Raw genomic sequence first — 245,502 nt, forward strand, 5'->3', positions numbered from 1 at the left:
AGCATATGTATCCAAATGGCCTCCTTTATAGCTTCAGCAACTGCCATATATTCAGCCTCTGTAGTAGATAAGGCAACAGACAACTGCAAAATGGACCTCCAACAAACTGGCCCTTTAGCCATAGTAAACACATAGCCTGTAGTAGACTTCCTTCCATCCAGATCACCTGCATAATCTGAATCAACATAACCAACTGCAAAATGACCAATACCAGAGTCATCCCTCTCAAAACATAAACCAACATCTTGAATACCATGGAGATACCTCAATATCCACTTAGCTGTTTGCCAATGCTCTTTACCAGGATTATGCATATATCGACTCACCATGCCAACTGCATGAGCAATATCCGGTCTAGAGCATACCATTGCATACATCAAACTACCAACCAAATTTGCATATGGTATATTTTTCATTTGCAGCTTCTCCTTATCTGCTTTAGGACATTGTAGAAAACTCAATTTAAAATGAGGAGCCAAAGGGGTACTAACCGGTTTGGTTGAATCATGAACTCCAAACTTCTGAATCAACTTCTCAAGGTATTGTCTTTGATTCAAGCATACCAAACCTTTCTCTTTGTCTCTAGTGATCTCCATGCCAAGGATCTTCTTTGCTTCACCAAGATCCTTCATCTCGAACTCATTCTTCATTTGCTTCTTCAATTTCTCAATCTCTTCGACATTCTTTGAGGCAATCAACAGATCATCAACATATATCAACAAATAAATGAAAGACCCATCTTGAAAATTCTTGAAGTACACACAATGATCATATTGACTTCTAGAATAATTTTGGCCTTTCATAAATTTATCAAACCTTAAATACCATTGCCTTGGAGATTGCTTCAAGCCATAAAGTGATTTCTTCAATTTGCAAAACAAATTCTCCTTCCTTTTCACTGTATACCCATCCGGTTGACACATATAGATCTCTTCATTCAAATCACCATGTAAGAAAACCGTCTTCACATTAAGTTGCACAAGCTCAAGATCATACTGTGCAACAAGCGCTAACATAATGCGAATTGAGGAGTGCTTCACAACCGGAGAAAAGATTTCATTGTAGTCAATACCATCATTTTGTGCATACCCTTTAGCAACTAATCTTGCTTTGAATCTCACATTGCTTTTCTCATCAGCATCTTCCTTCTTGGCATACACCCATTTGCAAGTGATAGCTTTCTTGCCCTTAGGCAATTTAGCTAACTCCCAAGTCTTGTTCTTCAAGAGAGAATTCATCTCATCACCCATGGCATTGCACCACCTCTCATTCTCCTCACTCTCAATGGCTTCCTCGAAATTGGATAGAATATCATCAATGATAATAGGAATAGCAAAAGCAACATAGTCACTATACCGGGCTGGCTTGGTAATTTGTCTCTTTCCTCTGTTCTTGGCAATAGACTCTTGAGGTGAAACTTGCTCTTCAACTTGAATAGAATCTTCAAGTTCAACTTCTTCAACATCCTCATGGTCTCCAACTTCTTCACTTGTAGTGGCTTCGACATCAGCATAAATAAGATTTGAAGTACCAGAGGCAACTTTCTCAAGCTCCACCTGTTGGACATCTTTCACATTCTTCTCAGAGTCCTTGTACATACTTTCTTCATCAAATGTCACATCTCTACTAATTACAAGTTTCTTCATCTCTGGGCACCATAACCGGTAACCTTTGACACCACTACAAAAACAAAGAAAGATAGCCTTTTTGGCTCTAGGATCAAGTTTATTTTCAGTTACATGAAAATAAGCAGGTGAACCAAAAATACGAATATGATCATAATCAGAAGAAGGTTTTCCAGTCCATACCTCCATTGGTGTCTTACCCTGAATAGCAGCTGAGGGTAACCGATTGATGATGTGACATGCATAAGTAACTGCCTTTGCCCAAGATGACTTGCTCAAACCCGACTGAGACAACATGCATCTAACCTTCTCAAGCAAGGTTCGATTCAATCTTTCTGCAACTCCATTTTGTTGTGGAGTTCCCCGGACACTAAAATGTCTCACAATCCCTTCCTCTTTGCAAACTTTAAAGAAAAGGTCATATGTGTATTCACCACCATTATCCGATCTCAAAATCTTAATCTTTCTCCCAGTTTGGTTTTCAACCATTTTCCTTCAACCCAAGAAAATGCTCAACACCTCACTCTTGTGCTTCATAGTGTAGACCTAAGACCTTCTTGAATAATCATCAACAAAAGTCACGAACCAATGTCTACCACTCAAAGAGGGAGTCTTTGTAGGACCCCAAACATCTAAATGCACATAATCAAGAATGCCCTTCGTCTGATGTACTGCAGTACCAAACTTTACTCTAGTTTGCTTTCCTAAGACACAATGCTCGCATAAATCAAGCTTACAAGTCGTGGCACCTTTTAGAAAACCTTGTTTCACAAGCCCTTGTAGGGCTTTCTCACCGGCATGGCCTAATCTCATATGCCACAGTCTAGTAGTATCAGAATCATATGTGCCCATATTTTCTGAGACTACAGATGTTTCACCTGTCACAGTGCTTCCTTGCAATAAATACAAATGGCCAAATCGAGGAGCTTTCATCACAACAAGTGCACCATAAGTAACTTTCAATGTCTGTCCATCTGAATGAAACCTGAAGCCCTTGGATTCCAAAGTACCCAAAGAAATAAGATTTTTCTTCAAATTCGGTACATACCGAACACCTGTCAACTCTTTAACCATGCCATCATGCAACTTCAAACGAACTATACCAATCCCTTTTGTTGTGCAATGATTGTCATCTCCCATGAACACAACGCCACCATTAAACTCTTTCAAGCTTGAAAACCAATCCTTGTGAGGAGTCATATGATGAGTACAACCCGTATCCAACACCCACTTAGTAGCACAATCAAATGATGAGGAAGTGGTTAAAGCAAAATCAAAAAAAATCTGTTTCAACCTTAGCAACATTCAATCAACCATCAGCAGCCTTGCAGCTGCTTTCTGTTCCATTCCAAGTGAAAGCCAAAATAGTCGATTTGATACTTATGAGTGGTTGGAGTAAAATATAGCAAGAGATGCTGCATTTTGCCGTTATTGCTATATTTTCAAATGAAAACGGGAGATGTTGGCAGTGATGTCTTCACTGAAAAGGATTTTTAATGTAACTTGTTTGTATTGATAAATTATGGACGATATTACTAAATTGAAATGGTTGTTTCCCTTTTTTTAAACTTTGCACTCTTTTAAATTCGCCCCTCCCCCTACTAATTCCTGGCTTCGCCACTGAATACTACAAATGGCACCAAGTTCAGGATATTCAAGAATGAGTGGGGTGAGAGCTAGGGAAAAAATGGCTACATTTGAATTCTTAGAGATGCTGGCCCTCCTAAAGGTCTTTGTGGCCTTGCTACAACGGCTTCCTACCCAATTGTAGATTGATCGTGTCGGCTTCAAAGGCTACAATTAAGTGCGTAAATCTAATTTTCTTCTCAATATTGAGAAAGCTCCGTTGATAAAAAAGGGCTTGTATTTTGTATCTGATTAGCATAACTGAAGACGGCATCAAGTTGTTTTGAAAAGAATATAATTAAGTGTGTGGATCTAATTTTCTTTTCATTTAGGTGTGCAGAATTTTATCTCAAAATACCTCGATTCTCTAGACTTAAAATTTTAGATAGTTCTTCCACTTGATGAAGTTGAAACTTGATATACATTTGAGCAATTTTTATCAATTAGCTGAGCATAAAATTAATTCAGAAGATCTGCAACCTCAAGAGAATTAGTTTTGAAAAGCACACTAAATTACATGAAGAACACTTTGAGTGCCAGTCGAGCAACTCTGAGTTGGATGGCCACTGCATTGACTTACCATTGTTAGTACTTGGATTTCAAAAAATCATCATCGAATACTGGAGTTTTACGTTTAAATTTCATGAACCTGACCCCTTCCGTATGAACACGGTATGAGGTTCACACACCTTTAATGGAAACGGTATGAGGTTCACTGCTGCAGATTGGTAAATTTGTAGTCATCAGCACCTTTAATGGAAACTAAGGGCCAAAGGGCAAAGACTTCAGCAAATAGACCAAGGACTTGTAGTCATCAGACCCTTGGGTCATCAATGGATCCTTCGAACTTCTTTGTGCACAAACTCCACGGCGAAAACAAAACAAGCGTAGCATTCGGGCTAGACTGATTGATGAAGTTTACCGTGAGCCATCAACCTGTGGAATGTGCCTGGAAATTTGGCTCCCTTCCAAATTCCCATCCTAACAATTTCAACAAAGTGCACATGCAGGCAATCCCGAACGCCTTCTATATAAACCGGTAATATCATGCTTGCTTCTTCACATCCAGCTTGCCAATCACTACTTGAAACAAAGCCATTGTCGACACAGAGCGCCCTCTCATCACTGCAATGGCTTTTGAAAGAAACCTTTTGATTGTTACTATACTCATCACCTTGGGGACCTTGGCATCTGAAGCCACGTCCCGCACATTGTACCAAGCTTCCATTGCTGCAAAACATGAGCAGTGGATGAAAAAGCATGGACGCGTTTACCAGGACAGTGCGGAGAAGGAAAGGCGTTTCCAGATATTAAAAAACAATGTGGAGTTTGTCGAGAAATTCAACAGTGAAGGGAACATGACTTACAGCCTTTGCGTCAACCGATTTTCGGATATGAGCTATGACGAATTCCTCAGGTATTATACTGGATACAAGCAGCCCACTGAATCAACCTCATCCGCAGATGCATCATTTACGTACGAAAACCTAAGCCCGACGGATGTTCCCTCAAGCATTGACTGGAGGGACAATGGAGCTGTTACTCCAGTAAAAGATCAAGGGCGCTGTGGTAAGAGCACCAACCACCATATTAATATGGGGCTAAGTACATATATATGTATTGCATTAATTACTTTCTTCTTGCATTCATTCCTACGGAAATTAATTCATATCCGTTTGTTCAAATACATGCAGGTTGTTGCTGGGCATTTTCTGCAGTGGCAGCAGTCGAAGGGATTACCCAAATCAAAACTGGCAAATTGATCTCACTGTCTGAGCAACAGCTTGTGAGCTGTGATACAGATAACAACAGGGGCTGCCAAGGTGGTTGGATGGTTAATGCCTTTGCATACATTCAACAAAACGGAGGAATTGCCAGTGAAGAAAATTACCCATACCAGAGTTTAGATGGCAGTGAAGGAACATGTGATATGAACAAGGCAAATGAGGCTGCTGCCCGGATAACTAGTTATGCAGAGGTACCTCCCAACAGTGAAACCGATCTACTCAAGGCTGTGTCCATGCAACCAGTCTCCGTTGCCATCAATATGTCACCAGCCTTTCAGCATTATTCAGGCGGGGTGTTCACCGGTGATGATTGTGGGACATCATTGGACCACGCTGTTACCGTCATTGGGTATGGGACAACTGATGATGGCACCCCCTATTGGTTAATCAAGAATTCATGGTCCGATACGTGGGGTGAGAATGGCTACATGAAGATTCTTAGAAACGCTGAAGCCCCAGGTGGTGTTTGTAGCCTCGCTACGAAAGCTTCCTATCCGACTATGTAATGTATTAATGAAGGGGTGGAATGAGCTTCTCCACTTTGCCTATAGGTTATAAGTACTACAGACAAAAACCATAGGCTGTGAAAATGCCTGTATTTTGTATTTGCTAAAAGTATGGTTTATGAAATTACACTATTTTTGTTGTGCTAGGATAACACCAAAACCAATTGGAACCAATTCAAGCTAACCCACAGGAAATTTATCAAATGAAAATGCAAGAACAAAATATAAAAGACACCACGATTTTAACGAGGTTCCTCAACAGTCAGTGTAACTGGAGTACATCATCGGAGCAGTAGGAGCTCACCCAATAATCCACTATCAACCAATTGGGAGTTTACAAAGTGTTGGCAATCTCACAACCCAAATAACCCAATACACCCAATAGCTCTCACACACCACAGAAACAAATAGAGAAAGAAATATAATGAATAATTTCTTCTCTATACATATAGCTCAAAGTTATTTCAACAACAACTACTTTGGTGGATGATTACTAACCAAATGAAGCAGCATCTTCTTCTTTCTTTTGGGCTCTCTGCAACTCTCCTTGCTCTCGGCAGCTCTCACTTCTCTCTTCAGAAAAAAATAAGCCCCTTCTTTTTTTTTTTTTCTCTTCATCCGAAGAAAACCAATAATTATGGCTTTGAAAAAGCCACAAAACAAGGAAACATAATCATGATGCCTCCTCATCATGATGTTCCCTCATCATTATGTCCTTCAATCTTTTGTTTTGTTTACTAGCCGAAAGTGAATGCCAAGTTGGCCACTAATTTGGCCATTATCCAACAATCTCCACATTGGCCAAATTCCGAAAACACCATTATAAGCCAACCAACACAAAAAACACTCTCAAACACTACCAAGAGAACAACTCATGCTGAGCCAAATGCTCCAAAACTCCTACTGCTAATCACCTTCTTTATATAGGCAAAATGTGAGCCAAGTTCAAGCAATGAACAAACTTGGCTACACCAACAACCTCATTCAACATATCAGCGGGGTTGTCTTTAGTTGGAATCTTCTGGAGAATGATTTCTCCTTCACCAACAACTTCACGAACAAAGTGATAACGCACATATATGTGCTTGGTCCTTGCATGGTGAACATGATACTTAGCCAAATAAATGGCACTCTGACTATCACAATGCACCTGCACCTGCTTCTGATCCACCCCCAAATCTCTAATCAGCATATGTATCCAAATGGCTTCCTTTATAGCTTCAGCAACTGCCATATATTCAGCCTCTGTAGTAGACAAGGCAACAGACGACTGCAAAATGGACCTCCAACAAACTGGCCCTTTAGCCATAGTAAACACATAGCCTGTAGTAGACTTCCTTCCATCCAGATCACCTGCATAATCTGAATCAACATAACCAACTGCAAAATGACCAATACCAGAGTCATCCCTCTCAAAACATAAACCAACATCTTGAATACCATGGAGATACCTCAATATCCACTTAGCTGTTTGCCAATGCTCTTTACTAGGATTATGCATATATCGACTCACCATGCCAACTGCATGAGCAATATCCGGTCTAGAGCATACCATTGCATACATCAAACTACCAACCAAATTTGCATATGGTATATTTTTCATTTGCAGCTTCTCCTTATCTGCTTTAGGACATTGTAGAAAACTCAATTTAAAATGAGGAGCCAAAGGGGTACTAACCGGTTTGGTTGAATCATGAACTCCAAACTTCTGAATCAACTTCTCAAGGTATTGTCTTTGATTCAAGCATACCAAACCTTTCTCTTTGTCTCTAGTGATCTCCATGCCAAGGATCTTCTTTGCTTCACCAAGATCCTTCATCTCGAACTCATTCTTCATTTGCTTCTTCAATTTCTCAATATCTTCGACATTCTTTGAGGCAATCAACAGATCATCAACATATATCAACAAATAAATGAAAGACCCATCTTGAAAATTCTTGAAGTACACACAATGATCATATTGACTTCTAGAATAATTTTGGCCTTTCATAAATTTATCAAACCTTAAATACCATTGCCTTGGAGATTGCTTCAAGCCATAAAGTGATTTCTTCAATTTGCAAAACAAATTCTCCTTCCTTTTCACTGTATACCCATCCGGTTGACACATATAGATCTCTTCATTCAAATCACCATGTAAGAAAACCGTCTTCACATTAAGTTGCACAAGCTCAAGATCATACTGTGCAACAAGCGCTAACATAATGCGAATTGAGGAGTGCTTCACAACCGGAGAAAAGATTTCATTGTAGTCAATACCATCATTTTGTGCATACCCTTTAGCAACTAATCTTGCTTTGAATCTCACATTGCTTTTCTCATCAGCATCTTCCTTCTTGGCATACACCCATTTGCAAGTGATAGCTTTCTTGCCCTTAGGCAATTTAGCTAACTCCCAAGTCTTGTTCTTCAAGAGAGAATTCATCTCATCACCCATGGCATTGCACCACCTCTCATTCTCCTCACTCTCAATGGCTTCCTCGAAATTGGATAGAATATCATCAATGATAATAGGAAGAGCAAAAGCAACATAGTCACTATACCGGGCTGGCTTGGTAATTTGTCTCTTTCCTCTGTTCTTGGCAATAGACTCTTGAGGTGAAACTTGCTCTTCAACTTGAATAGAATCTTCAAGTTCAACTTCTTCAACATCCTCATGGTCTCCAACTTCTTCACTTGTAGTGGCTTCGACATCAGCATAAATAAGATTTGAAGTACCAGAGGCAACTTTCTCAAGCTCCACCTGTTGGACATCTTTCACATTCTTCTCAGAGTCCTTGTACATACTTTCTTCATCAAATGTCACATCTCTACTAATTACAAGTTTCTTCATCTCTGGGCACCATAACCGGTAACCTTTGACACCACTACAAAAACAAAGAAAGATAGCCTTTTTGGCTCTAGGATCAAGTTTATTTTCAGTTACATGAAAATAAGCAGGTGAACCAAAAATACGAATATGATCATAATCAGAAGAAGGTTTTCCAGTCCATACCTCCATTGGTGTCTTACCCTGAATAGCAGCTGAGGGTAACCGATTGATGATGTGACATGCATAAGTAACTGCCTTTGCCCAAGACGACTTGCTCAAACCCGACTGAGACAACATGCATCTAACCTTCTCAAGTAAGGTTCAATTCAATCTTTCTGCAACTCCATTTTGTTGTGGAGTTCCCCGGACACTAAAATGTCTCACAATCCCTTCCTCTTTGCAAACTTTAAAGAAAGGGTCATATGTGTATTCACCACCATTATCCGATCTCAAAATCTTAATCTTTCTCCCAGTTTGGTTTTCAACCATTTTCTTTCAACCCAAGATAATGCTCAACACCCCACTCTTGTGCTTCATAGTGTAGACCCAAGACCTTCTTGAATAATCATCAACAAAAGTCACGAACCAATGTCTACCACTCAAAGAGGGAGTTTTTGTAGGACCACAAACATCTAAATGCACATAATCAAGAATGCCCTTCGTCTGATGTACTGCAGTACCAAACTTCACTCTAGTTTGCTTTCCTAAGACACAATGCTCGCATAAATCAAGCTTACAAGTCGTGGCACCTTTTAGAAAACCTTGTTTCACAAGCCCTTGTAGAGCTTTCTCACCGGCATGGCCTAATCTCATATGCCACAGTCTAGTAGTATCAGAATCATATGTGCCCATATTTTCTGAGACTACAGATGTTTCACCTGTCACAGTGCTTCCTTGCAATAAATACAAATGGCCACATCGAGGAGCTTTCATCACAACAAGTGCACCATAAGTAACTTTCAATGTCTGTCCATCTGAATGAAACCTGAAGCCCTTGGATTCCAAAGTACCCAAAGAAATAAGATTTTTCTTCAAATTCGGTACATACCGAACACCTGTCAACTCTTTAACCATGCCATCATGCAACTTCAAACGAACTATACCAATCCTTTTTGTTGTGCAATGATTGTCATCTCCCATGAACACAACGCCACCATTAAACTCTTTCAAGCTTGAAAACCAATCCTTGTGAGGAGTCATATGATGAGTACAACCCGTATCCAACACCCACTTAGTAGCACAATCAAATGATGAGGAAGTGGTTAAAGCAAAATCAAAAAAAATCTGTTTCAACCTTAGCAACATTCAATCAACCATCAGCAGCCTTGCAGCTGCTTTCCGTTCCATTCCAAGTGAAAGCCAAAATAGTCGATTTGATACTTATGAGTGGTTGGAGTAAAATATGGCAAGAGATGCTGCATTTTGCCGTTATTGCTATATTTTCAAATGAAAACGGGAGATGTTGGCAGTGATGTCTTCACTGAAAAGGATTTTTAATGTAACTTGTTTGTATTGATAAATTATGGACGATATTACTAAATTGAAATGGTTGTTTCCCTTTTTTTAAACTTTGCACTCTTTTAAATTCGCCCCTCCCCCTACTAATTCCTGGCTTCGCCACTGAATACTACAAATGGCACCAAGTTCAGGATATTCAAGAATGAATGGGGTGAGAGCTAGGGAAAAAATGGCTACATTTGAATTCTTAGAGATGCTGGCCCTCCTAAAGGTCTTTGTGGCCTTGCTACAACGGCTTCCTACCCAATTGTAGATTGATCGTATCGGCTTCAAAGGCTACAATTAAGTGCGTAAATCTAATTTTCTTCTCAATATTGAGAAAGCTCCGTTGATAAAAAAGGGCTTGTATTTTGTATCTGATTAGCATAACTGAAGACGGCATCAAGTTGTTTTGAAAAGAATATAATTAAGTGTGTGGATCTAATTTTCTTTTCATTTAGGTGTGCAGAGTTTTATCTCAAAATACCTCGATTCTCTAGACTTAAAATTTTAGATAGTTTTTCCACTTGATGAAGTTGAAACTTGATATACATTTGAGCAATTTTTATCAATTAGCTGAGCATCAAATTAATTCAGAAGATCTGCAACCTCAAGAGAATTAGTTTTGAAAAGCACACTAAATTACATGAAGAACACTTTGAGTGCCAGTCGAGCAACTCTGAGTTGGAGGGCCACTGCATTGACTTACTATTGTTAGTACTTGGATTTCAAAAACATCATCATCAAATACTGGAGTTTTACGTTTAAATTTCATGAACCTGACCCCAATTCCGTATGAACACGGTATGAGGTTCACACACCTTTAATGGAAACTAAAGGCCAGAGGGCTAAGACTTCAGCAAATAGACCAAGGACTTGTAGTCATCAGACCCTTGAGTCATCAATGGATCCTTCGAACTTCTTTGTGCACAAACTCCACGGCGAAAACAAAACAAGCGTAGCATTCGGGCTAGACTGATTGATGAAGTTTACCGTGAATCATCAACCTGTGGAATGTGCCTGGAAATTTGGCTCCCTTCCAAATTCCCATCCTAACAATTTCAACAAAGTGCACATGCAGGACATCCCGAACGTCTTCTATATAAACCGGTAATATCATGCTTGCTTCTTCACATCCAGCTTGCCAATCACTACTTGAAACAAAGCCATTGTCGACACAGAGCGCCCTCTCATCACTGCAATGGCTTTTGAAAGAAACCTTTTGATTGTTACCATACTCATCACCTTGGGGACCTTGGCATCTGAAGCCACGTCCCGCACATTGTACCAAGCTTCCATTGCTGCAAAACATGAGCAGTGGATGAAAAAGCATGGACGCGTTTACCAGGACAGCGCAGAGAAGGAAAGGCGTTTCCAGATATTCAAAAACAATGTGGAGTTTGTCGAGAAATTCAACAGTGAAGGGAACATGACTTACAGCCTATCCATCAACCGATTTTCGGATATGACCTATGACGAATTCCTCAGGCATTATACTGGATACAAGCAGCCCACTGAATCAACCTCATCTGCAGCTGCATCGTTTACATACGAAAACCTAAGCCCGGCTGATGTTCCCCAAAGCATTGACTGGAGGGAGAAGAGTGCTGTTACTCCAATAAAATTTCAAGGGAGCTGTGGTAAGAGCACCAACCGCCATATTAACATAGGGCTAATCTTCCTTGTACATATGTATGTATTGCATTAATTACTTTCTTCGTGCATTCATTCCTACGGAAATTAATTCATATCCGTTTGTTCGAATACATGCAGGTTGTTGCTGGGCATTTGCCGCAGTGGCAGCAGTCGAAGGGATTACCCAAATCAAAACTGGCAAATTGATCTCACTGTCTGAACAACAACTTGTGAACTGTGATACAGAAGTTAACGAGGGCTGCCAAGGTGGTCGGGCAGTTAATGCCTTTGCATACATTCAACGAAACGGAGGAATCACCAGTGAAGAAAACTACCCATACCAGGGTTTAGATGGCACATGTGATATGAACAAAGCAAATGAGGCTGCTGCCCACATAACTGGTTATGCAGAGGTACCTCCCAACAGTGAAACCGATCTACTCAAGGCTGTGTCCATGCAACCAGTCTCGGTTTCCATCCACGCCTCACCAGCCTTTCAGCATTATTCAGGCGGGGTGTTCACCGGTGATGATTGTGGGACAAAATTGAACCACGCTGTTACCATCATTGGGTATGGGACAACTGAAGATGGCACCCCCTATTGGTTAATCAAGAATTCATGGTCTGATACGTGGGGTGAGAATGGCTACATGAAGATTCTTAGAAACGCTGATGCCCCAGGTGGTGTTTGTGGCCTCGCTATAAGACCTTGCTATCCGACTATGTAATGTATTAATCAAAGGGCGGAGTGAGCTTCTCCACTTTGCCTATAGGTTATAAGTACTACAGACAAAACCCATAGGCTGTGAAAATGCCCATATTTTGTACTTGCAAAAAGTATGTTCTATGAAATTACATTATTTTACCTTTATATTCAACAATGAATTTTCCTACCCTGCTTAGGCTAAATTAATAACCACAGCTGCAACGGCAGTTTGCTGGATTACGCCTTTGAATACATATAGCAAAACCGAGCAAGTGACAAAACGAGCATGCTTCCCAGATAACCGGCTATGGAACATGCCTCCACAGTGAAAACGACCTATTGAAGGCCGTGTCTCCATGACGAGCCTTTCAGTTTCCTATGGTGGGATTTTCTCCAATGATCGTGGGAAAGAACTGAACCATGCATTTGCAACCATCGGGTAAGGAGAGAATAAAGACGGCACCAACCATTTGCAGAAACATGACATATCTTTGTCGGCTGGCTATGGATTCTTCTTTTCAAACTATCTAAACTATTGATATAATCAAGGGGTTGAGAGATCATCTCGACTTCTCCTAACAAACCAAAACTACCAGGCTTCGCCTATAGCCAAGAAAATTTCTTGTAGTAGCTAATCTATACCATTCAATAAACTTTCGGGATCTTATAAAACAATATTGAAAACAGGATAATATATGCATTTCATTTGGTATAGATATTTAATGATATGGATAACCGAAAATGAGTTCTAACAACAACATTAACAGAACAAAATGGATATTCAAACAAAAAAAAAAATTAGCCTTTCCAAATGAAACAATACAGAAAGTATAATGAGAAATAAGTTTGAAATTCTGCCACTGTTCACAATAATAGGCTAATAGACATCATTACCTTACATGCCATTACACTTATCTAATAAACTGTATGAAATAGACGGAACCAGGCACAACTAACTAATAAGCTTAATCTCCTTCCGTTTGCTTAGTTACTATCCACAACATACATCACTTTAAAGAACAAATATATGGCAAATGACATTTTATCGTAGTGACAGAAAACAATCATGTTTATGCACTCTATTGCGGATTCAATCCCTACCGATCTCTCTCTCACCTAACAACTAACAATTTAACAATTTAACTTACTAACCATATCAACTGTTGAGAAATCTACGAATCAAATCCCTGATTGTTGTATATTTACCTTATGTATATTTACTTAGTTAGGAAGTCAACTCCTTCTTTCATGGAGTTAATCATGTATAATCTATGTATATATTTTACTTCCCCGTTCATATCAATAATATACAGAAAATTCAAACCTTCGGTTCTTATGATGGTATCAGAGCCCCTTCATGGTGGCTCCTGATTTTCCTTTTTGATTCATGTGCTTTTGAAGCTTTCAAGAGAAAGATATTTTTTTCCTTGTCTTGAATCACAATTTAATCATGGGAATGGGAGAAAATTCAAACATCAACTCCAATTCTATCTCCGATCAGCAGACGCATCTTTTCAAATTGCTTGCTGGGCTCACACCAGAACAACTTCAACAGCTTATAGCAGCTATATCCATGGTAAAATTACAAAAATCAAAAAATTGCAATACATTTGCAAATACGGCAGGTCAAGTTTTTTATGAGTTTCCATCAATTAATTTTGTATCTTCTAATACATGAATTTTGGATAGTGGAGCGATGGATCACATTACATCCGACTCTTCTTCCATGCCTTCAGTTAATTTACCCACTGTTTCATCTGCTCCTATTTCTTCAATTGGCTCGATACTTTTGACAAGAATATCACTTTGAACAATACTCTTTGTGTTCCCTCATTCCGTCTTAATTTGGTGTCTACCAGCAAAGTCACTAAATCTTCAAATTGTTATGTCATTCTCTTTCCTGACTTTTGTGTTTTATAGGACTTGGCTACATGGAGGATAATTGGCTTGGGTAAACAGCAAGGCGGTCTTTATTACATGTCACCACTAGACACATCCCCGACAACTCCCCTTTCATGTCATGTTTCCCACACATCTAGTATATGGCATTGACATCTTGGTCATCCTTCACCGACTCGACTCAAATTACTTTCCAATTTGCTTCCTTCTGGTACTGTTTCTATTGAACATAATAGTGATGTTGGCCCATGGCTAAACATACAAGATTACCTTTTTCATTAAGTTCCATCTCTTCTACTGTGCCCTTTGCTTTATTACATTGTGATATTTGGGGTCCTCACAAACTTAAATCTAATTATGGGGCACGTTACTTTCTTACCATTGTTGATGATTACACAAGGTGCAGTTGGGTATTTTTGATAACCCATAAGTCTAAAACACAATCCCTCATAAAATCCTTTGTCACCTTCATTCATAGTCAATTTAGTACCACCATTAAAGCAATAAGGTCCGATAATGAAGCGGAATTTATCTCATTACGAGATTTTTTCCTTGATAGTGAGGTTGAATTTCAACTTTCATGTGTTTACACTCCACAACAAAATGGAGTAATTGAACGCTAGCATCGCCACATTCTCATTATGGCTCATGCTTTGCTCTTCCAAGCCAATTTGCCATTAAGTTTTTAGGGGGAGTATGTTCTCACTGTAGTTTATCTTATCAAAAGGATATCCACTCCATTACTATCAAATAAGTCACCCTATGAGAGGTTATACAATCGATCCACCAAGCTTGATCATCTCAGGGTATTTGGGTGCCTTTGTTATGCTATTGTTATTCAACCACTACAAAAATTTCGATTCACGTGCCCGTCGTTGTATTTTTGTTGGCTATCCAACATGTCAAAAAGGATATAAGCTTTATGATTCGAAGACACAAAAATTTCCTGTTAGTAGAGATGTGACATTCCATGAAAATATTTTTTCCTATGGATCTCTAACTCAAGAAAACCACTATCAAAACTCAAAAATTGTTTTACCCATAGTTCACCCTTATTATCCTAGTCAATATGTGGGCTCCACCACCCCATATATTACTTCCTCTCCATCCGCCTATCCACCACCACTTATATCTCATGAGTCAGATGCCACCACCCTACCCATTATTTCCTCACCTTCTACCTATCCACCACCACCTGCATCACATGATTCAGAGGCCACCACCCCATACATCTCTTCATGCATCAACAATTTATACCTCTCCACATGACAATTTAACCTATCCCAATCCATCATCTCTTCTTTTGCCTGCTCCTACTAGACATTCTACTCGAACCCACCAACCATCATTGTGGCATAAAGATTACCATATGTCAAACATAACTTTTACCCAAGTGTCGTTGTCCGACTTCATGCTAACTTCTATTCAAGGTACGAAGTATCCAGTATCAAATTTTGTTTAATATTCAAGACTATCTATGCAACATCGTGTTTTTTTAGCTACTATCTCAAGCTACAAAGAACCCACATCTTATTCACAAGCTGCCGCATACCCCAATTGGTAGCAAGCCATGACTATCGAACTCAATGTTTTGCAATAGAATAATACATGGATGTTGGTCGCTTTACCTGCGGGGCATAAACCCATTAGATGCAAATGAGTTTATTGTATCAAATATCATTCTGATGGGACCATTGAACACTATAAAGCTCGTCTTGTGGCAAATGGCTACCTCTAAATTAAAGGCATCGATTACATTGAGACCTTTTCCCCAACTGCCAAACTCATCACTCTCCGTTGCATTGTCCTAGTCGCTGTTTCTCGCAATTGGAATATTCATCAGCTCAATGATCAGAACGCCTTTCTCCATGGCGACTGGCACGAAAAGGTGTATATGGACCCTCATCCCGAACTTCGCTGATAAGGGGAGCACTTAGTGTGTCGGCTTAACAAGTCTTTGTATATTCTCAAACAAGTCTTTCATATCTAGTTTTCCAAGTTTTCTAGTGCTATATAACAAGCTAGATTTCAACATTCCAAGGCAAATTATTCATTATTTACAAAAACCTGTGGTAGTTCTTTCACTGTGGTTCTCATATATGTTAATGATATCCTTCTCCCCGCTACTATTTTCTTTCCGAGAAATCAGCGTTACCATGACACCAGATTCACAAGGAGCCTTGGTGGCACACTTCCAGGTTAGACCCGTCTTGGTGGATATGGTTAGGGAAGCTTAGGAACTTGATCCTCAGTGTGCAGTATTAAAGAAACAGGTACAGGATGGGAAGATGCGAGATTTTAAAATCCGGAGGGATGGAGCCTTAGTGTTGGGAAATAGGTTGTATGTGCCTAAGGATAACGAAACGGTGAAGAAGGAAATTCTTGATGAAGCTCACATCTCGGCGTATGCCATGCATCTGAGAAGCACCAAACTATATCACACTATCCGTCTGTTCTGGTACTGGGTTGGAATGAAACGGGATGTGTTATGTGAGTAGATGTATTATTTGCCAACAAGTGAAGGCAGAAAGATAAAGACCTGAGGGGCTAATGCAGAATCTCCCGATAATAGCATGAAAGCGGGAAGACATCACCATGGATTTTGTGTATGGTCTGCCGAAGATACAATCGAGGTTCAATGGCATCTAGGTGATTTTGGACCAACTAACCAAGACCGTTCATTTCTTACTTGTTCGACAGACCTATTCATTGGAGAAACTAGCAAAGTTATTCATTGATAATATTGTCACACTTCATGGTGTACCCGTCACTATCGTATCAGACAGAGATCCAAGGTTCACCTCTAGGTTTTGGAAAGCATTCAATGCCACCATGGATACTTAGCTATTGTATAGCACTGCCTATTATCCACAAACAGATGGTCAATCTGAAAGGACAATTCAGACTTTGAAAGACATGTTGACAGTGTATGTTCTCCAGTGGAAGGGTAGTTAGGATAGCTATCTATTGTTGGTTGAATTTGCTTACAACAACAATTATCACAACAATATCGACATGACACCTTTTGATGCACTGTATGGGAAGGCGTGTTGGACACCATTGTGTTGGATAGAGGTCGATGAACGGGTGTTAGTAGGACCAGAAATGGTTGACACCACAAATACTAATATCCAGCTGATCAAGAAGAACCTAAAGGTAGCACAAGACCGACAGAAGAGTATTGCGAACCAACATTCTAGGGATCGAAAGTATAAGGTTAGTGACTTTGTTCTCTTGAAGTTGTCACCCTGGAAATGTGTGGTTCGATTTGGTAAGCGAGGAAAGCTAAGTCCTCAATATGTGGGTCCCTACCAAATTACATAGAGGATTGGTGTAGTTGCCTATAGGTTGGAGCTACCACCAGAGTTGGCACATGTTCACAACGTATTTCATGTTTCCATGCATCGAAAGTATGTGTTAGACCCCTCTCATGTGATCTAGTCGAAACCGCTGAAAGTGAATCAGGATGCTAGCTATGTTGAGCAACTAGTGGTTATCGTCGACCGATAGGATCAAATTTTAAAGAATAAAGTTATTCCATTAGTTAAAGTGCTATGGAAAAACCATGCAGTTGAAGAAGTGACATGGGAAACAGAAGAATTGATGAGGAATTAGTACCCCTATCTTTTTCTTTGAGTTTGTAATTTCGGGGATGAAATTTTCTTTAAGGGGGTAGATTAAAGCCCACCCTCAAAATTAATTTTAATTTCATTTGTTCCCTTCTAATTATGGAAAGTTTGCATTTTGGTCCTCCTATCTATACCCAATCTAAATCTACTTTCCAGATTTTCTCTCCACTTCTTCATCTATCATTGCTTGCCACGTGGCAAGCACCACCACCCTCCCTTTTTCTTTTCTCTTCCCCCAAGTCCCTCATCATCACTCTCATAACTCTCTCATCACTCCCTCTCTCAAAACTTAACCCTCAACTCCCCCTCTCCTCTGCGAAACTACACCACAACAACAATAAAACACCACTACCATCACCCTCATGTTCTCAAAAACAAAGAAAAAACACCCCAAACCCTTCACTTCCATTCGGCCTGTACAGTTCATCGTCTTTTCCGAAGAGTTTCATGATTTTCCAATGTTGGTAAGCTTCTAAAAACTCTTGGGATGTGTTTTAAGGTTAGATTGAAACTTGTTTTAAGTTGTGTATGCGCTTGAATTGCAAAAAATAGCTTGGGGTAGCTTTTCCAGATTTTTCTGGCGAGCACCACCACTTTCGAGGCTTTTTCTAGCCAAAGCACTCCGAGTTAGCCATCATGTACGGTACCATTCTTTTCCTCTCGTCGAGTACTACAACTTTTCTTTTTTAATTAATCACTTGATTTGGTTGAGTAACGAAGAAGTTATGAGCGTTTAAAAGTAGCCCAGAAACCGGCCAAAGTGTGGCCTAAAAACCACCTCCAACCCAGGCCTTTGGGTCGGGTTACCCAGCCTAATAGACCCAAAGCCTAGAAACCCCAAAACCTAGAAAATCCAACCAAGCCTTTGGGCCATGGTTTTAGGCCCGTTAACCCCTTGAAGCCTAAACCCATTAACCTTTGTATTTTATTTATTTATTTTCTGTTTAAACCCAAAAACACTTGGGCCAGGCCTTCAAGCCCAAGGCCCATTAGACCAGCCTAATAGACCCAAAACCCTAAAACCCAAGCCCAACCCTAAATCAGTTTGACCCGTTAACTTCCACTTTGATCGTTGACTTTGACCGGTCAACCGTCACGTTGACTTTTTCAGGTTTTTGTCTTGGACCTATTTTTTACGTCTGTTTTTCCAAATTCAATCGTTTGAGTATAGTTGTGTTAATTGTACCCTTTGTGTGCTTAGGTACAATTACTAGCGGTGTTCACGTTCTTCCTTTTTCATACGGCTCTACTACGATGAAGTATCTGTGAGTGGAACCCTTCTAAAATGCATATTTTATTAGTAGAATTGCATACATGAGAAGCATAATTTAATACTTACGTTTTATGAAACGTTTTACGTGATATTGTGCTTACTGAGGCTAGTTTGAATCATCTTATTTTCTATCGAACCTATGTTCTTTATAGGATATCTGATGGATGATGATATAATATTTAGAACATGTTTTTACACACTTCTTTATAGTATAGATGATAATGACTTTATACTATAAAGATGTTTTTGAGATATATGTACCTATGTTTGGAAAGACTATGTTCAATGTTTTTATGCGTATCTAGTGGTAATTGTTCCACCCACGGGCGATGATACTTATATTGGCTTCGGTCAGGTATGGGTTGGAGGTTTCAGCCGATAGATACTTATATTGGCTTCGGCCGGGTGTAGGTTAGAAACTTCAGCTAGGAGATACTTATATTGGCTTCGGCCGGGTGTAGGTTGGAGGCTTCAGCTGTGAAATATTGTTACTGATACCACTAGTTAACACACTATATACGAGATATGTTTTGATAGGTTTTATGGCATGCTAAGGCTTTTGGAAAACCTATTATCTTACTATGCTCAGTGGCTGAGCCAGAAATTCATGTTAGGAGGGGCACACTTTAGATCAAAATGGACATAATACATGTAGAAACTATCTTGTTCTTTTGGTCGTCTTGGTATCAAAGTTAAAAGTGAGTGACCATGCATTTATTCTTCATTATAAACGGTCAACTATATCAAGAGTGAAACATTATTAAAAGCACATTCATTTATTCTTCATTCTTGATATTAAATTCAAAGATGACTGACCATGCATTCATTTTCTCATAGCGACCAAGAAAACATATTTCTAAAAACATTAAGACATGAGAGCATTTGAAGGGTTTTTTGTGCTAATTTGGAAAAAGGAAATATTTTTCTCTTCTTGATTTCATAGATGATATAATAGAGGGAAATGAGAAATTAACGAAAATAATAGTCTGCAAGCAAAGGGAAAAATTGTATATGGGCAAGAAATAGAGAATATGATCAACTAATATTAGTATATAACTATAGTTTCAAATCTCTAATGTAAAAAATTGAAGGCTTTGTATGTGTTGGATTGAAGTTAATTGGACTAACTAATACAATTACAAATTCAAGTTGATAGTGGTATTATAAAATTAATTAATGTTAGCAGAGGTTGTTAGGAAAAATATTATTTGAGGATAGGCCCGAGCCTACCCTAGTCTAAAGGTGGCTCCGCCACTGACTATGCTATTGAGTTTTCATAAAACTTGGGAGTTAGTATGTTGTTAATTGTTTCAGTAATATATATATATATATATATATATATATATATATATATATATATATATATATATATATATATCAACTTGGTCCACTCATGTTTGTTTTGTGCCCCCTTCAAGACATAGGAACGAGGCATACGATCCGAGTTACGAGACATTGCCCTACCAGTGATACCACATCGTTTTCCCTACTTAACATTTATTGTAATAGCATATTCCGCTTGTAATTCTCAGTTAGATGTATCATCTGAACGTGTCATGCATCATCATTATGTTTTCACTATTGGCAGGTGAATATTATTTTATTACTACTTTATGTTACATTTCTCGAACGAAATTTATATGCAGGTTTCATATGTTCTCAGCATTTTCATTCATAAATGGCTTGTGTCACCTTCGCGTGTCGGCCAATACGTGACCATCCCGATGTCCCTTGGACATTGGGATCGGGGCATGTCAAATAAAGCCAGTTTGAGCATGTGGGTCGAATTGTATTGGACATTGTTGCATCTTGGAGCATGTGATTGCTGGGAAGTTTAAGCTGGGGTGGAAGATTGAGAGTGGGTCTTTCAGAGAACTCTATTTAGGTATGGTAATCAGTGCTTGATATCCTTTTTTCCTTAGAAAATTATTCATTGTGTTAATTTAATGTGTTTTGTAATGAAATTGCTCTTCTGGTGGTAGGGGTAAATGTACATAGTGGGGAAGAGGTGGCTATTGAGTTGGTATGTGATTGATCCTCAAATCGTAGATTCAGTTATGATGTTTGGTTTATAGCTAAATGTTTGCAAGCATTGTATAATTTTGTGCCGAAGTTATAAATAGGCGGCTTCATTAATGTACTAGGATATGTTAAGTGTGAGCTTCTGGTAATTCATTATGATTTCATGTATGCTTCCATATATATTGAAATTGTCCAGTTTGCTCATGGATGTTTCTGTATGATTTTGCATGTCTCCCTTGATAAAAGCTTGAGCAAAATATGCTTATGAAATCGATATGTGGTTTAGCCTTATAAATGTGCCTTCATCTATACTGCTTATTTGCTACCCATATAAACATATAACTTTATATGAGATTTAACCCCATTTGAAAACGAGGGTTTTTATGCGATGTTTATATGTGTAGGCACTGGAATTAGTGTCTTTTGTTTTTATTTTGATCCCAACTGCTCAAATTCATTGATTATCATATGACATGGTTAACAACTTCTGTGATTTTAAAACACTTGGAGGTGAGATTTACATAATTAAGTAGTCAATTGAAAAATTGAAATGAGATGTTAGTTTTACCTGACTGATTTCTTTGTTGGTTTATTACTGCTTAATGTTAAAACCCAAAAATGGTTTTTTGAGCAAGTGGTGATCGGCCCGCCTGGTTTAGGAAATACCGCTTACTGCAATGACATGTCTGAGTATATCCAGCTCATCCGAAGGTAAAAAATTTCACTATGAATTCTGGGTTTTCAAGTTTTTCCATGGCTTCAATTTTGGTTTTTGAATCTATTTGAAATATTTACAGTGGAAATTTGTTGTTTTGGTGTGTAGGAAAGTTTTTGTGGTAAATTTGGATCATGCCGCCGATGCATTGCCGTATCCTTTTCGGGGTTTTATTTTTTTCATCTTTATTGTTCAGAATTTGTAGTGTTGCGTTGCATTGCATTCCAATGTCGAATATTGAGGGTAATAAAGTAGAGCTACTAGTTCACCTTCTTTCATTTGGTGCCTTTCAACATTGAGCTTTTTAATCCTACTCATTTTGCTTAGTTTTTGTTCGATTTGGGTTTTGCAGTCGATTTGGGGATTTTGAAATGGTGGATGCTGGGCCAGTTACACCACAACAGGTACTTCAATTTCAATGCCATGACTGTGTATTTCTTTTGCATAATTTGATCTCCTACTGATTTCGATTCAATTCCAAGAATTTTTTTATTTGCTTAGTTTAATTTGTTGTTGTTCAATTGTTATGAAGATCTGTGAATGTGTATGAATTATTGATTTTTGATTTTTGTTGAACAATGTGAAGTTGCTTGGTGTTTTAAGTTCTTGATCCAAAGAAAGTTGCGTTGTTTCATAATGGCATTGCCGTTTGTAGTGGTTGTTCGGATTATTGTGTCATTTTATTTATGCACACCAAGTGTTTGATGAGTTGCTTCTGAAATGAAATTCATATTTGTTTATGCACACCAAGTGTTTGATGACTTGCTTCTGAAATGAAATTGAACCAGAACCATGGAGCATGATATCATAGTGGATCCAGAGTACTCTCTTTCTTTCTCTTACATGTGTTTGTGTGGGTTTTGGTAGATTCCTTTGCTTTTTCATAACAAAAACTAAATTGGGTTTTCTGGGTTTGACAAAAAAGTGGTTTGGAATCTGATACTGAAGGTTTGATCTTTCAGGAAAATTATAAAAAGGGTTCAATTTAGTTTTGACAAATGATTGAGGGTTTTTTTTTTGTGATTGTATTAGTGGTTTGTGAATGATTGAAGAGTGGAAAATGGTTTTTGCAGAGCAGACTTTCATTGTATTAGATAAGCAATTGATTGTGGGAGAGTTCAGCCATGGAGAGCCTCATGTGGAAGGTTAGCCAAATATACAGTCTTTCTTCACAAAATTACCTTCTGATTGGTTGCTGAGAAAAATTATGGAGACATTCAAATGATTACTTAAGAACAGTTGGTTGGATGATTTGGATGAAATCATGAGAAGTGTTTAGTAAATTTTGTTCTTAATTTTACTAAGTTTTTGAGTTTTTTTTTTTCCTCTGCAAATTTCGATTAAATTGCTTGCAATTGAATTATTTTGTAATTTTCTATAATACTCCCTGTATATTTATTATTTGTTTCAAATAGCAGGTAATCAGGTATTGTATTTTTTGAAAACTCCGATTAATTTTTTCATGTTCTTCTTTTCTGGTGAGAAGATTAGGGATAAGCTCTGCACCCAAACTCAAGAGTGACCCAGCCTGTTTGCTCTGTTTTTGGATTTCGTTTTTAAATTTGATATTTTGTTTGCAGCCACTGGAAAGAGGCCGCATGAAAATTTCTCTTCTGGAGTTAAGAAGGAGTTGGGGAGGATGAACAAAGGCTTGCCGTCCAATTTATTAAGTGCTTGCCGAAAGCCATGAGATTTTGAAATATCAATTTCTCGCTTGCTTATTAGCTTACAGATTGCTTATTAGCTTATTCATCTAAGAACCTAGGTAATCCTTTTTTACTATTGTGTCACTGCATACAATGTGCTAATTTACACAACAAAGTCGTTCCCCACATGTGTGAGGATCTATGCGTGCAACCTCATTGGTTAAGCAGACCTTGTGCTCCATTTTGTGATACCATGCACAAGCAAGAGAGTAAAAAGGAGTTTGATTGCATAATTATTCAAAAAAATAAGTGTATTTATTTTTAACTATTCTGAAGTGAAATCAGTGGTCATCTACTGGTCCAGTTCAATGTTGCCCGAGTTTACAAGGGATGATGCAACACTTATATGATACTTTTCTTATTGGCTGTATGTGAATCATCAATATCTTATGGATTAATATGCTTACCATTTCGTATACATATGTTTTGATTCATGTTAAACTTTTTGTATTATTTTTGTGTTTGTCATTGGCATGTGAATTTGAAAACATTCATAGTTATCCATAGGACCTTGAGGGAGTATGCAATTAGTATTCATATAGATGGTTATTCATGTTAACAATGAAAGCATCTGGTTTAGGTTTGTCCTCAAAATTTATGCTTAGTTGTAATAATGCTTTTGCTTAGTTGTTCATGTAAAAATGGAACATTTTTTTTGTATATATATCATTTTATATTCGTTTAATGTTTGAACTTATGCTTATTAACTCGGTTATTGGTAAGGCTCTTCTAGAGGCGGTGTTGGTGTGTAGATGATGAGGAATTAGGCGAAGGCGGAAGACCAAAAGGTCTTATAGAAGAAGAAGAAGCTCAGAAGTCTGATACACCAAGCAACTCCATTTGGAAGAGGAAGAATCCAAAGGTAAAACCCTTCAAACTCTTCAATTACGGTGTTCTTTAGTCGATTGACTAGAACTTGAAAAACTAACGCATGCAAATAATTTTTTGCGAAGGAACTGCAGTCCAGTGGCTACATAATTTTCTGTTAGTGTCCGATTGGTCAAGAAAGGATGCTTCTTTTTTGTTATCATGCATGTTTAAGCTGTAAACATCTGAAAAGCTGCTTAATTGAAGTGAGATTTCCAGTTTTTGAGCTCAATTTCATTTCTTATAGACAATTTTTTTCAAGATTTCTGGATTCCTTTTTGCTTCTTCTTTGTTAAATTACTCATCTGGAAGTTAATTTTGTTCAAATACCAAGTATTGTTTTTCAATTAAAGATTTCTGGGTTTTTTTGTTGCTTCTTTTCTGTTAAATTACTCATCTAGAAGTTAATTTTGTTCAAAAACTTACTGTTCTTCAATTAATCTTACAAGAAAGCATATGAGAACGTGGCATATTAGGTGTTCGATGAAATGTGTCTGAGAATCTGTCAGTATGATATATTATAATTCTGGATCTCCTTTTCAGCTCTGGCCATAGGTGCACGAATGCGACATGGTCCTGGTCGACGATTCGGAAGCTCTGGCGATTCTGACTGAGAAAGAGGTCAATAACAACAAGGTAATGGAATTCAATGTTTTGTGTTTGTTATAGAGGCATATTTTCAATAGTATATCAGATAATAATTCTAGATAGTCTGTCCAGATAGCTTAGATTGTGTTTCATGCATATGGCTGCAGCGGTTTTGGCTACTTTTTGGATTGCTCATTATTTTTTTTTGCTGCCCTTGGCTGGTACAAAGATATATGAGAAGTACTATCCTTCTATCAACTTTTACTCATGTCAAATTTTGTACTCATGCGCCATTAGGTTAAAGTGCATGTGCTTTGTTTTATGTTGTATTTTTTCATCTAGGGGATAATGTTTTGTTGTTTGTCGCAAGGAATATTAAAACACATCCACACCCTATTTTGTCAAATTGTTCTAAAGTATCTCATGCTGATTTTAGAATTCTCCTGACTTTCTAACTCAAATATGTGCCAAGAGAACCCAACTAAAGTGGTTTGCCGCTCCATGTATGAAGTATTAGTGAATTATTTGTAATTTTACGAAACGAAACAAAAAAATTTGCGTTTTAAGCATACATATTGAAATTTATGTTATAAATTTTTTGATAAGAAACAGAGGTAAATTAGAATCATACTAATATAGGTATGCTGTATACATAACTTTGATAGTACCATAAGTTCAAAATTAATCTTTAGTGTCATTAAAAAAAATAAACATAAATTTGATAGCACCATAAATTTGGGGTACTGTTATATTTAGTACATGCAATATGATGTTGTTCAGGTGTATTTGTGATTTTGAACGACACTAAAAAAAATTATGGGTTGTAGGAACCGCGGGTTAAGAAAATGGGTCCAAATTTAGAGCTGCATTCGTCTTCCCTCAAAATAAGAAAAAAACGCTTCCTCAACTCCATATTTTGGAACCTTAGGTATATTTGTGTTCTAAAGCCTTTTACTTCTTCCGGTTTCTTCAGAGCTATTATTTTACCCATATATGATTTTTAAAGTGAAAGACTGGATTTCATATGTCTGAGTATTTAGGGTTTTGCACAATGCAAACTTGAGCTTATTGATCCAAATGGCTAAAACAGTGTACTCGACCAATTTCATATCCTCTTGGGCTAAGGAGAGTATATTACTTGCCACTGAGGAACATACTTCGTATAATAGCAATGTGATGGTGTGTGGCATGATTTAACCAAGGGATATTTTTGTGTAGTAAGAAAGCCATAGCATAGAGAGAGTCACGTTTTTGTTTTTTTTTGTTTTTTTTGTTTTTTGTTTTTGAATTAGATTAATGTAGTGATTAAGCAATGAAAGCTGAGGACACACAAATAACACATGTAGTTGGGAATTTGTGCGTTACATGCAAAGCTCATGGAAAGTAAGCTTTTGTACTGTGTCTAATGACATAATCAAAGAGTTGTCCACCTAATGTCGACTCTACAACGATCGTCAACGAACATTGTAGTCACATACCGTGAGAGGAATTTCAAAGTAAGTTGTTAATGTCTGAACTAAGTCTATGTTGAAATTTCAAAGTAAAACATTTATTTCATTGCTTCGTTTTTGGTATAAAAAAATTATTTATTGTTGAATAAGGACTCCTTTTTATGGATTGTTGACATATGTAAGAAATTGTTTCTGTCCTAGCATATTAATTTTGCTCAATGCTAATGCCATAACTGAAATTTTATGTGTGAGCTACATGTTTCTTAAGGAAACAGAACTTTTTTGGAAACCATCTCTTTCTAATCAAAGACGTTTAGTTTCTTCCCACTCATTGTATAATGTGTTTCTACGCCAGCTCACTTGAATGTATATAAAAGCAAAACTGCTTATCTTATCGACCTCATTCACTCATGTATCCCTCTGTTTGTTCATAATTGTGTTGAATTTATACAACTTAAATGTGTTTTATTCATCCGATTACGCCTGAAACAGCTGGTTCCCGCAGCAACTCATGGGCATATTTTCTAGTAGAGGCTATAATTAACTGCATCAATCCAGTTTTCTTCCTCAATATTGAAAAAGGTTTGTCGATAAAAAGTGCTTGTATTTTGTATCTGGTTAATAGAACTGAAAATCGCGTTAAGTTGTTTTGAAAATAACATAATTAAGTGCTCGAATCTCTAGAATTATAACTAAAATTTCATATAGTTGTTGCACTTGATGCACTTTTTATCAATTAGTTGAGCATAATCTTAATTTAGAAGATTTGCAACCTCGAGAGAATTAGTTTTGAAAAGGACACTTAATTACGTCTAGAACACCTTGAGTGCTACTCGGGCAACTCTGAGTTGGAGGGCCACTTCATTGGCTTACATTGTTAGTAATTGAACTTGAGAAATCAACATCAAATACTGGAGTTTCTACGTTCAAATTTAGTGAACTGGCCCCAATTCCTTACGGAAACACCATTCATGGCTACTAAAGCGCAGAGACTACAGCAAATAGACAAGGACTTAAAGATTCCATTAAATAGACAAGGGAGTTGTAGTCATCGGACCCTCGATTCATCAATGGATTAAGTCATTCGGACTTCTTTGTCCACAAACGCCTCGGCGAAAACAAAACAGTAGCATTCGGGTTAGACTGATTGATTTGAAGTTTTCTGTGGTCCTCAACGAGGGCTGCCGAGGTGGTCGGGCGGTTTTTGCCTTTGCATACATTCAACGAAACAGAGGAATTACCAGTGAAGAAAATTACCCATACCAGAGTTTTGATGGCACATGTGATATGAACGAGGCAAATGAGGCTGCTGCCCACATAACTAGTTATGCAGAGGTACCAACAGTGAAACCGATCTACTCAAGGCTGTGTCCATGCAACCAGTCTCCGTTTCCATCCATGCCTCACCAGCCTTTCAGCATTATTCAGGCGGGGTGTTCACCAGTGATGATTGTGGGACAAAATTGAACCACAGCTGCAATGGCAGTTTGCTGGATTATGCCTTTGAATACATATAGCAAAACCGAGCAAGTGACAAAACGAGCAAGCTTCCCGGATAACTGGTTATGGAACATGCCTTCCACAGTGAAAACGACCTATTGAAGGCCGTGTCTCCATGACGAGCCTTTCAGTTTCCTAAGGTGGGATTTTCTCCAACGATCGTGGGACAGAACTGAACCATGCATTTGCAACCATCGGGTAAGGAGTGAATAAAGACGGCACCAATTATTGGTTGCTCAAGATGGGATGGGAGGTGGGGTGAAGTGAGAATGTCTATATGAAAATTTGCAGAAACATGCCATTGTATCTTGGTCGGCTGGCTATGGATTCTTCTTATCAAACTATCTAAACAATAGATATAATCAAAGGGTTGAGAGATCATCTCGACTTCACCTAACAAACCAAAACTACCAGGCTTCGCCTATAGCCAAGAAAATTTCTTGTAGTAGCTGATCTATACCATTCAATAAACTTTCGGGATCTTATAAAACATTATTGAAAACAGGATAATCTATACATTTCATTTGATATTGATAACCTAGAATCATACAGCTTTACCTTCGGGTGATGAACCATGGTTTCTTCACTGACGTAACCCAGTATCGTACAACTTTATCTTTGGTGATGGTTATGCCTTCAAGCCACTATGATACCCCTAGTGAGTACAATATCGATGATATATATGGATTTACCTTCAGACGGCGTTAGCACCATTATTGAGCATTATTTTACACGTACTTGTTTTACGAATGTTTTCATGGCATGCTAGAGTTTTCAAAAAACCTATTATGTAGTATTGTACGTGTTTTCAAAACAGGGAATTAGCATGTTCATAAAGAAAATGGTTTTCTTATTATTAGTACTATTATTACAAATTTTGGTCCACTCACTCTTTTGGTTTTGCGCCCCCTTAAGAGTTAGAATCGACGCACACGATCCCGGCATCAGGGCACGTCCACTTAGGTATTTTCGAGTCTCCTCAGGGTAGGACCAGTTCCTCTATTCGTACGTTATTATAATAATTCTTTCATATTATTCTTGATTAGTTGTATGCTCTGAACACAATTCTGAGTTGGTATATTTCTTTCTAATTACATATTTTAATTGTATGCATGTTTAAAATGGCTTCGTCACCCTCGGATGTCAGCCAGCACGTGCTTTGATGAAGGAAAAGCCAAGGGAGTCTTAGGGAGACGAGGGATGATAACCTAGGATTCACTCAACCAAGGGCAACGATGCTCACTCATGTCGTTAATCGTGGATTCTCTCACACGACCAAGTCAAATGCTTGATTTTAGAAGGATAAATCACTCTCTTCAAATGCACAAGGCAAATACAATTTTAATTCATTCAAGTCTGTCATCCAAGGCTTTCTAGTACAATAATTATAAGCATTTACAAATTAATAGACTTTAAGTTTCTATGACACCCTTACAACTCCCAAAACAACTTAACAAATTCCTAAGTAATTAAAATACATAACCTTTGTTATTCCAATGCATATTAATGGTTTCAAATTGTTTTCTCCAAGTCTACTTCCTACATCATGCTTACCCTGATATTTGGGGATATCGGGTCGGAGCATGTCAAAATATGTGATTGGAGACATGTTTTTGTAGAGTGAGATTATGGTACTAGTCCAGCAATCACCATGAAGGTTTAGAAAATCCATTTCCTAATCATGCCAAGACATTTTCTTTCATTTCATCTTCAATTTTCTCAAGCCAGGAATCCACCACAGATAGCTCTTTCAGCTTCAACTTTCTCAAGCTAGGAACCCACCACTTGTATCAGATTCCAATCAATTGAAACACGACAGGGTTGTTATCTATGACAAAAAGAAATCCCTCGAATCACAGGATAAGACGCAAAATGCACATCCAGGACATGCTGAACGTTTTCTATATAAAATGGTTATCATGCTTGCTTCTTCACATCCAGCTTGCCAATCACTACTTGAAACAAAGCCATTGTCGACACAGAGCGCCCTCTCATCAACACTGGTGCTTTGTGAGCAATGGCTTTCGAAAGAAACCTTTTGATTGTTACCATACTCATCACCTTGGGGACCTTGGCATCTGAAGCCACGTCCCGCACATTGTACCAAGCTTCCATTGCAGCAAAACATGAGCAGTGGATGAAAAAGCATGGACGCGTTTACCAGGACAGCGCGGAGAAGGAAAGGCGTTTCCACATATTCAAAAACAATGTGGAGTTTGTCGAGAAATTCAACAGTGAAGGGAACATGACTTACAGCCTATGCATCAACCGATTTTCGGATATGACCTATGACGAATTCCTCAGGCATTATACAGGATACAAGCAGCCCACTGAATCAACCTCATCCGCAGATGCATCATTTACGTACGAAAACCTAAGCCTGACAGACGTTCCCCAAAGCATTGACTGGAGGGAGAATGGAGCTGTTACTCCAGTAAAAGATCAAGGGCGCTGTGGTAAGAGCACCAACCACGATATTAATATAGGGCTAAGCTTCCTTGTACATATATGTGCATTACATTAGTTACTTTCTTCGTGCATTCATTCCTACGGAAATTAATTCATATGCGTTTGTTCAAAATACATGCAGGTTGTTGCTGGGCATTTTCTGCAGTGACAGCAGTCGAAGGGATTATCCAAATCAAAACTGACAAATTGATCTCACTGTCTGAGCAACAACTTGTGAACTGTGATACAGATAGCAATGGCTGCCAAGGTGGTTGGATGGTTAATGCCTTTGCATACATTCAACGAAACGGAGGAATTACCAGTGAAGAAAATTACCCATACCAGAGTTTAGAAGGAACATGTGATACGAACAAGGAAAATGAGGCTGCTGCCCAGATAACTAGTTATGCAGAGGTACCTCCCAACAGTGAAACCGATCTACTAAAGGCTGTGTCCATGCAACCAGTCTCCGTTTCCATCCATGCCTCACCAGCCTTTCAGCATTATTCAGGTGGGGTGTTCACCGGTGATGATTGTGGGACAGAATTGAACCACGCTGTTACCATCATTGGGTATGGGACAACTGAAGATGGCACCCCCCATTGGTTAATCAAGAATTCATGGTCCGATACGTGGGGTGAGAATGGCTACATGAAGATTCTTAGAAACGCTGATGCCCCAGGTGGTGTTTGTGGCCTTGCTATAAGACCTTTCTATCCGACTATGTAATGTATTAATCAAAGGGTGGAGTGAGCTTCTCCACTTTGCCTATAGGTTATAAGTACTACAGACAAAACTCATAGGCTGTGAAAATGCCAGTAATTTGTACTTTATATTCAACAATGAATTTTCCTACCCTGCTTAGGCTAAATTAATAACCACAGCTGCAATGGCAGTTTGCTGGATTATGCCTTTGAATACATATAGCAAAACAGAGCATGTGACAGAACGAGCACGCTTCCCAGATAACTTATGGAACATGCCTTCCACAGTGAAAACGACCTATTGAAGGCTGTGTCTCCATGACGAGCCTTTCAGTTTCCTAAGTAGGGATTTTCTCCAATGATCGTGGGACAGAACTGAACCACACATTTGCAACCATTGGGTAAGGAGTGAATAAATGAGTTCTTACAACAAAGCTAACAGAACAAAATGGATATGCAAAATGGGTTCTGATTCAAACAAACAAAAAATTAGCCTTTCCAAATGAAACAATACAAAAGGTATCATGAGAAATAAGTTTGAAATTCTGCCTTTGTTCACAAGAATAAGCTATTGGACATCATTATCTTACATGCCATTGCACTTACCTAATAAACTGAATATGAAAAGACGCAATCAGGCCCGTTTTCCACTACTGGGATTGCTCTTCGTGCAGAGGACCTTCCGCCCCTTAGCACGTCGGCGCTTCATCATTGCTCTCCCACCAGTGGTTCTCATGCGTCTACGGAAGCCATGAGTTCGAGCCAAGGATTTCCTGGACCTACTTCTCTTGGTTAGACACAGGGCAGCCTTCCCGGCCCTCACCACCAAGCCAGAGCCTCTTCTTCTTCCAACCCCAACACTAGAGCTCAAATCCAACCCCAAAGATAAACCTTCAAATTGAAAATCAAGTTCTCATCAATTCAAGGCCTGAAGAAATATCCTTTGACAAGCTCTTCAGCAGAAACCAAATAAAGGCGCCAGCTTGTTTCATTTTTGCGGAAGTATTAGTATCGGCTGACCAACGAAGAACTCACACATTCATCTAAACAGCACCTATCAAGTCTCTAACCACTTCTATATCTAATTCACTATGCTGTAAGGCATCTTTTGATCAGCGGTCGAAGTACTTACGTTGCTAAAACTACGCAAATTGTAACCAAGAAAGTTACTTTTCATGAAGCTAGAGTACCTAAGCAAACTAAAAAATGAACAGAATTCAAGCAAACAAGGGAATGTGAATATACAACCGATCAGCTTATGAAATTCAACAACAACAAAAAACCCATCATAATTTTGGCCAAAAGAAAAGCCCCCATCTGAACTTAGATTCAAATTTGAACAAAAATGCAGTACTTCACAATCTTCGGCAAAAAGGAGCAGACGCCCATTTCCCAAATCATCCAGAAAACGATAACTACAATTCAAGCTTCAAGTTTTCTCAGAGAATCCCAGAGTAACAGTAATAAAAGAAGAAAACTTACCCGAGAACGCGGAAGCGGAAGCGATGGAGGAGGAAGAGATGAAGGAGCAGTGAAGCAAGGGGGAGCGCGCGGCGGCGCCACCGCTGAAAGACACGGAGCTCTTCCTTGCAGTTGAGCCGGTGAGGAATGTGAGAGAAGCACAGGGTGCGGAGGCTCGACTGGAAAGGCAGGGCGACCATGCCATTGCTGAAATTGAAGCCATTCTTCCTTTTGCCTTCGTCTTCTTTCGTCTTCAGGTGTTGTTGCTCTGCTTTCTTCTTTCTTTCTGTGTTTTGTTGTCGCTAAAGAGGAGGAAGAAGATGAGGTTTTTGTGCCTTCGCCTTATCCAATCCAGTGTCTGTGGAATTGGTTTGGACCCTTTCGAATCCGACCGGATTATCCATACTTCAAACGCACTGGGCTGGACCGGCCCATTACGCTTCCGTACCTAGCCTGCCGAATGTAGTACGTTATTATATAATCATTTCGATGCAATAATCAATTGGGGATGTAGCTCAAATGGTAGAGCGCCCGCTTTGCATGCGGGAGGTACAGGGTTCGATCCCCTGCATCTCCATCTTGTAATTTTTTTTTTCTGTCTTGTTGAGGAGATGATTGTGAATTTATTTTTATTTTTATATACAACTATATTTTCATGAAAAGAAAAATTAGTATCAAACTCATTATTCATGAGTTTCGAACATAAAAGCTTGTTTGCAACTAAATCACACAATGGTAGCAATAGAAAAGCTAAAATACCTCTATAAGTTTTTCCAGTCTCCAAAAAGTTGACTGTCATAATGAAACCACTAGCTGATCTTCTTTTTTAAGAAGAAGACAAGTTCTATTATATTTGAATCCCAAAATCTCCAAAAAAGAATTGGATGTGACAACATAATCAGTAGGTAATAACTATTAAATGAACAAATGTGGATAAGGCTTAAAGAAAGGAGACCTTTCTTGCTCAAGGGAAAACTTAGATGAGCTATATATATTTACCCAATTACGAGATTAGGGTTCATAAGCATGTGATATTTGGCACTCAATTATTTGCTTTAGTTTAAGACACTCAGAGAGAGGTCAACATTAAGATTCCATTTTTTGATACAAAAAAATGGTAGGTGTGGTTTGCAAATGCAGGCTCCAAATTCCACATGAGTCCATTAAGATTCCATTACTATATACTACATTAGCACATAAGTCCAATCAATGATATTATCGTCATCTTCGGGCCACAAAAGTAAGTGCAGGTATAACATTGTCACACGATGTTTTATCTAATCACTCGTATTATAATACAATGTATATATATAGTAGTCTAAAAATTAATTGATTTTATGTACGTACCTTCGTATATCTTTGAATAATATGAAACCATTCAAAATAACAAGGAGGATCTTGGATCCACTTGTCTAATTAATGATCACAATTAATAAACAAAAGAATGTGTTAAATTGTTAATCATGTAGTAGGCAGCTTTGCAAGCAACACATTAGTCATGAAAGGCTGCTACTGGTAGGGGTCCCCTAATACAACTTGTGCAAGCCAACTGTAAATCCTCTCTCTCTCTCTCTCTCTCTCTCTCTCTCTCTCTATGTTCTAGCAAATGTTACTTGAGATTTGCTGACATTTGTAACGTTCCTTTATTGTGTTAAAATGAGCTCAAGCGGTAACATAAATTTTAAGGTAATGATTCTCACACTTTCAATTTGTCTTTATGCATTTCGCTCATTATTTGCGTCCCTTCGTTTCTCCTTAATTCATTCAATTTTAAAGTTAAAAACAATAAAGACTGCAACATAAAAAATAAAATAAAAAAGGAGTGCAAAGATCACTTTCCAAATTTTCAAGTGAAAAATTCAAGTGTCAGCAACTCTTCGAGCTTTCTTAATTATAAGAGAGTACGGATAGCAATCCTCCTTCCAAGTGGCATGCAATCATGTAAAGGTTGCTACTTGCCAAGGTGGTTGAGGGGTTCACCATTTTTAGATGAGAACTTCTTAGTTAAGAGCCTTAAGACACATACAAATCAAAGGTGAGACTGAAGCCCCCACCAGACATTAAATATGTGATTGGAGACCTGTTTTGTAGAGTGAGATTGAAGGTACTAGGCCAGCAATGACCATGGAGGTTTAGAAAATCCATTTCTAATCACTCCAAGACTTTCTTTTCATTTCAACTTCAACTTTCTCAAGCCAGGAACCCACCACAGAGAGCTCTTTCAGCTTCCCATGGCAACCAATTCTGATCCACTACTTGTATGAGAGTGCCATTTCTTTTCTCCTAACACTTACTCAGCATAATGTTAATGATTGTTGGAAGGACCAAGACATCACCATGACCAAGTCATCATACTCACATCATTTAAAAATGAAGATTCCAATCAACTTGAAACACGACAGGGTTGTCATTTAAGACAAAAATAAATCCCTCGAGTCATAGAATAGGACGCAAAAATAATGTACAATCGGAGAAAACGAAACGGATAGACCCGGAGAAATTTCCTCTGGATGAAGAATTAGAGGTGGTTTATTTGAGTGATGAGATTCCATGGATGAAGAATTTAGCGTTTGAAGCACTCTTTTTAATGGAGGGTTGTGGAGAGAGCTTTTGCAAGCACCTTCTGAAACAGAATCCACAATGGACTATCCACCTACTAGGCCCTGTTTGGCATACCGTATAAGACACCAAATAGTACTAATAATACGGTGTACATTGTTTGGTGTTTGGTGGCCGTTTGGACTAAATAGGCATCGGATTAAATAATCCGGGCCCACCTTTTTTACACGGTGTTTATCCGCTTGCTTATACCGTTCAAATTCACAGTATAACTTGGTCGGGCTCGCTCTCGCTTCCTCTCCAGAAGCACTCTTCCGCTCCAGGCGCTTTCTCTTCCTCTCTAGACACACTCTTCCTTTCATCCCAGGTTCGTCTTTTCAGTTTTCTTCTTCTGGGATTCCGCCCCTCACTCTATTCTTCCCCCTCCTCTTATTTTTCTTGCAATTTTCTGTCAATTGATTGAATCTAGTTATTATTTTCTCTCTAATTATGCAATTGATTATGTAATTTTGTGTTTTAATTAGAATTTTTGAATTTTAGGGTTTGCTATTGGGGTCGAATTTAGAGTTTGTTGTTGGTGTTGAACTTTAATTGATTGGGTAGAGTGGGAGTGTGCAGGTTCACTTACCTAAACAAAACTTTATCTCTAGCGCAGCTCCCGTTTCACTCGCTGTCTTGCAGTCGCAACGCAACCATACGGACAACTGGGTAAGCCAATTTCTCTTTGCTCTTGTTCTCTCTCTCTCTCTCCATCACCGTCTATGCCCCGAAAATTAGATCCCAATAAATTGTTGTTCTTCTCAGTTTTTGCATCATTCCCTCTCAGCTTTTATCCATTTTTTAATTTTTATGTGAATTTTACTTTTTATCTGGATATATATATGTGTGAATAATTTCGGACTAGGGTTGTTGAATTGTTGATTGGCACTTATTCCACTTTGTAAAGTAATTACCTTTTAGAAAAAAAGAGTGTGAGTGAGAAATAGAGAAGAAAGGGATAGCTGCTGCTCTTCTGATGTTTCGGCTTAATTTTGATGCAACATGAGGTGATGAACTTGCATTTGTATATTTTATGAACTTGGATATGTGGTTGGATTATATAACGTAATGATTGTAGTTGTTTTTTGTGAACATTCTTTTATGTTATTGGAAAATATTTTAAATTTGATGTATGGAATTTACTATTTTTCTTTGTTATTTGAAAATTTGTGTGGTTTTTAATAGGTATAAATATGAGAAAAGTTTAACAAACAAAGAAAGATTTGTTAAATTTATTTTTTCTCTTGTCCTATCCGGTTCAGTACCAAACACAGTATAAATAGTACGGTCATTTATCCGGTACTGCACCAAACGCCCGACTAATTTAGTCAGTACTATTCGGTGGCTATTTATCTTATCCGACAGAAATAGTCTATACAGCCCGAGCTGCCAAACGAGGCCTATATGTCATGGCATGAGAATTTAAGAACTCATTTGGAAGTGTTTTTAAAATAACTGAAAGCGTTTTAGTGAACATTTTTATAGGGTTTAAAAATACCTAACGTGTTTTTTCAAGATTCATTTACATTTTTATTAAAAATTGATTCCAAAACTATTTATTTTTAACCAAAAGCACATTTAACCAGTTTGTGACCAACCTAATTGTAGTGGTGGGCCTGACTACCAAGAGCTGCCTGATATATTTTATTTTTTAACTGTTTTCTATATTTGGGGCTTGAGGACAAAGTTTTATGAAAAGTCCAAAACAGATCAATCAACCTACTAGAGTGATATGCCTTACCTAATGCTAAGGGCAAGGACTTAAACAGCCTCTGGAACCCACCCCCTTGTTTCCCTCCCTTTGGGTGTTTCAATTTTGAATATTCCTCTTGTGCTCATGAAATTCATCCAAGTATTTAAGGTCATCTCCAGCCAGGAGTTGTAGTTTGAATTTATGCAAAATTTGTCTCCAAGAATAAAAAAAAAAAAAAAATATCTATATATATATATATATATATATTAAAAGGAGTTAGGTCAAAATTTACCCAAGACTTCAAATATTTCGACCGTCGCCAACTTGTGCATCCCAAGCCAAATGTAAAATTTAAACTTGGCTGGAGATGTAAAAAATTAACAATCTTTGAATCATGCTCTTAGTTGTATATGATGGAAAGAAAATAATTAGTATCATAAAATTTTCCACATTTCTCTCCCCACGCTCTTTTCCTTGCCCACGGAATTACTTTAGTTTCTTACATAAATCATTATATGATAAAAATAAACTTAGTTGCACATTGCATGGTGCGTGAGCCGATTGATAGTAATTATTAACATGTTATTTGTTAAGTATCCTCAATTATTTCATCGTGCTCATCATGCTTTTACAATTGTATGGTTAAATTTTGTATTTTCTTTAAAAAGGGATCAGCTGATGTTGGGAATGTTGTAGAGGCATTTCAGCTTCTTTCTAGTCATCATCGTGTGATTCACAAACACCAGCAATCGAACTCAAAACGTGCCTATAGAATACCGGTCTGAAATTTGTTCCCAACCACCAAACCACCCGTAATGATTTATTGCATGATTAATTTGACTAATTCCTTCACTTCCTCCTCTAATTTTATCATTTGATTTTGCCCTGATAAATAAACACCGTAATATTACTTCCAATCAATTCCACATTCTAAAATTTACTTTTTGATCAAATTTTCTCACCTTCGCACCATTCTTCATTTCTAATCAAGGAACAAGAATTAACAAACGACCTGCAGAAGGAGTAAATAGATATGTGAAAATTATTTGTTTTGTATTATTGGAAATATAAGCATGCTCTAACGCGCGAAAAAAATTGTCATATAATCGAGTATACATCACTTTACTAATATTAATATCTATCACGGGACGAAAGATGTACTAACGGAAAAATATACAGTCGATTGTTCGAGAATCTCCTAAACATGCATGTAAGTTGACAAAAAAAAAGTTTTTTTTTGCTAAAATGATCCCTGAGATTTGCATAACTCATCATTTTGGTCCCTGAGATTTGAAATAAATAGATGCATCATCAATCATTTTGTTCATTCCATGAAAAATTATATTAAATAAGGATCAAAATAACAATAATACCCTCAATTTAATTAACAATGGGCCAAATGATTTGACAAAAATACACTCATTTTTTGTCATTTTAGCTTTATTTAATGGAGATTTTTCATTGAATGACCAAAATGATTGATTGGACAAACTTAAGAACTACTTCTATTTATTTCAAATCTCAGGAATCAAAATGAAGAGTTATGTAAATTTCAGAGACCATTTTAACTAAAAAGAAGAGAAAAGAAAACATATTTAATAGAGCAATACATGATTTAACCATGTGATGTCAAAATTTCAATCTTGAGACTACGCACAGGCCAGCTCAGAAGCCACAAGACAGGTTTTTATGCCCGTGACCATGCAGACCAATCACCGATCGAATGTTAAAGAAACTTTTCTTTTTCCTAACAGTTCCCCCTTTACAATCCTCACCCATTTTCAACCCATTCCACCTTCCAACTTCCCACTATTTCCGAACCCTTCCAAACTTTTCCAACTCATCTAAGGCAAAAGACAAACAAACTAATTAATCAGTTTTAACTCAAATAATGTTAGGATTAAAAATGAGAATATTCAAGGTAGAATATAAATGTCTATAATTGAAGTTAAGATGAGAGAAAATCGATTAATATGATTTGGACACGTAAACCAAAGACATACAAATGCTTCAATTAGAAGATGTGACTATGAGACGAAGGTTCAAGACAAAAGCGGTAGATGAAGACCTAAGAATTTTGAAAGAGATTATAAGAAAATATATGAAGTACTTAGAGCTAACGGAAGATTTGGCACAAAACCGTCTGCAATGGCATTCTAGAAATTCATATAGGCGATCTCACTTAATGAAATAAAACTTAATTGTTGTTGTTGTTTGTTGTAATACGTCCAATACTACAATTTAGTGGTTTGTATTAGTATTTTAGTGTGACTTACATAGATAACCATGATGTATAATATTTGTAATAAAATATAATATTTATATTGAGTTCGATATAATAATAATTGATGCATTGTGTGACTTAGTCCAAATTCCGTCTCTCGTTATAGTAAAATACTTTTGCGTAAACAATATCAATCAACTTCAATATTTGATATCCTCAGGCTCAAACTCTAGACATGTGAACCGCCGAAGCCAAACCTCTCCTTCCTAAAATTCCAAATTATTTACTATAAAAACTCGCATCCCACACTTCGTTTTTCTCTCAAAATCTCAAATGGGTTTCAAGCTCCAAGCTCCGCTGTGCCTCTTAGCTCTTCAAGTTCTGGTCTTCTTCTCAGAAGAAGCAGAGTCAGCAGGGCACAGCCATGGCAGCAGCTTGAGAGTCCACAGGAAGCAAGTGAGCCGCTGCAATTTGTTCGAAGGCAATTGGGTTTTTGATGCTTCTTACCCTCTTTATGATTCTGCCACCTGTCCCTTCATAGATCCTGAGTTTGATTGCATCAAGTATGGCAGACCTGATACGCAGTTCCTCAAGTATGCCTGGAAGCCCGACTCCTGTGACTTGCCCAGGTACATATTAACCCTACGTCTAGTCCTGTATCATAAATTCTCCATGCATGGTGTTCGTTTAATATCATTTTCGCCAAATTATCGCTGTGAGACAATCGAGAATTGTTATTAGCACTTCAATACAGTTATACAACACTCCTCCGTACTGAAATAGATAAAGGAGAGAGATGTGCATGATAACGTTTTTGGAGTGCTAATTCTCTACACACGTGTCTCAAATTATGTTTTCTGAATAAATATTAGTAGATTAGCGTTAACAACGTGGCTCAAACAAAAATATTAGTTGTTTAATTATTTTTGAAACAGGTTTGATGGGGTGGATTTTCTGAGGAGGTGGAGAGGAAAGAAGATAATGTTTGTGGGCGACTCACTGAGTCTGAACATGTGGGAATCGTTGTCTTGTATGATACATGCGTCGGTGCCAGATGCCAAGACTACCTTCAGAAATGGCCATTCTGTGAACTTTGAGGTGGAGAGATTTTTCACACGCACTCTGTCTCTCTCTCTGTCCCTCTCTCCCTCTCTCTCCTCTTTCCAATTTCTCTCTCTATCTCTGCATGTGTTTATCTTTCTCTTCTTCCAACATGTTCTGCTGTTTTTTCCCATTTTTTATTGTTTTTAGAAGGTTAGTTCTCCACACTCTGCTGTTTTCCACTGGTTTACTCGTTTTTTTGGGGATTTGGATTTTATCGGATCCAAATTAGGATCTTCAAATCTTAATCATTCATTGTACATCGTGCGATAAAAAATTATTTGATTTTTTTTATTTAAAATTAAACTAAATAACACATGACATGATTATACGATGTACGATGAACGGTTAGGATGTGAAGATCCCTAGAATTCCCATAAAGAGGATCCGGAAGGATCCTTATCCATTTTTTTTTCTGAACAATACTTGACTATTTAAAGATGAGTAGAAACTCTTACTCAAAACTCTTAGTGTTTTAATCACAGAGTTTTGTGCATATGATCAAAACCGTTTATACTATGAATCACACTGTAAAGATCATCTCTACAAAAAATAAATTAAAACTAAGGTCGTTTAGTCAAACTATTGTAGAAAATACATAGACGATTCATAATGTTTTTACTAATTCTGTTAATTTGTTTTTAAACAGCTTGATGACTAAACAACCTTAATTTCAATTGATTTTTTGCAAATGCGATCTTTATAAGGTGATTTATAATATGAACGATTCTAATACTAAACACGAAGTTTTATAAATTGACAACAAACAATTTTGAAATTTTTTGAGTAGGAGTTCATACTCATCTTTAAATAGCCAAGTATTGTTTTTTTTTACCATGTTGAGTTGTTTAATTGTGTAAATATTTAGGATGGCACTTGCAATCATAAGTCAATCTTACAATCATAAGTCAATCACGTATTGTCGTTGAAAAAGTTAGAACGTATAACAGTTTGTGATCGATATCCCGTGAGTTGTGGGCAGCAAAGCAGATGTGCTGAACTAACAGTTTGTGATCTATATCCCGTGAGTTGTGGGCAGCAAATCAGATGTGCTGAACAAACTATAGGTGAAACTATTAGAAGATTGTTGTGGGGTTTGAGTAGGGGAGAAAAAAAAGTTAAAAACAAACTTTCTCATCTGAACAAACAATAGGTGTAACCAATGAAAGATTGTTGTGGGGTTGGGTAGGGAAGAGAAAAAAAGTTACAAGACAAACTTTCTCCATTTTCCTTTTCCCTCTTTATTGTCCTCTGGGTTAGAAACTTATAGTTTTCATGTATTTTTTTCCCTTTGGTTTACGACTAGGTAAAGAAAAAGAAAAAGAAATGATTTTCGTACAATTATTTTCTCTTCACGCACTCTTTTTTTTCTTTCTAATATTTGAATCAAGCAATTTAAAGGAGAATCAAAGGGAGGAAGTGTAAAGGAAGAAAACAAAAGTTTGTAGATAACTACCTAAATGAAAAAGCATATAGAAAACCATAGAACCTAACTAAAAAATGCAATCGGATAAAACTCTGGGCAAATTTTGTTTGAATTTGATAACTCACTAAATACTTGACATAGTTTCATACCCCTTCAATAGGAGGCTTCTCTCACCAATATATATATATGAGGACCTCAATTTGCATCATATTATTTGTATTTTTTTTTTCATGTTCTTCTACATCATTATTTATTTTCCACGTAGATCTTTAAAAGCCGTGAGCTTTCCAGGCTGTGATGAGCAACCTGCCAACCAGTAATGGACCGCTTTCATCAATGATCTTTCTGCAATGGGGTTTCAATAAATCAATTTATAATTGTTCCTTGTTTTTTTTTTTTTTGTCAGATTATAATTGTCCCTTGTTGAAATACTATGCATTATCAAAATTATTAACATTTAAGTAAAGCATGCATGTGGGTAGCTTCTTGAAGTAATATGGCTCGTTTGGAAGTACTTTTAAAATGACTGAAAGACGAAAATGTTTTTGGGTTCTAAAAGTATTTAAAATGCTTCTTGCAAGAAGCACTTTGCTTTTCCAGGATTCACTTGCATCCTTATTAAGGAGTTGTTTCAAAAATATTTTCAACAGAATTGCATTCAACCATTTTTAAAGTCATTCCAAACGAGCTCTTAATTAGTTAAATGAATGGTTTTATAATTGTGTTATTTTGTGCAGGACTATGGAGTGACTTTGTTTATGTTCCGGACACCGTACCTTGTAGATATAATCAGAGAAGAAGTTGGCCGTGTGCTAAACCTAAACTCCATCAACGCCGGAGATGCATGGAAAGGGATGGACGTCCTGATCTTCAACTCTTGGCATTGGTGGACCCACACCGGCGATTCTCAACCGTACGTTTCAACCCATTACCTTTTTTTCACTCACCCACGCGAGTAATTGTTAATCATTAATGAATACTGAATGACTGTGAATCGTTTATGCATAGTGAGAATCAATTAATGGATTCTGAGTGACTGTTAGTCATTGATGAACTCTGATTTTCCCACAATGCAATAACAACTCACTGAATCCGAGCATGTGGGCAATGCATTGTTGCTGAATGTGAGTTGTTCATGCATTTTGAGCCCTACAATGCATTAACGTCTCACAGACTCACAAGAAATACTCAAGTGAGTTAAGCATTGTCTATGACCATGAGCCGCTTATGCACTATAAGCAAAATGCATCAATGACTCATCACACCCACACGAGTGGGCAATGCATTGTGAATGGATGTGAGCCGTATACACATTGTAAGCAAGCCCCACAATGCATCAACAACTCACAGCTCCCTACGGATGAGCGACTAAGATTAGCAGAACTTTTGTTTTTCTGAGTATTGCATTTGATGCTTGTATTGTGCAGATTTGATTATTTTCGCGATGGGACAGAACTGTACAAAGATATGGATCGTTTGACAGCATTTTATAAGGGGCTTTCCACATGGGCTAAATGGGTTGACTCAAATGTTGATACTTCAAGAACCAAAGTCTTCTTCCAGGGCATTTCTCCAACACATTACCAGTAAGTAAAAACTCAGACTTGCAGATATAATTAACAGTGATTATGTGACTTTAATCGTAATTAACGACGTCGTTATTGTGTTGAATTACCAGGGGACAAGAATGGAATTCGCCGAAGAAGACTTGCTTAGGAGAACTTGGACCGCTATCGGGATCAACCTACCCAGCAGGGGCACCTCCATCTGCTGCTGTTGTCTATAAGGTGCTGAGCGCGATTAAGAGCCCGGTTTACTTGCTCGACATTACAATGCTCTCGCAGTTGAGGAAGGATGCTCATCCCTCGACTTACAGCGGCGATCATTCGGGCAACGACTGCAGCCATTGGTGCTTGCCAGGGTTGCCCGATACCTGGAACCAACTCCTATACGCAGCTCTCATCATGTGAATTGTGAAGGTCAACACTGAGCTACAGTAGCAACCAATTATAGATTGGGAAATGATTCGTGCGCTCACGTTTTCTCCTTCAAGAGGGGGAAAAAGATGGTGCGGAAATAATTTTCCTCTAGTTTCCTTTCTTTCAGATTCACATCGATTGGTAAAACGACAATAAGGTGGCAGAATCAGTTGTAAATTGATTGTTTTACTGAACCAGAAGAATGGTTTCGAGTTCATAGATAGACAAAGAACAGATTCAAATCCGAATGAGAGTGTAGGTGTGGTATAATTGAAGAAATGTACATGTGGAATTTTCCAGCATTGTGCTCAATATAATTTCTTTTAAGCTCTTGAATTTGTGAAGATACTATATTGATACAACAGCAACAGAAACACATTATTTCGGTTTGCAATTCAACCCGAAAGCTAAAGTGATTTCAAGAACGTTTACTATGTTCCAAATGGATGACAAGCAAATATGAACACAAATTTAGGATTTTGTGAAGAAATCGTCGGTAGCATCATGTATCTTCAATTCCAATTATTAATAAGCATAAAAGACCAAGCATTCGGGGACTCGCTGTACAATCATCAGCCACAAAAATGACAGGAAGACAGCTTTTGGTACAGAAAATCAAAGATATGTTGATGGATACTGCTTGTCCTCTCACAGGCGAAGACACTGATGCACCAGCCATGACTCTCCTAGAAGGGTTCGGTATCAGTTCAAGATAACGAACTTGAGCAAGTCCACTTCAAAAAGACAAATCATTTGATAACAATTCTTATGTTAACTTCAACTATGGGATAAACAAAATACCAGTGCAGGCAAGAAAGCAAAAGTGAACAAACCTTAAAAACACTCCGGTAAGGGATTTGGAGGAAAAAAGAAGCTAGTAACCAATGTAAACTGCTGCATTCACTATGTAACAGTCGTCAGTCTTATCTCCCATTTCTTCCACCAACACGCCACTTGAGCATATCAGTCCACCATCCACAACTTCAACTTTCACAATTTCTCCACTGCAATCAAGTTTTAAGCCAGATACAAGGCAAAAGTAATGTCAGATTAGAACTTGTGGATTGTGGTTTCAATGTGATTGCATTACACTGTATAAGATAAGATTTGAAAATCTACAGAGTGGATAAACCGAATAAGTTGGTTTTCAAGCTCAGCGAAGACTAAAGTCACTTACTAGTTACTGCTAATTCAATATTTTTTCTTAAGCAGCAATGTATTACAATCAACGAGCAAATAGTTGGATATATCCCTTAATCTACAGTATGTAAGCTAAGCTCAATTCAAACTGGAAACAGAAGTTGGATAACATAGAGAATCTTTCCTCCATTGTAGGGGAATAATCCTGCTAGAAAGATTTCAGATAGACTGAAAAGCCTTCGAACATGGATTAGTACCAGCAAAGGTCTTAATACAATATGATTATAACCACTAAGAGAATCCGTCGTTACATTGCACAAACAGGCACAATTGTAAAGACAGGTAATGCTATTTGATTACCCATGAAAGCTATCACTCAAACTTCAGAGTGCACGAATTAGTAGAACAACTTGGTTAAGTTGAATTTGATATGTTTCAACTTTCAGGTAATGAAAATTCATTGATTCAGACTCAAAAAGTGCAGATACTCACTAAGGAAAGACTGATTTGACCTTTTCGACATCCAGCGATGGTTGGAGTACACGAGGCACTCCCAGCTTGATCTCTAGCTTCATCTGCTCAAATGTCACACCAGGAATTGACCCTGCAGCAATTGAACTTCATGACTACTAATTAAACAAACTCCATTACAATCCTCCACATACGACCACAATCATCCACCACGAGATAGTGTCATCAAGCACATCATCACACAAGGATTCCTACTACAACAAATCCAATTTATCAAAACAGAAAATTAAACAGCAACGCATGTAGCAACCGAAATTCACGGTGGAGTATGCTAACAACTTAGTTTTCTTCTTCCTAATTTTCAGAAAGACATGTGATGATACCTCTTCGAAACGCAGGGATTGAATTGGAAGTGATGGCATCTCTGCAAGCCCGCATTGCCGCAGACGTAACGTCCTGCCTGTTACACCAACACAATTTCATCAAGCTTCAGAATCACCAGACCACTCTCTTTAACAAAAGATCAAATTTTGATACTTCAAGTTTACCAAACCAAAGAAAGCTCCAAATTTACGTTTCCAAACTAAAAAAAAACTCGAATTTTTACACTTCAAAATTACCAAATCAGAAAAAGCTCAAATTTTGATACTTAGAACGCATAAAATTGTCAAATGGGCAATCATCAATCCAGGCAAAGAGAGAGATGAGAGAGTCAAATGGTCAAAAGCAAGCTGACCCGTGTTGGTCGTAGCCGACGCCCATCTCCACGAACAAGAGCTTCATGGGCGACGCTGATGCGGTGGTCACGCTCTGCTGGGTGGCTTCCATGGCGGCTGATGCGGCTCTGATTTGGCGAGAGAATCGAGGGGTTCGAAGATGGGAGAATTGGGTTGGGATTAGAGTGAGAAGTGGAGGGAAGGAAGCTGGTGATTGGTAGTTTCTGTGAGATGCAAACGCAGTAGATGAAGAAGAAGAGAGTGACAGATTTAGAAAGAAGCAGGCCGTCATTTTTTCAGCCCAGAAAAAATTGAGTTTTGTATTTGTTGCCCCGACATGATCAGCACCGCCTCTCGACGGGTAAAAAAGCCGGCCCTTTTTATTTTTTGAGTTTTTTTTTATTTTATTTTTTCTATAATCAGGACGGGTTATCCAACAATGGAAGGATCATAAGCACACTTTTTTTTTTAGGGTTTAGAATTCTCTCCCCTTCTATTTTTCATCATTTTCTTTCTCTTCTTTTCACTCTCTCCATTTTGTCTTTTTCTCTCTATAAAAAATTAATATAGAATGTTGACGTGTCTTAACCCTGACCGTTCAAACAAGAGAAGAGGAAAATGAAGGGAAAAAAAGAGAGGGAAGAGAATCTTACTTCACACCAAATTGACATACTCCGAACTCCGTGTTCAATGGACACCGAACTCGAGACATGCGGACTATTATCTAGTTAGGTGACGAAGCATGACAAGCATGAAGACATAACTAAAGTTGTCAACTGATAACTGTAATTATAGAGATGAACTTTTATTTAAAAGGAATTTTACATGGAGTAGACATCCGAGTTGGTATGAACGAGTCAGAGATGTTGAAATATATGCCTTGACATTAGATGTGATCACTGCTACGGCTACTGAGTCCTGAGGAGATGCAAAACATAAAAATCTAAGTGAATTTTTATTTCATAAATGTTTTATTTATCGATATTAAGCATGCCTAGATAAAAGGTTTTCAACTACATATTTTGTGATAACCAATCAACTTGTCTAAACCCAAATTTGTATTATTCACCAAATTGTAGCTGCATGTGTACAACCCATCATACCAGACTCAGTTCAACACGAGTAAGATCCGTTTAAAATCGGGCACGTACCCCTATAGATCAGGCCGGGTTAAGTTTTTTTTGACAAACTGGTTGGCCCAAGCCAGTTATATTTAATTTAAAAATATAATTTGCCTTATATCTTACTTAAACCTCCCACCACCCATCACCCATTACCCACCACCCACCACCCACCAATAGAGTCCAGTTTGATACGTTTGATACGTTTGACCAAACTATTTAAACTGAACCGAATTAAACCGTACCAAACCATAATGAATTAATATGACAAGATCGCAAAGAATTGAAATGAAAAGAATAAGTCGATTTTATTTGAGGATGAAGAAGTTGTAGCATTACTACCTTGTATTACAAGCTATTATACATGTTAGTGAACTTCCGGAACACATTAAACCGGTACCCAATCTAGCCGAGAAGGTCATGAGTAATAATAATAATAATAATATAAATACATAAATGCAATAATAATACCATATAGAAGTTCATCTTTACAACAAAAAACTCTCGGAGCAATTTCTGAAGCTGAGCTTGCTACAGATTTAGCACGGCGTAGACCGGCATACGATTTTCTGCTGCTGCTGGTTCTGGCATTGTACATGGCACGATCTCACCTTATCTCTCAACACCTGAAACGCTCTCATCGTTTCTGCATCGAATCCTCCAGCAAACTGCAGCGAATACTCACAATCACACCGTAAGAATGCGAAATGCAGGAAACAGTAAAAGGATTGATGCTGTTTTAAGTGTTTTTTCAGTTACCTGATGTACGCGGAAGGCAAATCGAACGCCTTGAACTATCAGCTCTTCTTCTTCGGGACCACCGCCGACTATTTCAAGCTCGGCAGAGACTCTCTTCATGTACTTCATTGCCAATTTTACCGATGCCAACTTGATCTGCGATCATGTACCACCATAGTCAGTATAATACAAAACTAACAAACATTTGCTGGTACTATCAATCACATTTTTTTTTTCGGGTTGCAATGCTGGTATTCTTTTCTGCTAACATAACACTTATGTGGCGTATTTTTGGAAGAGAGATGATTTTCGCACTCACGCTTTCTCCTTTTGCGTATCCCTCTCTATTTCTAGCTTTTTGAATTGAATAAAACCAATGCAGAATCAAGGGACAAAAATTAACAATAGTATGCAAAAGGAGAAAACGCATAAGCAAGAGAAATGCTACAGGGACTCTCCATCTCTCACCTCACAGTTTAACGTCAATTTCTGTGCCAATGTTTTATAATGTTAACACGAAAATTAACGTTAAATAACAGATAATTCACAAAGAGTCCCACTTTAAAAAGAATTCCCATAGCATTTCTCTCTAATTCTATTCAATGGTGAAATGCAAGCACATTGAGGGGCAGTATCCAGACAAAACATATTATAATGTTGAAAATGTGGGAGTCTTAATAATTCATTTCCTTGTTTACTCCTATGAAGTCAACACTGACTTCTTTACTCCTACCAAACACTCCGAAATAAAAAGTGAAGAAGACAAACATATGGTGGGGACTTCTGTACTCCTACCAAACACTCTGAAATAAAAAGTGAAGAAGACAAACATTTGGTGGGGAGTTCACATGTGCACATGCATGTAGGCATGGGATATAGAAAATATTGAAAAATCTAGGTCTTATTTAATTTCAAAATTTTGAGTGTGGAGTGAATACGGTCCAATACTCCAAATGTCATAACACAACTAATTGAATTTTTTCTTCTTTCAAATACTCAACTACTTGTATTATAACATTTAGTGTATCATATCGTGTACTCGGTACACTAAAAATGGGTACATCTTGTCACCCCTAAGCCCTGAGCTTAGATTCTTCAGTTAGTCAATTATCTCCAAGATCTACAAGTATGCAAGTCACTAAAGAGTACCACCTATAGAAATCCTTAGCCGATAATAAAAGATGATCTTGTGGGTGATTGAGTGTAGATGAGACTAGAGAGAAACTTTGACGGAGTCGGGATGCGAATACTGTAACGGTATCTCAAATCAATCATGCATTGTATTTTAATTTGTTCATGTGATAATGTGTAATTAACTTGGGATATCGCTAAAGTGTCATCCTGATGCATGTAAGTTCTCACAAAATTGGCATACAGTATGAAATATTGGAACAATGAATTACCTGGCTTACAAATTCAGAATCGAGCATCCAATTTGTAGGAATTTGGAAAACTTTGTATCTTTTAGTGGCGGATTCTCTCACCCGCGAGAGATTGTAAACCCCATGCTCCAATCTGTTCAAATTATTCCAACACATTTAAGTATATTACTCTAAAATTGCCTATAATTTTCAAGGACAATACTAAAAGATGAAGAAATCTACTTACTTTTCCAGCAAAGCCTGCATCTTCTTGAGGGTTGGACCGCAGGGCTGGCGAGAATGATCAGGGAACGACGAGGCCTCGGATTCAAGCTTCTTGAGATCGCTATACCCGAATGCCGCTTCGCGCAGAGCATCCGCCTTCAGCTCCGGCCAGTCAAAGTGCTTCAGCACAGCTCTTTCATCCACCTAAATAAACAAATTCAATGTCAATACGGTATTCTTAACTACTCTAATGCACGGGAATGTGGCAGACATTGCCTTTACAAACTAGTCTAACTCACGTCTGCAACCCTGAGACTCGATTAAGTCAAGTAATAACAGATTTACGAAATGGAAAATGAAATGTTACCAAGTACGAGAGCTCATCATCCAGCCACTTCACAAAAGGCACCACATCGTTGATGTCTGTAAACGCTGCGTTTTCGATTTCTTTTATCAAAAACCTTATGAAATCTCCCTGCGTTTCTACGTCCGTTTTTATCTGCAAATACAAAAAAACACATCAATTTCACAAGCGATAAAGATTTGCCCCTAAACATCACAAAAATTACACCTTTTTGGCATTTAAACCAAAGCATTTCGAATTTGCGAATTGTCTTATCTATCAAGCAAACAACCAAATCCAACGGAAAGGGCAAATAGGAGGGCCACCTCACTGACACTGCAAAAAGGCCAGTGACAAAGTCGTAATTTAGATAAAAACACAAGCTACCGGAACTTACAGCAAGCAGGTGAGCTGACCGGTTCTCGATCTCGCCGATCATGTCGCGGGCATTGGCGGTTCCCGTTGCGTCCGAGACTCCGCTGCCGGACTCCCTCCGGGAGTCTCTTCGCATCAGGGAGTGGTAGAACTCCACAACCTCCGGCACTCGCTTCACCTTCGCCGTCGCTGGCCTTGAACCTCTCGGTGGCGGAGGAGGCGGAGGTGGAGCCGCCTTAGACGGAGGTGGTGGCGGTGGGAGTGTGGATTTTGTCTGACTTGGCGGCGGCGGAGGCGGTGGTGGAAATGCATTCCCCTGTTCTGTTGAGGCCTTGTTTTGACTGTTGGATGTGGACGGTCTCGGCGGCGGTTTGGGAACCCTCGGGATGCGAGATCTGATGGTAGCCAGAGCCGACTCGGCTAACTCCTCCGAGTTACACCTCGACAGCCTCGGCCTCTCTGATTCCGGCTCTTCCCTCTTCGACTCGGAGCCGTCGAGCTTCTGATTCTCCGGATTTGTCGGAATGTCGGCGCATTTCACTCCCCTCTTCAGATTTCTGATCAGATTCGACCTTCCGGTGACCTCCATCAGTCCCTGAAATCTCTGCGACGACGAAAGCTCGTCGTTTTCAAAACTAATCACACGATCCGACGCCGTTTTCTTCAGCTCCGAAATTTCAGCCTCCAACAGCTTCATTTTCTCTTCTTTCTCCCTCCTCTCTTCTTCCAACACTGACGTCACTTCGGCCACCTGATTTCTCAGCCGCTGGTTCTCCGCCGCCAGCTCCTCCACCCGCTTCGACGCTCTGTCAATCTCTTCGTCCTTGCTGATGATCTCGTTCTCCAATACGGGGAGGATGGCGACCGACTCTCTCAGGAGCTTGTGCTCGAGGAGCTCCGTTTTCAGTCTCGACTCTCGCTCCCGGAGCTCCTCCACCAGGCGGAGAAGCTCCGTCACGTCCGGCGGCTTAGGCTGCACCTGCGCAGACGAGCGCGGGAAGTACGCGCCGAAGGAGCGCGAGAATACCGCCCCCTTCTGCGATGTCTTCCCGGAGCTCAGCGACGGCGACGGCGACTTCGATGGAGTTTCCGGTTTTGGATTCGCAGGTGATTTTTGTAGCCCCATTGCCACCCTCACCTTCCCAGCCACCATTGCAAAACCCACCTCTCTCACTCAACACTCCGGTTTCTCTCCCGTTTCTCTCTAAGAGTGCGGTGGTTTCTCTCTCTAGGATTTGGGGTGTGTGATTAGCCTTGCAAAATCCTGTATACAGTGAAGGGGTTACTTACACGGACGTCCTTGTCTCTCCCTCCAACTTGAAGTTCGCGACCAAAATTTATATTTTAAATAAAAAAGGAAAAAGAGTAAAAGTAAAAATTAATTAAAAAGAGGGAAAGCAGAAGGCGCCGTTAACGAGGAACGGTCTTCTTTTCTCGGATCCAAATTATTTTTGACAAAAGTAAAAAATATTCAAGTTAAAAAAAAGGGAGTCCACGCGCGGGGAGGGATTTGATGGGGAAATTTTGAAACACCCTATGAGTTTGTGAGGGCGTTTGGGGAAATTGCGCGTGGGATTGGGGTTGGTGTTTCAGTTGGGAGATGGTGAGATGGAAAGCGTGGGAAGATTTTGGAAACTAGAGTAGAAAGGTGCTTCTAACGGTCGGTTTTGTACAGTATTTATCGCCATATTCTCACGGTATCTCCCTTGCTTTTGAGTTTTGTGTCTTGACCGTTTTGTTTTCCACGAGAAGTCAATGCAGGCATTTGGCGTAAGGACTAATTTATATGTTACCGTGGATACATGTTTTAAGTTTCCTAGGTTGGTATGGATAGATTTTTCAGTGTGTCGGAAATGTTGTTGTGGTACGTCAAAATGTAATAATGCTATTAGTTGAAAAAAAAAAAAATTTCAACTAATTATGTTATGAAATTTAGTTCAATACCCTATTCTTAACATATTGAAAATTTTCTCGTTGGTACAAGGTAACACCACTTTGGTACCTTGGTTTTTTGTAAGTTCTTTGGCAAAATTTCTGCACTTGTGTGATGTTTGGGACTTGATGAGATTGTAATTGAGTTCAAATTCAATTTAAAGAATTTAATTTTTCTAGAGAGAACTTATACGAAAGAATATGCTGTACAATATTTGTCTTTAGATAAGTTACGTTTGTGTAAGTTTATCTTACAATACCGATCTCAAATTCAAATAAAGAAAGAGAGGGAGTGCGTCAGGTAGTTGACGACGAGCACTTTGTTCTTCACGTTTGAATCCTAAACAAAATTGTTGTTGTAGTTCAATCATATAACTCCACCAAACAAAATTTAAGATTTTAGTTCAATACAAAAAATAATCCACCAGCCATCAAATGAATGTGTATACAGTTTGACAAAAGGAAGATCAGAGATAAAATTTGGAGGTTCATCAAACGAAGGTTTAACTTCGCTAGTCTATGTGCAAGTATATTATTATCAAAGCTACTGTGTGAATTAAACATGAATTCCCAATTATATACAAATCCTTTTATATTTACTTTTTACTTTGGTAAATCAAAGGCTCAAAATAAAAAATAAAAAAAAATAAAAAAATCAAAGGCTCAGAATGTTGCATTGCAGTGAGGGAACGTGAGTGGAGTGGGGGAAAACAAATCTGGGGACTTGTTTTTTTTTTTTTTTGGCACTTTTAAATCTGTGTGTTGCAACAGTGACTTGAGCTTTGGGGCAAAAAAAATTGACCGCAACTGCATTGGAGCAGACCATATAAGGTAAAGTCACTGTAATTTCTTGCCTAGATTTCAACAGTGATTACGTTTAAGAGAGAGAGGGCGGCAGGTTTGAGGCTGTTACAGCTGCTGTGAGGTTGACATTAGAAGTTTAGAATGTACATGAAGTTCTCAGTACCCCTCTCAATCTCCCTGCTTAGCCATTTTCGTTCGGAAAATACTAAGGTGACTTAATTTATAGACAGATTTGTAAACTAATGATCGATGTGTTATCAATAGGAATGAACATATTTATCAACGTTTAAGTACTAATTCAATCATCAACTTTCATGTCATTTAGTTTACAAAATTTTATCTACAAATTGAATCTCCTTCCATTCAATTTACATTGTGAGTGAGACTGATTCATGTTCAGCTTATTAAGGGACGTCAAATATAAATATCTTTGGGAGAATTATTTATATATAAAATTTAGATTGAAATACTCATGATAATGTACATTGTTAAGAAAATAACCGCAATATGAAAATTTAACACAACAAAGTTTATCTAGTTTTTAAGAAATACAACAATAACACCAAAGCCTTATCCAACTAAGTGGGTCGGCTCAGGGGCGGATGCATTGAGGGGCAGGGGGTAGGCTGACCCCCCAAACTTCAGTGAATGTTCAGAGATAACTTGAGTGCTGACCCTTCGAATTTCGGTGAATGTCCATGGATGACTTGGGTGCTGCCCTTTTAAAGGTTGGAGTTGCCCTTCACATATGCCATTCAACTGCTTGATAAAATGCATTAGAGAGGTGTTGCCCCTTTGCAGTCTAGTCCTAATATTATTTACCTCTGGCTTGTTTGTTGGTTTTGATTACAATTGTAGGCAAAAAAAAAAAAAAAAAAAAAAGGAACCAAGTAAAAAACTATCCAAAAATGCAAAGTAAATGAAATGGTGATATCAGATAATAATAAAGCATCATCATTCTTAGACAAACATATTAATGGGATGCAATGATATCAAACATTGTTAGTGTGTTCAAGATAAGTGTATTTCTTTGTTAAGTATTCATATGGGAACAGCCTTGGAACATGTTAGTTACCCACGCAAATGAGGCATTAACAGGTGTGCAGTATGCCTTTCCAATTGACTTCAGACCTACCAAGACTCAATGAAATGACGATATGCATGCTATTTCTGTTAAAAAAAATTGCGCGCTACGCTCATAATTCTTACTGACCCCCCTAATATTATTTCCTGAATCCGCCACTGGATCAGCTGTATGAATAATAGAACGTCACTACACTTATACCAAGTCTTCCGTTAACTCTAAGTCTCCTATGTCTTTTCTTAGAGACAATGTTGTCTTGTCCAAGACAGTCAAATTACGCTTGCAAAACAGAGCCTCTAGTAATTTGGTGGTCGCATCGATCCAACTTCAATAGTCACACTCAAACTTGATCTCTAATCAAACAATCATACCAAAGTTTCTTTGGGCACACCAACAGATTGTTAAATAGGATATCATAGAACAATTTGAATTTACAAAGCTATTATACCACGAATTAGCAAAAAGTAACTGTGAGGAGCTGTTTTTTTGCAGGAAATCAGATATGAAAACGAAATGAAAGTAATGTAACAAGCAAACCCTAGCCCCAGCAGGAGTAAATACCAACGTGATCGAAAGTGGTCCTCTCCGACTTCATGCATGCATGCATATATATATATATATATATATCAACGGTTAATATGCAGCAGTTTTCTGCATACGACAGAACGTGTAAGTAATCCCAAGGCCAAAGAAGCACGATATGTACATCTTTTTAGGGCTCCATCAGTCCATTAGACAGTCTAAACCTAATAATTAGCCGGGACCATTGCCTGAATGTATTATTTAGTACAACAACAATTTCCATTACGCCACCACTTCTTAATCTTACGAGTTACGTCCAATATTGCTCACCAAGTACATGTCATGTCATTCTCTTATTTAATGAGAAAAAAAAAAAAGATTTCTCCGCATTCATGTAACTGTGTTTATTTTTAACTTTTGAATAAAATTTTTTTAACAAATGATATTATATACATTAATAGGGTAGGAGAATAGACTAAACCTCACAATAGGCTATCAATAATGTGAGTTTAAATTCGCCTATGGCGAGAATTAAACCGTAGACCTCTCGCTTACAAGTGAAGATGAATACCACTAAACAATAGTACTAAGTGACATTGAATTGAAATTAAATAAAAAGAAAATTAGGTAATAACACAAATATAAGCTTACTTTGTAGCTCATTTAATTTAAATAAGTAAGACTCTAGCTAATGTGTGCAGAGACTATGGATGCAACTTGGATAGGAATGTCCATTTCTGACCGATTTCAAGCAGAAATATTTCAAATATTCAGTCCGATTCAAATTTGAAACTGAAATTCCGAAATCCAAAATAATCCAAAATGAATATTATACAGGAATTGGAGTGTATTTAGTATTTCGAATCAAAACCGAAATTCAAAGACTTGAATATCTCTATTACCTATACTTAATTATGTACTTATTTTATTACGAAAAAAATGAACTTATTGACTTTGAATTTGTAAACAGTGTACTCAAATATGTAACTCTTTTTTTCAATTACAACTCTGTTGAATATATTACATACACAAAATGAGAATTTAAAAACTATAGTACTTTATATTATGAAGTCATACAACCCCATAATTTGAAATTTTGAAATTTTGAAATAACCCATGCCGAAAATACCAAATTCGGCATGAGTTTTTAAAACTTTGATTCCAAAATTGAAAATGATATGCATTTTCGAAACTTTTTGTATTGGAATTTGACACATGTATTTCCGATCCGACCGATAATCATACCTAGTAGAGAGTCTAGAGACGCATCCATCATTTAAGATATAAACTCAATAAAAGAAATTGGTGCCCATGAGCATTTACATGGCGTGCATTGACATGACCTCCATGTGACATTTAATCGGTGTATTATCTGGTACAGTGAAGCAATTATATATAGAAGCACATATATACAGACATACACACTCGGAGTCGTTGGAAAATGACACACATAGTTGCTATATGCTTTGTCTCTGGTTCAATTGAATACATTAAGCAAGAGTTGGTGGCTGACCACCATCAAATTTTGAGTGCAATGTCAAAAACCAAGTAAATCAAAAGAGAGAGAAACTTCGAATTTTTTGAAACATGAGAAACTTACAACAACTACACCAAGTCTTCTGTAAGAGATGAGATAAAACCCTAATGAAACCCTAAATGCCAAGGAGGAGGAATCACCGATCACGCATTTGTGAAAGAGGGAGGTGATGATTCAGGTGAATATGTGCGGGATTATTATCTGATCACTAATTTGTCCAGAGGGGAACAAGTCTCGTGAAGCTGGAGAGGCTGGTCACGGACTCTGACGGGATAGGACTATGGTTGTGGGGCTTTACCATTTCTCAGGGAACATGCATGTATGTCTGTATATATGTTGGAGAATAATATCCCCTATAAGATTTGAGTTTATAGGTATCACCTCCCAAAAAATATGAAAAAAGTTAAAAGGACTACTGTGTTGTCCGAACTTAGTCCGAAGCACATTGCAGTAGGGTGACATGGGGTGTGCAGCAAAACAAGTGACAGCTGAAAGAGAGAATATTACCACCATTTCTATCTTGAAAGAAATTGGTAAAATTGGATTTCAGTGACCCATACTTTGTAGATGGTTTGGAAGTTAGGTTATTTCACTCTTAAAAAATAGAAGACCGGAGAATAACTTGCACAGATATATCGTTATTGTGATGTCCTATGCTAATGATATAGTTTTATGTGGAGAAAACTTACACATGATAGTATATCATTGACACATAACAATGTACTATGATGATGTATCCGTGCCATAGAATATTTTCTCATGTTCTACAATATGCCTAATGTGAAAAAAAAAACTTACTTTAAGTGATGAGGTTAAAAAGCCATGATTATAGACATGAGTTCATTCAAGTTGGCTCGACCAACGTGTTACTTTTCTCACCTAAATTCAACTCCCTTTCCCTGTGATTGGATTAGGGGAAAAAAAATGAACCAACTATGGTGCTTGGAATTTCAACCTTGTGTGCATATAAAAGTTCCATTGGGCCAAGTACATAATTTTGCTCCAAGCCTTAATAATAGTTCACAACTGTTGCCCCATAGTGCTGATTTCACTATCTTTTCTACGGCACTAGTACAAATAACAGTTTGCGCGACTAAACATAGTTCATAACCCAAAGTCAAAAAACGTTGCCAGAATATTAGCCCAACGAAAACTTCGTCATGCATAAAACGTCGCTCAAAGGTCGTGAAGACAAGGTTTGCGCGATGACATACCTACGTTGCTCAAAAGTTTTTGCGTGATGCAAGTATTGTCGTCGTTGCGCAAACCCCTTTTTTTTTTCTTTTGGACAAAATATTTTTTATTTAATTTTTTATAAATATTTTAATTAAATTATAAACAATAATTAATAAACCAAGAAAAAATATTTAATTATAAAATATATGAAAGTGTACATACAAGCTGTCCGAACATAAAAGAAAAAAACTACAACAAGTAGTCGTCTGGGTTTGATGCATCAGATTACTAGGTATCGGCTGAGCGAAGTGGTTGGGAGGTCGAAGGTGGAGCAATATTAGGTGCTACCATCAGGATTTGGAGGCCGGACATCTATAAGGTATGTAAGATCATGCTCATCTTCTCGTCTTGGGCCGAAAATTGGGCCGCAATCTGGGCTTCCCGAGCATCTTGGGTTGCTTCCTGGGATTCAATATTATCGTTTAGGGTTTCCACTTCCTCTGTCAGGGCGATGACCTGTCTTGTGGTCGGTCTGAAAGAGGAGGCACCCATCTCACACTACAAAACAAACTATCGTTAGCGAGGGTCAAATGTTGTCGAAAAAGGCATTCAACCTCAATAGTAAATAGAAAATTGCACATATATAGCCCACCTTAAGCAGAATTTGTGTCACATCCTCATAGCTAGTCACATATTCCTCAGTCAGATTATCAACATAAAATATGAATACAATGAATGAACTCGATCTTTAATCTAAAATATTTACACTAGTGGATACCACAAAATCTTATGTTATACTTAATTAAAGTATAAATAAACTCTAAGTGTTAGTGAATCTATTGTTTTGACGGGGTACGCATTCTACGAAACTAGTTTCAACGATCCAACCGTCAAACTTGTTTGTATGTACTTCGAGATCGCATATGCCAAAAATCGCAAAAAAACAAACATTCAAAAATCAAGTAAAGAGACGAAACTTTTCAATGGTTATAAACAAAAAACCACGATTTAATAGTTATTTTAACTCTGATTGCAATGATTTTTTTTTCTTCAGAAAATTGCGACGGACCAATCACGTCCCGCAAAGGCTCTTTACACAATGGAGAATCATAACATCATGCAAAGGGTGTTTGCGTGACACATTTGTCTGTCGAGCAAAAACTCTTTGCGCAACGCGGTTGTTCCATCGTGCAAACACCCTTTAATTGAAGTATTGGTTGGTACTTCACGCAACACGCATGTGGTCTGTCTCGCAATTTTCTGGCGTCAAACTAAGGCTTTTACCGTTTTTTTCCCAACATTGTGCAACGAAGGTACACCTTCGTTGGCTAAACAGTTTTGCGCGACGGAATGCTTCGTCGAGCAAAGTCCCGTTGCGCAAAATGTCCTTGGGTAACGTTTAGTTGTCAACGTTGCGCAAAATGTCCTTGTACAACGTAATTTGCTCCATCGTGCAAGTTTTCGTCGCGCAAGTGTGTTTTTGTACTAGTATGGGGATATTTTGTTTAGTGGGAAGAGTCAAGGCAGGTGGACAGTTGGTTATTTCTTTAGTTCATATCATCCAAAAATGTATGTACAAATGTACAAGATTTGCCTTCTTCAACTTGCCAGCCGTCATACTCTTCACAAATGCGCATGCTTTCCTTTGAGCAAAAGAAAAAGTCATCATCTGATTTCTTTATGTTTATGTAACCCAATAAAGGATAAGCACTCTTTTGTAACAAAAATAAAATAAAATAAAATAAAATAAATAGGCGATCTCTTTCTTAATGTTTCTTGTTAAGTAAACCAAAACCTAAATTTATTCAATCCCAGACATTGACGAAAGATGGTTGGAAAATTAGGAAAACCAAAATTTGAACTTAAAAGTTTTCCAACCACCAATCTCTGAAGTGATTCTACTGACTTCCAATCCAAGAATATTAAAATTTTATCAGATTTGGCATATACCTAATGTCTAAGGGATGCAATCACATTGCTTGCAGCAACAGAATAACATATACTTCAAAATTTCCTATTCTTGGCTTGAATTTAATATCACTTTTGTTTGGACTGCTATGAAACCACCACCAATCTCGAGCGAACACCGATCAAACCCTAACATTTCAACTTTTCCATGATTTCAAAACTTATATTTGCAGGCATCAATCACAAATGTTAGCTTTCTTCTAGTCAACCCATGAGTTTTACAGTGTATGTACTAAGTACGAAAAGTCATCAACGTGATGCATTGAACATATATACTTCTTAATGCTTTCTAGATTTTTTCGAGGAGTTTATATAAAGAAGGCAATAAGGCTCATCCTCCCCACAAGGATGCTTGGTGTGAAGAAAAAGATGGATAGCAATCATAGCATAGCCAAAAAATGGAAGCACCTAAGCGGCGAAAACAAATGGGACGGGCTATTGGATCCTCTAAACATTGATCTCCGTCGATACATAATCCACTACGGAGAAATGGCTCAAGCTACTTATGATGCCTTCAACTCAGAGAAGACATCAAAGTATGCTGGAAGCAGCAGATATGCCAGAAAAAACTTCTTCTCCAAAGTTGGTTTAGAGAAAGGCAACCCTTTTAAGTATAATGTGACTAAGTTTGTGTACGCAACGTCGCAGATTCAAGTCCCTGAGGCCTTCCTCATTAAGTCTTTGTCAAGGGAGTCTTGGTGCAAGGAATCAAACTGGATGGCGTATATTGCTGTGGCTACAGATGAAGGGAAGGCTGTGTTGGGGAGGAGAGACATTGTGATTGCTTGGAGAGGCACTGTGCAGTCCTTGGAGTGGGTTAATGACTTGCAATTTAATTTGGTTTCTGCGTCAAACATACTTGGTGAGGAAGGTGATCCGAAGGTGCACCAAGGTTGGTACTCCATATATACTTCAGATGATTCACGCTCGCCTTTCAACAAAACCAGTGCCAGACACCAGGTAAGATCACATTCAATTTGAATTAACAGTCTGTAACATAACATGAATGCCAATTTTGGTAAGACAATATTACACGTAAATGAGATAATTTTTAATTTTTAATGTTATTATGACTACTGGGTTTTATGTATCTAGGTCATTGAAGAAGTTATGAGACTAATAGAGCAATACAAGGATGAGGAAATTAGTATCACCATAACAGGGCATAGTTTGGGTGCAGCAGTTGCCACACTAAGTGCAATTGACATTGTTGCCAATGGACTGAACAGGCCAAAGGACATGCCAAACAAAGCCTGCCCAGTTACAGCCATTGTGTTCGCCAGCCCTCGAGTTGGAAACTCGAACTTTGAGAAGGTCTTCTCTGGCTACAAAGATCTTCGAGCCTTGCGCATTCGTAACGCTTTAGATGTTGTCCCTAACTACCCAATTTTATTGGGGTACTCTGACGTGGGAGAAGAGTTGAAAATCGACACGCAAAAATCCAAGTACCTGAAGAGTCCTGGAGGAGTAGTGAGTTGGCATAACATGGAAGGGTACTTGCATGGAGTTGCAGGAACCCAAGGGAGTAAAGGAGGGTTCAAGTTGGAAGTCAAGCGTGACATAGCACTGGTAAATAAAAGTGTTGATGCTTTGAAGGAGGAGTATCTTATACCGGCGTCGTGGCGTTGTGAGAAGAACAAGTGTATGACTCAACTGGAAGATGGTTCTTGGGTGCTCAAGGACCATGAGGAGGATGATGATCAATTCTGATTACTTTAGATTCTTGATTTCTTGAGTGGATTTATATTTAGAAGATATCAGTTCTGTGTGTGTCTTGGTTGCTCTGTCACATGATATATATGTTGGATTTGGCATTAAATCAACATGCCTAAACTAAAACAAGAATCAAACAAGGATTATGATATCTTGGATGCAAGATATTTGGATTTGTGTTTCCTAATTGGTTTGGGATTTGGTTTTAGTATAGGATTTGGTTTCCTATATTCTAGGGACTTTGTGTAAACCTACGACATCTATTAGTATAAATAGATGGATGTGGGATAGAGTTTTGTGTGAAAGTTTGTGAGAGGCATAAGTTTGTATACTTGAGAACACTATGTGTTTGTGAGTTCTCTTGTATTTATTAATAATCAATAAAGCTTATGTTGTTCGAGAGATACTCCTATATTGGAGGAACTTTGAAATTGTTGTGTTTTGTTTTACTTGATTGTTTTTTGGTTTAGTTTACAACAATATAAGTGGGGTGTTTATTTGAAATGTTAGTTGTCCTAAAACCTTGGAATATTTGACTTAATTCATTTGTATAAAACTAGACATAAAAATCAAAGATATAGCATAAATTTGTGTTTCGTTTGTGAAATATTAAGGAAAGGTTCGCAACTTAAATGATTAAAAACATTTATTCTACATCTATACATTTGAAATTTAGTGTTTAATTTTTCCTTCCCTCAATATAATTTATAACAAAAGAAACGAAAAGTGAAATATCTGCATGCTTCAAGTACCTTATATTAAAAAAATACGGTGTAGGCTTGAAGCTAGCTAGTGGGGAGTGCTAAAATTACTAAACTTGGCAACGATGGAACAATGTTGCGATAGGCTCCTTCTGTTAAGTAAATTCCATCCCAATTTGCATACAAGTATGGATGCTTGCCAGTGGTTGAGCTGGGCTTCCACACGTTGCTGAACTATTGAAATTGTACGATCCTCGCCCTCCAACAGACCGTTAGAACACTTCTGAACCCTGCATCTGTATTATGTATAATGTCAACACAATCATTTTAATACACTGCTTGCATCTCACTACTTATGTTAATTTATTTAATTGTCGGCCCATAAAAGCGACAACAAAAAATTAAAAGATGAAATTGGAATGGAAATTTCAAAACTTTTAGCATGATCAAATTAGATTGAACAGATAACTCCTTCAAAGTTTACTTCTCTTCAGCATTCGTCTTGGGTAATATAGTTCTTTCCTTTTTTAAAAGAAACAACAGAGGGTTAGAATTCAACGGGGATGTAGCTCAGATGGTAGAGCGCTCGCTTAGCATGCGAGAGGTACGGGGATCGATACCCCGCATCTCCATTTAATTTTTTTTTTTTTTTTTTTTAATCTTCTCACGACCAAAACAAGAAAGTATCAAAGCCAACCATACTTTTTGTGGTAAGCAAACCCGGAAACGAAAATTGGACCACCACGAGAAACATGTCTTTGTGGTTCAGTCTGTGAAAGAAATGGATTTTACAGAATACTGAACTAGTTGTACTCTAGTAGTTAGCTAGATTAATGTCCCTTTGTTCACTACTACTAACATGAGAAAATAGGCTGTCATTGAAGTGTCTCTTGTGTCTACAACGCTCGTCACAGTAGTGTTAATTGATTCTTATTACAAGGTAAGGAGAAATTTTAGAATCTGACTTTCGGACCACGTGTTCATGCGGACTCTAGACATAAAACCATGTAATAACCCCACCCTCCTCAAACCAACCTATAACTCACCACCTCTGCCACCTACACCCAAGACCATCTCCAAAATGGGGTTAACCATTTAAATTGGCGATTTGACGACTCAAAGCGAAAGCATGACATATGGTTGATACTTCTTGACTTTGAGTTTAGATTAGGCCAATCGTATTATAGACAAATCAATCAATGTACCATTTGTAATTTGTCTAACGCGATAATTAACCATTGTATAAGTTAGAGGGGCTGGTAAACGGCCATGGATCAAGCTTATTTTATTTTTGTTAGTATGGATGTTTTAACGTTAAAAGAGATTTCAAGTTCGAACTTCGCATTTCTTTTCAGTTCATTAAAACAATAATAATCATATGATGAAAATGATCATATCTATAAGCAGGGTGATGTGATCACATGTACTGGACGCATAGAGCCTAGGGGTGTGCGGTAAAATGGCCATGGATATAGTCTTGTGTTTGATGTTAGAAGAGAATCAACTTCAAAACCCTTGTCTCCCAAAAAATAAATAATTATACGATAAAGGTAATTAAGCAACGACCAATCATGTATAGGGTAGACAAGATAAAAATAGCCACGAGTCAAACTCTCTTTATAACTTTGGAAGAAATCTCAAGTTCAAACGTCACGTTTTTTATTTATCAAAGTACACGATCAAGACGAAGTAACTAATCACATATAAGCTAAATGGGTTTTGTAAACTGGCCATGGATCAAGCCCTCGGCAATGTAGCGATAAGCAGCTTCTGTTAAGTGAATTCCATCCCAGTTTACATAGGAAGATGGATCTTTACAGGCAGTTGATCCTATGTGTCCACACCTTGCTGAATTATTGAAATTGTATGACCCTCCTCCTCCACAGCATGCCCTTAGAGTCCCACTTTTGAATCCTGCAAAATTCAATCAAAAAATTACGATACTTAAACGAATATATAAAAATCTTAATTTTGATTTAATTCAATAAATAATTTCATACTTGTTGATTGATGAATGATTTTTTTTTATAAATAAATGTAATATATTTTTTTCCCACAACATATAAATGTAATATATAGAACTTACCATAATGTTGAGGGGCATGGAAAAAGGGCATGGCTGCGCCATAGTAGTCAGCATATATTATGTTTGCATGAGGGTATTTCTGTCTAAGTGTTGCTAGGGCACGTTTGAGCTCACTGTTATGGTATTTGGAGAAAGCATTGAAAGCCTTCAAACACCCATTTCGTTTATCATAATAAGCTCTGTTAGTGGTTTGAAACAAAGTCAAATACACGGCTGAACATCCAATTGGCAAGTTTCCAGGCACCAACAACTCCACTGCTCCTTCTTCTATCAATGCCTGCCACAAGTCCCCAACTAATTAGGTCAATCATGTGACAAATTTTTGTGTACAATGACTTTTAATGACTAATATATACAACGATATAAGTATGAGACGCTTATCCGTATGTAGGTAACTACATACTGTTAGATGCTAGTACCAAACGTACTGCATGTGTGTGGTTATATATTGTTGATGCATGACGTGACGAATCTTATATACGATGACTTATTGACTGTTATTGATATATTATTACTGATGTGACATACACTGGTGGCGTTAGTAATTGCTCCAACAACATATGGTACTGAAGCTTTGAGCTGTTCCATGTTGCCACCGACAAAGAAAGCGTAATTGTAATCGTTTCCACCTATCTCCCCCACCAAAAAGAGAGTCTTCTTGAAGTAGTTGTCACACTCTGAAAAATAAGTAAATAAATAAATGTGAATTAAGTCAGTAATTTAGATTACAGATTGAATTGTTACCTTGTTTGGTGCTGCAAAGTGATGGCTTCAGCTTCTTGAACCAACCAAGCTGAGTGCTCAAAGAGTCATTCGTCCACATAACCGGTCCGATTTTTCTTTGGTAGAAGAATTCTGGGTCAAGTGCAGTGGCTCCAGCAACAGCAAAGTTCACTCCATGCTGAATATCTTGGGTTTTGTTCAGTGCTAGGTAGGGTGGCAAAAGTGGCAACCCAAATGCCTCAACTAAAACAGTATCAAATGATTTATTATCATATGTCTGTGTTGCTTTTGGAGTTGTTATTAGCATGCAGTCCGTTAAAGAGCAAATTTATTCATACCAGTTTTATTGACATAAATTGTGTTTACAGAAAGTAACTGACAAATTAAGGGAGGAGGAGGGAGAGGAGAGAGTTACCAATGAAATCGACGACAAGCCGTCCATCGGAGCAGCGACCGGTTGCGTGTTGAAAAAAGGTCTCTCCATAAGGGAGCTTTCCGATGACGGGAAATGCAAGGGCACCGGAGAGAAGGAAATTTCCGGTGTCGCTGAGGGAGTCGCCGAAGTTGAATATTGCCTGGTAGGGTTGAAGACTTGATGAGACTAGAGTGCTCAAACACAACGTGAGGCATAAAGAGGAGACTACAAGGATATTAATCAACTTCATTTTTTAATGTTTTGCCAATTCGATCGGATTTTGTTTGTGTTCTTTTTTAATATATACTATTTTTTTTTCTAGCTACATGCATGGTTAATGATGCTTTTTAGCAGTTGGAGCTTTAAATCTTGTACAAGTATATTCAACTAGATATTTGGCTGAAGTGTGTATGCCATTTATAGCGGCGGTCCTGTGAGTTATGAGCAGGAGCACAAGTGTCCTCATTACGGGTACAACGGACACTAAAACAAAAATGGCTTCAACACCATTGATATTCAAATGTGGTATACTAAGATTACTCTAAACTGCATAGCATTGAAAAGAATTTAAGCTTATTTTATTGTTGTTTCCAAAAAAAACAAAAACAAAAAGTTATTTTATTGTTTGGATTGTCTTGTGAGTTTATGATTTGCGCCTAGTTTCATTTCCTTGCCTAGCTATTAGGCAATCTCCAACTGAAGGTTGGCCAAATGACTCGTTTTAGCCCTCTGGTCTTCCAAGATATTAATATTTTAATGAACAGTACATTGTCATATTTGCCTCCATCTCCAACTGAAGGTCAAAGGGCCATAAAGCTCATTTTAGCCCTATTACAAAAAACCGTCTCCAACCGAGGATCATAGGGCCAAACATAATTTATTATTTAAAAACTACAACTTAAATTCAAATTTAAATCCAACGGCTAAGTACTGCAAAAAACTACAACATAATTTATTATTTAAAAACAACAACTTAAATTAAATTCAAATTTTGTAAAATAGAAGTTATAGGAAAAAAATATAATTTAGAAAAAATATAAAACAAATTTTGTAAAATAGAAGTTAAAAGAAAAAATTGTGTAAAAATAAATAAAATTGTAAAAAAAAAAAAACGGCTAGCTGACGTCAACTAGCAATTGCATTTGAACTTTGGCCTAGAATTCCTGTCGATTATATCCGACAGGAATGCAAGAATTTCTGGCCCAGCCTGGGGCTGGCTAGATTGGGCCAACCCTCTAGCCCTTTGGCCCTTTCAGATTTCGTGGGGCCCACAAGCCCTCTGGCCTAGCCCTCAGTTGGAAACGATTTTCGAGCTATTTTCGGCCATCTGGACCCTTCGGTTAGAGATGACCTTAGAGATTAGGGCTAGTTCTATATTGATATGGTGTTCTGTAACTCGGTTCATAACAAATTAGTCACAATGCTGTCTTTTAATTTGTAGTTGTCATGGTAATATTTCTTTTCAGCTAATAAAATTATTGAAATGTTTGTAGTTGATTTCTTCAATTTTGGTTTGTTATTCCCCGTTTGTTCTTCACACTCTGATTTTCAAATCATACATCCAACACTAAAGCCTCCATGAACTAAGTTGAACCCTCTATATATCGGAGTTAGTAAAGTTTGTTGGAAATTTTGAGTATAAGTTTCATTATCCCACATTGATCACTACCAAATGGTTTCCTCACTTTATAAGGTTTCGTCCCTTATAGAAAGTGATTTGAGTGATAGACCATAGAGAATAAAATTGGGCTCAACCTTGGAGTTGGGCTTTGCGGTGTACTAATTAATTGATAATTAGTATTGGGAATTGTAATTGGCACTCCAAAAATCTCATTCCACACTCCAAACTTTCTATATTTGGAAAGAAAAATACACTTTTGAGGAATGTAGAATGAGGCTTTTGAAGTGCCAATAACACTTCCCTTAGTATTGATATATAATTAATTATCAAAAGATGAGCCTTAGGAATTGGGGCTCTTGAACTCAGGCTCTAATAATTAAATTCTTTAATTAATTTCAAATTTAATTAATTAATTAATTATTTTTTACTAACAGACTCATCTTTTTAGATGAAGTCTGATGAAAGAACACAAAGAGCAAAGCACCCATATGAGAAAATTTCTCCCAACAGACGCATTTCATTCTCATACATGTTGCAAACATGCATACATCTACTATATATACATTCATCTGTATGGCATTTAGAACACAGAAAATGAGAATTCTTCTTCTACAATCCCAAACATTCTTACTGAGAGAACCGCAAAGAAATTCGCCAGAAGTCAAGTTTTCCAGTGCTGGAATTCTGACTTGATCGTTGAATCCTAGTGAAGCAGATGTCCGTAGAACTACAAGCATTGCGTAGGGATGAAATTTCTGTTTTAAGAACATTGCGGTACGCAAGCCTCGATCTTTGATTTGTCTGTTTAATATTATTTTGTTTTGTTCATACTCTGTTAAACTATTTGTTCGCATTTATTATATATTAGCGTATATAAATTTATCATTTATTGTTGATATTTATCCACATAAAAAGTACATACGTGTATATATACCATCCAATTTGGGTATATATAGTACAATTTCAAAAAGCATGTAAGTTAACGAATTATACAGAACCATAAGAAACTAATAAAACTATTTTTTAAAAATAAGTACGTATAATATGCGTATCATACACTAATTACTAACTAGGGTGTACACCAAATTGGGACGTGGAGTCTCTAATTCAATCTTTGAAACTTATATTTGGTTGACAAAGAATAAAAACGTGTATGTATTTGGGAAATGAAAGTTTATTTTAGTGCTTGGAGGCTTCTTTTTTTTCGTTGTTGTCAATAGACACTTCATTAGCTAGAAAGGGGCTAGAGCTGAAAAAAAAAAAGAAAAGCAAAACAAGCAAGGTTTAATTTGGGATATGATGGCTTCAATTGGAACATGGAGGCTCTAATAAGGAAGAGGTTTCTATGGATTCACTTTGTAGGGGTTTTAGGGATTTTTCACATCTTAACCGTTTATCGTATATCGTGCGATCAGTTTTTGTCAGATACTATTTCTGTTTAATTTTTAAATAAAAAAAGTCAAATAATTTCTGACCGCACGATACACGATAAATGGCTAAAATGTGAGAATCTCTAAGGTATCATTTGGTACGTGGAATGCGATGGAACGTCATCGTCCCACGTTTGGTGCACTAAAGACAGTGGGATGCGCTGTCCCACAGAACGAATTTTGGTTAAATTTCCGTTCCACCTTCCCCTGGAACGACTCATTCCACCATGTGGAGCACAAAATTATAAAATTTTAAAACAAAAATGCCCCTTATCTTTTTCAATATTTACACCATCTAAATCATAAAACAACCCTAAAATTATATCATCTTCTTTCCATCTTCTCTACTGCTGCCTTTTTTTCCCCTTGGTCTCTCGCAACCTTCCTCCTCATCCTCTCCCGTAGCCTCTCTTCTCTCTTCCCCACGGAGTGGAACTCAAAGCTCTGCATCTCCAGGTTCCAGGTTTAATTTTGCTCTTTGTAGATCTTTGATTTTGCTTTTTTGTTTGGGTTTTACTTTTTCGTTTTCTTGATTTTTCTATGGAAAATAGGATGATTCTGAGAAAATAAGTTAGTTTTCTTGGTTTCACTGGTTTAACTTGTGCTTGGGAATTGTATTTGATAAGTGGTCTGCTTGTGGTTTGATTTTCAGTTTTCCTTTTTTTTGGAAGGGGGAGGGGGGGGGGGGTCAGATTCCTGTATAGTGTCAGTTGGATGGTTATATAGTAACTAATTCTCAGCATTGCTGAATTGGGTGTAGAGTGCAAGGACCTTCGGGAACTTCTTTTAGTATGTTAAATCTAGGTTCTGTATTTTTGTAAGATTTTGCAGAATTGTATTTTAGTAGGATTTCTTGACATTTTCGTATCCATATTCCATGTTAATTGTGACACCCTGGGCATTTGTGTGCTTCTTTGCATATTTGGAAATTCATGATACAAATCTTGTGGTAATAAATCTCTATCGACCTTTTCCATGGAGCGTTGTTTTTTAACATAATTATGGAGCAATTAAGGAGGGCTTTAAAGAATTTTTGTTTGTAGTTTTAATTTCTGCTGGTGCTCTTAAGAGGTATATTTAACATTTGGAATAGATGTTTGAGATAATACATTACGCTTCGAAGTTGGAACACAAAAGAAATACTGCTTTCTGAAGAACATTTTTGTAGTAGTATAGTATAATTAGTTAATTATTTTTTATCCTCTCATTACGAATATTAAATGTATTTTTTTTTCAAAAAGTACTTCATGTATCTTTTCCTTGTTGGAATTAAGTCTTTAACAAGTATGATTTCTCCTGGTTTAAATACAGTTTCAGTTTTTATGTTATGCATATATGTTAAACGTTCTTAGTCTGACTCTTACGAATGACTTTCAAATTGAATTTTACAGAGATTATATATGAAAAGAAGTGCGGATAAATATGTATACATTAATCCTGATGTGGAAAGTTAAATTAGATTGTTTCTCTTACATTGAGATGATATGTAAAATGATCTAAATTGTATTGTTTTAGGATAATGCATTTTATAGCAGATGCATTAATTTGTCCTTTTCATATTAGTGACATTTCTACTCAAACTGTAATTGAAAGATTAAAAGCCATGGACTTTAGTTTATGTAAATTATATAAAAAATCTGGATCTGAAAAATTCTTTTGAAATTGTAGTCACTGTCCTCCTGCTTGATACCAGGAAGTTTGTCATGAAATCTTAGTTTTGTCCCCTAAATGGAAAAGCATTTTATCTAGTACTACGATGTTCATCCTTGAAGCTTCAGAGGCAAGACTAATTTTCTAATCTTCTTTTTCTAAGATTTTGATAGACAATTCTTTCTTCAGAGCATTTCACGGGTAACTGTACATATTTTCTATGCTCAATGAACTGGTAGATGATGAAGTTTCTAGTGAATCATATTGTTCTAATGATGAATTTAGTGTTCGACTCTATTTCACATATGTAACCTCCATTGTCCCTCTTTGTGTCACTCTTTTATTAATTTTGTGAGACCTCCGAAATGCCTCCGACTTCACCTACCCCATCTCCTTATGTTGCTACATCTAGTGCATCTCAACCTATTAGGAAGAGGAAGAGGAAGAGGAATAGGAATGATGCTAATGCAAATATTGTAGCTGTTATCAGTGAAAGTTGGGATAAAGCAGTTACTGAAATGAAGAAGTTAGGTGAAAATTTTACTTTCTAAGAAGCGAAAGCCAGGTTACCTTCTGAGCTTCAGGCCATTGGTCTCTCATACGATCAGATGCTAAGAATTTCAATGAAGTTAGTGAAAGATACCAATCTGATACGTATTTGGTGTACTTGGATGACTCACACAAGTCAAATTTAGCATTTGGGGGGTTTAGTATGATGAACTATATCAACGTTTAGTGCTTTCATTATTGCTTTAGCAAGACATTATCTTTTTTTTTTTTTTTTTAAATCAGGACGAATGTTTAATTTTGGATATTTCATGTTTAAGTTCTAGATATATATTTCATTTTCTTTGGTTAAGTTCTAAATGTTTAAACCTAAAACATTTACGACAAGCATGATCATTAAACTTGTATATTTTTCAACATTACATGACAACCATGACCATAGACATCCAATCCTCTCACAGCTCAACTTATACTATACAAATTGTTTGAATGTTATATAATATATATACAATCTTACTCATACTTATTGTTTTGATTAAGAATGAGGACCAATGCATGCTTATGCTTTTCCTACGTTATCAGGGAAATATCAGGGCAGCTACAAAGAAGCGCTAGAAATGGCTGCAGAGAAGAAAAGATGCACCCTTGCTATTTCATATTTTCAATTTTCTCGACTTACACACGGTACGAATATATGAACACAGGAAAGTCCATATCTGCCAGTAGTGTTAGTGTAAAAAATATATCATAGATAAGCATATATGTGTTCAAATATGAACAAGTTCCAAAAAAAAATTTGTCTCATCCCGTCCTATGCAGAAACATTGTATAAACAACAGACGGAACATGAGTAAGTTAATCATTTAATCTTTTGGTTTTGTGCCGTCATGCGCTTACCAAACGCAGAACGGAACAATTGTCCCTTTCCGTCCTGCGCGTACCAAACATAACACAGAACCTCCGTCCCGTCTATGTACCAAACGGTACCTAGGATCCCCACAATTTGGATCCGGATGGGATCCAAATCCCTCTAATAATTCACCCGATCAAATTAATGAAAGAGCAATGCTAAGTAGACTAAATTTATAAATTAAATTATGTGATACTAAGAAGAAATAAGGACGTTAATAACACTTAACTAATATTAACTCAATCATCAACTCCCATGTCTTTACAACATTAATCTACAAATTTAGTCTCCCTAACATTAGCATTACCCTTAATGAATGGTTTTTTTTACATGATACAAGTGACATGTGTGGAGGGGGATTTGATCATAACATTACCACCGTTGCAAAGCTAAACGCGCTTAATTACTTGAAGTATAAGCCCCTTAACCCAAAATAACTGAAAATTTGTTATTAGCCCTTGAAACTATATTTTTCCTCTACTAAAACCCATCTCTTTTTGTTTTTGTTTTTTTTTGAATAAAGCCCATTGACTAGCCTCCAACTAAACAAATTCTTTAATTAAGTTTGACTTTTTAAATTGTGTATTTTTTGAATGCCTAAACTACCCCTATTAATACTTGGATGGGGTTTTTGGATAAGTTACTTGTTTTATCCATTTAATTAATTTTATATATTTTACAAAATAATTCATGCCATTCATTGTATATTCAATGTATTGACTTTCAAATTGTTATAACGTGCCAATTGAAAAATAATAATACTAATTTCATAATTTTGTGCATTAAATATATAAGTTAATTTACCTACCAACACAAGAATAAACCCAAAATAGCTTCGGCTAATACTCCAATCCCTAATACACAAAACAAAAGCGATATGTTCAGTGCAATTTTTACCTACAAAATAGTCTAATTTACCTATTCCATCAAACCAAAATTTAAAGGGTCTAATTTACTTCCAAAATGGTCTAATTTACCTACTTGATTTAATTGCCTACAAGCACAAACCCACAACATTCGAACATTATCTAATATCACTATTTTTTTTTTTGGAATAGGTAAATTAATTTAAATGTAGGTAAATTAGTATAATATTTTATAAGTAGGTAAATTAATTTAAATGTAGGTAAATTAGTATAATATTTGTATGTAGGTAATTACATGATTCAAAATGCAGGTAAATTAGTATAATATTTTATAAGTAGGTAAATTAATTTGTATGTAGGTAATTACATGATTCAAACAATATTAGTTTTTCCATACAAGATATGTCTTTTCTTTTTTAATTTGGTAAATTAATTTATATATGTTGCTAATATTTATGATACAAAAAAGGTAAAATATCCATATGGATTTAATTGCTCATCATAATTAGGATGAGTAATAACATTTATTGACCAAATTAGGATTTTGTGGCATAAGTTGTAAATGTATTGTAATAGTTGGTCATATATTTGTCTACATGGTAGACTATTTGAAATTTGGGTTTTATTTGAATGTTTAAATTTAAGTGGGTTTTTATTTTAAAAATAAGAGTTTCAAGGGCCTATATCTAAATAACCCTTAAAATAATTATTGATGGGATGTAAGTCTACCAAGTGACATCACCAAATGGAACAAGATAATTTCTTGTGTGATATGAATGGCAAAATAAATCTGTAGGCCAAATCACTGTTGTGAAACAGAGGAGGTACTAATGTGGGGAATGGTGTAAATTCCATCTAATAAGGCCTTGGCAATCCACTGGTTTGCTGCTTCAGTAGTGTGCCGACCGTCCCAGTTGATAGACTTTGCAGGGTTTGCACAAGCACGTGATCCTGGAAGACCACATAGTGCTGATAAGTTGAAATTGTACGTCCCTCCTCCTCCACAGCATGCTCTGGAAGTATTCTCGGTAAATCCTGCAATGAGATGAATCCGATGATTTGATCACCGAGAGGATCAACATTTGAAACACTTCAAATAATCATGTATCTTAACAATAATTGTAAAATACTTTAAAACATTTAAGACCGTTTGATAATCATGCATTACGTTTTCAGTTTTCAATTTTTTTAATATTAAAAAAACTGTAGCAAACGAGTGCTAGAGAGTTGCAGTACCAAAATGTTCTGGAGACTGATACAATTGTAGCTCAGCATTGTAAAGATCTCCATAAATGATGTTGACATGAGGATGAAGGCTTCGAATCTGACTTAGCTTTGTCTTAAGTAGCTCATTGTGATACTCAGAAAACTTGTTTAACCAGGTAAGACAGCCAGTTAAAGGGTCATATTCACTCTCATCTGAACCCTCATATAAGGTAAGATAACAAGGAATGCAACCAATTGGAGCGTTGCCTGGTACCAAAAGTGTCGATGCCCCATGCTGAATCAACTCCTGCAGAAATAAAAATGTAAAACAACCAAAAGCCTACGTTTCTTAAAAAAAAAATTCCTAGAGCTCCAGTGAAACAAAAATATTTCGGGCATTTAAACCTTTAAATTTTGATTTTTGTGTTTAAAAAAAATATGTGCTATTGAAAATCCCACATTTCATAGCCAATATTGTAAGAAGGATGCATAACTAAAAGCAGATATATATGATATTCCAACTCGTACATTGATGGCTGAAGCCATTGCTTCTATCACGAACGGAACATATGTTTTAACAATTTCCAAACTCTCTCCTGCGAAAAACGGACAGTTGTAATCGTTGCCTGCAATCGGTCCCATAACAATAAGAGAACTTGAAAGGAGATTCCTGCAGTCTGTAAATTAAAGGTAAAAAACATAAGTACATCATATCCAAGATGAAACCTTCAGATTCAGGTCACCAAGTTCAATTATTGAAGTTCTTTACCGAAAAGAACAGGAAAAAAAAAAGTTGACATTGCAGTTGTTTATCATAAAAGAAAACAAAAGAAAAGTTCGTTTATAGAAGTTGTTACTTCTGTGGCATTGGAAATTGTGGACATGGATCCTCTCCGGATCCAATTGTCCTAATCTTAGGATCCATCAATCCGGACCGTTGAAATTTGATCTAACAGTTAAAGTTATTATAACTTTTAAAATGGGCTCCTATTTTTAGTCGTTGGATCAAATTTCAACGGTCGGGATTGATGAATCCCTAAAATTAGGACAATTGGATCGGGAGAGGATTCATGTCCGGAAATTGTAGTCAATCACAAAAGCAATGGGGACCAGAAACGCTTTCAAAAGTAAAAACAAAAGAAATGAAATGGAATTTAGATGGAGGGGAATGAATGATAGCCAGCTTCTTATTTGCACAATTGCACTTTAATGGTTGAGTCCCCGCTAACTGTTTAATGAAACGGAAAATGATAAATACACATCTTTTTTAATTTTTTTTATACATTCATACTTAATCATGTTCATATTTTGTTTAATTTATTTAATTCGATGGATAAAAAAAATAAGAAATGTGCGAGAAACTAAAACTTAGAGAGATGGTCAATATTATCAGACGTTACTATCAATATTCCATCAATATCAATGTACCACATATATATGTTGCTTTCAAAACTAATACCGGTGAATTATGTAATAAAAACTAGCCTAAGTCCACACACATTGTGTGCAAGAGCAATTTGTTTACTTTTTTTTTATGATATTTTTATTGAATTGGGAATAGAGGAAAAAAATCATGTTTTTACCATCCTTTAGTTAAGACAGAGAGTTTTGTTATAGATAATATAGATAAAAAGTTATAATCAAAGTTCTATAACAAAAAAAAAAAGATCCTTTAGGGTGCGTTTGGTACGCAGACGGAACGGAACGGAACGGGACGGGACGGGACGGAACGAAGGTGTAATTTTTGAAAAAGACATGGGGTATATTTGTCTTAAAATGGTAAAACATTGCGTTCCACAAACGTGGAACAAACCCGTTCCAGGGGGGGGAGGTGGAACGCAAAAACACTCAAAATTTGTCCCGTGGAACAGCCCGTTCCACCCATTTTTGGCGCACCAAACGCGGGACGGAACGCCTCGTCCCGTTCCGTCCCGTCCCGTCCCACGTACCAAACGCACCCTTAGTGTACATATAAGGGAAATGAGGCACCTAAATCTACATGATTAAAAAAGTATATATTTAGACTCATTTATAGAAACATATTTAGACACAGAATATAAGTGTACCTTACTATTTTGTGTGGACGAGTATATAAACAACATAACCCAAAAGAAAAGTCTTGGCAATTGACCTGAGGATGTATTGCATAAAGGTGATAGCATTCCCTTGAACCAGTCCACTTGAATTCTTAGAGAGAAGTTTGTAAATATATCATAACGTCCCATTGGGTCAAGAAAGTCAGTGTCAAGTGCAGTGGCTCCAACAACTGCAAAATTCACACCCTCGTCAAGGTTGCGCACCGTTTCATTGACGTTCAGGATTTCAAGATAAGGTCGTACTAGTGGAAGCCCCATAGATTCAGCTGCAAAAGGTAAAGCCAAAGAGAATCTGAGAAAGAAAAAAAGCAGATCTGTTTTTCTTATGGTAAGATAGATAAGTGGATGCACTGCACATACCAATGAGGTCTATCATTAAACGACCGTCGCAGCAGCGCCCGGTGGGGTGATGAAAGTAGGTCTCCCCATTTGGAGGGAAGAGGAAGTGGTACGGACCCTTATGGTGGTCAAGGGCATAGATGTATTCGTTGCCAGTATCAGCAAGTGAATCCCCAAACCCAATGATAGATGTGTAGCCACAATTCGCGTACGGGATGATCACTACTGTTAGGAGAAGGAGGACGTGCATGGTCAAACTTGCCCGATAATACCAAGCCATGTCTCTCTCTCTCACTCTCACTTACTCACACGCAGCTTGACTTATATATAGATATAGATATATAGAAGATCTTTAAGGGAATGAATTTTTTTTTAATTAATTGGGATTAGTTGTGGGACCCATACCACATTGAACTTCAGGTACAGTTTGGTACGTGAGACGGGACGGGATGGAACGGGACGAGCTGTTCCGTCCCACTTTTGGTGCGCCTAAAAACTGTGGAACGGGTTGTCCCATAGGACGAAATTTGGCTGATTTTTTGTTCCACATCTTTCCCCTGGAACAACCCGTTCCACATCCGTGGAACACAAATTTATAACATTTTATGACAAAATTTCTCCTTATCTTTTTCAATATTTACATCATCTGTTCCGTCCTGTTTCGTCCCGTCCCGTCCCATCCTGTTCCGTTCCGTCCCGTCTGCGTACCAAACGGTACCTCAATGATTCAAATCATCTATTTTTCAAATTACATCTCATAGATTATCCTTATAAAATATTAACCAAATCAGAAATAGTTGAAACATTTAATTGACTTAAAAAAATTTTGACAAAAACTTTATTGTATAAGAAACAATGAAATTTCATCATGATAATTAAGTAGACAAATGATTTTGGATTGAATTTAATTTTTGTAAGAATAATTTATGAATCGAGACTTACAAAATAATGGTTCGAATCGTGAAATTTCGATGTAAAGCATATCCCACAACTAATCTTTATTTAAAAAAAATGATTAAGGCATGCAATCAGTGCTGCTACCACGTGTAACACGAATATACTGTCACCATGTTGAACTTCAGAAACGAACAAGTCTCTAAAAACTGCAGCTTGCAACTGTAGGTCTACGTGAGGAGGCAGCTGCAGCATGCCTTCCAACCACAAGTCTACGAGAGTAATGCTATATGTTGATACCCCTTTATTTGCTTATTGAGCCTTCAAACTACATGTCTGTGTGAGGAAGTCTATATAGTGATATCCCTTTATTTGCTTATTGACCACACATTTCAACAGTTCGGGAACTACCACCTCGAAAAGTGGTTTAGGGCTTAGCGTCGCTAGCTACCAATGAAGTCTATGACTACGGAGCAGCGTCCGGTCGGGTGGTGAAAGTAGGTCTCTCGATAAGGAGGGAAGAAAATGTTGAAAGATTTGTTAGGAGAGCTGTTGTAGAAGTTGCCTGTATCGGAAACTGAATCGCCGAATCTGATGATTGAGCTGTAGCAACCTAGAGCATGATGAGGGATGAATGTGACCACTGACATCACGAGGAGGAGGATGAGCAGGAGCAGGAGCTATTCATTGACGAATTACTTTTTTGAGTAAATTGTAGCTATATTCCTTTAACTTTAACTCAATTGGAACAATGGTCCCTCAACTAAAAATTTATTACCATTGGTCTCTCAACTCATCAAAACGTGCAGCTATGGTCCCTCAACTTTAATTCAACTAGAGAAATAGTCCGGTAACTTTAACTCAATTGTAGCAATGATCATTCAAACATAACTCGTTTTGACAAATTTTTTGACGTAGTTGACAAAAATGACCATAATTACACACTTTGATGAATTGAGAGACCTTAATTGTATAAATGATCATTCCAACATAACTTATTTTGACAAAATTTTGACGAAATTGATGAAAATGACTATAGCTACACATTTTGATAAGTTAAGGGATCAATGTTAATGGATTTTTAGTTAAGAGGTCATTACTCCAATTTGATTAAAATTAAAGAACAATTTCTACAATTTACTCTACTTTTTTCCCTCCCTCCCTCAAGTTGCTTCTTAAGCTAAATTGTAATAGTCAAACTGTCAAATTTGTAATAGTTTATGAAATATTCATTGACGAATTACTTTTTGGATTGTTAGGTACACTCATGTACTTTTTGGATTGTTAAGTACACTCATGAGTTGAACCTACCTACAAGCATGGTGTCTCCACAATTTGGGGAAGAAATAATAAAAAGAAGTGTGATATTCACGTCACTTTTTACTTCTTACATACTTCTTATTAATTTTTGTTATTTGATTTTTTTTTAATTTATTTGGTCTGACGGTCAAAAATTAAAACAATATGTAAAAAGTAAAAAGGAATATATGAATAACACATGGCATAATAAAACTCCGAAATTTTTTGCCAGTTGTGTTGACATTGATAGCTAGAATGAGTATAACCACAGGTTTAGAGTTGACACTGACATATTACAATTGTGAAACACAAGGAACTAATTGTTGAAATATAAACACAACATGATAGATTTTTCAATGTGACCGATACACATGATAATACGTCGCGTGTTACTATATAAATAGTGAGATATGTGTGTTAAAAAGTTAATAACTTAAAAAATAAAAAATTTCGTAATTTCTATAAAAACATACTGTGTACCATCCGTATTTCCATCGCAAAGAAAAAAAATTTCACATACGAGTTACTAATTGTTAAAATATAAATGTTAAAGTTATTATTTTAATTATTTTAATATAAATAATATCGTTTATTAAAAAAATTATTATTTTAATATTATAAATACCAAGACAAATGCTTGGTGTGTAAGAGGCCACATTTGCCAGCTTTAGTTGGAAGATGGAGTTAAATCTCCTCGAAGTAAAAGAGGAGTGTGAAAGAAGAGTGGTTGAAAATATCTTCAACCAAGGGCTTTCTTATTATATAAACTAGCATAGAGCAAATATTTTGTGTGTACGAAGTACGTAAACAATCGTCTATCTTCTTCCACGTTCTCCTCAAGCGCAATCATTTCGGTTCATTCAAACTATTAAAAAAACATTATGATTTTACTTATCTGTATAAAAAAATGATGGTGAGATAATTTTTCTTAATAAGTGTATATTTGTATCTTATGTAAATATTTTGATACAAAATTACTATTTTACCCTCCTTATGTAAATGTTGTGTATAAAAAATGAGGGCAAAATATAAAAAATTGGAATATGATTGTCATTTTGTCAAAATACAAAATTAAAGCCCTCTTCTTTTAGTAGAATAGAAGATGAGAGAGAGACCGCAGAAATATAAAAGAGTGCAACAAGAGCTTGTCTGTGGAGTTGAAAATAAGCCCGACTCTGAACATAGAACCGGCGAAGAGTGCAGCAAGAGCTTGTCTGTGGAGTTGAAAATAAGCCTGACTCTAAACATAGAACCGGCTTCTGAGATACAAAAAACACCAACAATCATAAAATGAATGGAAAGTTTGTATTTTTTTTCTTCTTCCCTTCCTTGTCAAAGTTTCAACACTACTGCGAGGAATGACGTATTTTCCTTTTAATAACACATTGGCTAGCCGTGCTTCAGTAAAGTGGATGCCATCTCAATTGATAAACTCTGCAGGGTTTTCAATCAAAACGCTTGCCTGTGGAGTACCGCATTGTCCCGATCGATGAGTTGTAATTGTATGCCCCTCCTCCTCCACAGCACGCTTTCGGAGTTCCCCCGATAAATCCTGCAATCAAAACGAACCCAAATTTTCTTATCGTAAACAGGGTCGGCCCGCTTCAGCATATGGAAGCTATATATAGGCATTGTTAACCCTTCAAATATATGCCTAATCTTCTGGGTAGAAATAGAATTACACCAAAAATCCACAAGCTATTCAGAAGGCAGCTATCTGTGAGTAGGGACTAAATTATATGCACATGAAGTTTCAGTTTGTGAGTTTTTAATTACCAATTCGATTAGAATCTTGAATCTTCATCTTTTAAAGAAAAATATGCAAAATACTTGGATGGAAATATTGAGGACTTGAAGTACCAAATTGTTTTGGAGAATGATGTAAGTGCATCGTAGCATTGTAATAATCTGCGTAAATGATGTTGGCATGAGGATGAAGGCTTCAGATCCAACTTAGTTCTGTCTGAAGCTGCTCATTGTGATACTCCACAAACTTGTTTAGCTAAACGTGTTATAGACAAATAAATCAAATGCTGACGATGTAGCAATTGTAATTGTTTAAATAATTGACCATTATATAAGCTAGTGGGGTGTCGTAAACGGCAATGGATAAAGCTTATTTTACTTTGTTTGTATGAATATTTTAATGTTGAAAGGGATTTCAAGTTTGAATCTCGCATCCATTTTTCGTTCATTAAAACAATAATGATCATATGATAAAAATGATGTAAATAATCGTATAAGCATGGTGAAGTGCGCACATGCACTGAACGAGTAAAGCCTACAGGTGTGCGGTAATATGGCCATGGATATGATCTTGTTTTTATGTTAGGAGATCAAGTTCAAAACCATTGTCTCCCGTTCCATTAATAAAAAATAAATAATAATAACCGATAAAGGCGAAGCTACGACTAATCGTGTATAGGCTTGAGAAGACTATATCCATGGATCAAATCCTTCTTTAATTTTTAGAAGACATCTCAAATTCAAATATCTTGTTTATTTATCAAACCGGTAATAATTATACGATAAAGGGAAGTAACTAATCATATATAAGCTAAATGGTCTTGGTAAATTGCCATGGACCAAGCCCTTGGCAATGTAGCGATAAGCAGCATCTGTTAAGTGAATTCCATCCCAGTTTACATAGGAAGAAGGATCTTTACAGGCTGTTGATCCGATTTCCGCACTTTGCTGAATTATGGAAATTGTATGGGTCCTCCTCCGCAGCATGCCATTAGAGCAGTTCCACCGTGGTGTATTACCCGGTGGACTGGGGATGGAACAAGGCCAAATAGGCTGGGGGATAAGGTCCAGCGTATGCCAGCCTAAGGGACAGGCCAGGCCCGAGTGATAGGCCCAACAAGGATTGCTAGCCCGAGAGCCCGAAGGCGACCTCTCTTCAAGCGCGCGTGGGCGCTCGTCGTCCAACACAAAATCAGGGCTGGGGCCCGCAGTGCCTTTTCTGCGATGTTACTGTTGGGGAGGCCACGTGGCTTCCCCATGTCCGTTGGATTTCAACGACTATATTTTATGCACCGTTGGATTTCCAACAGTAAAAAAAATTTAAAAACCTCATTTAATTTCAGCCGTTGGATCTGAGATCAACTGTCCACGTTTTTAGGCTTTGTAAATTAATAAAAAAAAGAAAAAATTGTTTAAAATTATGAAATGTTACTGTTGTGCCACGTGGCACAATCTGGAGTGTTGGAATTCAAATTTTTTTAAATCCAACGGCAAAGATTAATTAGGTGAAAAAAAATATGAAAAAAAAATGATTTTACTTTTCTATAAATACCTTCTCATTATCTTCTACCTTACACCACAGTTTCATATTTTCTCAACTACTTTCAACCACATTCCTATCTTTCTCTCAAAATTTCAATCCAATTTTTTTCCAACAATTTGACTATTGATGTAGGTACAAATTGGATGCTTTTTGAAGATGTTGCATTGTGTACTAGCTGGTTGAAGTTACTCATGATTCGATTACGGGTAATGAGATGCAGTTGCGAGAAACGTGAAGTCTTATTTATACCAGTTTTCTTGAGAAAATTGGTGGGAAAAGAGCCAAAGAATCGATGTCCAGCCGTTGAAAACTACTTAGCCAATCGTTTAGTACGTGGAGAGACGCATTGGCACAAACTAGTAGTAATCTTCGAAGTGGGGAAAATTTAGCAGATCAAGTAGCAATATATTATTTATTTGTTTGTACTATACCCAAATTTACATTATAATTATTTGTTTGTATTATTTATTTGTTAGCTACTTTCATTATAATTATTTCTTCTCCCGCATTATGTAGACACTTCAAGCATAATCTTGGTATACTGCCAAATCCAAAAACCACAAGCAATCATTCAACCGGTGGGAATGTTGGAATATTGTTAAAGATTGTCCTAAATTCAGAGTTGTGCCTGTTGGTCCCAAAGTTTTCATGAACAACACTCCTCTACACTCTACGCCCGATCATTCCTCGCATGTTGATGAAGATGACGCAGAAGAAGTGCCAGAAACGCCCTCTTGAGCAAGCGTCGGGGTCGACCGGTTATCCAATTAGGCCTCAAGGTAAGAAGGCTACAAAGAGAAAAGGGAGTGCTTCCAAGAATGATTATGCAAAGTATAAGGAAGAACTTGCTCGCCAAGGTGAATTGAGTTTGGCACGGGAAATTGCTAAATTTGAGGCTAATAAGGCTAGAAAGGAGGCAAAAGATGTTGTTGTTGAGAGAGAATTTCAAGCTAATGAGAGAGAAAGAGAGCTACTTAGACAAGAAAGGGAACATGTTAGAGAAGAAAGAATAGCTCAACGAGATCTTGACATTATGAACACACCTTTAGAAGGGAAGTCTCCAAATTCTAAATATTTTTGGAAGTCAGGGAAAGCGGACGTGGTGCGAAGGAGGCGTGCAAGAGAAGCGAGAGCAAGTGGAGATGATCCTAGTACAACAAGAGAAGATCATCCTAGCACCACAAATTGGTTAGGTGATGATGATGAATTCACGACCCCATAATTTTTCAATCACTTTGTTTGTAATAGAAGCCCATAATTTTCTAATCACTTTGGGTTGTAATTTATTATTTATTGAATATAGTACTTTATGTTGTTTCCAATTTATTGAATATAGTACTTTATTTAAAGTAAGAGTAAATTTATTTAATTTGGTAATTTATTTATAGTAAGAGAATCTTTATTTAAATGACATAAACACACCAAATAAAATTACATAAACATACCAAATAATAAAAAACTCACTAAATGAACTAAAAAAAAAACACACCAAATAAAATTACATAAACATACCTACCAAATAATAAAAAACTCACTAAATGAACTTAAGTATCTTGAACTTGTTTCAATTTCCACTGGTGCTCTATCAAGTCAATTTGCCATACATTGTGCATATATGGCATTTGAAATGCAGTATATCGTTGAATGAGCCTTTCATTGTAACATCCATTCCTTTCTAATGGCTCGTGTTGCACGAGTTCTTCGATGGCATCATGAGCACAATATATTTGTGTTCTGGAATTGTTCATCATGTCTGGCTCATATTCATCAACGGCATCATAATCATGCTCATCTTCCATAATCATGTTGTGAAGAATTGTGAAGACCTGTAATTTGGAAAATATATTTATAAGACCATCTATAATTATAATATTTGGGTTCCTTGTATTTATTTAATTATTTATTTGTTTACTATATATTAACCTTGTCTAATTACCTGTTTATATTTATTTTATTTATTGATTTTAGCTTTACTATAATTATTTTGGTCTAAAATAATTGGCTGGTCAAGGTCAGTGCTATTGTTGACAACACCTCCCTATTTAGACACACCCGTAGCAGATTATGGGAGTACGGAGATAGGTTCAACTTATCTCTTGCCGCTACACCTTCCAATAAGAGAATAGCTATAACCGTCTCTTAACCTCCTATAAATAGGAGTGCTTTTCATTCATTTGAAAGAGGAAAACAAACGGACGAAGGGAAAAATAATTCGAGAGAAAGAGACCAGGATAGAGAGAGAGAGAGTTGTTTTTCTGTGGTTTCTGTTGAGAGTGAGAGAGAGATCGATTGAGTGAGGGAGGGAGGACTGTGGAGTCAGTAGCCTGCTTTGTGTGGGTAACAATTTCTATACCTTGTTTATCTTTTCATAACTATTATATATTTTCCTTGTTTATATTTGTCGTGGAGTTTCTATTCGAAGTTAGTTTATACAAATTCTTCGCTTGATCAAATCTAATGTAATTTGGCTTCAAATCTGTATAGATCTTTGAGTTGGCTGTCTTATTATAAAATATGAAAGAACTATGATAAACCCTAGTTTGACAAATCCAATTCAATTTCCTTTTCCAAAACTACTTTATATTTATACAATATTATGTTAATTTGATTGAGAATAGAATGAAGTTTATATATACACATATGCTACGCTATCAATATATGTAGATGTATATGTATAGCTATTTTTATATACATTAGTATATGCTGGAACAAAACCACACTAAGTCTTAAGCTTTTTGCACTATATATCGTCTAGGTTATAAATGATTAATCATGTTGTGAAATGGTTTTATGTATGGTTATTTTATACAAGTTACATAAGGTTTTGAAGGCAGAGGACTATCTAAGTTTATTCTTTATTTTGGTCTCCATAATATGTTTACTATACACAAAACTATTTTGCATAGTATTATAGGTCAACCAATTTGATATCTGATTTGAGTGGTAGTAAATTAGTAACCCAAGTACTTTGATTAGTTAGAGTCTATGTCTTGCATATATTGTGATTTGCTTAATACTTGTGAATAGGATTTTGTCAAGGTGGTGAACTCTTGTAATAGAGAGTTGGAGCAATGCTTTGGAGTCCAGGTAGGGGAAATACGGCAGACCTTTACAGATATTGATTCTATTAAATTTCGTGAAGTACTATATTTGTGTTGGTTTATTAATGTGGTTGGACCTTGTTTGGATTATTGCTTCAGTTCGTTGTTTACTTGTTAGTACTACTGGAATGTTATTCGTTGAGATATATATTGTGACTTGTGAAGATGTAATAACGTGCTTGTGCATCACTCATGTGTAAGAAGTGGTTGGAACTTTGTAGGTGAGAAAGGAAATTGGAAAGAGGGTAATGGAAATGATCTTTTGTGTAGTTGAGTCAAACTCTTAGCAGGTACCAGGTCTCAGGTGAGCCCACAGTGCACATATTCTTTAAGGGTAATTCGGGACTGGCGACGAAGAGTTTTGGCAAGATGACTAACAAAAGGGGAAATTGGGATGATTGAGTTACAGGGGGTTAATTTGTATATTAAACCATTCGAACCACCACTGCAGAGGTAAAATGCACGGTATGGGACGTGCAGGTCCGCGTGTTTTATTATATTAATTAACGGGGGTAGCCGAAGAGGTTCAATTGCATCCATGCATTATTTTATCAATAATAATTTGATATTCGGCTATATGATTTCATGACACATAATTTAATATTGTCAATTTACTGTGATAAGGTTATGTCCCTACTGAGCGACGGTGGTTGTTGCTCACCCCTAACCTATTATTTTACAGATGAGTTATTTGGCAACACTGGTGATAGACGAGCTGAGGTTGTGTTAGACGAGGGATCTAAGAGTGTTGATTTATTATTTCTATACACCTTGTAAAAATTTTGGAGTTATTTTAATAAGAGGAGTTTAATTTTCCAACCCGTGTCAATTTCCTTTTATTTATTTAGCTTTTAACTCGCGTTTCGGACTCGGGATCGAGTTTTTACTACCGACCCCAGGTCCGGGGCGTGACAAGAATGATGCACGTCATCATGATGGATCGAAGCGACTCTACATCAAATATTCTGGCAGCATCCCTAACAGTCGCCCATCGAGCTTGGAGGATACCAAAACAACGCTCCACATCCTTCCTGCACCCCTCTTAACAACTTGCAAAGTGTTTTTCCTTTTGCATTTCGCGGATGTGGCACTGTTTTCACAAACGATGACCACCTTGGGTAAATGTCGTCTGCTAGGTAGTATGGCGTGTCGTACTTACGTATGTTGACCTAATACGTGACTTTTGGTGTCTTTCCTTGCAGGACATCATTGAACACTAGGGATTGGGTAAGGACATTGAGGTCATTTTGAGCTCCCGGAACCCAAAAAAATGTGTGCCAAATCCATGTATCAAAAGATGTCACTGCCTCTAAAATGATATTTTTTTCTCCTTTTCTGTCCCCATAAACGCCTTGCCATGCACTTTGACAGTATTTCCAGGTCCAGTGCATACATTCGATGCTTCCAATCATCCCAAGAAAACCTCGCATCTTACCCTTCTTCAAAAGCCTTTGCAAGTCCATGTCAGTAGGTTTCCGGAGGTACTCTCCAGTGTACATAGATTTGTTTGCTCTGCAAAACCACATTAAGCACTCAAGAATGGTTGACTTCTCTATCCTTACTATATCATCCACTTGGTCTGTAGATGCTCCATATGCAAGCATCCGCAAGGCAGCAGTAATTTTTTGCTCAGGAAGGAGACCCATAGCACCAAAAGCATCATTCTTTTGCACAAAGTAAGAATCATGGTTGCAAACAGCAATCATGATTTTGTTGAACAAATGTCGTTCCATTCTAAAACGACGTCTAAAGCACGTAGCAGGGAATGCATTATTACGGACAAAATAATCATCCAAGAGTTCCGTACCTCGTTGTTGCCTGCTTCTATCAAGGTTTCCAGAATGGCTGAGCCTGCATATCTGACCCCACAACTTGGATAACTCGACGGGAATGTGAGGCTTTGCCCATTCTTTCTTCGTCATCTCTCCTTCTACGCTCCTCATCCTATTCCCTCTCATTTTGGGCCACCTGGAGATTAAACATTCATTCTGATTGGTTAAACAATTCTTCCTATTGCTGATCGATTTCCCACATCATCCTTGAAGAAGAAGATATTGTAAGAAGGAAGCAGAAACTATAAATAATGATATACAAATTTTGATTTTGGTGAAGAATGAAGCAGAAACTATGAATAATGATAGAGATCTTCATAAAATTGGTGTGAGATTTCTGGGGATAAATGATGGTTATATGAAGGATTCAGAAAGGATTAGGTTGTAGATAATGTCATATGGCATGCCACCATTCGTTAAAAATCTGATCGAAATCTATCATTGAAGATTGTAAACAAATTGTGACATGTGGCACGACGTGATTGGTTAAAAATCTTATCGGAAATCTATCCTCAACGATTCTAAAAAGGTAACGACACGTGACACGACGACATTGGATAAAAATCTTATCGAAATCCATCACTAATAATTGTCTTTTCGGATAATGACACGCGGCACAACGAGAACAATTAAAAATCTTATCTGAAATTACAAATTAAATTATTTTATAAAAAAAATGTTAATATTTTATTGCCTATTGCCAGAGCTATTCAATGTAGGGGGGGAGATGCAAAAGGTTGTTACTGTTCATTAAGGGCAGTTACTGTTCATTGGGTGGATTAAATAGTAAATAGCCTGGGGGGGCTTTCCCACGGTGGAACTACTCTTAGAGTCCTGCTTTTGAATCATGTAAAAAATTAATTAAAAAAAATTACAATATTTAATACAATATATAAAAAAAAAACTAAATATCGTAATTTTGATTCAAGTCAATAATAATTTCAATGAATGACTTTTTGAATAAAAAAAAAAAGATGTTATATATAGAACTTACCATAATGTTGAGGGGCATGATAAAAGGGATTGCAATAAAGCTATAAATGAAGTCACAGTTGCGAAACACACAAGGTACTAATTTGCGGAACGGTGTAATTCCCGTTTAATAAACCCTTGGCTATCCACCGGTATGCTGCTTCAGTTGAATGCACACCATCCCAGCTGATAAACTGTGCAGGGTTTTCACAAAGTACATTTGCCTCTGGAGTGCCACATAGTGCTGATGAGTTGTAATTGTATGGCCCCCCACCTCCACAGCATGCTTTGGTAGTTTCCCCAGTAAATCCTACATTTCCATGAATCCAATAATAATTTAGGGTTTGACTAAAATCTTACTATGTTTGAATTCTTGACGGCCAGTTTAGTAAACATTTAGTTAACTAATACATTTTAAAACTCTCGAAAAATCCTCACATTTACTAACACGCATTGTAAAAATTTTACAATATTAAGGGAGTACCAAATTGGTCTGGAGACTGGTAGAGTTGCAGCATGGCATTGTAGTAATCTGCGTAAATGATATTGACATGAGGATGAAGGCTTCGAATCCGACTTAGTTCTCTCTGGAGCAGCTCATTGTGATACTCGGAAAACTTGTTCAACCAGTTTAGACAGCCAGTTGAAGGGTCGTATTCACTCTCATCCGAAGTTTCATATGTTGTTAGATAAGCAGGAATGCAGCCGATTGGAAAGTTTCCCGGTACAACAAGTTTTGAGGCGCCAAACGCAATCAACTCCTGGAGAGCAATGCAGCCATAGAAATTCATAGCCAACAAGATTATAAAAATGACTGCATTTTGAGCAAAGAAATTATGATTCCAACTCTTACATTGATTGTTGAAGCTATTGCGTCTATCACCAATGGAACATATTTCTCAACCTTTTCTATACTTTTTCCTCTAAGCAATGCGTTGTTGTAATCGTTGCCTCCGATCTCTCCCATAAGAACTAGAGAGCTCGAAAGCAGTTTGTTGCAGTCTGTAAATTAGAGATCACTAATCACTTGTACCAAATGAAGAACTATTATAGATGATATACATATAACTTATACATTGGAAAATATGCAATAATAAAACACAGTTTATCTAATTTTAATTAAAAAAAACATAACTCTGGTAAATAGAGAACAAGTAGTATACAAACCACGAATTAAGGCCTCTTTAATCTATTTAGGTCTCATTTAAGAAGTTCTTTTAAAGAACTCAAAACGCTTTTAGAACAAATTTTTTTTTGAATTAATCCTTAGTAAAAATGCAAGTTAATCTTGAAAAATAATTTCAAGTGCTTCTTGCAAGAATAACTTTAAGTGTATTTGGAATTCAAAAACATTTTTTTTCAAAAAATTTCTTTAATCATTTAAAAACACTTTCCGAACTAACTTTTAGTAATACTCCTTATTTATTCTATTCAAACATTAAAAGCCGACCAAGTTCAATTTTTAAAGTTATGCACCGAAAAAAATGTTCAAATATTAAAGTTGTTATTTATGTGGCATTGACCGCCAACCACACAAGCAAATGGGGATAAGAAACAATGTCTTTTTGGTGCAAGACAAGTAACACTCTCAAGTAAAAAAATAAAAAAATAAAAGAAAAAATGAGAAGACAAATTGGTAACTAACCTGAAGATGTGTTGCATAAAGATGACAGCATTTCTTGGAACCAGTCCAGTTGAATTCTTAGAGAGTTGTTTGTAATTTCATTATAAACTCCCATTTCTTCAAGAAAAGCAGCGTCCAGCGCAGTGGATCCTACCACTGCAAAATTGACACCACCGTCAATGTTGTGGACAGTTTGGTTATGGCGTTCGAGGTAAGGTTGCACTAGTGGAAGTCCCATATATTCAGCTGCCAAAAAAAAATTAAAGTAAAAATCAAGTTCAATGAGATGCTGGTGATGAAAAGTGGATGAGGGTTTAACGTCGCTAGCTACCAATGAAGTCTATGATTAAACGACCGTCGGAGCAGCGTCCGGTGGGGCGGTGAAAGTAGGTCTCTCCGTATGGAGGGAAGAAAAAGTTGAAAGATTTGTTAGGAGAGCTGTTGTACAAGTTGCCCGTATCGGCAATTGAATCGCCGAAGCTGATGATTGAGCTGTAGCAACCTAGAGCTTGAGGGATGAATGCAACAGCTGACATCATGAGCAGGAGGAGGAGCGTCATCAAAATTGCTCTGTTTCTCTCTCTCTCTCTCTCTAGTAGATTCTTAAGCTTGAATTTCATCTGTCAGAACAGTATTAAAGTACGTATAGATACTAGGGGCAGAAATATAGGGTAAGATTTTCACCCCTCCTATTACCATTTTCTTTCATCCATTTCTTTCCCATTTTTTTTTTTATCTTATTCTTTATATAAAAAATTCAAAACAAAATATAAACGTGACGTAACCGTTTAAATAAAAAAGGATAAAAGGGGTAAAAGATTAAAAGGGAAGAGAATTCTATTTCAAAAAATATAAAATATAACATGCGACATTTTTTGAACTAATAGTCAAACTGTCGAGATCGTAATAGTTTGACGAATTCATTTTTTAATGTTAGGTACGGCCATGACCTGAATCTATCCGTAAGCATGGTTTCTACATAAGAAATTGGATTCCATCCGAATCCATTTTGTGGATAAAATTTTCATTATGACGAGAATATGAGAGTACGTTACGTGTTTTTAACACAAGTGATAACAATTTCCAAACGAGAGTTTAGTAGAACAAAAATGTCAAGGTTCCCTTCGTCCAAACAAAAAAACATGTTTAGGCTCCCAACATTACACACGAATGGTATGAAATCACAAAACCTAGCCCGATTATTCCGGTTGGGTTAGAATACATTACACAAGAAGCAAATACATTGCTTCTATTATTTCAATTGCTCTTATTTGATACAGCAAGCAAAATTTACAACAAAGTACATTGCTTTCAAATTTTCTAATTCTCCGGTTTAGATCTTCCGTTTTAATTCTTTCGACTGCGATCTGTTTACTGGGGATTTGGAGGTCGGCTGTTGGCGGCCGAAACTCGGGATCCCCATTCCAGCAGCTCTTTGCTAGTGTCATCCTTGTGCACAAACACTTCAATAAAGCATAGACTATCCTTGTGCACCCCTGTTGCCTTCGCAATTGCTTCTGTTAAATCCTCCTCCGTTCGTACCTGTATCAAAGCAAGAATAATCATCGTCCCCTGCATCAGATTAGCTATAGCGATTAGGAAAGTTGTTTCTTTTATGCTAACCTTGGTGGTCCAGCATTTGCCTTCGCCATTGTGGATGGCATCGACAAGGCCGGTGTAATCCCAGTTCTTAATCACATTGTATGGACCATCGTGAATCTCTACTTCAATTGTGTAGCCTCCGTTGTTGATAAGAAATATAATGGTGTTTTGTCCACATCGGATCATTGTCGAAATGTCCTGTGCAGTTACCTGAAAGGAGACACTATTTACCAACCAAGCGCCATATATATCTCTCTAAAACATGAACTTTTCCGATCGGAATAATTACAAGGCAATGGTAATTTCTTTATCTTTTACCGTTTTAAATGATTAAAACAAAAGAAGAAATTGTTTTGCAGAAAAATTATTTTACAGTCAGTCGCATTCCAGCTCGATGGTACTCTTGAACCTGATATAACTAACCTGGAAACTCCCATCACCAATGCAAGCGATCACCCGTTTATCTTTGGCACCCTGAGCATAGCCAAGAGTGGCGCCCACCGACCATCCAATTGATCCATACTGCATCTGAAATTCATACCTGAATAAAAATGATACAACTGGTTGGTAGTCCGTTGCGTAACACGCAAAGTTAATCATATTCGAGAACCACATAAATGAGTTGTCTAAAGGAAACCGCATCATACCCGCAATTCTCAGGCAGTCGGAGCTTCTGACAATTGAACCATGAGTCTCCAGTTTCGGCAATTATCGCAGAGTCTCCACTGATAATCTCCTGTAAAAAGTTCAATAAATAAATTAACAATTAGAAATCTCAATATGAGAAGCACGAACAGAACATAGACAGCTCAAGTATACAAAACAGAACACTCTGCTCCTACCTGAATGTGCTTGAAAAGAATATTGACCCTCAGAGGCTCATCCTTCTCACTCTTCAGAGGGATGCCATGGGGAACAAAGATACGGTGGTAATTCTCAACAGCAGTACTGTTTTTCTTTAGCTTCTTGGCCAATGCACTCAAGAAGTCCGCCATGAAAACCCAGCCAAAGGACGGACCATCCCCAATTGTCACACGATTTGGCTGCACGACAATCGCTTTCTCCTTCTTGATCAACAAGGAATACCCCACAGAGCTATAATCATTGAAAATGGGTCCAACAAAAACATAAGCATCAGCAGACTCCACAATCTCACCGCAGAAGGTGGTGCTCACAGCACCCCAATAAGTCCCAATGAAATGCGGGTGGTGCTCGGGCACCAAACCCTTAGCAGAGGGCATAACAGTGATCGGGTACCCGCTAGCATCTGCAAACTCCATAAAGGCCTGCTGTGCCTTGGCTACTCTCAACTTGGGCCCTCCGACAATCACGGGTTTCACAGCCTTGTTGAGAAAAGCAGCGGTGGCTTCAACTGCTGCCTCCAAACCACATTGGTTGCTTACTTTCGGAGCAAGGAAGAAGGGGACCGGGTCTCTGGCAAATGTGGGATGAGGAATTGCAGGCAGGTTGCAGCCTATGCTGATGTATACAGGCTTGCTTTCTTTCAATGCTGTTGAGATTGCTGTGTCTATCTGCTCATGTGCATCTCCCAAATTGTTCACCACTGCCTGTCACAACAATTTGCACCAAATTCAATATATTTGGAAACACAAAGGGCATATTTATAACTAGGGAAACTTTTAACACTGCCCCCTGAACTTAGGATCTGATTCTGATATGCCCTAATCTTTCAAAACGTATCGATTTACCCCTACAATCAATCAAACTTTCTGTCAAAAGGAAATAGTAGAGGCTCGTTTGGGATATGTTTTTTTCAAGACTCAAAACTTTTTAAAGAAAATATTTTTGGGTTCCGCCTTTCACTTCAAATACTTTTTTAAAATTAATTTGTATTTTTACTAAAAATTGGTTGTAAAAACATTTTAATTAAAAAAATGCTTTCACAATTATACAAAAGCACTTTCTGAACCAGCCCTAGTTTTGTCCATTTAAGTTTAGGTTCGGTGTTCAAAACAAAACTAAAAGCAGAAGAGGCAAATCGGAAAGAAAGCATAAGTTCAAGGGCATTGGTAAATTTTTTTTCATTTTTTCTAAAACGAGACTATATTTTTAGAAACATTAACGAAAAGGGATTGAAATATTTAAGTTTTAATGATAAAGATAAAATAAATAAGAAAATAAATAGTATCAGATCTGAGTACCTAAAAAATATGGGGTTGTTCATTAAAATAAACATTACGGGAGTTATTTTTTATTTTTATTTTTTCTAGTAAGACTGAAGACATGAAAGAGCTTTACCTGATGACAGGTGACGGTTTGGAAGCACCGAAGCTCCTGAGTGAAATCGGGCAACCCGATCGTGTGGTGGAGGATCCGGTTCGTGCCGTAATCGTTGGAGTTCGGCCCACCTACTATGCAGATGACCGGCAAGTTCTCGCTGCACGCACCGGCGATCGCGTTCAGCACACTGAGCCCGCCGACGGTGAACGTAACGACGCACGCTCCAACCCCCCTGGCGCGCGCGTAGCCGTCGGCAGCATAACCGGCGTTGAGCTCGTTGCAGCAGCCGATGAGGTTGAGGCCGGGCTCGGCGATCAGGTGGTCGAGAAGCGTTAAGTTGAAGTCGCCGGGAACGGAAAAGACATCATGGGCTCCGATTTCGACGAGTCGCCGAGCCAGGTGGCGGCCCAGCGTTCCGCTGGAGGCGGCGGGTAGGACCGGCAGCGGAGCCCCGCCTTTTGTAGAGCCGATATGAGTAGAAGCTTTCATGGATAGGTGTAAAATGATGGTTTAGAGTTTGATTAGATGGATGATTATTACTGGTTAGGGAGGTTTTGGTTGTGTTTCTGTATATATACACGGTGGAGTGGAATTTTAGTGGTGGTTTTGGAACCTGTGGGTGACTTTGTAATATGATTAGGTATTAAAATATATAAAAGTTTTTTTTTTTTAACTTAAAAAACATCTAGAAGTTTTTTATTTTTTATGTAATGATATATTAATTATTAAGAGCATCCTCAATAAAAAAAAATACAAATTCGAGATGTAAAAATTATATTTCATGTCATTCGTAAATGGGAGTTTTACTTTGAGAAGAGATGTAAATTGGAGGTTTTATTTTGAGAACTTTAACGAAAAACTTCTGATATTGTTCATTTTAATGAAAAATCATATTTTTACATTAAAAAGTCAATCATGGTACTATTCACTTTACCCTTTATTTTGTTTTTATCGTTAAAACTTAAAGTTTTCAAATCATTTTAATTAATTTTCCTTTTTATTTTCTGTCTTTGTGGGCAGGATTCACCAACAAAAGATGTAAAAAATATATATATTTATATTTTTCGGTTAAGATGTGTATTTTATATCTCATCATTAGAGAGTTTCTCAACTAGCTAAAAATGTAAAGTACACATTTCAATGTATATAGCATTTTTATTAGAAATGTTCTTATATACTTAAATTAAAAGGTGGAAATAAATTGGTATCGCGTGATTATTTACAAAAATTTTAAATTTTAGACGTCTGAATTATAAATGAACATTTATACCGCTAGACCTTAATATTATGTTTTAGACACAAAAATGTAAGGTTTTGAATACAATGATTATTGAAAGCTAAACCACTTACCAATGAGCTGTTTAAAGGTGGAATTTGATTTCCTTTGATTTGGTAATTGGCTGTTTTAGCTTTTGGCTTTGGTGGTGGGTTTTGGGGGGCTGTGGTTTTAGGCAGTGGGTTTGCTTGTTTTTTAATGTCCTTGATCACTACAAAGTGGGAAAACTTTGGATTCTTGTGGATTGTGATTTGTGACCACCGTTTGAAAAAACCAGGAAACCGGAAGCTGCTAATTGCTGGTTTTCAATTTCAAATCCGACGTTTTGTTTCAAATGTCTACGTGAGCACGGAGAAAAGTTGCTGTCTGGTTATTTATGGAGAAATTTTCAGTATGTTAAGAACACGACTCAATATATTATTTCATAAACTATGTTATTGTGCGATGAAAAATATCACGAAAATATGTTCTTATAATTTTACTTGTAAAACTCTACAAAAGCCAAAAGTTTAGAATCAAAGTTGCAAACCAAATATGTGGTTTTAGATGATTAAATTATTAATTAAATATCGATTAACGTATTTGATCTCCCTAACATTATTCTTATAAAAAATGCAAATGCAATCGTGAGTTTTCAAAATGTGCGTGATAAGAAAAATGTTACAAATTATTTAAAGACAGTTTTACCACTTATTCAATCACATTTTTCAATTAAATTTTGCCTTGAATATTTAAGATATGATATTGTTTGGGCCCAAAATATTAGTTTGGGCCGAGTATAGAATCATTCTCGGCCCAGGAGGCCTTACAACAGGGATATCATGGATCGTGGGCCTCCAAACCTAGGACGGCTAGGTCATAACGCAGGACAAGTCGAGTCCTGGTGCAATAAGGAGTCTTGGCAGGATTAATAACCCGAAAGCGAATTCGGCTCGATTAAGAACTAGGTTCACAATCATAGAGAAAATAGGACTGGTCGAGTTGGCATTTGATCAAGAGAAGAAGACCTACTCCGAGTAGGGTTTTGACTCGACTTTGAAGGTGTCCAGTGCTATAAATAGAGGAGGCTGTGCAACAAATGAGGTCTCCAATTCAACACATAAAACTGCCCTGCGCAAACCCTCTCAACAACTTTGAGATTTTTATTTTCTCTTTTCGCTGACACATTTTCCGTTGGCATCAACAGCACTGTGAAAGCAACCGGTGATATCTTAAGTCGGCATAGATATCTCTGTTACCATAGAATCAGCCGGTCTCGCAGCATCTTCCGTTGGTACCAACAGCACTACGGTGAGGACAGTTGATTACCTATCCAAGTCTCGGTTAAGAAAGATTTCTGAATCCTTGTTAGTCGAGGTCATCTCATCAGCCTTTTCGGCGAAGTGAGGTGTTACGAGTTACTACATTCGGCACATTGGAAGTTGAATTGGATATTGAACTTCGTAAGAATAGTAGCCTTGTCTTCAGGTTCGAGAACCCAAGAGGCCGAGACGTGTTCCTTCCTCGGTCACAATCGCAAGACGCAGAAGTCAGCCGCGCACCCAACTCAACATCAATAAATTTTACTCCTCGGCCGAGCTCGGCCGACGAGTTGGCACGCCCCGCATTCACCGAAGGACGTAGTTAGTTTTTAAATTACTCGGCCTGCGCGCCACGTAGGCTTGGTAGTTTTTAGGGTCAACATTTTGGCACGCCCAGTGGGACCCAGTGCTAAACTACGAAGTTTATGCCAATTGAAACACGATCGGTAAAAAAGAAAACAGCTATGGGAAAATCAACAGCCAATTTACCAACTCAGAACATAGGACACAGTTTGCCACAGGCGCAGAATCCCATCAGCGCCGTAACACTTGAGTCCACGAGCGCAACTCGCCGAGAAAGGGAAGTTAATCTCGACGGTCAGTTTCGCAGCTTCGAAATCTTCGACAAGAACACCTGCGTCCTCAATGAATGGATAATAGAGGATTATGACGAAGATGGTGGCGAATGATCTGATCCACCAACAAGGTCGTTTCTTCGAAAACGGCTTGACGAGCAATCTCGGACGGTTGAACAGACGTTTAGTCGAGGAATCGATAAACTTCATGACGTGATACGCAATACCAGTGAGGCACAAACCAGATTACTTGAAATACTGGTTAGTAAGGTCATCGATGGTAGAACTTTCGATCTTGCCCAACATTTGCCACCGAGGAATAATCTATTACCAAGTGCACCGACCGAGCCAATCCCTGCTCGGCTCAAACCAATTAACTTGGAGAGAGGATGAGGATCGAATAGTAGGTCAGACGGATCCGACCAGAGAGTAGAAGCAACACCCGTCGATATGACCGAGGTCCAACAGATGATCGATTCGGCCATGAAGAAAGGGCCGAAGTTCCCTACGTTTATACACCCGTATCCAGCTTATGTGGAACAGTTCGAATACCCTAAAGGTTTCAAAATCCCAGATTTTAGCCTTTTTACCGGAGAATCATCCTTATCCTCGTTAGAACATGTAGCTCGTTTCACCGCGCAATGTGGAGACGTCAATAGTGACTTTCACAAGCTGCGACTTTTCAATTTCTCGCTGATCGGTTCAGCGTTCGCTTGGTATATCAACCTCCCACCGAATTCCGTCCAGAGCTGGGAGGAGTTGGTCGAGAAATTTCATGAGTAGTTTTATCGGTCGGGGATAGAAATGTCAGTATCCTCGCTAGCAAGGATGGCTCAAGCATCCGACGAGTCACCAATGGATTATCTTACCAGATTTAAATCAGCCAGGAATTGGTGCCGAGTACCTCTCCCGAAGTCGAATTCGTCAGACTTGCTCTGAACGGTCTTGACGTCGAATACAAAAAGAAATTCTTGGGGGCAAACTTTCGGGATATGTATGAATTAGCCTAACATGTCGAGCAGTATGATTATTTGCTCCGCGAGGAAAAGATTTCGAAAGCTCCATCTCGATGGACGATTTACAAGAATCCTACTATCAATTATGCATCGACCGAGGATGAATGCGTTAGCGTGGATGCAGCTGAGATAGTGATAGATAAGCCATACGTTTGCAAGGCACTGACTCAAGTTGACTCTAAGGAAGTCAAAACCCGCTCGGCCACTGAAGGAACACTGAAACCGTCAAAAGTTTATACTTTTGATATTACAAAAGCCGATGCAATTTTTTATCAACTGTTATCAGCGAGGATCATCAAACTTCAGCCTGGGCACAACATTCCCAAGGCCGAAGAGCTTAAAGGAAAGATATATTGCAAATACCATAACTCAAGCAAACATACGACAAACAATTGCGTCGTGTTTCGAGACAACGTCCAAAGCTGGATTGATAATGGCAAACTGAGATTTCCAGAGAAGAAGATGAGCGTTGATACTGACCTGTTCCCCACGGCAACAGTAAATATGGTCGATGCGTGCCTACCTAAGGACAAAGGGAAAGGGAAGGCCGAAGCTGTTGCGACGCAACGCTTTCATAATCAGAACTCTCGGCCACGTTTCATGGTCGATTTTCGTTCAAACGAACCACCTACAACTTTAACGGGACCCGCTATTGTCAAGCCTATGATGGATTACAGCACTGATGAAGACAGTGAGACGGCGGTTTTATGCAGTAAATGTAGAGCAAAGGTCAACATTGAGCCAGAGGGAAAGTCCTCTCCGCTTATAATGGAACAACCTACAGCCGCAACCCAGCAAAAGGTGACCAACGTGGGCCAACATCAAGGGGTTTTTGATAGGCTCAGTCCTAAAGTGAGGATGGAAGAGACACCTTCAGTCAGACGGCGCCTTGATTTTGATGCTTCATTTTATGACGAGGACTACTATATATGTAACTCTAGCAGCTCGGAATCATCGCGGAGCCAAAAAACTTTCAAACCTCCCGAACCTAGATACCAACGTTGGTATACATATCACTCTTTGAAAGGCGTCTACACCGCACTATCTAAATCCCAGAAATGCCAGCACCAAAGAATAGATTGCATGGCCCGCCGACGGGCAGCCCAAGAAACTTCGGTCCCTAAATGGCGGCCGAAAGACACAAATACCACCGACGATGAACGACCACCTCCAACGATTATGACGGAGTTGGTTCAAGGGAAACGGCTGGTCAATCAAGATATCGAAACCACGTTCGAAGAGGCTGATAAACGAATCAAACTTCTTCTTCGGCCTAGGGAGATGAAGGCACGTCTCGAGCATTTCAGGTAAGAAGCTGAAAGCAAATTGACCCCGCCAGCCACACAAAAGCCTTTGATCAAAATTCGATGGAATTTACATCCACCATTCCTCGGGGAGGCCTTAGAATATATGCGAGAGTTTCATAAGAAACATTCGGCCAACGATTTGTATGGTTTGCCGAAAGCATGTCAAAACACAATAGATTTTGTCCTAACTTACCCAGATGCCGAGCGAATCATTCAGAGGACTTCAGACCCAGGATTGAAAGCTCGGTTCCAGCACATACGGGAAGCTCATGTCCTTGGTTTTGAAGTCGACCCATATACTGACATCGATGCAGCCGACCTTCATTTCTCCATGGAGGACCTTCAATATTTACGATATCACTTCGAAGTTTTTTCAGCCGTTTCTCTCTTCGGCCTCATGGCCAATGAAATAACACGAGTTGCACAGTTGGATGCCTATCTCGACACCAGGGATGCCCGTATAATGTACCAAGAGCAAGCTCGTATCCTGGCATCAATCCTAGACGTAATTCTGATTTCAGACGCACCGGAGGTATCTGCACAGAACAAACAGGCTTCCGAATAGACATTGCGAGAACAAACCATTGAAGAAGGCGCAGAAGAATCTCTTAGTACTACTCCACCGCAAGTAGATGCGGCAGTCGGTGACCAGGAACGAGAAGAGGCGGAAGAGGATGATGGTAACCCGATGGGCCCGTCGGTCCTGGATAACATGGAAATCAGTATGATCCATATTTTGCCCGCTGATTTTCAGTCGAGCACATCCCAACCAAGTTTCCTTGATGGTGACGTAATTGCCGAGGAAGCCGGTCACATTGATTTTGTAACTGTTGCTAATGATGACTCGACAACAAAAGATGACAACATCAAAGCAGCTTTGGCCGAATTGTTTCCTCACTTATCATCGGCCAAACTTCATCATTTAAAGCCATTGTATGTCACGGCCCATATCGAAGGGTATCCAGTCTCCAAATTTTTTGTCTACTGCGGAGCCACGGTCAATATCATACCTGTAAACATCATGAAGGCGTTACGTCGCTCCAATGACGAACTCATTCCCTCCGGGATCACAATGAGCAGTTTCATCGGCGATAAATCCCAAACCAAAGGGGTGCTTCCTTTAGCGGTAAATATTGCCGGCCGTAATCACATGACCGCCTTTTTTTATCGTCGATTCCAAGACCGAGTATAATGCACTGCTCGGTCGAGACTGGATTCATCAAACCAGCTGTATTCCTTCATCATTATATCAAGTGCTAGTTTTCTGGGACGGTAAATCGGTCATCGTTCACCCGGCCGATAGTCAGCCCTTCGAAACTAACATGATCCAAGCACGGTATTATGATGACCACGTCGGCTATATCATCCTACAGGGTTTTAATGACGAAGGACGGCCGACTCGGATTTCTGTTCAAAAAGGTATTGAGGTTGGCGCTGAAACTGTCCATCAGGATTCGGCGAGACTCGGTTTAGCTAATTTCATCCCCGACCCTGATGTTTGACACCGATCAGGAAAAACGTAGAGCCACTGTTTCATCTACTATGGAACGACTGCTGGCTCATTGGTATACTATATCTAAACAACCAAATTCGGGCGTTAACCTCGTCGAGTTCCTCACCGAAGGAGATAATGATCCTGTCTTATCTCTTGACAAAATTCAAGCCGCCCCGGCCGAGCTCGAAGATAATCGGCCCCAAGTCAAAGATCCCTTGGAGGAAATTAATGTTGGGACGGCCGATGACCCACGGCCTTTATTTGTTAGTGTTTGACTTCCCCAACCTATGAAGGCCGAACTTCGTGCCCTACTGGAGGAATTTAAAGATTGTTTTGCTTGGAGCTATCATGAAATGCCTGGCTTAGATCGTACTTTCGTCGAACATGAGTTACGTATTAAGCCTGGATGTAAACCTTTCCGTCAACCACCTCGCCGATTCTCGACCGAAGTACAACTCGGTATCAAGGACGAACTGGTTCGGCTCTTAAACGCCGGGTTCATTCGGACAGCTCGGTACGTTGAATGGTTGGCCAATATCGTTCCTGTTTTAAAGAAAAATGGTGCACTGCGTATTTGCATTGACTTTAGAAATCTGAATCTGGCAACTCCCAAAGATGAGTATACCATGCCGATTTCAGATTTGTTAATAGATGTTGCGGCAAATCATGCCATCTTATCTTTTATGCATGGCCATGCCGGGTACAACCAAATTTTCATTGCCGAAGCTGATATGCACAAAACTGCTTTTCGCTGCTTGGGGACACTCGGCACTTACGAATGGATTGTTATGCCATTCGGCCTCAAAAATGCCGGCGCCACATACCAACGGGCAATGAACACCATATTTCATGATTTAATGGGAACCATCGTCGAAGTCTATATCGACGATGTTGTAATTAAATCCAAACAACGGCGGACTCATCTGGATGATTTCCGACAGGCTTTCCTCCGTATGCGTCAACACAATCTCAAAATGAATCCTACCAAATGTACGTTCGGTGTGTCGGCCGGTAATTTTCTCGGTTTCCTAGTGCATCACCGTGGGATTGAAGTGGATGAAAATAAAGCACGTGCAATCGTCAGTGCTCCACCCCCGACGATGAAGAAACAACTGCAGTCCTTACTCGATAAGATAAATTTTCTCCGCCGATTTATAGCTAACTCGGCAGGTAAAATGAAAGCGTTTTCGACGCTTTTGAAACTTAAGGACTCAGATAAATTTGAGTGGACCGATGAGCATCAGGCAGCATTTACACAAATCAAAGTCTCCCTCACGACATCACCTGTCCTTGTTCCACCCCGACGCGGTAAACCTCTCAAACTATATATCTCGACGGCTGAAGAGTCCATCGGCTGCCTTCTCACCCAGGATAACGATGCCGGGCGGGAGCACGCTATTTTTTACCTCAGTAAAAATCTTAATAAACCAGAAATCAATTATTCCACCGTTGAGAAGCTCTGTCTCGCCGTGTTTTTCGCCGCCTCTAAACTTCGGCATTACATGCTCCCATCGGTCACATAAGTCATTGCCCAGACTGACATCATCCGCTACATGCTCACTCGAACCCATCGTAAAAGGTCGAATTGGGAAGTGGACAATGGCGTTGTCTGAAGTTTGCTTGCAATACGTGCCGCAGAAAGCTGTCAAAGGCCAGACACTAGCTGATTTCCTTGCTCACCACCCTTCCCCTTATGGTTTTGGGGGGACTGACGTCGAAATCGGCATGGTTGACAAGCGCGATAACTATTGGACGATGTACTTTGACGGCTTAAGTACTTCATCATCGGCTGGCGTCGAAATTGTCATTCAATCCCCAAACCATGATCGCTGGTATTTTTCACTCAAGCTGGATTTTGAATGCACAAACAATCAGGCCGAATACGAAGCCCTTGTTATCGGCCTTGACATCCTGCATGACTTACGGGCAACCCGTGTCCTCATCCTCGACGACTCCGAACTCGTGATTAACCAACTTAATGGGTCTTTTCGCTACATGAGTTGCACCCTGGCACCCTACCACATGGTCGCCAGCTATTTGGCCGAATCTTTCGACGGTATTACATTTGAACATATTTCTCGGATCCATAATACCGACGTAGACGAGTTGGCTCAAATCACCTCCGGTGCACAACTCCTGGGGGGTAAGCTAGGCCGAGAAATACCCATGTTACGACAGCTATACCCGGCCTTAGTTAACCAGCAAGTCCTCCGACGCGACAACGTGATACGCACTAGAGTCATGTCCTTACCTTCGTTGCTAGACCGACAAGACTTTATAGAGGTTTGTGCCGTCGAGGCAATACCAGATGATTGGAGAAATCCCATTATGCAGTACCTTGACAATCCCAATGGCAAACATAGCCGCAAGACACGAGTCACGCCACAAACTATGTCACGTACCAAAACGAGTTATACCGAAAGGGTGAGGATGGTCTATTACTGCTATGCCTCGGCCCCCAGGAGAATGCTCAGGCAATCACGGAAGTCCATGAAGGGATTTACGGAGCTCATCAGTCCGGATGAAAAATGCGGTGGTTGTTACGACGACACGGCTATTTTTGGCCACGAATATTAAATGATTGTATCGAGTTCGCACGAGGGTACATACAATGTCAGATTCATGGTCCTATACAGCGGGTCTCGGTCGAATCATTACATTCGGTCACTAAACTATGGCCATTCAGAGGATGGGCCATGGACGTAATCGGTAAAATTACACCATCTTCCGGGGCTGCCAAACACGCATGGATACTGGTAGCAACCAATTACTTCACTAAGTGGGTTGAAGCTAAGTCATATGCCGAGCTAACATCTAAAGAAGTTTGTGACTTTGTGGAAGAACACATTGTGACCAGGTTCGGTGTACCAGAAATGATTATAACCGATAATGGCATAATCTTTACAGCCGAGAGGTTTAGAGAATATACGGTGAGTTTGAAAATTCGGCTTGAACAATCTACACCGTATTATCCACAAGCAAATGGGCAGGCCGATGCAAGTAATAAAGTGTTGATCGGCATTCTCGAGAAAATAATAAAGGATAGGGCCGGCATGTGGCATTTAAAGTTGAATGAGGCTTTGTGGGCATATCGAACATCACCACGATCGGCGACCGGAACAACCTCATATGCATTAACCTACGGACACGATGCAATGTTACCAGTCGAGTTAAGCATAAATTCGATGCGGTTAATTGAACAAAGTAGTTTGATCAGCGCCGAATATAATCAGTCCATAAGACAGGAGTTAGAAGATTTAGAAGAAGCGCGATGCCTATAACTTACTGGTGGCGCAAAAACGGATTGCCGAGCGCGCCTATAACCAAAAGGTACGACAAAAAACATTTGGCGAAGGAGAATTGGTTTGGCAAACAGTGTTGCCAGTAGGACTAAAGAACCCTAGGTTTGGCAAATGGTCGCCAAATTGGGAAGGGCCGTACGTTGTACATAAAATATATGGCAAATGGGCATATCATCTTAGAGACCGGACCGGTTTCGTTCACAAATTACCAATCAATGGGAAATTTTTAAAGAAATACTATCCGGTCACATGGGAAATGTGGGAATAGAAAATCAGTTCATTAAGATCGAAAAGAGCACATACAAATTGAACAAATCGATCAGTTTACATTTAAATACATTTAAGGCGAAGAAGGAAGAAGAGTGCCGAGAAGGGCCTTCAGCTCCAACCACCGCACCTCGCCCATTATGACCTCGGCCTGCCGTTTCTTTTTGTCCATTTTTAACTGCTCGACCCGTTTTGTGCTCGCTGCATACTCGGTTAAGCAAGCTTTGCCGCCCGACTCGAAGTCCTTAGCAAGCTCGGAAGCAATAGACGATTTTCGTTTCGCTAATTCGGCCATTTGACGGTCGAGGTCGGCCAAGGCCTCTCCTTTTCCCTTTAAAGCATCAATCTTTGGACGGAGAATTTCTCGGACGGCCATGGCATCTTGCAGGTCTTGTTCAGCCCTCAAAGTGTTCTCAAAGACACTAAAGGTCTCCCGAACCCGCTTCAAGGCGGATGACGCCTAAACGATAGCCTTGCCGCTTAGTTGACCATCAACTCCGAGATTGTTTAGACATGCACCCAACAAATCAAGACCTTTGTGTTCAAGGACTTGCGATGCCGAGAGAGACAAAACCTCTTGCAACCGAGCTAGAGCAGTTGAGTCAGCGGTTTTGGGTGTGGCGGCCGAAGGACCAGCCACTCCAGTAGTGCTGGACAAAAGGGCGTTAAACTCAACCTCCCATGAAGCCTGCACACAAAGGTAAGGTTAAGCTCAAGAAAATCACAAAAAGGTAGCAAGGAGGTGTTATTTCTTTTAAACCTAAAGAGATGAGACTTCGGCCATATCTTCAGGGTCATTGCTCGAACCTAAAGAACTTAATGGCCGAGCCCAGTGTCTTAGATTGCTTCTCAGTTCACGCAGTCGATGGAGGTTATCTACGTTCGATGGCCACTGAGGCGGCAAAGAAATATAGATAACACCCTTCGGCGCATAGAATTTTCGATGAAAAGAGTGTGCAGGCACCTGACATTTAGTATTTTCCTGGTTTAGAGTTTTATGGCAGCAAAATAACCAAGGAAAAGCGGTAGGAGGTACTTACAAAGGTCGAAATGGCCTCATGCGGAGGAATATTGAGATCCCAGTCCTGTGGATGAACAAGCATTTTCGCCGACGCTTCTGGCTCCCCGACAGGTCGTTTGCCACGGTCGGCCGTAGAAGGGCCGACTTGGACAGCCGCTTCAGACACGGGGTTGAGGTCCTGGTCTTGTGGAGGAGCGGGCGTTTCTGTCGCCGCTGCTGGCTCTCCAGCCTGTCGTTTACCACGGTCGGTCGTGGGAGGACCGACTCGGGCAACCACTTCAGACACAGGAGGAGGTTGATGACGGGAACGAGGGTGACTCGCCAGTGGAACCTCGTCCCTCCCCTCACTCTCTTCCAAAACGAAGATCGAGGGTTTTGGATTTGCAGGGGAAGTTCTCTCTGTCGCAGAGACTGCCTTTTCCAGGACAGGTGCAGCTTCGACCGAGGGAACAACGATGGGTTTACCAACTTTAGAAACAGGCCGTTCTTGGACTGTTTCTTCAGTCGGAATTGGCCATCTCTCAACCAAGGCTTGGGCGATGGGAGGAGAAGGGGAAACACTAGGAGTCGTCACCCCCGTGGTTTGGCTGGAGATAACGTGAATCTCCCGTTCCCCTTTCTTCGCCAGCTTTTTGACTCGCTTGGCGGGCTGAGGAGGTTCGATGGTCGGCTCGACCTCTTGATGAGGCCGTTTGCTCGGCGGGGCCTGCACAACGATCTTTACCCTCTTCGAGGTGACCGATTTTTTCTCGACCGCAGCCGCAGCGACTACTTCCACCTTTTTCAAAGACCGACCACCTGTGAAGGTAAGAGCGAGTCAGCAAAGCTGATTCATAGTTCAAAAAGTTAAAGGAAAAAGGTAGAGATAAACCGTTACCTTGGGCTGGAGGGGCAAAAACCTTCTTAGGTCGACCACCAAAGAGTTTGTTCAGAACGATTTCGATCGAAACACCAAAGAACCGTTGGGTATATTCTTCCCACCAATCACCGAAGGTGTCGGTGCAAAGGGATTCTGGAGTGGCCGGTCGAAGGTGAAATTTCTGGCACTGCTCTTGGAACTCTTTTTTGGCGTCGCTGTACTCCTTCTCTGAAGAACCAGTTTCGCATCCGTGGCTTAGGACGGACCGTGAGGAGAGAAGGGGGACCGGGCAACCTTGGAGGTAGCCAAGTTACCGAGCGAGGAAGTTGGGATGGTACACTTCCCAACTCGCCCAGCGACCTTCACAGCCGAGAGGCAGATCACGGGCAAGCACGAACGACCCCCAGGATTGACGAAAGTCATCATCTTCGTCCGCACCCCACGCTACTGTAGGAAGTCTGATCGACGAAGGGTATTCCCGACGACGACAGACCATGAATTCGTCATCAGAAAGGTCGTCGAGAGTGAAAAAGTATTTGAACACTTCTTCGGCTTGGTGATGAGGGATTGGCCGAAAAGCCAGCTGAGGGCCAAGCGATTCCTTGGGCGAGAAATCAGCAATCGTCGGCCGAAGAGGAGCAAAGTAGACCTGCAGCCAGAGTTGGAAGACCCAGAGGGGACCATTCTGCTGCGGGTCGACCTTATCTAGGGTCGTGTCAGCCAAGCAGCGTAGGAGATGGGCGAGAATGGCCAGGCTGAGTGCCAGAGTGTGACCACTAGCTAGGGCTTCGGCCACTGACATATTCTAAACCAGACACTTGTTGGATTTGGTACAACAGATAAACTTGTTGTACCAATAGAAGATGAAGGCCTCGTGCTCTCTTTCTCGCAGCGCCTCTTCTCCTCGGCTGGCAAAATGGAGGTAGAGGGTGTTAGAGTTGAAGAAGTTCTTGTGAAGCTTGTGAACCTCTTCTTTTGGGGGTGTTTGGCCGTCAGTGCTTAGCGTTCTCAAGTTAAGATTCGACGGGTACCTAGAAAGGGCAGAGTTGACTGGGATTCCAGTCGGGGAAGTCCCCAGGATGGCAGTAAGATTGAGGATGGTGGGACCAATGGGGCCGAGAGGGAGGACCATGGTGTTAGTGGCCGAACACCAAAAGCATAAAACCGCTAGGAGGAGCTTCTTGTCCAGAATGATCTTCATAGATGAAAGGCGAATGACGTCGTAGATGCCTAGGGATTTCCATTGCTCGCCAAAGATTTTTTCCATTCGAACAACCCAGGCTACCCAGGTTGTAGTAGTCGAGGGCCAAGAACCTTGGGGCCTCGCTACCTCCCACTTCGACCAGTCGAACCCTTGTAGTAAGGGTGATAAGCAATGCTCCTGGAGAAGTGCAGTAATGGTCGATGGCACCGTCGCCTTAAAAAGAGGACCCAAGATTTGATGAGGGGTGCTCATGTCGCTCTCAAATCGGATGGTCTTGATTGAACTCCGATCGATGATCTTCTGGCATTGGTCACACTCCTTGGAAAGCTTAGAGATAAAGAAGGCCATGATGAATGGTTTGAAGGAATGACAAGAAAAGAACTTTATGAGTTAAAGGTTGAAGACGAAAATTTGGAAGAAAGATATGCACTGGAGAGCAATGGCAAGAAATTCAGAAAATTGGAAAACGTAAAAGTACAAATGAAAGGATTTCGGTATCTATAGGACGATGGAGGGAAGGGCAATCGTTCGAAATTCAAAATGAAGGGTAAAATCGACCGAGAAATTCGCTAATCATTATGAACATTCAGAAGATCCAGTTGAGAAGACCAAGGGTTTCGTATTTCGGACGCACGATTACGTGTGGCGGCGAGATTTATGGTGAAAGATGGTTTGGCGTCTGCACGATGCTGAATGGTTCGCAGATCGAGGTGGCATGGTGGTGTTCAGCAATAAAGCCATGATGATATGACGGTTCAGGCGGTTCAGGGAGCCGCACGCTTCAAACGTCATTATTAGGGACTAGCCCTATAAAAGAATGCCACGTAGTGTGGTGGTTAGCAGGATCAAGATCGTGCAATCGTGCTCAATAAATGCGCCTCGGGAATAAGAGCATTTGAGTTTTGAGTTTTAATTTCGCTTCTTCAAGGCCGAAGCTCGACCAGAGGGTTCAGGCCGAGGACCTCTGAAGCGAAGGGGCAATGTTTGGGCCCAAAATATTAGTTTGGGCCGAGTATAGAATCATTCTCGGCCCGGGAGGCCTTACAACAAGGATATCATGGATCGTGGGCCTCCAAACCTAAGACGGCTAGGTCATAACGCAGGACAAATCGAGTCCTGGTGCAATAAGGAGTCTTGGTAGGATTAATAACCCGAAAGTGAATCCGGCTCGATTAAGGACTAGGTTCACAATCATAGAGAAAATAGGACTGGTCGAGTTGGCATTTGATCAGGAGAAGAAAACCTACTCCGAGTAGGGTTTTGACTCGACTTTGAAGGTGTCCAGTGCTATAAATAGAGGAGGCTGTGCAACAAATGAGGTCTCCAATTCAACACACAAAACTGCCCTGCGCAAACCCTCTCAACAACTTTGAGATTTTTATTTTCTCTTTTCGCTGACACATCTTCCGTTGGCATCAACAGCACTGTGAAAGCAACCGGTGATATCTTAAGTCGGCATAGATAGCTCTGTTACCGTAGAATCAGCCGGTCTCGCAGCATCTTCCGTTGGCACCAACAACACTACGGTGAGGACAGTTGATTACCTATCCAAGTCTCGGTCGAGAAGGATTTCTGAATCCTTATTGGTCGAGGTCATCTCATCAGCCTTCTCGGCGAAGTGAGGTGTTACGAGTTACTACATTCGGCACATTGGAAGCCGAATTGGATATTGAACTTCGTAAGAATAGTAGCCTTGTCTTTAGGTTCGAGAACTCAAGAGGCCCAGACGTGTTCCTTCCTCGGTTACAATCGCAAGACGCAGAAGTCAACCGCGCACCCAACGCAACATCAATGAATTTTACTCCTCGGCCGAGCTCGACCGACGAGTTGGCACGCCCCGCATTCACCGAAGGACGTAGTTAGCTTATAAATTACTTGGCCTGCGCGCCACGTAGGCTTGGTAGTTTTTAGGGTCAACAGATACAAAATAAATGTGTCCTACTTGAATTTAAAAAAGAAAAAACTAATGAAAAATGTTCGAAAATTCTTTGAGTTTTAATGATAAGGACAAATTAAATGGTGAAGTGAATAGTACCATGATTGACTTTTTAGTGTAAAAATATGGTTTTTCGTTAAAATAAACAGCACCGGGAGCTTTTCGTTAAAGTTTCCTTTAAAAAAACCTATTATACGATTATGCGTCAAACTTTGCAAACTATTAAAGTAATAAGTTGTAGATTTGATTAATTTATTACTTCTAAATGACTATAAGAAACCAATGATCCTCCCTTCTTCAACAACCAATATCCTCTACAATTAATCAGCATTTGATACCTTTTTAACAACCAATTGCATTAGTAGATTAAATTATTAGTTATTAGAAGAAAATAAATAAATAAAGATCAAACTCAAACTGCGGTGCATAATCATAATTATTTTTCATTACTTGGGTAAGGCAGGGATTAAGCCAACAAAACTTCACATGTCGTATTTTTCAAATGGGCCATATACTTTTGTGCTCGGTGTGATTACAAATTTTATTAGATGTCCCCGTAGGGACATTTTGTCACATCCCAGCCCGGGCGGGATTATTTTTTGGGCTCAACTTCGTTGTAGCACAATATTGTCCGCTTTGGGCCCTGACCACGTCCTCGCGGTTTTGTTTCTAGGAACTCACGAGCAACTTCCTAGTGGGTCACCTATTATGGGATTGCTCTCGCGCAAACTTGCTTAACTTCGGAGTTCCGATGGAGCCAGTGAGCTCCCAAAAGACCTCATGCTAGGTAGGGATGAGAATATACATTTAAGGATCACTCCCCTAGGCAATGTGAGATGTTACAATCCCCCCTTTAAGGGGCCCGACGATCTCGTCGGCACACCACGGCCAGGGTTAGGCTCTGATACCATTTGTCACATCCTAGCCCGAGCGGGACCACTTCCGGGCTCAACTCTCCTGTAGCACGATATTGTGCACCTTGGGCCCTGACCACGCCCTCACGGTTTTGTTTCTGGGAACTCACGAGCAACTTGCTCTCGCGCGAACTCGCTTAACTTCAGAGTTCCGATGGAACCTGAAGCCAGTGAGCTCCCAAAAGGCCTCGTGTTAGGTAGAGATGAGAATATACATTTAAAGATCACTCCTCTGAGCGATGTGGAATGTTACACATTTAATTAAGTGTTTTAAAAAGTTAATTTTCTCCATACAGATTGTAAATTGTGGAACATATACAGATATCAATCTCTAATTTATTTAAAAAGGTTTTGAATAAAATGATTACATGGATGTATGTTTTGAATTTTCTCCTTAGGGACCTTTTTTTCTTTTTCACTTTCTCATACACTTCATTTTATTTTAATTAAAATAACGAACATGATTAAACAGGATGTATGTGCTAGTGGTGTGTGTTTATCATTTCCGTATCCGCAAAAGAATATTATGTCTCAAAATCACGGATATTGTATTTTTCTCGGGCACTATTATAGCAACGAAGCCTCTTAAGATAAAAATGTACAAGTGAACTACATTACAAAATTTGTGAACCTAATTAGGTGAGATTAGGTTCACCTAATTAATTAAACTACATTACAAAAGTAGACACATTTTTTACATCAATAGTTCAAAGTTCATTGAGCCTAATCTCGCCTGGTTAATTAAACCACATTACAAAAGTAGACACCAATCAAGCTTTCCTATTGGATAATAAGTTGAGGACTCAGTGCGCTAATGCCAGATAGCTGCAGAAAAGCACAAGCCCGAAAACACAATATGTGCCCCGGCCACACATTCATAATTCAAACTACTGAGTTCGTTACGGTATTTCCTGTGATACCCCAATCACCCAATAAATTGGTATTTCTAAATGAGTCATTAAAGGCATAACGAAAATATCCTATCTCCACATAGGATCAAGAACATGATCAAAAGGATCAAAAACGGCTAATTCGTATAGAGCCATCAAACCGGGAAGTGATTACTGAATTTTCCACATAAAAAGAGTGCGAAACTATTTCCCAATTTATTATTATGAAATTTTAAAGATACCAATAGAATTCACAGATAATGTTTCTATGATAGCATAGAATTTGATCGAGTAATAACTAATGAAAATTTCTCAGTTGAGTAATAGTTAATGAAAATTTCTAATTGCAAACACAAATTTCTTAAATTTAATTAAACCTAATAAATTCATTGAATTTCTAAGGCCTTCTTTTACATTGTTTGAACAAATCTTCAACAAAAAATCAACACAAAGTGGAAAGATAGAACTAAACAGTGGTCGGAAAAAACTGAACAAAAGACTATCAAATTACACGCTACGAAACAAATAGTAATTAACAAGGAATCTTAGATGTGAACCACTTCATGATCGAAAAGGGAAGCTTGATCAACGCCAGAGCAAACTCAACTATGATCGTCACGCACAAGCAGCACGGACATATGCAAGTCAACGCCAACCCGACGATCCAGATGACGACACCGATGACGGAGAGGATGAGAGCGACGAAGGCGAAGGGCAGGCCGAGGAGAAACCCTAGCGGCCTGCATTCGCAATCGTCTCCGCAGCAGCAGCTCATTGATTGTTTTTTGTGCTGTTCTTGTTTCTCTTCTACTTCTTTAGAGTTGGTAGGTTGTAGAAGGCGATACGGGAAGGCAACTTCGTTTGGTTTGTTGTCGATTGTGGGAAACGATATGACTAAGGAATAGGTATTTGCGGTATATATGTAATACTATTTGACGGAGTTAAACAAGGACTTGTATTCTGCTGCCGCCCTTACACCCTAATCCACAAAGAATTCCTATATATTTTCGGAAACGTCCGTCGCTTGTAGCCCATCCTGGTCGTTTATTTTTATGGAATTTATAGTAACAACGGTTACGATCAGCTCCTCCACACGATTTGTTTATCTTGTATGCATTTTTTTTATTTCATTAAGATATTACAATAAGGGCATAGAAATAAGAAGTAAATTGGATTTGATTACGTATTTTAAGAGGAAGTTAACTTGTTTGATTCTTTACATGCAAGTAAACACATGAAAAAAAAATACAAAAAGTGAACTGAAACGCGTGAAATGTAAGAATTAAGAGCTCGTTCACTTATCAGTAGTTCGGGAATAAAGAGTTGGATAATTTCGAAATAGACAAAAATGTAAGGAAAGGGAATTGTATTGACACATCTCTCTAGTTAAACAAATTTATGAAATTGTGTTATTCTATTACGGATTTTAGTTAATCTCGCTACGAGTTCTGTGCAAATAAATGCAAAAAAAGTCCTAAAGAGAACATATTCTCTTTCTTTTCATTTTCATTACTGATAGTAAACGAGCTCTAAAATAATTTCGATTATCATTCGTTTTAAGTAATCATATCCTAACTTGGAGAAAACAAACTTGAGTTCATGGAGTATAACCCATTGTTTTACTTACTTTGACCAAACTCGGGTGCCCAAAAAGAAACAAGACGTTGGAAACTGTAATTTTTTTCGTTTTATATGCAGAGAAATTTGGAAGAGAAAAAAAAGCATCTTTGTGATATGCGAAACAAACCAATAATACATTCCCAGGTCAATCTCCTACTTTCCTTGACCAACGAGCCTCCTTTTCCGACTCCTACCTCCACTTGGACTTGCATTTTATTTTGCAAATATAATCATTCAAAGAATCCAATACCTGTTTTAACATTTTTCGGCTGTATTAAAGCTTTTTTTTTATTATTTTTTTTTTTTTAATTCAAGCGATATTAGGATGAGGAAACTCAGAGCTTTGCGTGGAAAGATATTAGCATCTAGAAGAATTTTCAAAATAGTTGAAAACACCTTTGGTAAAAATATTTTTAGTACCAATTCTTAAAAATGCAAGTGAATCCTGAAAAGAGTGTCTTTCCCAAAAAACACATAATTAGTGCTTCTTGCAATTGCAAGAAGCATTTTAAGTGTTTTAAAATCAAAAAACATTTTCTTTAAAAACTCTTTCAATCATTTTAAAAACACTTTTAAATGATCCCATAAATTGACATTTTGATGGTCACCACAGAGCCGATTAATGTACAAATACAATTAGGTGATTATTTAATTATTGATCAGCAAATCATTCTGTGGTTTAGCTTTGAGAGTGAAAAAACTTGAATTACTGACTGCTAACTATATATTCCCATTCCACAGAAAATTACCTCTGAAAATGGTTATGGCTTGTCCAATTAAGCAACATTCTATTCTCCCTTGAAAGCCCGAGCAGTCCGCTTGCGTGAGCTCAATGAGACACCGGCTGAGTTAGCACCCGTTAATTTGTTCGCCAGTTTCAAAACTGAGCTAGGAGGCTTGTCTTCAGGCTCCCTACAGCTTCAACATTGCCCGCTCTCTTTAGTCTTTGCAGTGAACTTGTCTTTAACCATGTGAAAGCTCAGCAACCACTATCAGTACCAATCCAGCTACAGGCGGTGTCTTTAGATATCCCGCTTGACTTCATTTTCTCTCTAAGCTCAATTACACTTTCCCATTTCCCAGCGGCTGCTAAAGTATTCGAGAATGCAACATATGCCCCAGGCCGACCATCAGGATTCAACTTAAAAAGTTCCTTGGCAGCTATATTTGCCATCTCAACATCACCATGTAATGTGCTTGAACTAAGAAGAGCAGCCCAAACATCGGAATTGGGCTTCTTGGGCATCCCCATTGCAAACTCCCACGCTTGACGTAAACTCCCTGCACGTCCCAAGAGATCAACCATGCAAGCAAAATGCTCCATCCTTGGTTTCAATGAGTAGTCCCTATCCATGCTTTCAAAGATCTCAAGGCCTTTGTCAACTAGCCCAGCATGTCCGCAAGCTGATAGCGCACTGAGGAATGTGACAAAATTGGGTTCAATTTGGTGTTTCCTTTGCATTATACTAAAGAACTCAAGTGCTTCATCAGGATATCCGTTCTTCCCATAACCATCGATCATTGAAGTCCATGAAAACACATTTTTTTGGGGCATGTGGTCAAAAATTCTCCGAGCATCCTCAACTCTTCCGCATTTTGAGTACATGTCAATAAGAGCACTTCCCATCTTTACGTCCAAAAACAATCCAGTCTTCATAAGATGACTTTGGACTTGTTGGCCAACTTCAAACGATGCCAACACCGAGCAAGCTCCAATAACACTAGCAAAGGTAGAGAGATTAGGTTGGAAATTCAACCGTTGCATGTCAATGTAAACGTCAAGTGATCTCCTAGCATACTCAACCGATTTGCTGTAACCTTCAATCATTGCGTTAAATACCACCACATCTTTTTCAACAGTTTTCCTGAATATATCTTCAGCATCCTCCACAGAGCCTTGATTCATGTACCCAGAAATCATCGATGTAGAACATATAACATTCTTTTCCAACATCATATCAAACACAGTCCTCGCATAACGGACCTTCCCATTCTTAACGTATGAGTCGACGAGTGCTGTATAAAGTACCTCATCAGGCGCAACATCTGTTCTTATCATCTGGCCATGCACTACTCTTCCTAAATTACGCGGCAATGCAACATCACCAGCACAAGTAGAGGCTCTCAAGATCATCGAAAACGTATACCCATCAAGCTTCTCACCAGATAAAACCAGTCCCCGAACCAAGTTAAGCGATTCTTCTACCTTCCCACGTTTGAGGTATCCGCCGATCAAGTAATTATAAGCGGAAAGAGTCTGTGCAGGCAATTCATCAAACACTTGGCGTGCATAAGCCAATGAACCACATTTGAGGTGGAGTATAAGGAGTTTGATGGAAATATTGACATTGGGTCGGAACCCGGATTTGAGAATCCGGGTATGGATCTTTCGGCCATGCGAAGGGTTATCTGAATTGATGAAGTGTTGCAGAGCAGATGATAGACTGGTGGCGATTGTTTGGGAGACGGAGCTTCGTGGTGGCGGTAAATTTTGATTTGGCTGGGGAGGCATTTTCTGGTGATCGACGGTCTGGTTGTTGGTACTTTTCCATTTTTTCATTTGCACCGTTGGATCTCGTTATCTAATTTGGGTTTTGTTTGGGGCCCAAAGTTCGATGGCAGAAGGTTGAGCTCAACTCTTGCACTAGGCCCAAGCGTGGTGGCCCATAGGCCCATCAACTTCAAAGGGTGCATGCCATTTGTCACATATGAATACACGCATATGTGATTTCAAATATCAAAAAAGAACAAATCACAAATATAGACATAGATAAATAGACGTGCGCAGAAAAAAGAAAGTATGCTAAACTCAAATTTTCAAGTAAACAGTATTTAGTCTTTAGGCTCGTTTGAAAGTGTTTTTCAACGCTCAAATTGTGTCCATCGATTTCATGTTGTCCTACAAATAGTAAAAGCTGACCTTCCTTTGTATTAGATTTGGTATTCATTAGTTTGACCGTTCTACAAATTGAGCTGAGGAAAATGGAGGAGGACAATAAGACAAAAAGCAATGTGTGAGAGGAGGGAAAGGAAGAGGATGAGAATATGAGGGGAGAAAATCCTACTCTAAATATGTGGGCTTATTTCAAAGTGCAGAGAAAGAGATGAGATGTCAGATGATGATTCATGCAAGTAAAGTTGCCGCTGTCACCCAATGTATCAAGGCTCAAAGCTTAGTTCCAGATTTGGTGTTCATTGCTCTGAGCGGGACAAAAAAAAAATATAGGCTGATGAAGTAGTACGATGACTTGCTCTGATGTGTACTTCTTGCTTAATAAGCTAATCCTCTAACTGAAAAGGCTCAAAGCTAATCCCTTTCACTAAAAGTGATTACAGCCGTTGAGTTGGTTTAGTATTGTAGAGAATGAATTTCACGTTGATGGAATGAGGGACATTTTATGGGCTTATAAGTAAGTTGGACTACTCCCTATATTGTTAATTAGTTTTATGGTGGAACCTCAGCTTTCTTCATGGTATCAAAGAAGGTTGTCCCACGTGTGAAGCCAAACGGTCACACGCTCTCTACATCATTCCATTTGTATTGTCTACGTGTTAAACTTGAAAATTTGCAAAAATAAAAAAATAAAAAAATAATGTGAGGGTGCGAGTGCGAGTTGAGAATAAATCCCCCATTAATGGGAGGAAAGACATTACATGAGCTTATAATTAAATAAGTTAAATTACTCCATATATTGTCAATGGTTTTATGATGGAACCTCAAAACTAGGTATTTCGATTTTCTATTGGTACATGTGTACAACTTGTAACATAAACACATTGCCTGAAGTAACTACTATATCTGTAAATCGATCCAAGGGATGTACGAACTTCTTGGTAATTAGTTCGTACCAAATTAATAACTGAAGCAATAACATCACATAGTCGTATATTCCGAATACACTGAAATCGCTTCTTTGATACATGAACAGATATAAAGTGCTATAAATCCACCATTGATTAGCTGCATTTCATTTTCATAGATTGTGTATGTATATAGATTACAACAGTTGATTATGTAAAGTCGTAGAAGGCAAGTAATAAATTACAATAACAACAGTAAGGAGAGAGGGAAAGAGTGAATCGTGGAATGCAGCAAATCATGTCCTAATGGCAGATTGATCTGCTTATTTGCTGGACTGTACTAATCTCTTCGGATCTAATAGAGAGAGAGAGAGAGAGAGAGAGAGAGAGAGAGAGAGAGAGAGAGAGAGAGAGAACTATATAAGCTGGAAACTGATTAGGGTTTAATAATGAATGTGAGTCGGTCCTCCAGGACTCACTCTCATCGGGTGGTCTAACTCACTTAATTTGCGGACAACGTGAAATGAAGCCCGGAAAGATATTTGGCCTACGTACTTATTCCTCCTCATGAGAGGCCGAGTTTCTGCACTCCTCCCTGATAAAAGCAAAATCAGAGGAACAATGAACAACAAGAAGCATACAACACAAGTTTCGTCATCCTCAAAATTAAGACTTGCGAGTGTTCATTACAATTATTTGTGGTAATTTATAGATTTAGCATTTAGGGTGTGGATATATAGTGGATTGATTATTGTTTTCATATGATTAACTCAGTGGATGATGAGTTGTCAGTTATTGTCGTGTTATAATTAGTACGTGTGATGAGTTGTCGTTTTTCAGTTGCCTGGATCACTAGCTAGATATCATATAAGTCCAAGTCTGCCAGATATAATTGGCCAAGCAGATGATGAGGCTTAATTATATAATCGGGGATCCAAAAGGTAACACCTCTTTTCTGATCTTAATTACGGTTGCTGTGATCTAAATCCAATGCAATAGTGACGTGGTTGTCATTTCTAGCCCCTGCAAATTGAGTAGAACTGCCACCGTCTTTGACAGTTGATGACACGAGATATATGGTTAATTAAATATGAAAGAAATGTTAAGGAGACCTTCTTAAAGTAAGATTTTTTAGAATTCTTTGCTACATCGTGTTTTTGGTACAATTTTATAATATTTGCATAAGATTATACAAAAAACATGAGATAACTGAAAATTTATAAAAATCTCATTTTTAAGAATCTTTTTAGCGTTTCTCTAGATATGATCATATTGAGAGGTAAACTAGAAGGATGATTGGGTGGAGTACGTAATCTAGCTTGCTAGCTAGGCTGTTCAGTGGACTCCAGCTTGGATGAAAACATTTCAAGTGGATTATGAAACAACAAAAAACTGATCCATAAATAATTACATGTGGGATGGTGGCGTCCTCCATCAAACGACAAAAAGCATTGGGGGCCAAAGTTTGAGTGCGTACGGTTGATTCCCCAGTAGTGTGGTTAGACTAAGCCTCGTGCCATAAACAGTAAACTAATCTTGTGCTCAGGAGATTGGTTTGCCCTTCGCGTTTCTTTTATTCTGCAGCCAATGAAAGGGAAGGATTAATGCTTTATCCGCCTAAATCTTAATGCTTCCCTATTTGTTATGGGGATGATAGAGACTTCCTAGTTTTGGTTTCTTTTCCTTCTCCACTCTAGGTCTGTCTCGTATATATTTACATTATACGCACGCACACTCTGCACAAGCTTTAAAATTTGTCCATACATATGTTCTGCTTTTAAGCTCCTAGACAAATTCTTTCGGACCTACCAGGCTTAGCTTTCACAAATCATGACATATAAACATTCGAGACAGAGAATTTTGTGCTAGCTAGCTATCTTTTGCAAGATTAGTTTACAAGGAACTTTGAGACGTTAACATTTCAATCTACTATACATATACATGTCACACGCAAGAATGCATGCGCGGCGTGCACATACATGGATTGTACGTTATATATTTGATGCATAGCTGGTACTTGGGGCAATTTAGAAGGGTCTGAAAGATTGTCAATGTGGTATCATATGGCGGAATGGATCAAAGATCAAGTAAAAAATCTAACAGCAAGAAAAAAGCTTTGCAAATTTGGGTTCTGTTCTGATGTCTGATTTGAGCCTATGACCTGTCATTTTGAAACGAACGGCCTCACAAGTTTAACTTACCACTTTGTCGTGATATATGGAGTTTTTTTTTTTGGCTGAATTGTATCGTTTACCGTGTTTGATCAACATTCTACGTTTTTAATTTGTTTGTGATATATTTTTATTTACTAAAATTCTATCTCTTTGATCTCCTATAATATCTAGCTAAGAGGCATTGTATAAATCATCTTTAGGGTTCTAGGGCGTTCTATCTTTCATAGTTTTAAAGGAAAACTAATGAAAAAAGTTTGAAAGCTTTGAGTTTTAATGATAAGGACAAAATAAAGGGTAAAGTGAATAGTACCATGATTGACTTTTTAGTATCAAAATGTGTTTTTTCGTTAAAGTGAACGGTACCAGATGCTTTTCGTTAAAGTTCCCTACTTTTAATTGATAAAATTTGACTTTTTCTCACACTGTTTAATAGATATCAGTGTTTTTGTTCTTTAAAATTATGGTTTGATATATTTTCTTTGCCACTAGCCGACCCCACTTAGTGGGAAAAGGCTTTGTTGTTGTTGTTGTTGTATATTTTCTTTGCCACGTTGCGTTGCAATGAAGAGAAAGAAATGAATCATCTCAATGACAAGTCTTCTAGTGGATTCATGATTCCATATACACACGTATCACGGCTTCAAACTTCAAACGGTATGGATGCCCCTTACTATACAGTTTAAAAGTACAAATTAGTGTTTGACTTTGTAAATTATGGTTGCCTTTTCCCTGTATAACACTTCGGAAAGAAGTTTAATTGGATATTTGAAGGTGCTTCAAGCATAAACAAAACAAAAAAAATGACTACTGAACAAGAAACATATAAACCCTGCAAAGAACCACAATCTGTACAGCATGCATGCCATGAGAATCTTAAATTGTGAGAGAGCGAGTTCAACTTCAAGCTTTCTATGTAGAAATTAGAAGACTTTGGTAATTCATCAAACCCTAATGCCTTGACATCTAAGTGTGATATCACTTTATTTGATTTTTTGGACATACGATATTTGTAGAGTGATTTACAATATGAATGGTTCTGATCATAAACACGATATGAATCGGTAACGAACAACTTTAATTAGGAACACTCCTACTCATCCTTTGAGTAGCCAAGTATTACCCTAAGAGGATGAGCTATCATTTTCTGTTGACGATTATAAAACTTAAAAATGCATGTTGTGAGCCAAATCCTGTATCCAAGTACTTTTCAACCCTATTATGAAAGAGAAACTTTATGTTTTTCAGATTTCTTTCCCATCATATTTTGGAAAGTGTTACTTCTTTTACTCTTTCCCCTACCTTGACACCTGAAACAGGAACAAAATTAGGTACCTATTGCTCAACTGCTCGTACTTTTTCATTTTGAAACCCATGAATTATGCATTACTTGTAGTTCTAGTAACTTCTCTATGCAACGATCGATAATCAACGCTCATAACAAGTTCCTCAAGGTTTCAACAACATCATTTTCTGGTTTGGAGCACATGCACTCATGTAAAATACACTCAAAACCCAAACATGTGTATGCTAGTGTAGCTAGACTACTGATTTTTGGAATGATGTCTAGGATCAGGACCTCCCGGACTCAATTGCTTCGGATTGTAATGAGTTCTCTGCGCGTCTCTTGTTTTCTCAACCAAATGTTCAGTAGTTCCCTAGCACTTGCTTGACTCGACCTGGTTACGTTCCTCTTCTCCAGCTGACTCGGATTGTTTTGTTTTTTGACTGGGAGCTCACTCGGATTGAGAGGCCGAGTTTCAGCACTAGAAAACAGCAGCAGCATTAGTACACAGCAGGTACAAAATCTCCATGAAGAATATGTTAATCTATAGAAATATAGCATCTGAAGATGTGAAGAAGATGAAGTTGAAGAGTTACAGAGAGACGAGAAAGAAAGGCCAACAAAAGTTCTTGGTATTCATTAATTAGTAGTTAAGAAATACACTGAGGTAGTCTTTATACAACTCACAATATCCTAACAAACTAAGTACCTTTTGACAAGTGTCACCAATATCTCAAACATACAAGTTATATCTCTATCACCTCCCTCCCCCCCTCCCCCCCCCCCCCCCTCCCTTCAAATTCATGCATAGATGAACCGATCTTAGTTGTTGATCACAGAAGAGAAGGAGCCGAATTATCAAATTAGAGAAGCAGAAGCAAGAATTGGATCGAAGATCAAGCGTGATCAGCAACACTGGTGATGGATACCATGTTAATCCATAGAAATATAGCAGATGAAGATGTGAAGAAGATGAAGTTGAAGATGAAGATGAGAAGAAGATGAAGTTGAAGAGTTAGAGGGAGAAGAGAAAGAAAGTTAATTCTTGATTTTCATTTCTTGGTAGTGAAGAAACACTGAGATAGTTTTTATACAACTCACATTATCCTAACAAACTAACTACCTCTCTAATCTTTTGACAAGTGTCACCATCTCAAACATACAAGTTATATCTCCATCTGAATATACGTGTATGTCTTCATGCGTAGCTATATAACTAGGTATTTCGATTTTCCATTGGTACATGTACAACTTACAACATAAACACATTGACTGAAAATAACTATTATATCTGTAAACCCAAGGGATGTACGGACTTCTTGTTAACTAGTTCATAACAAATTAATAACAACTATAAACTACACAATCTCCAAGGGAAGTTGGATCTTCTGGAGACAAGATACATATATATGCTTTCTTATATATATGAGAGAACCGCATATATATTGTTTGTCGTTGAAGATAGCATATGCTCTGTGCTATATATACCATAAACTTAAGTAAGTCATGGAAACACAAGTTATGTGATGTACCATTTCATTGGTTGATATGCTTCACCTTTAATGTATATTAGTAAAAAAAACGAATCGACGTATTGTAATTTAATTGAGACAGTAACGTCTAATAGTTGTGCATATTCCGAATACAGTGAAATCGCTCCCTTGATACATGTTCAGCTATAAAGTGCTGTAAATCCATCATTGATTAGCAATGTTTTCATACCAAAAATTAGAGTGCATTTTATTTTCATTCGGATACATTGAAAACAGGTTAACCGCCTGCAATTAATCCCTGATTAAGCAGGACATACTCATACTCGTTCCACCACACATCGATCTATCCCCAAAAAATAAGAGGAAAAACAGAGAGAGAGAGAGTGAACTATATAAGCTGGAAACTGATTAGGTTTTAATGATGACGTGGGTCAGGCCCTCCAGGACTCACTCGCATCTGATCGTCGAACTCGCTTGATTTGCGGACAACGTGAGTTGAAGCCCGGAAAGATTTTTGGCTTACGTACTTATTCCTCCTCATGAGAGGCCGAGTTTCTCCACTCCTCGCTGATAAAAGCAAAACCAAAGTAACAATGCACAACAAGAAGCATACACGTTTTGTCATCCTCAAAATTAAGATTACTGCGCAAGTGTTCACTACAATTAAATTTTGTGGTAATTTATAGATTTTAGGGTTTACGGTGTGGATATTGTGGATTATTGGTTTTATCTGATTAACTCAGTGGATGAGGTGTAATCAGTTGCTGTCTTGTTATAATTTGTACGTGTGATGAGTTGTCGTTTCTCAGTTGCCTGGATCACTAGCTAGATATATATCATGTAAGTCCAAGCCTGCCCCATGTGTATATTTGGCCATGCAGATGATGAGGGTTAATTATATAATCGGGGATCCAAAAAGCAACACCTCTTTTCTGATCTTAATTACGATTGCTGGATCTAAATTATAATGCAATAGTGACTTGGTTGCAATTCTAATCCCATGCAAATCAAGTAGAACTGCCGCTGTCTCTTACAGTTGATGACATAGATATATGGATTCTTCAATGGTTAATTAGATAAGATCATGCTGCTGAGGTAAACTAGAAAGATTATTGGATGGAATATATCTAGATAGCTAGCTAGGCTGATGCAGCTGATGTGCTAATGCATTCGTTATCTGTTTATAGGATTCCACCTTGGATGAAAAGACCTGAAGTGGATTATGGATAAGCCATAAGATAAACATCGATTGAGTAATTAAAGGTGGTGTATTCACCCAGAATTTTAGATGATTTAGAAAAGTTGAAAGTTTTAGGGTATTTCATTGGGATTTTAAAGGAGTTATAAAAGTTTATGGAAATTCATGTGTATTTAAGCATGATTTTTAAGACGTCATTTAGTAGTACGGTCTAATGGTATTACTCTTTATTTATAGGTGAGAAGTTTTAGGTTCGATTGTCGTCAAAAGTGTATTTGAACCAAATATTATCATTAAGTAAAAAAAAAAATGATTTTTTAGAAATATCGTTTGTTAAAAAAAATTATGATTTTTAAGAAATGTACAAAAGTACAAGTGTGTTCAGTTAAAATTTGATTTTAAAGAATTGTAACAATGATATTTTGGTGGATTTGGAGAGGAATTCTAAAATGTATATGTAAGGCTTTAACAAATCCACAAACATAGTGGCGCACATATCGGTCAAGTTGAATTTATTTTTTAATTTTACTTCTTGTTGGTTTGAGGAACCTCTAAATATTATCTAAGATGCCTTCTTTTAATATTGGATCCTTAGTATCTAATAAAATCCACTACCATTTTTGTAACAACCCGTCCCTGGTTTTATGACTTTATTAATTTTAAAGAGGAGAGATTGTTGACTTTCGTTGATTGTCTTTTCGTGACGTATACAAGCTACTATTTTACGTATTCTCAAAGTACTCGACAGTACAAACGTGTAGGCGTAAGCGGATCGAAATCGAAGTTACGATGAAGATTGTATGGAACTACGAATCCGAAAAATACTTTTGTAAAGATTATTATTTTATATTTTATATATTTATTCAAAATTTTATATTATTATATCATTATTTTAATAATTTTTTAAAGGATATTTTATTAATTAATTTTTAGCCATGGGACCCCCACCTCACTTCTCTTCCACTGCCACGTGTCCTCTTTTCCTCCCCACACTCGAACGTTCTCTTTCCTCCCCGTAAACACAGACACACACACATCACCGGTCATTGACCTCCATCAACACTACCACCACCACTCCCTCCCATGCAAGTCCTATGAAACCAGAATGGGGAGAAACCCCTTATTTTCTCTCTCTCCCTCGTTGCACAATACCATCATGTGCAAAAACCTAATTCGACGAGTTCTCGCCATCTCCAACAAGGTAAGTTCGAAAACCACTCTAAATCTTCATATATCGTGTTTAGGACTACGATTAGGTTGTTTTTGAGACAATTTGGTGGTGTTTGGGTGCATAAACCACTCAGGGAAAACACTCCCCAGTTTTCCAGTGAGGAACCCAGTCTTTGTAGGTTTTTTTCGACTGATCCCGACATCAGCTCAACCTCATTTTGGTATAAACTTGTTCCTGATCTCTTAAGCTTCATTTTGACTTTTATTTCATTGAAAATAGTTAAGAATCGAGCTCAAATGAAGCTCGGGAAGTTTTCCGGCCAAAATACCAGTGTTCTTCTTCATTGGGTCCGTGGGTTCAACCTGCAAGCCCAACGGGTTGACTCAACCTGAATTTATAAAAAAAGAACCAATAAACTCGGATCCAGATCCGAACTTGGGATCCCAGCCAATTCCAAAATGGATTTGAAATACTCTTTGCAATATTCCTGAAATATTCTTGCGTTGACTTTTTCAAAATTTTCTCGGAAACCCTCATAGACTAATTTTGACGTCTTGAGTCCATTTTTGATATCCGTTTAGTGAAATTCTGAAGATTTAACGTAGTTGATCACCAAGGTGGCTCGTTGACTTTTTGGAGTTGGCCGTTGACTTTTACGTTCGAAACTCTTCTTAGCATATTTCGACGCCTTGATCCCAAATCCGCACTCCGTTTTTCCAAATTTAATCGTTTTTGTTGAGTTTTATACTAATGGGTTCTAATATTATGCTTAGGTGCACTTACTATTGAAGACTCCGGCCTTCCTAGTTTGAACGGTTACGACTTCGCAAGTATCTGTGAGTGAGTCTTTTCTTTTATATAGTATATATATTGGTTAGTTTCCACATATATATTTATTAATGAATTTTCTACGTGATTGCCATAATTAAATTATAATTTATAAGAAATGTCGTATTGTTGGGAAATTATGAAATAATCCTACAAGATGTATGCATATTATTACGGGATGCCTTAATTATATTTATGGTCGTGAATAGTATTATGTCGAAAGGAATTATCGATTTACCGCTGTATGATTTTATTTACTTTATCTGCTCATCGTGTGCTACACTGGTGTTAGTACTTGCTTGGGCCAGGGCCAGTCTTCACGTGTATGTTCACATTGCACTATACGCTCAATTTGAATCCATTGTAGGTGCCAATCCTGTCCTAGATTGCTATAGGCAATTAGGATTCGTGTGTGATGCACATAGCACAAGTCTTCAAGTGATTGTAGTACTAGAGTGTAAATTATTATCACAACCAGTCTTGTTCATGTCAGAATACATCTGTATGAACTCGTGTGTCAACATATGTCAATGAGCACCCGATATGATATGTTTGTTTATGCGAGATTATGTGATTACCAGACGTTAGGTGGTTATTTACGAAATACTGTAATGTATTGAATTCTTGAGAAATTGTAGGCTACGGTAAGTATTTTCATACTATACGTAGTATGTATTTGGAAACTATACTTGTTTTACGGCGATGAGTTATTACGTTTTCAAAAAAGTTTTACATAGTTTTATTTTTAGGCCCATTCACCTTTGTTTTTCGCCCCTTCAGGTTTTAGTAGCAGAACCTTCATGTCGACGAGGATTTTTGGCAAAACGTTGTTATGGGAATACTCCGGAAGGTATAATTCCTCTTTTACATTTACAGTACTTTACTTATGCTCTGACATCACGTGTGAAATTGGTTCATTCTCGCTCACATGCACACTCTTCCGTTTAGGCACTTTTAGGTTTAAATTTACTCACATTATCCACATCACTACACTTTATGACTTCGCCACCCTTCTGGTGTAGGCTAACATAGCTCGATTTGAAGTCCAGATGGACATTCTGGTTCGGGGTGTGCCAATTTTCACCTAAAAAAATCTTAACTTAGAAAATTCACTAAAAGTCTACATGTCTGTTGAAATCAATTAAAACTCCAATAGTATCTTAAAAATCTATATATATTTTTATTTTCTACAATGTTCTTTGATCTAATTTTTAGTCAACAGTAACGTATGGGTTATGATCATCATTATATATAGGATCAAATCTCGGTGGGTTCCCGGGGTTCTTTCTGCAGCCTTGTGTTGCAAACCATTGTACAACGTTAATATATATTCAAAGTGATTAACATATACGATCCTAATATTCAAAGGGAAAAAAATCAATCTTCCTAAATAACAATATTAGTCCAGATGACCAAAATAATCCATTTATAGTTCACTACGTTTTCAGCATTACACTTTGTACGCAACTTCCATTGAGTTAAAAATATATAGGACGATCAGGGCAAAAAGAAGGACAATCCTCGTTCTGACTTCTGAGCTTAGGGCCAAAACAAACCCCAACCCTTACCTAGAGGTTATATGGGATAGACAATTAACCGGCCAACTATTTATGCCTTAACGCCTGCCCTGCTCTTGCTTTTTTTAAAGAGTAAGGGGCTGGTTCTTAGCTCTTGGTGCCTGCCTTAGGTTGTCCGGGGTAGAGTAATCTCGGCATGCATCAGGAATTAGATGGCAGGCACAGTTCTTAATACTTTAGGCCTGGGTGTTTCTGTTTATTAGCAGCAAACGTTTGCAGTAATATATTCAGGTTGTTCTAAAAATTTATTAACAATATGACTGGCACTTAACAAGCGCCTTGGTCAGTAGTTTTTAACTTTTTATTTTTTTCGTAATTACTTGCTTCCATAACTAACAACGTTGGTTGGTAATCAATTAATTAACACAACAAAACAAACAACTAAAAACTGATCCATAAATTATTACATGTGGGTTGGCGTCCTCCATCAAACGACAAAGAAGCACTGGGGGCTAAAGTTTGAGTGCTTTCTGTTGATTCCTCAGTGGTGTGGTTAGACCAAGCCTCGTGCACATAAACAGTAAACTAATCTAGTCCTCAGGAGATTTTGATTTGCCCTTTCGCGTTTCTTATACTGCTGCAGCTAATGAAAGGCAGACTTAAAGCTTTCTCCTCTTAAATCTTAATGCTTTCCCTATTTGTTATTGGGCACGATAGGGACTTGCCGGTTTTGGTTTCTTTTCTTCTCCACGCTACCTCTGTCTCATATATATACAGTACTTGCACAAACTTTAAAATTTGTCCAGATACATGTTCTGCTATTAAGCTTCTAGACAAAATCTTGCGGACCTACCATACATGCTTGGTTTGCACAAATCATGGCATATAAACATTTGATGAGACTGGGAATTTTGTGCTAGCTAGCTATCTTTTGCAAGACTAGTTTTGAATGTGTGTGTGTGTGTGTGTGTGTGTGTGTGTGTGTGTGTGTGTGTAGGTGTGTATGTATGTATGTATGTATGTATGTATGTATGTATAAACATTATAAGGAACTTTGAGAATGCAATGTCAATGTAGGAGAAGACCTGCATATACATTATATTTTTGATGCACAGCTGGTACTTGGGGCAATTTACAGGGTCTGAAAGACTGTCAATGTGGTGTCATATGGCATAATGGATCAAAGACAAGTAAAAAAAATATCTGGAAAGAAGAAAGCTGTACAAATTTGGATTCTAATATCTGATTTGGGCCTATAACTTGCCAGTTTAAAACGAACAACGTTCTATCTTTCTTCCTTTAAATTAATAAAATTTGGGTTAAGAAGTCTTTTGTTCTTTAGGATTATCTTTTATTACCTTTTTTTTTGTCACTTTGCGTCACAATGCGGAGAAAGAAATGAATCATCTCAGCCACAAGTCTTCTAGTGGATTCATGATTCCATATACACATGAATCATGTCTTCAAACTTCAAATGGATAAATATATGTATGCTTCTTCATTTTTTTGGTTATTGCTGCCCACTTACTATATAGTTTAAAAGAACAAAATAGTGTTTAACTTTGTAATTTAGACATGATGGTTGCCTTTTCCCCTGTCTCTTTTTCGAAAAGAAGTTTGTATATTTGTAGGTGCTTCAAGCATAAACACAATTAAAAAAATATGACTAGTGAACAAGATAACATATACGAGCCTCCCTACTTCCATTTCATATTGACTCGGAAAAAGACAACATATAAACCCATAATCCGCACAACATGCATGCTATGAGAATTTTCAATTGCGAGAGAACGAGTTCAACTTCAAGCTCTGTACGTAGAAATTAGAAGACCTTGATCATTGATCAGAACCTAATGCCTTGACTTCAAAGTGTGATGTGACTTCAAAATATATGTGAAGTCAATGTGAGGAAATATTTGGTTTGATAAGAGAAACATCTCACTTTGAAAAGCTAAATACCATTTTGAATATAATTAGTACATTTTATCTTATCCCTTGCCACTTCTTTAAGATAAGAGTATGAACAATACTTGGTTACTCAAGATCAAATATGAGTGGAAACTCCTATTCAAAAAAATTTATATTCGAATTACAGAGTTTTATGCTTATAATTATAATCATTCATATTATGAATCATTCTGTAAAGATCATCTCTGCAAAAAATGAATTAAAGTTAAGTTGTTTAGTCAATCTATTGTAACAAATATATAAACGATTCACAATGCTTTTACCGATTTTATTCATCTGTTTTTATACAGTTCGATGACTAAACAACCTTAACTTTAATTAATTTTTTACAAAGACAATCTTTATAGTAATTTATAATATGAATGATTCTGATCATAAAAATAAAATTCTATGAATAAGTAACAAACAATTTGTAGTAGGAATTCCTACTCATATTTTGAATAGACAAATATTATTTTAAGAGTATTAGCTATCGTTTTCGGTTCATGAATATAAAACTTAAAAAGTTCATGTTGTGAGCCAATCCTGTATCCAAGTACTTTTCAACCTTATTATGAAGGAGACATTCTGTTTTTCAGATTTCTTTCCCATGATATTTTTTGGAAAGTGATACTTCTTTTACTCTTTTCCCTACCATCACGGGTCTGGATCTTGCCGGATTTTCTTTGTGAGGATTCTGAGAATCTGTGAATCGTAAATTAGGCGGTTAAAATTCATTTTAAAATTTTTTATTTAAAAATAAACATAAACAATATTTGATAAAAACTGATTGCACGATGTACAATGAACGGACACGATTCACGAATCTTCAAAATTCTCACCAAAAAGATCCGGAGATGATCCTGTTAGATACCATCACACCTGAAAATGGAGCAAAATTAGGTAGATATATTGCTCGACTGATGGTACTTTTTTTATTTCAAAAACCATGAATTATGCATTACATATAGTAAACTATGCAACGATTGATAATCAACGATCACAAGAAGTTCCTCGAGGTTTCAACAGATTTTCTGGTTTGGAGCACATGCACTCATGTAAAATACACTCAAAACCGAAACATATGTATGCTAGTGTAGCTACAGTACTACTGATTTTTTTAATGATGTCTAGGATCAGGACCTCCCGGACTCAATCGCTTCGGGTTGTAAACAGTTTGCTGCTCCTCCTCGTCTAGTTTTCTCAACCAAACGTTCAGTAGTTCCCTAGCACTTCCGGCCAATGCTTGACTCGACCCGGTTACGTTCCTCTTCTCCCCGCTCGGATTGAGAGGCCGAGCTTCAGCGCTCGAAAATAAAAGCAGCATCAGTACACAGCAGGCACAAAATCTCCAGAGCATTCTTCTCTAAATTAAGGGTTTCATAAAAATGATAGGCTTGTAAAGACCATCTGAGAGGGCATATATATAGAGACCATCAAAAGTGTTGGTTTCTGTTATGATATTATTCAAAGTGGGTGGAAAATGGGATCTCACGAAGCCCCATTGTAATGCTTGTTTTGTTGTGTTTTGTAGTTGAGTTGTACCTTGTGACCCCTTTAGCACTAATCGGAAATAACAAATGCCGACCAACTCTTTGTACTCAAACAATAAGCTAGGGACATTTAAACTCAATAAAATTCCATCTCTTACAGCCTCTCAAGCTGTTTGTTTAAGTGATCATTTGCCTTGGGTGCTCTATAACGATAAGGATGATGTTAGAAATACCATCTTTTTATACCATATTTTCAAGACCGCATGATATGATGGTTGGTGGTTGGATTCCTTCCTTAAATCATTAAAAATGGAATTCAACTATCAACCGTCACATCAAGTGGTTTATAAAATATGGTCTAAGAAGATGGTTTACTGAGCATTTTCCTAATGATAACATTGATTTCGGTTGATGGTTCGATTCCTCATTTAAATCATTAAAAATAGAATCTGACCATCAACCAGCACATCATATGATTTATAAAATATGATCTAAGAAGATGGTCTACTGAGCATTTTACTGATGATAACATTGATAAAGGTTTCAAGGCACCTTTTGAAATAAAAAAGGAATAGGTTAATTGATTTGGCCGGCCTTAGTCGGTTAAAAATTAAGACAAGTGAAGCCGCCCGGATTTTTCCATGTCCATATATTCTCATAGTAACTTTTCAATGAACGAAGGAATAGACCAAGGTCCGTTATATTCTCATATATTCTCATATATTCTCGGAGCTTAAACGATCCATGGTTTGGGAATTGTGATATATTGAAAAAAAATATAATGAAAATGGTTTTAAAACTTTGAATTTTAATCAAAGGACAAAAATGCGTTGTAAGTGAATAGTACCAGGAGTGACTTTTAAAAGTAAAAATGTCATTTTTCGTTAAAATGAACGGTACCTAGAGTATTTCGTTAAAACTCTCATTATTTTTTAATAATAGGTGGATAATTACTGCGGGCATCCTGGATAAGTCGGGTAGGTGATTTTAGTTATTGCATGAATTTTAAATTATGTAGTGGGTGTTTTTGGCATATAGAGGTGCCTTCAAATAAATTGGAGAGTGGCAATTAAGCCTTTTAGACGAAAAGAAGAATTTTTGGGTACTTAAGAATTAGAAAGAATTCCTCCTGCTGCGTAGCCAATTTACATAATCATGGGTTGATCTCCGTCTATCTATTTCCTACAGTTGATTATCTAAACGATATTAGTTTTAATTTATTTATTTTACCATGCAGTTATATTGATTCCAATCATAAGCATTGAGTTCCTTAAACCTGTCACGGAGTATTTGGAGGATGAACTCCTCGTCCTTTGAATAGCCAAGTTAATTAGACTAGAAAGAACCGCGTTTGCATTAAGAATGGGGATGCAAATTACATGCATCCCCAAGTGTTCTGGGTTTTGTACTTGGAACCAGAGGGGAGCGAAGCATACAAAACAAAGTGATCTTTCATGTCTATATCATTCAGATGCCAATGGTAATTCACAAGTAACATGGAAGAATCTAACCAGAGCACCCGATTGCGTCCTAACAAGAACAGAGTAACTGTATTTAGGAAGAACAATATGAAAAGAGCGACGCCAAACTAGATTACAAACGAGGTTTTTGGCTAATCATTTACATCACAATCGTCGTTATTTTTTCACTCCCTATGTATAACTACAAGAGAGAACATTGATATAGCTCATGCTAGCTTGTGAAGTTGCAAACTCAAGGCCTGATGCATCGCATTTGAGTTTCAGATGGTCCTTCGAGTAGCAGGTTCTCACTGTCGGAACCAAAGCAGGAAAGAGAAAGCGTGTCGCGCTCCTGATATTCAAACAACATAGTAAATCATCATTATCAGTATAACCATAGTCAATTATGAATGCTTTTATAACAAGCCAACCTGTCATTGCCTGTAAGAATGCTTTCAAATAACAACCGTCGGCGATCTCAAACATGTTTGAAGCTCCTTCGACATCAGTTTTGCGGCAAATTTCTGAACTTTATGAATGTAAGTAATTATGAAGGAAAATGCAACTTTATCTCGATGATCAAAACGGAAGATAGAAAAACAGGAAATTAACATCTAAAACAGCCTGAAGGATATCTTTGCTTCGTAGATGGGATGGTTGAGCATCAGTAGATTATTGTTGTTCACAACAGCTCTAACTAGCAGTTCCTTGGCTTCCTCGTGTTTCTTCCTCAGCATGTTGCATATCTGCAAGAAAGAGAGAGAGAGGGGGGGGGGGGGGGAGAGAGAGAGAGAGAGAGAGAGATCATTATAACCCGTGATATATAATTTATAATTATATGCTGCATAAATGACCGATGCATAATCAATCGCAATGACACTGCCTTGCAGTCCTAATTTTCTCTATAATTTAACTGAATTCATAGCTTAGGTGTTTGAATTCTTTAATTATAATGCACACAGAATGTCACCGTAAAACAAGTGATAATTTACTCACATCTTCAAGCTCCTTAGCATACGCTTCAGCCTTTTCAACATTTCCATCATTTTCCATTGCTGAAGGAATATCAAGTTCCATCACATTGATTGCACAAGGACTACCAAGTCCAGAGGTCGGATGGTCATCTAAGGTGCTGTTAGTCTTGCTCTCCAAATGACTCTCATGAATGCGAACCTAGATCAAACGTACAGAATATTTGAGCAGATAGTTTATCTGGTAAAGGTTTCCACCTATTTTACTTTATAGATACACTTAACAGTCTTTATAAATCATTGATTTTATGGAGTCAGTTGAGATGAAACCTGTTCTGCAACAACTTCTTTTGAAGGTAATTTGAAATTTCTGCAGGTATTTTTGGAAAAAAGAGTGTGATATGTCAGCAGATTACCAATAAACCACTTTAGAATAATACGTAAATAGTAATAGTGTTTTATGCAGCTATTTGCGAAGAAAAATTAGATAGGCTGGAAAAAGATGAATAATATGTTAAATGCGTATATACTAGTAAAAGAGGACCTGGATTCTCTAGGTGACTGAGAAAGGCGCTTTAAAGGCTTTAAGAATGCTAAACCTGAATCTGATCCCTGCAAAATAGCTTCGTGTAAGAAATTGGAAAAGTGCAATAAAATCTTCACTAATCATTTGGATAGAATAGAACAGAGCTTCAAATAAGAATGTTATAGTCATGATATCATTCCAAAGAGAACAACAGGAGTTAAAGGAATGGATTTATAATGGAAGACCTCAAATGTTTTTCGCTTCAAGGAAAAGTTTGGTGACATTTGTTTCTCAACAATCTGGGCAGTCTTTGATTCCACATTTCGTTGCACTTCCATGTTTTGCTCTGGACTACTCAGGGATTTCAATTCTTTATGCGGTGTAGCATTCAATGAAACTTTACTGCCACCAATATTCCTACATTTAGAAACATCAAAATATTCAAAATCACAATTAAAACATTTCTGCACAGAAAAGAACTGAAGAATAGGAGTAATTACACTCGCACCATACTTTGAAATGTTCAAGGTAGAAAGGTCGGTTTTTTTCTTGGAAGGTTTATCAGGAAAAAGTTTACTCCCTTCAGCTGTAATGATCTTTGTGTTCCTCATAGACTCCAGGCTTGAGAGCATGAATTTAGGATTTACACATGTCTGAGTACTAGGTTTAATAGTCTTCTCGATTGTGCTGGAAGGATTTGCTTGACAGCTAGAAATCTCCACATGCCTAGAATACACATATTGACAATCAGAAATTTCACTACAAGGTTTTGAGGACCAATAATAATGTTGCTGAACAATGTACGAAGTAAGTTGTCATGTGCCTGAGAAATAAGCAGTCACATCTTTGGATGGGAACATCTGTGGAAAGCCACATTCTGAATGATAAGATATGCAAAGTAAAGTACAAGATGGAACAAGGTCTTTTATAAATGCTTTACCTGAGATCATGAAGACTTTTTCTCAATCCACTTCCAAGGACAGTTTCTCTTTCTGTTATTTCTTTGTCAGATGGCCGTGGATTCGCAACCAGTTTGGCCCTGTTTGGTACAGCATCAGAATTGAGGCCCTCCCTGTTGATAATTACAAAGGAAGGGACACTGCAATTTAGCATCATCAATAGCTTTGTAATTTCTATGAACTAAAATGATGTCATCCTTTTTTTTGAGTGATTCATTGTAATACGATGTCAGTGTTAAAACTTTATATATCTATTTATTTAAAACAAAAGGATTACTGGAATGTTGTGCCTAGAGTCATCAGCTGATATTACTTTTAAATTTTAACATTACCTTCCAGATATTACATGTTTGGCTTTCATTTCTTTATCAACTAACACAGGAGTATCAGGCAAATTGCTTCCAATTTGTGCACCATGAACATTAGTAGCCACCCTGTTGAAGATTATACAAAACAGTTTATAACTTAAATGCCTACTATTCAATTGTTATGGGAAAGTTCACCGTATCACTCACCCTTCAATTGCTGGACGTAGACGCATGGTATCAATCCTTTTGATTCCAGATGAGAGAGGTTTTGCTCCTATTAATGATGGCTGACACATTTGAGATCCAGGTTCTTCAAATCTCTTAGAAACCTTTGAGTGGAATTCTCCACTTTTGGTTTCATTTGTCAGCGTAGCTTTATCAACTGCAGATTCACTGCATCAAAAGAGGGAAAATGTAAATGACGCATTGATACTAAAGCTCAAATGTTTGCTCCCTATCAGAGGTATCTACACAGTTCAAGAGCATACCTGTTATACATAAAGATTAGAGTCTGTTCATTATAAGCATTTTTTTTTCCGATTACATTATCATAAGCATTTGCATGTACTCAACTAAAAAATTAAATGGTTCTATGCATTTCTCATAGTTTCAGTAATAGATGTACTTGATTTCTGATTATTGTTGGTTTTTGTATTCAAAACCATTTTGACTCGTGACAGTTTCTACTTCTTATAGTTCAAAACATATGTCAGTGACTTGAAGGATGGAATCAATGAAACAAAGGTGGCAGCTATCAATATGCTCAAAGATTTTCTGACCTGCTCTCTGCAGACAAAGGAAGCTTTGAAGTCGAATTTTGGTCATCCTTGATACATTTGATGTTATGTAGTGTCTTCCTTGAGATGAATGTATTGGAATTGTCTCCGAGATCTAAGTTATCTATAGCTGATTCAGCGTTCTCAGTCGAGATATCACTGCCTAACTTTGGTTCAGCGTTTTGTGTAGATATGTCACTGCCAGACTTACAACCATCACCATTATTGCTATCTGTATTAGCGATGTTTACTGAAGATGAATCCTTCAAAGGCAAGTCTTCACTATTAGGACCATCTCCTGCTGACATTTTCTCATCAACATCTTCTTTTCCACTTGAAATGGTATTCAAATCTGTGATCTGAAGACAACCATCATTCTTTCCTTCAAAAACGGTACCTCCATTTGAATCAACTCCCCCTACAAGTTGACCAGACAGGTCATCTGTTGCTGGCTTAGCATATGGTTCTGTGGCCATGTCCTTCTCAGATAAATGAACTTGCTGATCTGATTCTTCAATACCATTAGTCATTACTTTTCCTGGAGACCTTGGACCATGTGGAAGTTTCAGATTTTCTGATCTACGTTTTGATGGGCAATCATCACTGATAGAATTAACCTTGCCTGAAACAACTAATGAAGTATCAACCTTTAAAGGGGCCACTCTCTCAGAACCACCATCAAGTGTACTAATCTCTTCAGCTAGATCGATTTTAGAGCCCTGAGGTCCTCTTCTATCAGAAAGAAACTCTTTTCTGCTATCTTGATTCTTATTTGAACTTTTTTCACTTTTCGTTAAGCTTGAATCAAGATCGAAATCACCCAACCCACTTCCAAAAAAGAAAGTGTCAGGTTCAACCGTTCAAGTACATTTACATTCCTTATGTAATTCAAATAACGAAACAACAAGATAATGCAGAGCTTACTCATTGAAATCAAAAGAGAATTTAAAGGGGTCTTGTTTCCCTTGATGGTTTCCTTTGGAATGTTCTTCTTCAGATTTCTCCTTGGTTTTTGCAGCTTTTCTGGGCGGGCTTGAGAAATCAAGGTCTGGCATGTCCATTTTGAAAGACGATATCTTGCCAAAGTCACCATCCAGATTGAAATCCATATCCCTGAACAAAAAAGAGGAAAAGGAACTTTATAAGAGTTGTCTGGGATTTCTAGACTCACACTAGCATACATTTATTGGAGCTATATCTGTATAACTGGAATAAGACTACTTGAATCCCCAATTCTATCCTCCTTTTCAAAACAATTTGCCACATATTACCCTGAGTACCAGATACACCAACAAAACTCATAAAGGTAGATAATTTACCCATGATAGCACACAAAAGTGTCACATAACTGTCATGCAAACCTTTAAGCTCTAAATAGAAGGAACCTATTAAATGTTTAGCAAGAAAAACACTTCGCAGTACTTACAGCTTCTCAAAGTCAAACACCTTCTTCTTGCCTTTGGAGCCTTTGGAAACTGTATCAAAGCCAAAATCCATTCCGTCATCTTCCATTACTGATATTGATTTCCAGGAGGTGAGAAATTCGTCTCCGATTTCCTCATCTGTTATAAGAGGAACATAGGATCTGATTACATTGTTCACGTCAAATGAAAAATTCAGACTATTAACTCTCACTCGGACATTCTTCTTGTATACGATGACTTACACAGCAAAGATAAAGGTTAAGGGTAACCAAGAGAATACCTAGAAATGAACTTTTTCCTTTTTGATTAACCGAGGAAGATTTTGCCTTCTCTGATTCTGCCATAGTCTCAGACTTGTAGACTTTATTGTAAACCTCTGCAAACATTCATTAACTTTCACCGCGTATTCCAAAACAGAAAAAGGATTCCAGTCCTTGTCCACATTAAGTATTTTCCATCCTACCAAACCGACATTCTTACAACAAAAATTTAATTTAAAGAGGACTGAGAAAATTATGAACTTCATTTTACAAAAACTTGTAATGATCAGTATATCACAGAGCAAAGCTAAACATGATACACACAGAATTAAATCCATAGTGTAAAATAAACTGTTAACTGCTGTGCACTTTTTTAGGAAAATTCAGTGAGTAAGCAGAAAAAAATTAATCAATTGACAATTAAGGACTAAAATCAAAACGATAACTAAAGGAACTAGCCAAAACATAACTCTCGCCTAAATTTGAATAAAAAACGGTTAGTAATAGGAACAATAGCATATTAGAAAACATGAAATTAGAGATTAACGATCAACATGACTCCGCAGAGAGAGAGATTTGAAAACTCTACAAATCGAACAGTAATCTACAAGATGAACATATGGAATTCAAATTTGAGCGATTCTACGATCTACCAGAAAATCAACATTAGGCTCAAACAAGAAATCGATTACATTCTACTTGCATGCAATTTTCCGAGAAATAAGCAAAATTTCCTGGAAAATACACGGAATCGATCAAGAAATGCACGAAACGAACATAATGGAGTTCAAAATTCAAGCGATTCTACAAGCTACCAGAAGCTCAACATTAGGCTCAGCAAACAAAGAAATCGATTACATTCTACTTGCATGCAATTTTCCGAGAAAATAAGCAAAATTTCCTGGAAAATACACAGAATCGATCAAGAAATGCACGAAACGAAGGTCCACAGTTCAAAATTCAAGCGGATTTACTCGGTCCAGAAAGTTTTGCACCGCTCGCGAATCCGAAAAGCCATGTAAAACGAAACAATTAGGGATTGAGAAACTCACCGATTTCAGAGTCGAAAGATGAGGGAGAAACTGTGGAGGTGCGAGTCGTGAGAGAGCTGCTTGGCAAAATGATCCGAACAACCAAATGTGCGAGTATTTATACTTCTCCAAATTTGAAGAGGCGGGGGAGTATACCTGTGACGTATTAGCGCGCTATTTTTTTTTTTTGGAACAAACATAGTAGTGGGGAGTGTGCTAAGCTTTATAATAGACTTGTCATAATAATGTGGTTTAATTTTGCTCTTTAACCCGCTGCTTTGGTGCGCAAATACAAATCAATTAGGCACCAAGGGAAAAAGATCATCTCCAGATCCTTTCCTCATAATCCACCAAATTAGGGGATCTGTGCCATTGGAATTTGATTCAATGATTGAAGTTATTATAAATTTTAAAGTGGGTCCTTGTTTGTAGCCATTGGATCAAATTTCAACAGCACGAATCTTCTGATTTGGAAGATTAGGAGGAAGAAATTCAGAGCTATCCAACATTGGTTTGGGCCCGCTAAATTTGCCACATGGATTTCGGCCCAATTAAAAAGGCCCACAGTAATGAGTGGTTGGAATTTTATTTTTAATTTTTTTGGAAAATTCGGGTGGTAGAAACTTGAAAGTGTCGCACTCGGCAGAAATGGCATGCAACAATGCCCCTCAAATAAAGTTGACGCTGCGGCATGCTCCACGTCGCTCCTTCAAACACCATCCTCTCGACCAACCACATGGCCTTTTTCTTATTGAATATTTGTAGGTATTTATTACAATTATTATCTATTAGTTGATAAAATGTGCGTGAATATGTAAATTTAAAATAATTATCATTTTATCGCAGAAATAATAATTATAATAAAATACATGTAAGTATAAAAAATATCTTGAATGCGCATGAAATTTTGTATTTAGTTATTCGTTTCCAAATATCGCTATACAAAAATGAAAAGAATTGTTCCAAACAATACATTTTCTTTTTTGTAGTGTTGGAATTAAGAAATGTAGATTAATTAGTGACGTGAGAGTAATAACTATTCTATATAAATCCCCACACCATAAAATGTTGAACAAGAACCCCAAACCACCACCTACCAAGTAGAAGCAACCAAAAATGCAAATCCAAATCATCGAAACCAATGTCATCGTTCCATCTCCGCCACCATTTACCGACGATCACTTCCTCCAACTAACCCACCTCGACAACGACCCCAACCTCCGCGTCACCTTCCGCTACGTCCGCGCCTACCACAACACCAACTCCGCCCCCTCCCCCGCCAACCCCTCCCACGTCATCTCCGCTGCCATCTCCGCCGCTCTGTTCCACTACTACCCTCTCGCCGCCACTATCCACCCCCGCCCCGACCGCCGCTTCGAGCTCTTTTGCTCCAACGGCCAAGGCGTCCCCCTCATAATCGCCTCCGCCGACTCCACTCTCGATTCGGTCGGATACCTCGATGACCCAGCTGCGGATTTCGTCGAACACTTGGCGCCCGACCCCAACCCGGAAGAGGCAATGTCCACCCCGTGTATGCTGCAACTCACGGTGTTTAACTGCGGCGGGTTCACTCTCGGAGCCGCCATACACCACTCGCTGTGCGACGGAATGGGCGCCACACAATTTTTCAATGGCGCGGCCGAGTTCGCTCGCGGGGCGACTCGGGCGTCGGTTGAGCCGGTGTGGGACCGGGCGGGGTTGCTGGGACCCAGACATCCTCCCCGAATCGGCGCACCGGTGCTGCACGAGTGTCTGAGTTTGGACAAGGGGTTCCCGCCATACGGACAGGCGGAGGCGGTGGGGCCGGTTGTTAGGGAGTGCTTTCATGTGAGAGACGAGTGGTTGGAGAAATTCAAGGGGGAGCTGTTGGAGCAGGGTGGGTTGAACTTCACCACTTTCGAAGCTCTCGGTGCTTTTATATGGCGTGCCAAGTAAGTTAAAGTTGCTTTAATTCGTCATACCAAATTAAGAAGTTTTTCAGTATTCCAGTAACACAACCTGGTACATCGAGAAATTTTTCATAAATTTGAACTTTGACCTTCAAAGCGCCTTAATTTGAGATTGTTGCATTTGATGTCGGAACTTCAAGGCGTCTTAATTTGGTAGTGTACGGTTCAGTTTTAAGACGCTTTGAAATTCCGAGACAGAATTGCCGCAATCTCAAAGTTATAACAAAAATTAATATTTTGGGTGATGGATGGCATGAAACAGGATTAAAGCCATAGGGCTTCCAAGTGACGAGAAGGTAACATTTGCATACTCAATCAACGTACGAAGACTAGTGAACCCTGCATTACCAGCTAGCTATTGGGGCAACGGCTGCGTACCAATGTACGTGAACCTCACCGCCAAAGAACTAACCTCGAAGCCGCTTTCGTCCGTGGCGGATCTGATCAAGAAGAGCAAAAGCAACGCCACGGACGAGTACGTCCGTTCGTTCATCGACTTCCAGGAGCTGCATTACGAGGACGGGATCACGGCGGGGAAAGAAGTTAGCGGGTTCACTGACTGGAGGCACTTGCGCCACTCAAGTGTGGATTTTGGGTGGGGAGGTCCTGTGACTGTGTTGCCACTTTCAAGGAACTTGCTAGGGAGCGTTGAGCCTTGTTTTTTCTTGCCTCCGTCGTCGTCCTCGGCGGGTGTGGGGAAGAAGGATGGGTTCAAGGTTTTGGTGACCATGAGGGAGAGTGCTGTGCCGGCTTTTAGAGAGGAGATGGAGAAGTTTGGCTGCCTAGAGTTTGGGTTGCCTTGATGTTTTGCAAGAATACTTTCACTGTGATATGTGCATTATTTTTTTGTTATAACATTTCATCATCAATGTAATAATTATGGATCAACCATTCCATCCTCTGATTAGGTTTTTATGTGATGAAAATACAACCAAAAGAGGTGACAAAACACAGTGAAAATAATGCTAAACCGCATTAGGATTTTATTTGGACCTCTGTTATTTGACTGTTTGACCTCCTGTGGACGGTTTGTTTAAGAATTGAAATCGATCGATGTTTGTTTTCTTTATGTACTATTTATAATTGCTGCAGGGAAGAACTTTTAATCATACTTTATCTGTATACGTGACATATTTTTTCTGCATGTTGATTTTTTTTATAATTACATACGGTGTAATATGTCCGTTTGAATTTTTATTTTAGAATGTTCTCTACCTTGTGACAAAAAAAATAAAAACACTGAAAATACAAAGTAGTTCACTCTAAGTGACAAATTACAACTAATTACAATTCATGTTACTTTTTTTCTTTTGTTTGGTATACGACAACACAGGGAGCGAGTAAACATGGAAAATACGACAGAAAATCTATCCACTTATCCTCAGCCTCACAAACCAATAGAAAGCCAGAAACCATGCCGAGGTCCCAAGCCCAAGAATTACACTCACGCTCGAACACAGAACAGAATAGCAGTCCCACTCCCTATACACTTCTTCCATGGCGTCCGTACTTGGAAGTTGCTCGACGGCGGCAACTTTGGCCTCCCGACCTCTATCCTCTCGCACTTACAGGACTTCAATTGCCTCTCTCTCTCTAACCCCAGGTAAACATTTCCGACCAAACAAAGGAAAACCCTTTTTTTTTTTTTTTTTTTCAGCATTTGAACCATGATTTGGGATTGTTTTCTGCAATTTGATTGAATACATGAAATACCTAGTTCGTAATCTGGATTTTTTTGGTGTTTTTATGGGAGATTTGAAGTGGGTTTTTGCTGGATAATGGTAGTGGATTGTTGTTAATTTGAATGGAATTGTGTTTTTGCATTGCAGGGAAGAGTTTTGGGAGGAAGTTTTATGGAGGGATTGGGATTCATGGAAAGAAGAGGTCTCAATTCCATGTGACCAATGTTGCCACTGAAATCAGCCCTTCTGAGCAGGTCTGAATTTTCTTCATCCAATTGCAGTATTTGACAACAAAATTTTGATTGGTTTTGATTGAAAAGTTTGATTACTAATAGATGAAGTTTATATTTTAAATTGTTGGTTCAGTTTCTATAATGTTGGAGAAAGAAATATTTTGTGCATTCTAGATGTTTGTTGAACCGAAAATTTCGAGAAATGGTTGAAGTTTTTTCATTGGGAATTATACATGTTATGTAAAATTCTAGGTTGTTGAGTTTATGTGTGATTAATTATGGTCTGCCAAATTGTATTCAGGCAAAGAGGGTTGCTGCTAAGGAAAACCAGAGGCCGGTATATCCATTCGCTGCTATTGTTGGACAAGATGAGATGAAACTGTGCCTTCTGCTGAATGTGATTGATCCCAAGATTGGGGGTGTCATGATCATGGGGGATAGAGGAACTGGAAAGTCCACAACTGTTAGGTCCTTGGTTGATTTGCTTCCCGAAATTAAGGTAGTTTCTGGCGACCCTTACAACTCAGATCCAGAAGATCCAGAGTCCATGGGAGCGGAAGTTAGAGAGAGCATTGTGAAAGGGGAGCAACTTCCTGTTATCAAGACTAAGATCAACATGGTTGATTTGCCCCTGGGTGCTACGGAAGATAGAGTCTGTGGAACAATTGATATTGAGAAAGCTCTAACCGAGGGTGTCAAGGCATTTGAGCCTGGCCTTCTAGCAAAAGCTAACAGAGGAATTCTTTATGTGGACGAAGTTAATCTTTTGGATGATCATTTAGTTGATGTCCTATTGGATTCTGCTGCCTCTGGATGGAACACAGTGGAGAGAGAGGGTATCTCAATTTCACATCCTGCTCGGTTTATTTTGATTGGCTCGGGCAATCCAGAAGAAGGGGAGCTCAGGCCACAGTTGCTTGACCGTTTTGGGATGCACGCACAGGTTGGAACTGTGAGGGATGCAGAGCTCAGAGTGAAGATTGTGGAGGAGAGAGCTCGATTTGACAAAAATCCCAAAGAATTTCGGGTTTCTTACGAAGCTGAGCAAGAAAAGCTTCAGGAACAAATTGGCGCAGCTAGAAGTTATCTTCCATCTGTTCAGATTGATCAGGACCTCAAGGTGAAAATCTCCAAGGTTTGCGCAGAGTTGAATGTTGATGGATTGAGAGGAGACATAGTGACAAACAGGGCTGCAAAAGCCTTGGCTGCTCTTAAGGGAAGGGATAAGGTGACTCCAGAGGATATTGCTACTGTCATCCCTAACTGCTTAAGACATCGTCTTCGGAAGGATCCTTTAGAGTCGATTGACTCTGGTTTACTTGTCATTGAGAAGTTCTATGAGGTTTTTAGCTGAAGGAGATACTGAAAGAGCCCTTTCTTTTGTAATTTTAGTTGGTAAGATTGTTTTTGTTTAACATTTTTTCTGGGTTTTAACCATCCTGCTTATATACCAGCACATTTAGGTTTCACCATTGATATGTTCCGACTACTGTGTTATTTCAAAACTTTATGGTCTATATTTTCGAGAAGCACGTATATGATACAATTTCTTTCCTATGGTTTCTCCTAATGTATTTACCGTTGCACATTGACCTTTCGGTTCATAACTGGATCATTAGAGTTGGCCTTGTACCTTGTATAAGGCGAATCTTCCTGTAGCGGGATGCCACTGTACCATCAAACGAATCACATAGTGTCATGTGTTTTAATTCTTCCACATGACATAGCGTGATTGGTATGACATACCACTACATTGGTATCCCGTTGTAAGTTGCTCTCCCGTATAGGGCGTAAGATTATTGCTTTGTCAATGTAATATCTGAGAAAGTAGTAGTTAAAGATTAACAGCCACATTGAAGGTTTCTGGGATTCAACTTGAAAATGCAGATTACAAAAACATGTAACATCACATGAGTAACAATAAAATGACATTAAAACCTAGGGCATGGTGGTGCTCCCTGGCCACTCGTCCAGAACTTTGGCCTCCGCTCGAGAAACGCTGGCGGCCGCTCATACACTGCTGAAGCAGCGCTTATCAGAAGGGCAGCAGTTAGGGCCCATATGACATACTCTTTACCATCATCTGCTTCAAAGTCGAAGTAATGTAAGAGATACTTGTCTCCCATCCATTCTCTCTCCTCCTCTCTCCTCTTCTCATCCTTGAGAAACATTTCTAAAGGAGCATCAAAAATTGCCTCCACTTCTGCAGCATTTGGAGCCGGACTAAATGCTTTTATGTCAGAAAGTAGGCCAATTACCGGAACCACAGTCACACCATGCTGTAAGATTGAGGAGGAGTCAGAATCTGAAAGCCATATAACGGAGGAGTAATCCGTAATCAGAATCAAACGCTTGATTCCGATTACGGATACCTAAACATGTCCGAAAAGAGTTTTTGTTTCCACTTAAAAAATGCTTGCCCCACCCACCTACCCTTCACAATCACCATGAAAATTTGAAAATCTTAACTTCAGAGGAACATATTAGTGATGGAATTTGAATGAAATTATTTTGTGGGTTGTGATTTTTCTGGTGAAGAAAGAGTTTTGGGATGAATTATCCATTAAAAACGTTTAACTAAAAAATAAATTAGATTATATATACAAGAGTGCAGCTGAGCTAACCTTGTTTACAATGTGGTCGAGAACGGTGACGACGTTGACTAGGGAAGGGTCCAGGCCGATCTCCTCCTTGGCCTCCCGGAGGGCGGTGTCTACGTCATCAGCATCCGCTTCGTCTCTTTTCCCACCGGGGAGCGCAACGTCGCCTGCAACCAAACACACCCTCTTTCAGTTATTCTTTACAAATGGATTATGGAGGAACTGGTTCTGGTACCAGTAATGTGAAACGATTTGTTGAGGAGGCTGAGGGCGATCACCAGGGCTGGAAGACAGAGATGAAGATCGTTTCGTGAGAATGACGCGCAGCTCGCCGTCATCCCCTTTGAACAGACACACCAGAACCGCCGCCCGTTTGGTTGTTGAATCGGAGGAGGCGGAACCGGTAGGTGGTGGAGGTGGTTTGACTGATTCTTCGGGTCTGAAATGTTGTGCTAGAGTTTGAAGTCTTAGTTCAGCAGAACCCATTATTTTTTTCGCTCTCCTTTTGAAAAATAAAAATTGTGGGCTATATATAGCGGGGATGGGGATTCTTTCCATATTTTTGTGTAGATTTTAGGAATTCTCACGGCAAGACCGTTTATCGTATATTGCGCAATCAGTTTTTGTTATGTATTATTTATGTTTAATTTTAAATTTTAAATTTTAAAATAATTTCTGATCATATGATATACGATAGACGGTCACAATCATTGGACCCCTAGAATCTCCAGGAAAAGGATCTGGCGATGATCCTTTTCCAATTTTAGGACCTAAAATTTATTAATTATTGTGGAATGATTTTAACTCTAGTTTTTTTAATAAGGATTTTTTTTTTATATCTTTGAGCTATTTTCTCTTAATTTAATTTTAAGAATGCTTTAATTTAAAAAAAAAATTAAATCCCAAATTTTTTTTTAACAAATCACACACACCAACCAACCAATCAAACTTCAATATACACACCGACCAAACTTCAATAGACACACCAACCAAATATATATATTTATTATTTTGATCGTTAGATTTAAATTGCAGCTGTTGAATTTTTTTGACAGTTGGATTGAAAAAAACAAATATAAACCATTAGATCAAAATCAAAAGATTGCCAAAAAAAATCAGATTTTAATATGGACCGTTGATCACCAACGGTCCAAAAATCGAACAGCTCACAATTGTTCAAATATTGCAGTTAGACAGCTGGGGTCCTCTGCCACTTGGTGCCCAGCTGTCAGCCACTTCTTATATCTTCCGCCCGTTTGTCTTTTTTTTTTGGGAACTTTAACGAAAAGCACCCGGTACTGTTCACTTTAACGAAAAACCACATTTTTACACTAAAAAGTCAATCATGGTACTATTCACTTTACCCTTTATTTTGTCCTTATCATTAAAACTCAAAGTTTTCAAGCTATTTTCATTAGTTTTTTTTTTTTTAAAGTGGGGCCCCCAAAATTTTGGGTGCTAATAGAAACCCAAATTTGGGTTTTAGTTTGGGTCCAAAGCCAAATATTTTGCGTTTAGATCATCTCCAACCGACCTAGCCAAATGGTTATAGGGTTAAAAATAATTCGTTTTGACATAAAATCGTCTCCAACCGAATGTTAGGCCAAAGGGCTCGTGGTTCCCATCCGACCAAAAATGGGAGAACCAGCCAAAGGGCTGGCCAAGAGCAGCCAACCCACTAGCCCTTTAGCCCAGCCCTCCAGCGCCAAAATGTCACCTCCAGCTCAACCCATTTGAATGCCAACGGCTACCTGACGTCACGTCATGCTGTTGTTAGGTTACCATTGGAATTTGATTTTTTTTTTTTTGACGAATTTTAGAAAAAAAAAATTCAAAATTTTTTTCCTATAAATACCTACACCATTCATACACCATTTCTCACATACTTTTCACTATTCCATACTATCTTATCTCATTTTATTTCAATTCTTCACATTTTATTGTCTTATCTCCTCCAATAATCTTTCCCTTAATTTTTTTCAATAGTTTTCAAATGGTCACATTTGTAATGAAATGACGGGCTTGGACCTGAAAAGAAGATGAAGCTCTTTGCAAGGCTTATAAATGGGTCTCAGAAGATAGTGTCAAGGGTAGTTCTCAAACAAGTGAAGGTGTTTAGAGGTGTGTGACTTCTACCCCAATATCTAGCCAATTTATTAACATTGGAAGTTGAAGATAAGAAGTGCCACATATAAGAATCCTATCTAAAATTTGCACAACCAATTATATATTGACACGCGGCACTCGAAATCCTATCTGAAAAATTATTAAGATTACATAAAGATCATAAATCTAGAGAGTTGCTCACCTTAGCGACACGTGTCAATTGAAATTTTATCTGAAAAATTATTGAGATTACATAAAGATACTAAATCTGGAGAATTACTCACATTAGCGACACGTGTCACTCGAAATCTTATCCAAAAAATTATTGAGATTATATAAAGATAAGAAATCTGGAGGCTTATTCATTTGGCGACAAGTTACACTCAAAATATGTCTGAAAACCTTATTTTAATATGGTAATTTAAGTAACCATATTAATTCAATTAAAATAATAAATTATGTTTGGCCTATGACTCTTTAGCCCTGTCGGTTGGAGATGATTTTTTGTCAAAGGGTTATATTTGGCTTATAACACTTTGGCCCCCTCAATTGGAGGTGGTATAAAATATGGACTTGTGTTGTTCATTAAAATATAATTTCTTGCAGGGCTATAGGGCTAAAGAAAGTTTTTTGGCTTTTCTTTGGTTGGAGATGGTCTTAGGTCTCACCATTCGATTGCATTTTTGGGTTTAGGTCTGCCCCTTCGACATTGACCTTTGGGTTCATAAATTGGATCATTATAGTTGGTTTTGTACCTTGTATAAGGTGAATCTTTCTATAGCGGGATGCTACTGTACCATCAAACAAATCACATAGTGCCATGTGTTTTAATTCTTTCACATGACATTGCGTGATTGGCATGACACACCACCACAATGGTATCCCCGTTGTAAGTAAGTTTCTCTCCCATATAAAAAGTAAGATTGTTGCTTTGTCAATGTAATATCTGAGAAAGTAGTAGTTAAAGATAAACAGCCACATTGAAGGTTTCTGGGATTCAACTCGAAAATGCAGATTGCAAAAACATGTAATATCACATGAGTAACGATAAAATGACATTAAAACCTATGGCATGGTGGTGCTCGCACCACCACTCACCCAGAACTTAGGCCTTTGCTCGAGAAACGCCGGCGGCCGCTCATACACAGTTGAAGCAGCCTTTATGAGAACGCCAGCAGTTAGAGCCCATATGACATACTCTTTACCATCATCCGCTTCAAAGTCGAAGTAATGTAAGAGATACTTGTCTCCCATCCATTCTCTCTCCTCTTCTCTCCTTTTCTCATCCTTGAGAAACATTTCTAAAGGAGCATCGAAAATTGCCTCCACTTCTGCAGCATTTGGAGCCGGACTAAATGCTTTTATGTCAGAAAGTAGGCCAATTACCGGAACCACTGTCATACCGCGCTGTAAGATTGATGAGGAATCAAAATCAGAATACCATATAACGGAGGAGTAATTCGTAATCAGAATCAAACTCCTTACGTTGATTCCAACAATGGATACCTAAACATGTTCGAAAAGAGTTTTCTGAAAATAAGAGTTTCCCCCTTAAAAAACTTATTTTCTCTCACTTAAAACCCATCCTCTTTATTTTTTCAAAAACCCCATTTACTAGAGTCCAACTAAGCAAATTTCCTTAACAAGCTTGGTATGTTAGTTTTTATAATTCTCGTGTTCCTAAAATACCCTCATAGAGTGTAACGTAGGTTAAGTTTGACGTATGATTAATAATAAATTTTGCATTTTATTGTTTTCAATGCAATTAAATGTCAATTAACCTATTGTTTGATTAGGCAAATAATTTACCTAACTATATGTCAATTAACCTTGTTTACAAAATAATTTTGCATTTGACAGTTTTATGTTGAAACATAGGCAAATAATTTGTGTCAAAAAAAAATTATACAAAATAATGGTTGTATTTTTTTTTTCTTTTCATAGAATATAATTTACCTATCTATATGTTAGTATCCACTTAGATTAGAAATACTGTAAAAATAATTTACCTACCCCATAGGCGTGATATTGTAAAGAAAAAATGTATATGATTACTTTGGATATTATAATTAATTATATGACAATATTATTTGTATAGGTAAATTAATAAGTAGATTGGTGAATTAGTATGTACTACAAAAATGCAGATAAATTAGCTTGTAACAAAAGAATGTAGGTAAGTTAGTGAATTTTTAAAATATAGGTAAATAGTTTGTATCAAAAGAATGTAGGTAAATTAGTGAATTTTTAAAATATAGGTAAATAGTTTGTAATATGTGGTTTTAAACAGAAGATCATTGATCATTGCTCATTGCCAGTATAATTGAAGGTGAGTCATGATAATATCCATTGCCGTATTTAGGTCATTGTGGAATAAGTTGTAAATATTTTTTTAAGGGTAGGTTATTTATTTGCTAACATAGTAGACTATTTGAATTTTGGGTTTTATTTGAACGTTTAATATGAGGTGTATTTTTGTCTACACGATAATAGTTAAACATCCCAGTTTTTTTTTTTTTTTTTTTTTTTTTTTTTTTTTCAGTCAAAAAATGCTTGCCCCACCCACCTACCCTTCACAACCACAACGAACATTTGAAGATCTTAACCGAAAAGAGTACAGCTGAGCTAACCTTGTTTACAATGTGGTCAAGAACGGTGACAACGTTGACTAGGGAAGGGTCCAGCCCGATCTCCTCCTTGGCCTCCCGGAGGGCGGTGTCCACATCATCAGCATCCGCTTCATCTCTTTTCCCACCGGGGAGCGCAACGTCGCCTGCAACCAAACACACCCTCTTTCAGTTATTCTTCACAAATGGTGGAACTGGTCCTGCTACAGTAATGTGAAGCGATTTGTTTTGGAGGCCGAGGGTGATCACCAGGGTTGGAAGAGAGAGATGAAGATCGTTTCGTGAGAATAACGCGCAGCTCACCGTCGTCTCCTTTGAACAGACACACCAGAATCGCCGCCCGTTTGCTTGTTGAAGCGGAGGTGGCGGAACCGGTAGGAGGTGGAGGTGATTTGACCGATTGTTCGAGTCTGAAACTTTGTGCTAGAGTTTGGAGTCTCACTTCAACAGAACTCATTATTTTATTCAAGGCTTTCTTTCTGAAAAAAAGAAGATATTTGTGGGCTATATATAGCCTTCCCTTACTCTTCACTTACTCTTAACTCCAACCTTAAACAACATTAAATTCTAATAAATTTTCAAAACCGAACAAATTACACAAACCAACCAGTCATCCAAACAAACTTTAACATACACACCAACCAAATTTCAATACACAAATCAACTAATTAAACTTCAATACATATACCAACCAAATATTTATCTCATTATTTTGACCGAAATTGCAGCTTTTCGTGGTATAGAACTAAAACGACGATCGTTTTTTAGCAAACCATCGATAGTGAGGTAAATAGTATTGCAGGAATGACGATCGTTTCCAATACAAATCGATAGTGAGGTAAATATTAATGCAGGAATGACCATCGTTTCCAGTACAAATCGATACGATTCGTTGACAATAATTTACGGGATTGTCGTATTTCTATCTACAACTCTAGGAACCTTAAAACGGGGATTTTGCTCCACAAAATTTGGTGGCCGTTTGTATACAACTGATGCGGCCCTAATCAAGATACCAGCGGTTAGGCCCCAAATCATGTACTTCTTGTTCTTGGTTTCGTAGTCGAAGAAATGGATCAGAAACTTGTCTCCCATCCACTCCCTCTCCTTTGACGTCCGGTTTTCATCCTGAAGAAAATGTATACAAAATTATCTTTAAGAGATCAAAAGATACATAATCTGTAATCGGAGTATGAAACTAAAAAGAGAGAAACCTTGAGGAACATTTCCAAGGGAGCATCGAATACCGCTTCCACTTCAGCAGGATTTGGATTCGGCTTGAATGCTTCCTTCTCATTAAGTATGCCAATAACCGGAACAACCCTAAGTAGATGCTGCACGGAAATCCAATGGTTAGCTAAATCGAGTTCCTCATCCAGAATAGTCTTTCAGAGCTACAAGTCTGACACCGAAATCTGCATTATACATCGCCTATAACGGCTATGTACCCTATTTTTGAAGTCATTCAAAGCACTTACTCAACAAATCAGACAAACTACACTGCTCTTCCCCAAGACCGGCTTCTCAAATTTTGAACTTGTGTGAAAATTATGGATTCGGAGGATGTATCTCGAAAATTCAGATGCACATGATTAAAATTAGTAGATATTAAGGACGTGTACTTAACAGATCAACACGAAGAACGAATGAGTACATTACAAACTAAATGACCGTGTCAGCCAGATACTTCTTAAAGAACGCCTCCAATCTACCAATATGATTACTCAGTTTTTCCGAAAACTAATACCCTAAACCTTACATTCAAACTCATTCGAATGCAAACGAAAAGTATATGATAAGTCCCGAGCCTTTCTTTTTAGTCTCAACTCAACTCAAGTTCCCAACTTTCACCTTCCAATACAAAGAAACTAACGCATCAATCTGCAATTTCGCAAACAACCCATAATTCGATTAACCAAGTTCTGTGTCCACTAATTGCACACATTTGAGCTCAATCAAACTTAAATTTGTAACAAATAGTGATGAAAGATCAAACATTTATACCTTCGATAAGAATGGTTCAAGAACTGTCACAACATTGACAAGTTTAGGATCCAAACCAATCTCCTCTTTCGCCTCCCTCGTCGCCGTGTCCCCATCGTCCTTGTCCCCCTCCTCTGTTTTCCCACCCGGCAAAGAAACTTCACCTGCAGAAACACAAAACCAAAAATTAAAAAACCAATCTTTCCCATTTCCTTTTTATCAATTTCCTCAATTTTCTCAGGAACCAAACAAAGGGGTAATGAAAACTCCACAAACCCGAGTGAGTGGAAAGCCCCGACGACCGCTTAGTGAGAATGACGCGCAGATCGCCGGCATCCCCTTCAAAGAGACAGATCAAGACGGCGGCTCTTTTGGGTCTGAACTTTTCTGGGTCCCTTGCAACAGGGGTGTCGGACTCGGCAAAACCCACCTGGGACACGACCTTGCCGGCGGTTTCTTCGATTCTCTGCTCCTCAATGTCGTCGTCGGAGGGAAAAGGCGGCGGCTTGTAGAGGCGGAGCTGCTGGGCTAAGGCGATGAGTCTCTGTGAGCCTCCGCATGCATTGGGCAGCTCCATGAGTAGTGGCGGCGGTGGTAGTAGCCTCCCGAGGATTGAGATCATGGGCCGCGCTTCTGCATATTAATTATAGTAGAAGAAGAATACTTAGTAATTGCCGACGGGCGGGTTTTTTGTTGGCTCACGAGTCACTGAGTCAGCATAGGCTGTGGAAATGGTCTCAAACTTCACATTTGAGCTACCTATGTTTTTAGACCTAGATTGAAAAGCCCCTTAAAACTACCGTCGTTTAGTCATTGAATAATATAAAAACAGATGAACGTAATTGGAAAAGGCATTACGAATTGTCTATGTATTTTTTTTTTAACAAACGATATTATCTACACTAAATGAGCAAGCAATAATGTGGTTCAAATTCACATTTGGCGAGAATCAAATATAAAACCTTTCACTTACACGTAAAGAGTAATATCACTAGACCGTAGTACTAAAACTAAGGTCATTTAGCTAATCTATTGTAGCAAATACATATGTCATTTAGTACTATGGTCTTCACTTGTAAGTGAGAGATCTTCGATTCTCATCACAGACAAAGTTGAACTACATTATTATGACAAGCCCATTGTAAGAATTAGTTTACTTTCTCACATTCTTAGTGTAGACACAATCGTTTGCTCAAAAGAAAAATAAAAAATCGTATTGCTACATTGGTTCAATGCCCGGTTTGTGCCACAAATCGGACCGGCTGCCCCCTAGCTAGTAGACCGAGCCACAGTGCTTAAAATAATAGTTGCACGTAAAGAGCAATAATATCAAGAATAGGACTTCGCTGCTGAAATTTCAGCAGGAGGTTTTGTTTACACCTAATTTCAGGTGGATACGTGTCTAAGTTTTTATTTTTTTAATTAAAATTTGGACACCTATCTGTTAACCTACAGAAATGTAGTGAGAGATAGAGAAGAGACTTGAGAGATTATAGAGAGAGAAGTAGAGAATGGAAAGCTTCAGTATATTGATTTTCTTAATCCCTACGTAAGTACACTCAACAGTATTTATACTTCTCACTACTTCTATCACCTTAACTAACTAGCTGATACAAGTGGTAAAATCACAGCCACACAACCTATCTCTATCACTATCCACTCGGTATTGGGTGCAAGCAGGAATTCCCGCTGAAATGTTCAGCAGCAAAGTTACTTCCTAGTATCAAGTGGTCTCCTCCCGCATGCAATATACCGTCTAAAGTTGCAGCAAGACAGTAGTGTGTACCCAACTTCTTTTTCTTTACTCCTCTGGCGCAACTCAGCTGCGCATGCCGTCCTTTTGGTACAAACTAAATTCAATGCTAACTGTTGTAGTCCTCGATCACTTCGATCACAAGAGCCTCGGTTGAATACATGATCTCATACAGAAAAGCATTATACCTTCCAACCTTCCGTGTATATGCTAATATGGTGCAATACATATTGATCTTAGTAATTAGGGCTCACATCTTCTAGCGATTCCTTGATTGCACTGATATTGTTATCAATTTTACTACTTAGGTTCATAAATGGTGTGATTAGGTAAATAATCAACGTGAAATTTTATGGCGAATAAAATTCAATTTAGAGGGTTAATTACCATTTATATATACATTTTACTTATAGTGATCTCTTTTTTGATGTGAGATAATTTGCATTTGATCGATAGTTTGTACTCTAATCTAAGAGAAATTATTCAGTCCGGAGACCAAACCAAGTGACTTATACGGCCCACACACAAAAATCATCGCTTATCCCACTCCCTGATTTTTCATGTTCACCTAGCTCTATTTGTGCCCCGCCCCCACCTCACACAACACCAATGACCCACCATCAACAGTGATCTCACACAAGAACCTCTCCTAATCTAGAGTTTAGAGGGTCCCATCGAAAAGGTGATGTGTCTAGTTGACAAGGGCAAGAGTTGCTTGCTTAATAAGCAAATGGAGACATGAACTCCTCCCAAGAAGAAAGCAGACCAAACCAACACATGATTGACAGTCAGTTTCCTTTCGTTGGTGGAATCTTTACTATCTTGTCTATCTTTACCACTGTAGGGTTTTACTTGTGACCAGCTTTCTGAAAATCCACCAAGAAAAAAAACAATCTAACTTACTCGATAGTTGCAGCAGATCGGGTTAATTAAGAGGTGTGACATTTGCATGATCAAGTCAGCAAGTAATTAGAACTAGAGTTGGCGCCAATATTCCTGTTTCATACAAGAGTTTGGAGCTGAACAAGTAAGAAACAATTTAGAAACCCGACTTTTCTGCATTAATGTTATGCTTAGCTTTTAAAAGGCTATCTTTATGATCTTTTTTGCTTCCTCAGACCGTGTCATGCCTTCTTTATCAAACATATCTCTCGTTTCATAGCTCGAAAATTTAGAGTACGTAAATATTGTATGGTGTGTGATGAATTTAATAGTTAGATGTGCGCTGAAAGATCCAAGAGAATTGAACGGATGAATCTGAGCCCCTTAGAAATCACTGTATAATGTACATGTATATATAGTAGGACTTGTCACCCCTATATCGCTGGACTATTTGCACTAGTGTCTTCCATAAGAGAGAGAGAGAGAGAGAGAGAGAGAGAGAGAGAGAGAGAGAGAGAGAATCTTACAACAAAGAGAATCAAAGAATGAGAAAGAAGAGAATGGAGATTATCAGCATGTTCAAGACTTGATGGCTACTTCAAAATCGGCATTCAAGCAACAGCAGGTCGACAATACGAGATATGGGAAGATTGTGAAAGTTAACGGAGGCCACATTGTCCGATCCATGGCAAGAAAAGACCGGCGCAGCAAGGTTTACACTTTGAAAGGTCCGAGAGACAGGAGGTTCCGGCTGTCACCTCATACTGCTATACAGTTATATGATGTCCAAGACCGCCTTGGCTACGACCGCCTGAGTAAAGCAATTGATTGGCTCATTGAGAAGTCCAAAGAAGCAATTGAAGCACTCTCTGGGTCTGAACAACCTTGCCAAGATTACTATGATTGCACTAATAGTAATGTTTTCGGTCAGCAGACTGAGCAAGAAATTGGAGAACAAAGTATGCATCAGCTTTGGAATCACCCGGAAAGCAATAGGGTGCTGGAAACAATGAGCAATGTGGGTCCCATGAACAATGTCAACAATTTTAAAGAACCGGTTTTCGACCAGTTAAGTTCATTGAACTATGCTGAAGAAGCCCTCGATCCCACATCGAGTTTATCGGATTCCAAAGTCACGGAGATGGGATGGTTTCAAAGTTTGGTGGCTTGGAATTATAATGCAGGTGATGGAGGAGAAATTTGTCCTTACAATTCATCGCATGTATCTCTGCATTAGCCATATATCTTGTCACAAGTTTTATTTGCTTCAAGTCTTTTGAATTGTGTTTTTAGCTAGTTTTACAAAAACTGTTTCCATTGAAATTCTAGTCTATCTAAATCGGATTGAGTTACATTTTTCAGTTATTTTTTTGTCTGTCTTCTTCTTTTTCTTTCCATTAATTTTTTTAGAAAATTTCATTTCAATCCCTAAATAAGATTACTTTTTCAATAATACTGTTTGTAAAATTAAAAATTAAAAATAGTCATCCATGTTAGATTATAATATTCCATATCACATTTAATGATTTTTTTTTATAAATTTATTGAATTTTTAGTTTCCCTATTTACCCTTATTACTCTCTTAAAACCAATTAAAGAAACAAATATATAATTAACTTTCCAAGAATGCTTAAGTAACTAGATCCATAATTAACACGTTCGTAATAACAATAACATTACCATAAACCTCCATGTGTTATTCCAATTAAAGAACCCAGAAAACTCAGAAACCATGATCAAACGAAAAAAGCCAGAAAACTCAGAAACCAAAAATCTCGTTGTATTCGGAAGAAAGAAGGAAAAATGGGCTTTTGGATGCCAAATTGATGATGAATCCAAAGAAAAATGAAAAAAACAATACAAATAGAGAAATAGAATGTGAAACCACAACCTAATTGAATGTACCGAATTGATCGGACCTACACTATATACTACCTAACCAATCTTACCAAATGGATATGACCTAATTGACAGTACCTAAGATACCATTTGGTATGCAGACGGGACGGGACGGAGGTTTCGTATATGTTTGGTACGCACAGGACAGAACATGATGGTTGTTCTGTTCTGCGTTTGGTACGCGTTGGACGAAACAGAAAAAATTGAATGATTGCGGAGCCACAGTCGGAGGTGCAGAGATTGCGGGGCTTACAGAAGTTGAGCTGCTGCTGTAGCATACATAAAATGTATCCCTCAAGCTCATCCTCCTCGCCCCAAAAGCCCATAGGCCTAAGACCAAGCACGACCGGTTTGACCCGCTACGGCTCCTCCATAGGCTCCCTCCCAAACTCAGCCGTCGATTCCGTTATCGGAACCGCCGCTGACTTCGACTTCTTATCCCTCCGATCGCAGCCCCTGATCGGCCACTACTTCTTTGGAGACGGTCACGACGACTCTTTCTCCCTCACTAGCTCTAAGTCAACTTTCAAAGTCAACTCATCCAACGGCGGCTATAGGGAAGCCAGCACCACCAAGCCATTGCTCTGATCGTACGGCCAGAATGAGATTGGATCTTTTAATTCTTCTTCTCGGCGACTCTGGTTCGCCAGCGAAACTCTCCAGCTGGCTTCCCCAACCATCTCACAGATTCTCAGATTTCTTGCTTTTGGATGGCTTCCCCATTTTCTGAATATTGAGAGATGTCGTGGAAAACTATGGCTATGATGGAAGGGAGGAGGAAGAAGAAGAAGACGGAGAGGTTGATATATGAGGAAAGAGACAATGGAAGAGGGGCATTTTTGTCTTGAAATGTTATAATTTTGTGTTCCACGAATGTGGAACGAATCATTCTAGGGGGTGAGGCAGAACAAAAATTCACTTAAAACTCGTCTCGTGGAACAACGCATTCCACCCGTTTTAGGCGCATCAAACGTGGGACGGAACGCCTCGTCTCACTCTGTTCCGTCCCGTCCCACGTACCAAACGGTACCTAAATGTACAATTTTGTATGTAGAACAATATAGTGTACCTATATTCTAGATGAATTCGTTTTTGTTTTTATGGTTTTGGATTCAATAAATTAAAAATGAATCCTAAGATAAGTGAAAATAACAATTTTGTATGTAGAGAAAATAGAATGTGAAATCACAACCTAATTGATCGTACCGTATCTATCATACTTAAACTATATAACTTACCTAATTGACCGTACCGAAACTATCGAACATAAATTAGTGCATTCTCCACACAGTATAAAATTTGTATAAATATTTATAAAAAAAACAAAAAGTAGGTAGTTATAGTTATAGACAATAAAGGTGACATTTTTTGGACAATGAAGATGGAGATTACTTTTATGGGTGATAATGATGTAACCGTTACATTTTTTGAAATTTGATGGTGGAGGTTACATTGTAGACAATAGCGATGGCATTTTTGTAAATAGTAGTAAAACATGTGGTTTTATTATAAGTGACATATCATGGTGCATTAAAATGAAGAATCTTTTGTAGATATTGAAAACCTTCTGGATTATATTCTAAAAATCATCTTTAACAAGCCCTTATCTCTAAAATCTCCTAAATTTTTTGTCTAATCTAAATTACAAAGAAAGGAATTCGAAGCTGGAGTAGAAGGTGGAGAACACTTCTAATTAACTTGACCAAAGTTCAAACCCAAGTTCCCTTCCTATTACCTTGTTTCTTTAAGATTTGGAACCTACAACTTTGGGGGCATGGAAGAGCCAACGAGGCAACAAGTCAATTGTAGGAAAGATTACAAGAAAATTGTGATAAGAAATTATAATGAAATAATATTCTTCTAATAAGAATGTAGACAATTAGGCCGAGGTGTGAGTATCTCGTACTTTTTAAGGAGGTTCAAGATTACTGTGATTTGAAAAAGTCCACGAATCGGCAATGCAACAGTATATCCCTAGACTTGTCCCATTTAAGATATAATAGCCCAACTAAATCGTTGTGTGACTCAAACCTATTGCACGAAAGGAAGAGTCCAAAGCTACACCACACGAACACCCTTCTTTGTCCACACGAACACCCTTCTTTGCCCCGTAAGTAATAACCAAAAAGATGGAAATAGAGATAGTATTGTTGTAGAAAAAAAGGTAGTGGGACAATGAATAAAAAAGATGACAGAGAAAATGCTACTAATTATAGATTTATTATCATCCTTAGTGAATAGGGTAATAAACACATATTAACAAGAAAAGAGTTACAAGAGTTAATTTTCCACTTACAACAAATAATGACGGTTATAATTAATTAACTTGTTTAATATTAAAAATGTACCAACACCAACAACCTATGGCCTTGCCAATAAAAAAGATAGATGGAAAGCCAATTATTAAAGGCATTAGTGAGCATTAGAGCAATCTAATATTTAATTATGAAAACTTTATAAAACAACTGTATTTTCCATTTTGTAGGTGCAGAGTCATGTCAACTAATGTGTGCATTATTAATTATAAGGAAAACTAATGAAAATGGTTTGAAAACTTTGAGTTTTAACGATAAGGATAAAATAAAGGGTAAAATGAATAATACCAGGATTGACTTTTTAGTGTAAAAATATGATTTTTTTTCGTTAAAATAAATAGTACTAGGAGCTTTTCATTAAAGTTCCCTTAATTATATCCTCTTATGTAGGCCAAGGATGTGGAATTTAATGATACATATACTAGCCTTCTGAGCTTACTTAAAAAGGTTAGACTTCATGAGATTCTCGCATGTTTATCAGTATCTCTTATGTTACGTTAATACTAATAAGGGATATATTATAGCACTCTAAATTTCCCCCCAGTTTTGTTTTAAAGATAGTTCTTATCGCGTTAATTGCTTGTTTGGATTCACGCAGAAATTTATGAATCGTGCACCAACGATAACTACTGTCATTAAGAATGACACTTGGATTGGGAGTCAATCACAAGCACGCCCTTACCAACTGAACCAACCCTCGTTGGCAAAATAACTCTTCTTCTAATTTTTACACTTCACTCAAAATCTGATGGACTGAATCGAGTAAAAAAAGGACCTTGAATTTCAAAAAATGAATCATTTAAGAACAAAAAGTAATTCAAAGAGCAAAGATTTGCAGCAACACAAGTCATTTAAGCATGCTGGTGAAAAATCTGAAAGACAACAACCAAAGCACTTTCTAATTACAGTGTGCGAAAGCACAGAATAATCCACCCCCAACAAATATTTTGTCTATTTACAATATAAATAGATTATTATTTTTCTTTCAAATATACATTAATATGAAGAACAGAGGGAAAAAAAGAAGAAAGAATCATAGAAGGATGTTCTGATCAGCCCTAAATCCAGGTCCTGCTCGAAAATCCGTTACTACACGCGCAAGCACATTACTTCCACACCACTCCATGTACAAGAATCAGAAATGACCGCGTTTTTTTTTTAAATGGCTCTTCCCTCACTTTTCTGCAGTTTGAATCCATAAGATACTGAAGACATTCTTATTTAGTTTCTACCATTGGATCAGAACCACCAACAAAGTCGATGTTCATTTCTGAGTGTTTTGTTCTTCAGTTTTAATGCCCTCTGCACTTGCCACTGATTTTTCTTCGACAGCTGAGTAAGACAATCTCTGAGCCTTTGTAGTTGCCTTACCATTTGACGAAGGAAGTTTAACTATAACCGAAGCTTTTGGCGTTGGTGAATTTATATTCTTACCAACTGGGCTTGCTTGCTTACTCTGCACTTTCCTTGGGCTAGGTGACTGCACACGGCTTTCCCAGGGGCGAGCAGCAATCCAGCGGTCCTTCCAGCTCCAACCCCAATTAGCTTTACCGAGCTCATAATTACCCAAGATTTGGCTCTGACTGCAGTTGGCCCTCCACTACAAATCATGGAATATGTTTTCCATGTCAATTGGTACAAGGGTCAAATCAACAAATAAAGTACAAATATGAGAAAATAGTCTACCTGATGAGAAAATGCATATGCCATAGCCCGCTCACGCTTAACTGCTGCTTCTTCTCTTTGATATATCCTTGCAAGAACTTCATCCATTGTTTCAGAGCCACCACACCAATCCGCCTGTCACCGATTAAGACAACTAATCAATGTTACTATGAAATCAAGCATGTGTAGTCATGAGGGCCTGAGGCTGATGAGATGATAGTTCCGTAGCACGATTACACCAAGATTATGAAGAAACTTACAGAATCCTACTATAAATAAATTTCAAGTCCGGCAAGCTAACAGATATGGAAGCTGCTGGTCTCACCTCTATGTCATGAAGCTTTGCCTCAAGTTTTTGCTGACTCTCTATTTTCTTCTGCTTGATCCGTCCTTCTGTTACCATACAGAGTCGGCGAGCTTTAACCTCATCTTGTATTTTACTCCATGAATGAAGATAGCTCAATGTAGTTGTAGCTTGCTTAGTAATAGGAAAAGCTTGGATCATTAGTTGCAATTTTACAATCCCTTTCAAACGGCGTAAAGCTTTTCTAGCCTGCAATGGGTGAAAGAAAATCTTAGGAACCAAAAAAACCAGCATAACAAAAAGTGCTCTTTCATGCATGAATGCCTAAATTGCTCTCCATCTAGCATGAATGGGAAAAAAATTCAATGTAATAACATCATTCAACTTTGTTACCAATTCCTCATTGCTCATCAAGATTCGAACTAAACACCATTCACTAAATAAGAAGAATGCAAAACCAAAGACATAAAAAAAAATTCCACACAATCACTGGGTAAAGAACGCAAACAGCATAAAAATTTCATATATTTATAGACTTTAGTGCACATATACATACAGCATATGCACGGAAAGCAGTCTGAATCCGAATTGCAGCTATATCCTCAATTGGCAATCCAAGATTTTGACCATTCGCAAAACTCGACTTTTTCAATTTTATGGAACTTGATTTTCCATGAGCTGATGATCCCTGCCAGAAAAGTAATGAGGGGTGAGAAATTACAATTTCATACCATCATCAGTCTTGCGACATCACGTATAAATTCCTAGCCTTTGCTACTAGTAGCAAGCTACCACTAAAGCATAAACCACACATTCACTCATATGACTCGATTTAGCTTTTTTTTTTTTGTTCATGAAGTAAAACGGTAGTATAACTCAGGTATACTATGCCAGCAGCAGTGTTGGAGAGTTGGAATCCTAAACCTTCATACACTACATTTAAGATTTCCAAATTCCTAACCCGATTTCCTTCTTTATTTTGAAACAAAAGAGATATTTTAACGTCACTTGATTTCAAATTTTCAGTTGTTGGTCAATACTAATTACTGATTGATATGTAAGATCAAACGCTCCAGAACAATATTTCAATTTCGGATTAAAAATAAATATAATGATAAGTAGGATAAACTTTACAGTTGCAAATCGCATATCGTTACCAAGAGCTAAACAATGTAGAGCAATTTCAGGCTCTATACCTTCAACTGTTTTGAATTGCCGTCCTTTGCTTTCTTTAAGCCGATTAACACCCTAAACCAACGCCCGGAACCCATACCTGATAGCGAAACTCTGTATCCAATTTAACATAACCCTACCAGTTAAATACATTCACCATCAACATTAAGCAACAACAAGGAATTAACTTTAAGCATGCAAAAATTGTAATTTTCTTTGTCCTCTGAAATCAATCCAATTGTGTTAATGTTTAAGCATACATTATCCAATAACAAACAGAGAAAACCACAATATGCTAACTGCTGACCAAACTACATAATCCTCACAGTACTGCCTATTCACTCTCATTTATTCCTTCTGCACTCTCTTTCGTCCCTTGATTCTCCTTCGATGCTTATTCAATCCGAAGGCTAGAACAAGAACGGAGGAGTGCATGACTAGAAAATGAAAGCGCGAAAATCACTTCTCCAAACGAAAACCAATTGAAGTCAAATGCAAGACACAACAATGTTTCCAGGAAATTATCATAGTGTAAACTGACTTCCATACCAATCTGGTATCTATAAACCCCTTACGCATTTAACAACCAGATCCCACCCATATCTCCCAAATGCACAAAAGGGCTGTCCTCAAATCATATTGTCAACTCAAAAAGTAAGGCAAACAATGCGAAACCAAAGAAAACAGCATCTGGGTAAGACTCACATACCAGAGAAGCAGCTTGAAATCTCCAAGAAAACAGTTTTCTTTTTTTGTTTCTGGGAAATGGGTGCTCAAGATTTTGGAGGAAAAAGGCGGTTGTTGTAAAAAGAAGAAGTAAGGAAGAAGCAAAACCCCTGAGAAAGGTGGGAGAGACGAGAGAGACGAGAGAATGATTAAAAGGTGGGTGTGGTGGAATGTAGATTGCCATGGCCCATCACCTCTCTCACAATTTTTTTTAAAATTAAATTAAAAATCTTGCAAAATACAAAATTACAAATCTTTCATATAATATAAAAATGAATCTTTTACTTTTGTTTTATTTAATTTTCTCACACCTCAATCATAGGCTCAACTAACGCTATTACAACTCACCGTGTGGGGTTGGAGTGGTGGGTTGGGAAATGAGATTCATTTTGGATTTTTGTGTTCAAAGTACGTAAATTAAGAGATTTAGATTGTTCAAATTTTTAGATTTTTGTGAAGTAAGCCATTGAGATGGACAAGGATCGTAGTATTGAAATTGAGTGATCCAAATTTTTCGTTTCACGAACTCTAGAACTCTAGACAGAGAGATCTGAAGTAGATCCCAATTCGTGGTTTGTAGGATTTGAAACTTCAACAAAAGCCGGCTACAGCGATGGCAGAACAAACCAATATTGTCAATATCATCACCGTCTGATTGAGATGTGCTGCCTTTCTATTTCTCTGAATTTCGTCATCAAGCTTCAATCTTTACCAAAATTAGAAAATAAAGGATAAAACTTTCTTCATTTTGTTAAAAATTATGCAATCCTTTTACAATACTCCAGATTATCCAAAGCATAAATCATCACCTTATCATACAATGCACGTTTTTCACCATCTTAAAAGTGTGGGTGATTAAGAAGGTTCATGCAATGCAAATTTTACCTGTTGAGGTTATTTCGGAATTTGGCAGGATTCCAATTGAAGCTGGAGATTGGATGTGAAGTTGGAAAATTTGGTAGGAGATGTGATATTTTTGTTTCCTGGTGATTTCAGTATAGTTGGAGAGAAACAAATGTAGCTCCACATGCTTCTACAACCCCTTTTTTTGTGGCTTAGCACTCTTTTAGTGTGTTAAACAAGTTTATGGTCAGATTACTTTTTAAGAAAATTTTGCTTTATTAAAAATCTCAAATATCGATATTGTGACTTAACTGGATTCATCTATCTTTTTATCAACAATTGTCGTTCATGAGATTTGAATTCAAGATCCCTTAAAAAGCAAGTGAAGATTGAAAGATGCAAGACCAAATGGTCATTTGCTATTACATACATCTACTACTCTTCATGGACCTCTTCTTAAGACTTGATTTACTCAGACCTAATTATGTTAAAATGGTTTATTCGATATCGTATTAAATACATAAAAGTATTGTAACCAATCCCAATTCTTATATGCCAACTTTATACTGAATTAGCCAACAAACGGCAAACTCGATGAGAAAAATACCCTCTTCTTTAGACTTGATTTACTTAATCCTAATTATGGTAGAATGGTTGTTTGTTTGAGATTGTATTATACACATGTAAGTATTGTTGACACGCCCCGACCCTGATATTTATCAGGATAGACACGTGCTGGGCGACACCCGAGGGTGACGAAAGCCATTAATTGATACAAAAGCTAAGAATAAGAAATAAATAAGAGTTAGAAAATTAAAATACAATGAATTAATATAAGATTTAATAAATAACGGATGTGGGTCCTACACCAAGAGGACTCGAATATGCCAAAGCGAAGACGTTGACGTCGGGATAGTATGCCTTGATTCTAAATCCTGAAAGTGAGCGCAAAACAAAGGTGAGTGGACCAAGTTTATATACATACATAATACAAAAACAGTTATGAACATACTAACCCCTAGGTTTATATATAATGAAAACTACTAGCATAATAAGTGATAGGTTTTTCTGAAACTCTAGCATGCCATAAAACATCTCAACAGGTATAACGCGGAAAAACATCATATAAATCATTGCGTGTATTGTCTCGTAAGCGCGGTGTGCTGCTAGTAAGATCATTTAATAATAATATAACTCCCGGCCCAATGCCTACACCTAAGTCTCTGTGCCCGTAGCCAGAGATAACTCCCTTCCGGCCCAATGCCTGTCTCCGTGTCCCTCAGCCTTTCACTAGGGATTATTTCTCCCGGCCTATTTGCCAACACCAGATCCTCGCCCCAAGCGGCATAGTGTCTACTAGGTATGCACAAATAGGTACGTCCCTCATAAATAACCACTTCATAGTATAAAGTCATCCATCGTCTATACTATAAATTGGGGTTTCTAAAACATGTTCTACCATCCTATCGTCATCCATCAGATAGTCTACCAGTTCATGGTTTTTATAGAAAATACGATATTTTAAAATATGGCTCAATATAGGCCAACAATTAAGTCTTCACCAAAAACACGAGACGAGAATCAACATATTCAATAAACATGCTTAATATAAAATCAAATTATAAACTCGTAAGACATGCTATTCATTTATGCAATTGAACTATAAAATCATGTAATTTTAGAAGAGGTCTACTCACAGTACTTCGCCGTCGAAAAGTCACGTAGCTAGTGAAGACAGAAACGCCACTATAATTGCCCCTAAGCACATAAAGAGTCCAATAAATAAAACTATATAATATCAATTGAATTTGGGAAAACAGAAATTGGAAACGGATTCAGAACGTCGAATTATCCTAAGAAGGGTCCTGGATAAATTTCGTAAAATGTCAACAGAATATCCTTTAAATATTCCACATAAAGGGTTTGAGTTTAGTTAATTAGGTGGGCTAGGTTTAGAGGAGAGGGCTTAGGGCCCTGGTTAAAAAGGCCCGAAGGCCTTAAGCCTAAGGGTTTTGGGTTTCTAGATAAAAAGGTTTAGGGCTTTAGCTAATTTGGCCCAAAGGCCTTTAACTTACAACAATTAATAAAATAAATAATAAAACTGAAATGAGTTTTGGGTTGGGCTCGGCAGGAAAGGCCCAAAGGGCTTGGGTTTGGTGGGTCGCCGGACCCAAGGATGAAGAAGGCCGGAATTAGGTCAGAAATTCACACCAACTTTAAACGGCCATAACTTTGTCAAAACTCTACAAAATCAAGTGATTCAAAAACAAAATTTGTATTTCTCGAAGAGATGAAGAGAATGATACCTTACACGACGTCTAACTCACTGTGGTTTGGCCGGAAAATGCCTCGAAAGCCTCGGAGGTCGCAGAAAACTGGGTAAGATTCAAATGAGTATAACTTCTTCAATACTCAACGAAATTGAGTGAAACAAAAAGGAAAGTTGTAGTTCTCAGCGAGACAAAGAGATTGATACCTTGCACATTGGCCAACGCGCTGTGGTTTGGCCGGAAATTACCTCGAAAGTGGCGGTCTGCGTCGGAGCTCGTGTACGGGGCTTCATGGTTCGACTTCTAAGATGCCAAGACTATGGTTGAGTTCATAGCGACGAGATAAAGACAATGGTGATGTTTGTTGGTAAGAAAAGCCCTCGGAAGGGTTGAGATAGAGAGAGCCGAGAGAGTGTAAGGGAGAGTGAGGGAGAAGAGAGAAAGAGGAAGACTTTTCAGAAAAATAAAAGAAAAAGGAAAGGGAACCAAGGGACAAAACAGGGGGGGGGGGGGGTAGCCCCCTTGGACACACCATTTAAGACCCAAAAATCATTTTAAAAGCAAGATAATATCAAACTTAGTGAAAATACAATTTAAATTAGGGGTGGGTGTAACAATTGTAGCCAATCCCAATTCTTATATGCCAATTTTATACTGAATTAGCCAACAAATGGCAAACTCAATGAGAAAAATACTAATTAAAAATGTAAAATCAGACAACTGGTTCGATGAGGCTCAAACTCGTGACCTCCGGCTCATAAGAGCCGCGCTCTAATCAACTAAGCCACGGGACCAATTGCATTTTTTTAATTTTTTGTTAACTTTATTTAAGAATTAATTAAGTGCTAATCACCATACATACATTTCTTAATGCCAAATTGCTAAGTTTACTTGTGATCTTTAAGTTTATGTTTTTATTTACAGTCTGAATTATATTTGCTGTAACATTTAGATATTGGCTACAATGAAAAGCCTATTTTGCTGTAATAATATTTGGTGTTTACCACCAATAACTATCTTATACGTACCATCCGATAACAGTGGTAAGAAGAACATGTAAAGTTTGAGTTTGATTAGTCATGAAACTGCTAGCTTAAGACCATCCGATAACAATGGTAAGAACATAAACCAGCAGCAGTGATATGGGGTACAGAATGTATGCTAGAATGCTTGTCCAAAATGGGAACTTTCTGCTGAAGCTTGCAGAAAGACCAACCGCTATCGAAATAATTAAAACAACTAAAACTTCAGCAGCGACATCCCATGATAAATTGCGTATATAAACAAGAGCCAAAAATATGATCAACCCCACAATATTGTTCATGAATGCCGCGTTGTAAATCTGCAGAGAACAGTTCAAATGTCAGATGATATTGATCATATGGAGTTGCAGTGCTGTGTTTATGGGGAGTATTAGGGACGGACTTTTGAAGTATAAATCAGGGAGAAATAAGTGTTTGACATCATTAGACGCTCAAGTGTGTGAAGTAGTTAAAACAATATATTTGAGTTTATGGAGAGAAACAGACCTCAGACAGTGTTAAAGAGATGGCATTCTCCGTCTTTTCTTTGGCAGACGATACAGACATTAGCGCCAGTCTGTAATTTGTAGCCAAGGGTATCACAACATACGAGGTCGTGAAAGAAGGGATGCTTGCAGCAGTGGAAAACTCTTGGAGACTTACCATGAGGGGCATTGAAAGAAAAACCGTTATGGCAGTTCCTAGAATAATTAGAAAAGCAGCCTTCAGGAGATTCATCCACGATGTATCAGCACCCCTAGTCTTCTTTTTCTTAGAGATCAGCGGTGTCTGCTGATCTTCCATAGATGTCTCATTCTGCAAGTGCAGTTTAATGACCCAGATGAAACTCTTGTTTTTCTAAGCATTCAAATATAGTCCTATCAGGCAAATGCGGGCGTAAGAGCAGGTGTGCTCATCCCTTATGCGGGTAATTTCAAGTCCCTCTTCCCGATGTTTACATTAGTTAAAGTAAAATATTGCTTGTGTAAAAAAATATATATATACTTATAGTCCTACCGGGGCTGAATTTATACCTTGGAATGATTTCTTCTGAAAAGCGATCTATGTTCATTACCTTTACCGTTGGCAGGGGTCTTATCTGGATTAATCCATTTTGAGATTCCATTCACAAACTCCGTCTCAGCTATTTGAGCGTCGCCAGAGAGATCAAATTGCTTCATCACTTCTTCTGCATAATCATCATCATCCAGACCTATTTCTTCTATTTGTATTCCTAGGATCAATGCTCTAAGTTCATCTGCTGATATGTATGTGTTATGATTCTTGTCTATTCTATGGAACAGCCTGCAAATAAATTAAGAAAACGACTAAATGATGAGATCATGGCATTTCAGCGATTCAGGTGGAGTGAACTAAAAACAGAAACCGGGTACTTACTCTTTTATACTGGATTCATTAGCGTTTCCGTCTACTGTCAGAAGACTCGGCAGTATCTTCGGTATGTATTTACGCATCAAATATTCAAGCCTTCTGCTCTGAATCCATGGTTGAAAGAACTGCATAATTGTTTTCTATCAGTTAAGAAGTTCACGAATACAACATTTCTAACTTTTGTACTTTGTTCATATAAACAAACAAAAGTCTTTCTCGGATTCTTATTATTTCAGTATGTTAATTATTTCATCTTTCATACACAATAAATCAAACTTTTACTATCATCTAAGTATTGCCGAGGCAGATTTAATGTTCTTGAAGTTGTGTTACCTGGTAGATGATGTAAGTGGCAAGGATTGCAGATGCAATCAGTAGAGAAATTAAGATCACAACTCGAACCGCTGTGGTTGAAGTCAAGATTTTTGCCAGTTGAAGAACGAGATATGGAATCAACGAGAGCATCATGATTCTTGCTGTATCTTGGGTTTCGACATCAGTTCTTACACCGGAACCTGCACAACCATGTTTACTTACACATGAAGTTATCATATTTTAGACCTCTCTCTCAATGAGTGTTGATTAGTGTTTGTGGAGATCAGAGAAGAAGTAAACCAGTTAAACTGAAGGGGTTCTTATTTTCTGAATTTGATGAAGTTTGAGAATCCGAGAGGTCGGAGCTACCGAAAGCAACAACAGAACCCCAAATTAGGGTAAGAATCATGATTGTTGATCCTGCAAGCATGCTCATGTTCATTTTTGCCATTTCCTCCGCAGTTTCTGTAGTTGCTGTAATTCCAGTTACTGAGGAACAAAATGTGAATTGTCGTCATGAATTTACTAGACATAATACATGTCAAATGTATTACTTAGATTTAAAAGTTAAAACCAAAACTTCTGAACTTTTCTCTCCAAATAGTCAAGCAATTACTAGACAAGTCAAAATCATTTAAACTATGCAAGTGGGCTTTTACCACAATAGTAGAAAGGTGTTGAGCTCTTGTATGACGGTGTGAGTTCAAATCCAGTTGATGACTAACTAAGATTTAATCTAACAAAATATATCATATAACAAAAAAATCATTTAAACCATGAATCTCTAATACTCATTAATTCGCACTCTCAACACGCTCGTAATTTTACATCTATAGAGGTGAGCAACTGATACTCATTAATTCGCACTCTCAACACGCTCGTCATTTTACATATATAGAGGTGAGCAACTGAGCCACAAAATTAAACACATGAGTTGTTGAGATCAACGATTCAACACATGAGTATAGTTCTAATACCATATAAATAGAGGTGAGCAACTGAGCCACAAAATAGAGACCCAAGATAATTAAACTTTTATGTAAAACTTTAATTCCTCGAAGTTAGATTCCTAACGATATATAAGATTATGGTCATCACAGTTTAGGTACTTTTTTTTTTCCGTAAATTTTCAAAATTCTCTCTCTTATTTTACCTGCTCTAATATTTTGATTTTTGTTGACATGGTAACATGTTCAGGGATTTGCAGAGTTGTTACCTTTTGAATTCATTGTATATACCTGATTAAATAAAAAAGAGAGAATAGACTGTAAATATATTATTGTTTTAAATAACTATTATTTCCTTTATTGTATTCGGAAAAAATATTAAGCTAAGAAAAATGAACCAAGCTGGCAACATTGACTAATAAAATAGTCTCCAACTTCTTGATGGATGAATATGCATGAAGGAGGATTAACATTGACTATCCACCCCTTAGAGTATTTTATCATACTACTAACCCAAGACTCAATCTTTGATGACTTACATTTTTTATAATTAGTACAATTCCGCTAATTAATAACTGTTAATGTCAGTGAGAAATACTCGGACTATTTACGATTTTTCTGATTCTTCAAAATGGTGCTTTAATTGTCTATTTCTATGAAATGAAGAACAATATAGAGGAGAGGAAGACGATCGATGAACTAATAACAAACAATACAAGCTGAGGTTTGGGAAGAAATTAGGGATCTTACCAAGAACCACTCCAACTTGTGGAATCAAGCCAAGCAGGTGGAAAGCACTAGCACCAAAGATACCAGTCCCAAACAATTCAAAGAAGATTTCAGATCCTCTTGAAACGTAATGATCTGCGAGGGAGAGCAAGACCTCGTAGACGATTATCAGAAAAAGAAAACCCCAAACTGAAGTTGCACAAGGCAAGAAGCCATAAATTGATTCACAAGTCACAGAATCTGCTTTAAGATTCAGCGCTTCGACGATCGAAGATTGGCTTGTTTCGTCGTTTATTCCATCGGATATAAGACTGGAGTCTCTAACAATCCGGCCGCTTCCTAAATGGACTAGTTGGAGGACCAGAAAAATGATGAACAAAGCTGGTCTTGACATATCCAGAGACAGCTTTGTAATGAAAAATTATTACAAATGAGAAGGAAACTTGGTGCTTGATTAGGTTTAAATGGAGATCAATACCATGCAAGTTGTGACATCAGACAAAAATAGGCAAAAAAATAAGCAAGTTGTTTGACATTAGCAAATCCCTCTTTTCCTTCGTCTAGATTTTGAACAATAAGAACGAAGGATAATGTGGCAGGTTTGCAGAAAAAGCTGCCTACTACCTAATTGGACTTTTTAAATAATGTAACCAAATATTCTATTCACTTGCCCCACAATGCCATGATGCCATCAACCATTGCATAGTTTTGGATATAAGTAATGAAACTTTTTAAATATAAATGCACACATTAATGAATAAATTGAATAGTTTATCGAATTATGTGTATATAAGTTAGATCAGTTGGTTATGACAATGTACTTCTTGCACTTAAATATTAAATTTTCCTTCTAATAAATTAGAGCAGTTCAAGATATGTATCATCTTATGACTCTTATCATTTAAAATAACCACAATGTAGAAATAAATTAATAACTCTTAGTGTAAAAATATCAATGTATTAATAAAATAAATCTATATGAAGATTCACCAGTGAGTTGCAGTATTGGCAGGTATATTTCAGTATCCTAATTGTTTGCAGAATCTACTAAGATTTTTCAGTCAATTTGGAGTGGCGGGTTGGAGATTGTGACCAGATTGGGAGGAGGGATCCAGAGATGCAATATTGGGTTCTCCGTTTTGGGGTTTTCGAACTGCGACAACAATGGCTGTAATGGGAAGGTGGGTTTTGTTCCTCTAGGGTTTGGGTCTTTTGTGGTTGTGGATTTCGTCGAAGTTTCAGCTTCGCGTCTTCTGTTGAGCTTAAGTCTCGAGCTTCTTTGTTTTTGTTTTTGCCAAATTTTATTTTTCTTTGGTTTTTTTGGTGGGGTGGTGAAGATAGGCGGTAGTGGGGTGGTGAAGATGAAGGAAGAGAGATGGCGGTGGGGTGGTGAAGGAAGGTTAGGGGGGCACACAGGTTGATGAGGAAGATCTGGGTGTGGTTACACCCCACCCCCAATTTAATTTGTATTTTCACTAAGTTTGAGGTTATCTTACTTTTAAAATTGTTTTTGGGTCTTAATTGGTGAGCCCGTGGGGCCCACCTTCTTTTTGTATTCCCTGGTTACTCTCTCATTTTCCTCTCACTTTCTCTCATCACTCTACAACTCACACTCTCTCCCTCTCACCCTTGTTCTCCCTCCCTGCACACCCTTATCTCCCTCATCATCAAACACCACAACAACCACATAAACACCACCACCATCACCCTTATGAACTAAGTTTCAAGGAAAGAATACCCCAAACCCTCATCTTCCATTCGGCCGGTATTGTTCATCATCTTTCTCGACAAGTTTCGTATTTTTTTCAACGTTGGTAAGCTTCTAGAAACCCTTGGGTTGTGTTTTAGGGTTAGATCGAAGCTTGTTTTAAGTGGTGTATATGTGTGAATCACATAAAATAGCTTGGAGTAGCTTTTCCAAATTTTCTGGCGAGCACCGTCCATTTCAAGGCAATTTCTAGCCAAACCAAGACAATTCCCTGAGTACTACAACTTTCCTTTTTGTTTCACCCAATTTCGTTGAGTATTGAAGAAGTTATATCCATTTGAATCTTACCTAGTTTCCGATAACCTCAGTAGCTTTCGAGGCATTTTTCGCCCAAAACACGGTGAGTTAGACGTCGTGTGAGGTACCATTCTCTTCGTCTCGTCAAGAGCTATGATTTCCATTTTTGAATCACTCGATTTCGTTGAGTATTGACAAAGTGATTAACGTTTAAAGTTTGTTCAGTTTTCTGGTCGAAATCCAGCCTTCTTCTTCTTGAGGTCCGGTGACCCACCAAACCTAGGCCGTTGGGCTGTTTTAACTCGGGCCTTAGGCTCTTTTGATCTCAGGCCAAGCTCGGGCCTTGGCCCGCTAACCTTTTTATCCCAAAACCCCTTTTAAAATCCAAGCCCATGTAAACCCTTAAGCCCAAAACCTTAAACCCTTTAACCCTTTTGGACCCAAAACTCTTAAAGCCCAACCCTTCTTAAAAGCCTAACCCAAACCCTTTTAACCTAGAGCCTTAACCACTAAACCCTTTAACCTTTCAAACCCTAAACCCTAGCTGGCCCAAAATCCTTTATGGAGAATATTCTGTTAGGGAATATTCCGTCAGGGAATATTCTCTGGAATATTTTAGGAATATTTTGTTGACTTTTACGAAACTTACCCGGGACCCTTTTAGGGTAATTCGACGTCTTGAATCCGTTTCCAACATCTGTTTTCCCAAATTCAATTGTTATAATATAGTTTTATCAATTGGACCCTTTATGTGCTTATGGGCAATTATTGTGGCGTTTCTGTCTTCGTTAGTTTGTGTGGCTCTTCAACGGCGAAGTATCTATAAGTGGACGCCTTCTAAAAATGCAAGTTTTAATAGTAGAAATGCATACATGAAAAGTATGATTTGATGATTACGTTTTATGAAACGTTTTGTGAGATAACATGCTTATTGAGGCTATTTTGAATTATTAGTATTTTTCTTATAACCCGTGTTCCTATAGAATATCTGATGGATGACGATATGATATTTAGAATATGTTTAGAAAACCTCTTTATAGTATAGATGATGGATGACTTTATATTATGAAGTTGTTTTTCAATATATATATGTTCAATGGTTTTGTACTTACCTAGTGGTCCCTATTCCGCTACGGGACAAAGGGATAGATTCCGGTCCATCCCTGGCAACGGTTATGGTGTTGGCATAGGGCCTGAAGTGTTTTTCCTCTAGCTATTAGCACAGGGACGAGAAGCCAGCATGGGCCCTGAGGGTAATTTTCCTCTGATTGTTTGCTCAAAGACGGGGAGCCAGCATGGGGCATGGGGGATATTGGACATTCACTAGTGATTATTATATATACAAGTTATGATTTGAGACATTACATGGCATGCTAGGTTTCGGAAAACCTATTTTTATCACGTTATATGTGTTTTTATAAAACATGGGGGTTAATATGTTGATAACTGTTTTATTATATATATATATCAACTTGGTCTACTCAAATTTGTTTTGCTCCCCTTTCAGGATTTAGAATTGAGGCATACAATCCCGGCATCTTCGAGTCCTCTCGGTGTATCCTCATATTCACTCAAATTTGTATTATTTTTTTAGTGTTCTAGTTAGTTGTATGCTCTGAACATGTTCCTTAAATTCATATTCTTTATTCTTTTATATTTATAAGTCTTATCTATCCCTTGTTTTCAGCATTTGCACTCAATAAATGGCTTTCGTCACCCTTAGGTGTCGGCTAGCACGTGCTTATCTTGGTATTCGGGGAATATTAGGATTGGGGCGTGTCAGTGTGGGTTTGGTTTTTTAGGTTTTTTTAAATATTTAATTAATTTTTTAATAGAAGTGGGTCCTACCTCAAGCCACGTCAGCATTTAACGAATGAATTGACAAACAACTGACGGAAGGTATGAAATTGTAATAAATTGTGAGATGAGGTATGACATTGACATTTTTTAAAGATGGGGTATGAAACTGTGACTAACGCAATAGTTGAGGTAGTTTTGTGTAATTTACCCTTTTATTTTTTAACTCAAGAATCTCACCACTTGTATAGAGACATGGTGTATCACTCCGTGTTCCGGACACATTGAAAAATCTATCGTCATCTTACTACTAGTGGGAACAACACCATAAAAATAAAACTAAGAAAATGTAATTCAATTTGAAGTCTTTCTCTTATTCTAAGCATAATAATAATAATAATAAGAATAATGTCTTAATGATAGCTGACAATTGGGAGAAAACAGAGTGGAAATGTGGGGTGGGGTGGGGTATATGCACGCAAGCGGATGTGGTATTTTTATTTATTTATTATTTTGTCCATTATCATTAAATAAAATTAGTGGATGATTTTTTATTAAAATGCAAAGATTTGAAGTCTTTTTAATTAGTTTTCTTTTTAAAGTAATCACGTAGTAACTAAAGATTTTATATTGATCACAAGCATAACAAGTATTAACCCGAGGAGATTCATACGAAGATTCATCATAGAGCTTTAGTATTCGTAGGTCTCTTTCATTATCCTAACTGTCTGCGGAATCTGAGTTGAAACATGGTTAAAGATCCAAACATGGGCTGCGGAGTGGTACAGGTGGGTTGAATTTTGGTGAAACAATAGCTTGTTTTCTAGTTTTTTATTTCTTCATCAGTACGAGGATCTTTGTATCCATGCATATGACAAGAGAACTGGACTAATCTAAAGATAATCAATGACTACATTAGTCTTCTTTTTCTGTTAACAATGTGGTATTTTAAATTACTTTCATTTATTCTTGAAAACTAGTCGAACCTGCATATGCATGCACCATAGAGTAATCATCACAAATGATTCAGTAGTTGGGGACGCATTTTAAGCTCTTATTTCACATGGCATCTTAGATTCGATTTTTGATGATGGTGAATCACAAAATGGTATAGTCATGAAAAAATTAAAATACCTCTGTAAGTCTTTCTAATATCTCAAAAAGTAAATTACAGTAACGAAGCTACCAACTAATCCCTTTTCAAAACGGGAAAACCGTATGCATGAATGATAGTCTTTCTGTCAACCTAATGCTACAACAAGAACCATACGTCCACATAGTCAAGGGTTGAATAGTCATTATATAGAAACTTTGGGGTCCAAATCATTTAATACCAAACTTGGACCGTTTGACTTTACATAGGAAAATTATAGGAAAATTAGATGTCAGCATGTGTGATGCGGTGTAGTGTAAAGTGGGTTTTGATCAATAAGCAAACAAACAGAAAAGCCAAATTAACTCCATCATCCCTGAGTTCATTCGATGGCTTACCAAGAACCCTCCAATGGCGAAGCCGCGATGAGAGGCAGTTCGACGGGGAAGGAAGGAACGGGATGTCGTCAAGGATGACTTCTTTGGTGGATAAACGAAGAACACCCTCTCGTATGTGCTTCTCTATAAATAAAAAAAAATTTAAAAAGGTGATTTTAAAGTAATTTTATGAAAAAATACCTCTCGTGTGCTTCTTCTAAAAGTAGTTATACATCTCAAAATCATTTTCAAACATACCCTTAATTTTTTTTTTTTAAACAAGCAAATATTTTTCACTAATTTCACGTTAAAAACGAGGAGCGTTTGAACCTGAAACGTAATGGCTTGGAAAAGAAGATCCTAAAAATCAGCACAGTCCTAACCCTTGATGCACGACCCTTGTTTATTTTGAATATTGACATGTTTTGAGATTTAAAAAAAAAAAATAGAAATAACACATTTTTTTTCTTCCCAAATAGTGATTATACTGACTATGCAAGTGGGAATTGGATCCCTTCCTGAGCAAATGATGGGGATCCTCATGATCACACAACACGAACGGTTGGATTTTGATCCAACGACTACAAATAAGAGGGTCCCTCTAAAAGTTATAAGAATTGTAGCCGTTGAATCAAAATCCAACAGCCCGTGTTGTGTAGTCATGAGGATCCCCACCATTTGCTCAGGAGGGGATCCAATTCCATGCAAGTGGTGAGAGAGTAACACTCCAATTCAACCTGATAAATTGTCGATGGGTTTGTTTGAAACAATTGGTCCATTTGGTTGGAAGAAAGAATTCCCTTTGAATACGATCCGGACCCAAATTATGAGGATCCTCACATTTTAACCATTCATTTTGCATCATGTAATAAAAAATTATTTAACTTTTTTTATTTAAAATTAAGGGTAAAAGACTGTTTACCACCCTCATGTTTCGTGGTTTTCAACATTTAGTACATCAAGTTTTTTTCGTCCCAGAGTCATACCTAAAGTGTAAATTTTGGGACAGTCTCATACATCTGTTAGTCAAACTGTTAGTTCTCCCGTTAAGTGATGACGTGACGCCCTGATTGGACGCCACGTGTCATTAAAAAAAATAAAAAATTTATTTAAATAAAAATAATATTAAATAATATTTAAATAATAAAATAATAATAAAAATTTTTTTTTTTCCTTCTTCTCTTCTTCTTCTTTTTTTTTTTTTTTTTCTTCTTCTTCTTCTTCTTCTTCTGGGTTCGGTTCTCTCTTTTTTTTTTTTTTTTTTTTTTTTCTTCTTCCTCCTCCTTCTCCTTCTTCTTCCTTCTCCTTCCTCCTCCTTCTTCTTCTTCCTTCTCCTTCCTCCTCATTCTTCTTCTCCTTCTTCTTCCTTCTTAAGAAGGAAGGAGGAGAAGGAAAAAAACAGAAAAAAAAAAACCGAACCCAGAAAAGAAGAGGAAGAAGAAGGAAGAAGAAGGAGAAGAAGAATGAGGAGGAAGGAGAAGGAAGAAGAAGGAGGAGGAAGAAGGAAAAAAAAAAAAAAAAAAAAAAAAAGAAGAGAAACCGAACCCAGAAGAAGAAGAAGGAGAAGAAGAAGGAGGAGGAAAGAGAAGGAAGAAGAAGGAGAAAGAGGAGGAAGAAGAAGAAGAAGAAAAAAAAAAAGAAAAAAAAAAAGAGAAACCGAACCCAGAAGAAGAAGAAGAAGGAGAAGAAGAAGGAGGAGGAAGGAGAAGGAAGAAGAAGAAGGAGGAGGAGGAGGAAGAAGGAAAAAAAAAAAAAAAAAAAAACCGAACCCAGAAGAAGAAGAAGAAGAAAAAAAAAAAAAAAGAAGAAGAAGAAAAAAAAAAAATTATTATTATTTAAATATTTTATTATTTAAATATTATTTAATATTATTTTTATTTAAATAAATTTTTTATTTTTAATGACACGTGGCGTCCAATCAGAGCGCCACGTCATCACTTAACGGGAGAACTAACAGTTTGACTAACAGATGTATGAGACTGTCCCAAAATTTACACTTTAGGTATGACTCTGGGACGAAAAAAACTTGATGTACTAAATGTTGAAAACCACGAAACATGAGGGTGATAAACAGTCTTTTACCCTAAAATTAAATACAAATAGTATCTAATGAAAACTATCCACACGATTTGTTTATGTCAAAAAATGGTAGGACTATTACATGTTAAACATTTTGTTTATAAGATATCACATAAATGACTTTCATTATACAAACTAACATTCTAGGAGGCGAAGATTCTCCCGCAACAAACCCGACCCGTGAATTTGCATCCGGATTCCGGCAGATGGTGAAATCTTTCATGGTCTATACACATAGGAGCAGGGCTTGCAATCTCCTCATAACTGTTATACAGAACTTGCTTTTTATACTTCTTCGCTACTGCTTTGGCTAACGGACTTCAAAATGTTGAACTTGTAGAGTGGGCAGGTGGCATTGATCTGTAACCATTTGTCTATGCAGGTGCAGTGGAAGTGGTGACAGCAAGAAAGTTCACGCAGTTCAGTTCCATCTTCATGGGTAAAAAGGCAGATGCAACATTCCTAAGATTAACACAACTCACGTAATAAGTATGTAAACTAAGAGATTTGGACCCTTCAAATTTTTAGATTTTTGTGAAGCAAGCTAGCGAGACGGGCTAATAAGGATCGTAGTATTGAAATTGAGTGATCTAAATTTTTCGTTCCACGAACTCTAGACACAGAGATCTAGAGTAGATCCCAATTCGTGGTTTTGAAACTTCAACAAAAGCAGGCTACAGCGATGGCAGAACAAACCAATATTGTCAATATCATCACTGTCTGATTGAGATGTGCTGCCTTTCTATTTCTCTGAATTTCGTCATCAAGCTTCAATCTCTACCAAAATTAGAAAACAAGGGATCAAACTTTCTTCATTTTGTTAAAAATTATGCAATCCTTTTACAATACTCCAGATTATCCAACGCATAAATCATCACCTTATCATACAATGCACGTTTTTCACCATCTTAAAAAGCGTGGGTGATTAAAAAGGTTCATGCAATGCAAATTTTACCTGTTGAGGTTGTTGGGAATTTGGCAGGATTCCAATTGAAGCTGGAGATTGGACGTGAAGTTGGAAAATTTGGTAGGAGATGTGATATTTTTGTTTCCTGGTGATTTCAGTATAGTTGGAGAGAAGTGAATATAGCTCCACATGCTTCTACAACCCCTTTTTTGTGGCTTAGCACTCTTTTAGTGCGTTAAACAAGTTTATGGTCAGATTAATTTTTAAGAAAATTTCACTTTATTAAAAATCTCAAATATCGCTATTGTGACTTAACTGGATTTATCTATCTTTTTATCAACAACTGTCGTTCATGAGATTTGAATTCAAGATCCCTTAAAAAGCAAGTGAAGATTGAAAGATGCAAGACCAAATGGTCATTTGCTATTACATACATCTACTACTCTTCATGGACCTCTTCTTAAGACTTGATTTACTCAGACCTAATTATGTTAAAATGGTTTGTTCGAGATCGTATTAAATACATGTAAGTATTGTAACCAATCCCAATTCTTATATGCCAACTTTATACTGAGCTACGAGACCAATTACATTTTTAATTTTTTCTAAACTTTATTTAAGAATTAATTATGTGCTAATCACCATACAGACATTTCTTAATGCCAAATTGCTAAATTTACTTGTGATCTTTAAGTTTATATTTTTATTTACAGTCTAAATTATATTTGCTGTAACATTTAGATATTGGCTACAATGAAAAGCCTATTTTGCTGTAATAATATTTGGTGTTTACCACTAACAACTATCTTAAGATAAAATTAAACTATGAGATTTTGGGATTAATCGTTCATTCTAACTAAATTAGGAAACACAATTATATCAAACAATATTCTGATACAAGGAACATTAAAGGAATCCTAACTAAATTAGGAAACACAATTATATTCCTAATCACAAACATTCTCCTAATTAATAGGGTTGACTCACGCTAACATTCCCCCTCAAGTTGGTTCGTAGATATCTCCTAAGCCCAACTTGTAGAGTGAGTCCCGAAATCTTCCAGCAGGTATCGCATGTGTTAGAATATCCGCCAGCTGTTCTTCTGTTTGCATAAACGGAATGTCAACCAGCCGAACATCAAGCTTCTCCTTTATTTAGCTATCTCTCGAGCTGATTGATTATCACATTACAACAACATAGACCCTTTGGGCTTAAAACCTATCTTAGTAAGAAGTATTTGAAGCCATAGAAGTTTACAAATACCATGTGCCATTCCTCTGTATTCAGCTTCAGCTGACGATCTTGCCACCACATTCTGTTTCTTACTTCTCCAAGTCACCAGGTTACCAGCCACGAACGTAAAATAGCCTGATTTAGACCTCCTATCAGTGATGTTCTCAGCCCAATCTGCATTAGTATATCCTTTCACCTCCAAGTGTCCATGCTTTTTGTACATTAGACCCTTTCCCGGAGCTCATTTTAGATAACTCAGGATTCGCATTACTGCTGTCATGTGATCCTCACTCGGTGCATGCATAAACTGACTCATCACACTTACTGCATAAGCAATGTCTGGTCTAGTGAGTGACAAGTAAATCAATCTTCGCACTAACCTTTGATACCTTTCCTTATTTGTTGGAACTTGATCTTGAGATTGCAAGGTGATGATTCTGCACAATTGGAGTATCTGTCGGTTTACATGCTAACATACCAGTTTCGGACAATAAGTCCAACACATACTTACGTTGTGACACGTATATCCCTTCTCGAGATCTAGCAACCTCAATACCTAGGAAGTACTTAAGTCCCCCTAAATCTTTCATCTCAAACTCAGAAGCCAAGTACCTCTATATCCTTTCAATTTCCTTTGTATCATCACCTGTGACAATCATATCATCGACATATATAATGAGTAAAGTAACTTTACCATCCTTGTGTTTGATGAACAAAGTATGATCTGAGTTCCCTTGTCGGTATCTGCACTTTTTCATAGCCTGAGTGAATCTCCCAAACCATGCTCTAGGCGACTGCTTGAGACCATACAATGCCTTCCGGAGTCTACACACTTTTCCACTGGAGTTTGTAATGCCATATCCTAGTGGAAAATCCTTATAGACCTCTTCCTCTAAATCCCCATGCAAAAATGCATTCTTTATGTCAAATTGTCTTAGAGGCCAATCAAAATTAGCAGTAAGAGACAACAACACTCTAATGGTATTCATTTTTGCAACCGGAGCAAAAGTTTCCTGATAGTCAACACCGAAGGTTTGTGTGTACCCTTTGGCCACTAGTCTCACATTGTACCTATAGATGGTTTCGTCAGCTTTATGTTTGATAGTACACACCCATTTGCATCCAACTGATTTTTTTCCTTTGGGAAGTGTAACCACACTTCATGTATTATTCTTTTGTAACGCCTCCATCTCAATTTGCATTGCCTCTGTCCATTTCGGATCTTTCAAGGCTTCTTCCACTCTAGTAGGTATTTTGATAGTATTCATCCGTTGAACAAGTGCACAATATTTTGGCGAGAGTCGATGAGTGGAGACATAATTTGCAATAGAGTACCGTACCTTCCATTCTGAAGAGTACCTGTCCGGCGGCTTTCCTCGATTCTGTCTGAGAGGTAACATATAAGGTGGTTTAATAATTTCTGAGTGAGTACTTACCTCGAGGTTATCCGGTGGATCATGGGTGGGTACTGGAGGAGTGTGAGAGCGGTTGTCTCTTGGGATGACACTCGGGCATGCAGCAGCAAGCCCATTTAGGCAGATCGCAACGACATTTGGGCAAATGGTAGTGACAAGGGGCCCATATGGGCCCGTGGAACCAGCAGGAGAAAGCTCTGCAGAAAAAGGCCGCCTACGTGGGCTTGTAGCATCAGACGGCCCATCTGCCGCTGTCTTATTATCATCTGGCCTACCAACAACCATCTCAGTCACACCATCATTAACAGGCCCACATGGCTCAACATGTACATGCCCATCTAGGCAGTCATTATGTACTCCTTTGTTTTGGATTTTAGCACGCCCATGCCCATGATTTGGGCCAGCAAATACATCTTCAACATGCCCATTGTTTAGGCTGACAGGTTCATCTTCAACACACTCATTATTTGGGCCGACAGGTACATCAAACCAGCCATAGTCTTCACTTAAGGTTGCCTCCTCCTGAGGAGTAAGGCTGGGAAGAAAAAATAATTCATCTTTAGAGAAGGTAACATCCATGGTGACAAGACATGTCGGGTAGGTGGATGATAGCATCGGTAACCTTTTTGCTGGGGACTAAAGCCAATGAAAACACACCGAATGACACACGGATCAAGTTTGCTTCGTTGGTTTTTGTGAAGATGAACGTAGGCCACACAACCAAAAACTTGTGGTTCTAGATGAAGAGTAGAGGATAAGGAAACATGGTCACCAAGTACGGCCAACGAAGTGCGAAAAAAAAAGAACACGCGATGACATTCGATTCATGAGATATACGGCGTAGGTCACCGCATCAACCCAATAAGTTTTGGGTGTGAAAGCACCAATGAGAAGAGCCCGAGTAATCTCAAGTATGTGTTGATTTTTCCGTTCAGCTACTCCATTTTGCTGTGGGGTCTGAGAACAAGTAGTTTTATGGAGAAGTCCATTTTCTTGGAAGAACTGAGAAAGGTCCTGGTTAATGTATTCACCACCATTATCGGACCGAATGACTTTAATATGAAGCGAGTATTGTGCGTGGACCATATGATAAAACTGTTTGACAATGTCACCCACATCATTCTTATGTTTCATGAGATATAACCAAGTCATTCTGGTGCAGTCATCAACAAACATCATAAACCAACGTACACCATGCTGAGTAGTAACTAGAGACGACCCCCATACATCAGAGTGAACCAACTTAAAAGGAACTGTTCTTTTGTTAAAACTTGGAGGATATGAAGCTCGATGACTTTTAGCTAAAGTGCATACATTACACTTTAGAGAAGAATCTAAAATATTATTGAATAATGACAGGAGCAATTTCCGCAATGCATGACCTAGGCGACGATGCCACAACTGAACAGTCTTCACTTTTCCATTATCATGACTTTGAACATGGTGAACTCGGCTTTAGGCAACATCGTCGACATAGTACAACCCCCTCCTTTTAGTACCACGTCCAATGATCGCCTGAGTCTGGATATCCTGAAGTAAACAGAAAGACGGAAACATTAGCACAACCAAGGAACAAAATGCCGATAATATCGGCGATATATCGCCGATATTATCGGTTTTTCACCGGATCGATATTTTAATAGGTATCCAAAGGATTTTCGTCAAAATATCGCGATATTATATAAAATATCGATAATATCTTAGGAGTCGGTGAGCGCGCCGCAGCTAACGCCGAAAAGCAGCGAAACGATGACGCTCAGGATGTCCTTGGTGCGATCGCGCAGGCTTCTGAGCGGGGCGGAGCCGACTGATTTCGATGACGACGGTGACAAAGCCGGAGGGGGAAGAGGAGGAGGGGAGACGGCGGAGGGAGAAGGAGTAGGAGGAAACGAAGAGGGTTTTGCAGGGCCTTGATGCGGTGGCGGAGATGGCGAAGAGGGAGAAGGTGAGGGGAGCGATGAGGTGGTGTCGCCGTTGATGTGGTGTGGAAGTGAGGGTGTGGGTTGGTTCACGGGGAGAAGGAGAGAGTGCAGATAGAGAGAGAGCACAGGTAGAGATGAGAGAGTGAGGGAAAAGAGAGAACTGAGAGAAAAGAGAGATCGCCTTCGTTGATGTGGTGTGGAAGTGAGGGTGTGGGTTGGTTCACGGGGAGAAGGAGATAGTGCAGAGAGTGCAGAGAGAGAGAGCACGGGTAGAGATGAGAGAGTGAGGGGAAAGAGAGAACTAAGAGAAAAGAGAGACCGGGGACACAAAAGCAAGGTGGGCCCCCTGGGCACACCTATTAAGGTCCAAAAATAATTTTAAAAGTAAGATAAACTCAAACTTAGTGAAAATACAATTTAAATTGGGGGTGGGTGTAACAATCTACCCCTCTTAAAAGAATTTCGTCTCCGAAATTTAAAATCACTTACTAAACTGAAATACTCGAAAATAGGAAGAAGAATATATATATAAAGAGAAATCAAGTCCAAATAATTACATCATATTAAAATTTGATTAATTTTTTTTCAGTTACATATATTATATATGATAAATTTCTATTTTAAATCAAGTCCAAATAATCACATCATATTAAAATTTGATTAATTTCTTTTCAAGTATCTACTTTTGAACTACTCACCACGTTCACTCTATGTGGTACTAAGTCACTAATGTATCTTACCATGCAAAGTATAAAATGTAAAATATTGTACTAATTCATTATATATAAATGATTATGGTGTGTTTAGACTTCTTTCATTAATTACTACATATTTTCTACACTCACATTGTTTGTCAGCTCGCTATATAATCAACTTGATAATGTTAAATCCATCATGCAATGCATTTCTTTCTAATTTTTTGTGATAAACTAATGGATAATTGACTAAATAAACATCCTGCAAAGTTTTAATAAAAATTTCCAAGTTTTTCTTACAATTTCCGTGGTTTCCATGTAATTTTTATCGATATCGATATTATCCCGATATTTCCATCGATATTTCCGTGTTTTCGAACTACCGATATTTCCGATATTACCGATATTTAATACCTTGAGCACAACACAGTCCAATTGTTCGGTTACTTGCCCCACAGATAATAAGTAGCTAGAAAGTATGGGAACAAGTAAGCAGTTATGTAACGAGAGGGTAGAAGTGAGTGATACGGAACCCGCCCCTGTAATTGGGTGGGGCAACACCTCCGTTGGCAGTAAAAATATTATCTCGTGGTGGTGGTGTCATAGAGTCAAAAAGACTACGATCGTAAGTCATATGATCAGTGGCTCCTGAATCAATAATTCAACCAGTATCATGATCAATCGATGAAATTGAAGCTATGCTTGTGTTACCGAGGTTGTCGGATTTCTCGCTTGAAGCAATTAAATTTAAGAGAGAAAACTGTTGTTCCAGATTTTCTGGAGATGTCTTCACTGGGTGTCCCCGCTGGTGGGCCAGGCAAGCCGGTTCCATCCCTGCTGCTGACGCCAGCATCTGCTGGTTGGGTGGGATTGTTTTGGGCTTCAAAACTAATCAGTCCACTCTCTGATTTTACTCCATTAGGCGCAACAGACCTCTTGTCAAACTTGATGGGGACCATTGCTTGGCTATTTGCCGTAGTTGCAGCACGTTGTGGTTTGGGATTTTCAAAGGAAGGTCTAGTTTCTTGTTTCGAGACTTGGGTGTGGGTATTTAACAGAAGTCTCTTGCTTCGAGACTTTTGGTACAATTCCAAGCGGCTGATAAGCAACCAACCGAGAAGAAATCAAGTCGTCAGTGAGCAAGATTAGGATTTAGAGAAAGAGACCGGTCGAAACCTGCTCTGATGTCAGGATAAAATTAAACTATGAGATTTTGGGATTAATCGTTCATTCTATTCTTCTCCATCAAGGAGGCAATATATATCAAACATATATTCTGATACAAGGAACATTAAAGGAATCCTAACTAAATTAAGAAACACAATTATATTCCTAATCACAAACATTCTCCTAATTAATAGGGTTGACTCACGCCAACATCTTATACGTACCGTCCGATAACAGTGGTAAGAAGAACATGTAAAGTTTGAGTTTGATTAGTCATGAAACTGCTAGCTTAAGACCATCCGATAACAATGGTAAGAACATAAACCAGCAGCAGTGATATGGGGTACAGAATGTATGCTAGAATGCTTGTCCAAAATGGGAACTTTCTGCTGAAGCTTGCAGAAAGACCAACCGCTATCGAAATAATTAAAACAACTAAAACTTCAGCAGCGACATCCCATGATAAATTGCGTATGTAAACAAGAGCCAAAAATATGATCAACCCCACAATATTGTTCATGAATGCCGCGTTGTAAATCTGCAGAGAACAGTTCAAATGTCAGATGATATTGATCTTATGGAGTTGCAGTGCTGTGTTTATGGAAAGTATTAGGGACGGACTTTTGGAGTATAAATCAGGGAGAAATAAGTGTATGACATCATTAGACGCTTAAGTGTGTGAAGTAGTTAAAACAATATATTTGAGTTTATGAAACAGACCTCAGAAAGTGTTAAAGAGATGGCATTCTCCGTCTTGTCTTTGGCAGACAATACAGACATTAGTGCCAGTCTGTAATTTGTAGCCAAGGGTATCACAACATACGAGGCCATGAAAGAAGGGATGCTTGCAGCGGTGGAAAACTCTTGGAGACTTACCATGAGGGGCATTGAAAGAAAAACTGTTATGGCAGTTCCTAGAATAATTAGAAAAGCAGCCTTCAGGAGATTCATCCATGATGTATCAGCACCCCTAGTCTTCTTTTTCTTAACGATCAGCGGTATCTGCTGATCTTCCATAGATGTCTCATTCTGCAAGTGCAGTTTAATGACCCGGATGAAACTCTTGTTTTTCTAAGCATTCAAATATAGTCCTATCAGGCAAATGCGGGCGTAAGAGCAGGTGTGCTCATCCCTTATGCAGGTAATTTCAAGTCCCTCTTCCCGATGTTTACATTAGTTAAAGTAAAATATTGCTTGTGTAAAAAAAAAAATACTTACAGTCCTACCGGGGCTGAATTTATACCTTGGCAGGGGTCTTATCTGGATTAATCCATTTAGAGATTCCATTCACAAACTCCGTCTCAGTTATTTGAGCGTCGCCAGAGAGATCAAATTGCTTCATCACTTCTTCTGCATAATCATCATCATCCAGACCTATTTCTTCTATTTGTATTCCTAGGATCAATGCTTTAAGTTCATCTGCTGATATGTATGTGTTATGATTCTTGTCTACTCTATGGAACAGCCTGAAAATAAATTTAGAAAACGACTAAATGATGAGATCATGGCATTTCAGCGATTCAGGTGGAGTGAACTAAAAACAGAAACCGGGTACTTACTCTTTTATACTGGATTCATTAGCATTTCCGTCTACTGTCAGAAGACTCGGCAGTATCTTCCGTATGTATTTAAGCATCAAATATTCAAGCCTTCTGCTCTGAATCCATGGTTGAAAGAACTGCATAATTGTTTTCTATCAGTTAAGAAGTTCACGGATGCAACATTTCTAACTTTTGTACTTTGTTCATCGTTGCTTAAACAATCAAAAGTCTTTCTCGGATTCTTATTATTTCAGTATGTTAATTATTTCATCTTTCATACACAATAAGTCAAATTTTACTATCATCTAAGTATCGCTGAGGCAGATTTTATATTCTTGAAGTTGTGTTACCTGGTAGATGATGTAAGTGGCAAGGATTGCAGATGCAATCAGTAGAGAAATTAAGATCACAACTCGAACTGCTGTGGTTGAAGTCAAGATTTTTGCCAGTTGAAGAAAGAGATATGGGATCGAGGAGAGCATCATGATTCTTGCAGTATCTCGGGTTTCGACATCAGTTCTTACACCAGAACCTGCACAACCATGTTTACTTACACATTAAGTTATCATATTTTAGACCTCTCTCTCTCAGTGAGTGTTGATTAGTATTTGTGGAGATCAGAGAAGAAGAAGTAAACCAGTTAAACTGAAGGGGTTCTTGTTTTCTGAATTTGATGAAGTTTGAGAATCCGAGAGGTCGGAGCTACCGAAGGCAACAACAGAACCCCATATTAGGGTAAGAATCATGATTGTTGATCCTGCAAGCATGCTCATGTTCATTTTTGCCATTTCCTCCGCAGTTTCTGTAGTTGCTGTAATTCCAGTTACTGAGGAACAAAATGTGAATTGTCGTCATGAATTTACAAGACATAATACATGTCAAATGTATTACTTTGATTTAAAAGTTAAAACCAAAACTTCTGAACTTTTCTCCAAATAGTCAAGCAATTACTATACAAGTCAAAATCATTTAAAACTAAGGAAAACTAATGAAAATGACTTGAAAACTTTGAATTTTAATCAAAATAACAAAAATGTGTTGTAAATGAATAGTATCAGGAGTGACTTTTTAGAGTAAAAATGTCTTTTTCGTTAAAAGTGAATAGTACCGGGAGTGTTTAGCTAAAACTCTCTTTAAACTATGCAAGTGGCTTTTTACCACAGTGGTGAAAATGAGTTAAGCTCTTGCATGACGGCGTGAGTTTGAATTCAATCGATGGCTAATCTAATATCTAATCTAACAAAATATATCATATGAGATAAAAAAATCATTTAAACTATGAATCTCTAATCTAATCTAATCTAATCTAATCTAATACTCATTCACACTCTTAACAAGCTCGTCATGTTAAATATATTGAGGTGAGCAACTGAGCCACAAAATTAAACACGTGAGTTGTTGAGATCAACGATTCAACACATGAGTATAGTCTATTCTGATACCATATGTATATATATAGAGGTGAGCAACTGAGCCACAAAATAGAGACCCAAGATAATTAAACTTTTATGTAAAACTTTAATTCCTCGAAGTTAGATTCCTCCCAATATACAAGATTATGGTCTGTTAAATTGTAATCTTGTCTTGGTCCAAGACAATTGATCCGACCCATACACAAAGAAAGATCCATGCACATGCTAAAGAGTTCTAGCAAAGTTCAAGTTGGTGGAATGCATGCATAAATATCTAAGGCTTTTTGTAGAAAGCTCTAGAATCTTGTAAAAATGTGTGGTTGTTAAGCATTAGCTAGAAAGTTCTAGCAATGCCAAAAAGTTGGCAAACCTTGCCTATAAATAGGTGAGGTGCTAAGCAATGTGATGTAATAACTAAGAGAGCAAGTAGTGAGAAGTGAGAGTGCCAAGTGAAAAGTGAGAAGAAGCAACAAAGCTTCTAAGAGTGTTTGAGTGTTTCCTCTTTACTAAGTTTGTGAGTGAATAAAAATCTTGTGTAACACTTTGAGTATTCTTTCTTTCTCATGCCTATCAATTTCACTGCATTACATTCTTCTTTGTGAGATAAACATTTCCAAAGTAGTGAAGTCTTTTTAAGCCCCAACAAAGTGGTACCAGAGTTATGGCTAGCAATGCTATGTCAGCCTTCCAAGTTCCAGTACTCGACAAGAACAACTTCAATAATTGGAGTATCGAAATAAAGGCCCTTTTGGGATCACATGATGTCTAGGAAGTCGTGGAGAAAGGCTACACAGAGCTAGAAGATGAAGCTACTCTAACCCAAGCCCAGAAGGAGAGTTTGACAGATTAAAGAAAGAGAGACAAGAAGGTTCTCTACCTTATCTACCAAGCATTAGATGACAATGGCTTTGAGAAGGTCTCGAGTGCAACCTTCGCCAAGCAAGCATGAGAGAAGCTTCAAACCTCTTGCAAAGGAGCCGAACAAGTGAAAAAGGTTCGTCTTTAAGTATTAAGAGGTGAGTTCGAATCTCTACAAATGAAAGGGTCTAAATCAATCTCCAATTATTTCTCAAGAGTCTTAGATGTTTCCAATCAATTAAAAAGAAACGGAGAAAATTTAGAAGATGTTAGAATTACGGAGAAGATACTACGCTCGTTGGACCCCAAATTTGAGCACATTGTCGTGACAATTGAAGAAACCAAAAACTTAGAAGAAATTAATATAGAGCAATTGATGGGTTCGCTACAAGCATATGAAGAGAAACATAAGAAGAGGCAAGGGAATGATGAGCTGCTCATCAAGACGCATGTTCAGCCAAAGAAGAAAGAAGAAAGCTTCGACAACAAAAGAAGCCAATACGAAAAAAGTCGTGGTCGAGGTTGCAGACGTGGGCGTGGACGTGGACGTGGTTGGAACTTCAACAACCATAGTAACTATAAAAGAGGAGAAATCTCAACAAAAGGTCGTGGAAGAGGACGCTCAAACTTGAGGTATGAAAAATCTCAAGTTCAATGCTATAATTGTCAAAAGTTCGGGTATTATGCTTGGGAATGTAGAGCTCCAAACAGCAGACCTGATGAAAAGGTCAACTATGTGAAAGAAGAGAAAGAAGAGAATGACATTGTGCAACTAATATGCAAGAACAATAATCGAGACCAAGACTATACATGGTACCTTGACACAGGTGCCAGCAACCACATGTGTAGAAGAAGAGGCATGTTCGTAGAGCTCAATGAATCAGTTAGTGGCAACGTTTCTTTTGGAGACGAATCCAAAATACCCGTCAAAGGAAAAGGTAACATCCTAATTCCCCTGAAAAATGGCGGTCACCAATTAATTTCAAATGTCTACTACGTGCCCAATATGAAAAGCAACAAATTGAGTTTAGGTTAACTCTTAGAAAAAGGTTATGATATTTACATGAAAAATTATAGCCTTTTTCTTAGAGATGATAAAGGAAGATTAATTGCCAAGGTGAAAATGTCAAAGAATACGATGTTTCCTATGAAAATTCAAAACGATGTTGCAAAGTGTCTCAAGACATGTTACAAAGACATATCATGGCTTTGGCATCTTCATTTTGGGCATCTTAACTTTGGGGGATTGAAGTTATTATCTAAGAATGAGATGGTGAGAAGCTTACCATGCATCAGTCACCCTGATCAAGTTTGTGAATGGTGTTTACTTGGGAAACAGTTCATGATTCTAAATGAGTCGATCACAAGAGCCCAGAAGCCACTTGAGCTTATTCACACCGATGTGTGCGGTCTAATAAAACCAAGCTCTGTCGGTAAAAATAATTATTTCCTTCTCTTCATTGATGATTTTTCAAGGAAAACTTGGGTATATTTCTTGAAGCAGAAATCAGAGGCCTTTGGAGCATTCAAGAAGTTTAAAGCCGCTATAGAAAAAGAAAATGGTTGCAAGATCAAAGCCATGAGATTTGATCGAGGAAGAGAATCCACTTCAAAGGAATTTCAAGAATTATGTGAAGCTAATGGAATTCGTCGACCTTTGATAGTTCCAAGATCCCCTCAACAAAATGGTATGGTGGAAAGAAAAAATCGAACCATCCTCAACATGGCTCGAAGCATGCTCAAAAGTAAAATATTGCCTAAGAAGTTGTGGGCAGAAGCTGTAGCATGTGCTGTTTACCTATCCAATTGGTCACCAATAAGAATTGTGTGGGGAAAAACTCCGCAAGAAGCATGGAGTGGAAGAAAGCTAGGTATCTCTCATCTAAGAGTTTTTGGAAGCATAGCCCATGTACATGTACCAGACGAGAGGAAAACCAAACTCGACGACAAAAGTGAGAAGTTTATCTTCATCAGATATGATTCAAATTCAAAAGGCTATAAGTTGTATAATCCGAACAATGGGAAGACGGTGATCAGTCGAGACGTGACGTTCAACGAAGAAAAAGAATGGGATTTTGGCTCGCATGTAGGTGATCTTCAATTCTTTCCTCAAATTGAAGAAGATAATGAACAAGGGATAATGGAGCAAGCAAGAGAGGTTCAACAAGAATCCACTACTTCACCTGCTTCACCAATATTAACCAATCATGGCAATTCACCAGCATCAGCATCGTCAAGTGGGAGTCTAAATGAAAAAGAAGTACCATGCACAAGAAGTATACGAGATCTCTATGAGGTAGCTGAAAGACTTGATAATCTTACACTTTTCTATTTCTTTGTTGATTGTGAACCGGTCGACTTCCAAGAAGCAATGCAAGATGCTAAGTGGAGGAAAGTAATGAATGAAGAAATCGAAGCAATCCAAAAAAATGATATATGGGAACTCATTATTCTTTCGAAATGACATAAAGCCATCGAAGTCAAGTGGGTGTACAAGACAAAGAAAAATGTCAACGAAGAGGTAGAAAGATACAAGGCGAGACTAGTGGCGAAAGGCTATAGTCAAAGAGCTAGAATCGACTATGATGAGGTATTTACCCCTGTAGCTCGGTTGGAAACTATACAATTACTAATTTCTTTGGTAGCTCAAAACAAATGGATATGAAGTCCGCTTTCCTAAATGGAGTCCTTGAAGAAGAAGTCTACATTCAGTAAACCGTTAGGCTAAGAAATCTGTTGATGCACAAAACCGGAGGGGTCTTGGAACAACGTAAATCCGACCGTGAATCTGCAAGAAATGTAAATATCATAAGATGTATCGTGGTTCACCCCAATGTTTGGGCTACGTCCACACTGATTGTATTTCTCTAACTGTATGTATGGATTACAAGAGTGAGAGGGAGTCCCCCAGAGAAAGGGAGAGTTTGAGAGGGCTCTCTGTTTTGTGAGCATGAGAGCTTGAGAAAGATGAGCTTTGTGAGGGTGAGAGGGCTTCCCCTAATTATAAGGGTGAGGAGTTCCTTTTATAGAATAAAGACTCCTCACTTATTACATATTTGCCCCTTCCTTTATTACATAATTACATTTGAGTCCCCCGAGTATTTATACGAGGTCTAAATACGGATGCCCTAAGTATGGGACAAACAGTAGTCCCCCAAGGGTTCAGTCAAGAGAGTCTTTTGGCTGGAGACTTGAAATTCAGTTTATATGTAGGCCGAAGTAACTAGATGTCGTCTTGAACTGATACTCGATATGAGGCGATGCTCAATCTGAAATGATGCTCAACTAGAAGTAGCACATGTTGCGAGGTTGCTCTGCTTGTGGCTTATGTTGCCTTGGTTGGCTCGGTTTGAGGCGTTGAAGGTGAGGGAGTCCCTTTTATAGAATAAGGATTTGCTCCTCAATACATAAATGATGGGCTAGAGTTGTTGCTTGCGGCGAGGCGGTTACTCAGCTGGTGGCGATGCTCTCTAATGATGGTGAATGAGTCCCTTTTATAGAATAAGGGTTCGCTCTTCAATACATAAGTGATGAGCTAGGAGTGATGCTCGCGGCGAGGCGGTTGCTCAGCAGGCGGCGATGCTCTCTAATGATGGTGAGGGAGTCCCTTTTATAGAATAAGGGCTCGCTCCTCAATACATAAGTGATGGGTGCTCTTTAATGAAAATGAGGGAGTCCCTTTTATAGAATAAGGGCTCACTCCTCAATACATAAATAATGGGCTAAGTCCCCCAAGTATTTTTCATGAGGCCCAGTTGTGCAAGCCCAATATATGGTACATAGTGTAGTCCCCCAAGTCTTCAGTCAATAGGATCTGTTGGCTGGAGACTTCAAATTGAATCTATGTATGGGCCAAAGTGGCGGTTGTTCGGAGGTGGTATTTGTATACCCTGCACTGAAGCTTTTAGGGGTGGGTTCAAAAAACCGAAAACCGAAAAAAACTGAAAACCAAATCGAACCGAGGCCGAAAAAAACCGAACAGAAAAAAAACCGAACCGAAACTGTCAAACCGTACCGAACCGAATCTGGCCAGTTCGATTTCGGTTTTTGAGGTTCGGAAACCGAACCGAACCGAACCGATATATATATTTAATTTTTTTTTTCAATATTATAAATGGTTTAGTCATACAATCATAACAAAACATAACTTGTTGCCAAGTTGGTTTCTGTGAAGCTTTTCAAACTGCAAGGCATGGGTTCGAACCCTCATGCCTCCAGGATTTCAGAGAGTTTTTTCAAATTTTTTTTGAGAAATCAACAAAACCCTTTTAACCCTAGCCAGCCATAGCAGCCACACCTTTTATTTTTTTTCATTCTCCTCTTCTCTCTCTTGTGTTAAACTCTTTAACCCTAGGCAGCCACAGCCGGCGCAACACCCTTTAACCCAGTACTCTCTCAGTCTTCAACTTCAATCACTCTCTGTGAGAAAATCTTCAAGACTAAGTGCGCTCAGTGCCATACCGTCGAGAAAGGCGCCGGTCACAAGCAGGGTAATTTCATCTTCTCTCCCTTCACTGAACCTTGATTTTCCTTTTATTTTTTGGCTTTTGATTTCGATGATTTATTGATTTTTTTTTGGATCTGACAATTATAATCCATTTTTTGCATTTGGTTTTTGGATTTGTGTATTTGGATATTTGTTTTGATTGTTATTTGGATTACTGATTCGATCTCTGCTGCGTGCCTCTTTCGAGGTCGTTCCTGTCATCTCACGTCGTCTCGCCCCCGGCTCCGTCTACTGCAGCCCCCAACTCTACGCCAAGCTCCGCCCCGAAATGGATGCCGATAACTCCTCCGCCGATGCGGTTCGTTTCATCTCTTCCTTCCTGGTTTACAGTTTGACATCTTATTCAGAATACATGAATTTGAATTTCATTAAATCTGTTGTTTTGTTTATTATTCTACATAATTATTTAATGAGGAAATTTAAATCATTGATTACATTGGATATAGGATTGCTGGTCGTTCCAAATTGCTTAGTGATTAGTACTTAATCCGCCACACTGCTTATTATTTAGCCCAGGGATTTGCGTTCACAGCCTTCCTTTCCGATTTTTTCCCTACTGTAGCATTAAAATTTGTTGTCTTTACGTTTTAGTTTGGCATTATATGTTTCTTTCCATCTTCCTATAAGTTCTGAACTTGTAATTTGTTGGTTGGTTCTATTATATGTTTCAGTCTGTTTGAACACTGGAAATAATGTTTTTATTGTCATAAAGGTGCAAAATTTGTGATTGTTAATTCATAAGCTGAAGGAAAATTATGTTTGTTTGTGCTCAGGGGTCGTCAAAGGCAGAAAATCGTGATTGGATATCGCGATTCATGGTCTTCACCTCTGGTGTTTGTTGGATTGCTGGTTCATGGTCGCCGGAGCTTGCTTCGACGACAGCAAGGGAACTAAGCAGCTAGGTTTTCAGTTTTTTTCTTTCTTTTTCGGGCTCAACCCTTGGGTTGGGTTGTTGTGCTAGCCCATTTTTTTGTTTGTGTTTAGTTGTGGGCTTTTGATATGTATGTAAGTTTAATGAAAGTTTACATTTTATAAAAATAAAAAAAAATAAAAATAAACCGAACCGGGCCGAAACCGAACCGAAAAAAACCGAACCGAAAAACCGAACCATTTCAAACCGAACCCAGCCCTAGAAGCTTTGTAGGAGAAGCTTTGCAAGTTGAAGCTTTGAAGCTAGAGCTCTGTAAATGAAGGTTTTGAAGCTAGAGCTCTGTAAATGAAGCTTTTGAAGCTAGAGCTTTGTAAATGAAGCTTTTGAAGCTATAGCTTTTGTAAATGAAGCTCTCGAAGCTAGAGCTCTTTAAATGAAGCTTTTGAAGCTAGAGCTCTATAAATGAAGCTTTCGAAGCTGAAGCTTTTGAAGCTAGAGCTCTGTAAATGAAGCTTTCGAAGCTGAAGCTTTTGTAAATGAAGCTTTCGAAGCTAGAGCTCTGTAAATGAAGCTTTTAAAGCTGATTGACATGAGTGATGCTCATGAATGTTTATGTTGATTACATGAGTGATGCTCATGGATGTTGACATGAGTGATGATCATGAATATTGACATAAGTGATGCTCATGAATGTTGACATGAATGATGGTCATGAATGTTTATGTATGATTTGACATGAGTGATGCTCATATATACTTTTAGAGTAATGGACGTACTTTTGATCACCTAGTTAGTGATAATAATAGCAGGGTGTCGAATAAATTTGGAGTACTAAACCTACTTTTGATCACCTGGTTGGTGATAATAGAGGGCCTGACTCTTTTAGGCATATAGACCTTTGCCCTCCACACAACATTCCAGCCCATTATTTTGGGCTTGCCTTTTTTTTAATTTTTTTAATTTTTATTATTATTAGTCACATGCCCACTATCCCAGAATAACCCCACGAAGGAAAATATAATATATATATTATTCATCACCTAATGACATATATTTAACCCAAGTACATGTGCAATATTTATTCATGGCCTAGAATATTGTGACTACCATTAAACTATGTCGCTTATACAACATGTGATTGACCACACGACTGAATAAATTATTTATTTATAGGAGGCACATAGTACAATATTTTGCCTTGACAAACTTTGTCAATTTGATTTATTCATTATATGGTCATACTTATATTTTCATTTATTGTCAGGAATTATTGAACAACTAGATCCACTGATCAACATTGTTGCTGATTTATAGACTGATGAGCCACGTGCTCATAATGATCTATTGTCTGACCGGACACCCACTTGCTTGGACATTCGCTTGTTGGGACACCTATGTGCCTGGACCTAACTCGATGACCCTACACATAGCCCCAACTCGATGACCCTACGTATGGCCCCCACTCAAAGACCCGACTTGCGGACCCGATCCGCGGATCCGACACATAGACCCAATATGCGAACCCGACAAGCGGATCCGAGTCATGTCGAGAATCAACTCATACTGAGGGCATGTCGACATAAAGTAGATACTTGTAATGAGGAATACCACGAGCCAAGCTGCCTCGCAGCGAGCATAGCCTCTAGCCGAGCCGCCTCGCAACGAACATCGCCTCCAACCGAGCAAACGCCTGACCGCGAGCATAGCCTCTAGCTGAGCAGCTTCGTAACGAGCATTGCCTCCAGCCGAGTAATCTCGTAACGTATGATACCTCTAGCCGAGTATTGCTTTATGTTGAGCATTGCCTTGGGTTGAGTACTGGTTCAAGACATCTAGCCACTTCGGCCCGTACATAGATTGGATTTGAAGTCTCCAGCCAAAAGACTCTCTTGACTGAAGACTTGGGCGACTACTGTTAGTACTACACATATTGGGCCTCAGACCTTGACACATTGGACCTCAATATTTGGGCCTCATTACCCAGCCCATAATTATGTAAAATGAGGAGCCCTTTATTCTATAAAATGGGACTCATCCTCCCTCACAAATTGGTCTCGGTGAACCCAACAGAGGGCAATACCCTCACAAACACAACAACACTCTCTTCCTTATGGGGACTCCCCTTGAGCTTGTAATCCATACATATAGTTACAGAGAAATACAATCAACATCAGTGTGGACATAGCCCAAACATTGGGGTGAACCACGATACATCTTGTGTTATTTACATTTCTTGCAGATTCACGGTCGGATTTACGTTGTTCCAAGACCTCTGGTTTTGTGCATCAACAAAATCAAAGGGCACGAAGACAAAGTTCTGAAGCTAAAGAAAGCCCTCTATGGGTTAAAACAAGCACCACGAGCATGAAATAGTCGCATTGACAAGTACTTCCAAGAGAACAACTTCACCAAGTGCCCTCATGAACATGCTCTCTACGTCAAAGTCAAATATAGAGATATTTTGATTGTGTGCTTATATGTGGATGATATAATCTTCATTGGAAGTAATTTAAGCATATTTGAAGAGTTCAAGAGAGTGATGACCAAAGAATTCGAGATGACCGACATCAGGCTGATGGCATACTACCTAGGCATTGAAATCAAGTAGAACGAAGAAGGCATTTTCATCTCCCAAGAAAGCTACACAAATGAGATACTGAAAAAAGTTCAAAATGGACGACTACAAGCCCATCAGCACGCTAGTGGAGTGCGGAGTCAAACTAACCAAGCATGACAAAGGAGAAAGCGTAGATCCAACATTTTTCAAAAGTCTAGTTGGAAGCTTGCGCTACTTGACTTGCACAAGACTAGATATTCTTTATGTCGTCGGATTAGTCAGTCACTACATGGAGAATCGTACAACTACACACATGAAGACCGCCAAAAGAATTCTTCGATACCTTAAAGGTATCATTAACTTTGGCTTGTTATATTCAAGTTCTAGTAACTATAAACTTGTAGGATATAGCGACAGTGATTGGGTAGGAGATTCCGACGATAGAAAAAGCACTACTGAATTTGTGTTCTTCATGGGAGACATTGCATTCACATGGATGTCGAAGAATCAACCGATTGTCACTTTTTCTACCTACAAAGCTGAATACGTAGCTGCTACCTCATGTGTTTGTCATGCAATCTGGTTAAGAAACTTGCTGAAAGAATTAAGCATGCCACAAGAAGAGCCAACAGAGATCTATGTCGACAACAAGTTTGCAATAGCTCTAGCAAAGAATCCAGTATTCCATGATAAGAGCAAACACATAGATACCTGCTACCATTACATAAGAGAGTGTATTGCAAGAAAAGATGTGCAAGTGGAATACGTGAAGTCTCAAGATCAAATTGCGGACATATTCACTAAGCCACTCAAACAAGAAGACTTTATCAGAATGAGGAACTCAATCGGTGTCACAAGACAAGATTAAGGGGGGATGTTGAATTGTAATCTTGCCTTGGCCCAAGACAATTGATCCGACCCATAGGCAAAGAAAGATCCATGCACATGCTAGAGAGTTATAACAAAGTTCAAGTTGGTGGAATGCATGCATAAATATCTAAGGCTTTTTGTAGAAAGTTCTAGAATCTTGTAAAAATGTGTGGTTGTTAAGCATTAGCTAGAAAGTTCTAGCAATGCCAAAGTTGGCAAACCTTGCCTATAAATAGGTGAGGTGCTAAGCTATGTGATGTAACAACTAAGAGAGCAAGTAGTGAGAAGTGAGAGTGTCAAGTGAGAAGTGAGAGGAAGCAACAAAGCTTCTAAGAGTGTTTGAGTGTTTCATCTTGTACTAAGTTTGTGAGTGAATAAAAATCTTGTGTAATACTTTGAGTATACTTTCTTTCTCTTGCCTATCAATTCAGCTGTATTACATTCTTCTTTGTCAGATAAACATCTCAAAAGTAGTGAAGTCTTTTTAAGCCCCAACATGGCCATCACAGTTTAGGTACTTTTTTTTTTTAGGAAAATTAATGAAAATGGCTTAAAAACTTTGAGTTTTAATGATAAGAACAAAATAAAGGGTAAAGTGAATAGTACCAGGATTGACTTTTTAGTTTAAAAATGTGATTTTTCGTTAAATTGAACAATATCGAGAGCTTTTCGTTAAAGTTCCATTTTTTTTGTAAATTTTCAAAATTCTCTCTTATTTTACCTGCTCTGATATTTTTATTTTGGGTAAAAGATTGTTTACTACCCTCATGTTTTGTGGTTTTCAACATTTAGTACATCAAGTTTTTTTCGTCTCAGATTCATACCTAAAGTGTAAATTTTGGGATAGTCTCATACATACGTTAGTCAAACTGTTAAATTTGTCGTTAATTATGACGTGGCGCCATGATTGGGCACCACGTGTCATCCACGTTTTTTTTTTCTTCTTTCTTCTTCTTCCTTCTTCTTCCTTCTTCTGCAACTTTTTTTTCTTCCTCCTTCCTCCTTCTTCCTTCCCCTTCTTCTCCTTCTTCCTTCTTCCTTCCTTCTCCTTCTCCTTCTCCTTCTTCTTCTTCTTCCTCCTTCTTCCTCTTTCTTCTTCTTCTTCTTCTTCCTCTGACTGCAACTTTTTTTTCTTCTTCCTCCTTCTCCTTCTTCCTTCCTCCTTCTTCCTTCCCCTTCTTCTCCTTCTTCCTCCTTCTTCCTTCTTCTTCTTCCTCCGAATCTGGGGAAGATGAAGGTTTTTTTTTTCTTTCCTTTTCTTCCTCCTTCTTCTCCTTATTCTCCTTCTTTCTTCCTCCTTCTTCCTTCCCCCTTCTTCTTCTTCTTCCTTCTTCTTCCTTCTTCTTCCTCCGAATCTGGGGAAGATGAAGGTTTTTTTTTCTTTTCTTTTTCTTCTTTCTTCTTCTTCCTCCTCCTTCCTCCTTCTTCGTCCTTCTTCTTCTTCTTCTTCCTCCGACTGCAACTTTTTTTTTTCTTCCTTCTTCTTCTTCCTCCTTCTTCCTTCTTCTTCTTCTCCTTCTTCCTTCCCCTTCTTCTCCTTCTTCCTTCTTCCTTCTTCTTCATCTTCCTCAAAATAAAAAATAAAAAAAAAACCTTCATCTTCCCCAAATTTGAGGAAGAAGAAGAAGAAGGAAGAAGAAGGAAGAAGGAGAAGAAGTGGAAGGAAGAAGGAGAAGGAGGAAGAAAAAAAAAAGTTGCAGTCGGAGGAAGAAGAAGAAGAAGAAGAAGAAGAAAAAAAAACAAAAAAAAAAACTTCCCCAGATTCGGAGGAAGAAGAAGAAGAAGAAGGAGAAGGAGAAGGAGAATGAAGAAGAAGGAAGAAGGAGAAGAAGGAGAAGGAAGAAGGAGGAAGAAGGAAGGAAGAAGGAGAAGGAGGAAGAAAAAAAAATTGCAGAAGAAAGAAGAAAAGAAAAAAAAAATCATGGATGGCACGTGGCGCCCAGTCATGGCACCACGTCACAATTAACGGCAAATTTAACAGTTTGATTAACGGATGTATGAGACTGTCCCAAAATTTACATTTTAGGTATGAATCTGAGACGAAAAAAACTTGATGTACTAAATGTTGAAAACTACAAAACATGAGGGTAGTAAATAGTCTTTTACCCTTTTATTTTTGTTGACATGGTAACATAGTCGGGGATTCGCAGAGTTGTTACCTTTTGAATTCATTGTATATACCTGATGAAATAAAAAAGAGAGAATAGACTGTAAATATATTATTGTTTTAAATAACTATTCTTTCCCTTATTGTATTCAGAACAAATATTAAGCTAAGAAAAATGAACCAAGCTGGCAACATTGACTAATAAAATAGTCTCCAACTTCTTGATGGATGAATATGCATGAAGGAGGATTAACATTGACCATCCACCCCTTAGAGAATTTAATCATACTACTAACTCAAGACTCAATCTTTGATGACTTGCATTTGTTATAATTAGTGCAATTCCGCTAATTAATAACTGTTAATGTCAGTGAGAAATACTCAGACTATTCAAGGTTTTTCTTATTCTTCAAAATGGTGCTTTAATTGTCTATTTCTGTGAAATGAAGAACAATATAGAGGAGAGGAAGACGATCGATGAACTAATAACAAACAATACAAGCTGAGGTTTGAGAAGAAATTAAGGATCTTACCAAGAACCACTCCAACTTGTGGAATCAAGCCAAGCAGGTGGAAAGCACTAGCACCAAAGATACCAGTCCCAAACAATTCAAAGAAGATTTCAGATCCTCTTGAAATGTAATGATCTGCGAGGGAGAGCAAGACCTCGTAGACGATTATCAGAAAAAGAAGCCCCCAAACTGAAGTTGCACAAGGCAAGAAGCCATAAATTGGTTCACAAGTCACAGAATCTGCTTTAAGATTCAGTGCTTCGACGATCGAAGATTGGCTTGTTTCGTCGTTTATTCCATCGGATATAAGACCGGAGTCTCTAACAATCCGGCTGCTTCCTAAATGGACTAGTTGGAGGACCAGAAAAATGATGAACAGAGCTGGTCTTGACATATCCAGAGACACACAGCTTTGTAATGAAAAATTATTACAAATGAGAAGGAAAATTGGTGCTTGATTAGGTTTAAATGGAGATCAATACCATGCAAGTTGTGACATCAGACAAAAATAGGTAAAAAATCAAGCAAGTTGCTTGACATTAGCAAATCCCTCTTTTCCTTCGTCTAGATTTTCAACAATAAGAACGAAGGATAATGTCGCGGGTTTGCAGAAAAAGCTGCCTGCTACCTAATTGGATTTTTTAAATAATTTAACCAAACATATTCCTATACACTTGCCCCACAATGCCATCAACCATTGCATAGTTTTGGATATAAGTAATGAAGCTCCTTAAATATAAATGCACACATTAATGAATAAATTGAATAGTGTATCGAATTATATGTATCTAAGTTAGGTCAGTTGGTCATGACAGTGTATTTCTTGCACTTAAATATTAAATTTTCCTTATAATAAATTAGAGTAGTTTAAAATATGTATTGTCTTATGATAAAATAACCACAATGTAGAAACAAATTAATAACTCTTAATGTAAAAATATTAATGTATTAATAAAATAAATCCATATGAAGATTCACTAGTGAGCTATAGTATTGGCATGTCTCTTTCAGTATCCTAATTGTCTGCAGAATCTACTAAGATTTTCAATGCCAACTTGTAATTTAAAAAAATGGTTAAATATCCAAACGTGGGCTGCAGTCTACAGAGTGAATGGTAGACGTGGGTTGATTTTAAAGAAAGTTGAAGTTCTATAAAAAAACTAAATAGTTATAAGGGGAGTAGTCTAACTTTTTATGAGCTCATGCAAGGTCTCTCATTTTATCAATGTGAGACTCATTCTCGACACGTCCTGTGGCGAATTTTCAAGCCTAACATGTAGACAACACAACAGGATGACGTAGAGCGTGTGTGACCGTTTGGCTTCACACATGAGACAACCTGCTCTGTTACCATAAAGAAAGTTGAAGTTTCACCATAAAACCAATTGACTATATGAAGAGTAGTCCAACATCTTATAAGCTCAAGCAAGGTTCCTCCTCCTATTAACGTGAGACTCATTCTCAATAGATTTTGGTGAAGCAGTAGCTTGCTTTCTAGTTTTTTTTTTCCTTCATCAGTATGAGGATCTTTGTATCCCATGCATTTATGACAAGAGATTTGGACTAACATAAAGATAACCAATGACTACAACAGTCTCTCTTTTTTTCATTAGCAAAGAGGTATTTTAAATTACTTTAACTTTAACGGTATTTCAAATTACTATAATTTATAGAAAGGTAATCTTTAAGTTTATGTTTTTATTTAGTCTGGATTATATTTGCTGTAACATTTAGATGGCTACAATGAAAGCGTATTTTGCTGTAATAATATTTGGTAGTCGCGAAACTGCTGGCTTAAGACCATCCGATAACAGTGGTAAGAACATGAACCAGCAGCAGTGATATTGGGTACAAAATGTATGCTAGAATGCATGTCCAAAATGGGAACTTTCTGCTGAAGCTGGCAGAAAAACCTACCGCTGTCGAAATAAGTAAAACAACTAAAACTTCAGCAGCCACGTCCCATGATAAATTTCGTATGTAAACGAGCGCCAAAAATATGACCAACCCCACAATGTTGTTCATGAACGCCGCTGTGTAAATCTGCAGAGAACAATTCAAACGTTAGATAATATTGATCATATGGGGTTGCAGTGTTGTGTTTTGCTCACGGAAAGTATTAGGGACTAAAATTTGATATATAAATCGGGAGAATAAGTGTTTGACATCATTAGACGCTCAAGCGTGTGATAGTAGTTAAAACAATATATTTGAGTTCATGGAGAGAAACAGACCTCAGAAAGTGTTAAAGAGATGGCATCCTCCGTCTTCTCTTTGGCAGACGTTACTGACATTAGCGCCAGTCTGTAGTTTGTAGCCAAGGGTATCACAACATACGAGGCCGCGAAAGAAGGGATGCTTGCAGCAGTGGAAAATTTTCGGAGACTTACCATGAGGGGCATTGAAAGAAAAACCGTTATGGCAGTTCCTAGAATAATTAGAAAAGCAGCCTTCAGGAGATTCATCCACGATGTATCAGCACCCTTAGTCCCATTTTTCTTAGAGATCAGCAGCGTAAGCTGATCTTCCATAGATTTCTCATTCTGCAAGTGCAGTTTAATGACCCGGATGAAACTCTAGTTTTTATAATCATTCAAATTAGTCCTATCAGGCAAATGCGGGCGTTATAGCAGATGTGCTCCTCCCCTATGCAGGTAATTTCAAGTCGCTCTCTCCAGGGTTCACATTAGTTTAAAGTAAAATATTGCTTGTGTAAAAAAAATGTACTAGTATAGTCTTACCGGGGCTGAATTATACCTTGGAATTATTTCTTCTGAAAAGCGATGTATGTTCATGACCTTTATCGTTGGCAGGGGGCTTGGCTGGATTAATCCATTTTGAGATTCCATTCACAAACTCCGTCTCAGCTATTTGAGCGTCGCCAGAGAGATCAAATTGCTTCATCACTTCTGATACATAATCATCGTCATCCAGACCTATTTCTTCTATTTGTATTCCTAGGATCAATGCTCTAAGTTCATCTGATGATATGTATTTGTTATGATTCTTGTCTATTCTATGGAACAGCCTGCAAATAAATTTAGAAAATGACTAAATGATAAGATCATACCATTTCAACGATTTAGGTGAACTAAAAACAGAAACCGGGTACTTACCCTTTTATAATAGATACATTAGGGTTTCCGCCTACTGTCATAAGACTCGGCAGTATGTTTTTCGGTATGTACTTACGTAGCAAATATTCAAGCCTTCTACTCTGAATCCATGGTTGAAAGAACTGCATAATTTTTTTCTGTCAATTACGAAGTTCACGAATACAACATTTCTAACTTATGTACTGTGTTCATCATTGCTAAAACATTCAGTCTTTTTCGAATTCTTATTAAGTTATTTCATCTTTCAGACACAATAAATCGAACTTTTACTATTATCTAAGTATTGCCGAGCAGATTTTATATTCTTGAAGTTGTGTTACCTGGTAAATGAAGTAAGTGGCAAGGAATGCAGATGCAATCAGTAGAGCAATTAAGATCACAACTCGAACCGCTGTGGTTGAAGTCAAGATTTTTGCCAGCTGAAGAATGAGATATGGGATCAACGAGAACATCATGATTCTTGCAGTATCTCGCGTTTCGACATCAGTTCTTACACCAGAACCTGCACAACCATGTTTACTTACACATCAAGTTGTCATATTTTAGAGCTCTTTCTTTCTGTGAGTGTTGATTAGTGTTTGTGAAGATTAGAGAAGTAACCAGTTAAACTGAAGGGTTTCGTATTTTCTGGATTTGATGAAGTTTGAGAATCCGAGAGGTCAGAGCTACCGAAAGCAACAGCAAGTAAACCAGTTAAGGGTTTCTTATTTTCTGGATTTGATAAAGTTTGAGATTCCGAGAGGTCGGAGCTACCAAAAGCAACAACAGAACCCCAAATTAGGGTAAGAATCATGATTGATGATCCTGCAAGCATGCTCATGCTCATTTCTGCCATTTCCTCCACAGTTTCTGTAGTTGCTGTAACTCCAATTACTGGGGAACAAAATGTGAATTTCTGTCATGAATTTACAAAATACAATACATGTCATGCATATTTCTACTTTGATTTAAAAGTTACAACCAAAACTTCTAAACTTTCTCCAAATAGTCAAGCAATTACTAGGCAAGTCAAAATCATACTATTAATCCACTAATACTCATTCACACTCTTAACACACCTTGTCACATGTAAGGTTACTTAAATTTAACGCGTGAACAATACATATTAAACACGTGAGTTGTTATGATCAACGATTCAACACCTGCGTATAGTTTGCTTTGATGCCATAATATATTATGGTTATCACAAATTAGGTACTTTTTTTTTGTAATTTTTCAAAATTCTGTCTTCTTTATACCTGCTCTTCATATTTTTATGGTCGGGAAACAATTATAAAATGACAAACTATGAAGCTGTACACCTAGATTTATAGCATAATAGATTTTATAGAGAGGAAGACGATCGATGAGGTTATAACAAACAATACATGCTGAGGCTTGAGAAGAAATTAAAGAGGTTACCAAGAACCATTCCAACTTGTGGAATCAAGCCAAGCAGGTGGAAAGCACTAGCACCAAAGACACCAGTCCCAAACAATTCAAAGAAGATTTCAGATCCTCTTGAAACGTACTGATCTGCGAGGGAGAGCAAGACCTCGTAGATGATTACTAGAAAAAGAAGCCCCCAAACTGAAGTTGCACAAGGCAAGAAGCCAAAAATTGGTTCACAAGTCACAGAATCTGATTTAAGATTCAGTCCTTCGAGGATTGAAGATTGGCTTATTTCATCGTTTATTCCATTGGATACAAGACCGGAGTCTCTAACAATCCGGCCGCTTCCTAAATGGACCAGTTGGAGGACCAGAAAAATGATGAACAGAGCTGGTCTTGACATATCGAGAGACACTTAGCTTTGTAATGAAAATATGTCAATGAGAAGGAAACTTGGTGCTTGGTTAATTAGGTTTAAATGGAGATCGATACCATGCAAGTTGTGACATCAGAAAAAATGGACAAAAAAAATCATACAAGTTGTCTGACATAAGCAAAATCCATCTTTTCCTTCGTCTAAATTTTGAACAAGTAAGAACAAAAGTTGGTAATGTATATAATGTGGCAGGTTTACAGAAACAGCTACCTACTTATTTGGATTTTTAAACAATTTGACCACATATATTCTTCTATACTTGCTCCACAATGACATTAATTATTGCATAACATTTTGGATATAAGTAATGAAACTCTCTAAATATAAATGCACACATTGACAAATACCTTGACTAGTCGATTGTATTGTGCGTATAAAAGTTAGATCAGTTTGTCTCAAATATCGAGTTTTTCTTTCCGGTAAATTAGAATAGTTTAAAATATGTATCGTCTTATCACTCTTATTATTTAAAATAACCACGTAGTAACAAAATATATTATATTGATGACAAGCATAACAAGTATTCGCCCGAGGAGATTCATATGAAGATCAGCAGAGAGCTTTAGTATTCGTACGTAGGTCTCTTTCATTATCTTATCTGTCTACGGAATCTGAGTTAATCAATCAAAGTACTAAGATTTTTCAATGCTTACCTTTAATTTTTTTTAAAATGGTTTAAGATTAAACATGGGCTGCAGAGTGGTCTAGGTGGGTTGAATTTTGGTGAAGCAAAAGCTTGTTTTCTAGGTTCCCGACAACTACAATAGTCTTCTTTTTCTTGTCATATGCATGGGATACCATGGGGAACAAATATATTTAAGGCTTTAGTGACTTCTTATCTCTCAAAACCTTTGTGACCTTCTGTTTTAATTGAATTGCCAAGTAACTATTATAAAAAGGCCGTACCCAGTGCACAAGGCTCCCGCTTTACGCAGGGTCTGGGAGAGGTGAATGTCGGCTAGCCTTACCCCCATTTATGGAGAGGCTGCCAAGTAACTATTATACTCTTAAATATTTAGGTAAATTACATAAAATTGCCTTAATTATTGGGTCAGTCACAGTTTCATATCTCATCTTTAAAAAATTTCAATGCCATACCTCATCTACGAATTTTTTACAATTTCATACATTCCGTCAATTTTCTTTTAATTTTTCCGTAAAATGCTGACGTGGATTGAGGCGGGGCCATTCCCTGGCCCAACTAGATTATAAAATTAATTAAATATTAAAAAAATAAAAAATAAAATCATTTAAATATTTTTATTTTATTTTAAAAAGGTGGAACCCATCCCTTACAAACCCATCACCCCACCCCTTATTCCCAGTTCACCCCAACATCGAACTCACCCATCTCCGATCACCCCAACCTCTCTTCCGCCACCTCTTCGACTCCTCATCCCTCCGTTCACCTCCGTCCCTCCATTCCACCAGATCTATACCACTCACAGGCTCGAACCCGACCCGATCCCCCTTGTCTTTATTCCGCAACCACCTCCCCGACCCGATCCCACACTCTCTCGTCTCTCTCCTCTGTAAACCCTAAAAAGCAAACCCCCAAACTCTCCCTCTCTTCACTTTCTCTCTACAGAGAGCCAGCAGAAGCCATGAAAGAACTAGACCGCCAATCTCTCAACCGGTAAGCTCCGCACCCAGAGCGACGTCGACTTGATCCTGGCTCGCCTTAACAGCACGTCGCCGATGCCGAGATTTTGATCAAGAGCGGCGTCCTTCTGGACTTCGATGTCTCGTTCGTCAGCAACTCCTCCTCCATGAGGGAGACAGTCCAGGCCTAGTGCCGGAACCTAGTGACTTGACTCCAAATAGGAAGCGCCGAATCGAGGAACTCGACGATGGAGGCGCTTGTAGGGCTTCTGCAGGAAGACGACAAACATGTCACTCTTGGACATTTTCCAGGGCAGCACACCCGTCTTGCAAGCTTCGGCGGCGGGTGTGCTGAGAAATTTGGTTGGGTTTGCCGAGAATTAAAAAATTATGGATTTTTTTTTCAAAATTTGTTTGTTTCTAGGGAGAGATGAGAAGAGTAGGGGAATGGGATAAGTGGCCGAGGCGGGTGGGGGGATGTTGGCGCGAGTGGGATCTTGGTTTGGGGTGGTTCTGGTTTTGGTTAGGGGAAGACGAGAGCGAGGAAAAATTTTGATGGGGATAAGGGGTGGGTGATGGGTTTGTAGGGATGGGTCCCATCTTTTTTTAATAAAATAAAATTATTTAAATGATTTAAATTTTTTAATTTTTTAAAATTTAATTAATTTTTTAATCCAGTTGGGCCAGGGAGTGGGCCTCGCCTCAATCCACGCCAGCATTTAACAGAACAATTGACAGAAAACTGACGGAATGTATGAAATTGTAAAAAATTCGTAGATGAGGAATGACATTGAAATTTTTTAAATATGAGGTATGAAACTGTGACTGACCCAATAGTTGAGGTAGTTTTATATAATTTACCCGTAAAATTTAGTATACCAATCCTTTGTAATTTCCCTATTTAAAGGGCTCTATATGTATCCTTAAAGTAGTGAAATTAGTGAATTAAAGTTAATCTAAGAAGAGAGTGAGTTTTCTACTCCTTAAAATCAAGTGTGAGACTTGGTCATGTCAAGTGAATCCACGATTAGCTATGAGTGAATATGTTGTTCCTAGTTGAGTGATTCCCAGGTTCTATCTCCGTAGAAACGCAAGTGATTTCGTCCCCTCTGGTTGAGCGATTACCAGGTTACTACCCCTTGTCTTTTCGAGACTCTTGGTCTTTTCTGCATCAAGTGGCATCAGAACAGGTTCTCTGTTGTGGAGTTAAAAGGAAAAAATAAAAATTCGTGTTGTTGATTATACACTTTTTTAAATTTTAGTTCTCTTTGTTCGAGTCACCCAAAAGGTTACATATCATTGGAAAGGTCTGGGAGTCCACTTTCCAACAAAACAGACTGTCACATCCTGGCCCGAGGTCCACCACATCCTGGGCCCGCTCCACCACTGTAGCACGATATTGTCCGCTTTGGGCCTCGAGTACGCCCTCACGGTTTTGTTTCTGGGAACTCACACGAGAACTTCCCAGTGGGTCACCCATCATGGGATTGCTCTCGTGCGCTACTCGCTTAACTTTCGAGTTCCGATGAACTCCGAAACCAGTGAGCTCCCAAAATGCCTCATGCTAGATAGGGATGAGAATATACATATAAGATCACTCCCCTGGGCAATGTGGGATCTTACAATCCACCCCCCTTAAGGGGCCCGACGACCTCGTCGGCACACCACAGCCAGGGTTAGGCTCTGATACCAATTGTCACATCCCGACCCGAGGTCCACCATATCCCGGGCCTGCTCCACCGCCGTTGCATGATATTGTCCGCTTTGGGCCCCGACTACGCCCTCATGGTTTTGTTTCTCGGAACTCACACGAGAACTTCCCAGTGGGTCACCCATCATGGGAGTGCTCTCGCGCGTTACTTGCTTAACTTCCGAGTTCCGATGAACTCCGAAGCTAGTGAGCTCCTAAAAGGCCTCGTGCTATGTAGGGATGAGAATATACATATAAGGATCACTCTCAAGGGCGATGTGGGATCTTACACAAACAGTGCCTTAGTCAAATTTTTTGCAGCAATTTGCTAGCAAATAGTGAAAGGTGTACGTTTTGTGTAAAATCTACAAGGCGCGGTTTCTTTTTCAACGAAGAGATATACCAGCATCTTGTTCCAATGAATAATAATTAGGCATATGAAAGCCACTCTAGTATGTTATTTATGGAGGAGGATATGTTTTATTCACAAAGAATTGATTGGAATCTACCTCCATTATATGATGGGTGTTCGGAGGATGGTGTTTTGATGATTCCTATCCAAACAGTTGCTAACGTTGAAGTGAATGTTGAAGAACATGCTTTGATAGATATTTACAGCTTGCAAAGTTCAAAATACGAAGGATTTGGATTGTTTCAAGATGAGAAGATTGATAGTCCAATGTTAAGTTCATCACTAAGCTATGGGCATGTAAAATTGTGGTCACGAGTCACGACCAAGTGATGAAGGAGCTATTCAAAATTTGCTTTTTAATGTTAAAGATCAAGTTTTGGGGACGTTACAACTGATGGCATATCGTTGAGAAGGTCGAAAACCTAAATTCAAATCAAGATTAAAAAGATACAAACTTGAGGACGAGTTTTTTTTGGAAGAGTAGAATGATGCAGTGCATGGGGAACAAATATATTTAAGGCTTTAGTGACTTCTCATCTCTCAAAACCTTTGTGACCTTCTCTTTTAATTGCATTGCCTAGTAACTATCCTACTCTTAAATATTTAGTATACCAATGCTTTGTATTTTCCCTATTTAAAGGGCTTCATATGTATCTAAGAAGAGAGTGAGTTTTTTCCTCCTTAAAATCAAATGTGAGACTTGGTCGTGTCGAGTGAATCCACGATTAGCGACGTGAGTGAATCCGTTGTCCCTGGTCAAGTGATTCCTAGGTTCTATCCCAGTAGAGAAGTGAGTGATTTCGTCCCCCTTGGTTGAGCGATTCCCAAATTACTACCCCTTGTCTTTTTGAGACCCTTGGTCTTTTCTGCATCACATGCATAATCAATGACTACAATAGTCTTTTTATTCTACTAACAAAGTTGTGTTTTAAATTACTTTCACTTATTCCCGAGAACTAGTCGAACCCGCATATGCATGCACGATAGAGTAATCATCACGAATGATTCAGTGGTTGGGGATGAATTCCAGTCCCTTATTTCATACAACCCGTTCTAGAATCGATTCTTGGCGCTAGTGAATAACACGATGATATGATCATGAAAAGATTAAAATGTCTTTATGAGTCTTTCCGATCTTTGAAAAAAAAAAATTGTAGTGGTGAAGCCACCAACTGTTCCCTTTTTCAAAACAGGAAAAGCATATGCAGGAATAATAGTCTTACCGTCAACCTAATGCTACAACAAGAACCAAGTGACCGCCCAACCCGTGTACGTCTACATAATCAAAGGGTTGAAGAATCATTATATAGAAAATTTGGGGTCTAAATCATTGAATTCAAAATTTGTACCGTTGATTTTACATAGGAAAATTATAGATGTCAGCATGTGTGATGCGACTCCATGATCACGTCGAATCCTTATGAAAATGAATCCAGAACAAAATCGCGCTAAAGCTAGGGCGTCACCCGTAAGTGGCGCGCTGTGTGGCCTGAGCACAGTGATAAGTGAGCAAGGGTCGCTGTATCTCCATCGGCACCCGGATGCAGTGTTAAATGAGCAAGGGGGCCATAGAAACTTCTTTTCGAACGACTCCACTCAAAGTTGTTTGGGAGCATATGCTCCTATCAACTTTACCCGGGACACACAAAAGAAGTACTTTGATCCTATTAGACGGGGGAGAGTGAAGAAGCTAGGACAGAAGGGTAGAGTTCAAGAGAGCAAAATGCGTTTAGGAACGTGGAATATAGGAACCTTAACGGGAAAATCTATGGAAGTAGTGGAAGTTATGGTGAGGAGAAGGATAAATATTATGTGCCTACAAGAAACTAAGTGGGTTGGTAGTAAGGCAAAGGATTTAGAAAACTCAGGGTTTAAACTTTGGTATTCGGGCACAAATAGAACGAGAAACGGTGTTGGCATCATCGTGGACAAGACCTTGGTACAAGATGTTGTAGATGTCAAGAGGGTAGGAGATAGAATCATGGCAATCAAGATTGTAATAGGACAAGAACTTATCAATGTGATTAGTGCGTACGCACCTCAAGTAGGGTTGGATACGAGTTCGAAGGAGAAATTTTGGGAAGATCTTGGAGACTTGGTGCAAGGAATTGCTCAGACGGAGAAGTTATTTATAGGAGGAGATTTAAATGGACACGTGGGCAGGGAGACAGGCAACTATGGAGGTTTTCATGGTGGCCATGGTTTTGGGGAGAGAAACGAGGATGGGGAAGCTATCTTGGATTTTGCAATGGCATATGATCTCTTCTTAGCCAACACCTTCTTTAAGAAGAGAGAAGAACATGTGATCACCTATAAGAGTGGGTCGTCAAAAACACAAATAGATTTTCTTCTAATGAGGAAAGGGGATCGTATAACTTGTAAGGATTGCAAAGTTATACCAGGAGAGAGCGTGGCTAATCAACATCGCTTGTTGGTGATGGATGTACATATCAAAAGAGTAAGACAAAAGAACAAGACTTGGAAGTGCCCAAGGACTAGATGGTGGAATCTAAAAGAAGAAAAACAAGTCATTTTCAAAGAGAAGGTAATCACCCAATGTGTGTGGGATAAAGAGGGGGAAGCTAGCCAAATGTGGGATTCCATGGCTAGTTGTATCCGAAAAGTAGCAAAAGAGGTATTAGGAGAGTCCAAGGGCTTTGCCCCACACCAAAAGGAATCTTGGTGGTGGAATGAGGAGGTACAAACAAAGGTGAAGGCTAAGAAGGAATGTTGTAAAGCCTTATACAAGGAGAGGACCGATGAAAATGGTGAAAGGTATAGAAAAGCGAAGCAAGAGGCGAAAAAAGCTGTCAGAGAAGCTAAGTTAGCGGCTTACGACGATATGTATAAACGACTAGATACCAAAGAAGGAGAGTTAGATATCTATAAACTATCTAGAGCAAGGGAAAAGAAGACAAGGGACCTAAACCAAGTGAGGTGCATCAAGGATGAGGATGGAAAGGTTCTTGCTACAGAGAACGCGGTTAAAGACAGATGGAGAGGTTATTTTCATAATCTTTTCAATGAAGGACATGAAATGAGTGATTCTTTAGGGGAGTTGAGTAACTCAGAAGAGTGTAGAAACTACTCTTTTTATCGTCGAATCCGGAAGGAAGAAGTGGTTGTAGCTTTGAAGAAGATGAAGCATAAAAAAGCAATAGGCCCAGACAATATACCAATCGAAGTGTGGAAACTTTTGGGAGAGACAGGTATAACATGGCTCACTGACCTTTTCAATAGGATTTTGAAAACGAAGAAGATGCCAAATGAGTGGCGAACGAGCACTTTGGTGCCTATCTACAAGAATAAGGGCGACGTACAAAATTGCATGAACTATAGGGGTATTAAGCTAATGAGTCATACAATGAAGCTCTGGGAGAGAGTCATTGAGCATAGATTGAGGCAAGAGACACGGGTTTCGGACAACCAATTCGGGTTCATGCCAGGGCGCTCAACCATGGAGGCAATCTATCTCTTACGAAGATTGATGGAAAGATATAGAGATGGGAAAAAGGATTTACACATGGTCTTTATAGATTTGGAAAAAGCGTATGATAGGGTCCCAAGAGACATTCTTTGGAGGATTTTAGAGAAGAAAGGAGTACGAGTAGCATATATCCAAGCTATAAAGGATATGTATGAAGGAGCAAAGACTGCCGTAAGAACTCATGAAGGACAAACCGAAAGCTTTCCCATAACTGTAGGATTACATCAAGGCTCATCCTTAAGTCCTTACCTTTTTGCGTTGGTAATGGATGAGTTAACAGGACATATTCAAGATGATATTCCTTGGTGTATGCTTTTCGCAGACGATATAGTGTTGATAGATGAAACTCAGGAAGGGGTCAATGCAAAGCTTAACCTTTGGAGAGAAGTGTTGGAATCTAAAGGTCTTCGCCTAAGCCGATCAAAGACAGAATATATGGAGTGCAAGTTCAGTGCAAATGGAGGCCAAAACGAGTTAGGGGTGAGGATCGGAGATCAAGAAATACCAAAGAGCGACCGTTTTCGTTACCTAGGATCTATCTTGCAAAAGAACGGAGAATTAGATGGAGATCTCAACCATAGAATACAAGCTGGATGGATGAAGTGGAAGAGTGCATCTGGCGTGTTGTGTGACCGCCGTATGCCATTGAAGCTCAAGGGAAAATTTTATAGGACGGCAATAAGGCCGGCGATGCTGTATGGCACAGAATGTTGGGCGGTGAAACATCAACACGTACACAAAATGGGTGTAGCGGAGATGAGGATGCTTCGTTGGATGTGTGGGCACACGAGAAAGGATAAGATTAGGAATGAGGATATCCGGGGTAAAGTAGGAGTAGCCGAAATTGAAGGAAAGATGAGAGAAAATCGGTTACGGTGGTTTGGACATGTGCAAAGAAGGCCTACTGACGCTCCGATTAGAAGATGCGACTATGGGACAGAGGTTCAGGGCCGAAGGGGTAGAGGAAGACCTAGGAAAACTTTGGAAGAGACTCTAAGAAAAGACTTAGAGTACTTGGATCTAACAAAGGACATGACACAGGATCGAGCACAATGGCGTTCTAAGATTCATATAGCCGATCCCACTCAGTGACTTGGATTTTCCAAGTCTCCAACCGAGAAGTTTTCCTCACTCGGGAAATTAAGGGAACACTACCCCAACCTACATGCTCCACTCAGAAAGCTTCAACATACAAGCTTCAACAAAAGAAAATTCAAAGAACTTCGCGAAGAAGGCTTTGGTGTATTTAACACAATACGTTGAAATGAAGGAAAGCTTATTTATTGATATCCCCGATCAGCTACAAATATGTACATATACATGAGTCAAAATAAACACACAAGACGGAGCCTTCACAAAGGTTGCTTAGGAGACGTCTCAGCAGTCGGTAGAGCCCCAGAAAGAGAAGGCACCGGAGGGGGATCATTTGGAGCCTCAGTACTGGACAGAACCCTAGAAGGAGGAGGCATCAGAGGTTGATCATTCGGAGCTTCATTACGCGGTACAGCCCCAGAAGACGAAGGCAATAAATGCCTTTGGAACAAACCCACAAATCTCTGATGATCAAGTAAAACCTGACCATCAGTTTCCTTCATCTGGTCAAGCTTCCTCTTCATGTTTGTAGCATAGTCATGTGCGAGCCGGTGCAACTGTTTATTCTCATGCTTGAGCCCTCTAATCTCCTGTTTGAGACTCATCACTTCAGCCGCCAATGATTCAACTTGGCGGGTTCGAGCAAATAGGCGTTGGGCCATATTAGACACAGAACCTGCACACTGAACACTGAGAGCCAGCGAATCCTTAACAGCTAACTCATCAGACCGTTTGGAAAGTAGTCTGTTATCTTTGGGAGTGAGAAGGTTCCTGGCCACCACCGCAGCGGTCATATCATTCTTCATCACGGAATCCCCAACGGTAAGAGGACCAGTAGGGGAGACGAAGGATGGGCGCCATATGTTGTCTGGAGAAGGCGGGGCTGCCTCTTCAACAAGGTTCAAGTCAAAACGACGGTCGGAGGGGCCAGACATTTTCAAAGGTGTTGAAGAGAGAAGAGGTCGGACAAATCAAGATCTTAGAAGTGCAAGAATGAAGCTTCTACTGGTGGAGATTCAAGTGTGCTTTGGAACTTAATGCCAGCCTCTATAAAAATCTGCACTCGACGGAGCTTCAGAAATCGAAGAGGCGCCTGCTCAGAAATCGAAGAGGCGTTTGCTTTCTCAAAAGCTGGGCTGCTTAGAGATCACGAGGGTTGATCTCAGAAATCGAAGAGGCGTTTGCTTTCTCAAAAGTTGGGCTGCTCAAAGACCACGAAGGCCGATCTCAGAAATCGAAGAGGCGCTCGCTTTCTCAAAAGCTGGGCTCCCCAGAGACCACGAGGGCCGATCTCAGAAATCGAAGAGGCACCTACTTTTCCAGCCTTGTCAGCACCCGTCACACGCACACTCAGCTTTGCGGAAATTATGGGCATTCTGTCGAAGACTTCTGGGGAAGTAGAAAACACATGAATCTTACTGTTCAATCACCCACTTCCCACACGCAACAATAGCTCATGGGTACCACAGATAACTTTGCCAAAGTTCTCTGCCAAAGTTGAGCACGTGAAGCTTGCAGCTCCCACTACATTGCTCTGACCAAGAAAGGTAAAAGAATAGCAAAGAAACAGCACTAACAACGTTTAGACACATAAATTTTGAAGGTCTAGCTACCATATTATTACCCACAAGGGTAAAGGAACAGTACCACTGCTGGATAATTGGAAAGTCCCTGTGTGTCAACCTCTGTGCTTCGTGGCAAGGTAGACTAGCAAACATGCCCAACCTTTACTCACTTTCGAGAAAACACTCCCAACAAGATTGCTTGCTCCAAAATCGAAGAGGCACCGTCCTCCGAATCTCGAGAGCCAGACTCCCAACATGACTACATTCTCAAAAGCGAAGAGAGGGTAAAGGAACAGTACCATTGCTGGATAATTGGAAAGTCCCTGTGTGTCAACCTTTGTGCTTCGTGGCAAGGTAGACTAGCAAACATGCCCAACCTTTACTCACATTCGAGACAACACTCCCAACAGGATTACTTGCTCCAAAATCGAAGAGGCACCGCCCTCCGAATCTCGAGAGCCAGACTCCCAACATGATTACTTCCTCAAAAATGGAAGAGACACTGCTCTCCGAATCTCGAGAGCCAGACCCCCAGCATGATTGCTTTCTCAAAAATCGAAGAGGCATCGTTCCCCGAATCTCGAGAGCCAGATACCACAGACCACTTTTTCAAAGTGCTCTGACAGAGTTAAAACATGTGAAACTGGCAGCTCCCACTACCGTGCTATGACCAAGCAGGGTAAAGGAATAGCATTACTACTTGTTGTTAGGGAGACTCCTATATATGTCGACCTCCATCCCCAACGGACAGGCAGACCTGCAAAAATGCTCAACCCTTCATCATATCTGAGAGGGCACTCCCAACGAAGCCTTTCGAAATATTCAGCTTTCTATCCCCCCGATAATACCTCTGCAAACAAGCTATACTAGAGCAAGAATATCTCATATCATCAGGGTTAAAAGCAAGAGTATCCCATATCATGCTTTTTCCCTGTCTTTTCCTTTGGCCTTGTTTTTACCTGCAAGACAAGGAGAAAGAGAGCAATCAGTCAGCACTTGGAATCAAGCTTCCAGCCAGGAACTGACTGCCTGGAACCCCTTACCTGATTACTTACCTGGCATTGCTTTCGAGTACTCATCTTCAACATCTTATGTTTCCAGGGAAGATTCCGCATCTGCTTGAGGAACAGATAGGGCAAGTGCGAAGGATACAAGGAAGCATGTGGAGACAAGCGTAACAGCACACGTGCCGATACATCCATTACTCTGTCTAAAGCAAAAGTATCCCATATCAGCAGGGTGGAACGTACTCTAGATTTGATGGACTTGTTTTGACCCTCAAATTCTTCAGTCGGCCTTATACTCTGGAGGAAACCAGAAAACCCTCCAGCTCAGTTCAAGAATAAGCCTGTGGAAAGTTACTTCTTCAAAAGCAAAAGTATCTCATATCATCTCTTCTCATTTTTCTTCTCTTTATCCTTCATGCTGCTGCAAGATGGGGAGAAGGTGAACAATCAGTCGGAGAGCTCTGATTGCTTACCTTGTCTGTCACCTCTTTCAGCAGACCCCCTAGCTCGGCGACTTAGGGGACTCCTACTACATGGTTTGTATCGCGCTTGACCAAGCCTGAGACTACAAGTAAGCTTCAAGTGAAATTGATACATTACCTTGTGCATCTCCACCAGTTAAAGATACCACCCCTGGATGGAGGAAGAGTACTTCCAGAGAAGATGCCACACTCCGATAAGGCAAGTCAAGACGACAACACACTCCGATACTTAGAAGTTTCGTGATTACGAGATCATTCTCCCACAATATTTCCTAATGTCATTTGTACTAAATCATTCACTTGTACTCACTAAAGGAGAACTTGAACCTATGTACTTGTGTAAACCCTTCACAATTAATGAGAACTCTTCTATTCCGTGGACGTAGCCAATCTGGGTGAACCACGTATATCTTGTGTTTGCTTTCCTATCTCTATCCATTTATATACTTATCCACACTAATGACCGGAGCAATCTAGCGAAGATCACAAAAAGCGACCGTTTTCGCTACCTAGGATCTATCTTGCAAGAGCACGGAGAATTAGACGGAGATCTCAACCATAGAATACGAGCTGGATGGATGAAGTGTAAGAGTGCATCCGGCGTGTTGTGTGACCGTCGTAGGCCACTGAAGCTCAAGGGAAAATTTTATAGGACGGCAATAAGGCCAGCGATGTTGTATGGCACAGAATGTTGGGCGGTGAAGCATCAACACGTACACAAAATGGGTGTAGCGGAGATGAGGATGCTTCGTGGGATGTGTGGGCACACGAGAAATGATAAGATTGGGAATGAGGATATCCGAGGTAAAGTAGGAGTAGCCGAAATTGTAGGAAATATGAGAGAAAATCGGCTCCGATGATTTGGACATGTGCAAAGAAGGCCGACTGACGCTCCGGTTCGAAGATGTGACTACGGGACAGAGGTTCAGGGCTAAAGGGGTAGAGGAAGACCTAGGAAAACTTTGGAAGAGACTCTAAGAAAAGACTTAGAGTACTTGGATCTAACGGAGGACATGACACAAAACCGAGCGCAATGGCGTTCTAGGATTCATATAGCCGACCCCACTTAGTGGGAAAAGGCTTTGTTGTTGTTGTTGTTGTTCCCTGAGTTCATGTGCAATTCGATTGCTTATCAGGAACCCTCCAATGGTGAAGCCGCGATGAGAGGCAGTTCGACGGGGAAGGAAGGAATGGGACGTCATCAAGGATGACTTCTTTGTTGGATAAATGAAGAAAACCCTCGTATGTGCTTCTCTATAAAATATTTAAAATGATTTTTTAAGTAATTTTATGAAAAAAAATACCTCTCATGTGCTGCTTTTAAAGTACTTACACATCCCAAAATCTCTTTCAAACATACCCTTAGTTTTATTTTTTTTGAACATGCAAATATTCTTCACTAATTTACGCTGAAAATGAAGAGAGTTTGAACCTGAGACGTAGTGATTTAAAAAATAAGGCCTTAAACATTAGCACAATCCTGACCCTTGTTATTTTTAGGGTAAATCTCAGTTTACTATCACTAAGTTTCGTGGTTTTCAAGATTTGGTATATGAAGAATCCCACGTGTCAATAAGAATCCCACATAGATATTAAAAATATAAAATAAAATAAAAATTAAACATTACAAAATTACAAAAAAAAAAAAAGATGTCTTCTTCCTCCCTTCTCCTTCCGACACAGTTCCAACAAATGGGTTCAGAGCTGATTTTCCGAGGGCACAAGCCGACCAACATGCGGCGACATCCCGATCTCCACCCCCCCCCCCACTCTGCTTACGTCCTCCACCCCCTGCTCTCCTTACGCCTCCAGCAACGTCCCGATCTCGAACTACGTCCGGTATGACTTTGATTCGTCAGCGACGACCCAGTACAACGAAAGGGGCCATTGGGGTTCTAAGGGTGGATTGAGCGAATTGCTGAGTGCATGGGGTGCGGCGAGGGGTGGAGACTGGCTGGGCGGCGTCGACTGACATTTTGGATTTGCACATATGGGTGGAGGCCGATAAGGGAGGGACGGTCGGGGGTTATGGAAGAAGACACTTTTTTTTTTTTTGTAATTTTTTTAAATTTTTTAATGTTTAATTTTAATTTTTATTGACACGTGACGTCCAGTTATTGTCCATATAAACATCACGTCATCAGTTAGATTTAACAGCCATACTAATGGATTTACGAGATTGTTCCAAAAGTAACACTTTAGGTACGAGTTTGTGATAAAAAAAACTTTATGTACCAAATGTTAAAAACAACAAAACTGGTAAACTGAGATTTACACTTATTTTTAATATTGACATGTTTTGAAAAGAGCATGAGATTTTTTGTTTTTTTTTTTTTTTTGGAAGAAACGATATTATTCACACTAAGAGAAAGATGATGAACTTAGCCTCACAATAAGCTAGCAATAATGTGGTTCAAATTTATCTTTGGTGAGAATTGAACATAGGACCACTCAATTACAAATGAAGAAAAATAGTATTAGACCGTATTACTAAACAACAATTTTTTTTTTTAAATAGAAATAAAAAAAAATGAAACTGACTGCGCGAGTGGTGAGATAGTATCGCTCCAATTCAACCTAAATCCATTGTCAATGGGCAATTGGTCCATTTGGTTGGAAGAAAGAATTAAACATGTAAAGATACAATATGCAGACAATTTAGAATTGGGTTATATGCTAACCATAAATCCTTTGGTTTGGGGGGGTGGAAACCAGGATCCTCTCCTGGGCAATTCCCTAGGGATCCCGCAATCTTGTTCGTTCATTTTATATTATGCGGTCAGTTTTCGTTAGATACTATTCATATTTGAATTTTAAAATTTAAATTTTAAATGATTTATGACCACATGATATACGATGAACGGACAAGATTACAGAATCCCTAGGATCCCTATGGAATTGCTCAGGAGAGGATCCTGGTTCGTAATTGTGAAGCAAAAAATAATTTGAAAAATCCTGAAACTGACACATGAACTTTACAGCCAAAAGACGAGAATATCCTTGTTAAATGCTATTTTGTAATTTATGTCAAAAAAGGTAGGACTATTACATATTAAACATTTTGTTTATAAGATATCACATAAATGACTTTCATTATACAAACTAACATTCTTGGAGGTGAAGATGCTCCCGCAACAAACCCGACCGTGAAGTTACATCCGGATTCCGGCAGATGGTGAAATCTTTCAAGGTCTATACACATAGGAGCAGGGCATGCAATCTCCTCATAACTGTTATACAGAACTTGCTTTTTATACTTCTTCGCTACTGCTTTGGCTAACGGACTTCAAAATGTTGTACTTGCAGAGTGGGCAGGTGGCATTGATCTGTAACCATTTGTCTATGCAGGTGCAGTGAAAGTGGTGACAGCAAGGAAGTTCACGTAGTTCAGTTCCATCTTCGTAGGCACAAAGGCAGATGCAACATTCCTAAGATAAACACAACTCACGTAATAAGCACACTTAGTGATTTGGTGTGGGGTTAATTTGGCAATGAGAAACTGAAACCCCGGAACTGGTGCCCCGGATCTTCATACACATGACTTGAAAGGCTCAATTGCTGAACAAGTACATGTATGAATTCCAGTTGGTAATACAAAAACCTATTTCAGCATGCCATTAAAAACAATTAACTATTTTATGAGACTTTCTAGTAAAAAGATATCAAGAATGTATCATGGAACTTACAGCATCCTCTGGGGAGAGAACATGTTCGGTAGGTGTAGTAGTGTCGCATTCAGTCATTACTCCTCCAAAAGATTCTTGGATCTCACCACTAACTTTGTCAAAATCAGGTATCTTGCGGAACTTGTACTTTGGCAAACGATCGATCTCTTCCTTTGTTGCTCCTTCCTGTCCAGGAACAAAAAATGACCAGGAAATTAGGGACAGACAGTATTCAACAGCATATAAGTGGTTTAGCGACAGACAGTATTTAACAGCATATAAGCGGAAGGAAGGTATAAAATTCTCACAGGTTCTGTTAATGAAATTCAATAATTCTCCTAAAAAAGTAAACGACTGATACACAGAAACTGTGCAAGATATGATAGTCAAAATTTGACAAATAAAAGCAAAGTCACTATAAATCTCCAAGAGCAGAAAATCACTGCTAGACAATGTCTTCAAATGGCATGTTTAGATCTTAACCCAGAATCGCAGTGGGGATTGGACATAATTTCCTATCCGAAAGTTTTAGTGCATTCAATTGCACCAGACAACAGGAAAATTACACTATATTCTTAGTTTGCCTCGTATGCCTTGACTCTTGAGGCTCGAGAAGATAAGAGGCGTAATGTTGTGCAATAGACGTTCACCGGTCAAAGTAGATCTTATGTCCATACGACAAGCGATTATCAAGCACCCTTAATGTACGGAATAAACTCAAACATTTCCTACAAGCACATACCTGATCTGTCACAACATACAAGATGGCAATGATGCAGGGGAGACAGAAGCAAACGGCAATACCAACGAGAGAAGCAAGAACAACGCAGATGACTACGAAAACAACATCCAAAGCAAGAAAAGTGATACATATCCTGCAAAAGAAACCCACATTTTATAAGCGTACAAAATCGACAGCATGAACAGAAAGGACTTGAAAGAAAACAGAAGCAAAAAGGGACAATTAGCTCAAACAAACCAGTATAACTGGGGAGATTCCTGTGTCAAATTTTCACCGCCAGCAGTCACCCAGTAGAACCCAAGAATCCACCAGATAAACGAAAATACCGTATTCGCAGACTCCAAATTCTTTGCAACACTGCCACATCAAACCATCACAATCAATCTCAGTCAAGACAATTTCTTCAACTGGAAAATGGGTCCTTTCCTAGAGGCTCAAATCCAATCCAAATTTAACAATTTTCACCCAAAAACAGATATTGCAACAGCTACAGTACTACAAACAGTAACAGTTAATACTCAAAGCCCCAGTTCAAGTTCTCAATTAACCCTAAAACAAAAAAGTTAATAATTTCAAAAGAGAAAAAGAAAAAGGGAAAAACCTGGTGGCAGTGTAATCTGTGCTCTGCTCAACTCCATAGTCCTCAGCATCATCACTCCCAGACCCAGATGAACTTTCCCACGCAGAACTCGCTTCCGCCCCCGCAGCCGCTTGACCTCCGCGCCTCCTCCGCTTGCACTCCACGACCACGCAGACCATATGCACCAGGCACTGAAACGCGTAACCGCCAATCCAAGTCCTCAAAGGGACGGAAGGCTCCTCTTTCCAGCTCAGCGACAGCACCCCGACGGCAATTCCCAGGAGCCCAGCGTTCCACAATAGGTCCAAAACGATAATCGGCCGGGAGTAGGCCCAGTCGCTCTGGCGATCCTCCACCTGCTCCGCCGCGGCCTCACGGACTCTAACCGACGGCTCTCGCAGCATCATCCGGCGGCTGCTCGCGCGTCGCAAGAACCGAGCTGCGCCACGGAGAGGATGCGGCGGCCGACGTATGAGTCTCCGGCTCCGGACGATGTTGTCGGCGAGGGAGTGGCCTAAAAGCGGCGACGAGGCGTCGGAGGCAGAGGGTTGGTACTGGTTTGAGCTCAACATATTTTTCAAATTTTTTTTCTTTCAATTTTTACTGAATTTCGAAGCTAATTGAATTGGGGATTTTCCATTTGATCTGGAAAAGTGAAATTTAGGGTTAGAGTGTGGGGGATCGAATTGAAAGATTGGATTTTTGGGGATGATTTGATCGGAAAATTTGGTGAGCCTTTTGTATCGTGGCAAGGAAGAAAACACTTTAAACACAATCACATGGGGTTTTGGCAACCGTTAAAATCGACGGACGAGTTGACGTACGCGCGGGACTACCGAAGCATATTTTGTTTTATTTTGTTGTAAATAGGAAAGAGAAAAGGAAATTAATTTTGGATAATTTTACCATTTTGTCATTTAGTGAGGCAAAAGGATAAAGTCAAGTCAAGCCTTGATTGAGGGGTAGTCTTGGCAAATTAATTTTGTTCTAGTGGTATTTTAGTGATTTCAGATTACACATCCACTTGTTCCCTGCAACGATGTCACACGCTGAAACATAATAAAATAATCAGACATTTTAACATGATTTAAAAAACTAAGAAAACTAAAAAAAATAGTTTGAAAACTTTGAGTTGTAACGATAAGGACAAAATAAAAGGTAAAATGAATAGTACATGATTGACTTTTTAGTGTGAAAATGTGTTTTTTTGTTAAAGTATACAGTACCGAAAGTTTTTCGTTAAAATTCTCTTTAAACTAGGGAGATAATATATCGATACAAACTTGATTGCAATAAAGGGTAAAATAAATAATACCAGGATTGACTTTTTAATGTGAAAATGTGATTTTTTGTTAAAATAAACAGTAGTAGAAGTTTTTCGTTAAAATTCCCTTTAAACTAAGGAGATAATATATTGATACAAACTTGATTGCAAAAATTGAGGCACACTAGTTCTAGCCAGCTTGAGTAGGCCTAAGTTTGCAACAACCCCTTTAATCTTCAACCCTTTCAAACAACAACGTATGGCATAGTTGAACAAACTTTTATTAGCGCATTTGAAAATGCTGTTAGAATGACTGAAAACGGTTTTAGTAATAACCTTTTTGGGATCAAAATTATTTTCTTAAAAAACTCTTTTAGTTATTTACAAAACACTTCCAAACGATTCCTATTCTTAAGGAAAAAGTAAAGAGGTAATTGGTAAAACTTAAAAATGGCAAAAGAGGCAATTTCCATCAGTCAGTATGAGTTCTTATAAAGTCATAACATTCAATCATAAAAACAAAGTCAAACTAGCAGTATCATAAATTAAATCCCCTGAAAGCATACATTCACTAACGCACGGATAGATTCCTGGAGCTGTCTCGGAACCCTGCATATTTTTTCGACGACGGATGGAAATACTCAGAGCGGTAATCCGGTCGCCCCATTCTTGTTAGACAAAGCTCCGGAAGAACATAATAAGTAGCGTTAATCAACAAAGAATCTAGAGTAAAATCAGCTTGCTCGATGAAACAAAACTTGTTTCTAACTCGTTTCATCGAGAGGAATTCAGCACATCATATACTCATCTGCGTTTTCCTGGGGCGCATCCACGTCTCTCTCACCATCGTGATTTCCCAAAGTTGTCTCACGGTGCAGCTATCTGTAACCCCTACCCCTTCCACGGCCACCCCACCCTCTGCCTCTGCTCCTTCCACCACCACCGCTCCTTCCCCCGCTTCTTCCACCTTGAGATAAACCTTCAAATGCTCTATTAACAAGTTGATTTTGTAATCCGCCCCCACGCCCCTTTTTTGAAGGCATATTTCCGGATCCATTGGAAAAATTAGCAGCTCTTTTTGCTCTGCACCAGTAGGTTTAAACCATATAAGAATGGATCCTTTAACTATGCAATAGGATAAAAATGTTGATTTCACAGCATATTCTATCTTCCTTTCAAGATTCAAAGTGCATCTCGTATGGATAAAGACTAAGCTATTAAAATGTAGATGTCTACGGATCTACAAATGGTCAGGAAGTGCGAAATATTGACAAGTATAGATTGTCTGTTACAATTTAAGAAAACAAGGAAAATTACGAGACAAACAAGTAACCCATGATTGCAACTAAGAATATGATAAAAGTTAAAACATAGGAAAATTAGGTGTTTTGAGTGTTTTTTTCTCCGAGCCACAAAATTGAAATAAATGAACTGCACACTTTTTTCTTTGCACAAGCAATTGAGGAAAATGTATGTTGAACTAATGACGCCAAAAGTCTGACATCACATAAATCAAGAACTATTCTTCAAACCAATGAGAGTATAATACAAAAAACAAAATATAGGTTCAAGAATATTTCTCTTACCCTGCAACAGGTGTGCTAGAGGGCACAGCGGGTTTTGTTGCTTCTTTCCAAGACAGGTTGATGCTCTTGTCTCCAATGAATGAGGGTGTTTTTGAATGTAGAGTCTACATTGTTTCAAATCATTTAAACATCAGTTCTAAAAGATCATGAATAAATGATCATCCATCCAAAATTCTCAAACAGTTGCCCTCACCTTTGTCATTGCCAATATGTTATTGCAGGTTCGCAACCCAGTTGTAGTATTCTGCTTTTCAGTTTTCTGCACACCATAAAATCATTGTTTAAGATAACTGCAATCAGAAACGGTTCACAAAACTGTGAAATGACCATGAAATTAACTCACAATGGCATCCTTTGCTTCATCAGATTTTGCAGCTGCCATCGCTTTGTTCTTTTCAGCCATTCCCTGTGTTAATTTCTTCATGGTGGCCCTAGTTAGCTCCTCAACATAACTCAACCTGCACAGTCGATCATAATATTTCCAGTTATAGTCTTATAGAGGTGTGGCCACTTGATTCTCCACTTTTCACAGTAACTTATCAGATATCAGTAATTTGCAAGGTCTTCAATTTCATCCATAGACTTCTCCTTGATATGGGGGCCACTACCCTCGTCATAACTAATGACAGAGTACTAATACTTGAGCTACCATGTGGGTTAAAGACTGGGCTTTTAATTGAAAGAAATATAACTTCCGAAAAGAAAAAGATAAGGCTCGCCGAAAGCCTTAACCAGCCTCAACCTCTCTTAAGAAAAAACACTCCATCTCACAACCGGAATCAAGGGCTAAAGTATATTGGATGCACATTGACAAGAAAAGAGGCTAATATAAGCCAGATGAAGGAACGGGATGGCCTAGGATTTAGAAGAGCATGAGTTATTCGGCATATTTTGATTCCTACATATACACTCACGTGGTACTTCATTATATAAACTAGAATAAGTACTAAAATATACAAGGAGAAAAACAGGGAAAAAGAAAGACTAACCTCTCAGTAAACTCCTTATATTGCTCTGAAAAGTCCTCACCAAGTCTATCTGATGGTTGCCCAGTCACTATCTTGTAACCGCATAGACTGTTAGTAGCATTAGGAACCTATATGATAAAGAAATCAAGTAAGCACAAAACATTGTTTGTTCACAGTAGTATTGACAAGGGAGGTTGACTGGAAATCAAATTACCTTGTGAGCAAGATGGTGGAACGTGAACAATAAGCATTCTACGTAAGTGAAGTTAAACTCATCTCCAGTCTTTCTCCGAGGCATGTTTTTCTGCAAGGAAAAAATAGAATAAAAATTAATTTGCAACGAGATAATAAACACAAAAAAATGACTCAAAATGGCTTGTTATCCAGACCTGAAACAAATAAAAAAGCCGATACTGTCCAAACACTGAATGTGAATACATCAATTCTAATAAGTTTTTTTAAGGCACAATTGAGGTTCACCTCACTGCAATGCGCCTTGTAATAAATGAATATTACAAGGTCTGAGATTGACTATTACTGTTGAACAATAATTAATACAAATAATACATATTTAAATAATTTTTAATTAATAACTTGAGTCCCAAAAGGCTTGTTTTTCATCTTGTCTGAATCTAAACGCCTCGCATTAGGCATTTACATTTATAAACACCGACTGTAACAGTGGAGAGTATTTTAAAAGTCAGATCTTCACGCACATAGTCCAATCATCTGATAATTTTGAATATACAAACTGATGTCATTACCGATTAAAAAAATTGTACCTTTAACAGCTGAACAACAGAAGGAAGGATCTGACGAGAATCTTGTGGTGCTGTGAAAGGTGAAACTTCTGCAAGGGCTTTGAGCAAATCTAGCCTTCTTTCATCAGGAAGCTGACCAAAAAAAAAAACATTGTTTGAATAAAAATCTGACAAGCTTTCCCATTACAATAAAATACTATAAAGAAAGCACAGCATAATATAAATATTGTCACACAGTCATAGAAAGATACTGATAAAAATTGAAATGAACTTAAAATTTTATTTTTATCATCAATAAAAGGCTTGCCTGTACCGCACCCCCCATGCTATTTACTTAATCCTATATTCCATATTGTCCTTGTTTTCATTTCAGAATGTAATGATCATTTCTCAGAGTCCTCATAACAAAGTAGACAAGTGCGAAGAAAGTACGACTACTTACAACCCATAAAAACTTCTGGATTCATATGGAAATAAAGACATCAACTATTTGGTATAAACACTGCTTTAGTAATTGAGTAGTTGAGTCAAGAAAAAGAAATAAAGCAAGATTAGGAGACCAATAGCAGAAAGAATATATCATCCCAGATTCCGATGGAACATTTCACACAAAAACCAATCAAGCAAACAAATATATAGAAAATATTCTATCCCAACGTTTAATTATATATCAGTTTGTTAGAAAAATCTAAACATTTTCATTTGTTTTGGCCAATACTGGCTCAATTTATGGAACTATATAGAAATAAAACTCTTCAGATTACCAAGAAACTTGATATACATACTAGAATAATATACCAATTCAGTGGAAGTGATGATGTTACCTTGTCCGAAACCGGAAGGATGTGTTTGTCCAGATAATTTAGGAATTTGCTGCTTGACGCACCCCTCTATATCAAATATGAATAAACATGGTTGGTACTTGATTCCTAGAAATATACACATCAAAAGCACAAGTAAAATTCTATGATAATTAGAGGCCACACCACAACAAATGGCAGAGCCATGAATAGGCAGGATATCAACCTATCAATATGATCAGCATCTGAAACCTGCATCCCAACCATTTTGGTGTTAAGCTACCAAAAGAACCATAGTGATTAAAAAGAATACATTGATATTAAAAGAGGAAGCAGAATATACATTGTGGAAGCATCTTTTCCAACAGCATCACTTTTGTTTCCTTCTAGCCTAAATGGTCATTATAATTTGAAATAATATTCTAACTCAAACTTTCAACCCTACAAACATGCATAGTTGTAGACTACCCCAGCCCCAAAACCACCTGTTAATCTACTGGTTTGATTACAGGTCTAATTGGGATCCTATGAATACTAGATAACTAAGTAGAGCTTCAACTGTTTACCATTGACAGATTTGTTGATCATCCCAATGAAAAAGGGAAAAGTACACAAACTTATCACTTAACAAATCTTGAGTATGCAGTCAATATTATGATGAGAAAGCTGGTAAGAAGTCTCAAGAATAAGAACAACATACACATTGAATCAAATGACTACGCTAAGCACAACAAATGAAGAGCCTCATCTTAGCTTGGCCAAATTCTTTAATAGAAGATTAATTCCATATGATGTCACCCAAGCATAAATAACATTAGCAACCAAAACAAAAACTTCCAAGGAGCTAAACCAAGCTGGAAAAATGTAATCATCAACATTACTATATAGTATATACTCAAATATATATTCAACACTCATGGGTTGATATTGGTTCAGGTATGATACAATCATAAAATAGTAATCAAAACACAAAGTCAATGCATCAGATATACTGATGACAAAATAAATGCAAGCATCTTATGAAATAACAGAGCAATATCAAAAACGCTTATTTCTGCATTACTCATAGTGAGTACATTTTGCATATTCGGCTTGGTCAGAAGCTTCTATTCTTTACCCTTAAATCAACACAATAAAACAAGTGCTTACATTGAATTGGGCATCTAAATCAGCTTGTCCTTCAATAATTCCAATAAGTTCTTTCATGCGTTCAGCAGGCGCTTTCTCCCCAAATATGCTCAAACTTTTTAAGAAGTCCATAAACATTCTAAACTCTGCACCAGTCACATCTTCCAGACTCTGCAATTGAATATACAACCTTTCAACAGAAAAGTAAAATAAAATTGAAGAGATAATAATTATAAATGTCCATGGTTTTTCTTTTAACTAAAGGTAACATGAGGGGAAGAGAACAGCCTATAAATTTACTAAATAGATGCGACAAAGCATCATGCCACACTTCAAAATAATACATTCATAGGAACTTAAGTACATAGTTCCAAGACTCTAAATAAACATGCGCATGAAGACAATTAGCACAGCATTCATGTACACACCTTTTTTACCAAATCAGTAATATGCCTTTCCATTTCTTCCTGAGGCTTCAAAAGTTCAGCTTTAATAGGAAATACCTACAATTTTGATCATTCAACATCCAGTTATCTTAAGAGATACATGATAATAATCGTACTGGACATTCGACAAAGTGGTCTTCTCACCTTATCTCTAATGAAACTTAAAACCTTCTCCCGAATGAACTCATCTGTGCTTGGTTCATCAGCACTCCCAATGTGCTTGAATAATGCTGTCAAAGAAGCTGTGCATACAAGAAGATGAGATACATTATGAAAGAGATAGATTTCAATGATCCAAGATGTATCAGGTGTTAAACTTAAGGCTAGTAAAAACACATAAATCTGCATAAAATGTGTATACATTTGTACACATATACATATTTTCTTATAAATTTGGGAGCAGCCTCTCCATAAAATGGGGGTAAGGCTAGCCGACATTCACCTCTCCCAGACCCTGCGTAAAGCGGGAGCCTTGTGCACTGGGTACGACCTTTTTATACATATTTTCTTATAAATAAAAATGCCAACTTAAAATCTGATGTGATCATACATCAGTTAATTTGTAATCATGCCCTAACAGTTAATTTGTACTAAACATATAATCTATGATGATTCACTATCAGTTAGTTTGAAGATCACATATATACCTTTAACATCTTGCCTCAAAAGAGCCATAAGTGCTTTATGCACAGCATCACGCTCCACAAATTCCTCTAAAAAAGGCCAACATCAGACTCATATAACACAACCACCATACTCCCAGAATCACAATTCCCAACAAAGAATGGAAACAAAAAAATTACCAGATGCAAGGAGCTGCACAAGAATGTCTACAATTTTCGCAATATGTTCAGGCGTATCCTTACAGAACAGGGGAAGGCCCCGAATAGCTTGGACTCGTACCTGCACATTACATTGATGATCCGAACTAAATAGTTGAACTGAATATCAAAACCAGCAAGACCCCAAATAAGAATAACATGCAAAGGCATGTTATATATTACTTCAAATATGTCACAACAAACTAATTCAAGACACAAACTTTTTCGACAGGGATCTAACTCTTCCATAAAAAATTAAAAAAAAACTCCACAATTTTCCAGTTACCAAATATAGCTAGGGCATCAAAAAATGCAATGAGTGCAAGTAATTACGAGTGCGTATACAGATATGAACTAACCCCGAGCTCTTCTTCTTCAATCAAATCGAGGTGCGTGTCGATGGCGGGCTGCGAAAGTTCGGGGAAGAACTTGAAGAACCTCGGAATAAGCTGGGCAGCCAGCTGCTTGGCCTTGACACTGGTCTTGGCCGCATTGATAATCCCCTGGTAATCCTTAACATTCTGAATTGCAAAAAAACAAAACAAAAATCGCAAAATATTAAAACCCAGAAAAACCCTAGAAACCAAAATTTCAAAAAGTATGAAATATGAAAGGATGCTGGAAGGAAATTGGCGTGCGTGGGGCACCTGGGACTTGTCCTTGGACTCGTTCAGTCGTTCGCCGAACTCGTAAAGCTTCTCGATGTGATTGGCCTCGCCGGAGGGGTCAGCCATTGGAGCTGCTCTTCTGGCTCTCTGAAGACGCTGAGGCGAAATTTGGAACAAAAAATTGAACTATTATTATATTACGCAAAGGTATTCGAAATTTCATAGTTATTATTTTGGAATACGAAAGAGAGCTTACTGGTTTTTGGCTCTGGAGTGTGGAGAGAGAAAGTGGAGAGAGAGAGAGAGAGTGGGAGAAGAAGAATACGACGAAGAAGAAGAAGAAGACGAAGAGAGGGTTTGATGGGGAAGAGAAAAAGACGGGGCCGAGCTTCGTCTATGCCGTTTACTTTAGTCATACGACGACGTCTCGTCGGGCCTTTGGGCTTCTCACCGAGAAAGCAAAAAATAAACGTTTCCCCTAATGCTCAAAACGCACCGTCTGGTTTGGTACTGAGTTAAAAATGTGTTTGATAAACATTTAAAAATAACTTATTTTTATAAATTTGGGTGAAAAAAAAGCTGAAAACGTGAAGCAATAAAAATGAGCTTATTCTCAAGCACAGCTGTTGACCCTCTAATCTACCAAGCCTACGTGGCGCGCAGGCCAAGTATATTCTAAGCTAACTACGTCCTTCGGTGATTGCGGGCGTGCCAACTCGTCGGCCGAGGCTCGGCCGAGGAGTAAATTTGATGATGCTGCGTTGGGTCGCGCTACTGACTTCTGCGTCTTGCGATTGCGGCCGAGAAAGGAACACGTCTCGGCCTCTTGGGTTCTCGAGCCTGAAGACAAGGCTGCTATTTCTTACAAAGTTCACGAACCGAATTCGGCTTGCAATGTGCCGAATGTAATAACTGTGACACCTCACCTCGCCGAGAAGGCTAATGAGATGACCTCGACCAACAAGGATTCGAAAACCCTTCTCGACCGAGACTTGGATAGGTAATCGACCGTCCTCGCCGCAGTGCTGTTGATGCCAACGGAAGATACTGCGAGACCGACCGACTCTACGGTGACAGAGCTATCTATGCCGACTTAAGATATCACCGGTTGCTTCCACAGTGCTGTTGATGCCAACGGAAGATGTGTCAGCGAAAAAGGAAAAGAAAAAGATCTCAAGTTGTGAGAGTTTGCGCAGGGCAATTTTGTATTGATTTTGTGGTCCTTTTCCATTGCTGAATGTCTTGTATTTATAGAAGCAGAACACCGAGCCCGAGTTCTAATCCTATTCGAACTAGGTTTCCTTCTCCGGATTAACGTTACCTCAATCAGTCCTACCTCTGCTAGGACTACGAATCTAGTCCTTAACTGAGCCGGATTCGCCTTCTAGTTTTACTGATCTCGTCGAGGGTCCCTATTGTATTAGGACTCGACTTGCATTCTGATTTAACCGACCTAGGCCTAGAAGCCCATGAGCTGAAGCCCCCATGACTTTCTCGCCGTAGTCTTCCCGGGCCGAAAGTGATACCTCCCTCGGCCCAAACTGCTATTTTGGGCCCAAACATTGCCCCCTCGCTTTTGAGGTCCTCGGCCTGAAACCTTCGGCCGAGTTTCGGCCTTGAAGAAGCGAATCTACCACTCAGGATCCCAATACCCGAGTTCCAAGGCGCATTTATTGAACATGATCGCACGATCTTGATCCTGCTAAACCACTCGCCACGTGGCATCCCCTAACATGGCCAATCCCCGATAATGACGTCTGAAGCGTGCGCCTGCCCGAACCGTCTCGTCATTATGACCACTATCTCAATCCGCGAGCCATTTCATCAGTCCGTGAGCCCTCCTGTCATCGTGCAGGCGTCGAACCGTCTTTCGTCATTAACTTCGCCGTCACACGCGATCGTGCGCCCCCAAAACCTAAAACCGTCGGTCTTCTCAACCGCATTCCCCAAATGCTCATCATGATCAACGATTCCTCCGGTCGATTTTGCCCTTTGCTTTGAATTTCGAACGATTGCTCTTCCTCCCATTACTCTATAAATACCGAAATTTCCTCATTTGTACTTTACGTTCTCAAACTTCCTGAAATCCCCTACTCTTGCTCTCAAGTGCATTCCTCCATTCCAAGCTTTCGTCCTCAAATCCCCAACCCAAAAAACCTCCTTACGCTGTGCTTTTACAATGGCCTCCTTCATCTCCAAGCTTTCCCGGGAATGCGACCAGCATCAGAAGATCCTTGATCGGAGCTCGATCAAGAATATACGGTTCGAGAACGACATGAGCACCGTCCACCAAATCCTGGGTCCTCTCTTCAAGGCAACAATCCCGCCGACCATCACTGGTCTTCTCCAGGAACACTGCCTTACACCCTTGCTCCAAGGGTTCGAATGGTCGAGATGGGAGGCGGCAAAGCCCCAAGGCTCCTGGCCCTCGACGACCACCACCTGGGCGACCTGGGTTGTCCGAATGGAACGGCTCTTCGGCGAAAAATGGAAAATCCTGGGCATCTACGACGCCATCCTCCTTTCGTCGATGGACATTGTCCCTGACAAGGAGCTGCTCCTAGCCGCTCTATGCTTCTGGTGCTCAGCCACCAACACAATGGTCCTTCCCCTTGGTCCCATTGGTCCCACCATCCTGGACATCACCGCCATTTTGGGGACCTCGGCCACCGGGATCCCTATCGACGCGACCCTCTCCGGGCACCCGTCGAATATCGATCTGAAGACGCTCTTCGACCGTCGAGCCTTCGAGACCCTGAATAGTGACGGTCACATCCCGTCGAGGGATGAAATACAGAAGCTCCACAAGAACTTTCTCAACTACAACACCCTCTACCTTCACTTCGCCGGTCGAGGGGAAGAGGACCTGCGAGAAGGAGAGCATGAAGCCTTCCTCTTCTACTGGTACAATAAATACATTTGTTGTACCAAATCAAACAAATGTTTGGTCGAGAATATGCCAGTGGCCGAAGCCCTGGCCAGTGGTCGCGTCCTGGCGCTGAGTTCTAATATTCTTGCCCACCTCTTCCGTTGCCTGGCCGAGGCGACTCTCCACACGGTGGACCCCCACCAGAATGGCCCTCTCTGGGTCTTCCAGCTCTGGTTGCAGGTGTACTTCGCCTCCCTTCGGCCGGCTATAGCTGATTTCTCAGCAACAGAGGCTCTTGGTCCTCAGCTAGCCTCCCGACCAACGCCTCCTCATCAGGCCGAAGAGGTGTTTAGGTACCTCTTTGCCCTTGACGATCTCACAAGCGACGAATTCCTGATTTGTCGTCGTCGTGATTACCCCCCCTCCATCAAACTGCCTACCTCTACGTGGGCGGCAGAGGAGGACGCCGCTCTTCGCCGAACCTGGGGGTCGTTCGTGCTTGCTCGCGACCTTCCTCTCGGCTGCGACGGGAAACGGTCGGGGTGGGAAGTGTACCATCCGAACTTCCTTGCCCGTCAGCTCGGCTATCTTCAGGGCTGTCCCGTCCCCCTTCTCTCTTCCCGCACAGTATTGAGCCGCGGACGCGAGCCTCGCTCTTCAGAGAACGAGTGCAGGACTGCCGCGAAGGAGTTTCAAGAGTACTGCCAAAGATTTCGCCTACGACCGGCCACCCCAGAAACCCATTGCACTGACACCTTCGGTGAGTGGTGGGAAAATTACACTCAAGAGTTCTTCGGTACGCCGGTCGAGGATGTACTAAACAGGCTCTTCGGTAACCGACCTAAGAAAGCCCCGGCCCCCCACTCTCAAGGTAGTTGTTCAATTCCCCCTTTTTCTTCAACCTTGCCTGTTGTACGCCTTACTGAATTGTCTTTACCCTTTTAGGTAGTCGGCCTTTGAGAAAGACAGAGGTAGTTGCCGCTGCTATGGCCGGGAAAAAATCGGTCGTGGCCAAAAAAGACAAACCTGCTGGTAGGGCCGGGCTGACCAAACGGCCTCGCCAAGAGGTCGGGCCGGCTATCAAGCCTTCCCCGCCTGCCAAGCGGGTCAAGCAACTGGCGAAGAAAGGTGCACGGGAGATCCACGTTATTTCCAGCCACACGACGACTCCCAGTGCTTCCCCTTCTCCCGCCGCCGGCCATTCTGGGGTCAAGAAACAACCGGCTTCGGCCATAGAGACGATCCCAGCGCGGCCTGCTTCTGTGGCCGGCGAATCAGTCGTACCTCCCTCTGTCGAGAAGGCACCTGTCTCACACCAGGCGGTTCCTACGACCGAGGAAAACTCTCCCAAGAATCCAAAGCCCACGGTCTTCGTGCTGGAAGAGAGTGAGGGGAGCGACGAGGTCCCGCTGGCGCGTCGTCCTCCTACTCGTCAACGAACTCTTCCAGTATCCGAGATGGCGGTTCAACCCGGCCCCTCCTCGGCTAATCGTGGCAAACACACGGTCGAGGAACCGACCCCGGCGGCCGAACCTCTCGTTCCTTCTCAAGACCAGGGCGTCCCTGCCTCCACTGAAGCAGCTGCGCCAATCGGCCCATCGGCAGCCGACCGTGGCAAACGCCTGCTCGAGGAACCCGAGGCCACGGTGGAATCGCCGATCCATCCTCAAGACCAAGGCTTCCACATCCCTCCACAAGAGGTTACCTCGGCTTTTGTAAGTACCTTCAATTTTCCTCCTGATTGCTTTTCTGCTTTAGAATTCTAAACAAGGAAAAACTAAATGTCAGGTGCCTGTACATTCTTTTCACCGTCAATTCTATGCGCCGAAGGGCGTTATCTATATTTCCTGGCCGCCTCAGTGGCCATCAAACGTAGATAACTTCCATCGGCCTCGTGAAGTGAGAAGCAATCTGAGACACTGGGCTCGGCCATTGAGTTCTTTAGGTTCGAGCAACGACCCTGGGGACATGGCCGAGGTCTCCTCTCAGCAGGTTAAAAAATGACACCTTCTTGCTATTCTTGTCATGACTTCCTTTAAGCTTAACCTTGTTTATTCGTGCAGGCTTCATGGGAGGTTGAATTCAAAGCTCTCCTCTCCAGTACGACTGCAGAGTCCGGCCCTTCGGTCGCTCCAACTGAGGCTGCCGATCCAAGCGCCCTAACCCAGTTGCGAGAAGTCCTGTCGCTCTCTTCATCGCAAGTACTTGAGCGCAACGGTCTTGATCTGCTCGGCGTGTGTCTGAACGACCTTGGGGCCGACGGTCGCCTAAGCGGAGATGCCATTGTTCGGGCATCGTCTGCTTTGGAGCGCGTTCGGGAGACATTTGGCATCTTCCAGACTGCTCTGAAGGCCGAACAGGACCTGCAAGCCGCCACGGCCGTTCAAGACACCCTCCGTCCGAAGATTGACGATCTACGGGCAAAAGGAGAAGCGTTAGCCGAGCTCGACCGTCAGATGGCCGAACTAACAAAACGCCGGTCGGTCATTGCTTCTGAACTTGCGAGGGACTTCGAGTCAGGCGGGAAGGATCGCCTAACTGAGTATGCGGCGGCCAAAAAGCGGGTCGAGCGCCTGAGGCTAGACAAAAAGAATCGGCAAGCCGAAGTCATCATGGCCGACGTGCGGTGGTTGGAATTGAAAGCTCTGCTCAGCACTCTTCTTCCCTCGTCTCCTTGAATGTATTAGACCTACTCATTTTTGTAATACCTGTCAATTTTAATGGAATGACTTTTCCTACAACAAACTTTTTATTCACGCATTTCCCATGTGACCGGATAGTATTTCTTCAAGAATTTCCCATTAATTGGTAATTTGTGAACTACTCCAGTCCGGTCTTTGAGATGATACGCCCCTTTACCGTATACCTTATGCACAATGAACGGCCCTTCCCAATTCGGCGACCACTTGCCGAACCTAGGATCTTTTATTCCTACGGGCAACACCGTTTGCCACACCAATTCACCCTCGCCGAACGTTTTCTGTCGTACCTTTTGGTTATAGGCTCGCTCGGCAATCTGTTTCTGTGCTACCAGTAAGTTATAAGCGTCAAGCCGCGCTTCTTCCAAATCTTCTAGTTCCTGTCTCATGGACTGATTATATTCGGCGCTAAACAAACTACTTTGTTCAATTAATCGCAACGAATTTATGCTCAACTCGACTGGTAGCACCGCATCGTGTCCGTAAGTCAATGCGTACGGGGTTGTTGCAGTCGCCGATCGGGACGACGTTCGGTATGCCCATAATGCCTCGTTCAACTTCAAATGCCACATGCCAGGCCTCTCTTTTATTATTTTTTCGAGGATGCCAATCAACACTTTATTACTTGCCTCGGCCTGCCCATTCGCCTGTGGATAATACGGTGTGGACTGTTCCAGCCGAATTTTCAAATTGGCCGTGTATTCCTTAAACCTTTCAGCTGTGAAGATTGTTCCATTGTCGGTTATGATCGTTTCTGGCACACCGAACCGGGTCACAATGTGTTCCTCCACGAAATCGCAAACTTCTTTAGACGTTAATTCGGCATATGATTTTGCTTCGACCCACTTAGTAAAGTAATCAGTTGCGACTATTATCCATGCATGCCTAGCAGCTCCAGAAGTCGGCGTGATTTTGCCGATTACGTCCATGGCCCATCCTCTAAACGGCCACGGCTTAATGACCGAATGTAGCGATTCGGCCGGGACCCTTTGTATAGGCCCATGGATTTGGCACTGCACGCATCCTCGTGCAAACTCGATACAATCTTTCAGTATTCTCGGCCAAAAATAACCGTGTCGTCGGAGTAGCCATCGCATTTTTCGTCCAGACTGGTGAGCTCCGCATACCCCTTCATGAACCTCTGCGATCGCTCGAGCACTCTCTTGAGGGCCGAGGCATAGCAATAACAAACCATCTTCGCCCTTTCGGTACAACTCGCTCTGGTACGTGACATAGTTCGTGGCGTGAGCCCGTGTCCTGCGACTGTGTTTTCCGTTAGGATTGTCAAGGTACTGCATAATGGGCTTTCTCCAATCATCTGGTACTGCCTCGGCCGCGCAAATTTCTATAGAGTCCTGGTCCTGCCGATCCAACAACGAAGGCAAGGACATGACCCTGGTGCGTATCACATTGTCTCGACGGAGGATTTGCTGATCAACCAAGGCCGGGTATAATTGTTGCAATATTGGTATCTCCCGGCCTAGCTTGCCCCCCAGGAGTTGTGCACCGGAGGCGATTTGAGCCAACTCGTCTGCGTCGGTATTACGACCCCGAGAAATATGCTCGAATGTAATGCCGTCAAAGGACTCGGCCAAATAGCTGGCGATCATGTGGTAAGGCGCCAGAGTACAACTCATGCAGCGAAAAGACCCATTAATTTGGTTAATTACTAGTTCAGAATCCCCGCGGACGAGGACACGAGTGGCATGTAGGTCAAGAAGGAGGCCTAGACCAATGACCAGAGCCTCGTACTCGGCCTGATTATTGGTACAGTCAAAATCCAATTTGAGCGAAAAATACCAACGATCGTTGTGAGGAGACTGAATGACGATGCCTGCACCGGCCGAGGACGAAGTACTGGAACCATCGAAATACATCGTCCAATAGTTGTCGCGGGCCACCACCATGCCAATCTCAACATCAGCACCCCCGAAATCATAAGGCGAAGGGTGCTGGGCAAGGAAATCGGCCAACGCCTGTCCCTTCACAGCTTTTTGCGGCACGTATTGCAAACTAAACTCGGACAACGCCATCGTCCATTTCCCAATTCGGCCCTTCACAATTGGCCGGGTAAGCATGTACCGGATAACGTCGGTCTGGGCAATGACTTGGGTGACCGACGGGAGCATGTAATGCCTAAGCTTGGATGCAGCGAAGAACACGGCGAGACAGAGCTTCTCAACGGCGGAATAATTGATCTCCGGAGGACTCAGATTACGGCTGAGGTAGAAGATAGCCTGTTCCCGGCCGGCATCATTGTCTTGCGCGAGGAGGCAACCGATGGACTCGGCGGCCGCCGAAATGTACAGCTTGAGAGGCTTACCGCGCTGAGGAGGGACCAGGACAGGTGGGTTTGTAAGGGAAACCTTGATCTGTGTGAACGCCGCCTGGTGCTCCTCATTCCACATGAACTTATCGGAGTCCTTGAGCTTCAAAAGTGTGGAAAAGGCTTTCATTTTACCTGCCGAATTAGCAATAAATCGGCGTAAAAAATTGATCTGGCCGAGTAAGGACTGTAATTGTTTCTTCGTTGTTGGGGGTGGGGCGGTGATGATTGCGCGTGCCTTGTTCTCATCGACTTCAATCCCACGATGATGTACGAGGAAACCAAGAAAATTCCCGGCCGATACACCGAAGGCACACTTGGCAGGATTCATCTTGAGGTTGTGCTGACGCATACGGAGAAAAGCCTGTCGGAGATCGTCCAGATGTGTCTGTCGGCGTTTAGATTTGACGACAACATCGTCGATATAAACTTCGACGATGGTGCCAATTAAATCATGGAAGATGGTGTTCATCGCCCGTTGGTACGTGGCGCCGGCATTCTTGAGGCCGAATGGCATGACAACCCATTCGTAAGTGCCGAGTGCCCCCGGGCACCGGAAAGCAGTTTTGTGCACATCGGCTTCGGCAATAAATATTTGGTTATATCCGGCATGTCCATCCAGAAAAGATAAGATCGCATGATTCGCCGCGGCATCGATTAACAGATCTGAAATCGGCATTGTATACTCATCTTTGGGCGTTGCCAGATTCAGATTGCGAAAATCGGTACAGATGCGCAGTGCACCACTTTTCTTTAATACAGGAACAATATTCGCCAACCATTCGACATATCGAGCTGTCCGAATGAACCCGGCTTTCAAAAGCCGAACTAATTCGTCCTTAACACTGAGTTGTACTTCGGTCGAGAATCGACGAGGTGGCTGACGGAAAGGCTTGAATCCGGGCTTAATACGTAATTCATGCTCGACCAAAGCACGATCTAAGCCGGGCATTTCATGATAACTCCAAGCAAAACAATCTTTGAATTCCGTAAGCAAAGCCCGCAACTCGTCCTTCATTTGTTGAGGAAGTAACGCACTAATAAACAAAAGTCGTGGGTCATCGGCCGTCCCAACATTAATCTCTTCCAAAGGGTCCTTGACAAGGGGCCGATGATCTTCGAGCTTGGCCGGGGCGGCTCGAATTTTATCAAAAGATAACACAGGCCCATTATCTCCCTCAGCAAGGAACTCGACGAGGTTGACACCCGAATTTGGTTGTTTGGATATCGTATACCAATGGGCCAGCAGTCGTTCCATAGTAGATGAAACCGCGGCCCTACGTGCTTCCCGATCGGCGTCAAACATCGGATTCGGGGAGAAAGTTAGCTAATCCGAGTCTCGCCGAATCCTGCTGGACAGTCTCGGCGCCAACCTCGATAGCTTTCTGAACGGAAATCCGAGTCGGCCGTCCTTCTTCATTGAAGCCTTGCAACGTAATATAGCCGACGTGATCGTCATAATACCGTGCTTGAATCATGTTGGCTTCGAAGGGCTGGCTATCGGCCGGATGAACAGTGACCGATTTGCCGTCCCAAAAGACAAGCACTTGGTACAATGAGGAAGGAATACAGCTGGTTTGATGAATCCAATCTCGGCCGAGCAATGCATTATACTCGGTTTTAGAATCAACCACAAAAAAGGCGGTCATATGGGTGCGACCGGCAATATTCACAGTTAACGGAAGCACACCTTTGGTGTGGGACTTGTCGCCGACAAAACTGCTCATCGTGATCCCTGACGGAATAAGTTCGTCATTGGAACGGCGTAAGGCCTTCATGATGTTCAGAGGCATGATATTGACAGTAGCTCCACAATCGACAAAAACCTTAGAAACCGGATATCCCTCGATGTGTGCCGTTACATACAATGGCTTTAAATGGTGAAGCTTGGCCGATGATAAACGAGGGAACAATTCGGCCAAAGCGGCCTTTAGGCTATCATCTCTTGCTGTTGACTCGCCTTCAGCAATCGATATAAAATCAACATGGCCAGGTTCCTCGACAACCACATCTCAATCGAGGAAATTTGGTTGAGCCGTGCTTGATTGAAAATCGGCAGGTAATACATGAACCATACTAATTTCCATATTATCCAGGACGGACGGGCCCATCAGGTCGAGACCCTCCTCGTTCGGTTGGTTAGCGACTACGGACTTGGTTGTCGTCAGAGTCGGACAACGAGATTCTTCCGTCCCTTCAACAATGTCACCCGGCGGAGCTGCTTCGGCCACTTGTTGGCTCCGCGTGACCGCCTCAGGTAAGGTCGATATTGACAATGAGCTTGGGGTCAAGTCCTGAACCTGCTCCTGGTAGTGTAGCCGAGCATCCCTAGTGTCGAGATAAGCATCAAGACGGGCAATACGGGCGATTTCATCGGTCGTAAGGCCGAAGAGAGAAACTGCTGAAAATACTTCAAAGTGATACCGTAAATACTGAAGGTCCTCTAGCGAGAAAGGAAGGTCAGCGACATTGATATCGGTATACGGGTCGACTTCAAATCCAAAGACACGAGCTTCTCGTATGTGCTGGAACCTTGCTTTCAATCCTGGATCTGAGGTCTTCTGGATGATCCGCTCAGCATCCGGACAAGCCAAGACAAGATCAATGGTGTCCTGACATGCCTTCGGCAAACCATACAAATCGTTGGCCGAATGTTCCTTATGAAATTCTCGCATATATTCCAAAGACTCCCCAAGGAACGGGGGGTGCAAATTCCGTCGAATTTTGACCAAAGGCTCTTGTATAGCTATCGGGGATAATTTGCTTTCGGCTTTTTGCCTGAAATGTTCAACACGTGCCTTCATTTCCCCTGGTCGAATGAGAAGTTTGATCCGCTTATCAGCTTCTTCAAACATGGTCTCGACGTCTTGACCGACCAGCCGTTTTCCCTGAGCCAACTCTGTCATAATTGGTGGAGGTGGTCGCTTTTCATTAGTGGCAACTATATCCTTCGGTCGCCACTTAGGGGCCGAAGTTTCTTGGGCTGCTTGTCGGCGAGCCATGCAATCCATCCGTTGATGCCGGCGTTTCTGAGATTTGGACAACGCGGTATAGACGCCCTTCGAAGAATGGTACGTATACCAACGTTGATCTCTAGGCTCAGGAGGCTTGAAGGTCTTTTGACTCCGTGATGGTCCTGAACTGCTAGAATTACGCTTATAGTAATCATCGTCATAAAATGAAGCATCAAAATCGAGGCGCCGCCTGACCGGGGGTGTCTCTTCCATCCGTACTTTAGGACCGAGCCTCCCAAAAACCCCATGATGTTGGTCTTCATTGGCTATCTTGTGCCGAGTTACGGCCACGGGTTGCGAAGAAGGTTTCTCTTCTGGTTCACTGTCGACCTTCGCTTTACATTTCCTGCACAGAACCGCTGTCCCACTATCTTCATCGGCGCTATACTCCGTCAAAGATTTGACAATAGCGGGCCCCGTTAAGGCCGCGGATAGTTTATTTGAACGCGAATCGGCCATGAACCGTGGCCGAACATTCTGATTCCGCGGGCGTTGTGTCTCAACCACTTCAGCCTTGCCTTTCCCTTTGTCCTTGGGTAGGTACGCGTCGACCATATTTACTGTTGCCGTGGGGAACGGATCAGTATCAACACTCATCCTCTTCTCGGGGAACTTCAGTTTGCCATTATCAATCCAGCTTTGGACGCTATCACGAAATACGACGCAATTGTTTGTCGTGTGTTTGCTCGAATTGTGGTATTTGCAATACACCTTTCCTTTAAGCTCCTCGGCCTTAGGAATGTTATGACCAGGCCGAAGCTTAATGATTCTTGCTGATAACAGTTGGTCAAAAATTGCGTCAGCCTTGGTAATATCAAAAGTATAAACCTTTGACGGTTTCGATGTTCCTTCAGTGGCCGAGCGACTTTTGGCTTCTCTAGAATCAACCTGAGTTAATGCCTTGCAAATGTATGGTTTATCTATTACTATCTCAGCCGCATCCACACTAACACATTCATCCTCGGTTGATGCATAACTGACATTAGGGTTCTTGTAAATCGTTCCCCGAGTTGGAGTCTTCGAAATCTTTTCCTCGCGGAGCAAATAATCATACTGTTCGACATGTTGGGCTAATTCATACATATCCCGAACATTTGCCCCCAAGAATTTCTTTTTGTATTCGACGTCGAGGCCGTTCAAAGCAAGCCGGACGAACTCGACTTCGGGCAAGGGTACTCGGCACCAATTCCTGGCTGATTTGAACCTGGTAAGATAATCCATCGGGGACTCATCTGATGCCTGAGCCATCCTTGCTAATGAAGAAACCGACACCTCCAACCCTGGTCGATAAAACTGCTCGTGGAATTTCTCGACCAACTCCTCCCAGTTTTGGATGGAATTAGGAGGGAGATTGATATACCAAGCAAATGCCGAGCCGGTCAACGAGAAGTTGAACAGCCGTAATTTATGGAAATCACTATGAACATCGCCGCATTGCGCGGTGAAACGAGCCACGTGCTCCAACGAAGACAAGGATGATTCACCGGCAAAAAGGCTAAAATCCGGAATCTTGAAACCTTTCGGATATCCGAACGTTTCTATGTAGGCCGGGTACGGATGGATAAACTTAGGAAACTTCGGCCCTTTCTTCATGGCCGAGTCGATCATCCGCTGAACCTCGGTCATATCAACAGGTGTTGCTTCGACCCTCTGGTCGATTCCGTCCGACCTACTATTTGACCCTCCGACCTTTTCCAAGTCAATTGGTTTGGGCCGAGCAGGAATTGGCTCGGCCTGTACCATTGGTAACGGATTATTTCTTGGTGGCAAGCGTTGGAAAGGATCGAAAGGCCTGCCGTCACTGAATTTACTAACCAGCATTTCGAGCAGTCTGGTTTGCTGCTCAGTGGAATTGAGTATCACGTCATGTAGCTTGTCAATACCTCGGCTAAACGTCTGCTCAACTGACCGAGACTGCTCGTCGAGTCGCTTTCGAAGAAACGACCTTGTTGGTGGGTCAGATCCTTCACCGCCATCCTCGTCGCAATCCTCCACTATCCCTTCATTGAGAACACAAGTGTTCCTGTTAGGGATTTCTAGACTGCGGTGTTGACCGCCGAGATTAACTTCCCTTTCTCGGCGAGTCGCACTTGTGGACTCAGGTGTCCCGGCGCTAAGGGGATTCTGCGCCTGTGGCACACTTTGTCCTACGTTCTGAATCGGTAAATCGGCTGTTGATTTTCCCATAGCTGTTTTCTTTTTTACCGATCGCGTTTCAATTGGCATGAACTTCGTAGTTTTAGCACTGGGTCCCACCGGGCGTGCCAAAATGTTGACCCTCTAATCTACCAAGCCTACGTGGCGCGCAGGCCAAGTATATTCTAAGCTAACTACGTCCTTCGGTGATTGCGGGCGTGCCAACTCGTCGGCCGAGGCTCGGCCGAGGAGTAAATTTGATGATGCTGCGTTGGGTCGCGCTACTGACTTCTGCGTCTTGCGATTGCGGCCGAGAAAGGAACACGTCTCGGCCTCTTGGGTTCTCGAGCCTGAAGACAAGGCTGCTATTTCTTACAAAGTTCACGAACCGAATTCGGCTTGCAATGTGCCGAATGTAATAACTGTGACACCTCACCTCGCCGAGAAGGCTAATGAGATGACCTCGACCAACAAGGATTCGAAAACCCTTCTCGACCGAGACTTGGATAGGTAATCGACCGTCCTCGCCGCAGTGCTGTTGATGCCAACGGAAGATACTGCGAGACCGACCGACTCTACGGTGACAGAGCTATCTATGCCGACTTAAGATATCACCGGTTGCTTCCACAGTGCTGTTGATGCCAACGGAAGATGTGTCAGCGAAAAAGGAAAAGAAAAAGATCTCAAGTTGTGAGAGTTTGCGCAGGGCAATTTTGTATTGATTTTGTGGTCCTTTTCCATTGCTGAATGTCTTGTATTTATAGAAGCAGAACACCGAGCCCGAGTTCTAATCCTATTCGAACTAGGTTTCCTTCTCCGGATTAACGTTACCTCAATCAGTCCTACCTCTGCTAGGACTACGAATCTAGTCCTTAACTGAGCCGGATTCGCCTTCTAGTTTTACTGATCTCGTCGAGGGTCCCTATTGTATTAGGACTCGACTTGCATTCTGATTTAACCGACCTAGGCCTAGAAGCCCATGAGCTGAAGCCCCCATGACTTTCTCGCCGTAGTCTTCCCGGGCCGAAAGTGATACCTCCCTCGGCCCAAACTGCTATTTTGGGCCCAAACAACAGCAGAAGCAGTTTTTTTTTTTCAAAGCACAACAATACCAAACCAACTCACTCCTAATGTATGAACATCTAAATATACTCTTACAGCATGTCCGTTTTCTTGTATATGAAGTTTTTGAGAAATTGAGTCTGTTCAAATTTTAAGTTTATTTTCTTCATCTAATCGACATGGCTATTGAACTTTGTTAATTGCATGATTCACTACAATATGTTTCATACAATACGTAAATGAGATAGTTTTGACTAGGAAAAGAACTTTTTCCCTTCTGCTCGCCCCTATCTATTTTTGACCTTTAGATTGAATAGCTCATAAGGAAGCCATGAGACAAATAAACATGGGTGTACCACAAAAGAAAAGATTGTGCGAAAATCAATCTGTTTTGACTAACACCATAAAGAAGTCATTTGAGCAATCATCCCTGAACTTTAGCTCAAATGGAGTTTTGGTATCTAAACTAAAAATCCGTGAATATTGGTCTCTGAACTTATTATAATGCAGAACAATGGTTTTTTTAGCTAACTCCGTTAGAACTTTCATCCACAATAAAATGGATGAAAATTCTAATAGAGTTGACAAAATGACCATTGCCCCACATTATAACAAGTTCAAAGAACAATACTCACGGATTTTTAGTTCATGGACCAAGACTCCGATTGGGCTAAAGTTCAAAAATTATTGCTCCAAGTTTCTCACGATGTATAATCATGACAATTTACGTGACCTTCAATACTATGCTTTGTTAAAACAATTCTCACAAAATTCAAGGCACAAATCAGTATGAAACATGGTATCCCCTATGGGGATTTCTCACAAGTACAACACCCTTTTGAAAAAATAAAATTAATCCTCCCTTATTGACAAAGCTCCTTCTATCACTGCTAGTAAGACAAATTTCTTTCCGTTGGAGAAATCACAGAATCGGCATTTCTAATGCTTGCAAGACATCCTTGAACTCAAAATCGTGTGTTTGTTTGTTGAACCGTTCGACCAGCTTATACCTCATGTCGTTCAAATAAAATGATTGGGTGGTCTCCACAAGCCATTTTGCCTCCGAGTCAGTGAGTTTGCTGGGGAGTACGACATCCCCTCGAATAAGCACCATGTCCTTGCTTTCTGCAAATTCGTTGTAGTAAGTCACAGCGAAGTAGGGAGAAGCTTGAGTTCCCCTCGCCTTGTAATCTTCAAGACCAGTGAAAACCATGTGTGGCATCTGTACTGCAAGAGAGTTTTGAATCAAAACTTGATAAGACAAGCCATTATCCAACTGTTTAGTTATTTTAATCGGAAAACAGTTTCTTCAAACTCTTTAATTTTATAATCTCATGAGCAAGTTCTCTACTGATATGCAAGATTGCAAAATGTCACTCGTCTCGAGAGGTCCCATCTATGCTCTTCTTTGATGTTGCCACTCAGCATTGTGCAATGACAACATCAAAGACGGGCATAGATAACTCTTGACATATTAATGACAGAAACTAACAAAAGCAAGTTAAGTAGTCCTATACTGGCGCGTTATTGCTTCTACATAACATGTACAATGTTCGGTAGCGAATGTAAGATGTGCTAAAGTGATCACTAGAAAGAGTAGTAAATAGACTGGCTAGAGGCCAAACCTTGAGCAAACATTGTGGTATAACCATTTCCTCTCCACAAGGGAATGACAAAATACCGGCTGCCATGATAAACAAGTTGAAAGTTAAAACAACGGAAAGATGAAAGAAAGCAAAGGAAGACAATCGTTACGTAAACTGATTACCAATCTGCCGCTCTATGCTCCAACAGGTGATATAGTTTTGCATTCATGGATGCACCGATATGACCTCTTCCCAGGTGAAACTATATAAGACAACCCGTCTAAACGTAAATCATACTAGAAAACAATCTTGCAACGGAAGCCACATCTAGTAAGACACTAATGAAATGATAAGCAAGATCAATCGTAAATGCACATGATGCATGGTAAACGTAAATTTTAGCTCATGAGGATATCATGAAAATCAGGTTAGAAAATGACTTTACACTGCGGCCTCAAGCAGCAGACAGCTTAGATTTAACACACAGGCAATTCATATTAAGGGACAAGATAGATACAATGTAGTGGCTAGAATCTCCTTGCACCCGTGTTCGAATCCTCCTCCGGTAAGTTAGAGTAGTTCAGAATAATATCACATTATCCCAAAAAAAGAAAAACAGTGTCTCAACCAGCACAAAAATGTGAGCTTGAAATCTTCAAGAACGAAACTTTAAAGCTATGACAACGCTAGAAATTTTACAGCTACAAGTACTGAGCAGCTTAAAGTCTTATCTTTTTTACCAATTCGATCAAATTATAGAATATTATAGCAAATGAAACAAGCTTCTGCAACAATCTAATTAATCGAAAGAAAAGCAAATCAATCAAATTAAGAAAAAGAAATCAAAACCCAGTTCAAAAAACCACAGATAAACTAAAGTTGTACAGTAAAATGTAACATTTGGAAGCACAGAAAAGCAAGGGTACTGAGAGGCTTACATCGTCCCAAGCCGAAGCGATGTCCTCGGCCGAGCGATCTTTCACCCTCTCGACATCAATAATGGAATCCAACGGCTTAGCCTTCATGGGATTGAACCCAGCAGCAAAACTCAAAGCCCTCAAGAAACCCAGCGAACCCCATTTCAGAAATCCTCCCGGAAACGATTGCTGTTGTGGGTTTTGGCGATTTTGTTGCAGGGTCAGAGTTGTGAAGGAGTGTTTGTGCAAAGCGCCAGTAGAAGCAGAAGAATGGCCGATGAGGTTTGAAGCTGGAAGCGTAAAGATCCTGGAAGCTCTTCGCATTTTAGAAGATTCTCAAGTGCTCGGACTTCGGAGTAAAGAGCTGATTGGGATTGTGACTGCTGCTGGAGAGCTGCAAGCATTCAGGAATTTTTATGAAACACCTCCGGGACGAGAAATACAAATAGAGTCGAAGCTGAACGAAGTGGCAGTGGATGGGCCGACAGGTTTCGATGCGTTAGCCCAAGTAAGCTCAAGCAATTGCCACGTATCTTGTTGACTTTCTAATGATGTTATCACGTCGTCATCTACTTCTACTAGCATTATGATGACTTTATATCTGAAGTATGGATAGTAAGTATGGATAGTATCAATAATATAAATAATATAGTCGATAACGGGTTGATATGCTTGCTTGAACGTGTCATGTGATCAGATAAACATTATTTAAAATTCAATCATATTTTCCTAAAAAAACTCTCGAGACTAGACTAATTATATTCGAGTTATATTTGATCTCATGAATAGTGGCCAACGCAGAAGAAAACAATGTCAGTCAAATTCTTGTTCTCTCTAAAAAATAGAAAAAACTAATATTTAATGTTTGTCAAAACAGCAGTCTTTGATTAAAATTACTCAAATGGCTAAAACTATAAATAACATTTTTGTCATTTGAAGTGATGAAAAATTTATATGACAATGAAAGAGAAGCACTTAGAAGCTCACATTTCTTGGGAATTAAGAAATGAAACAATACTTGGATCATTTCTGTTAGTTTCGTAGAACTACTTAAATTGAGGGAAGTGATTTCGGCACACCATTGTTTGGTTATTGTCCTTTGAATTGAATAAACCAAAATAAGCAGACAAAAACAAATAACAATGTGCAAAAACCGTTTCCCTAATGTTGAATAGTAAAAAAATGTGTTGTATGCAATGTATTCACTACTTACAAAGCTGAACCCTCCGAATCTGCAAATGGGAGTTCAAGAAAGACAGCAGATAAACGTTTTCTCTTGAAATCGTCCAAGTTGTGTTGAGGGTCTATTTCTATGATGTTTGCGTTTCTGAATCCAATAACATCAAGCATGTAGTTCCTGACAAGTGAATCTGCAGTTGACCCAACTCTTGCTTCGGTTCTCTTCAGCATTTCGATGTCCATTACGTTTGGTTCTATCCGTTTGATGATAAGCATTGAAGAAATAGATTAGCAGTGTAGCTTGAGCTTAGGATCAATACAACAAAAAGCCACTCTATAACAACTACTCGTGCTAAGTTGTTATAGATTTTCTCTCCTGCAAGATGAAATATTCATGCATTTATCTTTTTGGATACTAATTTTAGACTGCATCGTTTCATAGTTAGGCTTGTACTAATATCTGAAAGAGAAATGCTTTACGAAAACTTCTTTTTCTCCTTCTAGACCTCTCATGCATTTACTCTTATTGTGTTTTGTAGCCCCATTTGTTGACCAATCTTCTCCCCTTACACCTAGTTGGATCTTGTATTATTTTCCCCTTAACACCATATATCCTCCTCACAAATTTCTAATTTTGAATTCTAAACTGCTCTAATTTACAAAAAAAGAAATTCTAGCTAGGGTGTAAATGGACGAGCACACTGACTTGATCAACTGATGTATTTACACGTCTGGGTCAAATTTCTAGTTAAACCATTCAATAAACAACTAGTTGATTAGTTGACCTTGATATTTATTTGGACATCTTTATAACTATGATTCCATTAGCTTCTGGAAGTATTTAGAATTTAACAACTTGCTTCTAGCCTTCTACGAAAGGTATTCACAAACCGTTATATAAAGGAGAAAACTTTCCGTTGACACATCAATTTAACTTGTCCACCATTCATGGGATTTTCTGGGACAATTTCCATGTTCAATTTAAGGTGAATATCATTTTGCTTCCTTCGGACAGTTGCAAAAATATGTGTTGTG

The 245,502-nt window shown here is 39.0% G+C and overlaps 28 protein-coding genes, 4 long non-coding RNA genes and 2 other non-coding genes across 44 annotated transcripts; 11 read left to right on the top strand and 23 right to left on the bottom strand.

Moving 5' to 3' along the window:
* The first annotated feature begins 4,041 nt into the window (after positions 1-4,041).
* On the top strand, positions 4,042-5,690 carry LOC114827767 (senescence-specific cysteine protease SAG12-like). Its single transcript, XM_029110332.2, has 2 exons — positions 4,042-4,820; positions 4,946-5,690. The coding sequence occupies exons 1-2, from the start codon at positions 4,382-4,384 to the stop codon at positions 5,542-5,544; spliced, it is 1,038 nt and encodes a 345-aa protein (XP_028966165.2). The 5' UTR covers positions 4,042-4,381; the 3' UTR covers positions 5,545-5,690.
* Positions 5,691-10,847: 5,157 nt separating this feature from the next.
* LOC114827768 (senescence-specific cysteine protease SAG12-like) lies at positions 10,848-12,359 on the top strand. The gene is made up of 2 exons (XM_029110333.2): positions 10,848-11,493; positions 11,627-12,359. Exons 1-2 carry the CDS (start codon positions 11,055-11,057, stop codon positions 12,214-12,216), a joined length of 1,029 nt encoding a protein of 342 aa, XP_028966166.2. The 5' UTR covers positions 10,848-11,054; the 3' UTR covers positions 12,217-12,359.
* A 17,406-nt stretch (positions 12,360-29,765) lies between these two features.
* On the top strand, positions 29,766-31,147 carry LOC103422423 (senescence-specific cysteine protease SAG39-like). Its single transcript, XM_029110334.2, has 2 exons — positions 29,766-30,300; positions 30,435-31,147. Exons 1-2 carry the CDS (start codon positions 29,862-29,864, stop codon positions 31,019-31,021), a joined length of 1,026 nt encoding a protein of 341 aa, XP_028966167.2. The 5' UTR covers positions 29,766-29,861; the 3' UTR covers positions 31,022-31,147.
* A 315-nt stretch (positions 31,148-31,462) lies between these two features.
* LOC103422378 (large ribosomal subunit protein bL34c) lies at positions 31,463-32,837 on the bottom strand. The gene is made up of 2 exons (XM_008360433.4): positions 32,479-32,837; positions 31,463-31,887 (listed from the first exon to the last, which is right to left on the bottom strand). The coding sequence occupies exons 1-2, from the start codon at positions 32,678-32,680 to the stop codon at positions 31,631-31,633; spliced, it is 459 nt and encodes a 152-aa protein (XP_008358655.3). The 5' UTR covers positions 32,681-32,837; the 3' UTR covers positions 31,463-31,630.
* A 124-nt stretch (positions 32,838-32,961) lies between these two features.
* TRNAA-UGC (transfer RNA alanine (anticodon UGC)) lies at positions 32,962-33,034 on the top strand. Its single transcript has one exon. It is a non-coding gene; the product is annotated as a tRNA-Ala (tRNA).
* A 6,031-nt stretch (positions 33,035-39,065) lies between these two features.
* On the top strand, positions 39,066-43,808 carry LOC103446332 (protein trichome birefringence-like 37). Its single transcript, XM_008385421.4, has 5 exons — positions 39,066-39,601; positions 39,908-40,070; positions 42,237-42,412; positions 42,927-43,085; positions 43,178-43,808. The coding sequence occupies exons 1-5, from the start codon at positions 39,306-39,308 to the stop codon at positions 43,467-43,469; spliced, it is 1,086 nt and encodes a 361-aa protein (XP_008383643.3). The 5' UTR covers positions 39,066-39,305; the 3' UTR covers positions 43,470-43,808.
* A 147-nt stretch (positions 43,809-43,955) lies between these two features.
* On the bottom strand, positions 43,956-46,294 carry LOC103446333 (uncharacterized). 2 transcript variants are annotated; one of them, XM_070806747.1, is made up of 5 exons: positions 45,826-46,294; positions 45,473-45,549; positions 45,111-45,222; positions 44,312-44,482; positions 43,956-44,212 (listed from the first exon to the last, which is right to left on the bottom strand). In XM_070806747.1, exons 1-4 carry the CDS (start codon positions 46,095-46,097, stop codon positions 44,353-44,355), a joined length of 591 nt encoding a protein of 196 aa, XP_070662848.1. In that variant the 5' UTR covers positions 46,098-46,294; the 3' UTR covers positions 43,956-44,212; positions 44,312-44,352. The 2 variants fall into 2 exon arrangements, with proteins under 2 accessions (XP_070662848.1, XP_070662850.1); XM_070806749.1 differs by having other exon boundaries at positions 43,956-44,164; positions 45,826-46,284.
* Positions 46,295-47,209: 915 nt separating this feature from the next.
* LOC103446335 (protein INCREASED PETAL GROWTH ANISOTROPY 1-like) lies at positions 47,210-51,318 on the bottom strand. Its single transcript, XM_029110336.2, has 6 exons — positions 49,991-51,318; positions 49,618-49,749; positions 49,273-49,454; positions 49,068-49,179; positions 47,686-47,820; positions 47,210-47,594 (listed from the first exon to the last, which is right to left on the bottom strand). Exons 1-6 carry the CDS (start codon positions 51,119-51,121, stop codon positions 47,466-47,468), a joined length of 1,821 nt encoding a protein of 606 aa, XP_028966169.2. The 5' UTR covers positions 51,122-51,318; the 3' UTR covers positions 47,210-47,465.
* Positions 51,319-59,059: 7,741 nt separating this feature from the next.
* Positions 59,060-61,135, top strand: LOC103446336 (phospholipase A1-IIgamma). Its single transcript, XM_008385425.4, has 2 exons — positions 59,060-59,951; positions 60,087-61,135. The coding sequence occupies exons 1-2, from the start codon at positions 59,274-59,276 to the stop codon at positions 60,699-60,701; spliced, it is 1,293 nt and encodes a 430-aa protein (XP_008383647.1). The 5' UTR covers positions 59,060-59,273; the 3' UTR covers positions 60,702-61,135.
* Positions 61,136-61,964: 829 nt separating this feature from the next.
* Positions 61,965-62,037, top strand: TRNAA-AGC (transfer RNA alanine (anticodon AGC)). Its single transcript has one exon. It is a non-coding gene; the product is annotated as a tRNA-Ala (tRNA).
* Positions 62,038-63,001: 964 nt separating this feature from the next.
* On the bottom strand, positions 63,002-65,066 carry LOC103412424 (GDSL esterase/lipase At5g45910-like). The gene is made up of 5 exons (XM_008350988.4): positions 64,630-65,066; positions 64,236-64,457; positions 64,020-64,168; positions 63,492-63,768; positions 63,002-63,319 (listed from the first exon to the last, which is right to left on the bottom strand). Exons 1-5 carry the CDS (start codon positions 64,877-64,879, stop codon positions 63,114-63,116), a joined length of 1,104 nt encoding a protein of 367 aa, XP_008349210.3. The 5' UTR covers positions 64,880-65,066; the 3' UTR covers positions 63,002-63,113.
* Positions 65,067-67,982: 2,916 nt separating this feature from the next.
* On the top strand, positions 67,983-70,704 carry LOC108174234 (uncharacterized). The gene is made up of 2 exons (XR_001791108.3): positions 67,983-68,143; positions 70,420-70,704. It is a non-coding gene; the product is annotated as an uncharacterized lncRNA (long non-coding RNA).
* A 1,529-nt stretch (positions 70,705-72,233) lies between these two features.
* On the bottom strand, positions 72,234-75,572 carry LOC103446339 (GDSL esterase/lipase At1g28600-like). Its single transcript, XM_070806750.1, has 5 exons — positions 75,276-75,572; positions 74,951-75,181; positions 73,348-73,496; positions 72,850-73,126; positions 72,234-72,648 (listed from the first exon to the last, which is right to left on the bottom strand). The coding sequence occupies exons 1-5, from the start codon at positions 75,532-75,534 to the stop codon at positions 72,416-72,418; spliced, it is 1,149 nt and encodes a 382-aa protein (XP_070662851.1). The 5' UTR covers positions 75,535-75,572; the 3' UTR covers positions 72,234-72,415.
* An 11,036-nt stretch (positions 75,573-86,608) lies between these two features.
* On the bottom strand, positions 86,609-88,974 carry LOC103422379 (GDSL esterase/lipase At1g28580-like). The gene is made up of 5 exons (XM_029110338.2): positions 88,597-88,974; positions 88,287-88,511; positions 87,495-87,643; positions 87,126-87,402; positions 86,609-86,951 (listed from the first exon to the last, which is right to left on the bottom strand). The coding sequence occupies exons 1-5, from the start codon at positions 88,883-88,885 to the stop codon at positions 86,716-86,718; spliced, it is 1,176 nt and encodes a 391-aa protein (XP_028966171.2). The 5' UTR covers positions 88,886-88,974; the 3' UTR covers positions 86,609-86,715.
* Positions 88,975-89,359: 385 nt separating this feature from the next.
* LOC114827769 (pyruvate decarboxylase 1) lies at positions 89,360-92,784 on the bottom strand. Its single transcript, XM_029110339.2, has 6 exons — positions 92,127-92,784; positions 90,710-91,435; positions 90,515-90,603; positions 90,291-90,408; positions 89,889-90,077; positions 89,360-89,807 (listed from the first exon to the last, which is right to left on the bottom strand). Exons 1-6 carry the CDS (start codon positions 92,595-92,597, stop codon positions 89,637-89,639), a joined length of 1,764 nt encoding a protein of 587 aa, XP_028966172.2. The 5' UTR covers positions 92,598-92,784; the 3' UTR covers positions 89,360-89,636.
* A 17,044-nt stretch (positions 92,785-109,828) lies between these two features.
* On the bottom strand, positions 109,829-110,372 carry LOC103412426 (signaling peptide TAXIMIN 1-like). Its single transcript, XM_008350990.4, has one exon. The coding sequence runs from the start codon at positions 110,244-110,246 to the stop codon at positions 110,004-110,006; it is 243 nt and encodes an 80-aa protein (XP_008349212.1). The 5' UTR covers positions 110,247-110,372; the 3' UTR covers positions 109,829-110,003.
* A 1,274-nt stretch (positions 110,373-111,646) lies between these two features.
* LOC103412464 (pentatricopeptide repeat-containing protein At1g28690, mitochondrial) lies at positions 111,647-113,679 on the bottom strand. Its single transcript, XM_008351017.4, has one exon. It carries the CDS (start codon positions 113,649-113,651, stop codon positions 112,071-112,073), a length of 1,581 nt encoding a protein of 526 aa, XP_008349239.4. The 5' UTR covers positions 113,652-113,679; the 3' UTR covers positions 111,647-112,070.
* A 4,807-nt stretch (positions 113,680-118,486) lies between these two features.
* Positions 118,487-119,113, bottom strand: LOC139189072 (uncharacterized). The gene is made up of 2 exons (XR_011572574.1): positions 119,058-119,113; positions 118,487-118,829 (listed from the first exon to the last, which is right to left on the bottom strand). It is a non-coding gene; the product is annotated as an uncharacterized lncRNA (long non-coding RNA).
* Positions 119,114-129,428: 10,315 nt separating this feature from the next.
* Positions 129,429-135,909, bottom strand: LOC103446522 (uncharacterized protein At4g18490-like). 2 transcript variants are annotated; one of them, XM_029110340.2, is made up of 16 exons: positions 135,732-135,909; positions 134,700-134,795; positions 134,422-134,557; positions 133,920-134,108; positions 132,999-133,823; positions 132,427-132,612; positions 132,244-132,345; positions 131,893-132,024; positions 131,466-131,678; positions 131,198-131,369; positions 130,971-131,038; positions 130,757-130,796; positions 130,452-130,628; positions 130,089-130,201; positions 129,887-129,992; positions 129,429-129,807 (listed from the first exon to the last, which is right to left on the bottom strand). In XM_029110340.2, exons 2-15 carry the CDS (start codon positions 134,761-134,763, stop codon positions 129,911-129,913), a joined length of 2,499 nt encoding a protein of 832 aa, XP_028966173.2. In that variant the 5' UTR covers positions 134,764-134,795; positions 135,732-135,909; the 3' UTR covers positions 129,429-129,807; positions 129,887-129,910. The 2 variants fall into 2 exon arrangements, with proteins under 2 accessions (XP_028966173.2, XP_070663267.1); XM_070807166.1 differs by lacking the exon at positions 132,244-132,345.
* A 753-nt stretch (positions 135,910-136,662) lies between these two features.
* On the top strand, positions 136,663-138,728 carry LOC103446340 (tetrahydroanabasine acetyltransferase). The gene is made up of 2 exons (XM_008385430.4): positions 136,663-137,641; positions 137,922-138,728. The coding sequence occupies exons 1-2, from the start codon at positions 136,827-136,829 to the stop codon at positions 138,460-138,462; spliced, it is 1,356 nt and encodes a 451-aa protein (XP_008383652.1). The 5' UTR covers positions 136,663-136,826; the 3' UTR covers positions 138,463-138,728.
* Positions 138,729-138,997: 269 nt separating this feature from the next.
* On the top strand, positions 138,998-141,136 carry LOC103446341 (magnesium-chelatase subunit ChlI, chloroplastic). The gene is made up of 3 exons (XM_008385431.4): positions 138,998-139,262; positions 139,489-139,595; positions 139,876-141,136. The coding sequence occupies exons 1-3, from the start codon at positions 139,157-139,159 to the stop codon at positions 140,926-140,928; spliced, it is 1,266 nt and encodes a 421-aa protein (XP_008383653.1). The 5' UTR covers positions 138,998-139,156; the 3' UTR covers positions 140,929-141,136.
* A 272-nt stretch (positions 141,137-141,408) lies between these two features.
* On the bottom strand, positions 141,409-142,687 carry LOC103446342 (nudix hydrolase 15, mitochondrial-like). The gene is made up of 3 exons (XM_008385432.4): positions 142,453-142,687; positions 142,199-142,341; positions 141,409-141,853 (listed from the first exon to the last, which is right to left on the bottom strand). The coding sequence occupies exons 1-3, from the start codon at positions 142,658-142,660 to the stop codon at positions 141,506-141,508; spliced, it is 699 nt and encodes a 232-aa protein (XP_008383654.1). The 5' UTR covers positions 142,661-142,687; the 3' UTR covers positions 141,409-141,505.
* A 2,554-nt stretch (positions 142,688-145,241) lies between these two features.
* Positions 145,242-147,436, bottom strand: LOC103446343 (nudix hydrolase 15, mitochondrial-like). The gene is made up of 3 exons (XM_008385433.4): positions 147,157-147,436; positions 146,911-147,053; positions 145,242-145,687 (listed from the first exon to the last, which is right to left on the bottom strand). The coding sequence occupies exons 1-3, from the start codon at positions 147,362-147,364 to the stop codon at positions 145,346-145,348; spliced, it is 693 nt and encodes a 230-aa protein (XP_008383655.1). The 5' UTR covers positions 147,365-147,436; the 3' UTR covers positions 145,242-145,345.
* Positions 147,437-147,590: 154 nt separating this feature from the next.
* On the bottom strand, positions 147,591-149,688 carry LOC103446344 (nudix hydrolase 15, mitochondrial-like). Of its 2 annotated transcripts, XR_011572314.1 has the most exons (5): positions 149,167-149,682; positions 148,912-149,054; positions 148,122-148,241; positions 147,746-148,035; positions 147,591-147,693 (listed from the first exon to the last, which is right to left on the bottom strand). XR_011572314.1 is itself a non-coding variant. In XM_008385434.4 (4 exons), the coding sequence occupies exons 1-4, from the start codon at positions 149,510-149,512 to the stop codon at positions 147,811-147,813; spliced, it is 834 nt and encodes a 277-aa protein (XP_008383656.1). In that variant the 5' UTR covers positions 149,513-149,688; the 3' UTR covers positions 147,722-147,810. The 2 variants fall into 2 exon arrangements, 1 of the variants encoding a protein (XP_008383656.1); XM_008385434.4 differs by lacking the exon at positions 147,591-147,693 and having other exon boundaries at positions 147,722-148,035; positions 149,167-149,688.
* A 2,426-nt stretch (positions 149,689-152,114) lies between these two features.
* Positions 152,115-152,762, top strand: LOC103446523 (transcription factor TCP1-like). Its single transcript, XM_008385660.1, has one exon. The coding sequence runs from the start codon at positions 152,115-152,117 to the stop codon at positions 152,760-152,762; it is 648 nt and encodes a 215-aa protein (XP_008383882.1).
* Positions 152,763-156,570: 3,808 nt separating this feature from the next.
* Positions 156,571-160,512, bottom strand: LOC103446346 (protein IQ-DOMAIN 9-like). 4 transcript variants are annotated; one of them, XM_070806491.1, is made up of 6 exons: positions 160,493-160,512; positions 158,905-158,995; positions 158,265-158,396; positions 157,730-157,957; positions 157,426-157,539; positions 156,571-157,339 (listed from the first exon to the last, which is right to left on the bottom strand). In XM_070806491.1, exons 2-6 carry the CDS (start codon positions 158,977-158,979, stop codon positions 157,004-157,006), a joined length of 885 nt encoding a protein of 294 aa, XP_070662592.1. In that variant the 5' UTR covers positions 158,980-158,995; positions 160,493-160,512; the 3' UTR covers positions 156,571-157,003. The 4 variants fall into 4 exon arrangements, with proteins under 4 accessions (XP_070662592.1, XP_008383657.1, XP_008383658.1 ...); XM_008385435.4 differs by lacking the exon at positions 160,493-160,512 and adding an exon at positions 159,591-159,758; XM_008385436.4 differs by lacking the exon at positions 160,493-160,512 and adding an exon at positions 159,591-159,732 and having other exon boundaries at positions 158,905-159,017.
* A 1,648-nt stretch (positions 160,513-162,160) lies between these two features.
* On the bottom strand, positions 162,161-163,367 carry LOC139188443 (uncharacterized). The gene is made up of 3 exons (XR_011571866.1): positions 162,927-163,367; positions 162,757-162,825; positions 162,161-162,208 (listed from the first exon to the last, which is right to left on the bottom strand). It is a non-coding gene; the product is annotated as an uncharacterized lncRNA (long non-coding RNA).
* Positions 163,368-163,771: 404 nt separating this feature from the next.
* LOC103446347 (sodium/calcium exchanger NCL2-like) lies at positions 163,772-167,737 on the bottom strand. 3 transcript variants are annotated; one of them, XM_070806976.1, is made up of 8 exons: positions 167,147-167,737; positions 165,750-165,938; positions 165,468-165,649; positions 165,141-165,259; positions 164,777-165,047; positions 164,406-164,600; positions 164,250-164,319; positions 163,772-164,062 (listed from the first exon to the last, which is right to left on the bottom strand). In XM_070806976.1, exons 1-7 carry the CDS (start codon positions 167,517-167,519, stop codon positions 164,251-164,253), a joined length of 1,398 nt encoding a protein of 465 aa, XP_070663077.1. In that variant the 5' UTR covers positions 167,520-167,737; the 3' UTR covers positions 163,772-164,062; position 164,250. The 3 variants fall into 3 exon arrangements, with proteins under 3 accessions (XP_070663077.1, XP_070663076.1, XP_008383659.1); XM_070806975.1 differs by having other exon boundaries at positions 164,250-164,600; positions 167,147-167,736; XM_008385437.4 differs by having other exon boundaries at positions 164,250-164,558; positions 167,147-167,734.
* Positions 167,738-174,767: 7,030 nt separating this feature from the next.
* On the bottom strand, positions 174,768-175,525 carry LOC139188907 (uncharacterized). Its single transcript, XR_011572315.1, has 2 exons — positions 175,432-175,525; positions 174,768-175,253 (listed from the first exon to the last, which is right to left on the bottom strand). It is a non-coding gene; the product is annotated as an uncharacterized lncRNA (long non-coding RNA).
* A 6,537-nt stretch (positions 175,526-182,062) lies between these two features.
* LOC103422380 (sodium/calcium exchanger NCL2-like) lies at positions 182,063-197,554 on the bottom strand. The gene is made up of 7 exons (XM_070806977.1): positions 197,072-197,554; positions 183,994-184,182; positions 183,707-183,888; positions 183,375-183,493; positions 183,059-183,281; positions 182,536-182,844; positions 182,063-182,353 (listed from the first exon to the last, which is right to left on the bottom strand). The coding sequence occupies exons 1-7, from the start codon at positions 197,442-197,444 to the stop codon at positions 182,105-182,107; spliced, it is 1,644 nt and encodes a 547-aa protein (XP_070663078.1). The 5' UTR covers positions 197,445-197,554; the 3' UTR covers positions 182,063-182,104.
* Positions 197,555-198,785: 1,231 nt separating this feature from the next.
* On the bottom strand, positions 198,786-201,951 carry LOC103446524 (sodium/calcium exchanger NCL2-like). Its single transcript, XM_017335088.3, has 7 exons — positions 201,568-201,951; positions 200,767-201,039; positions 200,487-200,668; positions 200,167-200,288; positions 199,808-200,078; positions 199,285-199,593; positions 198,786-199,093 (listed from the first exon to the last, which is right to left on the bottom strand). Exons 1-7 carry the CDS (start codon positions 201,938-201,940, stop codon positions 198,845-198,847), a joined length of 1,779 nt encoding a protein of 592 aa, XP_017190577.2. The 5' UTR covers positions 201,941-201,951; the 3' UTR covers positions 198,786-198,844.
* A 14,356-nt stretch (positions 201,952-216,307) lies between these two features.
* Positions 216,308-219,172, bottom strand: LOC103446349 (E3 ubiquitin-protein ligase At1g63170-like). The gene is made up of 5 exons (XM_008385438.4): positions 218,319-219,172; positions 217,955-218,074; positions 217,718-217,850; positions 216,997-217,161; positions 216,308-216,738 (listed from the first exon to the last, which is right to left on the bottom strand). Exons 1-5 carry the CDS (start codon positions 218,867-218,869, stop codon positions 216,562-216,564), a joined length of 1,146 nt encoding a protein of 381 aa, XP_008383660.2. The 5' UTR covers positions 218,870-219,172; the 3' UTR covers positions 216,308-216,561.
* An 840-nt stretch (positions 219,173-220,012) lies between these two features.
* Positions 220,013-227,116, bottom strand: LOC103446350 (apoptosis inhibitor 5-like protein API5). Of its 3 annotated transcripts, none has more exons than XM_008385439.4 (17): positions 226,936-227,116; positions 226,719-226,835; positions 226,431-226,592; positions 226,054-226,153; positions 225,898-225,963; positions 225,395-225,492; positions 225,233-225,307; positions 224,826-224,975; positions 223,863-223,928; positions 223,701-223,766; positions 222,898-223,008; positions 222,330-222,419; positions 222,137-222,243; positions 221,491-221,605; positions 221,341-221,406; positions 221,148-221,251; positions 220,013-220,644 (listed from the first exon to the last, which is right to left on the bottom strand). In XM_008385439.4, exons 2-17 carry the CDS (start codon positions 226,803-226,805, stop codon positions 220,440-220,442), a joined length of 1,668 nt encoding a protein of 555 aa, XP_008383661.1. In that variant the 5' UTR covers positions 226,806-226,835; positions 226,936-227,116; the 3' UTR covers positions 220,013-220,439. The 3 variants fall into 3 exon arrangements, with proteins under 3 accessions (XP_008383661.1, XP_070661860.1, XP_070661861.1); XM_070805759.1 differs by having other exon boundaries at positions 226,719-226,865; positions 226,936-227,067; XM_070805760.1 differs by lacking the exons at positions 220,013-220,644; positions 221,148-221,251; positions 221,341-221,406 and having other exon boundaries at positions 221,482-221,605.
* Positions 227,117-241,514: 14,398 nt separating this feature from the next.
* On the bottom strand, positions 241,515-243,794 carry LOC114827770 (uncharacterized). The gene is made up of 4 exons (XM_029110348.2): positions 243,310-243,794; positions 242,554-242,633; positions 242,411-242,469; positions 241,515-242,012 (listed from the first exon to the last, which is right to left on the bottom strand). Exons 1-4 carry the CDS (start codon positions 243,610-243,612, stop codon positions 241,708-241,710), a joined length of 747 nt encoding a protein of 248 aa, XP_028966181.1. The 5' UTR covers positions 243,613-243,794; the 3' UTR covers positions 241,515-241,707.
* Between the last annotated feature and the right edge of the window lie 1,708 nt (positions 243,795-245,502).

Source organism: Malus domestica, chromosome 10 (assembly GCF_042453785.1).
Source record: "Malus domestica chromosome 10, GDT2T_hap1".
In the NCBI taxonomy this organism is placed as follows: domain Eukaryota; kingdom Viridiplantae; phylum Streptophyta; class Magnoliopsida; order Rosales; family Rosaceae; genus Malus; species Malus domestica.

What these genes read in the sequence shown, in the direction of transcription:
- LOC114827767 (XM_029110332.2), top strand. Translation starts at nt 4,382, where the DNA reads ATGGCTTTTGAAAGAAACCTTTTGATTGTTACTATACTCATCACCTTG. An exon ending in AAAAGATCAAGGGCGCTGTG is followed by an intron (nt 4,821 to 4,945) that starts GTAAGAGCACCA and finishes AAATACATGCAG; the next exon opens with GTTGTTGCTGGGCATTTTCT.
- LOC114827768 (XM_029110333.2), top strand. Translation starts at nt 11,055, where the DNA reads ATGGCTTTTGAAAGAAACCTTTTGATTGTTACCATACTCATCACCTTG. An exon ending in AAAATTTCAAGGGAGCTGTG is followed by an intron (nt 11,494 to 11,626) that starts GTAAGAGCACCA and finishes GAATACATGCAG; the next exon opens with GTTGTTGCTGGGCATTTGCC.
- LOC103422423 (XM_029110334.2), top strand. Translation starts at nt 29,862, where the DNA reads ATGGCTTTCGAAAGAAACCTTTTGATTGTTACCATACTCATCACCTTG. An exon ending in AAAAGATCAAGGGCGCTGTG is followed by an intron (nt 30,301 to 30,434) that starts GTAAGAGCACCA and finishes AAATACATGCAG; the next exon opens with GTTGTTGCTGGGCATTTTCT.
- LOC103422378 (XM_008360433.4), bottom strand. Translation starts at nt 32,680, where the DNA reads ATGGCTTCAATTTCAGCAATGGCATGGTCGCCCTGCCTTTCCAGTCGA. An exon ending in TTCCGCTTCCGCGTTCTCGG is followed by an intron (nt 31,888 to 32,478) that starts GTAAGTTTTCTT and finishes TTCAATTTGAAG; the next exon opens with GTTTATCTTTGGGGTTGGAT.
- LOC103446332 (XM_008385421.4), top strand. Translation starts at nt 39,306, where the DNA reads ATGGGTTTCAAGCTCCAAGCTCCGCTGTGCCTCTTAGCTCTTCAAGTT. An exon ending in CACACCGGCGATTCTCAACC is followed by an intron (nt 42,413 to 42,926) that starts GTACGTTTCAAC and finishes TGTATTGTGCAG; the next exon opens with ATTTGATTATTTTCGCGATG. An exon ending in ATTTCTCCAACACATTACCA is followed by an intron (nt 43,086 to 43,177) that starts GTAAGTAAAAAC and finishes TTGAATTACCAG; the next exon opens with GGGACAAGAATGGAATTCGC.
- LOC103446333 (XM_070806747.1), bottom strand. Translation starts at nt 46,097, where the DNA reads ATGACGGCCTGCTTCTTTCTAAATCTGTCACTCTCTTCTTCTTCATCT. An exon ending in GTCGGCTACGACCAACACGG is followed by an intron (nt 45,550 to 45,825) that starts GTCAGCTTGCTT and finishes TTGGTGTAACAG; the next exon opens with GCAGGACGTTACGTCTGCGG. An exon ending in AATCCCTGCGTTTCGAAGAG is followed by an intron (nt 45,223 to 45,472) that starts GTATCATCACAT and finishes CAATTGCTGCAG; the next exon opens with GGTCAATTCCTGGTGTGACA.
- LOC103446335 (XM_029110336.2), bottom strand. Translation starts at nt 51,121, where the DNA reads ATGGTGGCTGGGAAGGTGAGGGTGGCAATGGGGCTACAAAAATCACCT. An exon ending in GGTCAGCTCACCTGCTTGCT is followed by an intron (nt 49,750 to 49,990) that starts GTAAGTTCCGGT and finishes TTGTATTTGCAG; the next exon opens with ATAAAAACGGACGTAGAAAC. An exon ending in ATGCAGGCTTTGCTGGAAAA is followed by an intron (nt 49,180 to 49,272) that starts GTAAGTAGATTT and finishes TAATTTGAACAG; the next exon opens with ATTGGAGCATGGGGTTTACA.
- LOC103446336 (XM_008385425.4), top strand. Translation starts at nt 59,274, where the DNA reads ATGCTTTCTAGATTTTTTCGAGGAGTTTATATAAAGAAGGCAATAAGG. An exon ending in AAACCAGTGCCAGACACCAG is followed by an intron (nt 59,952 to 60,086) that starts GTAAGATCACAT and finishes TTATGTATCTAG; the next exon opens with GTCATTGAAGAAGTTATGAG.
- LOC103412424 (XM_008350988.4), bottom strand. Translation starts at nt 64,879, where the DNA reads ATGAAGTTGATTAATATCCTTGTAGTCTCCTCTTTATGCCTCACGTTG. An exon ending in CAATTACTAACGCCACCAGT is followed by an intron (nt 63,769 to 64,019) that starts GTATGTCACATC and finishes GACTTGTGGCAG; the next exon opens with GCATTGATAGAAGAAGGAGC. An exon ending in CCATGCCCCTCAACATTATG is followed by an intron (nt 63,320 to 63,491) that starts GTAAGTTCTATA and finishes TGAATTTTGCAG; the next exon opens with GATTCAAAAGTGGGACTCTA.
- LOC103446339 (XM_070806750.1), bottom strand. Translation starts at nt 75,534, where the DNA reads ATGGCTTGGTATTATCGGGCAAGTTTGACCATGCACGTCCTCCTTCTC. An exon ending in TTTAATGATAGACCTCATTG is followed by an intron (nt 75,182 to 75,275) that starts GTATGTGCAGTG and finishes TACCTTTTGCAG; the next exon opens with CTGAATCTATGGGGCTTCCA. An exon ending in TTTATGCAATACATCCTCAG is followed by an intron (nt 73,497 to 74,950) that starts GTCAATTGCCAA and finishes TTTAATTTACAG; the next exon opens with ACTGCAGGAATCTCCTTTCA.
- LOC103422379 (XM_029110338.2), bottom strand. Translation starts at nt 88,885, where the DNA reads ATGAAATTCAAGCTTAAGAATCTACTAGAGAGAGAGAGAGAGAGAAAC. An exon ending in TTTATGCAACACATCTTCAG is followed by an intron (nt 87,644 to 88,286) that starts GTTAGTTACCAA and finishes TCTAATTTACAG; the next exon opens with ACTGCAACAAACTGCTTTCG. An exon ending in CAATAGCTTCAACAATCAAT is followed by an intron (nt 87,403 to 87,494) that starts GTAAGAGTTGGA and finishes ATTGCTCTCCAG; the next exon opens with GAGTTGATTGCGTTTGGCGC.
- LOC114827769 (XM_029110339.2), bottom strand. Translation starts at nt 92,597, where the DNA reads ATGAAAGCTTCTACTCATATCGGCTCTACAAAAGGCGGGGCTCCGCTG. An exon ending in TTCTTTTCAAGCACATTCAG is followed by an intron (nt 90,604 to 90,709) that starts GTAGGAGCAGAG and finishes AACTTTTTACAG; the next exon opens with GAGATTATCAGTGGAGACTC. An exon ending in GCAAATGCTGGACCACCAAG is followed by an intron (nt 89,808 to 89,888) that starts GTTAGCATAAAA and finishes GCTTTGATACAG; the next exon opens with GTACGAACGGAGGAGGATTT.
- LOC103412426 (XM_008350990.4), bottom strand. Translation starts at nt 110,246, where the DNA reads ATGAGCTGCTGCTGCGGAGACGATTGCGAATGCAGGCCGCTAGGGTTT.
- LOC103412464 (XM_008351017.4), bottom strand. Translation starts at nt 113,651, where the DNA reads ATGAAAAAATGGAAAAGTACCAACAACCAGACCGTCGATCACCAGAAA.
- LOC103446522 (XM_029110340.2), bottom strand. Translation starts at nt 134,763, where the DNA reads ATGGCAGAATCAGAGAAGGCAAAATCTTCCTCGGTTAATCAAAAAGGA. An exon ending in AAAAGTCTTCATGATCTCAG is followed by an intron (nt 131,679 to 131,892) that starts GTAAAGCATTTA and finishes TGTGTATTCTAG; the next exon opens with GCATGTGGAGATTTCTAGCT. An exon ending in CCCATCTACGAAGCAAAGAT is followed by an intron (nt 129,993 to 130,088) that starts ATCCTTCAGGCT and finishes AATTACTTACAT; the next exon opens with TCATAAAGTTCAGAAATTTG.
- LOC103446340 (XM_008385430.4), top strand. Translation starts at nt 136,827, where the DNA reads ATGCAAATCCAAATCATCGAAACCAATGTCATCGTTCCATCTCCGCCA. An exon ending in GCTTTTATATGGCGTGCCAA is followed by an intron (nt 137,642 to 137,921) that starts GTAAGTTAAAGT and finishes GGCATGAAACAG; the next exon opens with GATTAAAGCCATAGGGCTTC.
- LOC103446341 (XM_008385431.4), top strand. Translation starts at nt 139,157, where the DNA reads ATGGCGTCCGTACTTGGAAGTTGCTCGACGGCGGCAACTTTGGCCTCC. An exon ending in CTCTCTCTCTCTAACCCCAG is followed by an intron (nt 139,263 to 139,488) that starts GTAAACATTTCC and finishes TTTGCATTGCAG; the next exon opens with GGAAGAGTTTTGGGAGGAAG. An exon ending in AAATCAGCCCTTCTGAGCAG is followed by an intron (nt 139,596 to 139,875) that starts GTCTGAATTTTC and finishes AATTGTATTCAG; the next exon opens with GCAAAGAGGGTTGCTGCTAA.
- LOC103446342 (XM_008385432.4), bottom strand. Translation starts at nt 142,660, where the DNA reads ATGGGTTCTGCTGAACTAAGACTTCAAACTCTAGCACAACATTTCAGA. An exon ending in ATCTCTGTCTTCCAGCCCTG is followed by an intron (nt 142,342 to 142,452) that starts GTGATCGCCCTC and finishes GTTTGGTTGCAG; the next exon opens with GCGACGTTGCGCTCCCCGGT. An exon ending in TCGACCACATTGTAAACAAG is followed by an intron (nt 141,854 to 142,198) that starts GTTAGCTCAGCT and finishes TCAATCTTACAG; the next exon opens with CATGGTGTGACTGTGGTTCC.
- LOC103446343 (XM_008385433.4), bottom strand. Translation starts at nt 147,364, where the DNA reads ATGAGTTCTGTTGAAGTGAGACTCCAAACTCTAGCACAAAGTTTCAGA. An exon ending in ATCTCTCTCTTCCAACCCTG is followed by an intron (nt 147,054 to 147,156) that starts GTGATCACCCTC and finishes GTTTGGTTGCAG; the next exon opens with GCGACGTTGCGCTCCCCGGT. An exon ending in TTGACCACATTGTAAACAAG is followed by an intron (nt 145,688 to 146,910) that starts GTTAGCTCAGCT and finishes TCAATCTTACAG; the next exon opens with CGCGGTATGACAGTGGTTCC.
- LOC103446344 (XM_008385434.4), bottom strand. Translation starts at nt 149,512, where the DNA reads ATGATCTCAATCCTCGGGAGGCTACTACCACCGCCGCCACTACTCATG. An exon ending in GGGGCTTTCCACTCACTCGG is followed by an intron (nt 149,055 to 149,166) that starts GTTTGTGGAGTT and finishes GTGTTTCTGCAG; the next exon opens with GTGAAGTTTCTTTGCCGGGT. An exon ending in CCTTGGAAATGTTCCTCAAG is followed by an intron (nt 148,036 to 148,121) that starts GTTTCTCTCTTT and finishes CATTTTCTTCAG; the next exon opens with GATGAAAACCGGACGTCAAA.
- LOC103446523 (XM_008385660.1), top strand. Translation starts at nt 152,115, where the DNA reads ATGGCTACTTCAAAATCGGCATTCAAGCAACAGCAGGTCGACAATACG.
- LOC103446346 (XM_029110343.2), bottom strand. Translation starts at nt 159,791, where the DNA reads ATGGCAATCTACATTCCACCACACCCACCTTTTAATCATTCTCTCGTC. An exon ending in GATTTCAAGCTGCTTCTCTG is followed by an intron (nt 158,397 to 159,590) that starts GTATGTGAGTCT and finishes CTTTTCTGGCAG; the next exon opens with GGATCATCAGCTCATGGAAA. An exon ending in CAAAGCTTCATGACATAGAG is followed by an intron (nt 157,540 to 157,729) that starts GTGAGACCAGCA and finishes AATCGGTGACAG; the next exon opens with GCGGATTGGTGTGGTGGCTC.
- LOC103446347 (XM_070806975.1), bottom strand. Translation starts at nt 167,519, where the DNA reads ATGTCAAGACCAGCTTTGTTCATCATTTTTCTGGTCCTCCAACTAGTC. An exon ending in AATGAATCCAGTATAAAAGA is followed by an intron (nt 165,048 to 165,140) that starts GTAAGTACCCGG and finishes ATTTATTTGCAG; the next exon opens with GCTGTTCCATAGAATAGACA. An exon ending in TCTCTTTAACACTGTCTGAG is followed by an intron (nt 164,063 to 164,249) that starts GTCTGTTTCTCT and finishes TGTTCTCTGCAG; the next exon opens with ATTTACAACGCGGCATTCAT.
- LOC103422380 (XM_070806977.1), bottom strand. Translation starts at nt 197,444, where the DNA reads ATGTCAAGACCAGCTCTGTTCATCATTTTTCTGGTCCTCCAACTAGTC. An exon ending in CCACTTACATCATCTACCAG is followed by an intron (nt 183,494 to 183,706) that starts GTAACACAACTT and finishes ACAATTATGCAG; the next exon opens with TTCTTTCAACCATGGATTCA. An exon ending in CAGATAAGACCCCTGCCAAG is followed by an intron (nt 182,845 to 183,058) that starts GTATAAATTCAG and finishes CTGCACTTGCAG; the next exon opens with AATGAGACATCTATGGAAGA.
- LOC103446524 (XM_017335088.3), bottom strand. Translation starts at nt 201,940, where the DNA reads ATGTCAAGACCAGCTCTGTTCATCATTTTTCTGGTCCTCCAACTGGTC. An exon ending in CCACTTACTTCATTTACCAG is followed by an intron (nt 200,289 to 200,486) that starts GTAACACAACTT and finishes AAAATTATGCAG; the next exon opens with TTCTTTCAACCATGGATTCA. An exon ending in TCAGAAGAAATAATTCCAAG is followed by an intron (nt 199,594 to 199,807) that starts GTATAATTCAGC and finishes CTGCACTTGCAG; the next exon opens with AATGAGAAATCTATGGAAGA.
- LOC103446349 (XM_008385438.4), bottom strand. Translation starts at nt 218,869, where the DNA reads ATGTTGAGCTCAAACCAGTACCAACCCTCTGCCTCCGACGCCTCGTCG. An exon ending in ACAGATTACACTGCCACCAG is followed by an intron (nt 218,075 to 218,318) that starts GTTTTTCCCTTT and finishes TTGATGTGGCAG; the next exon opens with TGTTGCAAAGAATTTGGAGT. An exon ending in TGTATGTTGTGACAGATCAG is followed by an intron (nt 217,162 to 217,717) that starts GTATGTGCTTGT and finishes GTTCCTGGACAG; the next exon opens with GAAGGAGCAACAAAGGAAGA.
- LOC103446350 (XM_008385439.4), bottom strand. Translation starts at nt 226,805, where the DNA reads ATGGCTGACCCCTCCGGCGAGGCCAATCACATCGAGAAGCTTTACGAG. An exon ending in TTTGAGGCAAGATGTTAAAG is followed by an intron (nt 225,493 to 225,897) that starts GTATATATGTGA and finishes TTGTATGCACAG; the next exon opens with CTTCTTTGACAGCATTATTC. An exon ending in TCCACCATCTTGCTCACAAG is followed by an intron (nt 222,244 to 222,329) that starts GTAATTTGATTT and finishes TTTATCATATAG; the next exon opens with GTTCCTAATGCTACTAACAG.
- LOC114827770 (XM_029110348.2), bottom strand. Translation starts at nt 243,612, where the DNA reads ATGCGAAGAGCTTCCAGGATCTTTACGCTTCCAGCTTCAAACCTCATC. An exon ending in GAGCATAGAGCGGCAGATTG is followed by an intron (nt 242,470 to 242,553) that starts GTAATCAGTTTA and finishes TTATCATGGCAG; the next exon opens with CCGGTATTTTGTCATTCCCT. An exon ending in TACCACAATGTTTGCTCAAG is followed by an intron (nt 242,013 to 242,410) that starts GTTTGGCCTCTA and finishes ACTCTCTTGCAG; the next exon opens with TACAGATGCCACACATGGTT.